The sequence below is a fragment of the Corvus hawaiiensis genome, chromosome 30, assembly GCF_020740725.1.
Source record: "Corvus hawaiiensis isolate bCorHaw1 chromosome 30, bCorHaw1.pri.cur, whole genome shotgun sequence".
Lineage (NCBI taxonomy): Eukaryota > Metazoa > Chordata > Aves > Passeriformes > Corvidae > Corvus > Corvus hawaiiensis.
In genome coordinates, this window is record NC_063242.1 from 9,234,044 (window position 1) to 9,477,836 (window position 243,793).

Sequence of the window (243,793 nt, forward strand, 5' to 3'; positions counted from 1 at the left end):
AATTTGGAATTGGACCACAAAAAATTCTGTCTCCAAGGTTCTCAGCCCATTGTTTTTGCGTTTCCAGTGCAAGCTGCACAGAAGTGAAACAACCAGCATCAAGTGAACACGAGGCCTTAATTTTCAATTTTCAATACAACAAATGCAGTACATAAATGGCACCTACTGAAACTACCTAGTCTGTAGGGCTAGGAAGGCTACTTCCTACCCCACAAATAAAGAATGCCCGGAGTAGTGCACCATAGTGTGCCACACAAAATTCTCTGGTCTCCTTTTGCATACACCATTCCATCCATAGATGCCAATATCCTTTGCTACAGTTATGGCAACATAAGTGCACAGTAGACTGATCAAGCTTTTAGCAGGACTAGTGGCATACATATATCACATATGACACACAACACATAATAAGTTGCTTTTATATCAGAACTTTGTTTTTACCTTCTAGTCCTCAGGCCTAAAGCATTGGAGGGCTGGTCTACAAGGAATTGAGAAAAACAAGCCTAAGCTTAAATTTGATAGACTTATATTCAAACTTCCACTGGGAAATGTTTCTATGTCCACAGATTAAATGAAAGCTTCATAATGACTGGTCTGCTCAGGTAAAAACGCAGCAAATAAAATCACTAGTGTGAAACAAAAACAGGGTTGCACAAAGGGATATAAAATGCTGTTCATATTACAAATGACAGATTCAAGGGTCTGATGTTTGATATTTACATGTACTTTCTGTATAGCACCAACTAGACTGCCTCATAATTAAAGACAACTCCCATGAGGTAGAAAGTAATTGCTCATTTGTAAATGAGGTACTTCTGGATCAAGAAGTGATTAAAATATTTATATTGCACAGCTTGTTCAATTCACTCATATAATCAGATTAATTTACTTTAATTCACCATGCATCAACATTTACATGCTTTTTCTCAAAAAAATGGTACTTGAAATAAAATAACTTTTTATTACCTATTTTGCAGCTTAATAATATGAGTGTGTGGGGTGGATAGATGGCTACAGCCTCATTAGCATTTGTTATTTACTCTGTAAGTGTTATGTTGTGTACTGGACATGAAAAATTTATAGGTACTTATGATGAAATAAATTTCAATCTTCATAGAATATGGTTTGAATTAAAGAAGATACACTAATAACAAGTATGTATTATTTTGTGAGTCCTGAGGAAAAAATGCTTTTTTTTTTTCTTTCATCAAATCAAAGTGTTCACATAAGAAGGTTTTTTAAAATCTGATATTCTTCTCTGACCTTTATTTATAAACTAAAATCTCTGCACTGCTGTGATTTCTGTTGCTTTCTCTCTCAAAGTATTTAAGACAATAAATTAGCTGGAATACAAATCTAAAAACCTGCTTTATGCCTGGAAGTCCTCTCAACTTACACCATTATATATACATATACATATATATATATATAAAAACTTTATATATACATACATATATACATATATATATGTGTATGTATATATATATATAAGTATAAACCCATGCAAATAGTGTGCACTGTATTTGTCAGTGTCAGGGCCTGTAAATACATTGTTTATGATACAAATTGCCAAGATTCCCAAGGTGGGACTTTCATGAGTGTCATTAAAGTGTCTGACAAAATCTGCAGTAGACACATTTCCTCTGCAGATTGAACAGATCTGCCTGAAGCGGAACTTGCTTGCGGTTCAGAGCAGCTTTTACAGCCTGCCCAAAGAAGATGGTTAAAGGCTCCGATTTTAACTAACTGGTTTAATATAAATCAGGATGTTTATCCAGCATTGCTGTAAGAGCAAGGTAGATATACCCCTGCTGCCACTGACAGTGACGGTACTAAGGAACCCTACCAGATCTGGGGGCTTTGCACCATTAGCTATCTTTCAACACTATGTTCCACATGGACATATATGGAAAGGCATTTTGGGCAAGCAGAAGGCAGTTTGTATTCTGATGTAGCCTATCCTTGTTACTGTGGAAGAAAGCACTGTCAGTACATGAATCATGGAAGAGCAGGGTCTCTTTAGTCTGTGGTTATAGGACAAACCAGCATATCGATGTTTAGACTTCCTGCAGACTCAATAAGCTGATTAAAAAAAAAAAATTATAACGGTTCTGGCCTTATGACTGACAAGATAATATCCAAAAACCTTTATTGAGCATCAGATTATATTAAGACTAAATGCCTCCAGTTAGAAGAACTTATTTTTGCTAATCTCCAAGCTACTACTGTGAAGCTATTATAAGAAATAAAAAATACACTCAATAAAGATTAAAAAACACCTATTTCTAGAGTCAATAATGTTGCTCTCAAACAGGAAACTCTAGGGTTTTATCTTATTTATCATGTTTACCTTCAGTGTGATCCATAGAGATGTAATGGCTGACTAAAGTCACAACTCTGGAACAGATCAAAACATATCTTTTTTGTTTTATTGCATCTATTTTGCATGCCAATTTCTCAGAGATTTTATGACACATTTTTAGTTAAATTGTATTAAAACCTCATTTATATTTCCTATTAGCCAGATGTTCATCAATATTTTCACTGAAGTCACATCAGATGATTCCAATGATTGTATTATTACTGGAACCTAACTTCGCACAATGCCAATAGAACATCTAAATAGAAACTCAAATGGGCTAAACTAACGAAAATGGTATGTCTCTTTTATATTTTTTTTTCAGCACAAAATCATTTTCAAGGTATGATTGTACTTGAAATTCAATACAGTTATGTCAACATACATTTTTGAGATAAATTTTTTGTGCTATACCCTTCTGAAAGATAAAGAAATCCTGAAGAAAGTGATCATACTAATAAATCATTATTAAATCAACTTTTGCTTTCAGAAAACTGCTTGCTCAGTTAGCAGTTTTGCAAGCATGTTGCCAAAATATCTGACTCACAAGTCAAAGATGGCAACCTGCACAAAACCCGTGGATATGTTTGTCCTTGATTTGCATATCAGGTGGTCCATAAACTAGCTAACCTGCAAACCAAGACTGAGAAAGAGAGCAAGTGTACTGTGGATTAATTAGAATGTGAGTGAATGAGAAGTATATCATTCTTTCCTTCAATCAATAGAAAATATGATACACAGGGATTTCAAGCTCTTGGTTTTACAGACCTTGCCTTCACTTTGGATACACAAACCTCAAAGCAACAATAGTTTTGTGAAGTGATTTTAAAGTAAATGTTAAATGAAATCTCTCAGTTGTAGTGTTTATTTGCCTTCTCTTTCAATGCAGATGGACAATGTTCAGTGGACAGCTTAGGGCAGGGGATCTGCAGTGAGTCTTGTTGCCTTCAGGAAAGGAACAGAACTGCGTTAAGTTCAGTTCTGTCAGACACAGGCTGCCTACAGTGTCTGCCTGCATAAAAGAAAATAAAACAGACACTTCACCAGTCTCAGACTAAATGATACTTCCTAGGAGATGTTTCTGGGGTTTGTTAGAGAAAAAATATTAGGTTACAGGAAGGTACTTGCCAAAACTTGCCTACAATGTCTCTTGGACCACCAAAGGGCCTTTATGGTCACTGTTAACATTTCCACCTCTAGGCATAGTTCTTAGACTTCTGGCATAAAAATTCTGAAAAAAGTCCACAAGCAAATGTTATGAGACCTCATTGAGGAGCAGTCCCTCTCAGGAAAGAATTGGAAGGGAAACTACAAAACAGAAAAGAAAGTAAGTAAAGACATGGTTTTAGTATAAAGAAAGAAATAAAGTCTTTATTGCTATGGTATGCAATAATTAAGGCTGAAGTTAGTTCTCATAATGTTTAGCCATACTGACATTCTTTCCTGGGGATTTTTGCTTGTTATAGTTAACTGTACCTTTGATCATTAGTTTTTTTACCTCCTACTACTAATCCTTAACAAAAATAACAGCAGAAACTTGTCCAAAGAAGAGCAGCCACAAGCTGCTCTTTTTCATGTTTGCTCTTTTTCTTGTTTCAGAAAGAAAAATAAACAAACTAAAAATCTCCTCATAAATGTGTCTGTGTAATATTCTATATAAGAGATAGATTTTTTCCTATAAAGCCACAACAGGGAGTTCTTCGAAGTCTGATTCTTAACCCTTTTGCAATTTCTTGGACAAAATCACACAAAAACATGGCTTTTACATTTATTTACAGCACGTGCATTGTTCTGGTCAGGAAACAGGACTTTCATAGAATCGTGGAACCAGAGGAAATTCAGGCTGGAAGGAAGTTCATGAGCTCCTACTCACAGCAGGGCCAGCTCTGAGTTCAGATCTGGCTGCTCAGGGCTTTGTCCCAGTGGGTGTTGAAAACCTCCAAAAGTGCAGCATTTCTGGGCCACCTGACCCACTGCTGACCTGTCGTTAAGGTGAAGAAATTTGACCTTGTAATCCAGCATGAACATCTCTTGGCCCAATTTGTGGCCAGTGTCCCTCTTCCTCCCACCACACAGTTGAGAAAGACCATCTCCTTGATAACATCCCTTGAAAGCATTTGGGAAGCTGCTCTTGAAGCCATCCTTGCTCCAGATCTTGTCGCTCTGCATGATCCTACAGGGCAAGTTCTCCCACTATCTCCACCCTGAGGACCCTCTCCTGAATACACTCTAATTTGTTGATGTCTTTCTTGTTATCAGGGGAGAAAAACTGAAGTAAGTACTGTGTATTTGTGTAGAGGATAAATTGCTGCCCATATCTCCTGGCCATGGTCCTGTTCATAGAGACCAGGAAGCTGTTGGCCCCCTTTGCTGCCTCAGCCTCATCTTGCTGCTCGCCATAGATTTCCCAGAGCTGTTCCCAGCCTGCCTCTTTGCAACCTGTTTCCAGTATAGGAGCTTTTCTGCCCCAGGACCAGCACTTCATGCTTGTCCTTGCTCAAATTCACAAGATTCCTATATGTCCCTTCCCCTAGCTTGTCCTGGCCTCTTTGGATGTTTGGCCTCTTTCCCTAACTGCAAGCACATCAACTTGTCTCCCCTGAGTTTGGTTTTATCTACACACTTGAAGACTGTGTGCTCCACTGCCTCCTCTAACTCACGGATAATATCAGGCACAGCATCACCAGCTGAGCAAGGGAGGGGATTGTCCCTCTCTGCTCTGCACTGGGGCAGCCTCGCCTTGAGTCCTTTGTGCAGTTTTGGGTGCCACAACATTAAAAAGATATAAAGCTATTAGACAGCATCTAATGTAGAGCTACAAACATGGTGAGGGGTCTGGAGGGGAAGCCACATGAGGAGGGGCTGAGGTCACTTGGTGTGCTCAGCCTGGGGAAGAGGAGACTGAGGGAAGATCTCATTGCAGTTACAACTTCCTCGTGAGGGGAAGTGGAGGGGCAGACACTGATCTCTTCTCTCTGATGACCAGTGACAGGACCCAAGGGAGCATCATGAAGCTGTGTCAGGAGAGGTTTAGGTCAGATATTAGGACAAGTTTCTTCACCCAGAGGGTGGTTGGGCACTGGAACAGGCTCCCCAGGGAAATGGTCACAGCACCAAGCCTGACAGAGCTCAAGAAGTGTTTTGAAAGTACTCTTAGGCACAGGGTGTGACTCTTGGGGCTGTCCTGTTCAGGGTTTAGACTTTGATGATCCTTGAGGGTCCCTTCCTGCTCAGGATATTCTATGATTCTATGAGTGATTTTCATTACTTTTGTCACAAAGGGAGAGACTCCTGTTGTTACAATTAGATGCAGATTCAAATTAAGCTGCTAGAGTCCACATAACCTTCATGTTACAGTTGGGGTTTTTCAAATTATAAGCACAGACTTTCTTGTCTCAGTTTGATGTGAAGTTTATGTTTTGCATATTATTCTTGCTTAATAAGTACTAAATAGACTACAGCTCCATTTTTTTTCCAGCAGCTTCTCTTTATGTAGAGATGGTTGTAAGTATATTAAGCATCTGTGCATTTATACATTTATTAGTTAATAACTTTTGATCAGATTTTTTTCTCAAATTTTCCACTGAGGCTATATGTTTAGTACATACCATATCAATGAAAATGGAATTCTTGTTGTAGAGACATTCCCATCCCTTTCTTTCTGGGGATGTGACAGAGCCAAGGAATTCTAAATTTTAGTACAGATTTCAGATGTCATTGATAAATACTTATTTCTAGCACCGCTTTAACAATATCTTTTTTCCTCAATGAAATTTCCTGTTTGGTGCCTTCTTTTTCTATCCATGGAATACTTAGCACAGGTCCAGATAAAACATATGGATGCACTTCTTTCCTTTATATTTCATTTTTCCCCCAAGACTGCATTCCCCACGTATATATGTGCATATCCCAACAGTAATAAAGACATAACTAGAGATAAGTCTTGCTCCTCAACTCTCCAAACTACTCCAGTTCATCGATGAGCTGGAAATAGTATAGTTCCTAATGTAGAGTAGCCCAGCTTTTATTAATTAATTCATTAATGAAAACTGAATACTTTGAGAGGAAACAGTCCCTATAGACATAGATTGTTGATCCCAGAAGGAAAAATTATATTTAAAACTGGATAAAGATAAGGATTTTTGGTTTCTATTTGAGGTACTGGTTTTGGTACATTCTTTATCACTGTGCTTAATGAAAAATATTCCAAACTTAATCTGGAGTTCAAAAAGAAAATCTCTGCACACACACACACAAACATGCAAAAGAAAAATAAAAATCTTACAGTAAATTAAAAATTAGAATTTTTTCCAGTAATAACAAGATGCTTCTGGAAAGAGATCTTCAGATTTCCCTAGGGGCTTCTAGTTGCCAAAGACCTTCAGATTTCCCTAGGGGCTTCTAGTTGCCAAAGACAGACACAATATTTCTTAGTATTAGCTCTTTAGTACAGAGGCAAGAAAGTATCATGTTCTTTGCAGTCACATAAAAAAGTGGTATTTTGAGCAAGTAATTTAGATCAGTAAAGTGGAGGAAAGAAGGATGCAAAGCTTACAGTGATGCCCAATTATCAGAGTGAAAGAGTTGGGCGGTGAACCCTTCTGTCAGGTTTCTTAAAAAAAAATGCCTGTGAAAACTGATTTAAGGAGGGAAGGAGGAATGAAGAGTAAGAAAAACAGAGTGCTTGAGCATATGTGTTCCTGCATTACACCTGGTCATGCTTAAGCTGCGTTGTTTTACATTCATCAAAACAAGACAAGCAGGTGCAAACTGTGGAGTATTATTTGGGCATCTTGTTGATTCAGTCAAATCATCAGTTTTCCAAGCAGTAAACAAAACATTTTCTATAAAACTCTACCATTTGCATAGCAGTATATTTTTCGTTTGAATTCCCAAATGTGAACAAGAGATGTCATCCCAGCTGTTCTTCCTCTACTTTATCTTTAAAAAATACAGACTTTTAATGCCATAAATGGAGGAGTAAATTTTTCAAAGCATTTTCTTAAAACACATTGCTGCCTTCTTCAATTATTATTACTAAGTGGGACTTTCAAAAGCCTCCAGAGAAGATAGAACAATAGCTCCACAGAGGTTTAATGAAAGCAGTCCTTTTAGTTTATATCTTCATATCTTTTAACCATTTCTACATTTAAGGGAGTTTATGATGAAATGTATGGTTATGGCAAGTCCCCTAAGTCACGTTGTTAAGAATGACTCACTCTTACTCATAGAAGAAAGCAATGTGACTGAATTCTGAGTTCTGTAAATCCTATTTTGCTGTTTTGCAGGTATTTATTGTCTTCTGTCCTTCGATTTCTCCATCTGTAAAAGGAAGATAATGATAGGTAGCTGCTGTGTGTATCTTGCTGATATGCAGAGGAGACTTTTAATTTCATTTAGATTACTTAATCATTGACACTGGTGATGAAACTACTATTGGCATTAGTGACTGGACTATGCATAGAAACTGTATTTCATGGGATTTGAGAAGCCATTATGAAGCATTCCAGACAGTCCTCTGTTTTAGCCTATAAAAAATCTATCTCATCTACTCTTTGAAACCTCATAAAGCAGTCTGTTTTATTAATTAGCTGTCCTTGAAAGCAGGTATTTTCCCACAATTTCTTAAATTAATCATTTCTACAACAAGTCAAATTAATTATATCTTGATGATAAGAAAAATACCTTGTATTTCCAAATACTTTGTAAACACGGTAACAGTTTACCTTGTGAAGATTAGTATTGTGTTTCCTCTAATCTTCCCTATTTCTATCTCTCCTGTTTTGTCAACCCAGGAAGAGTCCCTTGTAAACATCTCTATTAAAAATGTTGACATGGTAATTCTAAGGCAGACAACTAATTAAAAAAATCATTATTTCTCTTTTCCTAAATATGGCCCTGGTGATATTTGTCATATCTGTACCTAAGTCATTTTGGCTCAAATACCGTATTTGAACAGGTAAAACACCTAGATCAGTCCTTTCCCGTCTTCTAGCAGGATTTTCCTGCCTGTTTTAAATTTGGTATTTGCTGGGGACAGGAGACCAGGTTAACTTAAAAAGATATACTTACCCTTATTGAATTTCATCATGTTACTTGGAGACCATATCTGTTACAGTGGGGAAACTGCAACACGTGTATCAGACAAGGAGGCCCATGGAAAAGAAATCTATGTGGACTGATTCTTGATAGATGTTTCAGAGAGATGTTTATTTCTCCAGCCGCATGGCCGGGGCTCTGCCGAGGAACTGCTCAGTCACAGGACCCGAGGGTCCTTGCCTGCGCAGGGGAACACAAAACAACCAATGGGGAACGAGGCTGAGCAGGGGCAGGGAAACACCGTGTCTCCCCCCCAGGGCCCCTCTCCCAGGACCACATGGCAGGGTAGGACCCAACACATATCCTCACTTTTAAAACCCTGTTTTAATTCAAAACTTATCCTTCTCAAGCACTTGGATCTTCCCTACTACATAACAAAATTCTTTATTCGATTACCATAGCCTTTAATACAAATTGTGGTAGTAGTTTCTGTGTAGTTCCAGGTCCAAAATATATCTCCGAGGATTCACACAGTAAATCCTCTCAGTTTTAGAGGATGTTTTCACTGAATTACAGGGAAGTTTTGTTTGGAAAGCAGAGACTTGTTAAAGCCAAGGAAACACTGGATGGATACCCTTAATAGGCTCCGTATATGCAATATCCATGGATCTGCAGAAGATTTGTGAGAAAAGATTACTGCGATTTCAAATAAAAAAGCTGGAAAACAACTGAAGGCAAGGCTTTTGAGATACATCAGTACCCCTGTGCTGGTTTTGGCTCAGGTAATTTTCTTCACAGTATCTGGTATGGGGCTGTGTTTTCAATTTGTGCTAAGAACAGGGTTGATAACATAGGGGTGGTTTTAGTTACTCCTGAACAGCACTTACACAGAGTTAAGGCCTTTTCTGACTCTTGTACTGCCCTACCAGTGAGTGAGCTGGGGGTGCACAAGGAGCTGGGAGGGGACACAGTTGGGGTGGCTGACCCCAACTGACCAAAGGGACATTCCATAACATATGGCATCATGTTCAGCATATAGAGTTGGAGGAAGAAACAGGAAGAAAAAGGAAGGGGAGGACATTCAGGATGCTGTTTGTCTTCCCAAGTCACCATCACAGATGTTGGAGTCCTTCTTTCCTGGGAATGGTGAGCACTTGCCTGCGCATGGGAAGTGGTGAATGAATTCCTTGTTTGGCTTTGCTTGCATACACAGCTTTTTCTTTACCTATCAAATGGTCTTTATCAGAACACATGAATTTTCTCACTTTTTCTCTTCTGGTTCTCTCCCCCATCTCACCAGGGGGGTAGAGAGCAAGTGGCTGTGTGGGGCTTAGTTCCTGGCTGGGGTTAAAACACACTTATCACACCAGATGCATGCAATTCACTGATAAGATGAATCCTAAAATACAACAAGCATCCGAAGAGATCGAGTAAGGACAAGGAAAGGAAAGAAACCTCAGTGTCTCGCTGATGTGAGAAAGAAGAGGGAACTCCTACAGTTTCAAGTATGTGTCAGATGATGTTCCTTTGAAAGAGACTCTGCTCTTTGGCCTGATAAACATCAACGGAATAAAAACCAGACTGGGCTGATCAGGGAAGGGCAATATAACAAATGATGGTTGTAGTCATCTAGCAATGTTATATCAGAAAACACAAGCAAAACATAATACAGAATGCAGCATATGAGAGCCACTATGGTCTACTCCAAAAAAATGAAAAATAGCTATAGATATCTTGAGCTGTACTTCTAATGTGTAAGGGCAACAGAAAAGCTGTGATTAGGAACAAAAAACCAATATGTTGTAGACCAATTTGAAAGGGCAATAATATCAATTTTCAGTGGGAAAAAAAACCAACAAAAAAAGAACTTATACAATTTAATACATTTTTTTTTATATCTCTAAATTCTATTACATGAGCAATTTTACTTGATTTTATTTGTCTTCGAAAATAATGGAATCACACATGATAAGTAGAAAATATTTGCAGGTTTGAGCTTTTTGTGACATAAAACACAGTGAAACTGTTCTCTCTTTTGAAGCAATAAAAGCTAATTAATCATATGATTTTTCTTTTACAATAAGCTGCATCTTATAGAAAAAAAAAGGGGTGAAGAGGGAAGGAAAATGCGCTTAAGGATACCCAGAAAGATGACCTTTAAGAATGTATTATGGGGAACAACATGTATTTTAGTATGAGGCATTGTTTAATTTTCTTGCAACTCCTCTAGTTTCTTACCTGATCAATCAGAGATATGTTTGGCAGGCCACTGACAAATTTAATACTTCATGTGTTTATGTCTCATGCCAAGTATCCTCAGTGAAACTGTAATTAGAAAACAAATTTAGGAGGTCAAGATCCATGTCCACAAAGATGGCATGTAACATCTTATTTAAATGTCTAATTCCTCTTGAGAAACACTCAAACATGATTGCCATGAAAATGAGAATTGTGTCTTTTATTTTCAGTTGATATATGATACAGTCTCTGTAGTTCAATGACATGTAATATAAATATTTCTAGGAAAAGTCTAGCCATTTCAGCACAGCATAGCTACAGCAAATTAGTTCACATAAAACCTTTTCTCCAACATGGCATATCCCAAGATAGTTTGGTGTCTTCTAGGTAACATATTTCTGCGCCACACACCATTTATTAGAGAATCATGATAGCACAAGCTAAGAAAATAAAGACAAACCAGAAAAAGTATAAATTGCATATTTCAAATATTCTGAATAGCTCAATGAAACCAATTATCTGTCATTTAATAGAAATAAAATACTGCTGCATTTTGAAAGACTACCCTTTTTCTTCTTTTCAATTAATTCCAAAAGCAGAAATATTTGTTTGAGAAACACAGCTGTGTGAAAGTTGTGATTTGGAATAAAAGTGGAAGATTAGGTGTTGAATGAATGAAGGAACTGGTACCTTTTCCCAAAAAGAGTAGCACTACCCTTTTTTTCTCTTTTGCTAATGTTTCATGTCCCAATTTCTTGCACAAAGTATCCACATACACACTTATTTTCATAAGTATAGATTGTATTTTACCCATGTTCTTAATTTTTTAAGCACTGAAAAAGGGAATTTACTTTGTTTTTCAGGCTTTGTTTTTTTCTGAAAATTAAGAGCAATATTTACAGTGCTTTTGAAATACAATTCTGCCAGACATCAAAGTTTCATTGTTGTTTGGAAACTTGAAGTTGAAGGCTATTTTTCTGCCCAGTCTTTTAGATCTTTCATGACTTTCCTGTCCTTTGAGCCATCCATTGCACATATCTGTCTACATTACTTTCCTATTCAAATTACTTTGTAGATCTGTTTATAAAAATGGATTTTTGGAAAGTCCCTATGTGCAGCTGGACTTATTCTGATTTTCTTCTCTGCGTGGCCTATGCACAAAGATACTGAGAAAATGATATTTAGAACTTGATTAAGTTGACACAGGCTAGCCATATTAGTCTCATATTATTTTAGGGGATGTTAGGGATCCTAGTAGGAACATTTAAATGCAGAACAACTCAGAAAAGAAATAAAAGTAGAAATAGAAGAAATAAAGACACAACTGTAAAAAAGTCTTCTGAAAAACAGTTATTCTGCAGAAAGGAACTATTCCGCTTTTCAGCCCCCAACTGAAGTTACACTGACCTGGGAAGAGATAAAGAGTCTCCAAAATTGAGTTTTTAGGCAATTTCAGAAGAATTATCTCACTGTCTCTCACAATGGCACACCTTTCTCTCTCCTGTGAATTTACTTCACTGCAAGTGGTAAAGGATGATAATTTGAGTTAACACAGATCACTTCTAGCTTTGTTGGTTCCTTGAGTGTATGTCTTTTTCTCCTGTGGCATATCAGTTCCTCGCCATTGATTAGGCAATGTAGGCAGGGTGCTGAAAAGGAATGTGGGTATGTGATGTCTAACATCCCTTATATAACAGGGAAAAAAGCCAATGGAATCTTGAATGTATGCTTACATGCATCTCATAATGAAGAAACTGACTATTGCCCTCTAACAGCATAGTTAAATAGTTAAACTAGATATGTAGATAGACTTCACTTTAGAAAGATCTTGAGCAACTGGTTATTAGCATGCACCAAAAAGAAAGAGGAAGAGGTGAAAAACTTGATCTGAAATTCTTTTCTAACATTCTTAGCTCATAATATGAAATCCTAACACATCATGTGTCTAGTTGACAAGGTGGTGTTAGGTCAGAAGCTGGACTCAGTGATCTCAAAGGTCTTTTCTGACCTAGTTAGTTCTGTGATCCTGTGATCATGCACTCAAACATTTAATCCCAGTTATTAATATCTCTAGTGTGAAATGGCAAGTTGTCAACCTCTAACAAGTTTGGAAGAGACAGATATCCTGTTGATCCAGAATAATGAAATACAACAGAAACAGTAACATTTCCCACAGGAAGGAGAGTTTAGCTAAGTATTCATTCACTGCTGCCTTTTAGTCAATGTTTATTTGCAAATATTTGAATCACCCTTCTAATATGCAATAATATATTCAAAAGCAAGTATAAAATTATATACCCGTGTAAATTGTCTTGCTGCAACAAGATGGGACCATGTGTCATTATGCATAAAGCAGTTTTATGGTAGTTTAAACAGTAGGTATTTTTTCACTTGGGGAGACATTAGTTTTCAAAAACATAGATTAAATAATAATCATTAAAAATCTTAGCTGTTCTTTGATAAGAAGAATAGTATATTTCTTTGAAAAATAAATCCCTAAAAGAAGAAGGTATTGTAGGCTGAATATACACATTAGGACATTATGAAAGATTTTCTAAGAGAAAATTAAATAGGTAGATAAACAAAAGTACAAATCTATCATGTGAAGACATCTGGAGTGACTATATCATGAAGTCTTATTACAGAGAGAACTGAGGATTTAGAAGAACCAGGATGGGATGATCAGGAAGGCAGTAAAATAGAAGACCATAAAGGAAAAACTCTGTGTTACACTGGTACCAGAACACATAGTGCGAATTAGAAATTCAAAAATTAGAAAAATACCAGTAGTTGATTGTAAAATAATTATAAACATTTCTTTGTATTATGTGCTCCCTGAAACATGTTTCTGTTATAGTATTTGCATACTAGTATTAAAAGGCCGTGATGATTATCATCTGTCAATGATAATAATTTATTCAAACCATAGTAATACTGGCATAAACTAAATAGCTATATAATGGCCATTTAAAAAATAAGCTAATTAGAACAAGTTTTGGCCAGAAGACTAAGGGAAGGTGAGGGGAGACACATTACTGACTTTCCAATGCATCCAAAACAATTGCCTTTTTTCCTCAGAACCAGAAGTGATAAAAGCAGAGCTGTTTTCCTTGGCATGTTTTCTCCATCTTCCTTACTGTCCAAATAACATGATGGTCAAAGTGTGTCTTACCCCTATTGAAGGCTACCTGCTCCTGGGCAAGTTCTACTATTCCTTCACAGAATAAGAAAAGGAAGACCAGGGATTTTAGGGACACTGGGGGAAAAGGAAGCAGAAAACAACATATCTTTAAATTTTTAACAATTAAGTAGGTAAAAGCTATTACTTTCTGTAAATAAATAAAAAAATGTTGGAATGATCTAACATTACTTTTTGGAAAACAGGCCTCTACTTTCTGGAAAAAAGATTTTTGATTAAGGTAGATGTGTAAGGTCCATCAAATTCAGTACAGTATGGCTTATTAATGGCCTCTAAGCCAACCCTCAGATAGCCATAAGTCTACAGCATTATCCAAGATGTATTTAAGGAAAAAAAATGCTTGGCACCAGAGAAAAGGTTAGGGCTACACTGCAGGGGTTCTAATTCTTGGTTTCATTAAGGAATTAAATTAGACCAGAACTTTTACCCTTTCCTCCTGTCCTCATCACAAAAAGGAATGTTAACCTCAAACAGACCTGCTGCTCATCTTCAGTATTTCGCAACCTTTTCTTCACAGCAAGGGCAAAGGCCTCTGCATTGATATTCTGAAGGGAATCTGCAGGACATTGTTAGGAATGGGAAAATGATCTGAAAGTCCCTACACAGCCAATATAATTCTGATTAAAGCTTGGCATTTGTTTTCTTGCCCCTTGGAGCAGATAGCATGCTGCCTGGAATTAGAAATATGAAAGGCAGAGGAACTTCCTACTGTGCACAAAGAGTATTTTTTCCTCCTCACTTTCAAAATGCAGCTAAGTTTGAATACTTCTTGTTGTTGTTGTTTTTCAGGCAAATCATTAAAATAAGGTCATCCTTGTTTTCCATTTCAGAATGAGATTTGCTGTGTCTCACACATATTCCTCCAGAATTACTGAGAAAGATCTTGCTCTACTATCTTCTCACTGATACTTCACCTCTAGCATTTTAAAATGGAAAAATCATGATTTAGTTCTTCAAGCAAAGACATGTGTATAACTTTTGAGAGAGCCTTATGTGTGTGATAATACATTTATTTTAAATATATATAGTAAAATCCTAAAATTTTGAAGGAAAGCTCTTATTTGAGCACGTGCATATTCACTTACTAGCACCAAATATATTTGTAGCCACATTTAAAACATTGACTTAATGGATTTATTAATTCTCACTTAAATGCACCTGTCAAGAGCTGTGGGTGCAGACTAGTGTTGTCCAAAATGGTGCCTAAATTGTGCAGAGGAAATGTTCAAGTGCAATATTAATCCACTTGTAGTCAGTGATAGAACCATCATCAGTCTTCAGGAGTTCAGGATTTCAGTTTTTCTTTACATTATATGTGTATATTATTTAAAATCTACTGCAGTTGGCTTTTGCTTTGTAATGTACTTCAGTGAAAACATTTATGGTACAATTCCACAGTAAGCCATTGACAAAAATCATGCAATAAAACTTAAAGAACTGCCATAAATGTTTTTGTTGTGGTTTATGAAAGTTACAGACAGTTTTTCAGATAAGAAATGTTTGGTCAGCACAATTTTTGTTTATTTGTTTATTCAGAAATTATAGATTTTGGCTGCATCAGTTCCTATTCAACAATGAGGCAGAGTTATCAGTGGATAAAATGGCAGTGCTTTGTTGATAGCAATAAAGCTGAACTGCTGCAGGATAATGAGCACAGTAGTAGCCAGTCTCCAGAAAAACTCATTAAAGGAGATTGAGATGTTCCCAGATGATCTAATATTTTCTTGAACAGTCCCAGTCAAATGGTTCAGGACCTGGACCAATAGGTTCTCCTGTTTCTCCTCCATAAAGGGGCCTGGTATTCCTCTTATTTTGTCTCAAGTATTCAAGGGCATGCACAAAATTTTAAAAAAACTTAAACTGCCCAGAAATACAAGAAATAATTGTGGGAAATTATTGAGCCTTCCAACAAAAGAGTGTGAAAAATCTAGTTTCCATTAGAGCTGTGCACCAGGTTAACTATAAAAGGGAGGGGCCACATCTCTTTTTTCCTCTCTTTTTTCCACGGTCTCTCTTTCTTCTCTCTCTCTTTCTCTTGTCTTTCTCCTTTATTTTCTTTTTTTGCCCCAGCTCTGGACCATCCACGCGGCAGAACCAATGCGGGACTTCAAGACTGGTGATACTCAGTGTTTTCTTCCCTTGCTTTGTCTGGGCTAAGCACAGCTATCATATTCCATACTGAATTTGGCTGTGGGACTGGGAAGCTTTTGTAATGGTGTGTTATGTGCCAACACCTTTGAGGAGTTTGTTGTGAGAGTGGAGAAGTGTATCGTACAAAATTAAGGGCTTGTTAGCCAACACTTTTTGAGGAAATGTAAGAACTTAAGGACATGTTAGCCACTTTTGAGTCAAAACAGTGGGCTGGTTGCCAAAATTATAGAAACTGTACAATAAAAGCATAAGAGTTCCCTGACACGTGTCTATGTTCTGCATGGTGAAAATTTGTAAAGGACATCACACCCCCTACCAGTGGGTCATGACATTCAGGCTCGCTTTTGTTTGTAAACAAGTTTTATCATGTAGGAATTATGTCTCAGGAAACTTGTTTGACTATTTTCAACTGAACAAAGTTTAGATTTTAAGTTTTAGTATTATTATTATTGCATTTATGTCCTTATCATAGATAAAAATACTTACTTTTACCTTGAGTTAAAGTGCTAAGTACAGTACTTTTTCTGTTCAGATAAGACTCCTCATAAAGAAGGTTGTTTTAGCTTATCTGCCTATACTTAGGAGCAACAATACCAAACTGCAAAACAGCTAAGACTCCCGAAATAATAAGCGACATACTGTTTTCTGAGGTTTGTGCAATGCACAAAGTATCTCAGAGACTACTGTAATGATAGCTTTGATCAAGGTAATGTGAGCCAGAACATCTCAAGTAAGTGAGCAAGAGCTGCATTCTTATCTGTCATCTCCTTTATTTGCAGTTTTTAAGAGGAAGTGCATTATAGTGATCTAGGCCAAAATCTTACCTAATACAAACCTTAGCCATTTCTCTTTTATAGCTACATGCTAAGTGTACTGCCAATTTTTATGTTAAGAAAAGTTCCATCCCTAGGAACTAAATGGTCTTGTGCTTATCCACATTTTCATCTTTCTTGATAATTATATTTTTTTCAACAAGTTTAATCCCAGTCTGTTTAATTGTCTCTGACACCCATTAAAATTATCTTCATCTAAACTGGGATTTTTTTTTTTCCACAGCTTACTTGCATCTAGTGTCCATTGGACCACTGGAACAAAATTCTTGTGGAGATCAGTGACAAGTAGTGCTCCTTTGGGGTCGGTATTAGGACCAATGTTGTTTGACATTGTTGACACGGACGCTGGGTTTCAAAGCAACCTCAGCAAGTTGGTGAAGGACAGCACACAGTGTGGTGCAGTTGGCATGCTGGAGGCAACAGATGTCATCCAAAGGGACCTAGACAGGCTTGAGACGTGGGCCTGTGTGAACCACATGAAGTTCACAAGGCCAAGTTCAACATCCTGCCCCTGGGTCAGGGCGATCCCAGGCACAAATAAGCCTGAATGGAGAATGAATCAAGAGCAGCCCCACCAAGAAGTACTTGCTGGTGTTCATGGATGAGAGGCTGGACATGCCCCAGCAATGTGCACTCACCATCTGTGTCCTGGGCTGCATCCAAAGCAGTGTGGGCAGCAGGGCGAGGGAGGGGATTCTGGCCCTCTGCTCTGCTCTGGTGAGACCCCACCTGGAGTGCTCTGAGGTCCCAGCACAGGGATGACACTGAACTGTTGGAGCAAATCCAGAGGATTGCCAAAGAGATGATCAGAGGACTGGAGCTCCTCTCCTATAAATACAGACTGAGAGAGCTGGGATTTTTCAAATAGAAGGCTCCAGAGGGACTTTATAGCAGCCTTCCAGTAACTAAAGAGAGCTGGAGAAGGACTTTTTTTAAGGCCATATAATGACAGGACAAAGAGGACTAGCTATCAGCTGAAAGAGGGTAGGTTCAGACTAAATATTAAGGAGAAATTCTTTACTGTGAGGGTTCTGAGGCACTGGAACAAGTTGCCCAGAGAAGCTGTGGATGTCCCATCCCTGGAAGTGTTCAAGGCCAGGTTGGATGGGGGTTTGAATGACCTGGTCTAGGGGAAGGTGTCCCTGGCCACGGCAGAGGGATTGGAATTAGATTATCGTTAATGTCCCTTGCAACCCAAACTGCTCTATAGCTCTGATTCTACAAAAGTGCTCAATGATCGAGGCCTTTGGAGAGCACTCAGACGTGTCTGGTATATATCTGGACATATGCCAAACTTTTTAATGAATGTAATTCTTAGTCTGAATAAACATTAAACAAAAAAATGGATTTCTTTCCCAGTACACTATCTGCTTACTGTTTCATTTTTCCTGATAAGACACAGCTAAAAAGGCAAAGAGGTTTATTGAAATAGACACGGAAGCTGAGAAGGAGAAGGTTCTGCTTGTGTGGCTGTTAATAGCCTTTGGCATGACAGCTGCAAAGTTAATTAATTCACTAACCTATGTCTTGCTTTCCTTATATGGGATATCTAAGTCCTGTGTAAAATGTTCTTATCATTATGTTGGAAGAAAGGATGGTGATGAAATCTGCAGTTAAGTGTTTCCTGTATTTTCCTGTTCTATTTTGTTCTGAAAATTTTCTTTTCTAGTTATTATTTGAAAAATTTCTTTAAATTTCACAAAACAACCTAATTACTATCACTCAGCTGTTATTTTTTACTAAGTGCTGAGAAAGCTGATTTGCTATTATAATATAAACATGATTTTAAAAGCCTTTGTCTTTACCGGCAGAAGTAAATTTCCTTTTCTGTCATTTAAAACAGATTTTAAAAAGTTACTCATATCACTTGGGTTTATTTTACACCACTGAAGTTTAAGCAAAACTTCCCAACTATTTTTTTGACATTTTCTTAATACTTCAATGACACTTTTTCCTGACAACATTAGCAAGCATGTAGTAATGATGACATTGTGTTTGCCAACTGAAGGCTTCAGCATCCTTTGTTATCACCATGTACACAAGTGATTTATAAGATATTCTTGTGCAATAAACCAAGCCATTGCCATCTGCTTGGGAGACTGACAGCTTGGAAGATATCTTTTATAGCAATTTTGCTTAATAGGGACTGTCTCCTGAAAAATCATGATTGAGGGAGGGTGAGTAAATGCAGAAAGCAGTAGGCTTTTTTCCCTGAGTATCTTGATTTATAAAAATCTGCTCATTTCACCTGTAATAAATTGCAAATAATCTTTGGAGTAAACTAGGGGGAACTCTTCTACAAAGAGAAAGATTTCTGATATGTACTTTAATAATAAATTTAACCCTAAAAAATCAACTGGTAAAAACTATACCCCTTATAGGATTGTCAAGGGGTCATTTTCTTGGAAGAAAAATGCAGAAAACATGATAATAAGAGATTAGTATAATTAGTATCCACACACTGAAATATATCGATATGTCCCACGTATTTTATTCTTTCACTGTTGCTGAGTTGGTCTAAAATACACACAGGTTTCTCCTAAACACTCTGTCTGATTTCCCATTTTTTCTCTGTGTGTTATGGACTAGTTACATCACCACAATTTAATAGAATTTAAAACAGGGAATTTTCAACTCGACACAAAGAAGAGGAAAAAAATCCCTTGAATTTTCTTGGCTTGAACAGTAAAAATATATTCCCCAAAATAGATAGATAAGCCAGAAAACTGAGATTAATCAAACTCCAATAAACTATAGACAACTTTTAATGCATATAAGTAAAATGCCAACTAATAGCTAGCTTTTACCACAGCGTCCTTTGCAATTTGTAGATCTTATGTTCTCATACGATGCCTTCATGCAAACGCCATGAAAGAAACTTCATATCATTCACAATAAAAAACGAAGGTAAAAAACCTTTTTTTTCCTCAGTCATAGCCACCTAAGTTTTATTTGACTTTAGTCCCAATGGAAAGGAAAATATAAAGAAAAAAGGGAAAAAAATTGAAACACTGATATTTAAGGAAACATTAAGACTTTAAGATTTTAGTTAAAGATAAGTTTTGCTAAAATTAGTTAGAAGAGGTAGGTCCACCTGAGACTAATTAAGAGTTAATAAGAGTTAAGTTAGAAACGAGCTTTTAAGTTGCAGATAACTAATTAACTGTCATTTTATATTTGCTTAGCTGTGTTTATAATAAGAACCAGAAGGCATTGATAGATAGATCTAAAGAAATTTAAAACAATTGCTAATTTTTCCCATCTGGGTACTATTCAGAAGTCATAAGGAAGAAACTGGATGTTCCCCAAGAGGCTATTTGTATTGTCAAAACCCAGAGGGGTGGAAAGTTCAAGTGAGGAAGACTATTATTCCTTCATCTTCAAGACCACTCTTCAATTAATAATTTAAAATTTAACTACCCAATTTAAAAACTGTACTACGCATGCTTAATGACATTAAAGCTAATTTCCATATGAAGCGGAGAATAGGAGGGGTCACTGTTATAAATATGTATTTGTATTTTGGATATTCATAACTTTTGTGGATAAATAAACTCTGTAACTGTTCATACCTCGAGACTGCATATTAGGAAGCTATTCCACGCAGCTGTCCGGCGCCAATAAAACATACACTTTCTAACTTTAAACTGTTAGAGTGTTTTTGCCCATCTCAGTTGGATATCGATACTAGATCAATATCCTAATTTTATGAAATAACTTTCACAGTGGTCAAATGGTATTTCAATGCTTCAACTAAACCAACAGAATGACTGTGGCTGACACGCAGCATTGTCTGGCTTTCTTTCTGGAAGATGCACAATAGGTCTTGATGTGATTTTAGACAAGTATAAGTACATTGACTGAGACAATGTTCATTCATATTATTTGCACAAAGAAAACATGATCTAACAGCAAAAAAAAAGTCCTACATTATAGACATAGGGATCTATTCAATAACTGTGTAAATGCCATAGCAGCAGCAATAACCCACTGCTTTGAATGCTTTGTTCAAAATACATTTCTCATAAAAACTAAAATTTTGGATGGTTTTTTAGCATTCAAAATCATTCTGCCAAGATAACAGGATTTCAGCTGAGGATGGTTGGTTGTAGCTAGAAAAATAAAAGTAGCCCCTCCAGGAAAGAGGACCAATGTCTCCTCTAAAGTACAGCTGAATAGAAAATAAAATTTGACATGAAATTCCAGGTTTTACAGTTGATGTACATTATGTTAATAGAGCCGAGAGTTGATCTTAAAAACTGATGTCCCAACACGACACCAGTACATCTCTTAGAGCAAATACTGCTCCGATGATAAGGGAATTCAAACTGGATTTTGACCTCTGTAAAAGGACAAGCCCATGATGCAACAAGATCAAACAGTAGTTTCATACCATCATTATCCTGGATTGTTAGGGAAGAGAAGGTGGGATTTGTTCCTTTTGCATACCACCTCTAATTTTCTTCATGGTACTTGACATGAACCACATTAGTCTCACATTAATTCCATTACAGTTTACATTCTCTTCCTCTAACTCAATTTCTCAGGATTAACCCACCTCCAAAGAAAAGTCATTTTCCTATTTGCCTTCCTCTTATCTCACTGAAACCTTTATTAAATGAGCTTACTGAAATATAAGAGGCTATTTTTGTAATAGGTTTCATTATTTTTCCCTGAAGAACAACAAATTCAAGAGAAGTTTTTGACAAGGAAGGGCTTATATCTAAAACCTAAAACCAGTTTAGCATTGTCATTAAAACAGTACAAATATTCCTTTAGTAATTTTTTCATGCACTGAAAAAAATTATTATGTTTTGCCAAATAATTTTTAACAGTGAAACTTATAAGCCCCAGTATCACACTTTCTTTCACTCCTTTCAGGAAAATCTACATTCCTCTTGAATTAATTGAAAAGATTATTTCCACGCTGTTCAAGAAGTACACACCCTTATTCAAGTGGAGCAGAACATATGTGGAGCCACAATGCATGAGACTGAGATCTGTGGAGTCTTTTCCTGAGTAGAGAGTCTTCAAGCAGATGGCTAAATGCGTTCTTCTGTTGGTGCCTGAAGAACCAAATCTCTGGTTCTGAGCACTATAAGTCTCAGTTAGACTTTCATTTTCCTCTGAAACACTGGAAAGGTGTTTGGTATCTCGAAAACACTTTTTAAAGCAGGAGGAAGATAGGTAAACTTTATACAAACCACCAGAAGATTAAATTAAAATAAGAGTATCAGATATTAATCCCCTACATGCTGTTCTCAGAGAAAAATTAGAAGAAAAGAAAAAGTAAGTTTGTGCAAACCCAGTCAATTGGAAGGAGCATGCATTTTGATCCTTATGGCAGAACTCTACTCCCTATTAGCACTGAAGCGTCCTGTCAAATGTCAAAGGGCAGTTATGACAAATGATATTTCACATAGCAATGTCTAACAGCTTATAAAATAATACTATAGCATGACACAGGGAGTATATTATTAAAGATGCTCCAGTCATTGACAGCTTGAAAATAAATTTTAGTGAGGTTTGTGATACTTTAATTTTATTTAAAAGAGCAGTAGAAAAAATAAGCACCCTGCCAGATGTTCATTGTCAAAGCAACTGAGCTCTGTTTTGCCTGAGCTTTGCAGTTCTGCAAGACAACATCAAGATGCCATCTCTTGCAGGGTAGTCGATGAAATCAGATGTTGAGCACAGAGGGAGCACAATTTACTCTAAATATTTTTATCAGCCTCAGCAAAACTTTGTTACATAAAGGATAAAAAAAAAAGTCTTCCTTTGCAAACAAAGATGTTAATAACTTTACAGGATAAATGCTTGCCTTCCTCTAGACATTAAGCCATTTTTTGTGCAGGCATTGCAGAAACTGTAAACTGAGTTCTAGAACAATTTTCCATGTCTTTGATATAGCAACTATCAAGGAACACTCAAAGAGTGCACAGAGCTGCAAGGGAGGAGCTAACACAGCCACTGTATATTTGGAAAACTGTGTAGGTGATCTGGATGGAAAGGGGAAGGAGGATAAACCTTTATGTCTATTTATTCTCCCTTACCACAGTGATAGGGTAGATGATTTGGTTTGTTTTCCTCATTCTTTTCTCCTGAGGTAAGGAGATGTGTGTGAAAAAATCACTGGAAAAGCAGTCAGAAATCTATTCTGAACTGGGTATAAGAAGTCCAAAAATATTACTAAAAGTAGTAGAAAGTAAAAAAATGTTTTCAGTTCACCTCTAATCTATTCTTCTGGGAACACACTTGAACAGACTTAGAAAGTAAACTACCTAGAAAGAAAAAAAATAACCAGTAAGATAGCATACATTTTGATTCTTTCATTATTTTAAAACAATAAACAGCAGCTTTCATGTAATTTTATATTTATGGTAACTCCTGTTTAGATTCCAGAAATTATTATTTTATAAAAATGTTTTTAATTTGTGCATTTTACTATTTGTCATATGTAAAGTGTTGTGTTCAAGCCTGTAAGTGTTTGTTCATGTATTAGAGCAATTTTATCTGCATTAATAAACTTGTTGACTGAAAATAGTAGATGGGAATTTTAGTGAAACTCCTCACACCAGGAAAGTTATTCATTTGCCCACGTATTTAAGGATTCAACCTTCCAGCTATCTGAAAAATAAATTGAAAAAAGTAAATATCTACAGTGAGAGAAGAAATACATTTCCTGAATCAAAAACCAAAAACCAATAAACAAACAAACCCATAGTTTATGTGAGAGGAGATTATGAAAAAACAGAAAAAATCCCAATGCTTTCCTTCATACTGTTTTAAAACAGCATGTGCATTCTATCTTTTGAGATTTTACTTATGTAATCTTTTTTCTTGTAGAATTGGAAATAAATACCAATATTTATTATTTGTTATATCAAGTGATCATCAAACACAGTCAGGATCACACAGATCCTTGAAGTGTATTTTGATACTTAAATAGTCCAAAATTAAAATCCTTTTGAAGTAGCTGATATTATATACCATCCTAATCAAGATTTGTTCCAGATTCTCATAATTTAGTAAATTTTCAGTATATGCTGCAGCATTTCCTCTTAAACAGTGTTAAGAACAAATTTCCACCCACAGAGAGATCAATGATAAACCGCATGTGTATAGTATTTCTGAAGAAAATAGGTTGAATTGAAATTAAAAAATATTTAGACATCCAAATGCTGAAGAGAATATACTGTACAGGGTTTGGTCAAGAAAGAGAGCATAGAGACAGGTTTTTTCACCTCCTATGTGCTGGTAGTGCTGCAATGACTTCACAGCCCACTAAAAGTGACGGAATGGCTCCCTTTGGAAGTCTCAACCTTACGGTTGCGTGCAGCTTCCTGCTTCAAATATCAGGTCAAATATGTATATGTATGGAAAAATAACTTTATTGTCAGGAAAATGCCTGACAGAAGTAGAAATTGCACTAACTTGAATCTGACAATAAGATTTTATAATTTTTTCTCATCTAGTGCAAGGTGGAATGGAGAGAGCAAACATATTCAGGGTGTTCCTGTTAGGGGGAAAAAAACACTATCAGGAAGAAAAAATGGGTAAAGCATGGGAGGTGTAATGGACAAGAAAGAATGAAAGGAAGAGACAAAGAGAAAAGAACTTCATGTTCTTCCTTGAGACTGACAATGACAAAGATGCTACAAAAAGCACGAGGGCATTACAGAGTGCTGCAGAGGTATTTGTTGTTCTGTCAGATTAGAAATAGAAAAAACTCACTAGTCTGAGCCTGAGGGACACTTACACAAGACTTCAGTCTAAAAGTTGACTCCTGTAAGATTTAAGAGCAAAGGGAGAAAATGAGTAATGCAGAAATATGTTGAGCAGTGTCTGTTCTCTTCCATCCAAGTATTTTTATAAATTTTGTTAATATCCCTTTTAAAAATCCATTTTAAAAATACAGAACTTGAAATATGTTTTGTATGGCGAACTGTTCGCTGCACTTGGGGCATGAGGAGGGGATTATAATGGGCTGTGGCTGTGCAAAAAAATGAACTGTGCCAAAAATCTTCTCCATGTGGTGACAGTACCTTTAGCCAGCTGGCAGAGCTTAGATCAGCTCCTGGCCTTAATTTCCCTGTCACAGAAACAGGGCAGAAATCCTTTCAGAAGAGGGAGCTTCTGTTGTTAAGACTGCAATTAGCAGGCTGAACGTCTGTGTTTAAAGCCATCTACTGAAATAATTACTCAAAACCTTGCCATTTGCTTAGAAAGGAAACGATGGGGTAAGATAAAATCATCATGAGCTTCTTCCTCTCTCTTCCCCAGGTAATGTAAAAGCATTCCTCCCCACTAGTTATGTCTTTTGAACAGTTTTGACAGAATGACTGGAGAATTGGAAACATTTTCATGTTTCATTTCAGCGTATTTAAGGTGTTTCTGTGTTTGTGATGTGTTCACATGCATTGACAGTGGAGCAGGTGGATCACATCAGTCCCTGACAGTTTGGTGACTGTGAATATTCCACTCCTTGGATTTATGGCACTTATTAGATCTGATTCTGCATGAATGTTTTTAGGTCTAAAATAGTGCTGTGTTTTTAAATCTTGATTTTCTTGTTTGCCTACAAATGTGAAAATAACTCTACAATTTAGCCATTTTTCAGCTTTTACTGACATTTAGAATAGTCCAATTTTTCTCTTTAGAGAAGTCCTTCACTCATTCAATCATCACTGGGGGTATTTTATATAATCAAATGCCATAATTATACAATAATTTTCCAATACAGTAAGATTGTATTTTTGGATGAAACCAAGCTGCAGCAGTTTGGGGGAAGCAATCTCATTCTGTCTTCATATAAGAGCTGGGTTCAACACTTCTCTTTGAGTACTGCTCTGGGACCTCAGAAGGAAGTGCTGTTTTTCACAGTGGAACTGGAAATTTACTTATACCGTCATCCTTACAATCCTTTTCTACAAGATGCTAGATAATAAACTGCCTTTTTCTTAGCTGCTTTGGGCTCAAAATCGGGAAGAATTTTTAATTTATTTTGCAGCTAAGTGACCTGGCCTTTACCTCAGAAAGTCAGTAAAGACATAGCAAAAAAAAGACGGTCAGATATTTTCATCTCCTATATCAGTGGAAATTTTCTTTGTCCTTCAGGTAACTCTCTAACCTTGAAGCTGGAGCAGTTCTGAGATTTATTTAGAAGTTCAGAGCAGTCATGTAATCAAGGTGCCTTGTTACCACCTCTGAAATGGAGCACTTGAGATCTGGGCTCCTGAGGGCAGCTGTACAGATATTAGCTCATACTGCTCAAGGGGCATCTATTTTTCCCTGCCTTAACTTGTATGCTGCAATTTTCTGTTCTTGGTTTCCAAGCTAATTCTTGTTGGTGTGCACTTCAATTGAAAAGACACACATTGTGCCTCAAACAGTTCTGCAACTCTGTTTAAATTGCAATTAAGACATGTTTCTCCTAATTAAACCTTTTGACCACTTAAATCAAAGGGTTGCTCAGGGATTTTAGTTTTCCATATTCCATTAATTCATCACAATGCAGTTTATAAATATTCTTAGAAACATGTGCAAAAAGCTGTGCCTTTTCAGACTTTGGCACTGTGGCCAATTTCTTTATGATCTTTGAAACAGACAACAGTTCATGTTTAAAACTTCATTAAAAAAAAAAATGTTCTGTAGAATTAAGCCTTTTAAAGTTTATTGGTGTCTCTGTTTTATATTAATTGTGTTGCATGTCCCCAGGTAATTTCACAAAGGGCATTTTAGAAAAGCAAATTCAGCTGATGGATGAATTTCTCTGCAGAGGTTTATTAACATTTTTGTCAATTTATCCCATTAAATACAGCAACATCCCTAGGTGGTAATGAAGTGCAATAGCAGCAGAGGCTTCACACAATGATGGCAAACAGATTCCAATAATTTTCTCAGTAGTATCCTCATAGCACAAGTGAAATGCTGATCTTTACAAGTATGGCTGGGTAAGTAAAAAAAACCCATACAGATAAAACTCAAAATATATATTTATGAATTTAATTTAAAGTGAGCATACCTCATTATGTCCTCAAACTTCAGCAGCAGCCTAGGGCATGGAATTAAGAGGAATTAGTAGTATTGGAAGCAATATTTCCCCCAGTAAAACAAACATGCCAGAAATTTGTGTAAATATATGTAAAGGCTGACAAATGAGGCATATGTACCAGAAACTTGACCCTGAAATCTCACTTTCTCCAAAAAGAAGGGATAAAACACACAACCACCCCACACTCCTGTCCCCACAAATGCCAATGAATTGGTTCCTCTTGATTTCAGCAGGCAGTGCAACAGGATATCAAAAAAAGCTTGAAATTCAGATTTTGACTACTAAATATTTACAGCAATGAGCTTATGAATAAGTTACATTTCTTCACGGGGGTTTTTCAGCAAACAGCTCCAAATAATTAATTTGAGAAACTGCAATTTATCTTTTTTCAGAAATATGTCAAAAAAGGAAAAAAATCACTGAATGAATTATTAATTGCAAACTACTCCCTCCTGTTACAGTGACTCCCCATTTCTCACATCACAATGTATTTACTTTTACTGCATTACCATGGTTTTCTCCTATAACAAAAACATAAGTGTTCATAAGATTCTAAGAAATATTATGAATGTTACCTTAAAGAATATATATTAAAATTTTATAAAAACCTTTTTAAAGCTTAAGTAAAAGAAACTATAGTAAAATAAGGATAATGGAAAGAAAGTAAGTGCTAAAAGGGATTTGAAGAACTCTGCTAAAAAAGCTGATCATAATATAAAATATTACCATAAAAGAAATTACAGGTATTATTGAAGTTTAAATTATTAGGTTGTTCATAGTCAAAAAGTGGGAAATACATTTGAAGTCACATTGTAGGGGGGAAAAAAATTGCCTATGACATGAAACAAAGCAAATTAAAAAGATTGTCTCCGCATTATCACCTCTAATTTGTGAATTAGTTTACTTATCTACCCATATGCAGTAAAAATTGTTTGACTTTTGGTACTTATCATCCAAAGAAGGCTATAACTGCTCTCCTTCTCCTAACAGGCTTTGTGTATCATTATGATTTCCTGCAAACAGTGGGCAAAGTGACTCTTTCAGAAACTCTTTCATGTTTGCTTGTTTGTTTGCTTGCTTGCTTTAAACAATGACAGACGAAATAGAAATGAGGTGGCTGGTGATGAATAACATAAAATGCAGAAATGAGAAAATCTACCAAATACTGAAGCATCTTCAGTATTCACTTCTCCCTTTGAATATGTATATCTACCCCTTCTCAGAAATATTATTGCATCAAAGTGTGTCAATTGTCCTTGCTTGGGTGTTTTTCTAAGGCTGCCACAGAGAAACAGACAGCTGATTTTTCTAATTGCAATTTGTCTTTACCAGCAATGGAAAAAATCCACTCTTGGTTTCCAAACATAAAAAGTTCTGGTCCTTGGTTTTGCTTTTTTTTGTCTTGAGAATGAGTCATCAAATACGCGCCCTTTTCTTCTTTGTCAGAACGGAATGATTTCATCCCAGGCTGAATCGTAGCCAGAGATTTCTCAAATAAACCAGTGCTCATTTGTATATATCTTTGTTTTTTCTGGTTACAAAATAAATGTTAGTTACTGAAAAGCAATTGCTAGTGCTTTTCATTATCAGTTCAGAACTATCTCCAACAGATAATAAGCAAATCCATGTGGCTGTTATTTAAAAGAATATTCATCTTTTGATGACTTTTCAAGGATTAATAGTTTATAGTTTCATTAACCTTTAATAGAATACCTTCTTATCCTGGGTATTAACACCAATCCACCAATCATAGAATTCCACCACTTAAAATCTCACTGAACAAGCTACCAAGAGCCCAAAAATATGACCAATTTAGATAATTTTTAAATATTTGAAGTAAAAAAATATTTCCATTCTTGGGTTTAGATAAAGAATTAGTTTTGTGCCCACCCATTTAGAACACCTTTTTAGAGATTAGACCTGCAAAGAAGCCCTATTTCCCTTGGACACAATTGAAATAATGATGTTGCACTGTAGTGCATTAGGTTTTACCTTCTCTTTCCCTATAAGGCCCTGGATTTCCAACTCAGGTCAAATACTTGTGTCTATTCACTCATATAATACAGTAAACACTCCCACATTGGAAACCAGTTTTTTTAAAATCAGTTGAACATTGAATGAAACCTCACAAATAGAGAACATTAATATATTCTGACTTGTTTATTTGTTTATTTATTTTTAATTTAGGACTGGATCCAAAGACCAAGACAGTCAATGTAAACAGACTCTGGATAAATTTCTGTAAGTTTCTGCCCTGGAAAACTCTTAATTAGCTAGTTGGGCAATAAATATGTCTTGATGTATTTTTTAGCAGTGAGGATGCTAAGTATTCATGAGATAAATAATATTTTACATTCAATATTGTAATTAAGAGGTCACTTTTTAGCAAGCTGATTCTCTTTTTATTTTTTTATGCTGAGAATTATCAGTGTCAGAATACAATCAATACAATACTTCTGCATGAGGGAAATGCATGTTCCTATAGAAAGCTAAGAAATTTTGGATATGGTCATTTAAAATGACAAGTTTTAAACCATTTTCCACAATCCACAATCTATTTTAATGCACAAAGAAATTTTTTATTATAATTTACATTCTTTTCCACTTTTCTACATATTCATTTAAAAATTATATACATCAAATAATTTACTTGTACGAGTTTTATATAGATAAACTGCTCATAAAGTTCTCTGGTTAATCATGAAAGAGAACACAGTTCTTGCAGCTGGTGTTGGAGAAGAAATTATTCATAAGGCTGTCTATGGACATATTTCTGACTATTGATTGTTTTGTACAAATCCAGTCAAGCTCCTCTGATACACCTTTCTTCTGTTTATCTTGGAAGAAGGGTCTCTTCGCACACATGGATCAAACATTAAAAATAAAATGATTGATTTTGAAGTGTGAAATGTAAGGGCAGCAAGTCCTAAATCCAAAATAGATTAAATGTCCAGGAAAACATTTAAGCTCAGAGGAACACACTGTAAACCCTCTTTAGGCAACTAACTTCCTAATGCATTGACTCAAAGAAAAATCTATCTGTTCCAAGTGAGATAAACAGTCTGAACAAAAGTATTTAGAAAAGGGGAGCCAAGTTAACCTTGTGTCCATTAACATCATCATCAATCAAAAAATTTATTGGAGTTTGTCACAAAATAAAATTGCTTTGGCTTGCTTAAAAATAATTGTGCTCTTTATTTCTTTCCCTGTAAAAGCTTTCTTATTTCTTCCATCCTGACTATTTACATGTAACCATTAATTAAAATGTAAGTTTCAAGAAGAATTGTTTTATCTCCCTTGTATTCTACCTGGTGGCACAAGAATTCATTTCCAGATTGCACTTGTGCAGAGTTAATTTTCTTCACAGTGGCTGGTATGGGTCTGTGTTTTGGATTTGTGCTGGAAACAGTGTGATATCGCAGAGAACTTTGTTATTGATGAGCAGCACTTGCACATAGACAAGGCCTTTTCTGCTTCTCTACTGTCCCACCAGCAAGGGGGCTGGGGGTGCACAAGGACCTGGGAGGGGACACAGCCAGGACAGATGACTCTAATCAACCAAAGCAACAGTCCATACTGTGTAGTGTCATGCTTAGCATATAGTCCTGGGGAAAGGAGGAGAAGGGGGTTGTTCAGAGTGATGGCTTTGTCTTCCGAAGCCATCATTACGTGTGGTGGAGCCCTGCTTTCCTGAGAATGGCTGAACACACCCTACTTGCCCATGGGAAGTGATGAATGAATTCTTTGGGTTGTTTTGCTTGCACACACAGCTTTGGCTTTACCTATTAAACTGTTCTCATTTCAACCCAGCAGTCTTTTCTCTTTTACACTTTCAGTTCTGTTCCCATCCCATGAGGGATGAGTAACTGGCTGTGTGGGGCTGAGCTGACAGCTGGGGTTAAACCATGACAAATTCTCCGAAACATTGCACTTCAGAGACACCATGAACTACTTCACCCCATGTGAAGATGGATATTTAAATAGTTCATATGAATCAGCCAGAAATTACTATTCCTTATTCATCTCTGATAAACGGTCTTTGGTGGTATTAGGAGAATCCAGACATCCAAAGACATCCTTTGTGAAGTCCCTTCACTTTCTGCTCCACATAGGAGAGAGAGAATAAAAAGAATATTTATCATAAACAGCTGATAGCTAATAGAACTAAGAAAATACTTGACATGTAGAAAAATTTCAGTGTCTGGAATTTTTCACAGTTAGAAAATGGCAAATACTGAAGTTGTTCAAGGAAAATATAGTAGGAGCTGGTGGTGATAAGAGGTCTGATTTTCTTTGACAAATCACACTTTCTACATTTGTCCAATTTATTGATGTCAACAGAATCATGTATCTGCTTCAAGCACAACAATGCATTCAGAAAATACACTTGTCGTGATGACATAGAAGCTGGGACAAACATTCCCAGGTTTGTAGGTCAGTCAGATGAGAGTATTAACATCAAAAAAATGACACATTTTAGTCTCATTCATCCAGTAGAAAATTCCACCAAAATTAATATCTTCCTAGATAATAGTACCACTCTAACAGTCTACTGGTCCCAGAAAAAGGGAATCCTTTCCCATTTTTCTTTAGTCCTAGATAAATATTCTCTTATCTCATTAACTTATCTCTAGCGTGTCTGGACACCCATGGAAGCAAACACGAATTTTACAGAAACAAACTTCTTACCTCATGACTTTAAGGGCCCAACAAGCACCATTAGAAAGGTTTCTAGACCCCTAAACCAAGAGTAGTAGAGAAGAGGGACAAAAGTGAGGAAAAAGAGGCATAGAAAGGCTCAGAGGCAGAGGCAGGGAGCTGATAAAAAACATTGACTCTCCATTGCACAGACAGTTTTAAGACTAGCTAGTTCCATGTAGAAGCATGCTTTGGTTATCTAAGTTTTTTCTGCATCTCAACTCCTTGCTACTTCAGAGAAAATAAAATGACAAGCTAAATAAGCAAAGCACCCCAAAACCACAAAGTCTTTATTTTTAAAGTTTAGCAGGTATCTGGAAATAAGCAGTGGGGTAGCTACCCTTCATAAACAAAAGATAATGAATGTTAAAACTTTGCTGACAGCCAAGATCACAGTGATTCCATCACTATTTGCAGGTTTAATCTAGTACTTTTATTTGCCACCTGCTCCCAAAATACCCTGGCCACTTGCTTCTGCCCTCACATTGCCAATTGGCCCAAGCATCATGTAGCAGTACAAACAGATTATCAGATAAGAGAAATCAGTCCAGTCAAAAAGTTACCCAGAAAAGTACTTTCAGCTGGATCAGTTCCCTGATACTGTTTACTTCCTGGCTGCATAAGCACTTGCATTAGTCACATTTGCATGGGCTGAAAACAACCAGAATGGCTAAAGCCTTCAGACATAATTTCCTCAGAAAGGCAATTTCCCTTTCAGGCTGTCTGGGCTTACTTGCTTAGGGTGAATTTCTTCTCACTCTGCACAATGTGTAGTTCCTTCACGTGGTTCCTCAGGACTCTAAAAGCCCATAATCAGTACTCTTTGCACATGCTGTTGCAAACCCTGAGCAAGGATGTGGGGGACAAAATTTGCAAAGAGGGAAAGACGTAGGTTGTAAGGGAACTTGCCATCCTGTAGTTATGGAAAGTAGTTTCAATGTTTATGGTGCTGATCATGAAAATAACAGAAATAACCTAGACAAACAACTATAACTTGTTTTTTCAGATACTCCAGATGTCATATTAAAGCTCATTTTGAGTTTCTTCAGTAGCTGTTTGATACTTGAGTGGAGATTGTGTTAGAAATTGTGTATTGAATTAAGAATCAAATAAAGTTCTTAAGTTTTATATCAGTTGCACTCTGAATTATTTAAGAAAATAAAAATCCCTCCTTCATAATCTCTTTGATACTTGCAAACAAAACACATACTTGGAATAAAAACCAGCCATTTTTCAGTTATCTAGTGATAATATTACTGTTGGAATATTTTGACATATAATTTTTATTCCAGTCAGAATAAAAGCCTTGAAATATACAAATTTTAACAGCATTAGAGTTTATTTGGTACAGTTAGATTCTTCTTTTTTTTTTCTGAGCAAATTGATTTCAACAAATATTTCATAAAATTACAGATCATGGAAGTATCGTAAGTGCTTTCCTGAACAAGGTGAGAGCTCTTATGCATCAGATTCATGATGACTCAACTTGACCTTTCTTTGTAATATAGGATTGGACTTCTGCCACGTTATGGATGTTCTTCTTGTAAATATCCAGATGCCCCCATTAGTATCTAGAGGTTTTTCACCAGATAGAAAACAGTGGAAGCTGCTACAGCAGCATATGCTCTCGTACCACAAAACTAAATCAAGCCAATGATGTTATGAGTGTTCTGCAAGTTCTTGACAGAGGTTTTGATAAGTATTTGTGCAATATGTATCATACATATGCATGTGTGTGTGTGCATTTGTGTAGCAAAATTTTAGCTGAAAATTTTCATTTGGTTTTACATAAAGAAATCCAGACAAAAATTGTAATTTGATCAACATGTTACAGTGTGCCAGACAAGCAGAGTTTGAAAAAGTTTCCTTATGCTAGTACTGTAGATTCCTGTCTTAATTCCAGCGGGTTTAGAGCACTTGGTTATACATTTTATGAAGACAGAAAAAAGCATGTTTAAGGTGACTGGGTTAGATCATTAAACCATCAACCTTTGCTTCAAATTTTTCATGGTTGTCACGCCAGCTGACAACTAAGCCACACACAGATGCTTCTCATTCCCCTACCAGAACTCCCCAGTGTGGTGGAGCAGAGAATCAGGAATGTAAAAGCTAGAGAACTTATGGGTTAAGATAAAGTTAAATAGGGAAAGAAAAAGCCATGAGCACAAGGAAATCTAGGCAAGGAATTCATTTGCCACTTTCTATGGGCAGGCAGGTGTGTTCAGCAATTCCCAGGAAAGCAGGGTTCCATCCTGCATAATGGTGACTTGAAAAGACAAATACCATCACTCTAAATGTCCTTTCCTTCCTTCTTCACCCAGCTTTGTACACTGAGCATGACGACATATGATGCAGAATATCTTTTTAGTCAGTTGGGATCAGCTGTCCTGGCTGTGTCCACTCCCAACTCCTTGTGCACCCCCAGCCTCCTCACTGGGGGGGTGTGAGAAGCAGAGAAGGCCTTGGCTCTGTGTAAGCTCTGCTCAGCAGTAACTAAAACATCTCTGGGTTATCAAGACTGTTTCCATCAAAAATCCGAAACATCCAAAACCCATACCAGCTACTGTGGCAAACATTAACTCTGTCATGGCCAAAGTCAGCACAATATTGCATCCAGGAAATAATCTGGTTTAGAGTCTTCTAAAGTTCAGAAGAAAAAAAGCAAGCCACTAACATAAACCTACCAGAAAATTAGCACACCAAGATAGGGTGTTTAGTATGGACACATATATACAATAAGTACGTACTAAATGGAAAGATGACTTGTGGCTTATGGTGTGAAACCACAGTACTAGTCTGTGATATCCAGAACTGTGGATAAATCCAAGCAAGCTTATTGTTTGGAATACAATTACAGTGATCTTTATTGCTATAATTGGCAATTTTTAAATTTAAAAAGGAATATGATTATATTTACAAATATTTCTGACTCCTCTAAATGTTTATTCACTAATAAGGGAAAAATCAGTATCACAATTTTCTCTGCTACTGTTAAGGATCCACCTGCAAAACAGAAGAGTTGTGTCTGCTACCTAATTTTCAAATAATGAAGACTTAGAACAATTTAAAAAGTACATACAGGGCCTATGCTTTTGACCTTACTAAATCTGTAGAATGTTAGTTTGCCAAGTTCCTAGTACCTTCTGTAATGAAAAGAATTAATTATGATGTCAGCAGACCTCTTCCCCAAACTCTTTCCTTCCAACAGAAGCTCCAAACTCAGTTACAACTGGGAAGGAAATTAAAAAAAAAGAAAATATATTCATGCAGCAGCATGAAGATATGACCTTTGAAATTCCTTGTAGAATTCTGCCAGAGAGCTGCAAGAGAAACAAGAAAATGTCCTCAGCATGGTGCAGCTCACGTTTCACAAACACTTCAGAAAACAGGATATAGTTTTCTCATGGGCGTACCTTCAGCTCGTTACAGACAGCAAACTGAGGACTGCTCACAAAGCAAAATGAGTAAATTAATTATATGACAAGTGTTAATATCTTATTTGAAAAGAGGAATCCCTAAATATCAATTAAAAGTTTTCCTTAGTGTTGGAGATTGCTTATATCTTAAAGGACAAAAGAACCATCAAAAACTTAATGTGAGAGAAAACTCATCCTTGTTTTTTCCATTTACAACACTTTGTAGTATTAAAATGAGTAAACATTTTTTTCAAGCAGAGAGCTTCAGTGCTGAAAATCATGCCTTATATGATTAAGAAGTTTCCATGGGAGTTTTTGTTCCCATGGATAAACAGTTCTGTCATTGTGATGAAAAAAATAAAGCAATTTCTAGTGGGATATTTTAATATATTGCTTAATCTAGAAACTCAATTTTGAATTTAGGAATAATATGGAGTTGAAAAAATTTAAAGCCATATAATTTTCTTTAGCCTGTTCAAAAATCAGATCAGCCTTAGTTCAATCTCAGTGAATGCTGAAACTGTAAAATAGTACCAAACTGGAAACTCTCCTATATCTTAATATTTCATATAAATATTGGTGCCAATCAACAAAATCCAAGATCTCTCTTACTGGTTATTTCACCTTAGCAGACACCTGAATATCCAGAAAAGGCACTTGTTGCCATTTGCAACAAAATAAAAATGTCTCTAGCTTGCTCAGTATTGCTCTTTCATTTCCAGCATTCCCACGAGTGTAATCAAAACGAAATGTTGCTGCCATAGTAAGGGTGAGTGGGATTGAGCTCTTCCTGCTACAGGAGATGAAGTAGGAGGAGGAGGGAAAAGAGAGATGCTAGAGAGAGAAACCAACATTATCTGGTTTTTGCTTGTGTTGGTGCTCTTGCAGGTCACTTCCTTCCTCAACTTCCAATCACCAGTTCTACACTGCAATCTCTACCTCAAAAACATCAACAAAAGTTGGCTTTTTAGGAGGTGGATGGCAAGTCTCTTGTTGAAGGCTAAAGGCTGTTGAGATCTGGAAGAATCTAGCAAAATTTTGATAGCCATTCAATGTAGGAAGGAAATGGACATGTGCCAAAATATTAAATAAAAATAAAATCTGGATATTCTTTGCAAGAACTTTGCCCCAAAATAAAATTTGCACATTTTGAATATATTTTAATACTAATCAAAAAATCCTGTCATTAGATAGAAATCATAAATATTTTCATTCATAGGATAACTTCTTATGCTGAGCTTGGATGACAAATCGTTAATAAAATATTTGCTACTTTTTAGTTATAATACTCTGTTCTTATCTTTATATAAAAGCTATGCTTGCCATCTTTATGCCTTTGACCTTTTAAAATTAAATAATCCGAATAATATTAAAAGCTCTCTTCTTATAAAAACCTGATTTTTTTAATGCTCATTATTATATCAGACTTATTGCCTGTCCATAAACTTGTCTAATTTATCAATTTCTTTTTCAAAGCAAGGCAACTCATATTGCAACCAGGATTTCAAATTAGTCTGCATCACTGATTTATATAGAGACCTTTATAGAGTGCTTATTCACATCAGAAAGCACACCAAAAATTAGTTTAAAGAGAATGAAAATAAATCCATTTTCCAAATCAATCTCATAATTTTTTTGCAGCATTAGCACAGGTCTCTGGCTGAGAGCTTCCACTTCTATTGTCATTCTATAATTATCTGAAAAAAGGGCATTATTTCACAATACAAGTGGAGCAGCAATCTCTCTTATTGAACAACATTGCATGTCAAGTGGTGTGCAGTACTCAGCTGATGCACTGATATAAATCTGAATACACAGTTTGAAATAAACATTAGTAGGAAAGCATACATCTTGTTTCTACTGAAATCCTAAGTGCACAAATTTTGTTTAATTTAACATTTTGAGATTATAACCACTCAGTTAAGATATCTTTATATACATTTTACTGGGTGAAAAAACTGCTTGCTAAAATATTTATAGAAACAAAATGTCAAAAAAAAAGAAATAAATAAAGCTCTCATAGTGACTTCAGTGGTGACTTCTCATATAATATTAACCGGATATCAAATATCCACTTTTTCATTTATCAAGCAGGAGGTTTTGTCTCTAATTCACTTTTCCCTCTTTCTAGCTGTAGGAATTGATACATATATGTTTTCAACAAGAAATTCTTTCAGTCTATCTCTCCATTTGAAGACACAGTGTTACTAAATTCACAGCATCCCATTTCCCTGAGAATATTAACATACGCTACTAGTCTAATCTGATAAAAACCCTAAACCTGTGATATTTGTGAGTGTTAAATATTTCATTTTTTCACTGATGGTTCAGTTTCATTTTATGCCAACTAAATACAGCAGAGGAAAAGAACTCTTTTTCCATTGCCTAAGAATTGTTAGTGGTTATGGGCTCCATATGCATTTCTGTATCAACTTCAGAAGAAACTGTTGAAGAAACTGCCTGAGAGAGTTCCCATCAGTCTTGCAGCCCATCCAGGGAGTGCCAGAAAGTGATAGCACTGTCTTTTTTCCTGTCAAGTTGGTGGCATACAATGGCTAAAGGACTAAGCAAAACATCCCTGCTTTCATCAGACTATAGCCTGCTTTGTCTTTGTGTGTGTGTATGTTCATCTCTATGTACACAGGTCATATATATCACATATAAGCATATAAATTTTTGAATATATAATACATATATACACATACATATTACATCTAAGTATTTTCTGAGGAAAATGTTCTGGGAAAAGCATGATGCACCAGGTGGTTTTGCAGTGCTAACTCCATCATTTTCTTGGTTGGAGTCTGTAGAAAGTGTAATGATTGATATATTTATTGCATGTAATATATTGAGCACATAATTATATACATGTTATTACTACTATAGAGATTTATTCAGTTCATATTGGATGTACCCTTATATTATTCCTAGCCAATGAATCTGACACAGGTCACTTTCTTCATCTCAGACCAAATTGTTCAGTCCAACTCAGTTTCTGCATCACTACTCTCAGTTCCACTACAGAGAGTAGCAGAGGGAGCACCAGGCAGTCACTGCGCTCCTCCAGTACTTGGCTTGTTTTTAGGGGTCTGAAAAAAGGTAAAACTGGCAGAGTTTTGGTCGATTAAATCAATTTGTGAAGAAATTTAGGCTTATAACAGAAATATTTTTAGATTAAAAACTGCTAAAATTGGTATATCACACTATATACTATCAATCTATAAATTAGAACAAATCTGCAATGGAAGTCAATCAGTTCTTAGGACTTCTATAACAAAAAGAGACAGATAAGGCACTTCATTAGGAGAGAGACCTCTGAAAACAAACAATTATGTGAAGACTAAAGGAATTGTTCATTTTTTGTTCTGAATATACTCACAATTTTCTGGAAAGTGACATGATATGTTTGTCTTTAATTAGTGAGTCGGCAAGGTACAATGGGCAAGCTAGTCACAAGTTTCTCTGCAGGGAAACCTCAAATGTCTTCATAAGCAAACAGGAAAGAAAATAAGAAAAGAAAATAATAAGAAAATAAATAAGAAAATAGGAAAATAAGAAAATAATAAGAAAATAAATAAGAAAATATAAGAAAATAAGAAAATAAGAAAATAAGACCTAGTCCTGTGCAGAGAATCAGAAATCGAATATATTTTCAGTTTGTCAAGTAACACACCAAAGTTTTAGAAGCTATGTCATAATTGTTTCTTCAAACTTCCTATCAGTGGACTCAGAACTGAATTGTTTTCTCCTGTAAGATAAATTAGAGGATATAGGCCCAGAATATTTTTGTCTTAATCTAATGTACTGATAAATGCAATCATCTAAATTACCAAGTAATTTAATTTATTAATGTGCATGTTGAACAGTTATTAGACGGCAAAAACCCTTCAGTATCTGATTCACAATTATCCAACACAAGGACTGAAGAGAATGATTCATTTGCCTTCAGATAGATAGGAGTTTTTCCCTTTCTCTACTAAAGGGTATGTCTCCACCTCATTGATTTACGTGATTTAACCAAGATTAAGTGATCGGCCTACAACTATAAAAAACATTTCTGGAGGACAGCCCAGGCCTTGCAACTCCATGGTTCCTGTTTTTATCAGAAACAAGCCTTCTGTTCCTTATCTAGATTTAGTCCAATCTCCTGAGGAGTTCAGTCTGGTTTGATGAAGTGTGTGGATAGAAGCCTCATTTTGGTGGTGCTTTCATTCAGACCACACTCACTTTCAGCTGCACATTCAGCTGAAGATTTTTTCATGAAACAAAAATTCAACTTCAATGACAAACTCAGATCTGCCTTTTAATAGTTAATCTACCATCCAGCAGATAACACATGTTCCTTCTATAATTGCTCATTTCATACATTAATAGTGAGGCAAATTCCTCTTTGTCTCTTAGTCCATCTACTACTTTTTGTCAAGAATTCTGCTTGCAAGTAAAACAGATTATTTGCATGATTGTAGTAGACCAATATTACTGAACTGTGGTAAAATACTGATTCAGACAAAGTCTGGAAAAAGGCTAACAAACACAAAGTGAAAGCTTTCTGACAAATAGACAAAGCAATAATTACCTGTCTCTCTCCAAGCAGCGATAATTAACAGGAGTAGAGCTAATAATTTTAAGTCATGCTGGTGATCTTTTGTTTCAGCATTTAAAAACACACACAAAGGCTTTCTCATCAGACAATATGTTAAAAGAACCCCTTCTCTTGACCCTTATTACCACAAAATGTCATAGGTTATCATCTCTCAAAAGAATAGCTGCATGACAGCTACACCACACTTTTAAATAAATCAGCAAAACAGGCTTTGTCATTTACAACCATTATTGGGCTTCTGAGTGGATGGGTTGTACCTCTATTTTCTAATTACTTTAAGATTCCAATGGCCATTTAGGTAGCAAGGAAAGCAAGAGAAGGGAGCTGTGAAAGGAAAGTTGTTTCATGTAAAGAATTGTTAGGGTACAAAATACAGAGCATGACTAAAGTACTGCTGTGGAATCTGCAGATAGAAAGACTCTTATTACCTGCAGAAAGTGTTACTGATGTCTTACCTGTCTGCATAAAAAATGCAATGTTCAGGGAACGCAAATTCATCAGTTGTTTTCATTTTGTGATTTCATGGCGTGAGGAGTGTGTAATATAGCATCAAATAAGCAAAGAAAATAGAAGACCATCCACAGAAACTTTAGTCATGGCTTGTCAAAGGCAAATGTGTTTCCACAAATAATTCCAAGAATATATTAAGAAAAAGAAGTAGCCATTAATTTTGAGCAGATTTTCCAAATATGAAATACACTAACAAGATCATGGGATAATCCTTGCCTCCAATTCATTTTCAAGCTCATGTTGAAAGCTAATAAATAGTTAATATTTGTGGAAAAAAACCACAGTATTTTTATTCCATTGGAGACAAATACTCTTAAACAAGCTTTTATTACTGACACTGGGCATAGATCCTCCCAACAGATGGAATTCTCAAAGGTAGTAATCATCAGGAACACAATACTGTCTCATTTTCAAAAGCACCCCAGTGGCTCAGAAACTTATAAATATATCCTTCATCAGTAAGAGAAAAACATGAAAAAATATTTAAAGGTAAGTGTTTGAGTATTTTTAACTTTTTGCTTTAAATACTTTCTTAAGGAGGACGTTTTTATTTCCTGAAACCAATATATTTTTTCTTCCTTTCAGATGCACAATGGAGACTTAAGAAGTCAGGAATAGACACAGGCTGGATATAACGGGGCTCAAGAAGCGTTATTCTGGCCTTTCTTGAGAAGAGGATATGAGAAAGCAAGACACTCCTTAGGCCATTGCTTGGATACCTACTGCAGGCAGAGGGGATATGGATGAGGAAAACATCCAACAAGGAAGTCTCAAAGAAGCAGAAGATGAAACACATGGGAAATTCCAGGAAATGTCAGTTTTCAGATGAGCTGGTAAAGAAAATATGGTGAGACAATAATTATATGGCATTAGCAAAAGGGTCACAAAGCTTGGAAATATTCTGGAAGTTACTGATAGCTCCTTCTCTATGGGACACAGCAGCCTGTGATCACAGATTAATATATTCCACTGCCATTCATAACCATTGTTTCAAATGTCTCTGAAGACAAGTGGCTGAAAGATACCCACCCACGAGAACGAGAGAGAGAGATGGGGTGAGGTAGACAGAAGAGAGAGGAAAAGGAAGAAGGAGAGGGGGTTTGATTTTGGGGGTTTGTGCCACCATGACCCAATATAAACCTATACAGAAAAAAACATAATAGACACTTTGTGATTTTTCAGACGTGAAAGAGTCAAAAGAAGATTGTAGATCACTATGGGCATTTTATGATGCGTGCATTATTAGATGTAGCTCAGGTAGTAGTCCTGAGGCCACCTGTGTGCTGCAACTTGAGTAGTGTGAAACCAAATTTAGGGCAGTGTTCTGAAAGTGTGACTTCAATTTTAAAGTTCAACAGGGACAGCAGGGTGTTATTGGTTACCGTCCTGCCTACATGACATGAAGTCAACTGTTCAAAATTAAAATATTTCCAGGAACCATCAGAAGACCACTGAGCACACTAGAAATCTCTTGGACCTCACAGAGCTTCAAAATATAAAACCTGTAGAAAGAGTTTGTTGTTTAACAATGGCATATAAAGGAAAAGAGAAATCAAATAAGAAAAGAGAAAAAAGAGAAGTCACTCATATAGTTATGTATTTGAATTCTATTTTTAGAGCAGGTAGATATATTTGATGACATTACCACTTTGAAATTTGTAGAGTGCAAGGAGTGCAAAATCTTAATAATTTTTCACGGTACGTCTTCTTGAACTTACAATGTTTACACGAATAGTTATTTCCATCTTTATTGTACCTCCATCAATCTTACAGTCATTTGTATTTCTCTGTTTTATAAATTAAAATTTCAGAACACAGTTTCTGATGCATTCATATTTCTTGATTGCAAGGTGACATTTGTATAGGTGTTTGTAGAAAAACCTTTTAAAAAATGAGGTGCTGATTAAAAACTGCAAACCCACTTTAGTTTCAAATACTTTTTAGGTCTGTTAAACTTTCCATATAGTGTAGTGGGTTGACCCTGTCTGGATGCCAGGAACCAACCAAAGATATTCTGTCACTTCCCTCTGCAACTGGGCAGGGGAGAGAAAATATAAAAAGGGGTTCATGGGTTCATGGGTTGACATAAGGACCGGGAGAGAGCACTCACCAAATACTGTCACAGGAAAAACATTTGAATTAGCGACATTAATTGAATTTATTACTAACAAAAGTAGAGCAGGATAATAAGAAGTTAAGCAAGACCTTAAAAACACCTTTCCTCTACCCCTCCCTCCTTCCCAGCTCTACCTCCTCCCCCAGGCAGTGCAGGGACATGGGAATGGGAGTTATGGTCAGGGACCACACATTGTTCCAGCCACTGCTCAGAGATGAGTCCTTCCCCTGCTCTAACATGGGGTCTCTCCCACGGAAGACAGCTCTCCATTAACTCCTCCAGCATGAGTCCATCCTATTGGTGACATTCCTCCCCAAATTGCTGCAATGTGGGTCACCCTTCCACGATGTGCACTCCTTCAGGCACAGCCTGCTCCAGTGTGGGTCCCCCACAGGGTCCTGCCAGGAAATCTGATCCAGTGTGGGCTCCTCTCTCCACAGGTCCACAGGAAACTTTCCAGGAGCCTGATCCAGAGAGGAGCCCCCACAGAGTCACAGCCTCATCTCAGGCATCCACCTGCTCCGGCATGAGGCTCCACCAGTGGCTCCTCCAGTGGGTGGATATCTGAATCCCCATGGTCCTCCATGGACTGCAGGGGCACAGCTGCTTCACCATGGGATACACCACAGGCTGCAGGGAATCTCAGCTATCTGGAGCACCTCCTGCCCCTCCTTCCTCACTGATCTTGGTGTCTGCAGGGCTGCTCCTCTCACATTTTCTCATCCCACTTTTCCCTGGACACAATTACAACTACACAATAACTTTTTTAATATATATTATCACAGAGGCATTATCACAATTTCTAATTGGTCCAGCCTTGGCTAGTGGCACATCCATCTTCAAGCCACCAGGGATTGGCTCTGTTGAGATGGAGGAGGCTTTTGGAAGCTTGTCACAGAATCCACCCCTCTGAACCCCACATTATCAACACCTGCCCATACAAACCCAATACAGATTCAAAGTATTTTTGCTGCAACAACCATTTGCATTTGTGTGGGAAAAAAGAAAAGAGATGTTTCCTAGTAGAGTTCATTAAAAAATCAAAGATAAGAAAATAAATCTTGTAGATTTATTTAATAACTGCCTATGTAAACACTGGAATAAAATGTAATGTTTTGTTTGAGAGACTGAAGATTCTCTTTCACTGTGCTGCAAGTGAACCACTTTCCTGAAATACAATGATGTGGACTAGTGACATTCTTGATATGTGAATTTAGCCCCTTATTTTGTTGAAATACAAGGAATTTAGAAAAAGTGATATTGCAGATCACGATACTTCTGTATGAAAATCAGAGCAGTATAAGCACAGAAAGGCAGAACCTGGAAAAAAAAAAAAGAAAATTATTTTATATATATATCATTAAAGAGAAAAAAATTAACAGTAGACACAGCAATTGCTGAAGGATGAAGACAATACTGTTAAACAGAAAATCAATAGCAACATTTGTACACAAAGTGACATATTACATCCTGTCACTAAACCTTAATCCTAATTGACACTCAATAGGTCTGTCCTTTCCAGTTCTATTTTCCAGTTTATTTCTGTGTTAAAAAATGACAAGTCCTCGACAGCACATTATCTGATATTTTAAAAAGCTTTTATTGCATAGGTCAATTTTCTAGTTTTCCAAAGGGCTCTGTGCCCATTTGAAAGAAAGCATTGTACCTTGCTTAAGTTAATATGAAATAAAATTTCGGTGACGAAAACACAGACAGTGAATTGACAAGCTACAACCAATTCAGTGAAGGCTTAAATTCATTCATTCATCATCACTGAAAGCAGTTTTTAAATGAGCTGTTCTTGTAGCAGCTGAGTCTGGTACCTAAACTCCCCATATGTTACTCAGAGAGAAATGAGTGTCAGAAAATAAGGTTCATGACTGTTATAATACCCCAAGCAAGGAAGAACTAATAAGGAGAGGTTGTATCTTGACTCCCTCACACCCTGAGTCTTCAGGCTATGCATTTCCATAAGACCAGTGGCAGGTCACAATTGAATCTGGAATTCCTCTTAAATGAAGCAGTAGATCATTGTTCTAAAATTTAACAAGGAAAAGGGAGATGTAGAATCAGTTACATCTGCAGCTGGGAGAGACTCAAGGCTACAGAAACAGACCCACTGTTAGTTTAATTGTACTGGGGAAAACAGACACAGTTTACACATTCTGAATAAAATAATAACTAAGAATCTGTTATCTAGCAAATGTCCTGTATAGATAGATCCTCATGGGAGCAGAGGCGTGAGACAATTCTGAGTGTTTGCTTACTGGTGAATCTGTAAACAGACAGAAAATTTAAACAGATTTTTTTTTTTAAATATTTGTCCTTTCTCCCCAGAAGGAAAATTAAAATAGTTAAAACACAGTCAAGCTAGGCCTTGACTGGATGAATTTAAAATACCTGGTTTAAATATAACACAGCTCATCTAATTTAGTTTATCCTTCCACCTGTATTCTGTACCACCAGATAGAAAACTTTTACTCTTCCACCTGTATCTCTTATGACTCGCCCCAGAAGGTGAGGGTAATCCAGGTTCTTGTTAATAGATCCCTTGGGGCAGATTAGAGTGAAACAACACTGAATGATGAGTGTTTGTAAACATAAATATATGTAAGTCTTATTTTAGAGCAATTTGGTTGCAAAGGAAGGCAGGTAAGCAGCCATTTTGGTTATTGTATATTTAATACAGCAATATGAAAGCATAAAAATATCACTTAAAATGTATAAGGAAAAGAAAGAAATTGTAAGAGTATAAAGATACATAATCACCACCCATGATACAGCAATAAGAACTAATTGTTCCAATTTCAATATCTGTTGACATTGTCTGTTGTACTGTATCACAACATCCTAAGCACATTAGCCAAGAAAGATTGCTTAAAGGTGCAAACTTCTTAAACGTAACTTTCCATTTAAAAATAAGCAGAAGGGAAAGGTCTGGGGTTATCATACTGCTTGATGGGAAATATACTTTTCAACATGTGGGCTTCTGTCTTAATTTAACACTATCTCCAAGTTTACTGAATTAAGTACCTTAAATCTAAAATATTGCTTGGAAATGATTCAGAAAAGCTTCTGGGAAAGTTTACTTCTGCATCCATAATTATATTTCTATATATCTCACAGGATCATAGTAGCCATTTACCTCATCTAAGAAGTATCAGTATACATTTAATTCTAAATTACTCTAAAATTGAATAATGCAGGGAATATCTCACTCAGATAACCATATCAGTCTGTATTACTATTAGAGCACTACACTTGCATTTTGTATATATCAGGTACGTTCATTTAGGTCTATTATTAAAGCAGATATAATGAATGATTTACTGAATTCAAGGACAGAAATCTATACTCAGGTTAATTGATATTGATTTGTAACTAGCACCACATTCAACAACACTGAGATCACAAGAGGTGATAGCATAAATTAGTGAAATTATTCTGTCAGGTCTAATGGCAACAGAAAATGTAGCATTCAATTCTCCCAGAGAACTTTTTCTACAATACATGAATCTACTCCTAGCAGCATTTTACAGTCTAGTCCATCATGAATCACATGATTTTAGAGAAGAAAATATATCAGTATGGGCTGCTAGAGGAGTTTTCAATCTGTACAATGGATTAAAAATAAGAGCCAAAACATGGCTTCATAGGAGTGTATACATACACATTCAGAAGGATAAACTCTGGGTCCTAAACATCTATCAGAGTAGCATGATCAAGGAACTTGATACATTTAAGCCAGAAATAGTGTGCTTATCTTTCTGGGAAGTGGTCTTAATTAAAACAAAAGACTATTCCTGGCAGTCTGTGCTCAGTATGCCAACTTTATTTTAAGAGTTTGTGCTTACTGTTTGTTCTGGTGTATAACATTTTTACTTCAAAAGAATGAAAAAAACCATCCAGTTTGGAAATACTTTCTGGACAAAAAGGACCTGAAGTTTATGACAAATGGCATTCGAAAAACAGTTTGCCAATACATAAATATATGTGCATCCAAAATACAAGCTTTATTTTCAATGTATCACTTTCAGCTTAGCAGAAAATAAACACCTTTCCATAAATAATTTTTTAGAATTTTTTTTATATAAAACATAGAAACAAAAATGTAAATGAAATATATGAGCAGGGGCACCTTCAACTACATTAGATTGCTCAGAGCCTTGCCCAATCTGACCTTGAGTGTTTCCAGGGATGGGGCATCCACCACCTGTCTGGGAAACCTGTGCCAGTATTTTGTCACTCTCACTGCAAATATTTCTTCCTCACATCTTTTTTATAGGCCCCCTTTAGATACGGAAAGGCTGCTATAAGGTCTCCCCGGAGCCTTCTCAAAGCTGAACAGCACCAACCCTCAGCCTTTCCTCCAGCCCTCTGATCTTCTCCAAGGACCTCCTCTGGAATGGCTCAAGCAGGTCCATGCCCTTCTTGTAGCAGGGAGCCCAGAGCTGGATGCAGCACGCCAGGTGAGGTCTCACCAGAGCAGAGCAGAGGGGCAGAATCCCCTCCCTCATCCTACTGTCTACATTGCTTTGGATGCAGCCCAGGCACAGTCAGCTTTCTGGGCAGTGAGAGCACATTCCTGGGTCACATCCAGCTTTTCACCTGATGCTCCCCCCACGTCCTTCTCAGCAGGGCTGCTCTCAATCTTCATCCACTGAACAGCCCATCCATCAAATCCATATGTCTCCAATTTAGAGTGAAGGATGTTATGGGGGGACCATGTCAAAGGCCTTTCAGAATTCCACAGAGATGACTTTTTGGTGAGGTGAATGATACTTTATTCATTTCACTGCATTACAAGCTTTCAGGATGCCACAGGAATTCTTGGTGTTTAAAGGGGTATCTATTATGTACCAGTGTTTAAATACCTGCCAGAGGACACTGTGTTGTGGTGGGCACTCCCTCATTTAGATCCTAACACCCCCACCAAATACTGGATTTATCCATTAGGCAGTTGTCTTGATCAGATATCATCTGAATAAAGAAGACAGAAAACAGGAAAAGAAACTTCAGTGGAATAGAAACAAAAAGGGGAAAATATGGGAAATAACATTTGGAATGCATACAAATTTAGGTCCCTTTTAATAGTAATTTTTTCCTACAGAATTTAGCATTCCAATTAACACTAAAAATAAAAAAGATAAAACGAAACAGAAGTTCACTACTACTGCAGTTCATTCCAGTATGAGAGAAGAATGGACAGCTATCCTATAATAAATTGAAATATTTAAATTGTATCCTCTGGTATCTTTCACCTTGTAGTGAATATATATTCAACTGCCCTCTAGTAACCTGAATAACTTAACATTATTAGGATATTCTAATTCACCACTATTGGACTTTGAAATTGCTTTAGGTAATCAGTAAATAGTTACATGTACAAAAGAAATCTACAAGCATTCCCCATCTCTTATAAGGGAATCTAAGGAAAATATTTAATTTTTAATACTGTACAAATTTAGCTTGTTTTAGAAAAAGTGCTACTATGGTTTAAGCATTTGTTAGTTGCTCTTCAGACACACTCACTGCATTTCTTAAACAGAAGTTACACTGAAATACAAGGTAAACTCAAAAAACAAGTTAAGCTCAAGAGGAAACTGAATTTTATTTTTAAATCAAATATATTTTATAATTGTTGATTTCATTTTCCTCAAATATTTCTTCAAACACAGAACAATCATAATAAATTTCTCCAAATCGTAAAGAAAGAAAGAAGGACCAAGAGGCATATGGAAATACATACCAAGACAGATTAATATTTAATTTTGTATTCCTTTGCCATTCAGACACAATGATCATAACATTATTTTAATATAAATCAGATCACACCTTAGAGAAAAATCTCTGAGATTCATTATCTGTTTATAGTAAAGAAAACTATGCATTAATATTAAATAACTTGCAGCAGCTTACAATAGGACCTTGCCTAACTGAGATTGTTCTCCCTACAGCTCTCAAAGGGAATAATTAGTTTTAAGTCTATCAGGATATTTCAGATTTATTTTAGCATTAAAAAAGAAAAAATATTCATGACTGAAATTTCTTCTTTAGTAATAATGAAGAAAGACGGATTTCTTGCATACTTGAGTGCTTCTGAAATTCTGTATAGAATGTATTTCTTTCCTGCAGGAATGTACCAAACTTAAAGTCCCAGATGTGTCATCAGTGTGATCCACATTCCTGAAATGCCTGTAGAACTGATGGAAAATCTTATAATCTTTTAGCTACTGTAAATTCCTTCATATTATATTTTATATTCAAGCTATTTCTAGCATAGAATTAATTTATTTGGTCTTCCAGATAGATTGATTAATTAGCAGATGTTTGAGTTTCAAACTATTCACACTTCCTCAGCATGAAGAAAATTGCCTACAAGTTTACAATTAGACAGTCAGAAAGGGGAAGAGAAACCATGGGAAAAGAAGGCAGAACATAAGGCTGTCACCAACTACTCAAAAGATTGGGTCGCTCCAGAAAAATAAGATCATTTGAAATGATCAGCCTATGTTAAAATTACAATATGTCCAGTGAGATTTGGTTTAGGAAAAAGAAGAAATTATGTGTTTAATTCCTCTTCTTTTGAAAACATCTTAGATTGACTAGAAAGAAAACAGGGTACATCATACTGCTTTGTTAGTTAAAAACTAAAATGGACTCTTGGGAACCATAGCATCTAACTGGATCTCATGTTGCTGGAATGTCTTTAGGTCAAAACTTTTCCAGGTCCTGGCAAATGTAGAGAACATGGGTCTGCAAGAGTGTGAACAGACCATCCTTATTTTACTAAATGAAGCAGAGAGGATGGACTGCAAAATAATTCTCAAACGTACCCTGCAGCACTGAAATACCCATCTCACAATCTGTTTGAAGTTGCCTGTATTACTTGTATTTCTTATTGAAAGGACTGGGGAGCAAAAAAACTGGATGCCATGCTTTTATCTGTCACAGCCATGAAAGACAGCCTACTCTGTAAACACTGTCAGTGTGTCTGAGACAGGAGGAGATCAGTTGTCTCTCTTTGAGGCTTGGGTATGTCCAAAAAATGGAAAATGTTGGAAGCAGACAGGCATAGATAGCTTCAGATAAAAACAGAAATATGTTTCCACAAGTTATTTTACTGGTAGAGAGGAAGACTAAGACATGTAGAGGCAGATATGACTGGATATAACGAAGGTACCTAGAATAGAAACACTTGGGGTGTTACCAGCAGTAGAAGGGACTGTTTTACAAAGATTTTCTGTCTCAGGATATTTATCGGGGTTATGATGGAAAACTGGAAAAAATATTGTGAAGTAGGCATAGATAGCTGATAATCTGCTGGACAAATATCAATAGGATTTCCTCAGCATGCTGAGAAGTTTCAAATACATGAACTTTCCAGACTTTAGGAAAGCTTTAAATTTTTCTGAAGCTGTTTGCAAAGGACAACCTAAAAAGTCAGTTGAGGATTTTAAAGGATATGGAGGAGTTGTTGCACCACTTGATCTGTGAGTCATTAAAATTAGCTACAATGCTGCAAAATTCTGTAAAATTAAGCGTTGTAATGAACAACACAAGGTCTTCATGAGGAGAATGCTTATAAAATAAAACACTGATGGTTTCTTCCCATATGGGACAGACACAAAGAGTGTAGTAGACATGAATCAGTATACTAAGGACTGACACAATAAACTAGTTAAATAAAAGACATTTGAAACAACTTCATTAGTATTTAACGCTTTCATAATATCTGTTCATCACGGAGATGGTTTTTAAAGGAAAAATTATTTACACAGTAAACATTTTTCTAGATGTGTTTGTTTTAGTGACTGTTGCCTATCCAGCACTGCACAAAGCTTCCAAAACTGTCTTGAACCCACAGCTACTCCCCAGATCTCCTCCTTTCAGATACAACCTGCACGATAAATATCCATGTGGCAATATTTGTATATCTATTTATATCCAAATCTTAGGTGATATTGAATAAATTTTCCTGTGTAGATAAATCTAAATCTATATTCTCTGTAAATATTTTTAACAATGAAATTTTTATCTTACTTGTTGAATAGAATGAAGGAATAAAAAGAAAAAGTAGACTTGTAACTGGAAATGACAGTAATCCATAATACAGTGTTGATAATTATCAGACTAATGCAAAGATAAAGGGCTGAAGCGTTAGTCTTAGAAAAGAATAGAAAATTCTGTATGTGTCTGTAATCTTACCTTTGAGAAGCACTACATCTTAGTCTTCATTAATGCACAGTTTTAAAAATTAAATGTTGCACTTCATTCAGTTTGCATCCTAAAGTCATCCAACAAAAAGTACTAAAAATAGTGCTTAAAACTGTTCCTGATAAAGAGTTAACATCAGGAGTGGGGGCAAGTTTGTTTTTCTACTAGAAATTTAAGCTCTGACTAGGAAAATGGTTCTGAGCATTCAAAATTTGCAAATATTTTGATGACAAAAATTCCACTGAGAAAAAATATTTTTAGGCCAACAAGAATCAACTCTTTAAAATTTTGTACCATTTTTAATTTGATTAATATATGGTACATTGTTATAAGGAAACCAAAGGTATTATTTGTACCTATAAAAAACATAAATGGTACTGGTAATAATCAGATTGTTCAACTGCAAAGAATTCCACATGCAAATGAAGCCCCCTCTGCACTCAGATAAGATAAACTATGCCCTGCACTAATGGGACTTGTTTAGTGCACTTGCTTGCCAAACACCTGCTGGTCGAGCAAGATTGCTGACAGGTTAAATTGATTAAACTCCCATGTGGGGATATTGTGTTGTGTCTTTAACTCACTGAAATGCAACACCTCACTTGTTGAGTGACAAAATGTTTTTGAGTAGATTATGTGTTTAATAAACAGCTATGTGGTGCCCTAGGAAAAAAATTACACGTGGGAAAATTTCCTTTTTAAATGTTTCTTTCTTTTCACCTTTTACTTTCCCTACTAAAGGAAGGGAAACTACATTTATAGAATTTTCTATACTGATTATAGCAAAAATAGGATATCAAAATTTTCTACTGTGATATACAATAATATTTCACAGTTTTGTCATTTTAATTTCTGTGCAATTTAAGTTGCACATGTGCCATGAGGATGTTCGTATTCATGTGACAGAGAAAAGAATTTTTATAGTTACAACATCTTCTTAATCCATCAAAAAAGAAAGCTAATACTTCAGGAATAGAAGTGAGATGTAGATGCGAGAGAAGTAACACCAATTCATGGAAACCATCAGCTAGTTTAAAAATTTAGAAAAAAAGTGTTGACATATGTTCAACAAATTATGCAACAAAACAGTCATAGATCCATAAGGAAAAATGCAGAAAAACAACTAAAAGAATTTTTATTGATCTGAATTACTAATGAATAATAGATGAAAAAACATTCATGATGTGCAGGATACCGAAGTACCTTTTTAGTATTTGCATTACATACCTAAGTAGCATTTATCCATAGTAGGTTCAATGCTGACTGTTAGGAGTATGATATTCAAAGGACAGATAAACTTCTTGTACTAGAATTGAAGGGAAAGTGTTTTGCACCACACAGACCTCAGCCCTGGTTTATCAATTACGTAGATTGTGAACCTGGCATAGCACCCTATTTTTCCTTTCTCTCCATGAAACTAGGGTTCCTTTTTATTTAAACAGAAGTAGATTCAAGTACTTTTATGGCGCAAAGTAAAATGGCAGGAGGAAGGATGGTTCACATTTCAGTTTCATTCTGACAGGAAGTTAAAGAATGACAAAAGCTGAAAAGCTTTCAGAAATACCACAGTTAAGACACAAACACTTCATCTTTAAAAGTCTCAGTAATGTTTTTACACATCTGACTTTTTTTTTTTCCAAAAATCTATTAGTCTATTTTAGAGGAAATTTCTAAATTTTTACAAAAATTATAAAATAAAAGCCTTTAGTCTCGTTCTGATCTTGCTCATAACTAAGCTAATAGAACTAACAGAGGAAATATGCAGCCTGCTCTGTGGGTTCTTCGTACCAGTGGTTGCATGCTTCATTCCATAAATATAATTTGTATCATAATTGAAATAAAGAAAATATCAAGAAAAGTAAATTCCTTGTTGAAATATTTCTTCTTCTCTATTTGTATCTTCAGAGAGGCCTTGAAGTGTACTGCTAACAATAAAAGAGGAAAACCCTAGGTGTTATACTCCTTGAAAGCTGTCTCTTCCCTTCACAACAGAATGTTAAATCCAGGTTATTGTTCTTTAGCAGCCTTTTCGATTTTTGGTGTAGTCAAAGAGTTCAGAAAGTGTTTTAAGTGTGCTTCAGAAACATGAAGGTGTATGAGGTCTGAGGAGACCATATATTAAATAGGCAAAAGGACCCATGTGCGTCAGAGCTCTTCTGAAGAGCTCTTTGGAAGAATTTCTTGTGCTGATATTTATCTTATCAAAGCCACAATGTATCCTCAAACTAATAAGCCAGAAAAAACATGTATTACTTTTTTAAGTGGAAGGGGGTATAGTACGGAAAGCAGCCTTGCTGAGAAAGACATGGAGGTGCTGGTGGATGAAAGACTGCACATGACCCAGCAATGTGCACTTGCAGTCCAGAAAGCCAAATGTGTCCTGGGCTGCATCCAGGTTGGGGGTCCTCAGTACAAGGAAGACATGGACCTGCTGGAGTGAGCCAGACAAGGGCCACCAAGATGATTAGAGGGATGGAGCACCTCTTCCAAGAGGAAAGGAGAACAGAATTGGAATTGTTCAGCCTGGAAAAGAGAAAGCTTAAGGGTTACCTAATTGCGCCCCTCTAGTACCTGAAAGGGGCCTACAAGAGAGATGGGGACTATTTACCAGAGCATCTAGTAACAGGGCAAGGGGGAATGGCTTCAAACTGAAAGAGCATAAGTTGAGATTAGATATTGGGAAGAAATTCTCCTCTGTGAGGGTGGTGAGGCACTGGAGCAGGTTGCCCAGAGTAGGTGAGGATGCCCCATCTCTGGAAGTGTTTAAGGCCAGGATGGATGGAGCTCTGAGTAATCTGGTCTAATAGAAGGTGTCTCTGCCCATCCCATGGCAATGGGGTGGGAACTAGAGGATCTCTCGGGTTCCCTTACAATGCAAAGCATTCCATGCTTCTATGATACTCTGCCCTGGGTTACCATACACAGTCAAAGCTAATGTCCAGGCCACAGCTAATAAAGCTCAATGGCCCTATTCTCTAAGTATAGTAGACTATGTAATACAGAATTAATCCTCATCTTCTTAAATCATCTCTTGAATTTTTTTTCTCTTTAAAGCCTCTCCTTTGGTCATGAAGTTGTTGACTGGTCTGCATTTTAGAGAGCCTTATACACACCTCTGAAAGAGCTTTACAAGATTCTGTGAAAGGCTTACTTGACAAATCGCTATTTGGCAGAAGGTCATTGGCAGCAAACTGCAGACTGATAGATATATAGATATAGCAAGGCATTGAAATATTAAAGGAATCTGTGCGACCCATGATTTGAAGGCTGGCATTTAAAACAAAGTTCACGAATGTCTTTTCCTTTCCATGTGCAATTTCAACCTGTGACTGAGTTCAGTGTTTATTAAAGCTATCACTCAGTTAAATGGGAGATAACAAAGACAGCGAGAACAAAGAGGGGAAAAGGTAGAGCTGGGGATCTCCAGAGAATTAAAGCAATTTAGGAAAACTGCTGATTTCTAAATTCTTTAAAGTTAAGGCTAGGTTTTTGATAACATTATTTTAAATACCTGAGGAAAAAAAACTCCTCTGTATATAAGCTGTGTGGAAGCCAAGAAGGTAAGGCAAAAACAGGTGTAAGAAATTTAAAGGTGAAGAATTATTTGTCTGCATTCTCATTCTCTTTAAAATAGCATTTCTCTCCATAGACAACTTTCATCACGACTCTATAAGTTCACAGCCATGAAAAAGAAATATATGCATATCTACCCAGCTAGCTAGATGGCTATTTGTATATGCACACAATGTGTTCATGCAAGCATACACACTAATGAAGGTTTTCTAATTTCCAGTTTTGTCTGGATCACAATAAATGGCAGCATCACATTGAGCATTTTCAGGAGCTGGCAGTGACATGATCAGATTGTTTTTTAAATTGTGGTTAGTGCCAACTTTACTAATAAAGTTTTTTCATGTTTAATAAGCAGGAAAAAAATGCTCATACTGGAAATAGGAGGAAAAGAGGAAAAGGAAAGAGGAAAACTAGGAGAGGAACTCTAGTAGAGACTAACTCTACTGCTGCAGAGAAAATGCAGTAGAATTAAGGTTTTTATTGTTCACTTAACTGAAAGCCTGGTAGTGAGCATTGTAGATTTTTTTCAGCCCCCATCTTCTGGGAAAGGCACTGGTCTGTAACTTGGAAAATCATGACGATGATGATGATGATGACGATGATGATGATGTGGCTAGCCAGGACAAAACGCTTTCCCACAGTGCAGAATCTTTCCATGTAGAAAACTATAATCAAAGTGCTGGCAAAAGCTTGTTCGTCTTATGGGGTGATGTTAAAGAATCAGGCTTCTTAGAGTGAATTCACAGAGCAGCTTCTGGCCCTGCAGTTGCCCTGTCCCTGCAGCCTCTCATGGAAATGAGTAGAGGAAGGGAACCCCACCTACCTCCATCCACATTTCCTGTGAGTACGCTTTAGACACACCAAGCAAATTTGTAGCCAAGCAAGAACAGCTAAAGAGAAACATAGACCAGGTCACAGAGATGGAAATGATCTAAAAAACATTTGTCAGTATATCAGTGATTTTGGCCCTTTGGTGTTCACCTGATCTGATCTCTCTCATTCAAAGATACTTCAAATAGGTTATATAGCAATGTTTTGATATCAGGAGAGGACCTGTCTATGAAACAATAGCGACATATGACTTGTGGTGGAATGACTTCGCATACCTGCCTGAAGACATACTCATTTAAAGTGCTGCAGAAAGGCCATGGAATATGAATTTCCTCTGAATTATTGTATCTCATTGATTACTGAGTAATACTTGGGAATTTCTTTACTCCAGATCTATATCATACAAGGAATATATGATGTAGAGAGTAAATCAAAGGGCCGAAAGCACCTGGATCCCCTGAGAGCAGAATACAGATATCTGGTTCACCCTTAATAGTAATTTTTTTAGTATTATTTTTTATTCTAGACTGTCTAAAAAAGACTGCACGTTCTTTCTTTTTGGCAATGACAAAGAGCAGTCAAGTTGGAGAGATGCCTCCAAGACATGTTGTCTATTCTGCCTAGAAACTCAACTCAGAGATGTTAAAAGGAAACCAAAATGAACTAATCAACATTTTGTTTCCAAGACCCATGAAGTCTGAGCTTGGTGAATAACAAATTCATATTTCATAGCACAAAACATAGAAATTATAAGAGCAGGTCAGACCAAAGGTGTATGCTCATGTCTTGTCCCTTCTGTGCTTCCTCTTTTACTTTTCCTAAGCAAGACAATAAAATCCACAGCTGCAGTGTTTCACAGTAGAGATTATTCAGGCAGGGAGACAGGGCTGCTTATGATTAACAACATATTTTTCTCTTTGAACAAGGTATAGAGAGGTGCTGCATTTTGATAGAATTAACATAGATTAACTTTCCAACAGAATCCTTTTCCCTGCTCTCTGACTAAGGATAAGTAGAGTCTACTAGTCAAAACAGCTTTCTTTTTCCAGAATACAGACGTAAGACACACCGTTTATCATTTTCTAATTTTCCCAATTCTAAGTCTGTGCTGTGATCACCAACATGCATTCCTTTTACATATACATCACATAAAATAAAGTAGAGACAACTAAGTTGGAAAGTGCAATGGGAAATAACTTGCTTTGCCTGGACTCTAAGATGTGTGACCATATCACCCGCGTAGGAGCACTTCTGTGCAGTCTGTCCACATTTGAAAATGCCACCACTTTTAAAGAACAATGAATTTTTGGGGACTGGATGTTTTTGAACACTGAGAAGCTTCTCTTTTCTTGGTGTGGCAAAATATCTAGCAAAAAGTTTGTACATGGATCAATGTATTTAAAAATGGAATTGAATATATATATCATCAGGTGCATATTTATACTGAGAATGAAACTGCATTAAAACCAGCTATCATGTTACATACTGCCATGCAACATGATCACTTATGTATATTTTCATACCCACTCTTTCATCCATTTACTGGCCTCTAATTAAACAGAAAGTGAGAAAGAGGGCAGTATGGTGGAGAGGGTATTGATATTATAAAACAGTGAAGTCTGTCTTAATGTGTAAGTTTTAAATGTTCTTTTCGGACTGAGATATGTTATAACTTCCCAACAATATCTGACAAAGTTTGCACACTTGATAACACTGATTGCAAGCCATGTCATATCTGGAAATTTCTGTGTATTCAGGTGAATAAACAAGATCATAGTCTTTGGGATTACCACAATATCATATTTCCTCATAGTACCTGTATTTCATTTTATTTGTGTCATTCAAATAATTAAGATTTACTACCTAAATATTCATATCAGGCATATCTGTGATGACAAGACATTTTCAAAAGCAGATCATTTTCAAGTGGTAAAGAGAGAAATTCCAAGTAGAAATTGCCCCAGGTCACAAAACATACCCATCCTGGAATACAAAGTTAGAAGTTGATTAAATAAAGCAAGGCTAGTATGATTCCAAATTAAAAAATAATTCCTAGATATTTCAGGAGGAAGAGGAGGGAGAGGGGGTGTGTATAATAATTTCTTCACATATATATACACATATGTAAATGTACCTAGGCATACACACACTGAACAAACAAGGGCATAAAACTGAAAGGCTGGAAAAGATATAAGCAAGTGCAATGGAAGACTTTCATCATCTCCACAGTTATGGGAACTCATTTTCTAACTGCACAAACAAAAAAGTGTTGACTTCACTTGTTGATTTATTTGATAATTTTAATAATGTAACTAGTCTTCATGAATCAAGAACGTTAACATAGATATATAGTCATAGTCATAGTCATAAATTTCTTAATGCACTTTTTGAGAATAGCTGATAAATCTTCAATTCAATTCAAAATTAAAAATGAAGCCTTTTTCAGCCTGACAATTTCAAGATGTTTCTGAAATGTACAAATATTTCTCTTCATCTCTTCAGTTATAAACTTTAAAAATAGAATATTACCCAGTGGTGGGATCGGATTTTACTTCTGGAAATAGGAAAATATTGCAGGAAATAATAACATCCTTCATTATGGTGATTGCGAAGATTGCTGGATACTATTTTGACTCCGTTGCAATGAAGTTGAAACACAGGTTTATCTTTAATCTAGCCTTGCATAGCAGCTTCCTAAAATCTAGAATGGTCATGGCATTTTGCATGTGCTACACCGTATCACTTCTCTCCATTATCAAGAGTAACATAAAACTTGTCAGTGTTAAATAAATAGAAAAATTTCTTACCATATCAAAAGTCTTGTTGTTTTAATCTCTTGGTGAGCTACTAGCATGTTCCAGTACACCTATTACAAAGATTGCAGGCCATAAATACATTTATCTATTCTCTACAATATTTCAAAAGGAAATATGTAAAAAAGTGGGATTTCTGAGCTCCTGCAGAGCAAGTTATTCTGAAACATTCAAAGAATCATGGATTTCAGCTTTACTACCCTCAACCCTCAGAATTTATTCTATTTCAGAAAAGGTGAAATAAGGATGTAGTTACTAATGTTATTTCACTGAAACTATTTGTTACAATCAGTTTATTTCCAGCTTTTGTCAAACAGATATAATAGCAATGCAATATAATTATACAACAAAACAACTTCTGTATGACTATTTCTGATTTATACACTAAGTTACATAGGTTCTGTGAAAGAAGCAACATTTTTTCCCCTGAGTCTTATTCTCCTTTTGATGTGACTGTAATCAACATGCCACATCAAATCACTGGAGTCACTTGAATCTAGTGCAACTACAAAGTCAGATAAAGTTGGAAGTTCATTTCCCTTCCTGGCTGCTATTGCAAGATGTAAAGCAAAATGGGGGCAGGAGGAAATTTTGAGTGACATGAAGAAAGGTGCCTACAGACTGTTGTAAATTACACCTCTTTTACAGTGCAATCTTGGCCGTTTCTGAAGAACTGTGTAAATCAGCTCATTTTTTTGCAACTGACCTTGTTAACAATGGCATTCTTTTCCCTGTTTCTAAGACTGTCTTTAAAAATACTAAAACCTGAAAGTCTTTTGGGCATTGAAGAAATTTCATATTTACAAATCCTTATGGGTCTTTTTTTTAAAGCTCTAGTGTGACATATAAAATCAAGATTTCATCTCTGGAAATGTCACAGGTTTCACTTCTGACATTGAACAAGGCTTTCTTTCTACACAGATAGATACTTCAGCTACCTATAAATAAAAGGAGAAAACTAATTTTAAATTTACTCTCTTTTTTTTTCTTTACAGCTGTATTTACTGACTATCATCTGGGATCTCTACACTCATCAGTGATAAATCCTCCAAGCAATATAAATCATTTGGGTTTTTTCTCAAATACATCCTTTTTCAAGCTGGCTTCTACTCGCTTGATTGATATGACTAAAATATGCAGTTACCTGATTGGGAACGCTGACCTCCTGTCTATGAACTCTCTCTGTGCTGTACTTGCATAAAAAACACACAGATAATACTACATAGGAGGAAATACAATTATTTTGTTTGACAGTGACTATTTTAGGTTATTTTTTGAGCAGATATTCATAATGATATTTCTGTAGTTCATTTTCTTCTAAAGCTTGACTACCAGAACCAATATCCATTAAAAAGAAAAAAAAAATTAAATCTCTCTTCTTATGTTTTTCTTTTCATTCGACATCTTCATTTTGAGTTCTACAAGCTTCATCTGCCATCCAGCCTCCATGGCAATGTATCAGATACCTGTACAGTTTGTTAATGAACCCAGAGTCTTCTTTTCTTATTTTTAGAGCTACCACTGCTACCTCTCTGCTAGACCACAGTTGGTAAATTGTTTCTGTTGCAAGGAAGCAAGGTATGACAAAAGTTTTAATTTTTTCTAAGTACTTGTTGAAATTTTGCCAGTTCTTTGCCATCTCCCAAGGTGCTGAATTTTATACTCTAATTATTTTTCATATTATAACTCCAACCCCAATAGCAGCAACACATATTGGATTTTTTATTTTTCCCCCTCCTGGGAGTAGCAATTAATTCCCTTCTTTTTAAGAGGAAAGAACCTTGACTGTGACCCTAAAAACTGTGGTCTGACCTTCAGAAATAAGTCCAAAAGCACAGTAAGTTGAGACAGCAGGTTTCTCTTGAGCAACAGCAGCAGCTGTGGGAGCTCTGACAGTTCTGAAGAACTGATTCCTTTCTAGGTTGCCATGGTGAGGCTTCTAATTTATAAACCATTAATGTTATGCTTTTGTTCCTCAAAGTCAAAATTAATTGTTTAGCAAATGCTTTCCTCAGGTGAGTTAATGAAATAAATCAGTGTACAAATCCTACAAAGTAAATTAGTAATCTGTCCATTCAGAATCTCTTCCTTTGAAAATCTTACTTTTAAAATTCATCATTAAATTGTGCATGAGTTGTCAGTTATCCATACATTATTATTTTAGCTAAAATACATTTTTTTAAAGCCTCCTCAATGCCATCTCAGTTCTCATTGCAATGTATGCATCCTGCAGCCTGTCTTGGTAACAACTTTATAATTAATATATCCTGACCAAAGAAACTCTTCTGATTATAAACAGATCACTTATTGAAGTTACACATTTCAAAGCAACAACTTTATATCAAAAATATGCAAAATTGGTGATTACATCCCATGCCTCTCAGTTCTATTCTTTATGCATCCTCTTTGCTTTTCTTTAATTTTTACCTTAATTTCTTTAATTTTAATTACCTGCCCTAATTATTTTGTTATAGAGAAATCCTGCCTTCAGTAAACTGATTGTTGCACTAAATTTCAAACATACACCACCCTTGTTTCAAATAAATATCACAAAGGGAAAACCATCATACAAGCTGTATTAAAATGGACCAAAAAATGAACCACAGTGACAAGTGCACTAATTTGAGCCATTAGTACCAAAGGAATATATTCTTTTATATTTGGGGCTACTAAGAACTATAAATTATTCTAAAAGCAGAATTCAATCACTTTGTTCTCAGCTCCTGAATCTAAAGTGTCTGGCCACTTTGATTTATATCTGGTGGCTGAATCATATATGCACCACTACAGCTTCATTTCAAATGATGCAGAAAAGATTGGTCCCCAGGTATTAATCCTCCAGAAACCGAACATTTAGCTTTTCAGGAGCACCTATTTGTTAAAAACACAAGCATGGCATAGGAATTAGTTAGTGGCTTATGGTGCTAAAGGCTAACCAGTGCTATCTGTAATACGAGAGAGCATTAACTCAATGTTTTTCTTGATGTCAGCATCTGAAGGGTTCATCTGGGATGGTACAAGTGAAGACAGCAAAATAAATGGAATGAAGTGTCATGTGAAAAAGAGACATTTAAAAAGGAAAAAAAAGAAAACATGCAAAACCAGCTTACATGAAAGTGAAAGAAAAATATACTCATCAAATTGAAATCTTATGAAGTAGCAGTACATGGAGAAGTGATAGGCAGGGAATAGTCAAACAGCCCACTGAGGAATCATAGCCAGAACACAGATGCTGCAGATGGCCAAGCCTTCAGCCTTCAAGAGTATTATTCTGATAATAGAGCGTGCAACTTTTCTGTTGAAATGAACGATGAAGAAACACACTGGGACACAACTCAGCTGCTGGCCTAAGCTTATGGACCACTGCTGTCATTTAACTTTACCTAATGTACTAAAAAATTAAAGTTTCCAAAGAAAATTAATTCATGTGTAAAAATTATGCTTTTAAGACCTGAATTGCTGAGGAAAATGTAGAGTAGACAACAGTTCCTGTCTAAATCCCATTGAAACTAACTTCTAGTTTAAGCATCTTTCTCTGACAGAATTTACAGGTTCCCATGATAATGGTGTTATGCTTGCCATAACACAAAACCTCAAGGAAACACATCTAAATTATGTGGCAATATTTATGTCTCTGAGAATATCTTCCATCTCTCTCATATATGCATTATTGTGTCTTATGTTGAAAATGCACATTGCTGAACAGTTTTAGCACAATTACATCTTTCCATGAACTGTTTTATCTTGAGTTCAACAGTTACAGTAGTGACTCCAATCAGACAATTCAGAATCTCCTTACATCTCTTCATGAGTGTTTGAGAACTGGAGCACTGGAGTCCCATCACCTGTCCACTTTCTCATACCCTTTGCTGCTGCTCTCTTCAGATGCAGTCCTTATTTTCTTGAATTATCTGCCTGTGAGAAAAATCCTTCCTCTTTTTCTTCTCTCATGTTTGTTTCCATAAATACTGAAGACATCTCAAAGTAGTCCAAGAAAATCCCTCCTTGAAGAAAAACGGAGAGCAATGGACAGGTTCAGGTAAATTCTCTGAAAATGGAGTGATAGAGGCTTACACTCATGAACCTGAACGCCCTATGGCAACCTGATAGAAAGCACCCATGGAGTAGGAAGGCTCTCCAAAGGTACCAACTTACTCCTATAGATGTGATGGCAAAAGTGTGTTCTAATGACAGACTTTGAAGAGGATGAAGCTGTAGCATTGTGAACACCTACTGGGACCCCTTCAAAGGCATGAGTGACAAAGTTGAAGTACACATCCAAGTATTTGCTTGAAAATCTTGTCAGTGTACAATGCAAACTGGCAGTACAGATTTCACTCTATCTGAAGGAACTCTCCACTTCTCCTAAAGGGCATAAAGACGGAATCAGTGTCTCTTGCAGCTTTTTTTTTTTCATCCCTTGAAATACTGAGAAATATCTAATTCCCTGACAAATCCATCAATATCTATGAATGAAATAGTCTGAGGCAGTTTATGTCTCATGGGCTCCCTGCAAACAGCTGAGCTTCTAATACACATTTTTAATCTCTTACATCAATAAGGATTGGAAATGTTTTATTCCCCCTGGATGAGAGCTCTGTTTCTCCAGTGTAATGGGGTAATAAGTTTGTAATTTGTAAAGCAATTTGATGATTGCAAAATGCACATTATACTGTGATTATATTATTTTAAAAGCATCTATGTTTTTAAACAAAAACACTAATATTCCTGTATTCATTTAACATTTTCATTACTCACAGACTTTTTATACTTTCTGTCTAGTATCAGATCACTAACATTAATGTAAAATGGAGTTTACGCTTTGACAAAGATACCAAAGCTCATTGGGCTAGACCGAGTCATGTTAATCCATGTTCATTGTACTTTATTGTGTTTCATGGTTTCATAGAACCATAGAATGGTTTGTGTTGGAAGCAACCTTAAAGATCTTCTGGTTCCAACCTCATTGCCATGGGCAGGGACACCTTCCACTAGACCAGATTGCTCAGAGGTCCATCTATCCTGGCCTTGAACACTTCCAGAGATGGGGCATCCACAGCTTATCTGGGCAACCTGTTCCAGTTGACCTTCACAGTCAAGAATTTCCTCCTAATATTTAATCTATCTAAACTGATGTTCTTTCAGCTTGAAGCCATTCCGCCTTGTCCTGTCGTTACATGCTCTTGTAAAAAGTTCCTCTCCATCATTTTTGTAGGCTCCCTTCAAATACTGGAAGGCCGCAAGTAGGTCACCCTAAAGCCTTCTCCTTTCCAGGCTGAACAATTCCAATTCTGTTTGCCATTCCTCTTGGAAGAGGTGCTCCATCCCTCTAACCATCTTGGTGGCCTCCTCTGTACTCGCTCCAATAAATCCATGTCCTTCCTGTGCCGGGGACCCCAGAGCTGGATGCAACATTCCAGGTGGGGTCTCATGAGAGCAGAGTAGAGGAGCAGGTTTTATACATTACTGTTTACTTTGGTCTTTTTTGAAACAAACTCAAAAATAAAGGCAACTGAAAACAGTAGCAAATGAATATTTTAAAATATTACTGCTTTATTTTTTATGTAAAATGCTCCAGTTAGACAACCTCATGGAAACTAGGAGTAACATCTCCTCCCACATATCTCTTGAAAAATCAAGGGATTTTTTTCTTCCATTCTGACATGGATTTGGGTCCTGAAACATCCATTGCCATTGATTCAACAGATGTTTTAAATATTTCGATGTTTTGGGCAATCATATTGGAATAGTTTGCCATGTACTTTCTGTCTCCCTTAAATACCAATGAATATATCCAAGAGCATCCTGAATTTAAACAAGCACTTTCAGATGTTCATACTAATTCTTGAGTCATGGTAGTTGTTTCATTATTAATAATGTAATATTTATAATGTAATATTAATGTATATGTAATAATGTTGATTACAGGAAGCCCAAGCGGTCAGCTTTTACTTTATTTCCCATAAATCTTTCATAAAGCACAACTGTAGTTCATCATTTGCTTTGCATCCATACAAAAATAATACATAAACACTTCATAAAATAAAGCACAATAGTAGCTGTTATAGCAAGATCTTTCCGTAATTATCTTTTCCTTGGTATCAAAACCTGTGTTTTTTAAATCATAATCAGAACTAGATAAAGTTCTCCAGGAGCGAGTTTTCTTCTAGGGTTAGCTAGGAAAGCAGGGATCCTACCCTTATTGCATGGTTACAACATGAATAAAGACTATGCTGCAGGGAACAGGTAGCAGCTGTAATTCTGAAACATTATTCTGTAAGAGCAGCACAAGGCCGTGACTGCAGTTCTTTGAATGTCTGGGTAAGCACTCTTCTCCATGTATTATTAATGTTCATGGGAAGTTCCGGTTCATGCTTAGCACTCATTGTGCCTTTCTTTCCTGCTGCATGCAATACATAGTACAGTGGCATTCATATCAATACCAAAGAAGGCATTTAGGTTTACCCAATTTTTACTTTTATAATGTTATAATTTTTATTAAAGAGTTGCACTTTTTTTTGAGTGAATCAAAGTCAGGCACTGGATACCTTTTTCACAAAAATCCCTTGCTGAAAATATTTACATGAAGAATTTAAATTAAATTGTAGCTTATATGTTGAATATATTAAATACCAGTCTTTCTATTTTATCAAATTTTTTATTTCAAAATCTTGGGTTTGGCACCTTGGGTAATCTTAATATCATGTCAATCTGGAAACAAATCAAAAAACATAAGAATTTCTGCTCTCAAAAATTAAAATTAAAATTATCATATCTATATCTCTCTCTACCTTGCGTTACAAATCCTACCCACTGTAGATTATACAACTTTTATGTGTTAAAACCTACAAATAATGTGATGTTATATGATACAAACTGAACCAGGAAAAGTTGTTTCAGCATGATTTTGTGCGGTACTCACTTTTGCTATATCATTGTGATAAGACTTGCCTACTAATATATAAAACAGAATATTTTTTTCACGTCAAAATATTATAAGAGTGTAAGAGGTCTCAGCAGTAATAGAGCACAACGTTTTAAAATCAGTGAATATATTTGAAGTGTATCCAGCATTATAAAACTATGTTTAATACATAAAAGTATGAAATATATAAATAAACAAACAAAATTTTGAGCTATTTTGGGGGTTGCGCAACATATTTACATTTTTAAAAGCCAGGAATGTTATATGAGATAATCAAAACTCAGAAAACATAAAAATAAATACCACATTTCCTTGAAAGATTACTATCTACTTCTGTTTCACTCAAGGACCAGTTTCCCAAGGGATTTTTTTAATATATGGCATATAGGTATTACATAAAAATTATATTATATTCACTCTCCATAAAAGCTTCTTTTAAAGTTCAGAGTCATCTTAGTCGTAAAAATATTTCAATCAGACTTTATCAATCAATCAATCAAGATTTTACCAAAAGCTTTAGGCAAAGAGGAGTTATAAATTATCTGTATTCTTTGCATTTCATCTTAGCTTGTGTAATAAACCTCTTCTAAGTAAATGTACTTGAGTGGGGCATTAAAAACTTCTGGACAATTGAATGAAAAAAATTTGTAACAGCTAAATACTTTGTTCATGTAGTACAATCATAATCAAAATGTTTCTTCTCATGATTAGTTGGAACTTCTCTAGATCCTCTGGATTCTATTTGACTTCTTAGCTGAAAATGAACATTAAAAAGTGTACATACAAAAAGCCATAGGGCACATTGTTTGTGCAAAGATGTTTTTTGCATTTCAGCATAAAAATATGAATATAAAATAATAAATATATTCAAATAAATTCATTTTTTTTCAGAAGCAGTTGAGATTTTGCAAAACTTGTCCTTCTTATAGCTATGTCTGTTTCTCCTAAAATAGAGTGGGGATAATATTTTAGGCACCTGTTCCACAATACCGATGTTTAAGACCAATCAACATAGTGGCAATTGCCACAAAGAAGGCTTGAAAATATTTGATGTTTTAAGATCTTCTGCACAGTTTTTCTATATTGAAGTAAAAGGGCCTGTGCTAATTAATTTGCTAAACCACATTCCCTCCTGACTCTGAAGCAGCAAGAGTAGTATCAAAACCCCCAAAATACTGTATATTGTACAAATAAGATGTCAAAATTAAATTAAATTTCATATTTCAAAATATGAAAACCCTAATAAGCTACCTTAATTCTAGCCTATAAAAGTATTTAAGATATGCTTTATAAATATTGTATTTTATCTATAATTTTTGATAGAAAATATGTTTAAATACTAAGGTTTTCATAGATAGTTTCATTATAGACTAATTTCAACAAGAACAGTACTCAGAAATTCTCTTCTCTGCTTCTTCATCCATTGAACCCTATTCAAACACATTAACTGGAAGACAATATTAATTATCCACTGTATGCCAAAACAGATAAAACTAAACTTAATCTTTTTTAAAATCAAAAGGTAGCATCTCAGGATTGTATTTAGATTAATGGGAGTAGAGCAGCCACTGTCCATGCAATAATAGAGTACTTTTTGAAGGTGTCCTGCGTTGATTTTCTCTGAGTGTGAGACATCGAGCAAATTAACAAAGCTACTAAACAAGAGCCTTTCCACTTTAAAGGTCCACCACAGCAGAAAGTTGAGGGAAAACAAAGGAGAAAAGAATGTAGAGATTAGCTGTCAGGTGTATTAAAACAGTTATTTACTGGAACAAATCAGGAATTCTGCTTCCATGGTCATTAAATGTTAGTTTAATGTGAAAATACGCCTGCAGACAGTGTGTGAGTTATAAAAAGATATAAAATATATTGAATACACCATTTTTCTAAAGCACTTCAGCCCAGTTTTTATGATTCATCAAACACCAGTCTCAACATATCACCCAGAGTCTTCCCAGTATGATATGCCCAAAAGCAGCACAGTAAAAAAGAAGTATTTTTCTGCAATATACATCAGGGTTCAGACACTCCTTTTGAAACAGGTTTTTAACTAGATTAACTAGTCAGCCTGAGGGCACACCTAACATTCATCCTGGCTGCGTCTGTACAACCTGGTCTACAGCACATCCTAAATATGAGAAATTATACAATCAGAATGTTTAAGGATCTGGCATTCATTTTCAAAAGCTGAAAAAGAATAAAGCCATATTATTGCTCTAACTCTAAAAGAGCCAAGCACCTAGCATGAGAACCAGGCCCATATAAATAGACACCCCAAAAATAGGTATTAGGAAAGGCATTCTCACTGCAATATTAAGGTAATGAGTTTGTGAATTCACGTCAAAGGAAAAGCCTCTGCATGAGAAACACAGACTTAAAGTCTTATGGATCAATATTAACCTTTCTCCATACAGGCATAAAATATTTAAAATTGTATTTGCAGTATGTCCCTTTTTAAAGACAAGGAGATTAAGCTGATAGTAAGGTTCAACATTCAAACTAATCACTGTGAAATTCTTAGTGATATATTGAATAAGCTTCTCTTTTTAGACTTAGGTCCAGCTCAAAATTTGCGTTTGTTCAATAGTTGATTTATGTTTAAATATTCCATTTGCAGTGAGACAATATTAACACTGCAGGCCAGATTCTATTGTTGGTTTCATATGGAATAGATGGATTTATTGTATATTCATGTATAATTATAGTAAATTAAACAAGAATTTGGCTTTGTAATAAATATTCTTTAAAACTATACTCTGATGTCTCTGAAGCTATTTTGCATGAAGTTTACATCACATTTTCACAAAGATGACTTGTGTTTGGCTCTGGAAAAGGCTGTCAAGGGAAGTGGTGAAATCATCCTTTGACATGTTAAAAAAACATGTGAATATGATGCATGGGGACATGGTTTAGTGGTAAACTCGGTGGTGCTGAGTTAATAATTGGATTTGATGATCTCAGAGGTCTTTTCCAGCCTTAATGATACTATGATCCAAGTTCTGTCATGAGGTTTATTTAGAAATATCTTTTTTATGCCAGGATAACCTAAAATATTCTACCACTTACACTTGTGTTGCATCATTTCTAAAGAACAGACTTGATTAGAAGTTGAATTTTGAGGAATTTTTGTTGTGGTTGTCGTTGTTTGGTGAAATATTAATCCTTTTTGAAGAACATATCTATCTGGATGCATTTTCAATATGAACCAAAGGAAAAAAATGCAGCAAAACATAACATTTCAGAAGGAGCAAATAGCTTTTTATGTGCTTGGGGAACTGCTCCTTTCTTTACAATGAGCGAAGCCGACCTAGAAAAATAAAAATACTTGATTAGGTGAAAGAAACGTTCGTATGTGAAATAAAGGCTCTGTAATTCTTTAAAACTATGTATGTTAATTGAAATGTGTGTGTCTATGGGTGAGAGTGAAGTATGTGAATATTTATACATGCTCACATACAGTTGTGTAAGTACCCCCCACTGGAAATTAGGAGTTGTTATTATTGATACTATTATTTATATTATTAAAGCAGCAGTTCATGTCCTGATTCTCAATTATTCAGCATTTTTACGTGACTGAGTCACATACAGTGTATCGTTAACTTGACAAGGACAACTTCATCTATATTTGACATCTTCCTGCTTTTCATATGTTCCTCATTCCAGTATGTCCTCTTTCATATGCTGAAGATTTCTATTGTAAATTCTCATTTGGGAACAAAGAATGTCAAAACATAGTCAAATTATAAAATAAATACATTCTCCAGAATCTACATTTTGCATAGAAATGTGAGTAGATGCTGGATGCTGAAGTAAGTGAGTAAGGTCAACAGAGATAAGTATATCTTCATTTTAGAAGTATAATTGTCATCTTAAATAAAGATTATGTAATAAACCAAGAGGTGTGGGGTAACTGTGACAGCTTATCCTATCTTGTGTTTAGTATACATTTTTATACGTACTCACATGTGATTTCTGTTAGGTGTGTTTTCTTCTGATTATTACGTATTTTTTACTATATTGCTCTATCACATATGTCCCTTATATTACTTTAATTTTCTTTGTTTTGAAGGCAATTCAGTTTTATGGGCTCGGTTTTGTTCATTGTTTTTTTCACTTGTCCTTCTTTTCATGATTATTTTAGTAAGATTCTGCCATACTTTGGTTCTGATCATTCTAGACACCAAACCACATTTAATCTCCCCAAATTTTTGCCCTTGCCTCACCTAATATTTTCCAGGGATGACTAGGCAGTCTTTGCACAGTTTATCTGCTTTGCAGTCTGTCTGCTGCTCTTCTGTGCTGTTTGTCATGTGCTGTTTGCTCACACTTCTCTGGATAAGAAGTGAAAATATCCTTGATCAAGTGATCCTCCAAGACTGGTAAAGGGCAGCAGACCTTCAGCTGAAAAGAATCCAAGAAGCACAAAATGCAGTTGCACCAAGATACCCAGAACTTTGTGAGTCTGAAAAAAACTACAGAAGTAACTATCTCTATTTGTGTAGTCTGTGGACTTCCACACTAACATTAACTAGTGTGTTCACTAACACTGTCCAGGTTTTGCCTTCTATTATGACAGAGAAGGCCTTAGAACTATGACACAATAAAAGTAAAAATGGCAGCTCATTTTTATGTTTGAACCTTCAGGGTTTCCTTTTCTCTGCATGAACATCTTACCAAATTCCACCACAGATTTTCATATAATTAAAGTATTTGAACACTTTTAAGAAAAGCTAAAAACAAATCGGTTAAAAACTCCTTCTTCTTTTACCTATTCCTCCACTATTGAATCATCTTTCTACTCATCCATCCATCAGAAACATATTATTTCCACTGCAGTTCATATCCTTTCACCACTTGAATCTGCCTCGCCTTCCAAAATTTTTTTTAATTGATTCCTTTCTTTTACCAGAATAGGAATCCAAAAGACAGTTTGTCTTTTCCAGGACTTCAGGGAATAAGAAGAATTCTTTGGTGGGCTAATCTAACTGCATTGTTTCTAACATGTAGTTCAGTGGTACACAAATATCTGGGGGCCTTTTCAAGGGACTCTTCTAGATATTTTTAAATCTAAAAGAACCTGCCACTATCAGACACTGTAAGTGCAATAATTTGTTGGTTTATGATCCTCTGTCCCATGTAACAGGGCCCACAACCACAAAAGTCTGAATACTGCAGTTTAGGAAGGGAAAATATTTTCTACATGTGCAGAGACTCTCTCTCAAAAACAGAATTCAGAATCCTGAATCAGAGAGAAGAAGGGAACTGAGTGGTGATAATAACAACAAAAAACAAAGCAATGCAAAAAAAAAAAAAACCCTAACGTGGAAAAACAAATCAATTTATGTACTTAAAGCACATTACTGACACATTGGGTGTGAGATGGATGCACAAGCTCTAACATGACCCCTCACAGAAAGAGAAGTAAATGAATCAACCAGTAATCCCAGGCTAAGTGGCAAGAATATAATCAAACCCATGTAAATTATTTACTCAAGGGAGGAATACTGACAGTCCTTATATATGGTAACATTAATAATCACTTCTATCAGGGATGTGGAAGCCTGTGCAATACCATTCACCTTTACCTCGTCTTCTGCAAAATTCTTGTTCTTTTAAATTTTAGCTTTCATAACACAATGCAATATAGAAAATATAGAGAAAATTTACATCAAGTCATGTAATCTTAATCGATAATGCTTACTAAGAGAAAAAAAGCATTTAGAGAATAATACACATCTGGGAAGAAGTGGAAGACTACAGGTTACCTGTACTAAAATAAGACTAGGACAAAATGGCTTTTAAAGCTTCATTAAATGGTTTCCATCCCCTAAAAAAAAACACACAATCTTGTTCCAATTTGAGTAAGTTTGGGAGTCTACAAAAAAAAAAAAAGAGAAATAGAAATAGAAATAGAGACAAATAGAGACATCAGGCTAAATTACCAGGCTAAGATTGAAGTACATTAGGAAAACTGAAGGAAAGTCAGACAAGAACATTTAAATAGAGAAGGTTTTCACCACCAATGCTAAATCAGCAGAATTTGGCTGCTTCATCGCTGCCATCTCTCTTGACAAACAGGAGAATCTTGTCTGGGCTAATGTCAGTTTTTGTGCCATCTTATGTAGTGTCTGGCTTCACAAGGTCTGCTGGTCTGAGCTTGGCCCTGCATGTACACTGCCTTGGGGACGGGGACCTGGTGCTTTCGGAAACCACTGCTCTGGAAAGAGCTGCCAGGTGGACAGATTGGGGTCACAGCCATGAAAGCTTCCAGATTTCCAGAACAGCTGGTGCTCTGCACTAACTGACATCCACAGTTATGGAAAACATCTGAGCAGACAGGGGAGAACACAATTGCACGGTTTCCTTGCTACGATGTCATCTATTCTGTAAAATCCACATTAAAAAGTTACAATTTGAGTCAGACAGGTAAAAGAACTTTTGACCCTTTAAGAATGTGACAGCTAAAAAGTCCCAGTAGGAGACTGGGAAATGGCTTTCCAGTCCTATACTGTAGCCACACTCTGTTTTCCCTATAGGTAGTCCCTCCTTGTTGTCTATTCAAGGTATTGCTGCATTCTTTTCCGGATAGGAACCTCTACTACAGAGAGATATTTTCTTAAATTTCATGCACATAACACAAATATGGACATAAATGCCAGTACTGAATCAAATGAAATATGCCAAAGGTAAAATTTCCCAAGTGATAGTGCTCCCTTACATAGAAATTTATGAAGTGTTTTTAAATTTTGTTAGAGGTCAAAGGTCAAATCATTAAATCTGAATCCTTTTAACCATTAAGCAATGATACATGTATTAGCATTTTTAGAAAGCCATTCACAGAACAGTTTATAATTTTACTTTATAGCTCTCAAAAATTTTTGCACTCTCACTTATAACCTTTCACCTGCAAAACAGTGGAAATTGGAAAAAAGTTTCCAAATTCTTTAATTTGTATTGTAGTTCCATGTCAATAAAACTAATCAGGACCTCATTTATCAAAAGAATCTCTTTGCTCATGATACAGCCCTCAGACAAAACAACAAGAATATATAATACAATTGTAAAAATGGGGGTTTTTAGAATTTTCACTGATGTCAACTCCTGTGCACGTTTGGGAACAAGGGGGGAGCTAAAAACATGTAACAAGATAAAGAAGGCTACATTTGTGAAGATACCTATTTAATTTGATACAGAAAGACTTTAAAGTTCTCACACAACAGAAACCCTGTTCTCCATTTCTGGAATCATAGCAAGCGAACTTGCTTTATATCTATAACAAGCCATAATATCTGAAAGTCAAGGTCTGTAATGAAAAGGTTCCTGCCTGTGTGTAGAAACTCCTTGCCTTCCAAAAGTTCTGACAAATTGCGATCTACCATTTTAAAAATCTGTGTCCAAAACTGTAACCTTCTTTTATTTGACTGTCCATGACCATACACAGATCTCAGAGTCTTCAGATGTATTTTCAGTAATTCAGCATAGGAACCTGTAGGAACATGGTGAGTCTCCAATTTGGCCTGTGCACACATATCCCAGCATACAAGTATAAAGTTAACAAACTCAGTGGACTTTAGATCCCATTTCAAATGAAAAAGCTTAAAGATATCAGAAACTTTCTTAAAACTGAAGCATCCAATGCGTCAAAAATATCTTAAAGGAGAAGATGAACCCTTCTGTCATGTTCTGTAGGAGAAAAATACTGATAATAGGAATGTTTAGGTTTTCAGTTAAAACTCTCTGTACATCACAGCACTAGAAAAATTTGGAATTCTATTTGATGCTAGCAAGTACAACTTTCTGAGAAAAATAGTAGGAAAATGAGAAACACAATTTGACAGCACACAAAAAAAATCTTCAAAGAAAACACAACAATATGTACTGCAACACATTTCTCTTTTAAATCAACACATAATTCTACAAGCATCTTAACAAAAGGAAGTACTTAGTTATCAAAATACATATGATATTGCACAAGGTTGTACAAATGGAGTAACTTTGTTTTTTACATTCATATAGTCAAGGAAAAAAATTGAGTTCTTTTCCTTCTGTCCAAAACATAATACCTGTATTTTTTTATTTTAAAAATAATTAATCTAAAAAATATACTTAAATAAAACCCAAAATTGTGATTTCCCTGTACAAATTCAGCTATTTTTGATAGCTGCCTTTAGATGCAAAGCATCTGCACATGGTTCTTATGTTACCTTATTTTATTTTATATCTTATGCTATGTTGTTATACTATGCTATGTTTGTTATGTTACGCAATGCTATGCTATGCTATGCTATCTTACATCTTAGAAGCTGGTCTTTTACAAAATTCTGAATACAGTATTTTTAAAAAATCAGTCTAAAAAACTTGAGATTTTGATTATGCTGCCCTATCTCTTACCACCTTACTTCTGCAATATTCCACCAGAAGGAAGACTTCTGAAGACTTTTTTTGAAAAGGTTAATTTATTAAAAGTAAAGTTGTTTTAAAGATAATTCTAAAGAACTTTTAGAAAGAAGAGAGGGAAATTTCTGGGTAGAAGGAAAAAATATTCTTGCGAATGCAGCTCTTTGGTTAGCAGTGTGTGTATTTGGAAACATTGAAAAAGAAGGGTGAGGGTGTTGGGTTTTTTGTTTGTTTTGTTGTTTGGATTATTTTTTGAGGGGGATGGTTTCTGGCTATTATGAGGGATATACTCATATTCATGCTCAGATCCTTATGTTTTCTCTGCCAGTGTCAAAGTACTTTCTATCAACTTCCTTTTCCACCACCTAGGTTTCAGTACATATGTGTTTTCAGACTAGTGTTTCCCACTGAATAGCTACTCAGTATATTTAATAAGTGATACAGGGTCCCTTGTTTCATTCATCCTTTTTTAGTCTGCATGTAATCCTAAATCCTAGTTATTAATCAGATCATGCCTTATTTCCCTATAAGACTTTTACATTATGGTCATCAATACTTACTCTTTGAAATCCTTCCTGACAGGAAAAATTACGTTCCACGGGGTTAATGTAGATTAAAATGTCCATGGCAGAACATCTGTGTGAGACTGAGAGATAAACTTTTCTTGCTCAGTAAACAACGCTTGGGAGCACATTCTGTAACAATGCAAATAATTAGAGAATTGCATGAAGAGCTTTTATGCTCCTCCAGAAGAGAAATTAAAAGAAACTACTAGCTCTGGGAAAGGAGTTCAATTCTTTGTAACATGACAAGACACAAAGCTACTCAAGAAAACATAATGATCCCATTTTTAAAACAGCAGAGTGACTTCTAAATATAAAAGTAGTTCATCCCTAAGCATTAAACTATCTAAAAGTGTGAACCAGATTCTGAACATGCTAAATGTTAATGGCAAAGTAGGAGTTTAAGGGAAACTAAAAACCATGGAATACAAAATATCAATAATTGGAGTTGCCTCAGTATTATCCCAAACATCTTTAGCTCTGACAGCAATGAATTCTCTGGTATCAAATAGATTCTTTGTACTTGTCAGTATTAGAGAAAATAATTTTTATGGCAAAATCCTTTAAGAATGTAAAATGTAAAGAATTTAATCTTTCAAATATAAATTGGAACTTGGTATAGAAACAGAAAGAAGAGCTTTATTTGGTACAATAAAATATCAGCTTAATTCTTTGAACTAGAAAAAATAAAAGAAAAAAGAAAAGGAAACCTATACATGCAATAACCTAAAGGAAACAACAAAGGGCAGTGAGCCACATGACTGTATTGTGATCCATGACACCCATAACATTAGTCTAGACAGCAGACAATAAATGACTAAATATTTTATTCTATGCATCTAACAACAGCAGGCCTGAAAACCTCCAGAGACTTGAATTTGCAGTAAAGGGGAAATATTTCCCATGAATTTTTTTTTATTTTCTTGGGTAGCTTCAATATGATCCACCCAGGAAGTCTTTCCTGGAAAATATCTACATTCTGTTTGCTTCCACCAGCTTGGTGAGATGTATTATGTTCTTAGTGTCAATCTTATGACATGGTTCCTTGAGAAATCTAGTCCGTGACAGCGTGACGCGGATTATGAGGATATCAGGAAGTAAATGTAAAGGTATTATAGAGAATTACCAATGCTAAAGGGTGCTATAAAGGTGATTACTTTGAAGCTCAGGATAAGCTACATTTCTAGCTATCTTTCTTACTGTCCTAGACTTCTAATTTGAAAGAAATGTTTCAGTCACTCTTTGCAAAAGCAGATTTTGAAGCAGCCTCGGGAGAGAGAAGAAGTGCTGGAGCATTTATTACAGTCTGTCCAAGAAATAACAGGGTTAATAATGTTTGATAAGCCTACGCAATGTAAAGAGTGAAAAGAACTGATGCATTTTTAAAGGGATTGTCAGTCCCACTTGAGGCAGGCGCAATAGTCACCCAGAGAACTCTGTCAGTAAGCAATGTCATTAATAATGATTCATGGATATGGATAATCACAACAGCTGTGTCCTCACCTTTAAGTACCTCATACAATATTTAGAAAGTGCTGGGAGATATTGCAGCAGGGAAGCAACTAAATTGCTAGGAGGCAATACTGGTTTAAATTGTTTAATGTTCCTCCTTGAAACTGGTATACCGATTTTTCAGAGTGAATCTCTCTTCTTCCATCTCTCTCCAATAAGCCTGTGGCAAGCAAAATGAGCAACATGCTAATCGTCTAGTCAGTGAAATCTTACAATGGTGTGATATGTTGGCATCAACACAAATATATATCATCAGCTTATGAATAAGTTGCCACCAATCGTCCTTCCTCCATTAACATAGAATAGAAACATACGGAGCAGTTTCCCAGGAACATCTTGAATTTTAAAATTCATAAGTATTTAATGTTCCTTTTTTTTTCACTCTGAACTGTTTTAGTTCAAAAACATGAATTCATTGTTTTCATGAAATAAGATGTATTTCATCATCAGACTCAGCAAAAATAACCTATCTGCATTCTCATTATTCTTGAAAACAGGACAAATGTCTAGTAAAATATTCCTCTTGTCCTCTTTAAGGACTATAAAAAATGAGCTCTAAAATTACAAAGTAAAACTGCTTAAATGTTAACAGTATTGCCAATATTGCAATGATCAAAAGAACATAGTGAATATTTTGTAGGAGAGAATCACCATAAGGTGGGTCCATGCACAGCTCCTGGACCCTTCCCATCCTAATTTACTGAACGACTGAACTTTGGCCCCAGAGCTCACTCGTGGATGGCATGCAAGCAAATACAAACACAAAAATGTTACAATTTCCTAGTTTTTGTAGCAATTCAGGACCATCTTCACGCCAAGGTCTGATTCAATTTACCAGTATATATCTCAGAAAGTATCCTAAGCGCACTACTGGTGCTTCAAGTCATGGGCCACAGGCTCTACACCTTCTCAAATTGTGTTCTTCTTCTGCTGGTCCTCAGTGCAGTAAAACTGACAAACTTTTGCATTGTCACTGTCGGCTTTGCATTAACAATGCATGGCTGTCACAGGCAGAGTGGGAGCTTCAGACAAAGCTGATTAGAGAAATCCTTCCATTGAGTCACAAGGTACAGGAAGGACCCCCTTGCTTTCTAAACTCTTTCACAGAGAGTCGCCTGGGTGTGGATCCAATCCTAGACCCAGACTTAGTCAACAGTTTATGTCTAAAGAATTATACAGGCATAACTGAACCTTTATACAATATACAGGATTAAGCATGGCAAACAAATATATTTATGTAAATATAATAAATAATTTATTTAAATTGATTTAAATAATTAAAATTATCAGCCAAAAATACCTTAATCAGAATTATTCACTATGCAGTACAAATATTTGTAACTACTAGGAGAGCATAATGTGTTTTGAAGCAATTTTGAAGCAATTAGATAAAAGCAATTATAGTGACACTGTTATATTTAAGCTAGCAAAAGAATTATTAAGTAGAGACTGATGGTATTTACCTGACTGATGATACCAATGCCTGTGGGCAAATCTCTTTCTCTCAGCCTCAAGGAGTAACACTGAGGGGCATCCCCACTCAAGGGCAGGACCTTCACACACCTTAGGGAGGCATGCTAGAAGTCCTCACAGTGTAAAAGTGGGACTGGCCTTTTATAGTATAAAGTGATTGTCAGTCATATGTATTTTTTAGATTATGTGTTGTCAGCTTTACACAGCAATATATGCTTTGTGCTGAAAAAGGTGTCAGCAGCTCTTTGCTTCATTCTGACTCTCCCCTCTCTATCAGGGCCTGCACACTCTTGCTGCTTCCTGAGTCAGTCAGGAAGCACCTGTCTTGCATGTCCTCATGGTGGGTCTGATAGTTGGTCAAGCTTGTCTCAGCATTCTTCGACACTAAAAGCAGCAGAAACACCTTCCTTGCTTGACCTTATCCCTGATCGGATCCTGCTTGCTCCACCAAGCAGCAGACCCTCCTTGCTCAAGCCATCACTGAAAACTTGCAAAAAGTGTGCCGACCCACTCTTAAGGTTAAGGAACATGATCAATTTCAAGCTGTTGCCAAGCTGTTGCATCCCTGCTTAGGCAGAGTATCCTGCTACAATAGCATGGCATTAATGGTGTGCAGCAACAGCAGGGTGACTGCTATGAAGAAGGATTCTTTCACCCTGGCACAGGCCTCCCGCACCAGAGCCAATCCAGCAGCAAAAGCTGAGTGACTCTCAAAGTGATGATTGGAAACGCTGCTTTGTGGATCAGAAAAATCACAGAAGTAACTCTGCCAACTATCCTACCTCTAACTACTTCATGCCTTTAAGTAATATTCTGCACCAGTAGCTGGAACACCGATTCTGTCAGTGCTGATTAACACCAGGGGCATTATTGCCAAGTGATTCCACTTTCCCTAGCATCTAGTTGTGTAAGAGCTTGGAATGACACACCTAATCAGAGCATGCTGTTTAACAGTTGGAGCTCATAGATGTACATATCTGGTGATGCCACTTAGTCTCTCCGTAACTATTATTCATGTCTACTGAGCACTCACTGTCTTCCCACCTCATTCTTTTGCCATTTTCATACAGGCATAAACAATTCTTTCAGTCAGTATGAAAACTTTGATACAGAGAAAACACAAATAGAAGTGGCTATTATTAAGAAACAAAACAATCTTCTGGGGAACCCAATTAGACTGCTTTTCATGGGCCAGTCTTCTACACTATGCTTTGTTTATGGAATCCATGGAAACCTCTATACTAAGTGGTATAAAGAATAATAGTTGTTAAAGCATCTATTTCATTTTGATCCATAAAATATTATAAAACATTGCAACCTGTATTTTATTTTCCTAGCAAATTCAATTTTCTACAAAACATCTATTGGGAGTCTAAAAGGTAGTACTCGTAAAGATACAAACCCTAGTAAAAACACAAACCTGTGCAGCTCAGATTTCAGCTACCAGCATTTTCTGAGAGAGGAAACCCAAAAATTACCGAAAAAATAGTACAATCACCAAATAAAATTAATAACTCTGCCATTCTCTTTCTTGAAATCTTGTTCAGTATCACAGAACCACAGAACCACAGAATAATTAAGTTTTGAAAAGACCTCTGGAGATTGTTCAGTTCAAGAGCTCTTCTCAAGCAAGGTCAAATACATCTGGTTGCTCAGTGTTTTGTCCAGGCAGGTTTTGAGTATTTGCAAAGATGGAGACCCCACAACCTCTCTAGAAACCTATTCCAGTATTTTAACACCCTCACTCACAAAGAGAAAAGTGTTTTATTTTCTTATGTTTATGTGCAATTTCCTATATTTCAGTCTTATTATTAAATAAATAGTTGGGGGTTCAAATTATGGTACTCATTTTCATCTGTGACTTACATGGACATTCAAACTTCCACTTGCAGAAATGAAAGTCAAATTCATTGCCACCAAAACTTTGAATATTTTTCATTATTGAGTTTTTAATTGGATTGATGACCTACAGGGTAACCAAGGGCAGAAATTTATCCATTGGCATAGGATTTTTGTCTGCTTTTGAGGCAAAGATCAGTGAAATAAAGTAGCTCTTTAATCACACTTCTTATTAGTTTTGCCTCAAAAGAGGACAACAGACAGTTGGCTAATTCAATGTCATGAGACAAAATGCACACATGCCCTATGCTGAAGATGAGCCAGCTGTCACAATCAGCTGCACCAGGCAGGTTTCCAATTTATGAAGTGGAACATTTAACATATTGGTTCACAACACCTACCCTCTTGCCAATCATGTGAAAACGAAATTAGCTATGGTCAATTTAGCTATGAGCAGAACATAGAAGGATAATCAGCCACCTTATTTAGCATTATTTCTTTGTCCCCAAGAGTGTACACATCCCATGCCTGTTGAATTATCAAAGGGAAAACACATTTCATTACTAATTTTTGGAAGGCGGAAAATAATCTACACAATTTTAAATTGGACCACCTCAAAGTCAGGATAGAAAAACTGTAAGGTCTTGAAATGTAAATATAGCATTTAAAATTCAGAAGGAAATGTTAAAGCTCATTGCCATCAGGATTTAAATTTTCTTTGCTGGTCTGCTTTTAATATTTTTTCTCTTGAAGATACCTTGTTTAATAGTGCAGAAATTAGCTTCACAGAAATAAATGGTCAAAAGCATTAAGACTAGTTAGTCATCTAAATTCTGTTCTATTCTATTCTATTCTATTCATCTACTTCATTTATGAGAATTTACTTGAGTAAAATGGTTTCACAGAATCACTGAATGGTTGTGGTTGGAAGAAACCTCTGGAGACCACAGAGACACCCTGCTAAATCACATTCTCCTGGAGTTGGTTGCACAGGACTACATCCAGGCAGGTTTTATATCCAGAGAAAAAGACTCCACAACCTCTCTGAGCAGCCTCTTCCAGTGCTCTGGCATGCTCAAAGTAAATAATTTTCTCATAGTCATTGGAACATCCTGTGTTTCATTTTTTGCTTATTGTCCTGTCACTGGACACCACTAAAAAGAGTCTTCACTGGACACCACCAAAAAGAGTCCCATCTTTAAGACGTTTCACAGAATCATAGAATATTCTGAGTTGGAAGAGACCTCCAAGGATCATCAAGTCCAACTCTTAAGTGAATGTTCCCTACAGAGATAAAACCCACAAACTGTTGAAATTATTAGCACCATGATCCAACCACCTGATCTTATCTCAGAGTCAGTTGTATGCATACAGATAAGATCACCTCTCAGTCATCCCTTCTTCAGGATCAACAGTCCCAGCTACCTCAGTATTTCCTCACAGTAGAAGTGCTCCAGGTCCCTCATCATCTCTGCAGCCTTCCTCTGAACCCTCTCCAGAAGCTCCACAGCTCTCTTGTACAGAGGAGCCCAGACCTGCACACAGAACCCCACATGTGGCCTCATCAGAGCAGAGTAGAGGGGCAGGATGACCTTCCTTGACCTGCTGGCCACAGTCTTCCTGATGCAGCCCAGGATGCTATTGGCCTTGGCCAACCCACCTTCCTGTCCACTCATGTAACCCACACTTCCTGAGCTTACCTGTTGGAACCCTGGGTTCAGAGAATTTAGATTTCTGGGATATAGTAATATACATGTAACAAGATGGAGGTTTTTGGGTGTAGGTTAATTCTTCTTTCTTCTTCCTTCTTCTTCTCAAGTCTAGGTGATCTGGTATTGGTTCAAAAAACCCTCAGTGTAGAACATGAATGATTAGTTATTGGATTGTAAGCAAAAATAAATTAGTTGGCATTCCATAATTGGGTATTTTGGGCTTTAAAAGGCCTTGGAAGATCGGACTCGGGGGCCATTTCCACCTTGTTAACTTAGAGGCACATTCCGTGCAGCTGTGCCATAGATAAGAAATAATAAACATCGAGTCTGAAGAAAAGCTCAGCGTCTCCTGCATTTCAATCCAAACTCTGAGTAAAAGAACCAAGAAACAGAGGCAGAGAAAGAAAGGAACAAAACTGAGAGTTTTAATACTTACCTATGAGGATGTTATGGGAGACAGTGTCAGCAACCTTGACATCCACACATCCACTGCTCTCCCCTCATCAGTCATGTCATTCCATCACAGAAGTCTATCAGAATGGTCAGGCATGATTCCCCCTTAGTGAATCCATTTGACTACTCCTGATAACCTTACTTTCTTTCGCGTGTTTAGAGAAGACATTCAGGAGATATTTTCAACATCTTTTGGGGATGAAGGGGACAATGGAGAGACAAGTTTTGTTTGTTCATTTGTGGGGGAGTTTGCCCCTGTGGTTCTTTTCCTCTTCATCAGCACAAGGTGACACTATAATTCTATTTCATAATAATTGAAATTCAGGCAACTAGATGAATTGACATAATTTTACAAAATAATGTAATTTTGTAAAATTAAGATTAAGTACTAAGACTCTAAAATGCCAGATAAAAAGGCAGTCCAAGGTCCACTGATTTAAGTATCAGGAGAAAATTAACAGAGCTACACCAAAAAGCAGGAAATTGTATAGCAATAATAAAGTTACTAACAATAGGGAAATAACTGCAGGCCACAACCTGCTCTTCATTAAGTGCTCCATTTAGGCAGAGTTGAAGGGAAAAAGAAATGCACAGGAGAATATGAAGTTCATTCATTTCAGGTTAATTCTCTTTTTTTCATCTTATGATTCACTTTTAATTCCATTGGGGTAATAAAGTTGTGATATTTAACTCCAGGGAAGAACTATGAATTACTGGGGTGTTGTAGTGGGTTCGGTTTGTAACCAGGCGGAAACACCAATTTAGTGTAGTGGTTTGGTCCAAAATACTCATTAATGTTTACCTTCTGTGAGATAAGAATTAGGAGAAAAACAAAGCAGGCATTAGACTTGAAAGAATATAAAGAAGTTTATTAACAGACCTAAAAGAGGGAAAAAGAAAAAAATAAAATCATACCACGACTTCAGAACCCTTCTCCTCCCCCCACCTTTCTCCCTTCTCCCACTGACAATGTAAAAAGACAACCCTTGAGATGTTCAGTCTGTTTACCAATTCTGTAATAGCCTTGTTCAGTTCATTTAGGAAGAGGAGTCTCTCTTGCTCATGCTATGAACACATTATCACAACGAGACAGCTGCCCGGGTTGGTTCTCTGCTCTCATCGTGTGAGAGTCCCTTCCCACGACTTGCAGCTTTTCCCACAACTGCTTTCGAGGGTCCAATCTTGAGCTACGGGGGTGCAATTTTAAGGTTGAGCCGTTCAGAAACAAAAGTTCTCTTCACCCATCTCTGGGAGCATTTCATCTCTAAGAATAGAGGCCCTTCTCCTTCCCTGGGAGCAAAGGGTCCTCCTCATCTTCGTCTCTAGGACTATCTCTGGGAGCATCTCTAGGAACTGAGGTTTTCTCCTTTCCCATTTGGAGCAAAAGTCCTCATTGCTTCCATCGCTCCGTGTTCAAACTTCTCATGAAATTACAGCTGCGTCAGCATCTGCCTATCTCAGCACAGGTGCTTTTGCTCACAAGTACAAGTTGAACACTCCACCCCCCCATGCCTTCATGAAATTACCATGGGATACTCTGATACATCATAGTTTTACAACAGAATTTCAGCTTTAAGCATCTCCTCTTTCTCTTCCCTCAGGTTTTCAGCTCTTCACAGCACTAAAAGGATTAATCTCACCCAGGCCTTGCAGCTGGAATTTCGCTTATCGCTGTTGGTCACATGATCTGTTCTGGACAGCGGGCCAGCTTTTGGCTGAATCTTGGCCGCACTGGAGAGGGGGAGCCGGGCTGATCTGTCTGCACAGAGCAGGGCTGTGGGGTGGGTTCTGCAGGTGGAACAGGGCCCATCGACTCCAGGATGGCCGTGTCCCGGCCCGGCCTGGCCCGAGCAGAGCCTGGCCCGGGCCCACTGGGCCCCCGCACGGGGCCCCGCAACCACCTGCCCCAGCGCCGGAAACGAGACAGAGCTCTGCCCGGGGTTTGTCTATTCTTAAGTGTGGATCACAGAGGCGGTCAGAATTTAAGTGGCTTAAAAAATCGTCCATATTCAAACTGGCCATCTGATATGTTCTGTCAGGTCATAGAGGAGCTGTAAGCACCCCTTTGCAAGAACATCAGTTCCAGAACTATGCTTTGCTAACCCATGACAGGTGTTTTGTATGACCTTAGTAGATACACAGAATGACAGAATCATTTATTTAGGAAAACACCTCTGAGAACATCAAGCCCAACATTTGACCAAACTTGTCAACCAGACCACTGCACTATGTGCCACGTCCAGTTGCTTCTTGAACAACTCCAGAAAGGTGAATCTATCACCTACCTGGACATTCAAAGGTTTAACAGCCCTTGCTGTGAAAAAATTCCTTCTGATGTCCAGCCTGAACCTCCCCTGGCACATCCTGAAGGAATTTCCTCTTGTCCTGTAATTTATTACCTGGGAAAAGAGAGTGATTGCCACCTGGCCCAGTCTCCTTTCAGGTGGTTGTAGAGAGTGGTAAGGTCCCCCCTGACCCTCCTTTTCTCCAGGCTAAACAAACAGCTCCCTCAGCTGCTCCTCATAGGATTTACCCTCTAGACCCTTCACCAGCTTCCTTGCTCTTGTCTGGACTCACTTCAGCACCTCAATGTCTTTCTTGAAGCTAGAACTAACTACCTTTTTTTTACATTTATTTAATTCCATTTTGTTCATCTTTTTGTTATGTTAGATGAATAATAAAGAAAGTCTATACTAATTGAGCAAAATAGTTCTTTACAAAGACATTACTTGCAATGAACCTTTGTCATCACATGTATCAATCACTATTATAAATGGTACAGTGAACTTACAGACCTGTCTTAAACAAAATAAATTATTCTCAAAAAGAATTGCAAAATTTGGGGAAACACTCTCTCTTACATGCAGTTTGACTCTGTATATTTTCTACATCAACACACAGAAATCTTCTCAGGTCATCCCTGAACAAGTACAGTGCAAAGTACTATTCAGAAAGAGCTTATCATTCCGCAACAAAACTTTCATTTGCTTGTTAGCAGAAACAGAGTGAACACAAAGAATAGAAATTTCATTATTTATTTATTCATTATTTCTGGATAAAAGCTAGAACCTAGTTTTTCCTCTAAGCCATTGAAACTTCATTGATGTTAAAAGGTTATGTGAGTTAGGCAGAAGAAAATGAAGTTGTTACTTTTAAATACTGGGGTGATGGAGCCAAACTTTCTCTCAGAAACAGTAAAGAAATGTGTTTCTAAGACCTTGACACTTAAATCTTTTGTATGATCTGTGGTTTTCCTTTTCTCTACCACTATCTATTAGTGTGCCAGGGTTTATTTAGGATTTCTTTTTCTAACTGAATGGATACACATATATAATTAGACCTGATGTAAGCCTATTGGTCTACTTAGACAAAACCACTTTTTCTTCTCTCAGTCATTATCTCTCAGGTGTAACAGCTTCAGATTTTTTGGGGTGCTTTTGTTGCTACACCAAGTGCTTTACAAATCAAAAGTAACAGACTTACAAATTTTCTATACCATGACTATTTCAGACCAATAATACAATAGACCAGATCCACGTTTGATTTTAAGCATAGATCAAAATTATATTAATATTAATGGCATGCATTACGTAATGTAAATAATAAACCATTGGTTTACTGAAATGGGATTTGATTTACTATTCAAACTTCTATTAATGTGTATAGAGGCATCTCTCTTCTATAGAGACATGGACCATACTCAGCTACCAGTACTGTTCACAGCATGGTGTATTAAATCTTCAAGAGAAGTACTTGTCACCATAGGAATTTGGCAGAAACAGTCTGAATATGGAGAAAGGAAAAGAAAAACAAGGAATATCAACAATGTTGTACTAAAGTGGTGGACAGGGCAGGTGGTCAGAGGAACACCTAAGGGTGTGGGAATACTGAGTAGATCACTGGAGTTTTTCTCATCTTTACAGCTGAGAACAGACGGGGTGTCTGTTATGCCCTTTGTTGTAACCAAGCAGCTACTCTTTGTAGTTCAATGGGTTATGGTCCTTTTTGACTGGTAGTGCTCAGGATAAAGGAAGGGCCACAGCAGCAGAACAGAGCTTAACAATGCAGGCACAAGACAGGGTTGCAGAAGTCTTCCTGTGACTGCTTAGCTGATGAGGAGATGAAGGAGTGAGGGGAAAAATAAATTTCCTTCTGACATTTCTGGATAAAATAAGGCTGAAACTGTGGAGTGTTGGGGTGGCTCAGCCTACTCTCGGGCTGAAACCACCAAATGTCAGTCAAACCAGGGCCATCCACTGGGTGGATTTCCCCACCCAGGACAGTGGATCAGAAGGCGGACCAGAAGAGATCACTGAGGGCTGGGTTTCCTCCCCCTGGGTGGCTCCCAATCTTAAATTATCTCCCCCTGTTCCAGAAAGTTCTCCCTTTCTTAGTTATTAATTGGCTCCCTGTTATGACTCCTGCCTCTCTGTTTTCCCCATTTGTTCTGAAAAATTATATCCTCCCCTCTGCTTGTACCCCATTGGTTGTTTTCTCTTTCCCTGCCTTGTTCCACCTCCCCATAAAGGGGGCTAGCCCGCTTCTTCTCGAGGCTTTTTTTCCGGTTCCTGGACCCTCCTGCAAATAAACCTGTTGGAACCCATACCAGAGGCCCCTCCCGCCTTCTCTGCTTTCCGGACTAACGCGGGTCTAATCCATTGGCCGCCCGACGTGCTTCCTCTGAGGAGGAGCCAGCGCACACACCCATCCCACGCTGATTCCACTGAGCCGTCCAGCAAGGACGCTGTGGAGGCCAACGCTGCGTCCCCTCTGCCCGAGGGCACGTCGGAGCTTGTGATTACAAGCCCCCGGTTGCATTAGTGGAGTTCCTGTAGGGAACCAGCAGCAGGGAAGTTTTCAGCTTGGGGGGGACCTCACACAAAGATGTGTGATTGATCTGTTCCATGCAATACAAATGTTTTGCATCAGGAAAGGTACCAAAGGGAGAAAGGGGAAGAGCCTCAATACTGCAGATAATACAGACCTCAAGTGGCCCTTCAGCTGCGTCATGGAGTAATGCATCATGGAGTAAATTTCTTTACCAGTTTCAAGAGTTTTCAGAATTCCAGTACAAGCTGTTACAAATCACACTAAAATCAATAAAAGAGTTTGAAATTATAACCTTTCTTTGAGTTTGGAGTGAAGTATCTCCTGGTAGAACAGTCAGACTTTCAATGAATGAGTAAGCCACAACTAGAAAATATTCCCACCATTTTGATGCTGAAGAAACTCAAGCCTATTCTGAGGATGTTTTGGTAAATGTTGATATTAAGCCATCAGTTGCGTCTTTGTGTGTGGCATTTGCCATTTGTGTGTGGTAGCCATGAGTAGATGTGGATCTAGTCTTGGTTCAAAAACTGCAATATTTTCTTTATTGATGATTGTTTATTACTTTTTGCAGTTTATACATACTACTCATTGAAATCTGCTAGATTTCAAGACAAACACCAGTGGAATGAGTTCCAGCTTTTCTGAGATTGCTACCTCATATAAGTGAGGCCCATATTTAATAAATTCAATTTCTACTTTCAGAATTCATGAATTCTGAGAAAACAGGCAAGTCAGAAAAAAAAAAAAGTGTTTTTCTGTTCTGGCTGGAGCAGAAGGCACACTTGCTGGAAGTGGTAGCATGTCTATTGCCTTGTGGTGGAAGAAGGTTGGAAGGACTTTCTGTGAAGCTCCATATGGATGCCTGCAGGCCCACTTAATCAGAACGCTCATCTTCCAAGATGCTTTCCACTGCCAGATCTTTCAGGCTGTCCGGCCCTGCCAGCACCATTCTGCCCAGCATGGGGACACCACTGAAATTCAGGCTGGCCACAGCTGCCTCCCATGCTTCACCTGTGGCTGTGAGTACATGCTGTCTCCATGGCAAACATTCCCTGTCTGTGCCTAAAACTGCTCAGCCACACAGCATGTGTCCCTTTCTTCTGTCTCCAAGCATATGGATTTTTGACACTTTCAAGAGGTTACTTCCCTAGCTAGCTCGAGTGTTCTATGATGTCAGAGTCAGATAATAGAAACTAATAATAATTTTTAAATAAAAGATCTCACAAAGAAGTTTGTTCCAGTACCCATAAAGCTTCAATTTTTTTATTGCTTAAAGATATGGTTTCAAAAATATGTCTAGCAGAAGAAATATGTTTTGCCACCTTAATTATAAACATGTTGGAAAAAAAGTGTCCGGGAACTTCTCACTCTCCTTATAAATGAACTTAGTCTGGACTAGACTGTCACAAAACACCTAGGTTTGAGCTCAGTTGCAATGCCACCAGCTAATTACACATCTTTCAGTTATGCTTTTTATAAAATTATCTGACATTATTTCACTGTCAGTTACATGTCATGACATAATATAGCTATGACTTGTCAGCAGAGAAGACAGCTAGAATCACTCACTTTAATGAAAGGCAGAATAGCTCGCATTTTTTCCCAGAAATGTTAAATTTATGAAAATTGACCTTGAATTAATTGGACATGAAATCCATCTCAATGGAAAGATTATTATTACATTGTATTACTTGTTAAATCACTATTTTTTCTTTTTCCTTGTACAGTGTTCTTTTTTCCTTCTGCTACCTTTTTTTTTCCCGCAAAGACGAATGAAGTGACAATCACTTTTGAATTGCTGAGAGCTATTTTCATGTTACCTGGAGATTTCAGCAGTGACACCTTGCTTATACAGGCAGTGCTCATCATCTATTGGCAGAGTGTCAACTGAGAAGCCACACTCATCATTACACGAAGTATTCAGCCTTTTTAAGGGAAATCTTTTTTTGGCTCTCTTTTTGGAATAGGTAGTGCTAGAGCAGAAGACCAGGAAGGGGAAATATCTGCATGTCAGCTCTGAGGACAGCTACTAGAGTTGGCCCTCTTGAAGGCTACGAGCCTGGGAAGAGCACCCTGTTGCCCTATTCTTCTTTTTCGAAAATAATAACAACATTATTAGGGAACAGCACAAATTCAGGACACTAGTGCACAAAAGAAAAAGAAGCTATCAAACCAAAACCAGGCTTCTTTTATGCTTATTGATTTCTCTTGTCGAAACAAAATGGAGCACGAAAACTACTGCTTTCAATACCTTTATGTCATTTTTTTGACAGTACAAGCAGAATCTCTCTCTAATTGTGTTACAATCAATTAATTTTCTGCTTCTGTTATGACAGAAAAATTCTTTTGTTTGCATTCATAGCAAACGTGCTGATATTTCAAATATGCCTAGAATTCAGATATTTGAAAGATCTCTATTTAGATTACTTTTTTAAAGCCTCGTGAAAACTAAAAAAAAATATTCCTCACAACAAATGCCTAAACAAATCACATAAAGAGTAATGTTCATAAAATAACTAATCATATTTTCATCTGTTCTTTTTGTGGCATAAAGCAAAGGCCATAGAAATCTAAGGAACATATTTTGCAATTAGTTCAATTGATTTTAAAACAAGGTTTGCTTACATGAAAAGGGTAAATCTGATACTAATCTGAATTCTACTACTATATAAGTATTCACAGTATTTAGTCCAGAGATAATTGTGTGACTTAGACAATGTGGGAACTTTGTGGTACATTAACTGTCATGTATCCAAGGACTGCAAAGTGCTAGAACTCTACATCCACAGAATAGCCCCACTTTTATATCCCCACTAAAGCTGAATGGATTAATATCTGTTTGTGAGGAAATAACACATCTGTTTGTGCAAAATGAGCCATTTGGAATTGGACTCTCATAACAATTTGAGGCAACAAGCACTGTAATGCCTACTCACTTCCTGAAGACAGGAGTGAGAGGCCTTGGAGCAAATAAGCTACTGAGATTGTGGGCAATTTAGAAAGGTTTTACTGCAGCCAAACATGAGATTTAGAGACAAGATGGATTCCAGGAGTCATGTTGGGTCAGCTCTCTTACTGAAGTGACCCCCATTTTAAACTTAACTTGATAAGGAATTTCATAAGCTGCTGTACTGGTTTTGGCTGGAGTTGAGTTACTTTTCTTCACAGTAGCTGGTATGGGACTGTGTTTTGGATTTGTGCTGTGTTGATAACGCATGGATGTTTTTGATATCACTGAGCAGCACTTGCACAGAGCCAAGGCCTTTTCTGCTCCTCACTCCACCCCACCAGTGAGGAGGCTGGGGAGGCACAAAGAGCTGGGAGGGGACACAGCCAGATCAGCTGACCCAGCTGACCAAAGGGACATTCCATACCATATGGCATCCTGCTCAGTAATAAAACTGGCCATGAGGAAGGTCATCTGTGGCTGCCAATGTTTGGGGAATGCTTGGGCATGAAGCCATGAGCAATTGGGGTTTTTTGCATCACTTATCTTTCTTGCTTTAATATATTTTCTCCTTAAAAATTTTTCTGTGGTTTCTGATATTTTGGTTTGTTGGGGGTTTTTTCAATTAATTAATTGTCTTTATCTCAACCTACAAGTTCTCTCATTTTTGCAGTTGAATCAGCAAGTGGCTGTGTGGGGATGAGCTGCTGGCTGGGGCTAAAACACAACAGCTGCATTGCACTAATCAATAGATTACTACTTTCCTAGGAAAGATTATCTTTAATGCTATATTTCCCTTGAATTGTAAAGGAAATTTCAGACAGTACAGTCAAGGCTGTTTCTTACAGAAATTCCTTGTAGGAGTTCAGACAGACAGAGAAGCATACTTCAGTCCAGAGGTTCAGATATTCAGAAGTAGCTCTCCCATTAAAAAAGCCACTAAGATATAGCACTGAAATCTAATATTAAAGACATTACATTGTTGGTTTAGATTTCACAGGAATTATATTTAATCAGAAAAAGATTGCAGCCCAAAACAGACTTTCTTAGCTCTCTCCTTAGCTGAGCTATCCTTAAGTCATCTACCTTCAACTAAAGTTGCAGTACTTTAGCTTTTCTGGAATAATAGCTTCTAAAAAGTGTTCTTCATTTGGTGATATTTGTGTATAATGCAATTGTCTAAAAAGAAATTTTAGTATAAAATTATTGAAATACAAAGCTTGGAAACAATATGATGTTTTTGCATCCCCAGCTATATTCTCACTGCAAGAAAACACTGATCTAATCTATATTTTTAGTGTGTGACTTTCTTTTCTTACTTTCAACATTTAAAACCATTTGCTTTTCAAATTATTCTTAGCAAGGCTTAAAATATTGTTTTGTAATTTCTCGCCTAAGGATTTTTTTTTACCAAGTCATAAATGTAAGTGGAAAACATACAGCAATAATAAATTTAGGATGAAAGTCATAAAGGAAAAACAATATTCAAATTCAGATTTGCCCTACAGTTATAATTGTGGTGTAATTTGGTATCAGAGCAAGGCCAATGTACACACCCAATGCACTAAGTTATTATTTGCCTGGTCCAGGAATTCCCCAGATGGTCTCTGCATAGAGACTGAATAGATATAATGGACTGGCTCAAGATAAAAAAAGGTGATTAAGATACTTCCCAGCCTCCTTCACAACAAAGTTTTTGACTAATTGCTGCAGGATCTCTAGAGTTGGGAATTTTGGAAAGGTCTAGAGATTTCCCGAGGCAGTTTCTGCTGTGCATAAACCAATTGTTATGTTTAAATATGTAGATCTCCTGGGTGGAGACTGGGACTATCACAGAGAATCTCAGGTGATTCCAAATTGTAGAACCAGCCATATTGTACATAACAGTAAGTACAAACTGTTACCACAGATGCAGCATCATAAAATAAGTCCTTTGTACGTCGATAAGATAGGATATATTAAGATCAATACAATCAATAATGAAGGATTACAGGTGTTGCTGAAGAAGTTATGTAGGACCTTGGGCAGCTGGAGTACAAAAACCAAGTAGAAAACTGATTCAGGACATCTATCCTGATTAAGCTAAAGATGTTACAAGGACTATTGCAACAGAGATTTCTATTACTATCCAGACAGCAAACAGTCATTATTTTTTAGAGATTTGGTCTTCTGTGTGAGCACTGTCTTATGCAAAGAGGAGTTCTTAGCAATTTCTCTGTGTCTTCACCGCAGTATAGAGTTTAGCAAGATGAAAACCTAAATTTCACTTCTGTTCACTTGAAAAAAAAGATTGAATAAATGAAATAACTGAATAAATGAAAAAGAAGACTAAAAACCAAAAAACTCTACCTTGGACTGCCTGCCATTTCATATTTTTTCTAGAAAGCTATCTTTATGATTAAATGCATTTTCTGATTATAAGAAGCCTTCAAAATTCACTACCTTTATTTTATTTGAACACTCCTTGTTAATACAAATATAATAAAAAATATAACAAAGTTAAATTCTTTTATAATAGCTCACATTATGATAAATGTATGTTATAGGAAATTTTATAACAACTTGCTTCAGAGTTCAGGTGACTTCAGTTAATCCTTCAAACATTGCTACTTATGGTATTCTAGCTGTAAGGCACATGAAAAGAGAGAGGGGTCTGTCATTTCGTTGACCTTTGCAACAACTGGATAAGCTTTCATCAACTTTCTCATTAGCTACATCTGACTGACTAGGTTAACCCAGACAGAGGAGCAAACGCCAATCAGGTCATTTGCATACTATATCAATGGCATTCATAAAACACCATTTGGCATTCCTATGGGAAGTATAATAGCACAATCTGAGAGCTTTTGCTTTCACTTGTTGTTGCAAAGTAAATGGCATTGTTTACCTTTAGGGATACCATATGTTTATAATCTTCTAGGAATGCAAATCATAACTGCAAAAGAAAGAAATATGCCTCTGGATGATCTATGAAGGAAAATAAATTAACTGAAGAAAGAAGGTCCAAAATTTATTCTAACTCACCTAAAAATTTTGGTTAAAATATCCACGTTGAACAAATCTCCAAAGATCAAGCAATGTGTCCTACCTTGGTCAGAGGCAATAAAAGCAGGCAATTGTTTTTGAGATCAAAAGCTCATAAAAACACAGGGTGAGAGGTAGCTCATTGTATATTATATGCAGTCATTATATAACCAAATGTTAAAATGCAGCCTGTAAGGGGTTTTTTTTATATTATTATTATTATTATTACAGCACTGGGTATAATTTCACAATCTCAGGAGCAAAAGTTTGACAGACTCAGTTCTATCCCTGTTCCTTTTCCCCTAAAATAGTGTACAAGCTGTAGCAAACTCTGCTTTATCATACTTCATTTCCACTCATTTATGAGTTCAGAGATGCTGCCCGGTGTGAGAAAATTGAAGGAAAAAAAAAAGTCTTTTATTTCCTTTCTTTCCTTCCTTCTTTCTTTCTTTCTTATACACCTAAATTAGGAAGTACTAGAATATAAATAAATATTTATTTTCAGATGGAATTACTCAACTCTGTGCAATCTAAAATTGTCTTACATTTCTTTGTGATATTCAAGCAGACCAGAGAGCACCACCAGCACTCACTGTTCCTGTTCAGACTTTCCTGAGGCCTCCGCAAGCCCTCCGTGTATGAATATATATCTATATATATATATGTCTATGCATGTGTATATTTGGCATATTCCTTGTATAACCATGACATGTAACTGCATCTGGGAGATTAGTAGTGAATGGAATGAGTCATTTTTTCTCATTATGGACCTTGCAAAACATGTTATGGATCTTTCCCTTCAAGGAAAGCTATTTGTAAACACTGTCATCACTACATTCCACAGGTGCATTGCGTTTACCACGAAACCACACTGTGCCTTGGAATGTCATCTGCGTATACATAAATAGAAATTCTGTGCCTTTTAGACTGTGCTGAATTCAACTGCAGGCGTAACACAGTGTGCTTGAGATTCAGTTCTAACATATTATTGTCCTCCACATTTATGCTTTCTACAGGAAAATGATGGGAAGTAAGGATCAGTTAAATAACTCTCCGTTTCCTGCTGTCATGACTTTAAGCCCAGTTGGAGATTAGGCACCACACAGTCACTTGCTCAACCTTGCCTCCTCCTCCCCCCTAACCCCAGTGGAATGAGGAGGAGAATCAAAGTAAAACCTGTATGTTGAAACAAGAAGAATTTAATAATTGAAAATAAGTACAGTAATAAGGGTAAATAATAATAAACAAGTGATGCACAGTGCAATTTCTTACCACCTGCCGACCAATGCCATACCTTCCCTTCATCCTTCTTCCCCCACTTTATATACTGACACAATGCCATATGGTCTGGAATATCCATTCGGTCAGTTTGGGTCACCTGTCCTGGTTGTGTCTCCTTCCAACCTCCCAATCATCCCCAACTTCCTTGCCAGTGTGGCTGTATGAAAAACAGAAAAGGCCTTGGATCCGTACAAGTCCTGCTCAGCAACAACAAAAACATCTCTATGTTATCAACCCTATGTTAAGCACAAATCCCAAGCATAGCTCTGCTCTAGCCACTGTGAAGAAGATTAATTCTGCCCCAGCTAAACCCAGCATATCTGCCTATGATAGCACCTCCTCTGATGTTTTCTTCTTTTTCTTTTTTATGAATCTTGAAGCTCTGCTGAAATTATTTACTGCAAGTGTATGAATAAACAAAGTATATACAGAATGAGAAAGTGAAGTTGAAATTAAAATAAATACACACACATATATGCTAAAAAAAATGTAAAGTAGATTAAGGAGCAGATTAATGTGTTGAATGGAACATAAAGATACTAATAATTAATTGTTGCACATTTATCTGTACATATACTGTGCTGCCTTTTTCCAAATACTGATGCACTTAAGCATGAGTAGGCAAACTCCTGCTTTCTATATTCTCTTTAATACATAGTACTCGAGCTTTGTAGAAACTGTCATGGAAAACAAAAGTATAAAAGTGCAAAGAAATTTGAGGAAATCTCTGGGAACATGATCTTTTACTGCTTACATAACTTTGAACTGATTACATAGCTACTGAACTTGTCATTTGTAAGCACTATACTAGTGTTTGATAGCTACACTTCTACCAGTCTATGGGTTTCTAATTAGCAGAGGAGTTGTCTTCCTAAATTTAAATTAAATATTTACTGGAGATATTTATACTCAAGTTCTTTCAAATATAGGACCTTGTACTTAATGTAAAGTATGCATATTGATATTTTACTGATTATAGCTATATTTTCTTATGTTAATTTGAAACCTAGACTCTAGAGATTAAATTAGAAGAATAGATTAATAAAAAGGCATTTACATATTTCACTTACTATTCAGTCCAACTTGTTTTCCGATTAAGTTCCGTTTTTCCTGTATGTCCTTAAGCCTTAGAGGGATCTCTGATAATGGTGTCTGAATGCTGAACACTGCCTTATTCAAATGCGGATTATCTTTGTGACTGCCAGCCACCCCTGTCTCAGTAATTATTAAGATTTTTATAGTTTAACCTGTGCTTCCAAACAGGTGTTCCCTGCAAAGCACAGACTAAAATAACGTGTAATACTATGCTTTTGATTAGTGTAATTAGTATCTGTAGTATAGAATTTAGAATTTCCTACCATGATGCTGTCAAAAGAAGAAGACTTGGAAACCTCTGTGAAAACATTAGGAAAACACTGTGAAAGATTTCATTATGGATTCAAATTTTAGGGCCTACATTGTATTCATAAAATGCATCTGCTTATATAATTGCTATTTGTTGGGTTTTACACCACTGTCAGACGCAAGGGACATCTGCAGTACATAATAGTATATTTATGCATCAAGTGAAGTTTTGAAAACATGGTCACATAAATAAATTATCCCTCTGAAGGATGAATTAGCATAATTTATATCAACATGCACTGAAATCCATATAATTTTTTTTCTTGTTTAAGTAGAGCAGGTGAATGTTTTCTTGTACTTGTCATGCCAGCATTCTGTTTTACAGAATCAAATCTGTTTTACAGAATAATCACAGCCAAACCAATAAAGATTTTTTCTATTTTCAATATAAATAAGATTTGGTCTTCTTAATGCTTATCAAAGTGTTTCTCCAGTACTTTTACTTGACAAAATATTTTTTAAAAATTGTTATATAGTTTCCTTAGAAGAGCAAAATATAGGGAATTGTGAGACATGAAAAATTACAAAGAAGTTGTTTTCCAGGTTTTTTATTGTAAGCCATATTTTAGGCTGGGGGAATAATTGCTCTATACTTAACTTTTCCAGTTTCTGGAAGTCATACTAAAATAGTCCTGTTAACAGACTGATCTAATGATAATTTCTAACTAGCCAAGCTGAGAGCTGTTTGGCATTTTGAAGGACCTGAGGAAGATTCTTTCAATGGACAAGGCAGTTCTTGTGACTTCTACACAGTTTCACATATTCAGTGTGTCACCTTGCCAATTCAAGACCTCTTGCACAGCTACTCCTTGTGGACTGCTTCTCCCAGCAAGACCTGGATGGCCAGAAACCCTGTGGGAAAGGCCAGCTCTTTCAAACTTCCTTGAACGTACAGGAAGTGACTTTGACAAATTAAAATGTACATTTGTAGGCATGTTCTGTGGGTGATGCTTCTATACAAGGAAAGCATGCTTTTTTAGGAAGCAGTTTCACTTGTGGGCACTAAACCACACCAACAAGAAGGCAGTGGGGGGTCACCTTAACCCAGTGGTGCTTTGTGCAGTCACCAGGTACTAAACCCTCAGTTTTGCCATCAGTTCTGTTTTGTATTGCACGACAGACAGGGTTTACACTCAGAATATCTCTATTTTGTACAAAAGATTGTCTTCTTTCAGGAAAGACTTTGATACTGAGACACAGCTGTCCAATAAGGTTTTGCGCAGAGACGGTGTCCGACAGATTGATTGGCAGAGCTGCGCTACAGCTTTGGATAAAAGGATTCAGTAACCGTTTAAAACATATCAGAATTGCCCTACAGCCACCTCTCCATTGACTGCTGCTCTCTCAGCTAGGCTAACAGCCACTGGGATAATGGACTGTCACAGGCAATGCACAGCACAAACAGCTTTCAGCCGGTACTATCCAGAGAGCTTGGCACTCTGATTACAATGAAATCCTACTAAATGTGAGGCTGACTCCATGTAATACTCCTTTGTAGCGATTTCTTCATGTTCTCTATGGTTCAGGGAGGCCTAATGGTCTCCCTGCACTCCTAAACGCCCTGCACAACACAGAACTTTACCCTGGCACCGGGAGTACTTCCTCTCCCTCCTTCTTCCCCTGTTTAACTACCTTATCCCAAAGGTGCTACCTCCACCGCTGATGGACTCAGCCAGCAGTGGGTCTGTCCTGGAGCCAGCTGGCAGTGGCTCTGTCAGACCTGAGGGAAGCTTCTGTCATTTCCTCACAGAAGCCACCTCTGGAACTCTCCTCTACCAAAGTCTTGCCACACAGCCCTGACACACTTCTCTCTTGCAGTTCTCAGCATTTATAGTACCATACTTCTGCACTGAAAGTTAAAATTTGGTTGAAAGCTAGGCAAGGGAAGACAAGGCTGATACTGCAATGAGTAAGGGGAGAATAAAAATTCCCCTTATGTAGCTTCTGGTACTTAATAATGAAAAAGGCTGCATCTACAAATGACCATCTCATGCTATAGAAGTGTTTCAACATGTTTTATTGAAAAAGAAATTCTTTTGCTCTGAGTATATAGCTACACCATGTGTTAGTAACTTTATCTCTTTGTGGGAATTTTTTTTTCTAAACAGAAATGATACATAAAGTTCCATTATAGCATAAAAGAGAAACCTTTAATTGGGAAGGCACAGACACAAACCTTTCACTGCCGCAGTTCCCTCATTAACACCCCTGAAAACAGTGTCTATAAATGTACCCCACAATCTAAATTATCTCAGATGCTAAGATGTGCCAGTATATTTTCAAAGTCCACTTCTACCTTAAGAAAAATGCAGCCCTTCAGTACCTTTCAATATCTGTAATTCCACTCCATCTAAATCAGACATAATCTTTCCATATTTGCTAGTTCCATTGAAAAATCCCTTTTATCCACACACAGTTAATGTTGCTCACGAAGCTTAGATAACAGAATGGCAATTTGCTTTTACATTGACAAGATCATATAAACACCCCTCTTTAGTCACAAACATCAGTTCAGATAATACAGTATTATGCTATTACACAATATTTAAAAGGAGAACATAATTGAAAAATTATTGTTAGTCTTGAATGGAAACTATTTGTGCATTTTCAGTTACCAAAAATAGAGTGTTCTTCATGGGGATAAAGAGTCAATGTATATGCAACATATATATACATATATGTATTTAATTATGACATATTTTCAGTTTTACAAAGCATTCTTAAGATAATTCCAGTGTTCATCTCTCAGACTTGCATACATACCCAGTTACTCTGGGAGCAGAATAGCTCAGAGCCCAGAATGACCACTTGTAATGGAAGTGTACATACCTTCACCTCTGACTTCTCAGGAGTGGGAAGGGTAGACTTAAGTATTAACCAAATGCCCTCCTGTTTAATTCTATTAGATGTTTTTGTAAATAATCTGCTCTATCATGACTATCTTATGCAACCCTATAGCACCAAAAAAAATGTCTTATTACTAGCACCCAAATTCTGGCCATCCCATCTTAGTGACAAAACACCCAGCATGCTGTATTTCACATTATGCTATCACTCTTCTTTAGTAAAACTATTTCCAATTCTTTCTGTAGGTCTCTGAGGCAGCTCACTATAGAGCAGATCCTCTTGTTTAACAAGCTGATTAATGAATGAAGCCTTTTTCCTTTTTTTCTCTCTCCTCCTTTTTTTTTACCCTTCTCATGGTAGACACTGAAATGAATGCTGTCATTCCCATCAGGAGCCCACTGGACAGGTAATATTCAGACAAGCCTCTGGAAGTCCACCTACGCAATCACTTTCTTGTCAGAAGAACATTGCTAAATCTCACATTTTCTCTCCTTCACTCTTTGTCTTCCCACATCCACCTTCATAATGACTGTCTAATTTCCAGACCACAGCCAAAATATTTTTTTTAAATTCTGATTTTTATTAGTAGATTCACTTACAACTGCATGGCATTTGGAGCTGTTAACAGTCAGAAAAGTAGAGGACTAAGATCGCTGAATAAATAAAATATAGTGGTGTCACTTTTTGATGAGTTGATAGAAAAATAATTTTTGAAAGTGGCAGGAATATATTGGCAGATATGTGCATTTAGGAAAAAACCTTTGGTCTTACTAATAAACTATTGTATAATATGTATGTTTTACATCCATTAGCACATACTAAAACACAAACAAAAATTAGGACTTTGTGCCAAAACTAGCATAGTAATGGTGAATATCTGGAGTTTCAGGAAGCTGTATTCATGTCTTCCTTCCTGTTTCAAACTAAACGATCCCAATTTACTTGATCTCCTTTTGTATAGGGAGTGGGTTAACCCTGGCTGGACACCATGAACCCACCAAAGCCATTCTATCGCTTCCTTCTGCAACTGGGCAGGGGAGAGAAAATTTAATGCAGGGTTCCTGGGTTGAGATAAGGACCAGGAGAGGTCATGCACTAATTACCATCACAGGCAAAACAGACTTGAATTGGGGATATTATTTGAATTTATTATTAACAAAATCAGAGCAGGATAATGAGAAGTAAAATAAATCTTCAAAACACCTTTACCCCACCCCTTCCTCCTTCCCAGCTCTACCTCCTACCCCAGAAGTGCAGGGAGACAGGAAATGGGGGTTTCGGTCAGGTCATCACAGGTTGTTTCTCCTGCTGCTTAGGGAGAAGAACCTTTCCACTGCTCCAGAAGTGTCCACGGGAGACAGTTCTCCATGAACTTTTCCAATGTGAGTCCATCCCATGGGAGATAGTTCTTCACGAACTGTTGCAACATGGGTCACTCTTCCATGGGATACAGTCCTTCAGGAACACCCTGCTCCAACATGGGTCCTCCACAGGGTCACAAGTCCTGCCAGGAAACCTGCTCCAGCATGGGGTCCTCTCTCCATGGGTCTGCAAGTCACTGCCAGGAGCCTGCTCTGACACCGGTTTTCCACAGGTTCACAGCCTTCTCTTGGGCATCCACCTGTTCCAGCATGGGTTTTCTCAGTGGTGGATCTCTGCATCCCTGTGATCCTCCATGGACTGCAGGGGCACCATTGGCTGCAAGGGGATCTCAGTTCCAGTGCCTGGACCACCTCCTTCCCCTCCGTCTCCACTGACCTTAGTTTCAGCACAGTTGTTCCTCTCACATATTCTCACCCTGCTCTTCTCTGGTCACAATTACGACTGCTCAACAACTTGTTTTTTCTTCTTAAATTTGATTTCACAGAGGTGTTACCACCATTTCTGATTGGCCAGTCAGTGGCAGGTCCATCTTGGAGCCAGCTGCCATTGGCTCTGTTGGACATGGAGGGAGCTTCTGGCAGATTCTCACAGAAGCCACCTCTGTAGCCACACTACCAAAACCTGGCCACGCAAATCCAATACATCACATTTCTTAGAGCTCTGCCTATTCTCACTTGCTGCACAGGACAAAGCGCTCCAGCTCAGGTGTTGCCAAGGCTCCCTAGAACAGAAGACTGTTCATTCCAGGGAGGGGTTTTCCCTTCTCTGCAACGGTATCATACTGACTCAGGCTCCAGATTGCCATCCAGGGTAGTGTCCCTGGCCTCTTCTGTAAAACAGGTTCCTATCATGCTGCTGCCTTTCCTTTCAGTGTTTGGAGGGGACATAACTCTTCAGTAGCTGTCTAGGGAATCTGGGGCAGGAGTTGCTGATGCTACAGTGGTACCTTGCCTTCTCAGCATAAAAATTCAGGTTATTAATCTTACCTTTAGTGCATTAATCTTAGGTGCATTCATGTCAGGGAGAGTCCTCATTTTCCACTACCAGAGCATGACAGATTTCCATTATGGTTCAAGCATAGACATTATTCATATTTTTTTTATTTTCTGTTCAGTATATAAAACTATCTTACTCAAAGCAAGAGTCTTACCTAGGATAGCAGTAACACCTGTAATAACACTGTGATGGCAATAAGAACTTTAGATCATATTCACTGTCCTACTCACATGGTAAAAGAGAGCTGAAATTAAAAATAAGTGGATATATTAAAAGTTGCTTTGGAAAAACATAAAGAAGCCAAGAAAACTGAATAGCTTTGATGATTAACAACTGGATTGTAAACTTAGGGAATGAAGTTCTTTATATATTTTTAGTATGGTCTGATTAAATACTGAATATCTTTAACCAAAATACATTGCTCTTAGTCCCTCCTGTGTAAATTCCAATATGATATAATACAATTTACATTAATTAAAAACATAAAAACACAGCTTCATTGAACAGGACCAGAATCACTTTGGCAATATACACAGTGACACTGTAAAAAGCAGTATTTCAGTAGACATAAAGACATAAATCAGAAGACCAGAATTCAATAAATATTTTTTTAGACAATTTGGTATAGCCACATCACTCATCATTAGCAAACTGTCAGTTGCAGGTCTTTGGATTTCAGAATTAATTTTTCAATCATTGCAGCAAGTGAACGCAAAGTGAGTACATCTGGCCATATGTTGCAGGTTCATAATCACTGGCAAAAGCAAGTGCCTGTCAAGCTCTGTTACCAGTAAACCTACCTTTTCAGTGAGAAAGTAATTGTCTGCAAACATTGTATTTTAATCACTCCAAGGCAAATTTCTCAGGAATTCTTTCCTTTAGCCTCAGGATATCCTGGGTCCAGCTCACATGTTTGATTGCCATGATCCGTAAGTGGTCCTCAGTCATAGCCATTTCTCTCAATCAGCTCTGCAAATGGAAAATGCATGGTACACAAGGTCATTCCAATCCTGTGTCTGGACTCTAATTATTCTGGCCCATGAACTCTGAAATGGCTATGAGACACCATAAAAATAAACAAATGTTCATGATGCTTATTCAGGGAAACAAAACAAAAATAAACAAGCAAACAAAAAACCCCAAACAACAGCAACAACAAGCATTTAGCACTTGGGTATTACAGAAAAAGAAAAAATATGCTAAAAGATTATTGACTCATATCATCCGGACTCTCAGCATCTGCCTAGCCTTTGAAGGAGGAAACTAACCTTTATATCAGAACCATGAAAGACTTTTAAGTTGCTAGTGGGGAGATTTCCTGCTAAGTGAGGCTTAGACGCAACAGAGCAACTGTTCTACCCAGAACAAAACAAACCACAGCTAAAATCACTCTTCATTTACTGTCCACTCACAGAAAAGAGGAAGGATTCACTTTTCAATCAATATATACCCTGTTTATTTTCTAACTCTAAAAACATTGTTTTAGCTCAAAGCAATGACATTGCACAGGAACACACACAATGGATTAGCTAATGAATAAACCAGCACTAAGAATAAAACACATGAAATGACAGACAAAATGCCATTTATAACTACATTCTGCACCCAGGAATTAAGAATTCAAATTACTATAAATTTTTAAAATACAGACTTGTCAAGAGGAAAAACAGTAAACATAAAAATGGGGAAGGAGATATTCTGAACAAAAAAGAAGTATATGTATAAATATTCCTATTGAACAAATTTTTTAACTTAATAAATCTCTGGAATTTCAATAAGAATTTTTGATGCTTACTTGTGAATATTTAGCTATTTAGTATGCATATCATTATGACAGATAGACAGACTGGACATCATCAGCAATATCCACAGCTGTCAAGACACAAAAGCAAGAGCATATTCCCTTTGTAGCCATGCCAGGTAGCTGGAATAGGTAATTTCAGTAGAGGAATTAGAACTGCTCTGTGTGAAACTGCTGTTCATCGTTGTCAAGTATAAAAATGGGAAGAAATTAATGTCTTATTTTCATGTTAGAAACAATGTGATGTAAAATTGAAGTATTTTCATAACAGAGAAAAACAATCCCATAAATATGAATTAAGATTAAATTGAATATAAATACAAAAATGCAGTAGTACACAATCACGGTTACATTTTCAAGTAGTAATGTGATCATGTTTTCATTTTTGTCTTTTATATTATATTAAAATTTATATTAAAGTATCAGTATTTTAGAATCTTTTTTACTCTTATCTCATCTGAACCTCTCTTTCCTTGGATTGTAGATGTTGCAAAAACTTTGCCTAAAACCAACTGATGTTGTACTTTGACGTCAAGTCAGTGCATTTTAGTTTGATAGTTATTTCTGGTATAGCTATTATATTTGAGAACAAAAATTATTTGACATTATTTATTCTTCCTTATATGTAATTATAGCAACAAAAGTACATTACAGAATAACATGATTGGTTATTTTATTTTCATTGAAATGCTGTGGGGTAAATGATGTCTCTAGATATGCAGCCAGAGGTTTTCACATCACCAAAACTCACATATTCATACCCAAGACAGAATCTTTCTATTCCTTTTACAATAATGTCAAGTTTTTCCACCGAGTTTTCAAAAAAAAAAAAATTACATGAATATGTAAATGTTTTAAACAGCTAAGTAAACTAAAATTCCTATAAAGATATTTGGTTTTCATATGTAAAAATTAAAAGGTGCAATGTCTCTAACCTGTAGAACTTTGAACAAAAGATTTTGTTCTCATGCAGTTTCCCAAGTAGAGATCATATATTTGTCTGATACTCTTTAAAAAGCTGGAATTCAGATGTGGTAGTATGGGACAGAATGGTTAACACATTTTCAATACAACTGCACAAGGAAAGGCAGAAATACCAGAACTGCATTTCTCACTTCTGTCTTTGAGTTTGTTTGTTGGTTTGGAGGTTTTTTTATGATGGTACCAGCAAAGCTGAAAACAGGGCTGTATTCTCTAAGGAGATATTTCTGTAAGTGTAAAAGTAACAGTTGACTGCTATTTTAGCCTCTTTTTTTTTGCTTTGGTGGCAGAGAGGTTTTCAGCTTAAATTTCAAGAATCCTTAGTGTTTGTCCTTTCTGAAGTACAAATAGACATCATAGCTTACACCAGTCAAAATTTGCTAGGTTATTTTTTAAATTGATTTTGCATTCCTCACTCTCTTCTTGAAATCTCTAGTATTTGAGTTAATAGTGTTTAACATTTTTCTAGTAATTTTTACTTCAAGAACATCAGGAATGTCATATTAGCTTTTAGCTAGTTTATACAAAGGACTTTAGATAAGTCCCAGAAAAATGAATCATCTAGTCTCCTACTTTCTTTAAAAGAGAAAGAAGTAAGAACATCAAGTACTTTTTCTAAGATTTCTCTAAGATTAAGTCAGGAAGTGCTACTGGAAAAAGAAAGCAAAACTTTTCCCAGAAATTTAAATTTCAGATGTTCTTTTCCAAAGGATGAATTGGAAGAAAGAATTATCTCATTTCACCATGGATTGTAAGAGTACAGGGTGAACTTTAGTGCTTTTTTTGGTGTCTTTTTAAGATCTAGTATATGTCTTTTAACAAAAAGGGAACAAATAGCACACAATTTTCAAGATGGGGCCCTGCTGAGTATACTCAGACAGGTTTTCTGCTTTGTTACCTATTGCTTTCTTAATCACTCTAACTTGTTTTACTTTTATAACCATTCTTGAGTCAGTGCTTATGCGAAACTATATGTCAAAACACCACGATTTCTCTGCAGAGGAAAAAAATGCATGACCACCACTGCATGCATAAAGGTAGATGTGGATGCAGAGGGAGGTTTCTCTTGCCTGTCTTATTTTACCTTTGTATATGTTGACCTTTATATTCCCTACTACCACCCAGGCACTTAGTTGCATAACATTTCTGTAATCCTTCATTGTCAGCTTTCTTGAATATGAATATGAATGCTATACTGAAGAGCTTACCATCAACAATAAGTTGTGTCACAAAGTTCTTTGGGTTTCCTTTCCAGATCTTTCAGGAACATGTGTCATTCTGTAGTAAGTATAGGTTTGATAAATATAGGCTAATGACTCAGGAAACGTTTACAAAATTTGCTAAACTATGCCACACAGATCCAGGAAAAAATGGGATTTAATAAAATCTCACACATCCAGTGTGAGATTTGATTCTTAACTTTATACTGTATGTTTTTATACTATGTGTGAACATAGATATTTTCAAATTATCCTCAGTCAATGAAGAAAGAATATATACCATTTTGAGTACTTAAAATATTTTTGGCCTGGATAGTGTCTCATGTTTTTCAGACCAATTATGAAATAAATATCTTGATTTGTAAATAAATTATAAAAATATAAAAACTTATGTTTTAAACAATGCTCTATAGCATAAAAATCATCAGAAAATGAACAAAAAAAGGTCTATACTCACTGGATTTCTGGGTTGTTTTGTGAAATGGGACAGAAGGAAATTTCGCTTTTTCTGGCTCTCCCTGCTTTATGTATGTCTACAGAAACCTGATTAAAAAATGTGATTCCTGGCTGCTGGATTTTTTTTTTTTTATTTCATCAGCTTCCTTTTTCTTTTTTCTTTAATAATGAGCATCACAGAGCAGTTGAACATAGAGAAGTGAATTAAACAACCAAGTCTTCTCTTTTTTTGCAGGCTGAACAGCTCAAGTAAAGGAGGCACCAATATTTCAAGTCTTCAACAGCCAACATGAGTCGGTTACTGTTTGTTTCCCCCGTTTTCCTGCTTATAAAGAAAAGTATATTGTAGCCTGTAGAATAGAGAAATGATCTATAAGCAGGACCTTTTTTTGCTTGCCAGGAGGACTTATCAAAAAATGAGTGACAGTAATATCTACTAAGACATTTAAATCTCTGCATGAGTGAGCAATGGGTCATTTTAGTGCAGGTGTGACTGATGGAGTTAGCAAGTCCTATAACTTTACATCGCTTTATTGTTTTACTGAGAACTGCATTCAGCTCCTGGCACAAATGTATGCCTCTCTCAGGGAAAGTGATTGAAGCTATTCTGTAGTATTCAATTTGGTTTGAGAGTCTGAAAATTCAACTGTTTACTGAATAGCTCATTAGCCACTTAGTCAAAATAAGCCAGTTGGACAGAGATGTATTTTTTTTAGTTGATCAGCCAGCAAATTATGGCTGACATGGACTACAGAACAGCTTAGCTGGTAGACTACACTGCAAGGATATCTCCAGTGAGAAGATATTTAAGATAAGTGTGTGGTGCCCCTCCACCCATGCAGAGGACCTGTGGACATGTACTTACAGACCGTGTAGACTCTAGGTCAGCATATAGAAATATTCCACCACAAAATCTATGCATATTGTTTCACTGTAGCATTTGTAAGGAAATTTCCACTACTTTTTTTTTTTTTTGACTATTGCTCACCAGAATCTCAATTGAAATAGGTTAATGCATTTTTTGTATGTACTGGTTTGGCCAAATTTAGAAATATATCCTCTGAGAGAAGGCAGGCTACAGCCAGCCCTCCCCCACCAGGTTTGGGAAAAATTGAATTTTCCTCGAAGGAAAGTGAAAGAGATAAAAACTATTTATTTAATAAACACACAGGAAAAGAATAATAATGCTGCATAATAAAACCTCTTGCTGTGGAGAGAAAAACCTGGGGAAATTTCAGAGTCCTTCCATAGTCTCTCTCTCTCCCTCCTTGGAGCTGGGACAGGGTGGTGGGCCCACCTCCAGGGCCAAGGCCTCGGTGGAAATTCCTCCAGATATATTCTGACGTTGAAACAGCCCAGCAGAGAAAAAGGCGGAAAAAAACCGAAGTCCCAGGAAAACAAAAGTTCAACTCTCTGGAGGAAAAGGAGCTTAAAACTGGCCAAAAGCTGGCTGGAAAGCGAACAAGCTGCTTCTCCGCGCCACCCCCCCCCCCCCCCCCCCCCCCGGCTCTGCAGAAGCAGACAGGGTTTATCTCTGTGTCTTCAGAACATGAAAATAAACTAAATAAACTGCTTTGAAAAAGTACACTTTTCTCTCTCCCCTCTCAGGCTCAGTTTAAAGGCATAGAAAAGCATATATACTAATTTCTGGGCACAGTGCAGCAATAGGGAATGCAACATCAAGTCACCCCAAGACACTGTAGAAAAATCAGCAAGCCTTACTGGAATTTCCATTCTAGTTTAACTTTGACCAAAGAGAACAAACAGCTGGCCTAGTGATGTCCTTCATTGTCAGAAACAGCAAAAATTATTTCCTGTAAAAGTTTTTCCTTCCAAAAAAGTACTTTTAGCATCATTTTCATGTTGAAAATAGATTTTCAACCATGATTTTTCAAAGTGGTGTTTGGAAACAGATGTGTGAGTGAACAGATCATTTTCCTACTTGTGAAAACATTGCTCATGTCAGCACAGGAAGGATTGTTGATATGTGTGCCACAGCATACTAAGTGTCATTATTGGCACAGGTCAACATCTAGAAATTTTAAATTCTTGAATTTAAAAATATTGGAAAAGAAATAAAAAAGGATCCTACTTTTTAAAATAAAACCAACAATAGATAGAACCCTAGTTAACCTGTTTATGGTTTATGCAGGCTCCCTACTTTATTGAATTAGTCAACAGACATTTTGTAATTCTCATTTTTGTTCATAGGATTGCTCCCTCCATAAGATCTGTCATCTTTTAAACCACCTAGAGGTATGCAGCATCACTTTCTAAGTTCCTATCCTACAGAATCACCTTGGCTGTGGCAAAAGGGAACAACAGGACGTTGTGGATGGGGAGCAATGAAAACAATGTGTCACCACTACAAGTGAGCTCCCCAACTACCTCCTAGAGCTGCATCCTTTATTCCCTCACTGTGACAGTAGACTACTGTGGGGCCTGACGTCTGCTCAACCGTAAAAGCTAATTTTGCGTAGTCCAAATGATTCCTGGAAGATGATACAAGATCCAGTGACTAAAATATTTCAGATGGCCTGAAGCACTCACGCAGGCCAAATTCAACTTGCAGCTTCTGAGAGCAACAGCTTGCAGAACAGACTTCTTTGCCAATGGATTTACCAAATAAAAATTACTTTGAAGTGAAAGGGCTGGCCATTTTTTCTCACATCATTTCAGTTTTTAAGCTTGAGAAAATGCCAAGACAATTGTGGATTTTGCGAGATTTTTTATTTGAATGGATCATAGGTGCAAAGGAAGTTGTGTTGGTAAAGCTCTGCGACTAGACCAGGAATATCAGCCTGAGATCAACTATGATTTTCTTATACTTTTATTATTTGCAACCCATGCCAGTTATTCATTTTCTTCAACTGTACATTCTTACTGAAACAGAATTTTTATTTCCCAAGTGCTGAAAAGATGACCTAAAGCAGAAGAAAAGTCCTTGTCTTAAGATACTCCTTTAGAGCCCAGCATTTTATTTGAAAGCTCCCATGCTAAAAGTAAACATAAACTGTCTCAGACTTCTCAACCCTCATGAACAAAAAAGTTCAGCAGTTCTGATGGGCTTTTAGACATTATTAGTGATGTGCACAGACTGAAGAGAAGATTCTCCTTTCAACAAAGCCATTAACACCCTACTTTATGTACATGAATCTTCTGTGATGTTTTAGTTTCTCCCTCCCCTTGTGAGAAACTGCAGGAAACAAACTTCTAGGACTCATCACACAATCAATATTCAGTACATTAAAACTCCAACATATCTCAATGTAGATGCTGAACATTTAATCTCTGTCACTAGCCCTGTGTACTTTCTTGAGTACACAGAAGGAATTTCAATAAATATTTTATAGATCTCTTCAAAGGCATATTTTTTCATTTTTTTCATCTTGTGTTTTATGACTCCCTCTTATCAAAAGGTACAATAATCATATGGACAATGACTATCATATTTTTGCAGTTCCATAGCTTGATGCTAACCCCTTAATGAGGTTCTTTTTATTTTAATTTTATCTTCCCTGAAAAAAGCATTAGATGCTTTCAACTGAAAGCTCTCTGGTTTTAGGGTTTAGTTTTTCTCATCTATAATTACCATTAACACCTCTCTGAACTATCCTTCTGATAGTTTTATTTTTCAATACTTGCTCTTTCACACCTTTTTTAAAGCTTCAGTATTTATTGTGGTGGGAATTAACTTACCACTTTAAGAATTTCATTAAATTTCTCATTTAATTCTTGGGGTTTTTGAACAACTTCAGGAGAAATCCAATAAACTGAATTTGTCTAGAGGTTCTACTAAGGTTTTTCTTCTGTCTTTCAGAACAATTATATTCCTGCATTTTGCTCTGAGATGGATGAAACAAATGAATAAAGGAATTATATTTCCCCTGTATACACCACCACCACCACTTTCATGAACTTAGAAATCATTCTAGCACTTCCAAGCATTAGAAGTACAAAAGTCAAAAATTCCCAAAGTAGTAATGAGCATATGATTAAGAGTTTGTTGCTGCATTTCACAGATTTTGCCTTTTTATTTTAAACAACTTATAGCATCTGAAGAAAACCTGGGCAAGTCTATTGGAGTTCTAGTGATGTTTTGAAAATGTATCATTCATTATTGTTACAATCATTCATTTCTCAGTTATAAAGAAAAGGTGTCTGTTTCACTAAATTGCAAGTGTTTTATTGTTTTTAAAGCAGAAGAGAAAAATACATGCAAACACAACCTCTCAAGCACTAAACATCCAGAGATAAACCTGAATAGGATATTACTGCAATAATTGAGGGGAATTTTACTTAGCTTTATTTACAGTTTCCTAGTATACTGTCCCTTTCAGTCAAGCTGTCTCCATTCAACAGTTTGTCTAATTAGGTCCAGGGTTCTGATTAATTTTCTGTATATTTCCTCTGTTATTTGTACTTCATTGTTTTTTTTTTTTTTCCCTGAGGGTAGTTTGTTTGCACCTACAGGGATCTAATATCCCAAAGTAAAATATAAAATAAAAGTCACAACAAACAGCTCCATCCAGTGGTTCTCTTTGTGACTGTATTTCCCCTGTTCATTTTGAGCATGTAATTTAGATGAATGCTTTGGAAAATGTGTGTGAAGGATATGAATATCAATATGAAGTAAGCAGACATCCCCCAAAAGTTTTTCTCCCATAACTTCACTTTCTTACAACACCAATCTCCTGTTCATGATTAGGAGAGACAACAGCAAAACACTTGTAACCCAAAGAGAAGAAGGAGTTCACATCCACAGAAGAGACACTTCCCTATATAACATTTTTGCTTTTAACTTGGAAATTTAGAAGAAAAGGTATTTTAGCTTTACTTTGATTTTGAGTCAAAAGATTTTTTTTTAATCAAAGGAGACAACATCTAGTTTGTTAGTAAATAAAAGGCAATATTTTCATTGCCATAGTCAGTTATGTGTGCCTTTCTGCAGTAACATTACAAATAAAATTATGAAAAAGCTTCAAAGCATCTTGGAAGTGTTAGAAAGGTGTTGTAGTAGGGATTCCTACAACACGTATATACAGCGAGGCCTGTGGAAAAGAAATATAAGGACCGATTCTTGGTAGATGTTTTCAGAGAGATGTTTATTCTCCAGCAGCATGGCTGGTGACTTGCCGAAGAACTGTAGCAATCATGGGACAAGAGGGTCCTTGCCGAGCAGGGGAACACAAAACAATCGATGGAGAACAAGGTTGACCAGGAAGTAGGGAAATCCTGTGCCTCCACCCTGGGGCCCCTCTCCCAGGGCCCCACATCAGAGGGGAGGAACCCCAACAGAAAGGGAGACAGCTAGCATTGCTTAGAGACTAATCTGAAATGACCAGATTTCTAATTTATAAAACCAGGACAGCACATGTCAGGGAACCATCAACAGTGGCTTTGCAAAGATACACCTCTAGCCCCATCCTTTGTCCCATGGACCCTTGTTTACTGAGAAATTCAAAAGACTGTGCTTGAGGAGAGGACTTGTAGAGCAATTCATTCATAATGAAGGCATAATACAGGTTTTTGAAAACTTTTGCATACCAACCCATTTGAAAACCTTTACATATCAAATCTATCATGCTAGTTATTTCCTTTTGTGAATGAATTGTAACTGTGAGGAGTTAAATATATGCAAGCAGACATGCACATTGCTCTGAGGCTGAGGCTCCTTCATTTTGCTAGGCCATTTTCTTTTCAGGTTAAATATTCTTTTCTGTAAATTTGACATGCAAATTACAAATAAAATTACTGTGGTTTTAGTTTGCAACGATAATTTGCTGAAATTATCTGCCAAGTAATGTTTTAATTATTGAAGAATTGCATTTTGACCACTAAAATACTGCTCAAGGCTGTGAATTTATGCATCTTCACAAACTCTTATATTGCTCTTAAGTGTCTCTTTATACTTTTTCTCTTTGCCATCAAGTTTTGTACCCACTGCTATAGATTCATATGTATTTGTTTCTTTTCCTTAATAGAAATATCAAACTCTTCTGAAAGTCATTCTTGGATTGCCACAGAATAAATGTAATTTTTTTACCGATAAGCAAGGCATAGCTATTCATTATGCCTAGAGTTAAATACGGTATTAATAAAAATAATCCTGATTACTCTAAAACTATTTTGGCCAAATTATTCTCTGCAGTAGAGCAAGTAAAATTAGACAAGCAAGTACAAATCTGTATCTTTAAAGATATCTTCCTCTGGGTAAACAAATAAATTATCCTATTTTTAAAAAATACTATGCTATTTTCTCTTAATTCTATATCTTTAATGCTCTACTAATATTGAAAATAGTGTTTGTTCACTCAATATAAGATATCAAAGTCAGTGGCATAGAAATACAATTTAAAGCATTAGGGTACTGTACTGTCAGAAATTATAGAAACACAATACATTGTTATTCCAACACAAGTTTGGGCTGAAATGCAAGAAGAGTAGAAAGACTTGTAGGTAGTCCAGCTACAGGTGATAAGTTCTCCAAAGATCAGCACACTTCTCCATTGAAGATAGATGTAGTAGTCTGGGATCTGATATTCAATTTGTTGCTATTTTTCTTGTAATAATTTGCCAGTTTGAAAATTTCTCTAACCAAAATTTATTTCCATTTCTGCACCATATTATACACAGTGCCAAACCTGCTGTTGTGGAACTGGTCATGAAGTGAATGTGGAAAAATACAATTCAACTTAAAATGAGAAGGCAGTAGTACTTTCCAACAGAAGAGCTATGCAAATCCGTGACAAAGCAATAAGTCTAGAGACAGCAGCTGGTAGTTCCAATTACATCTTACACAAGGGATCTTCTCTTGTTCTAGGTCAGAATTATCATAATTTAGGAGCAACAATATGTCATAAAAACATATAAACCTGTACAACACAAGTCAACGAGAAGCACTAGGCATTTCATCATCAAAAGAGCAAAATCTACAAAGTATTCATAATACATGTAATTTAACGCATGTTAATAGACAGTATTTCACAGCTTTATTTAAAGATGAAAAAATCCCAAAGACTTCTGATTTTCCACTTATATATGCAGTACCTAATAAATTTTTATTTTTGGACTTGTTCATGTCTAAAAAGAATTCAGATTTATGTTTTAGAAAGTTGACAACATTGCTGCAGTAGTTATGTGAGCCTATGTATTTTTTTCACCTTCCTGGGCTAGAATCAGTAGGCCAAATAAATACTCAGTCTGAGTTTTACATGACTGCAAAGCAGGTTAAATAACACTATCAAGACTGCTTGGAAGAGATATGTCTAGACATGGCTACATGCTGTCAATGTCATACCCATCACAGCCGCCAGTTTGATACGCCTTCTAGGAGGATGTGAGATGCCAAACTTTCACCACAGTGCTATTTAGAAAAGGTGTGCAATTGTGACACTAAAACACGCAAAGAAAAAAATATTCTGGCCAAAGAGTCTTTTGACCAGGGTTTTGGCTTTTGCTTCAGAATGTGCATCACCTGAGGTACTCTGTACCTGAAGTACCAATTATAGCTACTTAAAATCAAGGTCTGTATTGAATTATGTATTCATAGGTAAATTACATAATTTCCTCACATTTTCTTTGAGTGGAATTCCTATTTAAAAATAATAATTGATTTTAGCTTTAATCTTTGAAAGAGTAAAAGGAACAGAAAATAAACACTCCCACTGCATTTTCATTGATTTTTAGCAAGAAATTTTACATCTGCTGACCAAAAAATAAGACAACTATCATTATACGAAGTATGCATTACTTCCCATGCTCACTGCCAACCTTAGAATTATCATCTAAATCATAACACATAATCTCCCAGAGCTGGCACTTCAGGAAAATAGCCACTCTTCCGACTAGATGCTTATTATAGAAAAATGCCAACAGAAAAATAGCAGGAAATTAATATATTACATACACAATTTTCACTTGCATTGGGAAGGGTGCAGGAAGAGAGAACTATGAAAGGGCTCCTCTAGATTTCAGTACATGTTAAAGTACATTGAAATGGGAGGAAATGTTCTTACTGCTCCATCAAGAAGGCAAGCTGTACCTGATAAGAAGTCATAAAGAGTGAACAAGGCTTCCTTTGACTTCTTCAGCTCCTACATCTTTCAGTCACAGGCTCATTGTTAGAGATGCAATTGAGATGTTTATCCAAAAATGAAAACATTTCTTTCTTTGCCAACTGCAGTCTGGTGTCCTACAGAGACTACTCTTTCTGATTCACTTCCAGAGAGTATTAATGTAGACTGACCACACTAAGATGTAACCTAGACCTGCTAATGAATTAACAGGGCTTCTCTTTTGCTTTCATAGCCACAGACTATTGATTTCTGCAGCAGTGCAATATATGAAGTTAGTCTGTGGTATAAATAGATTTGTCTTGCTGGATCAAATCTTGTAAAATTGAAGGATGGAAATTCTGTATAAGCCCATTATTCCTATATTTGCTTTACGTATTGTTTCAATAAATCGAAGATGGAAACTACAAGAGGACTTTACATAATTTCAAAAAAAATTAAATGATCACGTACAAGAATTTCTTAAACTAATCTTTAAAATCCTGGTTTCAAATATCCCAGAGATCAAGTCAAGAGTAAAGAGTTCTTTTTCTCATAGTAAAGAGAGTTAGCAAAGGGTTTTGTTACTCAGAGAAACTGAGATCAGAGAAATTTCAGTCTTGTTAACACTTGAGTGGAAAATATTTTATAGTATCTCTGCTTACCCTAGAATATAAACAACTTTCCCTAAAAGTCTCAATTGTATATAGTAAAATTTAATATAGTCACAATTTTGAAGTTGTCTCCTTAACCTCTCTTTGCCTGGCACGTAGTTGACCAGCTCATTCTCTCTTTGGGAACTGGTCTCAAAGACTGCAAATAGAACAATTAGTAAATAAAATAATCAAAATTTCATGTGTTGAGGTGAAGGGAATTGGACGCAACATTAGAAAACCGTTGTGCTTCAGCTTAAGACTGTAATTCCTTTCCCTATGAAGCCCACCTTTACAGTTACCAGGCAGCCTGCTAGGCACTCACAGAGATTGCATATTGGGTCATTTCAGGTATTTTTGCTGTTTTTCAGCTACCAGTGGTTAGAGTGAAGAAGTTACGATCATGGAGAAAATATTTCAATTATGCAAATGGATAGGGAGGATCATGCCATCACACTCCACCACTAGACGTGTGATGCAGATGATGACTTTCTCCTTGTCCTTGCCTAAATTTTTTATCTAGTACCTCTCAAATGCTTTCATGCTTTTAGTCAAATGAGTCACTTCTCCATTTCACAGATATTTGTTTAGATATAAAGCCTGTATTCTATAGTACAGAAACGGAAGAGGACCAGGATGCCTCAAATGCACACTGTGTTGTCATTTAAAGGACTTTTCCACAAAGAAAAGCAGGAATGATGCACAAAGCGGAGAAAATTCATATCAAGTATTACGTACTGGAAATAATATGACCAGTTCTGTCTCACGGTTTCCTCATGTATTCCATAAGCTGAATAGGTGTTGAAATGAATAAACTATTCAAAGCTAAGTCTTCACAGCCTGAGGTGTTATAAACACAGTTAAGAGGAAGCTGCAGAGACTTGGACAACCATTACCCATATAACACTGGACTCCATTCACCTGCATTATCAATACAGCATCTCTTCCTCAGAGCTACATTAAAAAAAGAACTGCTTTTCTCCCTCCAGTTCATGATTTATTATAATAATAATAATGTTTTTAACATAAAAATATAATTCTTCTCTTAGTCTTTGCTTATTCCTCATTACCTGATGGTTTTATAGTATGGAGATTTATAAAGCATAGCAGTTTGTTTTCAAAAAATAAAAGTAACTTATGCCCTTCTAGCTATTTTGATGGCTGCATTGGGAAGCTTATTCAAAATTAAGTCACCCAGTTTTATACATAAAATAAAGAAGCTGATCAAACACATGGCTATTAACTTCACAAACAGCACTTCCTCTTTGAAATTATAACCATGAATGAAATAAACCCATAATCTCTAGGAAAAAAGTCCTTTTGAAAATAATTGAAACAAATATCTCAGATATATAATGACTAAGAAATGCAAATAAACTAGAGAGGTATGTATCAAAAGAAAAAGCATACATTTTGTAATGAGACAGGACATGAATATTGTTCCTCACATACAACTCATAAAGTTATGCACCTTAGGCAGAGGCAGCAGTCAGTAGAGTGTAGTCTGAAGTCAGCAATTACCTCATTGAGGTATCTAACAGTAATATTAACGTGGAAAGAAGAGGAGAATTAATATATTTCACCAAACCATGTGATGCCATGCCCTAGCATCAAATCATAACAAATTTAAGTCATATAAATCTAAAATAAAAAGAAAGAGGTTAATCCATCTTGAGAGGATAGAAATTCCCAAGCATATGTACTGTGTGATTCTGGACAGCTGGAGTTGAAAAGATGTACTTTTCTCTAAGGTTTGCACTCAGTGACGCAGGGTGTGGAGATTCGATACTGTACCTTACATGTCAAGCTGGTGTGTGCAAGGAAAATCCTCACACTTGAGTATAACTGTAATAACTTACAGTAGTTTTTCAATCTATTTTTGTACCTTTTTTCCATTATTGCAAAGCATATGCTTTGATATAAATGTATTTTTTAGCCTAAGTTGTAAAACAAACTCTGTAAACATAAACGAAAGTATTTTGTTCACAGTGTGCAACAAGCCTTAAAACCAGGATGCTGATGAGCAGCACCAATCATGTTATTTACCAAAATGTCCAGAGCCTCTCTGACGTGCCATGTGAATTGATTTGGAAACTGAAAATGTGAGAGTCCATGCAGAATGGTTGAGTGACCAGCATTCACATAGGAAATAGTCCAACTTTCAGCAAATAATGGAATGAACATTCAACCCAAAATATCTTAACAAAAAGTTTTTGCAATACTATGATAAAAAATATTTGTATCTCCTTTTCTTTAAAACTAGGAATCTCAACTGGCTGCTGCAACAGATAATCTAATGTGGTCTGGACAAAAACAATATGCTTAAAAAAAAGCAAAAACCTAATTTCTTAGATTTAGGATTAAAATCATAAATACCTTTCAACTGAAGTAGTCAAGTAGGAGGCAAACCCATGCCATGCTAATCTGGTATCTGAAACTGCATCTGGCTAGAGTTAGATCTTGACTATCAACTCCCCAATTCATCCTCCCGACCACAATTCTTTTGAAAGTCTTTTCCATCATACCTTTCAGTCCCCAGGGAAGAGAGAAGAAGTATTTCTGTGTTCATGTCAACCTGGCAATGAACTCCATGCTCTCTCTCTCTCTGGTTTAAGCATTAAAAATTTCAAATGGTCTCTAGGCAAGCAAGGAGGCATATTGTGCTGCTCTTTTTATTACATGAAAAATATGGACAGAACATTCCATTGTTAAAAGAACCTGCAGCCTCCAGATTCTGAAATAGCACTTCATTCCTCAGACACTAAAACTGTTCCTCTCTGAAGAGCCTTTTGTGACACAAACACACAGAAAGCCTTCTGGCTGTTTTATTATCTTACAGAGCCGTGTGTTCTTTTGCAGAGGCCCCACGCCTGCTGCAGCACCAGCACCATAAATAAACAACACACTGCCACGCTGGAAAGGATGAGCCCTTTCAACAGGCCTCCACAGAGACAGGCGTCTCAGGGCTGCCTGCTGCTTGCAACAGTGAAGTATGATGAGCAGCAGGAGGGGGGCAGGCACCGACAGCCCCTCAGGAGAATGCTGGCTGGGAAAGGTTTTTAATTTATCTGCTTGCCTTAGTGATCGTCCTGAGGATATTAGACTTCTGCAAACTGATGGCCTTCCCCTTGGGTGCTTTCCCTCTTTGCTTGCTCCCTCCCCTCAGATGTACATGCACAATGCTGACAATGGATATACCGCTAGGACGGGTTTGAAATCAGCTAAAGCCAAACCTGGGTAACAGGCAGTCTGGAGGAAATCATGAGAAAAATCTACCATCAAAGGTGGTGGGGTGCCCTTTTGGGAGTCTCACAAAGGTATAAAGTACACTGTCTATGTTAGTATTTTTGCTATCTTTTCATGGCTAAACACTGAGCACTTTCTGCTTGCTTGAACAATTGATGGATTTTTGTCTGGTCAGATGGCAAGGCTTGTACAAGTTTAGATCAGAAAAGCTCTGATGTGCTGTCATGCATAGCATCCATATCTCCATGCTGTCAACAAGAGGAGGACTTATGAATCCTGCACCTACAAAGGTGATATTTGCATTCTTCGGCATGTCTCAGGAACAGCTGATAGAGGTCATCTGGCTCCTCCGCTGCTTAGTCAATAGCAAATGGGATTTGGAGATGCTGTCACTTTACCCAAGGCAAGCCAAGACAGGCTATGAAAGCTGCTATGTCAGCTGAAACAGGGAATCCTGAGCTTCTGTAATACTGAATAAATTCTGGACATCTTCAACAATTATGGAATTATAGAATGGCTTGGATTGGAAGGGACCTTAAAGATCATCTAGTTCCAACCCCACTGCCATGGACAAGGACACCTTTTATTAGACCAGCTTGCTCAGGGCCCCATCCAACCTGGCCTTGAGCACTTCCAGGGATGGGACATCCACATCTTCTCTGAGCAAGCTGTTCCAGTGCCTTGCAATCCTCACAATCAAGAATAATCCTAATATCTACTCTAAACCTACCCCCTTTCAGTTTAAAGATATTCCCTCTTGTCCTGTCACTATATAGCCTTCTAAAATGTTCTTTTCCATCTCTCTTGTAGGGCGTTTCCCTTTAGATACTGGGATACCACAATTAGGTCACCCCAAAGTCTTCTCTTCTCCAGAATGAGCAATCCAAATTCTCTAATCTTGTCCTCATAGGAAAGGTGCTCCAGCACTCTAATCTTCTTGGTTGCCCTCTTCTGGACTTGATCCAACAGGTCCATGTCTTTTCTGAGCTGGGGACCCCAAAGCTGGATGCAGCATTCCAGGTGGGGTCTCACCAGAGCAAGGGGGCAGAATCCCCTCCCTCGCCCTGCTGGCCATACCGCTTGGGATGCAGCCCAGGATAGGATTGGCTCTCTGAGCTGTGAGTGCACATTTCTGGGGCGTGTCCAGTCTGTAGAAGATTATCACTATGCCCATAAATAAAGCCATTTGTGAGCACATAGCAGCACCGCTGAGTAGCCTGGTGACATGAGTTCTATGTAGGGCACAGCTGGTGTCCCTCGAGCTATACATAGCAACTCCTGCAGCCTCTGCATGATATGAAAGTGCCTCTCAGGTCTGATGTGGTGAATCCCGAAGTCACATCAAATTCCTTTTATACCATTTAGGAATTTCCTGTACACAAATTAAATATTTGGTTCGTAATCTCTAAGATTACATCTAAGAACCTTCCCTTGCTAGAGGCTTAATATTCTTTGCAGACCTCAAGGACTGAAGAAACTAATATTTGACACAATCTTTCTGAGAAGGCTGGCTGACCTACCTCCAGGGTACCAATCCTACCTACCTTCAACCCCATTTCCTGAGACAAAGAGTATTATTGCAATCTACTGTATACAGTGGCAGCTGTACAAGAGATCGATTTAAAAAATCAAAATGGATCCATCCCAGCAAGTCAGCTACCACTGAGTAGAACTAAAAAAGAGATATGTCTCCCAGGCAAGTAATCAATGAGTGGAATTTGAGCCATCACTGGCCATCTTTTCAGAACTCGCTAGCAATTATTATTCAGCCACAAACTACCATAGAATGATATTTTATATTTGTCTTCATGCCTGATATTTTTTTCTTTATTCCAGATTTTTCATCCCTATCCAGTGGTGACTTTTCAAAATCATCTGGCACACCAGATCTCCATTTCAAGTCAGTTGTATGTCTTTCTACCTGGTGGCCTTTCTTTCAGCTGTCAGCTTGTAAAAATGGTTGTCAAATCCTTCACAGTGGACTGCCTCTGCTACTGTCATTCTGGTAGTGCCATTCAGGTCTGATAATTCCTGATGAGAACCTTGTAGGAATAAATTCAAACAATTATTCCCACACATCAAGTAAGAACTGCTATTTCCCACAGTATAAAAGTTAGTTCCTTAAAATTCCATTGATAAAGGAAGTTATGAGAAAAAAAAGGTGGTGCCCTCTTTTTTCTTTCAAAACAGTAAAAACATTCATACGTTCAACGTTACCAATTTATCTGAAGCAAGTCCATATTCATACATATTACTAAACAAGAAGACAGTAGAAACACTATCCTGTCTGACAAGTAATAGAGAAATTACAGGGCTTGAAGGGAAATTTGAAGATCAAAGAGCCAAAACACGATTTCATTGAGCAACTGAAAATTGGAAGAGAAATGAGGGAACCATTAAGACATGAGCATAGTTTACACATAAGCTAAATAGTATCTTACCAACAATTTCGATTTAATCACCTAAGTCAATAGTTTAGCAGTAAGTATATATCAAAAAGGTGGTACTGAAGAGTAAACTAAAAGGCAGCAAATAGGCTGCTTAACAATTTTAAAGCATATTTATGCTTGCTAGGTCTACTTATCTTGTAACTAATGAGGGAAAGTACTCAGAGGGAAAGGATAAAAAGATAACCAAAATCAAAATACTGTACAATAAAGGAGAAAAAAGCATGCCTTTCTTTCTTCTGAAAATTTGGTCAAATTCTAGGACTCACAGATCTGTAGAAAAGAGACATAGAGCTAGCTGGGTGAATCTTCCAATAGAACAGACTCTTAAATGCTAGATCACTTTGAAAGCCTCTGTTTGATGGCACTTTCAAAATTGGTCTTTTTTCTGTTGTTGTTCCCTCACAGATGCAAAATATGACAAGTTCCTGTTAAAATCTTATTCTTTTTATTAAGATATGTGTAAAGTTCTAGTGAATTTCCTTGCCTGTTAAACATCTTTCCATTACACTGTGATTTGTTCTTAAAGATCTGACTAAAGAAAAATGCTTCTTTGACCTCCTCCAGGTTTTGCTGAGAACAAAATTGAGCTGGGTTTCTAAGGTCCTCTTTGAACTTGATTTTACTGCTGAAGAAAGGCTACAGTTAAATTAGGAACTTCAACAAGTTTCTAAAACTTGTATAAAACCCTGTCTTATGGACTTCTTCCTCTGTCAAGTTTTAGTTTTCAAATGACACAGTGCATGCTATTTAAAGCTTTTCTTCCTATCTCTTGCAAAGTGTGTTATGGAGTAATAGAGCTATGGCAGCAAATTTGTGAGTTTTTCATACCCATTATTCCAGAAAAATCTCCAAGTAATAAAGTGATTTTGTGGTCTTGATAGCAAATGAATTATTTTCAATGCTTCATTTATTGTTCCATATAAAATGGGTACCATTAGTTAAGAGCAGCACAAAAAAAGATATTTTGTTCATTTGAAATCAAAATTTATGGAACATCTAACTTCTCCAGGGAAGAAATTCTTCTTTTTCCCATGTGCCTAAGAATAATCAATAATTAGTGATGTCTGTGAAATTAATGATTCTATGAACATCCCAAATTCTCTATTTTCAGGCACAGCTGATATTTGTGGAATACCACCAAGTCAAAGAACCCAAAGAAAGAAGAGAAGGTACAATTTTAGCTAGGTGGGATCTCTCTTACTCTGGAAACGTGACTGATATCTGTTTGTCAGAGCTTCAGTTCATCCTTTTACAATCTGGGTATCAGAAGTTATTTTGATTTATTATCTCATCATTTTTACCAGCTCTCAAATTGTTGTTCTCAAGGGAATCATTTCCAAAACACATTTCAGCAGTGGTTCATATGAAAGTACTTCCTATTCATCAGGAAGCAGTCTGCAAGTGAAAAATCTAACATGTCTCTTGTCTGTATCCTCTTTAACAAGATCCAAGACTTCAATATTGGGAAGTGCCTATGTTCTGAAAAGTTGATTCCTAGAGAGGAAAACTATTTTATATTTGACATGTGATACCTGGGACTTGATGCAAAGCTTCTGGCGACTCCACCAGGTGCTGCAGTGTGCAGATGGGTAACTTGCACCCGGGCAACTATTTAAATATTGAGGTTTTTGCTTCTAATTTTCAGAAGCTACTGAAACTTCTGAAAAACTTCTGGAAACACTGAATTTTTTTCCCATCTTTTTCTCACTTTCAATTCTGGACCAGACAGTGATAAATATATGGGCTTAGAGTTGTGCTTTACACAATTCTATTCTGTTTCAGTTTAAATCACTCAATGATATCATCCTATTGAATAAAGTGTCAAGCCAACTCACTACACAAGTTGGTAAAGAATGCTTTGGAGTAGATTACAGGTGAGTTGTGATATATAGCTATGTCTGGTGCAAATTTTGTGTGGGTTTTATTTAACCCCTTTGGGTTTTTGCTTCTTGAGGGTTTTATTTAACCCCTCTGTTCTTTTGCTTCTGGATGAAGGTAAGCAAGATGAAAGCAGCACAATCCCAGGAGGAAAGAATAAAAACTGAGATTGGAGAATATATCAGGGAATGACACCTGGTGGAAGGAGTTGAGGAAAAGATATGGCAGAATCAAGCTTCATTCCAGAAAGATTCAGAAACACTGGCCCAGAAAGACACCATAAGGCCTGAGATAGTAGTTTTTTGGACAAAGACCAAAGGATCTGTTCAGAGGTTCATACAGGGAACTGTTACAAAACAAATACTGATAAAACAATGCATACTTTGCAGAAAAAAAATAGAATTACTTGTTTATGGTCTGGAAACTGAGTTTGGATGATTTCCACATGAGTTTTTATATTTTATATTACTCCTCTTCTACAGCTCTGTCTATGGTAAATCCAATTGCAGTGTAAGAGATTTGTTTACCTTCAGCATCTGTTCTACACATTCTGCTGGGAATCCTGAAGTGCAAAATTAATTAATATTTTCTCCTTTTCCATTGGCTCTGTCCTCTATGAATAAATAATGCTGGTCATTTATTAAATATTTGTTGTCTCACATTTCTTGTATCTCACATAATTAAAAAATGAATAACTGCACTACTAATCTCCTGTGAAACCTTAGCAACAGTCTTCACCTTTGCTTCCCTGTTACATTGCCTAGTCTCAACAGTCCTCTTCTTATCTGATGTTTAAAACTTTTCTAAGCTTCACTTTGACCACAGATGATTTACGTTTTTTCCCGTGGTTCACTGATATTTGTTTTTTAATTCTTCTCTCTTTGAGTATCATTTTCGATCTCTCAAGCATGTGCTTGCTTAGCAGTATAATTACTTTTGTGTGTGTATTGCTCTTCCTCTTACCACTACTTCTGGCTCCTCTTGTATAGATTAAAAGTTCTTCTTTTGATATTTTCTATCTTTGTTTTCCCTCCTACATGACTATATGACTTTAGTGTCATATTTAGGCAGACTTTGGTCTCTCATACCTGTGTCCCAGGATCATTTCCTAACTCAGTATTACTGAGGCAGATTTTTGTGTTAATCAATGTAAAACTAAGAACTGCTCATTTCTATAGTTTGCAGTATCTCTGGTAAAATGTATTTGTATTTTATTATATTTGTGACGTCCACAGGATAATTTTGAATCACTTTTTATATGTAAGAGATCACAGTTTATACCTAACAGGTATATCTCATCACAACAATAGAAAACAATGTAGGAAATTTTATGGCATCACGATCTCAAGTTAACTTCTCCACGTGTGTCACAAACTCATCTGTCCTCAAATCCAAGCCAAAAACTAGTAAGGTAGCGAAAAGTAGAGGTGACTGGTTTTTTTCTGCACCTAAAGGATCAGGACAGCACCAAGGACTGACCTGTTTCTTTCAGCTGCACTGTGTCATACCCCAAGACTAAAGTAACAGCCATACTGAGCGCCTCCCCACATGGAAAACTCCTTTCCTTTTGGTGCAGGATGACTCTCACAAATGCCACAGCATTACCCTCCAGCTCCATTAGTAGTCCTGAGAGTGCCTGGGAATCAAGTACAGTTTGATTAGTCCTAAAATGCCTCACACATAATGGCTGCACACAGCACCCAAATGCAGATCTGTCCTTTTACACAACCTGTGTTGGCACCATCCCTCACGAATAAAAGTCTAGTCATCCCTTCTCACTCCATATGAGCATAAATTCCAGGTTAAATTATAACTACATTTTTGTAAGATGTCCTCTGTGTAATCTTTTTGATTGGGAAGCTGTTGCAGTGATGAGAAATCTGATAGACTATCAACAAATCTGCGTGCACTAATTGAGCTGATATCCATGTAAGGCAAAACTAGCTTACTCCTTCGCAAAGTCAAGGCAGAGAGAAAGCTTGTGAGGTTTTGTGGGTCTTATCAGAAGGTCTTTCTATATTTATTCCCTGAAGTGGCTTTGGGAAGAGGAGAGAGGAGGGTTTTTGCTTCACAGGAAAAAAAAAATCTTCTGTCATAAAAAGGGAGAATGAGGTATTCAGGGAATATATGTCTTTCCAAATATTTTTAAATTTTTTGGAAATTTTATTTTTAAATTTTGATTTTCTGGGTTTCATGCTTATTTTATGAAGGGGCAACAAATTGATCCCATGGATTCTATTCTCTCTTGCACTTTTCTGTTCCAGAGGTTACCTGCCCTTATGTTTACAGTTTACATTTTCAAATTATAATGCTTCTTTTACATTCCAATTAGTTCTTCCAAAGTTTCATGCCACTGTTTACAATTTCTTATTTAACGTATTTGAGGTTTAAGCCACAGTGGTCTCCAGGCAAGGGCAGTGCTAAGCAGGCAGCATAAAAATGAGTTTTAACTGCTCTTGAATAAAAATAAGTCATCACAATTAGAGGGATGGTCTATGATGCAAAGCATCATGCAGTTCAGTAGCAGGGGTCTGCCATGTACTGTGCCTCTTTTGCTGCAAAATTCCTAACTATTTTGTTTTCTCCTATAGAATATTTGAGTTGTATCCATTCTTACCAGAAGACAAAACTTTTCTTTTCAACACACTTCTCAGGGGAGATTTAAGGTCATCTTACTATGTATCTTCTGAGTTATCATGGAGAGGGGGTTAGATTTTAGCTTTTTGAATTTTTTAGAAAATCCTTGATGGGATTCTGGCCACTGCTTGATGAAATGGTACTTGTAAATCTCTGCTACAAGCCCAGCTGAAGCATTCAAGGTTATGCTAATTTCAGCCCATGACTCTCCTGGTGGGATGAGAGAGGTTGTAAAATTCAAGTATTGGCTAAGGTCTAAAATGTGAATATTTATGTCAAGCTTTTCAATTGCCAAGCAATAGGTACTGTACAGTTACAAGTCTTCTAAAGGTGCCTCACTGCTCTTACAGAGGGAACTGGAACAGGTTTCCCAGAAAGGATGTGAACTTCCCATCCCTGGAAGTGTTCCAGGCAAGGCTGGATGGGGCTCTGAGCAACATTCTCTTGTGGGAGGGATTCATGTGTAAAGCAGGGGGGATTGGAATTCAGTGATCTCTAAGGTCTCTTCCAAGGCCGTTTTTTGATTCTATGAAAGACAGTCATATTATCAAGAAAATAACTCTCAGAAAGTATAAGCTCTACATAAATATTCAATCTTTTAATTAACATATGTGAGAATGGAGTGATCTGAGTAACACCTTTATGAATTGTCAAGTATAAAGAGCCACAAATCCTCATGGCTATGATGTTGTTTTCAGTGAGCAAGTCTTGCTGCTGCTAGGTTTAGAGTAAATCCTACACACCAAAAAAAGCAAGGAGAATAATAAAATATATTCTCTTGGGGATCAATAAAGACAGATTTTTAAATTTTTTATAATATTTCTATATACATAAACACATACAGATATATAAGCAATGAAGACATCGAGGGGGCACTATTTCTCCCCAACTGGCTTTGCCCCCTACTCAGCTATGAACCTATTTGAAATGCCACTAAAGTAGACAGAAGGGCCTCTACTGTCTTCAGCAAATACTAAGTCAAGCCCAGAATTACCTCCATAAACATCATTAGCTTAAACATCTCACAAAATGGCAGCACTGATATCCCAAACCCCAGGCTAATCCAACTCATTTGCTCAATCAATATCTCCTCTTTGACTTTATCCCTTGAACATCTAACAGATATTTCTTTGGGAACTGTGTGCTAAATGTGAAACATTGACATCCTGGAGGCTCACAAAAACTCAGTCTAACAACTTGGGATTTTTATTATTTCACTTTTTTTATTTTTCTGCCCCAAGGAGGAGCAGTGCAAACCTTTCCAGAAAAACAGAGTGACCCAACACTTGACAGAGAAATCTTAAAGTTTCATTGCAGTCTTTGTATTGGTACAGAGACTTTATTAAATAAGAAGAGGTTAAGAAAAAAACAACAAAAGCTGACTACTATTTCACACTCTGGTGCAATTGTAAATGATGATTACGTGCAGTACAGAAGCATATGCAGTCTCTGACCTTTGTTTTTAGGGCCATAAAACTCTTCTAGTTATAATGACAAATGCCTCAAAGACTGTTCTATTTGGAACAAACACTAGCTGCAAGGTGATTTGAGCCATCTCTCATTTCTGCCTCTTATAGATTTTCTTTAGATTGGAATATTGTGATTAGAAAGCTCTCCTACCAGCAATATGCAAGCAAACAGGTTGACAAAAACAAGAGTGGCTTTAGAATAGACGCTTGCATCTATGATCTGATTAAGGGCAGAAAAGACCCTTGTCATTCAAACATTTGAAGCAAAAAGAGGGAGGGAGGGAAGGAGGGAGGGAGAGAGAGTGTTTCAATTCATCCAATCTGTTTAAAACAACATTACACCATCAGCTGTGCAGAAAGCAATTTTTTCTCTGTTACAGTCTGCATTAAAATCTGTTGGACCAATTCTCAGTAAAGCAAGTATCAAGTGAAGTCAATGGAGTGTCACCTTACAGGAGTAGATACAGATCCATATTTCAAAGTTTGTCTTTGTAATCCTTGTAGCAACAACATCACTTTCCCTCTGAAATTTACCCATTCCCTTTCTAAGCACAAAGGGATGCTTGCTATCTGTGCCTGTGAAAAGAAAACTGCTTTAGCCCAGATAACTCACCTAGCTCTAAACCTGCATGTTCTTTTCCCCACAGTAACCTGTGACCAACAGTGCAAATTCAAAAAATAATAATAAAAAAAGCCAAGTCATCTACTCACATTTATTGCACTGTTGTAGCTGAGGTTATGTTAAACTTACGTTTAGTTACTCAAAAGATGCGTGTTGTCTGCCTAAAAGTGCTAACAAATTTAGACTTATGTTATACTTTGTAATGATTCACCTTATTCCATCATAAAATGTACAATAATTCATCAGCAGAGGAAAACAGAATCTCTTTTAAGTTTTAAGTTCTTCCAAGTACTTAAGTTTTGATGATTAATAAATCATAAAGAAGTCCAAAATGTAGCTTTCTCTGTAAGTTATATATGAATTCCCATACTATATCAGTACAGCATGCAATATATGATAATTGCGTTACTACAGGTAGCATAGGAAGATTTTATTCTTGTAAAGCTGTTTTGAAATAAGTTGAGGCCTTTGTAAAATAATGATTCATTAAGATGGCTATTAATTTCAAGAACACACTTTCTATTCCCAGAACCTATCCTGGCCAAAAGCCTGTATTCTCTATTTTCTGTATTACTCAAACCCCAGTTGGTCTCACTGTAAGGTCCCTCCTGGGAGGTCTGGACAGGAAACCCCTGGTAACAAATTACAGATTTCTACCTCCAGAGCTAAATTAGTAACCTTGTTAGATGTAACAGCTGAAGTCTGTTATCCCTTCTGGAAACATGAGCTCCTCCATGGTTCCCAGAGAGGGATGTGACAGCTGAGAGTTGTATTGCTTTAATGGATTTTCACTTGTGTCTTGATCATTCAGAAATATTCCTCCTCTTAATCATCCAGGCTGTTACAATTTTTTCATTTTCTTTTTCTGTTGCACACATTTATTAGAGCTAGTTTTTTCCACAAAAATTTATGAGGAAGGGAATTCCTGCATCAGTCTTTTTTAAGGTGACCCTATGCCCTAACATCTTCACAAAATATAGCATTAACAAACTAAGCCAGGCTGTGACTTAGCAAAGTTCAGAGATAATTCAGGCAGTGAAATCACAGTGATAGAGTGTCAAATGTTTTCTTCTGCACTATAAAGGAAAGCATTCTCTTTGAACTCAGCAAGGACTTTGTAGGACAGGAGGATTATTTGAACCAATTTTCAGCACACTCTTCTCAAACTGTTCTGTGTGTTGGAGGAAAACTGCAGATCCCTTGAATGTAAATTGCAAATTGTTTCCCCCAGTCAGATAAAGGACACACACAAGGTTCTCCTTGTATTTATGTGTCTGGTGGTACTTGAGTCTGTGGCAAACACTTAGTCAATAAGAGCAAACATCAATAGCAATAAAAAAGGCTTGTCTTTCCTTTTCCTCAAAGTCAATGGAATCTGTCTCATGTGATTTACTTGCCCCCTTTTGCAGGTAAAATAGTCCCAGGGCTGGAACAATTCTGTTTGATAGGCACATTTTACAACTATTTAAATGGCTGTCAATATCATCATCCATCTTCTGCCGTCAGAAGTTTGCCTTGCTTTTTTATCACATCTGAACTGACCATATGCACGTAGGGACTGTGTTGATACCACCTTAATTTCTCTAATTCAGAAATTGCATGGCAATTTAGATGCCACTAAAACCTATCCAGCATTGCTACATCTTCCTAAGACCAGCTAGTGAGGATAAACAATCTTCAAGATCCACATTATCTGAAATGCCCTTTTATGTTTGCCATTTATTAATTACAGAACTGGTTTCTGTTACGTAGCTTTGTTTGCTTTAAGAAAGGATGATTGTCTGGTAACACCGTGTGGTTAACTGTTGGGGTCCCTCCCCTGCCATGGAGCCCTGGGAGAGGGGCCCTGAGGGCACAGGCACGGGGTTTCCTGCCCCTGCTCAGCCTCGTTCCCATTGGTTGGTTTGTGTTCCCTGCGCGGGCAGAAGGACCCTTGGTCCCGTGACTGGAACAGTTCCTGGGCAGAGCTCCGGCCATGCGGCTGGAGAAATAAACATCTCTGAAACATCTAGCAAGAATCTGTCTGTCCATATATATTTCCTTTCCACGGGACTCCTGGTTTGATATATGCGTGTTGCAGTATCCCCACTGCAACAAATGGTGGAGATTTGTGAGCAGAACGATCCCCGATCCCTAAGCGACTGATTTGTGTGAGTAAACCCTGGAAACTTTGGATTCCTCTTCTTGGTTTTGCTTTGCTATTCCATATCTAAACTATGGAGGAAATGTGGGAAGACTCTTGGCTCTCAGAGCCGCATATGGACATTTATCTTAAACTTAAAATGATTCTTGAACAACGATTTGTAAATTTTAGCTTGATTCAAGCTCAAAAAGAACTGAAACACTTCCTGGCATGGTTGTTTAAGAACTTTTTCTATGTTTCTTGGGATTTAATTCTTACCAAGGGCTTTTGGAAAACCGTTTGGACACAGTTAATACTGGAGTCAAAATATATGCCGATGGAAGAATATTTTCGTGAATATTATTTAGTTACCGAGACTGTTGAGCAGTGTCAGCTGTGTCCTGGCGAAGGGAAGCCTGGCGCAGGGACCGTGCGGCCCAGGCCACGTGCACCGAGCGCTCTGCGAGCAGCAGCGAGGCAATTCCCGCGTGCAGGCGGAGCCACGCGAGCCGCAGTGTCGGTGGCGGAGCGGGGAGCGGCGGGACCCGGCAGGACCCGCACGGCCGCGTGCAGTGCGTGGTGGAGCGAGCCCCGTGAACGCCCGACCGAGAGGGGCGGTGTGTGGGCAGCGGCTGGCGGCGATGGCGGTGGAACGGAGCTGCGCCCAGCCGAGACGCGCGCTGGAGCGGAGCGCGGGGGGGTCATCGCTCGGGGGCCCGGCCGAGACGTGGGTGCAGCGCCCGGCATCGGCAGCGAAGCTGCGACCAGAGGAGGCGACGCACGGAGAACTGAGCGGCGTGGCCCGGCCCGGCCCGCGCAGCCCCGAACGCGACCCCGGGAAGAGCGCGCAGGCACGAGCAGCCCCGACAATTCCAACACGGGAGCGACTGAAAGAGAGAGCAAAGACGCAGCGAGACAGAAAACAGCAGCCACTCGGAAAAAGGAAAAGATCATAGCAACTAAGACCTTAGGGATAGTAAAATGGTATAATGTTAAGCAAAATTATGGTTTTATAACAAGGTGTGACAACCAGCAAGACATATTCGTGCATAGAACTGCTATTAAAAAGAATAACCCTGAAAAATGCATCCCAAGCTTGGGAGATGGAGAGGTGGTGGAATTTAATATTGTACTAGGGAGAAAAGGGTTACAAGCATCGCAGGTCACTGGGCCTGATGGTGTTCCTGTAAAAGGCAGTATATATGCAAAAAATCGTAGTCATGTTAGACAATATCTCCATTGTAAGCCCCCCCTACAGTTTCCCTTTCCTAATCCCACCTTTCCCTTTTACCCTATGTCCTGTTACCCCCAGTGTATTCCCAATCCGTTTTTTCATCCATGGTTTCCCTCACAAAACCATGCTTTTGCCAATTGTTTCCCCAAAAATCCCTTTCCAATGCCGAGTGGGGGATGAAAAGGGGGAGGGAAGAAGTTAAACCCTCTCCTGCCTCAGTTTCCCCACAAAGCATGCTCAGAGAGTTCTGTCTCCCTTCTGTCAGCCCTAAGATGTTCCAGAGAATCTGTTTGGACATTTAAAGACTCAGGAGGGTGGCTTGTTTTGTTTTGAAACTGTTCTTGTTATGTTTATCCAGTTGTTTTCATTCTCCTTTTATTAAAATAAAACGGGTGAGGTGTTGGGGTCCCTCCCCTGCCATGGAGCCCTGGGAGAGGGGCCCTGAGGGCACAGACACGGGGTTTCCTGCCCCTGCTCAGCCTCGTTCCCATTGGTTGGTTTGTGTTCCCTGCGCGGGCAGAAGGACCCTTGGTCCCGTGACTGGAACAGTTCCTGGGCAGAGCTCCGGCCATGCGGCTGGAGAAATAAACATCTCTCTGAAACAGCTATCAAGAATCTGTCTGTCCGTATATATTTCCTTTCCACGGGACTCCTGGTGTGATATATGCGTGTTGCAGTATCCCCACTGCAACAGTTAACCAAATAGCAGATGCCATTTCCCAGCTTCTAATTTAAGTTTGGCTTGTGAAGGAGAGAAACAGAAGAGAATGAAGGACAGTCAGAGCTATCCAATTTGGTTTTGATTTGTCAAAAATATGAATGGTGTTATTCTGTGTCACCTTAGCCTGGCCCTTGTCCCTAATGACCACTGTACCTTCACACATTTGAATGTCTCGAAAAGAATTCACAAAAGGGAATTTGTTAAGTACAGTCTTGCAGAACTAAATGGACTTTGGTAGTATTTGTGTGCCATACCATAAGCGTCAGCAAACATTTCATCAGGCTTCTGAGTAGTTCCCTGTGCTAAATTAAAAGCACTCTGTGATATATTTTGAAAAGAAAGTATTAAAAGAGCCTAAAAATACACCAAAAATAGGAAAGGAAAGCAAGGGGGCCAATGAAAACAATAAAGCATTTCAAGAGAAGGTGATATTAGAAGGACAGAAGGGGGAAAAGGAGATAAGTAGAACAATAGCTGTGTAAAAGAAAATACTCAATCCAAGTATGAATATGATGAGTCATAAACTAACAATGTAAGTGATGTCTGTTATATTAATTGCATTGACTTTTGGGGATGTGTCTGGAAACACAGACACAAATTTTGTAGATGCACATAACAGTTACACCACAGCAAAGTTTTGCTCCAAAATATTTCTACCAAATCTGTTACATTACATTGACTATGTCTTTTCAAGTAAGGACCTGACAGTAAAGTTCTCAGTGTCTGTGTTAATCTGGCTTTCCTGTTTCATAACAAACAGATCACACTTGTCACATACAGTCTGACCTCCCCGAAATTTTTCACTTTCTTCATCTTTGCCTATACTATTGTTCAAGACTATTCATAGGGCTGTGTCCCCCTTCTGGAATAAGTGCCAGTATGATTTTTTAAAAATGTCCCTCATCTGTTATCATACACAGGAATGTGATCAAATCGGGAATTTTCCTTGATATGAGCCACTGTAATGCTGAATTTCCTGCAATGAATCTCAAATAGTTGTATCTGTCTTGTCCATAGAACTGGAAATAAATTTTTATCTATTTTGAAGGTCAGTAGATCAAAGACAAAGGTATGGTTCATGATTTCTTAGCCTGTCCCAGCTACAAAGTAAAATTACTTCACTTGAGCTACTGTGACAGTGATTGTTTAGCATCCTGTCCAGGATACAAGATGGAATTTTACACTCAGTTTGCAGTGGAAGAAATAAAGACATAAAAATTGCTAGTATAAGATATAGAGACAATATCAAGTCATGAATAGATTGCAGTAAAGCTTAAAATCAAACAAAAATTAATCTGATAGTAAACAAAAAGACTTCTGTGGCTTTATTGCCAGATGCTGTAAACTCCCTTTAACTGTGAATTTAATTGATGTTCCTTTCCAACATCAGTAGATGCTGTGGCAGTTTGACAGTGTCCCAAAAAGGGCTCTGCAGAGTCCCAGGGAGCACAACTAAGCCTTGAACTTCAGAGAATGACACATTAGAGCAAGAGGCTCAACCTTAGCAACCAGGCTTACAGCATTATACTGGTTAAAGATTATTTCTCACAAAGAAAAGGATTAGAGATTCTTGTTTAAAACAAAAGCTGACATTGTGCTTTATAGTTATATATCCCCAAGGAGAGGAACAACTGTACCAGCCAACTGCACAGACCAAACGAGCTGAGGTGTTAATGTGGACTGCACCTGCACTCATATATTGTGAAAAGAAGTCTCTAGACCCTGTCTAAAGAAAAAAAAAGGTGTCTTCACAAAGGTCCTGGCTTATTAATGCGTTAAGTCTATGGTTATTCACTTAAACCTGTATAAATACACCAAAATCAGTAGCAATAATGGACCTGCATTTCAATGCCCTATGAAATTTGTGCCTCTATATCCTCTAACCAGATTTTTAACAGGTTTTAATTACAAAAAAAATATTTTTTTATATTGTATATAAACTCTTGTCCGGAAAAAAAATTATTGGAAACAATACAAAATTTAGTATCACTGAAAATCTTGAAAAGCAATTCAGTTTGGAGAAACTGCATGTTTTTGTACAATCATCCCAGCCTTGTCTTATATGTCCTGCAAAAAGGTATGTCCAGAAAATTCAATACAAACAATGTAACAATGAAGCTCAAAAATAGCACATTACCTTTAAATTGCATTGGACATTACACGTGTCTGGATAGACAGTAGGATGCAGTAACATATTGTGCAATTACAATTACATTTGTAATTCCGGTTTTTGTGACAGTCATGTGTGCAGCAGGATGCTCTGCCTGGAATGTGCAAAACAACTCAAACAGTGCTGTTTTGCAAAGTTACTAGTGGTGAACTGAGAGGGGGTGTCATGCTGCTTTTGGTATTGAATTATGTTAAAACCTGCCTGACTCATTAACCCCAAAGTTAAACACCCTGATCTCAAGGTGAAGATGTGGCAGACATGGTAAACTATCCTTATCTAAAAATGCTGAGCTGGCACAGCTGGCCTGAGACATATGACTGACAGTCAATCACTTTAAACTCTCAAAGTCCAGTCCCACTTTCAAAAGGCAGGCTTTTCTAAAATACCCCTTGAAGTGCATGTGGAGATTCCTCCCTTGGGTGGGGATGCCCCTCAAGGTCACTCCTCCAGACTGAGCAAAAGAGATGTGCCCAGGGTCATTGGTATGGGTGAGTAACATCAATCTCTACTTAATAATTGCTTCTTTTTTGCTAGCTGTAATACAGCTGCTTTAATAGAGCACACTATACTGTACTATACTAGTAGTTTTAGCTTCTATACTGCGTAGTAAATAATGCTGATTAAGATCTTTTTGTCTCTTCATTTAGCATAGTATGTCATTCATTCTTATATAAACATATTTGGCTTGCCATCTTTAATCCTGCCAGACAAAGTTGTACAAAGGTTCAACCATACCACTATAATTCCTTAGATTTAAACCACTGACAAAGTCTGAGTGTAGGATTGGATCCAGCTGCACCCAGGCTCTTTAGAAAGAAGGGGCTACTTCCTGCACCTCGTGACTCAATGGGAGGGCTTCTCTTATTAACTTTATCTGAAGCTCCCTCTCCACCCACGACAGTGTGATACTATTTGCTGATTTATCTGTGACAGATTTAATGTCTTGGCAGATACAACTTTCAATGTCATGACAGCTGTGCATGTCAAATCTCAAAAGTAGTTAGTATAAGTTCTCAGTTTATTGTTGCACATGAGCTGTTGTTTTGGACTTTCCTCACTGTATACTAAAAATTCACAGTCTAGCAAGTATTTTTAAAATATGTATACAAAGGATTCAATTGCAGGCTCTATCCTGACACAGTTCAGTGTAGGCTTTTTCTACCTTTTCTCTGAAGTGGCTCATAGTCTAATATAAATTGAAATGTCAATACCTTGTATGACATTTACCTTGGCCTAGCAGGAGATCAAGAATAAAATAATAAATGGATTTTCTTCCTGTTCAGCCGGACTCTACAGAATGAAGCTCATATTTTTAGCCAAGTTTTTTTTTAAATATAAATTTTGCTTATTTTTTGAAAACTCTTTTTCTAATTTTTGCCACAATCCCCTGGATCAAGAAGCAGTAGCTGCAGAGACATTGGCATAGCCGTATTCCTGGAAGCATCTGCGCTAAATCACCGCTCCTATGACGAAATGCTGAAGGAGCTGGAGCTGTTTCAGACTGAAGAAGAGAAGGCTCAGGGGGATCTGATCAATGTGTACAAATACCTGAAAGGAGGGTGTAAAGAGGATGGAGACAAGCTCTTCTCAGAGGTGCCCAGTGGCGGGACTGAAATACACGAGGCTCCCTTTGAACACCAGAGAACCCTTTTTCACTGTGAGGATGGCTGAGCACTGGCAAACATTGTCCAGAGAGGTGGTGGAGACTCCCACCTTGGAGATATTCAAAAGCCATCTGGACATGGTCTTGCACAACCAGCTCTAAGCAACACAGCTTGAGCTGGGGGGCTGGACCAGAACACCCTCTTCCCACCTCAGACACTTCTGTAATTCTGTGTTTCTGTGAAATCTGCTGAGATGGACTGTGTTTCATAAGACAGTCAAACCAGCATAAAAAAACCCAAGGTCTTTTATGGAACCTTTACCTATAGACTTAAATATCCTCGATTGTGTACATGAGAAGAAAGATGAGAAGAAAATTAACAAAGGAGGATAACATAAACTAACTGGGTTTTGAATCACAGTGGAAAAATGCCATAAAAAGACAAACAGCAACTCCCTAAATTAGAATAATATAATTCATAAATAGTTTAAAAGCATTTTTCACCATTCAGGATTTCTTTTTTCTGGCTATTGGTATAAACAGACATCCTTGGATACTAGGAATGCCACTTAATGGCTTTCAAGGGCAAAATAAAGTTGCACTTACTAAAGAACAAATACATGAAGGTTGCCTACTGCTCAGTGATTTAACTTCTAGAAATGTTCTGCATTTAAAATTTCATGCATTTGAAAGATTTTTTGCTTTGTTTTGTTTAATTACCAGGATGCCAATTCATTATTATAGCATCCTACTAATGATGGAGGGTACATCCTTTATTTATCCCTATCCCTTTGTTAACCATACTTATGAAGTGCTATGTTTCAAGAACTGTAATGACCAGTGAGAAAAAGTGCTTATTTTAATTATTTAAATTACTTACCAAATTTGAAGCCACATAAGTCTCCAGGAAGGCAGCCTGCCTAACTGAAAGCTTGCAGCTGCAAGATGACAGTGGGCACACCCTTCAGTTACACTGAACTGCATCTCTTCCTCCTCAGTACACGTTCGGAGAACTTATTCTACAAAACATGTAAGGATGGTTTCAGAGGGTGTCCCGAGGGCTGAAGTTGATAAATTGTGAATTACTTTACCTGGTAATATTTCATTCCTGATCTGTATTGTCTGTGAACCTCTCCTAGTAAATGTGGAGCTTTTACACTCCCTAGACAATCTGTCTGCTGCTGAGCCCTCTGAACTCACATTTTTCTAGGCAACAGGAAAGCAAATCTGTGTGAGTAAAAAAGAACACAACCCACCTCTACTAGGTAAGACTAAAAACACTTTACAGGTCTACAGGAACTTCCAAGAGATTTCATTTTTAAAGCCAATTAGGAAGTTTGGATTTTGGAGGCATTGGGGGAAGCAGTGGAACATGTAAACAGAAAATCACAGCTTTCAGATGCTCATCAGCACTACAGAAGCATACGGCTGCAAGTTTATGCAGTGTATTAGACTGTCCAATGAGTAAAAATGGCATGCCCTTAAGACATATTTGCAACAGAGCATGCTGCTTTAATAACTTTCAATTTTGTTAATATCTGTAGTTGCTAGATAGAATGTATTTTTCTTATTACTCCGTGGATGGGCTTTTTCACTCTTTCCCCTATCCTAATCCAATATATCTTGCCATATATAATCTAGACAGGGCGAGTAGTGCCCAGTCTGGAATCACTTGGAATGGTTCCCGAGCGAGCCGCGCGCTCACGGCGCTTTGGGACCGGGGCCGCCAGGAGTTACCGTCAGTGCGCAGCGCCCTCCTGTGGCCGCTCCCTGGAACTGCAGGAGAGCTGCGCTGCTCTCCCGCCCCCGCGAGCGGGAAGGGGAAATGGTGCTGGCACTGATGATCCGCCAGAGTCGGCAATTTGCAAACCTCTCTTTTCCCCAGCCTTAAAGAAGCATTAATAAAAGAGTAAAGCACCAAAACCATTAAACCTAATTGTTAATTTGATGGCATATGAGTACAAAACACAAACGGGCAGACTGTCCAAAACCTGCCGAGATACTGCTTTGTTATGTCCTAATAATCACTCTTGGTAAATCTGATTAACAATCACAGTAGATGACAGAAACATTTTCGGGTCTTTCGTTTCTTATAATAAAAGAAGGATTTTTATCAAGAAATAATACATGGGACATGATATTATAGGGGAAAGTTATCAGGAAAAACTTCATGCTCTGATCTAAAACAGCAGAGCAAGACTACTTTCAGGGAGGTATAGGCAAGGCAAGGGTAAATTGTCTGGAGGCTGCAGCCACGCAGCTACTCACGGAATTGCTTGGGTTCTGTGGCTCCTCAGAAGCTCTTCTTTGGCCTTAATTTGCAGTGCATCAGAGAAAGCAGATTCAGTCACAGCTCTGGATAATTACTTGAATTAATGAGACAGTCCCGCAGCTTAAAAATGCACAAATACACAAAAGAGATGTTTATATCAAACTAATATATCCATTTAAATAAAATCCTGGTAAGAATCTACTTACAGGGCACCTGCAGACCCCCTGGCTGGGAAGGACAGGGTGTACTCAGGACACATCCTCATGTGTGGAGGCACCTCTTGAAATCAGCCTTGGTTAGGGACATCTTTAAAAAGATCAAGCAAAAATGAAAAAACCACTCCAGTTTTCAAGATTCTCACACTACCCATCCTCTTCCTTTTACTCTGGTGAGAGTAGCTTATTTCTGTTCCAACTGTATTTACATCTAACTAAATGTTCAGTGGCATCAATGATGAACTCTGAAGGGATTCAGCTCCACACTGTCTGCCTTGATGCAGACATGAGCAAAACAGCAAACAAATGGAAAATATGCTCGGGTTTTCAAAGAGAGTCAGGTCTCTCTGCCAAAAGAGACAAACAAACAAACAAAAAATGCCACCTTAATTCATCCTTCACTGTTGCACAGAACTTAAAAAAAATACCAACCAACCAACCATCCAAACCCAGAAAAAAACCCCAAAAAAAAAAAACAACGGAGCAGACTGCCTGAGAAAGCTCCACTGAGTCCCTTTTCTGCATGTTTTGCCAGTTCACACTCTCTTTCTCCTGCTATCTCTGCTTTTACTACACACACTTTGCCCTTAATTACTAGCACAAAGCAGTACAGAAATGTAAATGTGCCGTCATTTGGAGAGAGGGAAAGGAAACAGAGCTATATAGGACATCTCAGTTATGCGTGGTCTCTTGAAAAGCCCTGCTTTCACTTGCCACAGACCGAATTTGTCACCTTAGGGCTATGGTGAAACCCACTAGTGCCAGCAGAATTCAGGCACTCCAATCAGGCTCCTCTCCATTAAAACAAGCAGTTTCTGTATGTAAGTCAGGAGAAACCTGTGAGATTTGTCCATTGCTACACCCACAGAGATGACCAGAACTTACCAAACTGCACTGATCTGAGGGTTGCTGCTACATGCAGAGCACCATGCAATCTTCCTAGAGGCTGTGTGGAGTGGAATGCAAGTAGCAACAAAATCAGACACAATTCATAGTTGTTTTAAATACTAAAGTTTTATAGACAGATAAAATACCTGTTTGAAAAAGTAAATTTCTCCATCATTCCTCACTTTGCTGTAAGATTTATTACACATATAAACCAGTGCAGTGTCCTCTAAAACCTACAAATTTTACATAGTGTCATGTTGTATCAATCTTTGAATAATTTAGAGCAATAGTATATCTGAATGCTTACAATAAGGACAAGTTTATGGAACTTAGTATTTACTCTGGTGTTATGGGACAAAGAGGAAATATACCAGTTATAATTGCTAAACCATAAGAGAAAATATTTCCAAACAATCAACTGGATAATACATTTATCTTGTTATAATATATATACCAGATTCTACAAATATTTTGCAACCTTTTTTTTTAGTGTGACATATTTTTAAAGGTAAAAATAATATATTATATGAATTAACAAACTTGTGAAGTCCAGTATATCACAATTCCCAAAACTGAAGAAGCAACTTGAAATCACTTTATATACTTCACTTTCTAGAATATACTTTTAGGTTTATTTTAATGTAAAAATGAGAAGTCTAGCTCTCTAAATGTGACTCATAATTTTGGTACATGTTTTACCACTCCTGCTCATTTATACATCTTCTCCTGACATCTTTAAAAAATTATTATAATTAAGCTGAGTGCAAACACAAGTCCAGTCCTGTTACATTTACTATGAGGAGGCATTTGTAATCTTTATTGTGCGATTTTCCCTTATACTACTGCTTTCTCTAGGAAAGTGCTTGAGGAGGATATTCCTGTTGCAGTTTTCTCTGGAGACTTCTGCAGCTGGGTGTGGTGAGTTTATTCACCAAACAACCAAAAAATGTTAAGCATAACACAGCACGACAGAGATACCAATCTCTTAGACTATTTAGTTTATAACTAAAATTACAAAGCTTTCATTTTTTAGCATCAATGTTGATTGCCACAGCTGGTAATGAGGCATGAGTGCTCACTTTTCTTGTAAAGTCTTGAAAATGCCAGAGGAAATAGCAAATACTTGTTTCTCTCTCTAGACAGATGCTATCAGTTACACAGACTGGCTAACTGTGAATGTTGGTTTGCTTAGGAACTGAGTATTCTCAAAAAGAAATTGAAAGCAACCTAGGAATTCATCAAGAGATCAGATACAAAACCTATAAGTCACTAGAATCTGGTTGAGAGCAGGAAAAACTATCAAAAGCATCTCTGTATTCCTCTAACCACTAGAAATACTATCTCTACAATCTGTATTCTACATATATGTCCATAGCACATAAAAAAAGCCCTTCCTTTTCATTCATTTTTCAGAACTGGTATTCAGAATAGTGATAGATCCTCTATCAAAGAAAGAAGACCACTCTAGAAGGATATTTCAACCTGCTCCTCATTGCTAGTCAATAGACTGCCAGATAATAAGATGTCCATTTTAACTGCAACTTTCTTACTGAAAATATATGTAAGTGACTGAGCTCTGAGACAGTGTGAAAGATCTCAAAAGATTCTTGATAAGACAATTTATGGAGTTGCAGTCCCTGCTTGTTGCCTTCAATCCCCTATGAAAACACATCCTGTGCTGCAAGTCAGTGAAACCAAATGAGTTCTTGTACACTCTGGTTTGGGCCCAATTTGTATTGAAGCTTATCACAGTGATAAGGTAATTATTTTTGTTTATTTCTGCTTTATATTACAGCAAAACAGAGTTAAAGAACTGGAACTGTTTTTCGATCTGATGCCAAACAAGTTCAAAATCTGACAGGCAATTACCTTTTGGCACAAAAGTAAACAAAGAAACGGGAATGTTTCATGCTTTGTTATACATCTTTAAGTGCATTTATTTGCAATATAATATGTACTTAAAAATCTTGCTCTGACTAAATAATGTTTTATTCCCACTACTGGCTTAAGTCTTGCAAAACAGGCTACTTTGCACAGGCTAGCTCTCATGTCTGAACAGAAACTCAACCTCAGATCTGAAAAGTCATCTGGAAGAGTGGAATAACCTAGCAATACTTCAAGGGAGGTAGGAAATCCAAAAAATTCAAGAATACTTGAAGAGAAATTATCATCAGATCTGACTATATCTGATTATATTCTGTATCAGCACAGTAGCACAGGCATCTATTGCATTTCCAGAGGTCTAGTGCACGAGGTGGAATCCTGTTCCTTTTCTAAATATTGTCTTTTCTAAGGACATAGGCTATATTTCACCCATCACATAAAAGAGTTAAGATGCATAAAAATAGAGAGGTTTGTTGGTGGGTTTTTTCGTGTCTGTTTATTAGAAGTCTGTACAATAAATACATTGTTTAATGTAAGTGTCATTTCTGTGGGCTGAAGTATACAATTTTATGCTCTGTGTTAGATTGTTGGTAAAACCAAATATTTCTGGCACTAGTAAAATAAAGACTCTCTAAACACAGAAATGTAAAGAGAATGGCCCAGGATACCCTAGAAATAAGAGAAAATTATTTTTTAATACTGTAGAGCATTGAGAGCATGGTTGGAGTAGTCAGATTTTCAGAGAAAACCCTTCCATTACACTGAGGCAGTCAGAACTAAAATATGTCATCTGCCACTTCTGTCTTATCTCATTGTTCCCAAAGTCAAACAGAAATCTAGCCAAAATTATGAATTTTCTAAACTTGAAAGAGTTTAAAAGTAACAAAACAAACGTGGCCTGAGAATGCCCAGTGTGTGGAGGGGAAGGGGCAGGTGGCACATTTCAGGCTTGGGTGACTTCCCATCAGGAAGCCAAATTTGTTAGCAACTTTGTCATGGGCATGTCAAGAGTACGATGTCTTTAGACATCTTCAGCATATGCAAACAGAAGAGATAATGTAAAATAAACATAACACATAATGTTTTCTAGTTAGTTATACCTGAATTCCAGTGGTGATCCCAGCAGGATTTCACTCCTGCGTGGAGTTTGGTGCATCTCTTACCATGCAGTCAAAGATCAAGGTCTTTCTTCTCCATCCCTTTATAGCTGGAATGATGCTTCAGAAAGCTTTGTTCAAAGGGGTTGTTTGTCTGCTAGAAAAATAATAATAATAATAATAAAAAGACAACAGATAAAAAAAAATTATGGTATGAGAGAGAAAAAGTATTATGGTCAATTTAAAATCACTTATCTCAAGGCAGCTTGTTATTTTCTTTTAAAATGTTCTTTTTCCTACTGTTTCTTACCAGGCTAATTGTGTAAAAGAGTTATATTTCTGGCCTATTGCAGTTGGTACTTGTTGTCAGTATAGATGCACTGGATAAATTCCCAGAGATCATCTGTGACTTTCCAAAGAGAAATACAGCAAATAATAGCATTTGCTTTCTGCTTCCTTTTTCCGCAGCTGTGAAAATTACATTTTCCTGGAATATTATTGCACAAATTCTGAACTCAACATTACTTCCAAGGTCCTCATAAGTATAATTTAGTCCAGTGGGATTCCACATAGGAGATCCAGATGGGTGCTGTACTATATACTTAGAAATTACTAAAAATGTGTAAGGGAAAATTAAAAAATTTAATAGACTAGGTCATTTGACACACAATTGTTTCTACATAACTTACAGGACTATTTGCTGCTAGATTTTAGTGATGTGTCAATCAGAAGTTGCAGAAATTCTATTGCTGATAGTAAAGCCCTTGTATTTTTGGCATATTGCAGCATACTTCTCTACTGGATCAGAGCCTGAGTACACATTCGTAAGACAGACCTCTTAGTTCTGACAACTGTGTTGAAAAGCTTTTTCTCATGATAATGGGTAAAAAATGCTTTCATCACTTCAGTTAAAGGAAGTATCTTGGTTTAGATGTTGGATCAGGTAGCAGTTTGGTTCATTCAAATGTCATTTTATCTTCAAATCAATTTCAAGTCAACGCAGTGATTAAATGCTTTCACTATCTATTTTTTCCAGAAAATAAATATTCTTCCTTCCTGTTAGAAGAGCAGCTTGTTTCAGCATCTTCAGAAGCAACCTGGTGAGAAAATATTTTAACACCCTTTTTCCTTCACAGCTTGCTTAGGTACTTTAGGTGAGATGCTCAAGTTGCTTACGACTGTGACTTCTTTCGATGCGTAGTGTTCCATACCACCACTATTTAAATTACATCTCATTTGCTGCCGATTCGAACATTCACACTGATGATTCAGACATTCATCTGAACATCCTTCAGGTAGTAGCAAATCACAAGTGATCCCAGTTGTACAGAACAGGGTTACAAAGAATCAATCACAGATGCATGCAAAGGTGGGTCACTGCCTCTCAGATTCGTAGCAGCATATAATAGCAGAGAGGAAATGGTGCTTAAAGTCATTTAAAGCACTACAGTTAGTGGCATTTGCCATAATACATTTCATCTGAAATTTCAGAGCATGGTGCTGCTGTACTGACTGTATTTTAACCACTAAAGTCAAATGTCAGCTCTTCGTCTGCAATCAAAGCAATGACTCCAACACCCCCCAGCTGAGCTAGCTTCAACCAGCTGATGATGGGAAGCAAATTTTAGTGTTCATTGAGCATAATCCCACTATTTATTTCTTGCCATTCCTTCAAGACCCACTATTCTACTAATTCTGAAGCGTGTATCTGTTGTTTTCAACAGACTGATGAGGTATGTAAGTCAAACATTCACTGTGCTACTTTGTGCTTATTTGGCTTCAATATATGAAACAGTAGTCATACTAATAAGCTAATTCTTCCAAATGTTAATTCATTAATTTTTTTTAATCACAAGTTTTCTCCATGATTCATCCATTTCCTAATTTTGATCATTCATTTTATATTATGTTATTTTTACTTCACTGAAAGAACACCAGATACTTTTTATGGATTCCTTGTTTTCTCAGACATTGTAGCAACTTGCCTCTGTGAGGCAAAACTGTGATGAGACAAATAAAAATACTCACACTTAGCACTGAGTCTGAAGTTTTAAACCTCTCACAGAGGACTGAAATCATTGTTGGAGAACAGTGAGAAGCATTCACAATGAAGTGAGAAAAGAAAATGCAGTCTAAAGGGCTGGAAAATAGGTCACCTTCACTAGACAACATAAAGGACCTACAATGCAAAAAAATTTTCTGAGAGCTCAGCCTCCCGTTGTACAAAAAGAGATGACACCATGAAGAAAGAGAGTACACCTGAAACCCAGCAACACACTGTCTGTCCTGCAGAACAGATGGAAGGGACATTGCTTTTCACTTTCATCTGCTCCAATTTATACGTGGTCTGAGGCTCGCAGCACTACTTAGGCACTACTAAAACATAACTCCAAAGTGCACAGTACTTTTATTACAAGGTTGTATCTTTACTAAAGGAAATATGAATATTTTTGTTTTATCTTATCTCCAGATGGAGGGAAAACAGATATTTCTCAGTCTTACGTACATTTTTTTCCTTCTTAAAAACAATAACCCTTTTCCGAATAATTTTGAAAATGTTTGGTTCATTTTCAGGTTGCATTAACTGAGTGCCTTTTCCTAATAAGCAAAGCATTGAAGCACAAATGCCAGCTTCAACCTTGCTTCCATCTCATGCATTAATACAGGCAAAATTCAACTCTGTAGCCCAGAGTATGGGAAAACTGAAGAATATGTGAAATATCTGCATCAACAAACTGTTAAATTTAACAATCAAATTACCAAGGATTTTTCCACTAACTTTTACCTGTAATGACTAAATACCATTTTTTGAGAAATCTATCCAACAAAGTTATCAATGCCTATTCTAAACTGAAATTGTTGTGTGCCTGATATCTGAGCTATATGTAATCTCTTTTCCTGCAGAATGCATATTTACCTCTATTTTGTTCAATTAAAGTGTCTCCTTTAATCTACTTGCTCTGGCACTAAGATATGTTAACTGTCTGTTCTTTAACTGCTTTGCCATAAATAATTAAATTAATTTAACAAAACCATGATTTTCACATTACTCTCTAAATTTCATATAGGAAATACTGTATCTTGGCACCATAAAAAGTATGCACTCCTAAGATTAAAGAAGTGTCACAAGATAGCTGGATTAGCTGAAATGCTCACCACCCCATCTGAGGAGTAGTAAATGGACTGTTACACCTAAGCTCACTTCTAAGATAGACAGATTCGCATTTGAGAAATCTTTTTTCCTTTCATCCCCAGGTTTGAAAATATGTGCACTGGTTAGATAATTTACATAAGATCTGACATTTCTTTCTAGCGATTGGGACCATGCTTACATCATTCATCATACTGTATCACAGGTGATGATATGCTGTTACATACAGACTTTGTAGGTACCTTAAAATACAGTTCAAAAGGTCTTACAAGGATACTGGCTGTCTACTTTTCAAGAACATAACCTTAATATATCAGTGTATTGCCATTTTATTGTTCTTATTAATATGAATGTTTTCTCTCATATAAATTATATTCATTATTATATGCTTATGTCCAAACTCCTGCTCCTTAGTTTTTCTGTTTAAATTATTCTTGTACATAGAAGTTAAGAGAATTTTATCTAAACATTTCCAAAATACATTTGGGTTCTGTACCTTCCAAACAATCATTGCTATAGGCCTCAATATAAATGATAAATAGTTTAGCACAACAAATATAAAGCTGGATCATAGCCAGTCTTCCAAACTATACCATATACTTATGAATATTGTGGACAGTTCTGCTTAAGCCCACGTACCAATAAGTAACTGGTTTGTTTTCTAACAATAGTTTTAAACTTCTACTGACATACTCTACTTCAGCTAAGTCTACAGAAGTTGGAAATCCCCCTGGGTACAGAGCAGTCAGTCCGAAGCAGATTGTGGGAACACTAGTGTGAATGTCAAGGCTCACAGCAGCATCCAAAACTCAGTTGCTCCCCTACAGCATTTCTGCAGGTTTTCTGTGTTGTGGTTAACAAAATAGGACTGCAAGATTTGCAAGCATTAAATTTTGCAATAATAGTTGCACAACAAATTTAGGTAAGGAGGAAGAAAAAGGCCAATAAACCTATCTAGAGTTTTGAAAATTCATTTATTGTCAGTATTTGCTCACTGCCATTTTATGCCATTTTGAATTCTTGCTGACCCTGGAAAGGCCTACTATTTGAGAAAAAGATTAATACAGATTACAGCAAAGCTGACTGTTTCTGACATACATAGAATTATTTCCATCCCATACAAAAAAAGCAGGACTGACAAGTACCACTGGTCAAATTACTGATGAACTTCTTAGCAGAGTTCAATAAAGACTTTTTAATAAAGACTTTATGAAATGTTTAATATTTCATGGAAGCTTTTCTACAGGATCCTTTCACTAAACTGATAGTAAGCTTTAACCATCTCAGGTCAGCTCTGTAAAAAGTTTTTGTAATTAGAATGGAAGAAAGGAGGAAACTTAACATTTTGCATATCATCGTGTATATTTCACACTTAGAAATTTCTGTAGAGACATTGATGTAAAGACAATCAGAACTTATGAATACAGGAAGTACCAATAGTATGATTAAGAAGAGAGAAACTGGTAAGGTAGAAAAGTTAATTTAGCTGAAGCAATACAGGATAGATATTGAACAGTAACTTCAGCTTTTAATTAGACAGTGAGACAGATGAGGTCAGGTTGGACAGAACTGTAATTATCCTGACCTAGTTGCAGATGTCCCTGCTTATTGCAGGGGGCTTGGACTAGATGAGCTTTAAAGGTCCCTTCCAACCTAACCACGCTATGATTCTATATACAATAGTATGATGGACAGATAACAATGTGGACCAATCCCATTACAAATCTGATAAAGAAGGGTATCATCTTACCCAGATATGAAATGAAAGTCAATATTTTCTGGGGTTTGATGCTTTCTACTGCATTGTATTTGGGGCTTTTTCTTTTATAATTGATCATTTTAACAGATTAGAAATCAGTCTATCAAAATTGTTAAAATAGATCTTGTGGGTAAGGTTCCCTGTAAATGTTTAATTAAGGTCTCTCTCCTTACACCTCTTATTTCCTGTGATGCTGAAGGCCATTCCTGGACCCATCATTAGTATACTTCCTGAGTGATAATCATTAAGTATCTTTTTCCATTTCAAGGTTTTACTGATATCTTGAAATAAGAATAGACTTGTTGCACAAGTTAGTTAACAGGTCTTGTGTTTGTGTCAGGAGAAAAGAGGTGGTGGAAAAATGCTGAGGTTCACTGCAAGATTTTTTTTACAAAAACTTAACAACAGCAGGGGTGTGAAGGGAGGGCAGGGTTGCCATCTATACCACTGAGACAACAGATTGATGTTACACGTATATTTGTACTTCAGGCCTGATGGGCTTCTCAGCTTACAGCTGCTGTGTTCAAACAGGAACATAAATGGGTCTCAGGTGGGATATGTGACAATGACTAAATGAGCTCAGCTTTCAAAGTGTCCCAAACAAAACTGGTGTAATCTCACTGCTGCTTATAACCAGCCTCTTTTTGGCAATAAAGCCTACTAGTTTACTATAATTCATACATAACTCAACCAACCTGGACAGGTGATTGGCTGGTGCAATTAATTTTATAATGTAATTCAAGTCCATACCAACGCAAATTTAAGATACCAGAGAGATTCACCCATCCCTTTCTCTTTGAACCAATAGGAAATCTTCAGCAGTACCAAGAAACCAGTCCTATATTTCAGATAAAGAAAATCTGATATTTGTGGAAGCATAGCCTCCTGCTGTTAGCAGTATAGGAAAATCAAGGATTTGTTGGAAGAGAGGAAGCTTGCTTTGAAAACACACAGCTGAGACCATGATGATTTAACCGTTCCGGAGACTGAAGCTCCTTTTTTTTTTTTTTTCCTTGTGAAACTACAGAAGAACTAAAGTTGTAAGAGATCAGGCTCAAAAAAATCACTCTAAAAAGCAGAAGAAGCCATCTCCTGGAAATGTCATTTCTTTTCTCATGTATACACAGCTCAAGAAGTATGTGGGGATATTAAACTCTGTGATAAACATGATACTCTAGTATTGTCCTAGCACAGCTCCTTGAAAAAAGCTGGTTTTCCTCCTTAGACCCAAATACTTCTGCAAAAGTTACTAAAATTAAGTCTGCACAGCATTAGTTATTCGTTAACCCTCATTGCTGCTGCTGGCGCTATTAATGCCACGTTTCCATTAGTAACTGGTGTGTTTCCTTCCATATGCTTATACTCACAATTAAATTGGAAATAGCCTTTAATTTTTCAAAAGAAACTAAAGGGGATAATTGGATTTTATTTTAAAAAATCACTCACAGCTTTTAATGCAAATGCATGGGTAACATCAAAGACACTGAAAAGCGTCTGAAAGAAATAATAATAAAACAGTGGATCAGTCTCACAAGTTTAACTGGCAACTTTTCCCCAGCCAGAGGGCCTGTTCTATTAAAATATGGCGAGTACATAGCAGCTGAAAAAGAATAAAGAGAATTTTCAAGAGGTGACTGCCGGATCAACAACCACAAGAAGTTACTGAGTTTCATAAAGAAATGATACATCAAGGGTGGAGGGACTACAGAGTTGCCTTCCTTGTATAATTATCAGAGAGGGCAAAATGTGCTACAGGGGGATAAAAACCAGGGCAGCTTGCAGGCAGAGTAGTGCTGTAGTTGCAGTTTAAGACCCAGAGTTAAGATATCATAGCATCCCAAAATGATGAACAAAAAGTCCACCAAAAAAAGAAAAATTAAAGGAAGGATAAAGGAGGTAAAACTTTAGAAAACTGCAGGTCAAGACCAAGCCACCAGAGAGGTGTTAAACTTTTGTGATGATGAGCTCATCATTTGAGATTCACAAATGTAAGTCAATGCCAGTTGACATTTACTGGTATTTACATGCTTTACTGAGCTTTCAGATCTCAAACTCCAAAATCTGTTTCTTTCACACACTTCATGTCTTTCATCTTTTCTTGGTTTTTTCTTCATTTCTCTTCTCTAATGATTCCCATTCTACCAGTAACCATTCCATTTTATAAACCGGCATTTCAAAAATAACTATAGATCAATACTTGAGAAAAAAAAAGAAAAAAAAAAGCGACATCTACAGGGCAACTATTAATGATCAAAAGAACTTTACAAAAAATGTAACAAGATATAGGAAGGCATTAATTAAATTTACTAAAATACTTGAAATATCAACACCATTAAGTAAACATTAATGGCTATTTTCTTTAGTCTTGCCTATCCTTAAACTGTGCAAAGTGTTTGTGTTGATACAGAGCTTCATAAATATGCTGACCATTTAGTATTTTAACTCTCTTAAACTAAAAGAATGGAGTGAATTATTTTGTCACTGGTATACTAATGCATTAAATTCACACTATTCTGCAGAATTAGGTACCGTAAAATTTTCCAAGACTTCAGAGGATAAACTTTGGTTTTATTTCACTTGAAGGTCACAGAATCCTGACATGGAAAAGTTGTCATTGCAAGACCACTTGGTGATCTTGGAACAATCATTGTGACTGAGAAGGGTGCCTGAGGACAGGAAGAAAGAAAATCATACTTCTATCTTCAAGAAGGATAGTAAAATAGACCCAGAGAACCCTGAGCCTTGGAAGGTGATGAAGCAAGTCATACTGTAAGCCACATCAACTAGAAGCTCATCAAGAGTAGTTTTCATGGTACCATCATTGGAAAGTGATGCTTGACCAATCTACTGATCACCTTCCATAGTGAAAGACTAGCTTAGGAAATGAGGACAGAGCAGAGGATACTGAGTACTTTGACTTCAGAAAGGCTTTTGACCCTGTCTGCCATAAGATTTTCAGAGAGAAACTGATGAGATATTCACTGGACAGACAAAGAGTGCGACAGATGGAAAACCAATAGAATGGAAAGGCCCAGAGAAATGGTGGTTGGTGACCCGTAACACAAACTAGTTGGAGGGCAGTAATTAGCAGTGTATCCCAGGGGTCAATACTGGTTCAAATCCTGTTCAATTAATGATCTAAACAACGGGGCAGAGTGTAGCCTAAGTAATAACCATGAAGAACTGCATTAGGACTAGCAAGTCTGACAGGAAACAGAGATTAGATAGCGAGCAATGAAAGAGACTGAAAACTGTCTGAGCTTTTGAGCTCTATGGGTTGGGATCAGAGACACAAAATCCCTAGTTGCAGGCTCCAAGGATTGCTGCTGGGCCAATCCTGTGTAACTGCTTCATTAATGATTTGGATGATGGAACAGTGCAAATGATATAAAATCAAGAGGAGTGGCTGATACACCAGAGCCATCTTGCCATTCAGAGGGACCTCAGCAAGGTTGCAAAATGGGATGACTGGAAATTCATGAAGTTCAACAAACACCAAATCCTGCACTTGGGTAGGAATAGCCTCACACACAAGACAGCGGGCAGTTGACCAGCTGCCAAGAAGCCTTGCAGAGAACTAGTACTGGGTCCTTCCTGACCACGAGCTGACCATGAACAAGCAGTGTCTCCTCTCAGCAAAGAAGGCTAGAAATGACATTAGGTCTGTTAGGAAAATGCCTCCCCGCAGATCAGGGAAGGCTCTGATGAGCCCACATCAGGAATATTGGATCCAATATCAGGCTCCTCAGTACAGAAGAGGCATGAACATACTGGAGAGTGTTCAGTAAAGGGCCACAAAGATGACTAAGAGAAGTCTCCATCATTCTTACCCACGTGTATATATACATATATGTACTCATGATGGAAGAGGAGGAAAAGAGGAAGTCAGACTTCTTGGTGATGCTCAGTGACAGGAAAAATGTCAGCAAACACCAACTCAGAGAGAAATTCCACTTAAACGTAAGAAAAATCTTTTTCACCATGACTTTTTTGGAACACAGGTTTGTCAGAGAAGTTGTGGAGTCTCCATGCTTGGAGATATTCAAAATACAACCAGACACAGCCCTTGGCAATTAGCTAATTAAGAGTTAACCCTGCCTTTAGCAGGAACATTTGGTTAGAGCATGCTGAAGACTCCCTTCCAACCTCACTGGTGCTGTGATTCAAAGTATAAATACCACACATCAGTATTTCAGATTTTTAGAAGTAGAAAATGTGACTTAAAAGAAAGCCCCAGAAGATGAACTTGATTTCTACATTGCTGCTACTGTATAATATTCACAAAATATTTGCCTTGATAAATGATTTTAAATCTTGGGATTATCTATTTATTTGCTGTGTTAAAACCACCTTCATTTTAGCCCACCAATACTGATTTTCAATTTTTAGTTTCTTTTGAACTTCAGAAGCAGAGAACTTTCTGCTTATTTCAAACCTGCTCAGGTGGGTATACACCAATATTACCAGAGAACTTGATGAAAATAAAGAAATAGTCCTGTGGCTAAAAAAAGATTGTGTTTTTTCTAAAAAAAACCCTATAAGCTTGCCCTGCAGTTAAACTGCTATAGCAAACAGTAATAGTCCATTCACATCTATTATAAGAGCAGTATCACCTGCAGTTTTATTGACTGTCAGAAAACAGGTCCCATTTTGCGAAACAATAAAAATCAAATTTACTGTAAAATATCCCAAGGTTGTAGCCTGTAACCTTATAACATCAGAAATGACAGCAGTAAGCCTTTTTTTTCCCCTCCTTTTTTCACTGCAGATTCCAAAAGAAACCAGAGATTATATTCCAGAGCAGGGAGTACTGCAGACACAGGCATACTACCATGCGGAGGCACAACAAAGATACCAAAAAATGTTCTCAATTTCTTTCTTTTCCCAGTGCTCTACACCCCTAGCCAATACAGAATGGCACAGCCTGTTAGTCCAAAACTGACAGGTAAATTTTAAGGACGAAACAAAATATAAAGCATTAATGACACAATATAATTTTGCTTTTCCTAGTCTTTATTAGTTCACCATTTGCATTCACATGAATAATTATGCAAACACAGGGAAAGAACATATGGGAAGTACAACTGAACTCCTCAAGTACAAGGTTGCTCTGTTAGGTTTGCATGGCAAAGTTTTGGTCTAGGAGGGGCTATGAGAGGTGGCTTCTGTGAGAATTGCCAGAAGCTTCCCCTGTGCCCAACAGAGCCACTGCCATCCAGATGCCTCAGAGGCTGAATATTTCACCCCAAAGTACTCAGTAGCTCCATTCATTTCAATTCTCAATTTCACATGCATGCTGAAGTTAGATAAAAGTTCCCCAAAATTAGAAACAGATAAAACATGCAGTAATACAGATTATTAGATTAAAGGAACTTCACAAAATAGAAAATTGCATGCTTCATGGAAGAAGGAGAGTTACATTTAAAAACAATGGACCATATTTATATTGGTGATCTATTGCTTTGTCTTTTCAAAGAGACAGAGTCTTATCTGTAATGGAAAGGTTATTTAAAAAAAGGAATGCCAACTCAGAATCAAACATTTAATAGTGAAATGTCAGTGTGAGGTGCACATATAAATTTGGCGTAGTCTTTACAGACGTCACACTGCTGATTGCAAGATTGGAATTTGTACCTGAAGATATACACACAAAATATTATAAACTTCTGTGAGCAATCTTTTATTTTCCATCAGTCCTGACACAAACAAATGGTGAAGAACTGCATGGGAACAAAAATTCAGACTACCCACCTACTCCCTCCCTGCCTTTCTTCAGCATCTATTTTGGAAAGGAGTAAACCTACTTTTCCTGCACTTAATACAGTGTTCGACTCCTACTCAGAAAACTTTAGGATGGAGTAAAAGTTTGTATCTGAGTTAACAATTTAAATATGGATCAAACACCTAAATGTACAACTGGAATCACTCAGATAGTCCAAAGGTGTCCATCAAGAGCCATTTCTTGTACCTTTCAGAGCAGGTACATTCCACTGCATGTCTCTTGCTAGATCCCAGTTAAGTGTTGAAAGGGACCTTGACCAGGCAACCAAATAAAAATAACTCGATATAGAAGATGGACTCACTTGATTCAAGCAGAGGTTAAAGCAGGTTATCCAATTTCAGGTTTGCCCAATTATCAGTTTGGGCTTTCTTTTTTAGCCCAGCATGAGTTCGGATTTGAGCCTTAGTCAAGTAAATAGCTGCCTCAAACAGGAGCTGAACAAGCTATCTTCATTAAAACTTCTCTACAGAGAGTTTGAGTGTTTGGGCAAGAAAAGAAAGGGAAGAGGGGAAAGTAAATGAGGCTCTCAAACTAAGAGTTCCCTTTCATCTAGGCAATGTAATGCAAATCTTTTCTATAATGCATTTTAAGATGTAAATTGGATTCAAGTTGATGTCCACCTGTCTTGAACCAGCAGGGATGTCTTCCCATTTTTATCAAAGCATTTCTCTGCCAATTACTGGCTGTTGTGACAGTTGGAGATTTTGTGTGTGTGTGCAGACTTTTACAAATACAAACTCATTAAAATTAGATCTTTCACCTTCTGATTCCAAGAAAAACTGTCACTGAAAAATATCAGGGGTCAAGTGATCTGTATAGTCTAATTACATCCTATAAGACCTAGAACCTTATGTTTATGAGGAAAAAAAAGAGTCCTATTTTCTTGGTATTTTCCATTTTCAAAATTTTATTCTTTTTAAGAGCAGAAAATTTTATGTAATACAGAAAAATACTTATATTGTTTACTCACTGCAGACAACTAAGCCTCTATTCATTAAAGTAAATTTTATTTAATAGCAGCAAACAAAAATTTCCCAATTAATTTAATTCTCTGCCATTCCATAGAAAAATAGATGTTCATTAGAACAGCTCTACAGAGCTCATATGCTGGAATTCACCACATCATTAACAAGAGATAACAAGTTCAGAGCAAGTTGCTACGATACCTAACTTGTTTAAAACCACAAACTTTCATTTCACTGGAAAAGAAAACAGATATGACTATAATTTGTTTAGCAGTGAAAAGGTAAAAAAGGGAACAATTTTTTTTCATCTTATGAAATTTTTCAGCAGATTGGCGTTAAAAGTTGTATTTTATTTTTCTTTTTTTTTCACAGGTTAAATTATTCTGTTGTAATATCATGGTATGAAAAACATTCATGACCAATCTCTTGCTAATGCTCTGTATTTGAAATGAGCATTTGTTGGGGTTTCAGAAGTTTTCCTAGTTTTTTTCTGTTAAAGGAATTTTCCCCCCATACTGTTGCTAGGAGGAGGACAAATTGCTGGATAGTTAAAGAAAACAAAGAGCTACCCATTGGGGGTGAGGTGCACCTGGCTACTCTTTTGTTTCACCTGGGTGTGTGGGCAGTTCCGTCCCCGAACGCCGGAGAGGGAAGCTGTTTTTTTGTCGGCTGTTTTTTTTTTTTCCTTCTGCGGAGAAAGACCCCAGGATCCCCGGCCCGCCTTCCCTGCCCTGCTGGGAGCCGGGCCGTGGCCGCCCTGCCCCGCTGCTGCTTCCAGCCTTCGCTATGTTGTAGCCCTGCTCGCCCTGCCTGGACCTCCGGGGGTTCCCCATTTGGATACATCACATCTGCCATCTGGGATTTGTGCTCGTCCCTGCCATTCCAGCCTGCCGTTCCCAAGGGTCCGGCCAGACACTGGGATCAGCTGCCCAGGGGTTTGTGAAGCTTTTTTGTTCCATCCCTTCCCGGGATCCCAGGGCACCAGAGCCGCGTGCTCCCCGAGCTCGCTCCGGAGCGCCCCCTGCAGCCGCGGGGGAACCATCGCACCTGCCCTGCTCACCGGGAGCCGCCAGCGCCCCTGCCGGCTGCGAGCGGAACTGCACCCGAGGGGAAAGGGCCCGACAGCCGAGAAGGCTGGGACTGGGTTTGTGATTGTTTGCTGTTACTGCCAGAGTTATTGCTGTTTGTTTGACTGGTTATATATATATATATATAATAGTAAAGAACTGTTATTCCTATTTTCCACATCTTTGCCTGAAAGCCCCTTGATTTCAAAATTATAATAACTCGGAGGGAAGGGGGTTGCATCTGCCATTCCAAGGGAGGCTTCTGCCTTCCTTAGCAGACACCTGTCTTTCAAACCAAGCATTGTAAATATATTCAATTACCAAGGATAGGCACATAAGTCACAGCTTCGGCTACCATGGTCTCAGTACCAGTTTTCCAACGTATTGAGGCAGATGTATTATCTGCATGCAGCAGTATTTGATATACAGATTTGTCATTGTAGCTATATTTATGACAGATTTCAGCTGTTTCTTTAGATTTTTTTCTCACTACCCTTTTCTACTCTTCCAGCAGAAAACATGCCTGAAAACTGTTGACAGACAGGTAAAGGTGCAAATGTTAAGGGAAAACTGAAGGAATTTTTGGTACCTGGAAGTACCAGAGGTGGAGAGGGAGACCTTTCAAGGTCTGGAATATCTTGCTCTGGATCTTAACCATGATGTGTGGTACATAAAAAGCTTATTTTAGGACAAAGTTGATATAGAAAACCTCCTGAGAGGACTTCTATACTTCATTTGGCCTTGCAATTCAAACATGCAATAAAATACCAGGAAAAGCTTTGGAAACAGCAAACACAAAAAATTTACTTGTCAGAAAAGTATGCCACAGAAGATGGAGTGCTCTTCTTTCCCTCTTTGCACATATGTTGGTCAAATCTGTAGGGGGTTTTTTTGTGGGTTTTTTTTTTTTTTTGAAGAGGAGGAGGGAGGCATGTTTTGGCTTCAGGACATGGGGTTTTTTGGTGGGAGGAGGAGCCCACATTCTCTCTCAAACATACAAATTGTCTAACAGATTACTAGAAATCATTTATCAATAATGCAGATAATTTTTTGTTAAGATGAAAAGAAAAATCTACCAAGATGGCACTGCCAAGAATATCTGGCACATTTCAAGTTCCAGCCCCAGGGTGGCCTCCACCACATCCTCCCTTGTCCAAGCATCTGTACGTCACTCCTCAGAGCATTTCCCTACTTTCTCTCTCACTATGCACTTCCACTGGAACATTAAATAAAAGCTTCTCTGCAAAACCTCAAGCCCGATGGAAGGAAGCCTCTGTGGCTCAGGAGGAGCTGCTGGCAGACATGCCTCTGCATGGAGCAGTACCACCCGCAGGGCTGGCATAGCTGGAGCTGGGAACCAGGCTCAGGAGAGTCAAAGGCAGTGACAAAGCACAGTGGGGGAGCATGTAAACAGGAAAGGAAACAGGTATGATCCAGGAACCACCATTTGTCCCTTTCTAAGGAGACGGGCAGCTCAGTTTCTTGGACTGTAATCCCAGCAACTGCTGTGTCAACAGCAGCATGCTCCTGAGGACGCCCCAGCCAGGACAGGACTTTACCGGGAATGAACTCACCCACTGCCTCACAGGGACCTCCTGGAAGCCATCATAACATGGGCAGATACCTGGTGTCTCATACAGTAGAAGTTAGATAATTTCAAAGTTGTTAAGATGAGAAACAGGCATTTCCCTCATGTATCACATTTCCCTCATGTTCTCAGATTTGTGACCTCTCCTTGAAAAATGTAAGTTAAGGAAATTAAACTCATCTGAACTAAGCCTTTCCTTCTAGAGCTAAAAAATAGTCGCACTAGCTCATCTGCAGTTATATACTGCACTATCTGCATTAGATGTTCCCCAGTGCCCACAGGATATTATTTTCGGTTATATAAACTGTAGTTGTGTCTCTTCCACTGTGCCACTCTGACAAAATGGAAAGGCAAACACTAAACCTCTATAAAAGGGAGATCAAATTAAAGGGGTTAATTTGAAGACAGGGCAGAGATATTCAAAAATAAAAAATAATCACAGCACCTTCAAAATAAGGAAGTGATTTGAAAAAAGCTTCCAGAAAGGCTGAGTAAGAAACTCTATGGCAGAAGATTGGAGGTCAAAAAATATATCCTGAGTACCTTCACACAGTGCTCCAGATCCAGCGAAGGACTGACGTATATCTTAGATACAGCAGAGGAACTGTAAATTTTAACCATTAACCAAGCTTATATAAAGCAAAAAGAAACCATTAAAACCCTCTGGTTTGAAAGACAGACATCAGCACAGGAAAATCAAATTATTTTTCTCAGCTGAAACATCCTTATGTTCTCAGAGCAGATTAAGATTCCATCCACCTCTCCTGACTTTGTATTTCAGAGTCCATTTTCTGTAAGCTCTGAAATGTAGTCACATACTGTTATTTTCAAAGCAGAGTAATGTTATGGAAGAATTTTCAAAACAAGATAGATCTCTACAATAGGATAAAAACAGACAAAAAATATTAACCTCTAAAGCCTTTATCTGTTTATGTGTGTCTGCATTGTAAATGTACAAATATATACAAATGTACCTACGTACCTATATATATATATACACATATACACAGATGCTGGTATATCAATATAGATATGGATATAGCTATAAATTCAGAAGTGTGTGTGCATACACATATTTTAAAGCAAAGAGAAGAATTAAATATTTAACCACTAAGTTGTGCACCTTGAAGGAACTGAAACTTCAAAACTTCTTCATGTAGGAATGCCACACATTGAAAGAGAGGGTCCACCTTAGCTAAAGCCCTGCACACATAAATGTTCCTCACAGCAATTGATTGCATTTGTCCAGCTGCTACCAGGGCAAGCTGATCAGCTGTACGTAACAGACACTAGGAAGAATTTTTTTTTTTTACATTACATTATAAAAAACAATAAAAAATGTCAGCCACAAAATCTTTTACAGTAACTCAGCTGAGATGCTCTGCCTCTTCCTGTGTCTTTCCTGCTGGTATGCAGAAACACAGGGTAACATTGTCTCACTTAGTGAGATCTTTTCACTGTTTTGAGAATTAGAAATTTCCAAGCCATTTTAAAACACCAGTCTGTTTGTTCTGTTTTCTCTTGTTTTTCATTTCTTCTTTCACAGCAGCGAGTCCTGAGGGATTCGATGGAATACGCACATCCTTTTAAAGGATAATTATGCTGCCATGAGGTGACTTTGTCACCGTTCTATATCCTGCACTACATGCAGTCTTATTTTATCTGCATAAAACTATCCTTCGTTTTCACAAGGAGCATGTTAGATTTGCTATTTACTGGTGCAAACTACAGACATTTTTTGATCCAGCTCTTGCTGAGAACAAAAGGAGGATCACAAGGGGAGCAAGAATGACAGTCCATAAATGCTGTAAATGTTCTGAGCAAAGTTTACTGATGGTTAGACAAGACTTCCCCCTTGTAAGTAGCACTATGGCTACCAAGCAACCTAATTGCCACTAGGAACGAAGTCATATTCCTCATCACTACCCACTGCTTTTGCAAACACAAAGTAAACTTAGAATGAAGGTCAAATCATTAATAGTCATGCCAAGTCAAATTTGTGCAGCAGCTGCAAAGCAGCTTGAGCCAAGGCATTGTAGGAATATCTGAAGATCACTATTGGAGCAAGAAGAATATTCTTTTTTCACTCTTCTTTTATAAACCAAAGGATCACAGCAAAAGTCCTCAGAAAGCCCTTCATTAGCTGTACTCCTGACGGGCAGAATAAGCTTGGACTTTAAGAGTCTAAAAAATCCTATGCAGAAGAATCAAAGTTCTTTATTTTAATCTTTTCTGATGTTTTATCTGATAAATGATTGTTAAAAAATTGATTCTTTTAAGGTCAGTCACTGTTGCTTCTTACCTTTCTTCTAAAGTTTCCAATAATATACTAGCTTTTTTTACATATCCCACCTGCTAAAACATGCTATCAAATTTATCCTTTCAAGAGAGGGGGTTTTTTTCCTACATGTTTTGAGAAGCACATATTGCTTGACCAGTGCTGAAACTAAACTATGACTTAACTTTCTGTATATCAAAAGCCATGCAGTAGAACACAGTGAAAAGAAAAAAAGGTTGTAGTGTCCCAACAGTTAAGGCATTGGAGTTTTAATGTGACAGCTGCAAAATTCATACATAAAAACTGCAGTTTATTTTGCTAAAAAGAGTGAAGGGCTGAGTCAGCCGTGAAAGAATTTGAGTATCTGGCATTAGGGAGCCTTATATCCTTGAAACCAGAAGATCAAACCACTGTGACACTCCCTTGAGCAGAAAAGAGACAAAACAGGGAAGAAACCCATCCAACCACCAGCACAGCATCTCTGCCCAGAAAACAAAAATATAGCAAAGCACTAACTAAAGTTTATTGAAATAAAAATGAAAAACTATTTTAAAAGCAAAAAGACAAATGTAGACCATTACATAATTTGGAGTGGAAAGGTCCTCTTGAGATTTCCTGGTCCCTCCTTCAGCTGAGACAGGGCTAAACTCAGCATTAAACTGAGCTGCTCAGGGTTTTGGTAGTAAACTGCCTTGTTTAATTGAAACAAATTGTAGTAGATGCAGACAAGATAACTGTGGAAGATCATATGCAATATAACTGAACGAGTCTCTCATCCTGAAAGCATTTCTGATGGGATCAATTTGTCAGGATATTAGCTACATAGCAGAACTACAGAAAATGGCAACAGGATTTCTAAAACTCATATTAACATAGTACCTATTGATCTTCAAGAAACATCCTAAGCAAAAACATAGTATAAAAACCTAATTTCTGTTCCACAGAGACTGACATCTACATGTAAGATACAGCAGATCAATATGGACAGGTTAGGGAACAACAGTGAGACAGTCATGGCCAACATGACACGCACAAATCACAGAAGATGGGAGTTTGACCTGCTGGCAGTTTTCTTTAGTCATCAATACATCTTAAAGTTGTTACAAGAGATTTGAGCAAGGACAATGTTTTGCTGTTTTGCACAGGTTTATAAAGTGCCCTTCTTACAGGCATTGGAGGAAGGTTATTCTTTCAAGGACTCCAGAAATCTTTGAAGAAGATAATCTCATTCTCCTGGAACATAATTTCCAATTAACCAAAAAAAAAAAAAAAAAAAAAACAAAAAAAAACAAATCCCCAACTTACAAACAAAAAAACAACCAAGGAACAGAAGAAGACCGGTAATGACGTAGTGCTTATTCTAGAATCCAAATTCTTTACCTAAGGGTATACTTGGAGATTCCCAGAAACCTAAATTATCTAAACCCAGGGTTCCAACATTTAAATTTTCTCTGTTGTCCAAAATTTACCTCTTTGATAGATCTTTCTTGTTGATAGACGCTCCATCTACCAGCTGATCTATAGTCAGGAGTCATTTGGGAGGGGAACAGATAAGTAACAGATGGGATGGTCACAAATTCAGAAGTTTTGAGACAGCTTGTCAATTTATAAGTCATTAAGTCACTCCTGAATACCTCAGTTTCATAAGGAAAATATAGTCAGTAACTGGAAAAGAGAAAAATAAAAACTTATTTTTGCTCTAGCAATGACTAGCAGTCATAGGTTTGAGGTTTTAGAGGGCCTTTCAATAGAAGTTATGCTCAGCAACTCTGCAACTTCTGAAAGACCATTCTAGACAGCTGTGGCTAACAATTCATGTTTCACTCACCTTGTGTCTTGATTTTCAGAGTGCTCATGAAACAGAAGGGGCTGTGGATTGTGGGCGTGTCTGAAAAACCTGATTGAGAGTCCTGTAAGAACAACGAATTAATTACAAAATCTGTGTTACTCCAGCTGAGGGACTCTCTCAGCATTCCCAGTTTCTGTAGGTTGCCTGACTCAAGTGTAGCACAACAGCTTCATATACAAACCAGATGAGAGCTGTACAAGTTACAGCAGAGGCCATATCTAGGAAAACAAGAACCCAGAGTAATGGGTGATTTTAACATGCAGTATATCTAAATATAAGGAATACCAATCTCTTAACAACAACAACAACAAAAAAATACACAGGTAGTAAAGTTTCTGTTGTATTCATGAATAAACCAACCTCTCCTGAGCTACTGGGTTCAAAGTATGCAACTGCTATAAAAATATAAATGCATTGAAAGAAGTCTAACAGCATGGTCTGGAAAGCACTTCTTGTAAGAAAACAAAGATAATAAATTGAAATTGTTCAGATTTGTTGAGGGAAAGAGGAGAAAGCTGATTCTTGAATTCTTAATCAAGTAACTGCAAAGAAATGGGAAGAATTATTCTCCATATCTGGAAAGGACAGAACAAGTACATTTCAGTTTCAAATAAGGAAAGGAAGGAATGTCATAGCTTTCTAAAGTTAAGAATAATAATATTTGGAAGGTAGTTAGTTATGGCAAACTTCGTTTTCTGACACTGAAGGTTTAGGTTAGACATATCAAAAGTGGGTTAGCTATAGTTAATCCTGCCTAAGAGTAGTCAAATGGATTGTAAGACTTTCTAAGGTCACCTTAGGCCTTTGAATCCTGTGATTTTGATCATTATTTTGAGTCAGTTTCAGGCATAAATTTTTGGTTACTAAAAGTTACTTTCCTACATCTGACCTAAATTCCAATTAAAATTGATCTTTGAGTAGTCCAAATATATTTTCCACTGTCAATCACACATCTCAGCATGACCACAATTTTACCTTTAAGAAACATCGTATCATGCTGAATTCTACATTTAGTTCCTGTCCTACTTTCAAAGTTGGTACAGTGCTTGTTCCTTACAGTTTTCTGTTTCTGCAGGTTAAGGTTACATTGATTTAAATTCAAAATTTGAGGTTGGAGCACATTCATGACAGAGCTAAAACCCATCGGTTTACCAGCTCAATTTCCTGTGTTTCCAAGTAAAGTTCTCAATTTGAATTTGCCTGCAGTAACAGCATTATTTTAAAATATTCAATAAGGATTTTAACAAACTACAATCACCCCTTGCTAAAAGACACTTTGTATATTCCTCTGTCCATCATATTACCAGTGGCACTCTTCTGATGAAATACTGCTACTGATACAAACATTGCTCTATATTGCTTTTTCACTTTATGATAAGAACAAGTTTGAAAAGTTTTATGAAAGTTTGACTTGAGAACTTAAAGAAACTGAGAGTTTGCTTAGACTAAAAGTGACTGAGGGTTCCCTTGCAATGTCAGGGAACCATGTGGCTCCTCCACAGCCCCCATTTACCATGAGCCCCAGGCTTCCTTGTGACAGACTAAGGGCCTTTGAACCTACTTTGTGTTACAGGAGAAGAGGAGAGTGTTGAGTCTTCAGAGTTCAATGTAGTTGAAAGTTGCATCTATAAGTTGCAAGTCCTACAGTTTTCATGAGTAAGTGCAACTAACATGGTACCTCTGGAGTAAGGCAAATAATCCTGGTACAGAGAAAAAGTTTGTGCTGGCATCACCCAGAGGAGGGGTTTTTTAAAGTTCTTCATGCCTGAAGCCATGACTTCAACATGTGGTTTAACTGGGTTCAAGGGAAGGAACAACACTTGTTGAAGAATGAAGCTGTGGTTATTTCAGAGTTATTTGGAAATTCGAAGAATGGTTTTAGTTGAGCACATTTTTTGAGGGTTTCATTTAAGGTTGGTGGAAATCATCTTCTGGCTGAAAGATGTAGCATCTGAATTATTCCTTACACAGGGGAACCCCAGCTGAATCTCATCTCCACTGGAGAGTCTTAAACCACATTGTAGGGAAATGCAGAAATGTCCATGGTATGAAGTACTGTGAAATAAAATGTTTTCACTTCCTGCTGCTGACCTTCTTTCACTGTATTCACACAAATGCGGTTTTTAATTTTGCAGGAAATTAGACCCTTGAGAGGTCCACTTAATTAGAAGGCATAAAATTTACTGCATTCTGCTATCATTTCTTTGTTAGGAGAAAGATTTCGTTAATTGAGAAATGGGGAAGAAATGTAATAACGTGTTTGACATCAATGTATAGACCTAGAACTGGCTTAAAATCAGATATTTTTAGAAAGCCACCAGGTGCAGCCACAAAAAAGGGTAACCTATTACTGTTAATGTAGAACTGGCACAATTTTAAATAATTTACAAAGCAAACAAATTTGATGGGCTAATATAGCAAACATTTTGGAATTAATTTGAGAAATACCATGGATAAGAACATGTAAGTAAAATAAGAGAAAAGGGTAGGTACTAGTGCTTCTTAGGAGCTTTTTCCACAAAGAAGCTTTAAAATCTTCTCTGCCATTTGCCAACTATGGAAGCAAGGGTTCTAATGCTCTGTATTTTTACCTCTCTGCATTGTATCTGAGATCATGCTGAAGTAAGTCAATTCCTTGGACATGAAGGCAGCAAAATAAAATTCTTAGATTAGCATGGAATATTTTGCATGAAATAAATACAAGGGTTTATTCAGCAAGATAAAGCAATTTTAAATCCAGTTCAAAGCAAACTAATCTAAACCAGTGTTTGGGGTTTGTTTTGCTTTATTTCCTGTTTGGCAACCAGATGGAGAGATGTGGTTTTTCACAGGACAGTCTGGTGGAAGTAGCTCTTCACAGCTGCATCAAAACAAAACCCAAATTAAAAATCCAATTCTGTTCTAGGATGCCCACAATTATTCTTTGCATGGCAGCACATGAAGCAGTACAGCATGGGAAAATGAAGGTAACGGTGATGGGAAGTAATGCAAATCTTGTTTCCTTTTTCACAGTTGCCTGAGAATAAGCTGAGAAGTCTAGCTGTCACCTGGCTATGGCAAAGAGTCAAACACTAGACAACACCTAGATGTGAGATATATTCCTTCACCATACCACTACCTGAATTTACAGCAATTTTCATTTTCCTGATTTCAGATGTTTTGGAAAAGGAATACAGGAACAACTTCTTTCTTTTTTAAAAAATTTTAACTTTAGGCTTGCATTTTCTCTCTTCTGCCCTGTTTTGATAGCTTTTTTATTCTTCTTCTGCCTGAGTAGCAGGTGCTTAATTCTGATATAACCAGCATTCAGTGAGAAACAACTATTCTCAATGTAGTTCTCACCTCTTTAGGTGAGACAGCTAGACAAAATTTAAAATCTTGTAGGTAATTTCAATTCAAAAGAGAAATTGGTGTTAGATACAGAAAGCAACAACATTTGGATTTCCTCCTTCCACACCTCAGAAAATTACAATAGTCTGCCTTCTGAAATATGGCAGACATCACTCTACTGTTTTCTTGCTCAGAGCTATGAGCTTCTTTTAGTCACTGTCAATCAAAAGTAATAAAGAATGATAACTGACGTATTTTGAGATGTCCTTCTGTCTTACTGTTTTCATGTGCTGCTTTTCCCAGATTGGCTCATTCTTCTCTAGCAGCACCTGTCAAAGTCACACTGTCAAGAGTTCTTTATTCCTGAGCAAATTAATATTTCCCCTTCATTTTTTGGAAGATATGAAGGAAGTACTCTGTGCACCATTACAGCTATATTAAGTGAAGATCAGTATGTAAGCCCTCAAGCTCTGCACTGGTAAACAGTAAACGAGGTATGGCAAATTGTCTCTCTGGAATAACAGCTCCCATATTGATCACACAGTTTGGGTGCACTGCCCCAGCACATCTGATCTCATTTCCCAAGAGAAATTGATACTTACTTCCTATGGAGGCGTTCAGGCCGAACCTGAAGTACCAGGGACAGTTCAAGTGCTTGTGTTGGTTCCCTGAAGCCAATACCACAGCTGGTATCCAGAGAAGGGTGAAACCAGTCACTGCACCACTACCCCTATACATTGCAACTGGGCTGCACTGATGGCCCAGTGAATTCTTCTGGAAAGAAAAGTACACCACAGTACATCACCACATGACAGACTCACATAATAACCAAAAGGGCACCCGCTGCACTGACACTTCCTGCAGACTCCAAAGAGGAGAGAGGCTGTGGAAAGCAGCATTGCAGAGGCCCCTCACTCACTGCATAGCCAAATTGAGTGGAAGAGAAGTGGCTTTGCAGAAGCCAGAGCTATGCAGGTAGAGTGGGATGAATGGGAAAAGTGGCCTAGAAGCCATATCTGTAACTACTCCTGAATGGCAACCACAAAACTGTGTGAGAATGAATAAAACATTTGAAAACAGCAAAGGTGGAAGCATCAGGCCAGCTGAGGTGTGTCAACGGGTAGCTCATCAGAGACATTGAAGACCACCTGTATGAGTTCACCATGTCAGTGCACCCATCCCAAACAACAAAACTGGCAGAGAAAAGCAGAACAGAGGTGTATTGGGTCTGACTGAGGTAAAGTTAATTTTTCCCTTAGCAGCCCTCACAGTGCTGTGCTTCGAATTGGTAGCTGGAAGGGTATTGATAACACACCAGCGTTTTGGCTACAGCTGAGCAGTGCTGTCCCTCTAATATTCCTTCCTCCCATCAAGGGACTGGGAGTGGGCAAGATCCTGGGAGGGCACACAGCCAGGCCAGCTGACCCAAATTAACCAACAGGATATTCCATGCCATGTAATGTCAGCTCAGATATAAAAGCTAAGGGAGGGAGGAGGAATGGGGGAGCATTTGTTATTCTTCAGTGTTTGTCTTCTGCGCAACCACTATGTGTGCTGAGGCCCTACTTCCTGGGAAGTGTCCAAACATCGCTCACTGATGGGAAGTAGAGATCAACTTTTCCCTTTGCCTATGCATGCACAAACTTTTGCTTGTGTGGGAGACAGAGGAGTAGAAACTCCTGCAATTGAAGGAGGCTTTGATTTACAACCCTGGAAGAGACTAGGTCTGGCTTAATTGACAGAGATTTGTGCACTTTAAGCAAAAGGATTACAAACTTGTGTTCCTATCATTATAAGTAAAATTGTACACTGGGTGTTTTGGTGAAGAGTTTTAGAATAAAATAGTGTGATTTTATATAGTTTAAGTTAAGAATGTAGATGGTATAAGAGAGACAACTGTGTGTACGTGACATGAGAAGTTATTGGTAAAGACACAGCTGCATTGCAGTGAGAAGTGCCACAGGTGATAGGTCATTAATCTAAAACAAAGTGTCGTTTTAAGCATCTATTGGATTAGAAAGTTATAAATTACAATGTAACTCTAAATCTTGTGACTAAGTCACCATTACTCGGAGATGTTGTAAAATCTCACGCCTTGACTGATGGGTTTGTTATTTTAAACAATAAATTCGTGTAGTTGCATAGTCCCATCCCTTAAAGTTATTTTCCTCCGACACGTGAAAGCGCGAGAAACGGACATGCTTGTTTCTTTCTTTTGCTTTAATAAACTGCCTTATCTCAATCCACTGGTTGTTCTCCATCTTATTCTCTCCCCTGTCCCACTGGGAAGAGGAGTGACAGAGCAGCTTAGAGGGCTCCTGGCACCCAGCCAAGGTCAAATCACTGTAACGGGGGCAGTCGGTGTTCCAAGCGGAACAGTGCAGCCAACATGGACTTATTGCCAGGAAACACTGGCTTCTTGGCCTTCTGGAGTTCTCAGAGTGTATCAAATAGATATGTGGATAAAAGAAATCAAGCAGACTCCTTCTAAGAGATTTTTAAACAGAATTCTACCATTAAATAAAACAGTTAACACAGGACTGGAGGGGGAAAAATATTTCACAGCTTAATATGAATCAAAACACAAGGCTTAATGAACACTTCTCAGGATAAAGAGGAGTCAGCTCCTCTCAAGTTTCCCAGGGAATTATGCTGGTTACAGCTTCATTCAGCTTTCTTTATCAATGATCTGAAGAAACTGCTGTACTGTGAAACCTGCAAGCCTGAAGCAAGTTCCACTCTTGGAGATGGCCCAAAGCCAAGTCACTGGCCCAGAATGCCAAAAAGTCTTGACAAACTTTCTAAGTGGGTAAAAAGGTGGCAGATGAGTTCACAGAAAATGTGCAATAAGGAAAAACTATCCTAAATCTTGCATACACAATGCTGCATTCATAAAAACTCAGTTGTAATTTAGGATGATTTTGAACTCATCACTTGAAGTTATCTGAAATCATTGTACAGCAATAGCCTAAAAAAGCCAATAAAATATTGGACATCAAGAGAAAAGTGTTCAGAGCAGGACATCACTGTGCCATTTTAAGAATTTTTTCCATGTCCACATTGGGACTGCTATGCCTAGTTCTGGTTTCTGCATCTGAGGAAGGAGATGGAACTAGAGAAGGTGCAGAGAAGGGCAACTAGACAATCAAAGGAGATAAAGACCTGCTTTGTGAGAAGAGATGTGAAAGGCTGTGAGTCTTCACTATGAGGCTAAAGAGGTCTTAAGGAATCATGAAGGCAGGGGAAAATCTGAAGACAAAACTGCTATTCACAAAATCTTGCAATTAGAGAACTAGGTAGTTCTTGTTGAAACATTAGTAGGAAACTTACTGAAAACAAGTAAAACACTTCTTTACCCAGTGAGCATTAAACTTATGGAAGACAGGAAGACATGGAAAGGAAATTATATCATCACACACACAAAAAAAAGGGATAGACTGATTCATGGACCGCAATACAAGACTAAAATGAGAGAGGTTGGGATGTAGCATCTAACATTCCTGATACAACGATTGGTAGTGCTAGGTGACTAAAAGGGGAGTGAAGGCTAAACATGACAAACTGAGTCTGCTTTGTGCTGTGCAACGTAAAAGAAATATGAGATATAGCCAATCTTTTAGTAGGTTGTGCAGTATTAATCAACCAACAGATGAGATACTTGTGAAAAGTTGTAATACAAATTCCTCCTCCCCATTTCATGCCTTTTCTTCATTAACTCTTTAGTGACATCTGCCCCCATTTTTGATAGTGGTTATATATGCTCTGTAATGCCTTCTTGACTACTTTAGGGCTGGTAGGTTTGATCTACTACTAATAAAAAGGGAAATAAAAACATCTTTAGAAGATATTCAAATAATGGTAACAGCACTAAATAAGGTTGTCAATCCATCTTAACCCAGAAATAGATGTTAGTAGTAGGGGTTGGCATCTGCTCAACTCCAAATTGTCAGAAGGTGTTTAAGTGTGCCACACTGTACTGAAGCTGACAAAATTTGAATATTTTGTTCCCAGAAGAGATGTCAGCAAAGAGGAAAGAAGCAGGAGCTGCTCAGAATCCCAAACACAGAACCAGAAACACTGAATTTGTAAATTCAGTCTATTCTACACTACACTACTACTACAGTACTACTTCTACACTTCTACACTAGTCTGGAACCTCTTATACAGACCATTTCAACCCTGCCCATCACTTTGATAATGTTTAAAACAGTTTTCTTATAGTAAGTAGAGAAGGAAAACACATGGAGTGAGGTGAGAAATGCAGAACTTTGAGACTATGAGACTGCAGGGTACACCCTTGCTGATGTTTGACTGCTCTTTTGAGATTTACCATATGTCAGATATGAGACTTCACAGGACACTGAAACTAGTAGCTTTTACCCTAATTCTCTGTGGGAAGTCTACAAAACCATCACATACATGAAAATCGATGTGTCAGGGAACACAGGTACTCTGGTGGCCATCAAAGCTGATACACATAACCACAGGTCTTTTAGTGGAGAGAAAAAGAGAAATGGTTGGTTGTTTACACCCTTCAAAACCATAATATGACATATGCAGCACCAATAGAAACTTAAGTGTTGTAGCTTCATTTCCCTTAATTAATAGAATCATCTTACTTTTAATATCTTCACTTGGTCAGATTAACAAACGAGAGTTTCTTACTAACTGGTTATGATTTTGGTCTGCCTAAATTACATTGAAGCTTTAAGCATGTACTGTCTACTTTCAATATAGAAATCTATTCTGATTAAAAGTAACTAGTTTCAGCAGAGAAGCCTGAATATCAGTGAAAAACAGTGGAATTTAGCCACTTGAATCAAAGAAGTCTGCTTCTTAAGTGCTTTTATGTGTTTTCTAACAAGATTTAATTATCAATTGCTTTAGACATAATGTTTAATTATTTTAAAATTTAAATGAAGTAAAATATAAATGTACAGCAGCAACATGCTTTTGAAAAAGATCACGTTCAACACAGATTTTAGGTATAACCCCTTCTTTTGTATGTAAAGTTCAGCTTCAATGCCAGGAAAAAAATAGTAATAATAAAGGCTTCATGTCTGAGAATGAAAAACTTCCCATCTTTATATTTAAATTTTGCTACAAGCATTCTAGATTCAAGAAATGGGGGGGTTATTCCTCCCCTCATCTTTTTCATGCCAAAATTAATTTCTAAAATTTAGCATGCAGGACCTGCAAATATTGCTTTTTCACAGATTGTGTATGTTATAAGGCATTACCAGAACTTTGATCTTCTACTCCGTGCGAGCAAATCCATCAAATGACTTCTGATAAGAAAATAATATATTTCACCGCGAGGGGGTGCTGATGGCAAACCAACAGAACTGTTTTGTCTGATACCTGTGTCCTCATCTGATTTTTCTGTGTGAAAACTTCAGGTTCAGATTAGAACATCATCGCAAAACACAACAGACCAGACATGTTTGGTCAAATTTGGCCAGCGAAATCCTGAAAAAAAAAAAAATTGAAATATTCTATACATTTGCATTTAGGAGAACAAGGATGCTATGTAAATAGTGGCTCAGAAATTTCTTAAGCGCTGATATACTATAATGCCTTTAGCACTGTTTCTCATAAATTCCCATTTACATTTATGCAGTCAACTGAAAAAATAAGGTCTTTTATTAGTTTTGGGCTCTTGGTGAGTAGGATGTACAGAGGAGGAAGAAAAATGCAGAAACAGTTTGGGGGGGGGGGGGGAAATGAAAAATAAAGCTTTATTTCTCCCAGCAATTTTAGTTTTGGAAGCTGTTCAATACTAAAATTAGGTCAAAACCTAAACTGATGTAACTGAAAGAGACAAAGTTAAGATATTGTTTTACTGCTAACATGAAAGATCATCCACAAAAATCAAATGGTAAAATGACTATGAAATATCTAAATAATGCCTATCTAATCACCAGTGTGATTTTGAAGCTTGTACATTAGTGTGCAGTTCAGGAAAAGATAAATATTTCAAAACAAAATTTATTGGTGAAAGAGGACAAGATGGTTTTTTTCTGGTTCTACCATTAAGATCTTTTCCTTGGCATTCAAAAAAGTTATCTATGTCCTATTTTTCTTAAAGTATTAGAGTCACTTATCTTTGCTGCTGCAATGCTGTTTTCAGTTGGTATTTGTAGTCTTTGGAGCCACTGACTTGACACTGGAACTAGCAAGTCCTCATGATTTGGCCAATTTACATAGCTTCTTGAAAAGAGGAGAGAAAAATAACTTTAAACTTCTAACTGCAAACTAAAGCTCTCACCTAGCAAACATGGAAACTGTCCATTGAAATTGAATGAGCACCACATGTTACTGTGAAAGCAGGGCTCACAACTGAGCTGTGGATTAGCTCTCCAGCCTGGTGCTAGAGTAGAGAAAGAACTAAAAATGGGATTATTTACAAGAAAAAGCTGCTTCAAAGCTATGCAAGGACCTGCAGCTGGCCAAAATTCGAATTGTATACAAGCCCCTTCAGAGAGAGGTGAAGAGAGTACTACAGTGGTTTAGGGTATACTGCTTTGTCATCTACCCTGTTCCACTTGGTACACCACCTGCTGAAAAGGGAGCAGTACTTTCCTGGGGAAAGGAGAGAGAGATAGGTAGGATTTACTAATAATTGGCATGAGGTTTATATGAATATATATGATCTGAATTATCTGGGTGTGTGGAAGCAGACTAGCATTCTGGTCATTTTTATCATGATTTGCTAGCAGCAGATGGGGTTCACTAAGAAGCCTTTTTAAAATATTGAAGTCATTTCTCTTCCCTGCTGCAATAAAGTTTGGATCTGACATTTATAGTCTATAGGTCAGATCCTGAAGGTTACAATCACGCACTTGCAAGAATATCTGGCCACTTCACTGTATGAAGAAAGAGTCCAGTTCCGTAAGTCTTGTGGAACTAAAGTCCCTATCGGGACTTCCTTGACAGCTGCTTTTAAGAATGAAAGGCATTCAAGTCAGATTGGACTGGTTTTCTGCAGGTTTGTAGCTTCCTATGGAAAGAGAACTTAGGGCTCTAAAGCTGTATCTAAAATATCCTGCTTTTCTAATGCTACCATTACATACTGGTGCCTGTATCATATTATTGTATGCATGTCATATTCATATAGATTTGTATCAGACTGTTTTTCTTGTCTAAAGTCAATTGAACTGATTGAACTGAGCCCAGAGAGACCATCAGTAACTGGGAACTTGCTATTGACAGCTCAGTCATCATATCAGTCTGCTTGAAAAACAGTCACAAAATTTTGGTGGCAGTGAGCTGGATGGGAACGAGTAATGAAATCTGTTACTTCTTATATGCAGAAGGATAAAGAATGTATGTACACTGTATGCACCAAAACTGAGCATAGTCTGTGACTAAGATGTATTGATGGGCAAAATCACACTTATTTCCCGTAATACTGATAACAGAAAAGTATAATGATACCTTACACATCTTTTCACAGCTGATATTTGTGAAAACATAGGTCTTTCACCTTTCTTCCTCTCCTCTTCCAACCTGCCCTTCCCCATTAGTCAGGAATTAAATGAGCTACAAATTGTCTCCTTTACTGCTTAAGGGTTTTGGGACCTCTTACCCTGTCACAGTCCTTTTCCTTGCCCAGTCCCACAGTGAGATTTGCAGGCTCCAAATAGCCCCACATATGCTGTAGTTCTGCTCCACCGTGCTCCAGGATTTTCTTAAGAAGGCATAGGAGTGGGATGACCAAGAAGAGGACAAACACAATTCCTTCCTCTATGCTGCTGCTCCAGCAGCAATTGGTGGTGAAGAAAAGGGAAGAAAGGGATGCTTCACGGAAGCAAAAGCATTCAGGGTTTGCAATGCTGTGTGGAGTAGTACTGATAATGTCAACATTAATAATGCTGGCACCTCCTCAGTGTAATCTGGATTGGGAACAGTGAAAATATATACTGAGCATCAACAGAATAATGTAGTTCTATGCATCCACACATGAGGAAATCCAGAAATTCAAATCCGCCCTTTTTTCTCATTCCAATACATTGCCATGTATAAAACGTATGCTCTGTGCACTTCTGTAGCACTCTTGCGCAGGTAAAGGGGACAACTGCAAAACAAAAAGAGAGAACAAACTCTCCATATGTAGTAGGCCTGACTGTAACCATCATTTCTCTTGCTCCATCTCATAGAGAAAAGGAATTTGAACCAGATCCCTTTATCACATTTCTGTTTGTCAATATGTACACATACTTCCTGCTAAGGAAGGATGCAATTCACCATCTCTTTAGGCTGCTTGTCTTAGCCTACCAGTTTTTCCCACTTATATCTCTGTTCCATCTCAAACAGGTAAGTTTCTATTTATTCAATATTCTGTTCATTTGATTTTCTTTTTAAGTTTGTAAGATGAAATAAAAGCATAAGTGATATTATTTCTGTAATTCAACTAAAAGTAAAATAAACTAGAACTCTTTTATTCTAGATGCAAACAATTCATTGTGCAGTTGTATTAAATTAAATAGTAAGTTACATCATTTTGTTTCCAGGGTGCATATCTATATGTATTTATCTGATTATTTCTTCTAGAGCTGGATATATGCATAACAGTGTGTAGTGGTTTGGTTCAAAATATCCATTACTTACTTCAGATTTGCACACAGGCCAAAGCTAGACACACACTACGTTCTTTTCACCGACGGTTCCTGTCGAATCGTAGGGATGAAACGAAAGTGGAATCCGTGAGCTGGAGAGCCAAGGGCTGATCAGCAAGACCCACTCACCCTTCAATAGTCCCATTTGGGCATAGTGCAGTGATAGGGAATACAACATCAAGTCACCCCAAGACACAGTGATATGCAAGTGACACGGCAACAAGGATAATTGTCCTTACCTGGTTAGTACCACATACATTTCTGGCCATCTTAAGCAAAAAATTGTATGGACTTCATCCAGTTTGTTAGAACCTTTTTATCTCTAAAGCAGGGTGAAAGCAGCAAGACTCATTAATTTCATTCTGCTTTCTAAACTAAAAATCTAGACAGCAATTATCTGCTGGATCTACACTAATAAACTCTGACACAGGTGCAGCCAGATCACTGAACATACTTACAAATCACAAGATCATCCTGATCCAGCCCACATGAGTTAGTCATAGCTGCCTTAGAGAAAAATAAGAGAAGGATACCTTGAGAAAACTAAGTCAGTAAACCTGAAAGAGAAACTTTTGTTAAAAAAAAGCCCAAAACCATCAAAACCAAAAAAACAGCCAAACAAACAGAAACGCACCCACCACCACCCCCAAAAAAGCCCAAACAAACCAGTCCAAGACAATCTTGACCGGGACCTCCGTTGTGAGCAGTGTGGTATAGGAGGCCACATTTAGGTTCATACACACTTCCCCAGTCATGCCTGTGCACTACAGACCCCTCCAGATTCTGACATTTAATTCATTCTCATGAAAACAAGGAGTCAGTATGTCTGTGTAGCCCCAGTCTCAGAAGTACTTTTAGATCCTTCTGATTAGAACCAGGTTTGGTAGTTAGTCTTAATGACTGAGGAGCACAATCCTTGACTGTCTGCCAGAACAAAAAAAAATTAAGACATATTGTGAGAAGTTTGCAATTGAAATTATTAATGTGAGCCTAATTAAATAATTAGGGAACATTTTAGATTTCCAAAATAAAGAATGAAAAAGAATTAAAGAGGGAAAGATCATATTTGTGAAACCTGAAGACCCTTACAGAAATGAAGAGAAAATGAAACAGTGGGAAAACTTGTACCAGTATTAACTGCCAGACCTTGCAAACAACACAGAATTCCACAGCAGGATCAGCACATCTTACCTAGAAGGTAGCCTCTTTAGCTTGAACTGCTGTTCACACATGATGGTCTTGTAAGGAGTGCTCTTTGATTTTTGAATCAAAGAACTTTCCCTTGACTCTCTGACAGCTTCAGGACACTACACCTAAGTTATACCTATTCTAATGCAAATTTCCTCCTCCTCCAACTTGCTAAATCTAACCCGAATTCTGGTATCTTATTCGCCCATCACATCTGGATATTTAAGAGGATAAAAACCACTTGCAATATATGAAGAGTTTTATTCCTCATGGCTCTACCTTGCCAGAGGCAGCAAGGAACAGTTATATAAAGAGTGTTCTCAAGTGTGAAACAATGTCCTCAACCACCAGTTCAGGCTGCCTCTAAGCAGCAGGGGCTCCCACAGCTTTAGTGCCATGGCTAAACTGGTGAAAATCGACAAGATGTTCACCCAGAAGAGACATGCTGAAACTGAAAATTAAGAAAAATTGCAACTGAGGACAAAAATGGCATAAATTGCTCTCTGATTAAATGCTCTTGAAGTTAATGGAGAATTTTTCCCAGCAGTCAAGGACTGGAAGTATCATCCTAAATCTTTTTTTGGTCCTTATTGTTGCTAGTTTTTCACCAAGAATAAAAAGAAAATATAGAAGTATTTCCAATAATGAATTTAACTTGCTTTTTTCAATATAGTTTCTGTAAGTAGTTAATATCCTTGAACATATTCATTTAATTAAATGTATTTATTACTTTAATTTGCTCAACAGAAGCTGGCAAGAATTATTTCATTTAATCTCTAGGCTGCACACCCACACACACTTTCCTGCAAGAATTTTAGATTTAATGTCAGAAACCTGAGATCTTTTTAATTGCAGAGGGTCATGAATATTGTTTCTCCCCTTTAACTGGCTCCAGTCATCAAAAAAGTGTTGAGGGAAGCAGCTGGGACTGGGAATCTCTCAGGAATAGAAAAGCAGGACTAGGGAATGGTAGTAAATTTACATCTCTGAGTGATTTGAGGGTAGTAAAGACCTTCCTAGGAAGCTGAATCCATTTTAAGATGGCATGCATACATAGCTGCATCCAGAATTTAATTTCTGAAATCGATTTTTTTCCTGTAACAGTCATGAAAACTTTTGACCTCTGCTGTTTAAAGGCTCTGGCGCAGGGACCATTTTGCTGTTCTGATCATTCCTTGCACAGATACTGTAATCTCTGTCATTCATTGAAATATGAATTTTCTTTGTGTTCCTGAATGTTGTCTTTAATCACTTAAAAAGTGAATCAATCAATCCTGTTACATTTCACAGTTACATTTTTGAGAGTGTTTTTAACATTAGTAGCTCTTTCTACAATGCAAGGGTTTTTGTTCATTTATTAATTAATTTGTCTCTGCTCATACCATGGCATTTTAACAGCCTGTTCTGCAAAGCTGTGATATTACATTATTGGATGGTATTTCTAGCAGTTGTAGAAAACTCGCATGAATCTTCAGTTAATTTTTGAATACATTTGCTAAAAGCCTTGATTCACTTGTAATTTAGAAGACTGATTTGCAGCTGACAATAAGACAGATCAGGTACCCACAAATGCCTAATAAACATCCTTATGGCTCCCAGAGGAAGACCCATTATCAACGAACCTTAAAAAGGAACATTCAAAAGGCTCTGATGGTGACCTAGGGTGGATCTCACCAGGCTGCAGTGTGGGAACAGACCTGCTCCTGGGAGGCTGTGGAGAAACCTTGACAGAAGTAAAAATATAAGCAGCAATTTCTCTCCTGCTATGGTAGGTAACTATGGCCTATCAGATCAAAGTGAGTCCATAGGACAGCTGGCTCTTATGTGATGGACACAGGCAGTGAAGGGGTTACCACGTTGTATTTTTTCCCCATTGCTGTAAATGTGGCTGGCTAAGGATTCAGGAAATATTTGCTATAGTTCTATGCCAGCACCTGATTGTGAAAGTCTGATTAGATTGAATTACCGAATGTATTGTCTGGTTTGCATAATAGAACAAAGAAAGGACACACCCTTCTCCTAATCCTATACACAGTCCTGGTGCTGTATTGCCACACTGAACAGATTTGCAGGTTTTCTACTTTCATTTACTACCCTTATTGGATGAAAATATAGGTTGTACTTAAAAAGTGTGTCACCACACTAAGTATGACTCTAGCTTCAGCGCTATTTTCTTCTAGCCAATCCTAAGGTTATCTACCCCCAAGCTATCATGTTGTTACCCATCAATGCACCATTTACCAACCGCAGTGTAAATCATTGCTCTCCCAGCCTAGACAAACCCACAGCAGTAGTCCAAGGACACCTACCTAAACCTCAGCCTGGCTTTATTGTACTGTGACAATATTAAATATAACTCAAGAAGAAATTTTAATTTTGCCAACTACGGGGAAGTCAGAAATAAACTGCAAAACATTCAAAAGACTTTACTTTCCCACTGGTTGCTTTCAGCCTCATTCTCTGTGGCATGAGCACGGTTGGAACGTGTTTTCACAGACGACTCTTCTGTTTGGACTTGGATACATGTGAATGGATTGTGCCAGTTCATACAGACACACCTCTCATGCGCTGGGGAGTTGGGCATTAACCTATCAGGTACTTGATGAATATAGTGAGCCTGTTAGTCCATCCTGCAGTTTCTGCTGCTAAGTGCCCTGCTGCCTCAGTGGAGCTGCTACTTTTGTCTCTCTCATTTGTTTAATATTTCTTGCTTCCTGTCTCATAAGGGCAGAGCTGTGTCTGCTGTGATAACACAGATCAAACATTTTTGAAACAATGAAGAAACCCAAATGTGCAATGATTTATTTTCAATATATGTGATTCACAGTCAGAGGACTAGGAAGTGGCAGGTACAAGTGTTAAACTGCAAGATTTGAAGTGTAGCCTGCTTTATATATCTTGAACGCAAATGACAAATGAAGCTGGGAAGCTGCAGCATCCTGCAGTGAGTACCACAAAGCCAGTCATTTATAGAAGACAGCCACAAAACCATGAATGGGTGGAGACAGGAAGAAAATCCACTGATGTGAACAGAAGAATGATGTGCTTTGGGGCACTGAGGTCATTTCATCTGTTCAAGAGGACAGAATCAAACAAGCATGAGAAACCTTGCAGGAAAGTCGTCATAACTGTAAAAATAGGAACTCCTGTAATGAAAGCTGATATAGTCCAAATGACATCAGGAAGGGAGGAAAGCAAACAGGATTGGTGTCATCTGCCATCAGCCAGCTCTACAGTATAATCAATAATTTGTTTTTTCAATTTTTTTCTTCAATGTACTGTAATTTAAAATACCCACCAAAGGTCTGACAGCCTTGCAGAAAATAGAGCTGTACTCTTTGGTCATAAATGCTCAGTTACCATGTAATTCTCATTTTAAAGGTTCAAACCAATAACTTACAGGATAAGCAGCTTCTAACATGCTGTGGCAAAACTTGTAATGGTACAGTGGTGTTCATGACATCAAACTACACAAACCTAGAAAGAGTCACAGAATCAGTCAGGCTGGAAGGGACCTCTCAAGGTCATCTAGTTCAACTTCCTGCTCTAAAGAGGTCCACTTCAAGTAGGTCGCTCCTGTTCTTGTCTAACTGAATCAATCTCTTAAATAATGGAATTTCCAAAGATGCTTTGGGCAGCTTGTTCTGGTGCCTGACCATCCTCAAGATTACAAATAAATATCTATATTTCTTACATAAAAGAATATCTGACAATCATCACATCTAGAAGAAAATTCTCACCTACCAACTCATGCCTCTCGTCTCAAAACCGTGTGTCTCCAAGAGGAGTCTCACTCCATCCTCTATACAGTCTCCCACCAGGCAGCTCTGGACAGCAATAACAGTATTGTATCTCAGTCTTTTCTTCTCCAAGCTTTCAGCTCAAAGCTGGATTTGTTCAAGCCTAATCCTCTCAGCTTTTCCTTATACACCTTGTGCTCCAGACCCTTGAGCATCTCTCTGGTGAGTCCAAAATGGGATGCAGTACTTCAGAATCGATTTCACAAGCACCAAACATGGAAAAGGAGACACTTCACTTGGTTTGCTGGCTGCAGTCATGCTAATATAGCCCAGGGTGCAACCAGCCTTCTTCAGTATAAAGACACAGTGCTGGCTGATGGTCAGTTTGTTGTTCACCATGATTCCCAGGGCCTTTCCTCCAGCTAGTCATCTGCACACTGTACCAGTGCATGGGATTATTCAATCCCACATGCAGGACTGTACCTGGTAGTGTTTGACTTCTCGCAGTACCTGCATTGTTCCAGCCCACAAAGATCCTTTTGAAGAGCAGCCCTGCCCACTGTCATCTGATGAGAGCACAGCAAATATCTTCTCTGCCTCATCATTCAGTTCATTAAGACCATATTACACAGAATCGGCCTCAGAACTGACCCCCAAAGGACATGACCAGTAAGCAGCTGTCAGATGGACTTTGTGCCATCGATCCCTCTAGGACCAGAAAGACATGCCTAAAAGAAAAAATGAGCAATTATGGCTCTTTCCCTGCCTGTGACTGGTGAGAGTGTATGACCGCATTGGCACAGGCTGTCCCAGGGCAGGAGCTGCTGGACAGTCCAATTCCCCAGCTGTGTGAGGGAATGAATCATCCAAGAATGACGAGACCCACACTAATCATTCATGTGATGCCACACCATTCATTCTACAAAACTAGACACAGCTGAAGCAGTGAACCTTTCTGCAAGCTGTTATCGTCTCCCTAGTAGTCAAAAGCATGGTGACTTCTGATCTGGGTTCTGTTCCCAGTTTTGCAGTAGATTTCCTACATAATATTAACCAAGGCTCTCTTGAGCCATTTACCTGGTTAAAATCTATGCAAAAATGCTATCACAACTTCAGAGAGAAATCCAGAAAATGACTTAATAATAGAAAATAGGATTACTTCTTTCACTGCATGTTCCACTTTTATTAAATGCTATTTATTCTTATTAGTGAACACTTGAGTCTAATGGTATTTGCAAGAGGTTTGAGATACTTGGTGGAAAATATAAAGTGTTACCATTGTTTCTTAGTCAAGTACTGTGTCAGTTATTTCATAGGGTATTTAGATCGAGGCATTGACAAATCTCCAAACCAACTTCCTCCACACCCCAGCTCTTCCCCTGATGGTGCAGGGCTTGCAGTGCTCCCATCAGCTAGGTGGGGCCTGTCACCAATAGTACGAGTGAAGCCATCCAACATTTCACTTTGAAAAGGGAAATGCATTTTCCTGAATATGTGCCAGGTTCTACTCCACCCCTAACTCTCTGCGCTGCTTAGTTACACACAGTTTAATGGCATGAAAGCCACAGAATTAGTGATCCATTACTACTCTATCTCTGCCTTTTCAGTGACAATTACTGACTTTATTGCAATATAAATAAAAGTATGAGAATAGGTGTAGCAGTGAACCGTGTAGATAAATGAGCCCATGAATCCTAGAAGATTCTAAAACTTTCTTTTGCCCCTGGAAAATAGAGAACCGATAGCTGAAATGAGACAGGTCGTATTCTAAATATCAAATACTCAAAATGTGTGAAGAACATAGAAAACATACTCTGTCTATATGAATATTGAAAGAGAGAGGTTATCAATGATAACAGTTTTGCAAGCTCTACAACACGTAATTAGTAGATACAGCAACTAATATGAAGACCATTATATCCAAGGTAGATCCTGTAAAGACACAGAGCAATGAAGTACTTGTAAAGAGCCATGACAATATATAGCAAATAAGAGAGATATGGCTACATCAATTATTATTCCTCTGTGTTAGTAACCTTCAAAACAAAACTCAGTAATTCTGAAGGGGTCATCCAAAGAAATTGAAAGAAGGGGTAGCAAAGGAAGTTACCACTGTCTGAATTCTGCTCTTGATTACCAAATAACTTGGTCAGAAGCTTTCTGAAAATACCAATTACTTGTACAGCGAGAGTAATCATTATTCATCAATAATGAATACTATTGATGACTCCATTTCATTTCACATCAGTCCAAAGTGTGTGTTCATCCTCATTCATTCAGCATGATGGGAAAAAGAATACCTCCCTAAACATTTCATTGAATGTGCTATACACCCTCTTTTCAAAATAGTACCAAACTATTTCAAAAGAAGATGGTGAAAAATTTCATTTGGAGAAGAATGACATAAAATATTTTTATGTTCTGAATTTCTTCTCCTCTTCCACGCTGTTTTTCAGATAAAACTACATGCCAGATTCAAAATTCCTGAAAATATAGCCAGAACTTTTACACCATCTGCTTTCTGCCCCTCTGCTGAGGTAGCATCCTTTATGCAAATTTATGTCAGCAGAGTTTATGTTAAGACATATGCTGAAAAATGTAACAGCTAATTTTTCAGAGAGGCTAATCTTTTAAAGATTTAGTTATAGGAGTAAAATTTAACTTAAAAGGAGTGGGCTGAATTTGAGGTCTCCATTTAAATATAAAATATAAAAGGATTAGTATGGCACTATCCATCTGGGGCACCATTGTGAAATTCCACTGACTGGGTGTCAGGCATATAATATTCTGAGCTGTATATTTCCTTCTATAAGTAAGGTTTCCAAAGAATAATTGTAGGAGAGGAAAAAAACAGAGGATAAAAATATTTTTTTAGTAAAATAACCTTTAGCTAAGTACACACAAAAAAGTTAGCTGTGTTATTACCTTAGATATATTTTAAATTAAAAAAATAAATTCCAGGTTTTTCTATCAATTGCTCATGAAATCAAAAAAATGGCTATTATCTCTAGGCCTTCTCACCAGATGCATAAATATCTCTTGTCTTAAGGCTCCATGATTAAACAGGAACTGTGTGCAACATGTTTCACAGAAGTAATTAATAGGTGACTTATTTTGTAATTCAAAATTTAGGCTCAGTAACCCATAACACAATAGGCCTGAAAAGAAAGCACTTGAAAATGAATTCTTTGTTGGAGGACACCTAAAGATAGCACCCTGATCAGCATCATTTTTTGTATGAAAGATTAGGAGGTTTCTTTTGAATTTTTCTGAGCACTTAGTTGTTAATTTTCGTGCATGGACATTTTGTTTGTAAGTTTAAGACTCAAAAAGTGTCCTAAAGCATGGGACTAGAGCTTTCAAATGGTTTAACTTCCTTAAACCTTCCAGACAAGATCCTGCTTTCAATTATGAGGCCATGCTTACAATGAAATGTCATTATTTTCTCCTTAATTCAGAAGACAAAAGGCTACTTCTACCTGTTTGGTTTCCTCAGATATGTCCCCTTCTTCTTCCATATGGGATTTGAGGACTCTGGACACTTTCAGGATTTTTACTGGCTTCCAGTAATGCCATCATGTCACATGCTTGAAAAATCATAGAACGTCTCTCAGATCCACCTTGCTGCAGTGGAAACCTGCCCATGTTTAAATCTCCAGAAACAGACATTCTCAGTGATTCAGGCTAATTTTACCACAAATCATCTCAGGACTGAAAGCAGTAACATTTTCTGTACATGACAGTAGGCTGTGTGGCCTTTGCACAGATCCCTTATTTCTAGACTTCATTTACATAGGTTTGTATTATCTGTGCTTTTCTCTTGGGCAGCAAAATCCTCCATTACCCAGAAAACAGTGTTAATTACAACTGGTTCTCAAAGGAGATTTGGTTTTCAAGCTCACAGGCACAAGAGTGGCAGAGAACTGCCTTCACCTCCCAGAGCCTTCATCTCCTCTGACCTTTGCATCCCAGGGATCCAAACTGAGCAACAACATTTTCATCCAAAAGCAAATTATAAATTTGATCTCAATGCTGCAAATCCTTACACATTTAGATCATTTCACAGCTCGTATTACTCGTAAGGAAATTCACAGCTGTGGTACATCATGTAGCACAGACAAGGACTCAGTGACCCCAAGGTCTGGATACCACAGGTTTGAGGCAACTCTGAAAGTAACTGAAAGAAATAAGTCATTTTGCAGAGTACTGAATATCACTGCAGTTACTAATACAAAGATAAAGCATTAAAAAAATATGCTTTTTATAAAAAAGATAGTGGTTTGCTATAACCACAAGACTCCTGTCACATAAAGACATATGCTGTTCTTCTCATGTCACCAATAACAGGAGACAGGTTTATGACAGCACTTACTACTGGTTGAAGGGACAGGTAAGAGGAGGTAAAGGGAAGAAAGAGCAAAAAATGCAGCTATGGAAGCAATACTCGAAAGAGGTGGAACTGAAGCACTCGTCTTTCTTGTAGTTTATCTTCTTTGCTTAGAAAAAAATGTAGTAGCAGCAAACAAAGCTAAAATAATTCATAGTAACTACTTTTCTTCTGGTTTTGCAGTTTTCTTACCTTTCCATATTCCCTGTGAATAAAGCCTGAGGCCCTTAAGAAACACTAACCACAGTCTCTGATGAATGCAGTTAAGAATTGTAATGAATAATTATGAACCAGTCTGGATTTGAAGATTTTATGTACACAATCACTGCAGGCTACCAATAAGGTCATTATTAAGGTTCTATTTAATTTGATGTTTTCATTAAGAACTTTAGAGAAAGAGAGCAAACCACATAAATTTAGTGATTATGAAAACATCTGGGAAAAGTGATCCAAAAAGTAAAAATGGCATTTCTTAAATGAGAATCAATTCTGCTGAGTTACCTTCTGTGCCCCCTTCCAGATTTGAACCCCATCAAGTCAAACAGCTACTGTCCTAACTTCATACCCCTCCTTAAAAGACTGTGCCACAGTTCTTACTTCCTTTGTTTCTCCCACATTTTGATATTTGCATATAGTCACATTTTCCCCTAAAATTTATAGGGACAATTTAAGAATACACAGAAGTTTGTTCTGTGACGACAAACCTTTTCCATATTGTGATGATAGTCAGAATAGTCCCATACTTCACCCCACCAACATTCAGAGAAGTAAATAATTAAGGGAAGAAGGATTAAGAAGACAAGGCTAATCTTCTCTTTGATATAAAGGAAGTTTTAGTCTGATTTTTCCTTGTACGTAGCAAGAGAGGCGTTGGCTTGTTCAGCTGCTTAATTCAGGGGCTGGTCCCAATTACTCTTCACAATGATTTAGGTGTGTCCTCTAAGCCTGTTATTCTGCTTCTGTGCACAGAGTACGAAGAACTGACATATTTCATTTAAATAATCAAAAAATCCCTCTTTCATTTCAACCAACTTCCTGCCTGATGATACTTCTCTTCCTTCCACAGCCCATGCCAGTGCAGTAGCAAAACTATGTTTTTTCAGTTATGTTTGTGTACTTTCAAAAAAAAAAATTTTTTTCCCCAGAGAGCACTACTTGTGTTATTGCTGCATCAGCAGGTTCTTGGTTGCTTCCTGTGATCACTAGGCAAGGAGCAGTAGCCACAGGCAGAGTAGCTCCCAAAATCAACAAACAGCCAGGCTGATGGTTAGGATCTGGTTTTAAACTGAGAGCAAAGAACTGAGCTGTGATTTAAATCAGAACTAGCAATAAAAATTGTGGAAGATGAAAGAGGAATGGGAATAGACTCAAATATCTGGGGACCACTATAATAGCTTTCATTCTGCTGTGTATTGAAAAGTATCGGATCAGCTGATAACAAGAAAATATATTCTAATCTCATTATTGCTGCTGAATATTGAAGTGGGAATAAGCTAGGTAAGCCTGTCTCAACCTTCCCATTTTGTGTCATCTTAACATGTCAAAGACAGAAGAATTAAGGGCTTGTCCTTGAATAAATTACCTCTCATACACATACAGAAATGCTGTATAAGTTAGTGTCTCTCTCATTTTCTCTTTCAACCATTCTTTATCACAATCACAAATCTATGGCTAATTGTCAAATGGCACCCTCCATGACTAATTAACTATCAGGGAAGCTAACATTCCCAGGAATAAAATGTTTGATGGGGTGTTTCCCTCTATTTCACATTCAAATAGCCTGTTATAAATTGATGATACCACAGCTGACTTTTCTTTCAAATGCCAAAGCCTTTCCTATATAATAGAATGTGAATTCTAAGTAGAAAGGCATTATCCTTTATGAACCATATCACTGCAACCCCATAAATCACTTTTCCAAATGATTTCTCCATGTTACATGAGTAAAATGCTGAAGCTATCAATCCCTCTTGCTTTATGAGTCTCGGGACAGCACAAAGGCGTGAAAGCTGAAGGAGTATATATTAATCCTTCTGAAAACTCACAACTCAGCTAATGTAAAGAAATGAGCATGCCTGACTCTGCTCATTTGAAAGCTGCAAAATGAGTAAGTCAAATGGGGGAGGTACTGCTATCACATTCTCACAAGGAAACAACAAATGGCAATATACTGAGTATATATCAACGAAATCCAATCATGCTAGTAAAAACATCTATCGTGGAGCTGTCAGCACAACAAAGACATGAAACTGTTGCAGCGTGTTTAGAGGAGTCCACAAAATTTATCAGAGGACTGGAGCACCTGTCTTATGAAGACAGGCTGAGAGAGCTGGGGTTGTTCAGCCCAGAGAAGAGAAGGCTTTGAGAACACCTTACAGCACTTTCCAGTACCTTAAGGAGGAGTATTAGAAAGACAAACTTTTTAGCAGGGCCTCTTGTGATAGCACATGGGGTAATGGTTTTAAATTGAAGGAATGTCAGTTTAGATTAGATATAATGAAGATTGTTTTTTACAGTGAGGGTGGTGAAACACTGGAGCAGGTTTCCAAGAGTGAATTCCTCATCCTTGGCAACATTCAAGGTCAGGTTGGATGGGGTTCTGAGGAACCTGATCTAGTTGAAGATGTTCCTGCTCATTGCAGGGCAGTTGGACTAGATCGTGCTTCCAACCCAAACTATTCTATGAACCTGTGGTCTTCCTTAATATATTTAACTGGATACTCTTGTTCTTCCCTTTCTACTAACTGGTAATTATACACTGCTGTCAGGCTCTACAATACTTGAAAAAGATAATTATATCAAGATTTTTAAATTGCTAGCATTCTAACAGTATTACTAAAATTGAAGTGATTATCTAATTAATTCTTTATTATAGTGAAATGATGGTTATACAAATATTCCTTCCCCTAACAACTACCTTCCATAGTGACCAGCCCCAAGGCTTTGGGTCACCTCTTTCACCCGGAGGTGAATGAAGGAGATGCACACCCCACAGCACCTTTGCCTCTCCGGAGAAACCTGTTCAACCTTCTTTTTGGGAATTCAGAGATACCCCTTGGATATTGGCTACACCAAATCCAAGTGTCAGTAGCAAAACCCAGACAAAGTATGCTTAGAATACTTTGAAAATTTATTTTAAGTATGTCCCTAATTTCCTCCAAAGAGCACCCAAGATTAAGTGAAAGGTTTTGCTTTTAAAACATTTTATCTTTAACATCTTAGCCTGTGGAATCGGCACTTGGCCAACTGCCAGGCGGCTCCACAAAGCAGGCCCACTGGTGTGTAACTTCTCCTAGGATTGAAAGAATCCTTGCATCATTTTTCTCAAAGAACCAGGAGACAGAGCTGTAATTTTTGATTGTGTTTCTTTAATAAAATAAACATCTAGATATATAAATAAAGTCATGACATGCTGTTGAACAGAGATTTCTCTTGGTACACTGCAAAAGCTGTATAGAGCACTCCATAGACACATAGATTATTGACATCCATTGGAGGACATTATGCATGAATACTTTAGTTTCAAATGGAAAGAGTGATTCCATGTATCTACTGATCAATAGTGATCTGACAATCCTTCCAAGTACCTGCACATAGATACTGCCTCTTTGCAGACATATTCCAGCTGCTAAATTACATAAAAAAAATAAAGTAGGCTGTACTGTGAAATCTGAAAAAATACTCAGTGATATTCTAACACCTCTGAAGGCAACACACTTTTGATTTCAATGAGAACAGAACATGAATTCTTTCCATATTGCTTTCCAAGAACACACAAAATTTACAACATGGTGAAGTAATGAAATCAGCTACAAATTTCTAAACCATTTTTCCTTTAATGACTGTATCATCAGAAACTTTGAAACATCTAATTAGGAACAAGATTGTCTCATAATTTTTTGGGGTTTGACCACTTTTAATTTTTTCTATTCAGCAATCTGGAAAAGCTAAAATGATAGACATAAATTTCATACTTCAAAATACGCAACTGAGTACATTGTTTATTACTTTTCTTTTCACCTCCACAACATCACTAAAATTATTATCAATGTACTTAGAGAAATCACAGTTGACAGAACCTAAGAGACAAGTAAGCCTAGCAATACAAAGATAAGAGTAGTTTGATATTTAAAGTTCTTAGCAAATTCAGGTCCCCTTAAACAAGTCAATATCTATTGGCATTGGAATATTATTAAAAAAAACCAAAACCCTCACAAGACAGACACAAGTCGTTTCTCATACCGTCTGACAAATTAGCACTTTCGTTAAGTTGGCACAAAAATTTGGTTTGAATAATTTCTTAGAAGTATTTCCATTATGGTTTGATGACTGTGGCTGAACAAATTTCTCCCTTGAATAGAACACACAGATGAAGTACTATTGACACTCACAGAAATGTAATTGTCCCCAAAATTCTGACTAACAACAGCCTCTGAACTCTGCAGTGCCCCATCAATGTTTCTCAGCTTACACTGTCTTGCTAAATCAACTTGTAGTTTGTCATAAGAACATTTGTCATTATATTAATTGCTCCTGATTTTCTAGCCAGAAAGATCAAGTGGAACTACTTGACTATATTTTTGGTTCAAATTTCTTTTAATTGTGTTTATAGACTGCAAAAAAATAAGAGCATGCCTCAGTCACCAGTCATTAATTCATTAATAATTTTTTTTCCTTAAGTCGTAGTAAGAAACACAGGCCCAGAAGATACTTATTCAGTAATTTAGTTTACAAGGAAAACCAGAAAAACTTTACTAGTTTACAGAGTTCCAGGAGTCATCTTTTAAGCAAGATCCATTTCATATCATTTAGCCAAATCTTTAACTTCAGTAGTAAGCTACTCGGCTTCCTTCTCCAGATGCAGTTTCTTGCCCTGAGTCTTGTTATTTAAATTCAAGTAACACTTCATTAATACATGCAATGCAGAAATCTACTATATTTTACTTTTAAGCTATTTTTTTGCTTTCAAGCTATTCATACACACAGGTGATTACAGAAATGTCCATGCAAAGTAAACATTTGTCTGCATGTTATCATGTTGCTTATGATGGCATGAGAGTAATTCACAATTGTAATCACAAGGTCTTAAATGCTCCTTTGACCTGTCTGAACTTCTCCAGCATCCTCTCCCACACAGACATGAATGTGCACAACCATACATGCACAAAAATGGATGGACAGATTGCATTTCAGGTCAAAAACTCAGTGGGATTATTCCTTTGAGTAGATTGACTTACTTGGATAGTTTAGGTGATCTCTTTGGAGTCTCACCCAGCCCATTGCTTGCTTCACATCCTCCCCTCAAATAACTCATCTCAAAACATAGTGCTTCGTGTAAAATTTATTTCCCTTTCCCATCTGTTTTATCCAGGGGTCTTATGTTCTTGTCTGGTTGTTCTGCCAAGCTTACAGACACTCAGGGAAATTAAACAACTGGTGCAAGGTTACATATGTGTCAGCTCAGCCAAAATTAGCATTGAGATTTAAAAACAGACATATAGCTACACACAAAGGGAGAAAAATGTGGAACCTTGTCACTTGTTGGGTTGTTGGGTTTGGTTTGGGTTTTTTTCTACAGATAAGCTTAGGCAAATTATGGTCTGATGAAGAAGAGATATCTTCTCCCCTTTTTCCTGGTAGATCCTTGATTGTGTCATACAACCATTTTTGCACAGAAAGAGAAAAGTTCAGAAGAGTTTTCCTCTTCTTGCACCACCTCAGAGGGACAAGTTGTAGAAATGAACAACGCTGTATCCAATTTTTAAAAAATGAAAGACATAAGTAGCCGTTGGTACCTACATTAAACTCTCCACTAGAAAACAGAGACCCACTGTTTGTTGTAATATTTCTTGAAAGCTGAGAGAAAAACAGTACAGTAGTTCACTAAAGAGAAGAAAATTAACCTCTTTTTCTGTCCTGATTTTTAAACTTTCCTTCTTTAAGCTTGTAAATAACTGGATTTAAGAGAACTGCAAGGTGGATTTTATGAGGTAATAAAATATTTTCTGTATTAATATTACTGTGTGCCTAAGAAAATAAATAGTAGGTTTGAAAAAAAAAAATTCAAGTAGGATCGGTGTGAGGCATGCATAAGCTTCAGTCTGGCTCAAAAGGTGTTCAGATATAGTTCCACAATAAAGCATGCATTACTATTAAGAATATATGAGGATATAATACTACACTATCTTACTACTAAGGATAGATGAGATTTTAATAATATATCACCTCTCTATATATACAAAAGGTTTTACTTCTTGACATCTTCCCAAGATGCATGCCAACAGCATCATGATTATTTAATATGTGTTTGTAAGTCCAAGATTTGAAACTTGTAAAAGGTCTTCTAAGGAGAAAAAATTTGTGCTCATCCTTAATTTCTTTTGTAATTCCACAGCTCTGCAAAATAATTTGTGTTTAAAATGAAACACTATCACCTTCTAGCAAAAGCATGAGCATCTGGTCCCAACAGATTCCTAGAGAAAGGCAAGAATTTCAGTCAATTGCCACATTTTCACAATATCCGCCCTCTCAAATTAGAACTTGAGATTAGAAAAAAAAAGGAATAAAAATTACTTCTTTTATTATATGAAAGATTCCTGATTTTTTTTCTTGCAGTACTATTGACTAGCTCAGTTCCAAATACGGAACATTTTCAGTTTCCTTGACCTTGAAATGGAACAGGTGATGCATAGGCATTTTTGGCTCTGCATGCATGAGACTCCAGACTTATTCTTATACCTCCCAGTGCTTCAGATTTTTCTAATACCCTTTTTGAATTTGGAAATCACTCATTATGCACTGACTACTTTTAATTACTTCCCATCACTTTAAAAAAAAATCTTTGGTGAAAATCCTTGGTGGTTTTCAGTTTCTCTCCTCGAGAAAAAAAGCCCTGCAGTATTTGACATGCCCTTCAGCATTAGTACTTTCAGAATAAAATATGTCTTCCCTTTGTTCGTTATCAAAATCTATTTATATATTTCCATTGGGAAATATCTGAGAATCATAAAGCAATGAGAAAAAGCACTAATCCATTCATTAGCTGAGCATTTGATCTTTTCCAAGACTATTCAGGACAAAAATCTTGGACTTCACTATTTTTCTTCTACAGCAATATAATCTTTAAGAGAAGAGTAAGAACCAAAACCACAGAACTGTTTTCTGATGGGTCTTTGAAAATATAATCTCTGAAATTCTCTGAAAGCAAGCTGCAAAATGCCTTTGAGAAGAAATATATACAGGTGCCAAATTATGACGTTTAGACACCATGTACAGGGGCAGCATGATCAAACTCAGCCACGCACACACTGAAAAAAAAAGACTAAATCCCTGTAGTGTTAATCTCTACCCAAAACATCTCCAACCCCTCTAGGAGTATTTCTTCTCTTTTTTACTTGCATATAAAAATAGAAGGATGAAAGATGTTTTCTTCATTCCCCCCCCCTTATTTTCATTTCCCCCTAGCTATTTCATCACCTCAGCAAATTAAAACAAACAAACCAACTTCCAATGCAAGAATTAAAATACATGAAATAAATATGTCGTTATGTTTCAAATCAACTTTAAGGATAAGCAGGTCAGATTTTCTTCTGATACTGATAGAGATTTCTATCATTTTCTGTGCAGTTAAATATGCTTATGAAGCATTGCTTTGGCAAACACAGGAGAAAGAACATAATTTCAGATTTGCTCTTGTTCTTCTTGTGTGCTGAAATATTTATACTACACAAATTCTATGTTGGTTCAAATAAAGTGTCTCTCTCGGATGTGATATTTTTCAAAGCTTTCAGTGCTAGAATGAATCTGAAGCAGATCTTGAATTAATTTTAACACTGGCTTTGCAGTAAAAAAGTAAAGAAGAGCTTCACGAAAAATCTGTTAGATGCCACAATTGGGGACAATCCTTTGCCTTCCAAAGGCCAAATTATTTACTGTTCTGTTTAATGTTACCTTAAATTTTAAAAAGTGACCCTTTCCACAGTGATCAAGAAGGTACTCATCCTTAAAATACCTACTAACCTCAAAATATAGAAACAAGAATTATTAGACAGTATTTCAAGATTTACAATTTCTCACCCAAGGTAAAAACATAAGCACAGGTGTAGAATCAGACTACAGACCCTCACAGCTCAACATTATGTTTGTCCAATTAGAACCCAATTCTGGAAAAGATGACCCGCATAGGAAGTAAAAGTAAAAAAAAAACAGTAAAAAAGAGAAGAAACACTACTAGAGGAGTTGGAGACATCTTGGGTAAAGCTTAACACTACATTACAGGGATTTAGTCTTGCCTCGCATAAACAATCTGCCCTTCAGATGCCCTCCTAGCCATCCTGTGCCATCACTGCATTTAGCAGAACTACACAAGTATTTCTACCATATGAACTTACTGTGTTCTTGCCCACACACATTCTTAGCATCTAAAAAGACCCATGAAAACAAGCTTCACACCTCAAGACTGGCTGTATGAAGCACATATTCCTCTTCTTTCTTTTGAACCTCTTCCTCCTACTTTCCCTTTTCCCCCTTAGATCTTGTTTTGGGAAAGACAATGAATCATTGACCCCAGTTCACACACACAGTTCGTCAGCCACCTGAAATAATTCCTTTGTCCTTGGCCAGCAACCTGCACATTACATCCACAGTGGGCTGGTTGAGGCAACCCCGAGTAGATGCAGGTCATAACTCAGGGCAGGTAAAGTGTGATTAGCATCATCAGTGCCAAATGGAAGCTCATTTCTCTTATATATTATTCTTATTCTTGTTATGACAACTCTGGAAAATGCTTGTCTTAGACTGCTAAAAGCCTTAAGCATTAATATATGTGGAAGTTTTCTACAGAGACTTCTAGAAGCTAATAGTTCATCTGTTCTAACTTTAGGATAACTTCCTTCAGGTTGTCAAGCAACAACCATTACCACGTTCTGAAACTAGACAAGGATTTAAGCCAGCGGCCTTGCCTAGAGCCTCTTCCCAGGGCTGCACAAACCCTGGAGCAGCTGACAGCATGGACAATGCCAGTCAAATGTATGATGTTTGTGTTGCTCTTCCTCCTCTCCACCATATGAAGGGATAGAGGTTACCTTTAAATCACATTGCAGGTTTGAATAGGAATATCCCACACAGCGAGCACGTCAGAGATGCTGCAAGGGCAGCTGGGGGAAATGGCACCAAAACAAGTGATTAAAGCTACAGGAGAGATTGAGCTGTAAATGATCAGGCTGCATGAAGTGTGGGGAGGAGAAGTGACAGAACTGAGTCACAATGCTGAAGAAAACTGCTGTCTCTACACAATGGTTATGCCCTAAGGTAGGTAGGTAGATAGGTATGAGTATGAAGAAGTGTCAGCATTGTAAGGCATAATTCTCCTTCCTTATTTTAAAGAAAATTATAATTTTAAAACACTGTTAATCTTCAAGTAGATCTTCTTAAAACCTGTATTATATGACAGAAAACAAAAATATATAACACTACAATCTCTGTTTTAAAAGCAAATTATAAAAACTTTTCTTCAAAGTTTTATTTTAGGAGCTCAAAGCTATTATTTTTGTAACTATTTTGTTCCCTTGCATTGCATTGTACATCACATATTCTATACTATAAAATATTTAGTTTTACAAGGACAATGACCTTCCAATGACTGAACAGATTATTTAAATTTTAAGAAAAGCTAATCTCTATGAAACTAAGCAGTTCCCTGTCTCAGCCTGTGCAAAATGTATCTTTAACATTTCTGAAGCAGCAGAGCTGACAACAATGGAAAAAATTCTACATCTCCACTAAAAACCCTCTTAAGTCCCACCACAAGTTTAATTTTGATACAAGTAAATTTATATAAAGTCACCAAGTAATTTGGGTATTACCTAGGAGGCGTGACATCTTAAAGTCTGTCTCGACCGAAATTGAAACTGGATCTTGGAAGCATAACTAATTAACTGAAACATTACTTGAAAAAAATTTTATGTATGTTGTATGCTTTTCTCAGGGTCATTAAAATTGCTTCTATTTTCAGAATATATCTCTTTTAAATGACACCATCATTTGTGTATTAAACAACTACACCCAAGGACTTCTATTGAGCACTGATCTATTTGTAAGTGATAAATGCCACTGAACTAATTAGCTATATTTGAACAAATATGAAGAGTTTATTAATTTTGTTGTAGTTCCTTCACAATCCTTTTACATTCACAGCTGTGCATGGCAGTCACGTATAAAATAAAGGATTTGGGATTTCGGGGTGGCTGGAGGCAGGGATTGCTTCATTCTCTTGAGACAGACGTGTTTTTGCCATTAAACAATGATGTTAGCAGATCTTAGGAAGCTACCAGATCATCTCAGCAGTACAGTAGGATAACCTCAGTGAAAGTAATATTTAGTTCTTTCTTGTATGTATTACAGTTGGAAAACCTTTTATTATATTAGAATAATGTAATAAATTCATACATTACTGGATTTTGAGACAATTAATCTTTAAAGATTACAACAGCAATTACTGTTTCTGAAACAAGCCTTTCAGGCTAACATTCTGCTTCTTGGCTATGCATAGGAAACTGTCCTAGGATTCCATTTAAAATTAATTAAACCTGAAAATTTATTGAGGCTGATGTTCATTTAAAGATTTGACTGCGCCAATTTTTTTTTTTTTTACATGTAAGGAAATTTCTTTTTCCCAAATACCACTCTTGGAAAAAAGGTAATGATCTAATTATGAGAGGCTATGGCTTTTATACTAAGCAATAAATTATCTTCATAAGAAACTTGGATATACAGTAAATTAAGTACCAAAAGATGACAGTGAGGTTATCTTCACTTTCAGTACTATATTAACCCACACATGATTCTTTGATGAACAGTTAACTGGTATGAAGATGTTAATGATGTCAATATTGAATTTTATGTAACAGCCTGTAATCAGACAAAAAAAATTCTCCCTGAAAATACAGCAATAGTAACAATTTCCATCATTCGATAATTTTTAAATTTGGATTTATCCACTGAAACTGAAAAGGTATATGAAGAGAAAGAAAACATAAGGTGAAGTTAGAAAACTTTAAATTTATCAATTCTCACAGATGAGTGACAAAAAGGAAACAGTCTGCCATGGGCCTGTGCTTTGTTATTTCCTACCTTCACTATAGCCAAGCAAGACAGGAGTTTCTCAGAACACTGCATTTCCAAACTTCATGCTCATGAGAACTACAGAGTATCTTGAATTTGTTGCACAATGAAGCCTTGAAACTGAGACTTTTAGAGATTTCAGCATCATAAGACTGACAGAAAACACTGCTTGACTAAAACAGTTCAGGTAACTTTTCCATTAGTTCAAAATAGGACCGTTTAAACCTGAAGGAGTTTTTCTTCAGAAAAGATCAGGTTTGAGGAAAGCTAAAACATTCACAGATTTATTTTCTTCTTGGAGTGGTACAGGGCAGACAACCAAGGAAGAAAAGTGCTCTGCAAGAAAGTAAAGTATGCTTTTCAGAGGAAACTTGAGCTTGTAGTAGTGGACACAGAAAACCTTTTGACAAACAAAAACTCCAACCAGAAACTGTACAATATAGCTGCTCTCTCCTAATCGAAGCAGAGAGCTGGGACAGAAGAAAAGGGGAGGTATTTTGTTGGAAAGCAACACTGCCAAAAATCTCTTCAGCCCAGATAGCCCCTTGGTTGATGTGGCGTGGTCAAAGACAGAAGTATCCAGTGGCAATTTAAGACATTCAAGTAGTGTTTTCCTTTCTTTCTTAGCTGAAAGGTGTAAAACTGAAAAGCCATGTGAATTAAGACATAGATACAATGATGATCACAAGATAATAGACGCCCTACCTATTTTGTGAAGGGCTGGAGCATCTCTCCTATGAGGAAAGAATAAGAAAATTGGGATTGGTCAGCCTGAGAAGGCTGACCTAATTTTGCCCTTCCAGTACCTGAAGGGAACCTAAGAGAAAGGTGGGAGACTTTTTACTAGGGCGTGTAGTGACAGGATGAAGAGGAATGGCTTTAAACTCAAGAAAAGTAGGTTTAGATTAGCTATTAGGAAATTTTTTTTCCTTTGAGAGTGGTGAGGCACTGGAACAAGTTGCCCAGAGAAGTTGTGGATGTCCCATCCCTGGCAGTGTTCAAGGCCATGTTGGATGGGGCTCTGAGCAAACTGGTCTAGTGGAAGGTGTCCCTGCCCATGGCAAGGGGGTTGAACTAGATAATCTTTTAAGTCCCTTCCAACTCCAAGCCATTCTATGAAGTTGAACTAAGAATCTGCTCTGAGGCAGAACAACTCCTATTTCTAAGTCATTCCTCAAAGCCTAACGAATAGCCATTGGTCTCCACTCCCTACAATATCCTATTCCTACTTCACATGGCATTGACAGAAAGCAGTAGTTACTACCTTACCAGAAAAAAATCAAAGTGCATACTAATGGTGCAAAAGACGCCAAAATTGGCTGAATCTTAGCCTTTAAAAAGGAGAAACAAACAAACAAACAAACAAAAAAGAATTGACTGCAAGCAAATTGCATATGCTGGGGGAAAGTAACAAAATACGGTTTCCTAAGTAGCAAGGACTTCCACTAGATCTTGCAGCTTTTTAAGTTTTGAGGTCTTAATTGCAGAAGGTGATTTAATTCAGTCCCTGGCTGCCAAGCCCTGCTTTGGTCCCAGGGTTGTATTATTAGACATTCAGCAAGATTTTTGCATCAGGCAGTGTCTCATTCTTTCTCTTCTACCACAACTATGAAGATTGAATGTGGGGTAGAAATAGTACTGTAGGCGTCTTGACTGCATAAAAAATACAGCTCTGTCTGGATCATGCAATTTCACAGGTGGCTGAAAAATTACTTCTCACCTTTCACCACTTACCATGGAAACATTTGAGGGTACGTTTATTTTTCACCAAATTTCTGGCGTGAATAGAACATAGAGAAGAACATCATGCAGACCTAGTAGCAAAACCCGTGCAAGATCCCCCACGTACCAGGGGAACAACCACACAATGTACTGAGCATACAGCAATACCAGCCCCAGCAGCAGGAAGTAGGAGAATGGGCTTTTCTCTTAAACAGCAAAAGCTATGAATTCGTCCTGGTTATTGTTTGAGGACCTAAGTTACAGAATAAACAGAAAAGTACATACCACTGTGGACAACATGAACACTAATTACTTGCTACCAAGGCTGGGCTTTTAGTTTGTTTGTTTAAAAAGCCAACCCAAACCAAACAAACACCACCACTACCACACCTGGTTATAACCAAGACCTAAGCAGCTGCTGGTATTCACTTGAATTTGAGTAGTGATCCAAGTCTGAACTACATGAAAACATGTGAACAATTGCGCATATCTTTTGTAAGATAGACACTCCTTATCTTTGATCTTCTGTTGTATTTGTGTGACTTCCCAGGCTTTAAAATTTCACTCTCTTTTTATCTAGAACAGCATCAAGTGAATATATGACAATCAATACAATACCTAAATTTTTATTTTGGAGCTACGTAAGAACTATTTGGCTGCATGTAAGGCAAGAGACAATATATTACCTTTGAGGTACATCTGGATTAAATGGAGACTTTTGTTACAAATTCTGTAAATTTTTAATGGAAAAAGCCCAACTAAAATTATCAAAAACTTATCCTAATACAGTATTTATGCAGACCCTTCAAAAATCATATTCTAGTTCTATCCTGGCAAATTTATTTGTTTTGTTTTGAAAGCTAGAAATTAAAATAACTGGTATACAGAAATATTCTGAAGGTCAACTAGCAAGGGTTAAAAAATACAGTATAGTTTAAATGGTAACCATTAAAATTTAAATGTTTAAGTCAGATACCCAAATTTTACAAGGTCTCTCAGGATTTTCTTCAGTTTTAGAACATCATTAATGTATAGAAGACTCCACAAATTTTTTTGTGAATGAAATTTTTATTTACACACTGTATCCAGAAGCAGATACATAAATCCTTATACAATTATTTTTCAAAAATGTGCAAGAAATTACTATAATTTTGTTTACAAACCAAAACACATTAAAATCAATGGACTTTGGATAATTCACTCTGTGGCGTGCTTAGTACAAATAGGGCACACCAGGTCTGAAACAGAGAAAAGTGTAAACTACAGCAATCTGGATTGCAAGTATTAACTTCATGGCACTCCATCATCACTATAAAAATTCTTTAACCCAACAGGTATTCATAAAAAATTCCTTTAGAATTTTTCATTATCTGTGTAGAATTTAGAACACTTTCCAGATACAACAATGCCATATTTTTCACATTATGAACTACCATCTAGGCCATTTTTTATTTATAAAGAATGCCTGTAATTTTTATTCTTTGCAGTCATAGAAAGATTTAAAGTAATTAAATTGGCAATCATTAATTCATCTATATCTTAGCTCAGAATTTGAAAGTTCAGTAACAGAGAAATACTTCTCATCATAGCCCATATATTGCTGGTATGCTGTTTTAAATTTATAATTCCAGTATTCACACAGATGAAATGCATCAAAACAAAAACTGCACAGATTTTACTTAGCCCAGCAGTCAATATTCACAGAAATTGGCTTTAACAAAATGCAAAGTCAGCTCATCTGAGAACAAAGAGTTTAATTAATAATTGCATTTCTGATCCTTCTGAAAGAATTACATTTTGATAAAAAGATGGCATTCACTACGTCAACAGCAGGGTAAGTGCTATATCCTTCAAAGAGATGAAAGAATACACATCACTTTCAGTTGTTTATAACACTGGCTTACAAAACAAAACAAAAAACCACAGAGGAAATTGTGCAAATATATTATTTCCAAATATAAGGTGTTGTTCTACTCTTCTAATTGGTAAAGCAGTGTTATCAATAATGTCAATCATTTCAGATGCTCAAAAAAGGAGTTTTATTTTAAAGTTTCATTTTCAAAAACATTTTTCCTCAATTCAATTGCATAAAAAGCATACCTTTTGAACCCTTAAACTGTTGTGCTGAATAAATAGCCATATTTCTACTCTATAATGATCATAGTCTGTTAGCTTTTATTCCTAGTGTATCTACTTCCAAAGGTCCCCAAAATATCCTCCATCATCTTTCTTTTATTTATCAAGGACACTTTGTTCCTCTAATTTTCACGAAGCAGAATTCAACACAATTTTTGTGGTTATTCTGAGTACTTCTAAACTGACCCATAACTAAATGTTACTGTGTTTCTTTTATGTTAATCTTTATAATAAGAAATTGTACGTATCTTTAATGTTTTCAAAGTACTTTTTCTGGGTTCCTTCTGGCTGGCCAGTTACCTCATTATGAAAAAGTACTGTGAGGTTCTGATTAAAGAAACCTGTAAAAATAAGTATTTGTGTCTACTTACTACTGATTTAAAGTATTTTGAGCTTAGTAGAAATATCACCACTATTTTTCATTTGGAAGCAAAGTGCTCTATGGTTCCTACATCCTAGACCTCAACCACTTTTAACTGTTCCTTTCATGGTAGCTTTATGGGGGGGTGGGGAAATGACAAAGGTAACTTGACCTGATTAAGTTCACAGATGAAGGACACGGCAAGGAAGGCAATTCAAAAATGACAGCTGAAACAGAGAGGTTTTTTTTAAAAAAGCATCATTTATGAGTGAACAACTGAAATTTATAAAGGCATGGGCAAGAATTTTAGCATGTGTGTTCTTGCACGTTTTTCAATTCAGCAATAAGACCAGGATATTATAGCTTCAAATATTTAGGTTTCAATGCAATGACTGCTAAATTAATGCATGTGGCATAGTATAAACATATGTTTAATGTATTCAATAGTGGTATTAAATGGCAAAGAAAATATTTAATACACTATAATCTTTCAAAGATTCTGTAGAATGCATAGGCCCTCTAGTATGGGGAAAGAATTTTTAAAGTGAAGAAAATGCCAGAGGTTTTCTTCCAAAAGTATGCATCTGAAATCCATAAAAATTATTTTCTTTTTCCTCCCCACAGACAGAATCAGAACACTGTACCATACAATAGGTTATTGTGCCTTTTTGAATTAAGTTAGTGATCCTGATTCAGGGGAGGGGGGATGGGACATGACTGGGTAGGGGGAGAAGTCAGTAGAGGAAAAAAAAGAAAACAGAATTCATCCTTTCATACATATATCTCCATGGCAGAGCCAACAAATTACATGTATAGACTGCTCTAGATTATTTTATTTTTTAAGTTTAAAACTTCATCAGACTAAAGAGGAAATCCTTATTCTCCCTCCCTTAAAAGCAAAGGCAGTCTTTATCTACCTTTAATTTTCTTTATTTTTTAGTTAAACATTATGGTCAAAAAAATAAATTAAAAAAATATAAATTTTGTCTATCAATTCAGGCAACCCAAGATGTAGTGCTACTGCACCACCTTGCAGCAATACTGTATTCACTTCTAAAGACTCATTTTAGGGGACAGAAATGCTAGATTAAATAAGGAGAAAATGACCCAAACAAGAAAGATGTATCAAAGACGGACCTTTTTTTCTAAGGTGATCTTTACTCATTAGCCACTTCTACCAGAGATGGGGAATATGACATTCTAAAATACAAACCAGGGAGTAGAGGCAGGCAAAGAAGGGCCTCTCACCAAGGCAGAGGCAGGCCTCCCTCCCAAGCCAGCTATGACCCCTTTAACAAGTAATTCATAAAAGTGATAGAACCATGAGAGAAAAGAAAACCAAACCAAAACAAAACAGGAAAATGCCATGGATTAACCTTGCATGATGAAAATATTACAGTGTAGAACCTGTACTCCCCACTGAAAGTCTATTTTTCCCTACAGAAGTTTAGAATAACTGTAAGCTTTTCAAATGCCAGAATCTTTGACAGATATCATAAACACTTACTTAATTGATTCAACATTTCATATGTCAAAACATATTTCATGACAGTAAACTGAAACATCTTCTGTGGTCACTGTATATCCAAACGCCTCTTCCCAATAATTTGAAAGGCTAGGAGAATAGCGCTTTAGAGACGCATTTTAAACATCTTCCATATAAAATGGAAGTTATCAGTCCTGTTTTTTCCTCCCCAAAGGTTATACAAAAAAGGGGAAAATTATCTAAGGGACATTAGTGTATTACTGTACTTTCTGAAGTGGAAAAAAAAGTAGAAAAATGGAAATGATAAAATTTCAAGTAGCTTGAATATAAATATGGTAGAAATCATCCTATTAGAAGTTTTACTCCATCCCCAAAATGGCTTATAAATTTACGTTCCCATAATAACAATTCCTAGAGTCCAACAAATTCAGGAAACTTCCCTCCCTCTTACTCTGCAAGAGCAAGTGGGAAGGAAAAGGAGAGAAAGAGGGGACCTGGTAGGTGTTCATTTATTTAACTGATGGCATGATTATAAAAGGTAATATTTTACAAGACCCCAACACCACAATTTCCTTCTAGGTACTATACATTGACTTTCATAGACTTTTTTTTAAAGGCCATTTTTAGAGGACAAAACACTGAGACAAGAAGAAGGCTGAACCAGCCTTCTCAAAAACAAGAGTGTACAGACAGTACAAGGCTTAGGAGGAAGGCTTTTTTTTTTTTCCCAAAGATATGCTGCATAACCATGTTCTTATCACACAGCTCTGTCTATATATTGGGGCTTATGTCTATAGAAATGTCTAATTATGACACTAGGAAACAGTTTTTAACTTAGATGTAAAATCAGTAATTTAGAATACCAATATGTTCTTCATCCATGGTCATTTTTTTCCAGAGTTTGTTTTAAAAGAAAAAAAAAAAAAATCCGTTCAACAAGTTTCATTTGACTTTTACTTATCGTTGAATACACATGAAATGTGCTTTCAATGCATAAAAATCACAGTGGATAGCAGCAAAGGACTTGGGGGAAATTAAGGAGAATTTGATCATTCACATTGTGATTAATCTGCACATTGATGAAAGATAGCTATTTCACACTTCTAAAAATAAACTTGAGATCATTCTTTCCAACAAAACAAAACAAGAAAAAAAAGCCTCCCAAAATACACAAAACCCCCCAAAACAAACATAAATCCAAATGCATTACTTTTCTTTTACACATAAAAATGAAATATTTTTATGGCAGCAAAAGATTTTGATAATAATGAAAGTCTGTAAACTGTAGTTCAATCTCTTTTTGTTGTTGTTGTTCCCAAAGTGCAAGATGCAAGATTCCCGTAAGCTTTCAGTAGTGCTTTTCCTGTAAATAATCCTTCATTTTGTTTGGCAAAGGCAGTTTTTGAATCAGGTCTATTCTGGTGTACTGACGTATTACAAAACGACACAGGTACTGTAAAGAGCGCACCTGCATAAACCGGGATACTGGATTTGTCAGTCTCACTGGGTAAGTTGCAGATCCAGGCAGCCGGGATCTCGAATAGCAGAAAGCTCCATTTTCAGAGTCCCTGATTGAATGTTCAATTAAGTCAACTATAGATGTATGTCCCTCCACATCTGGCTGTTCATAAAAACTAAACCTACCATTTGAGTGTTCAATTCTAGTGTGAAGAGTTTTTCCATGGGAACGAAAACTCAAACTTAAAAGATAACGATCATCAGAACTATCTCGAACGAGAAACGAGCCATCAGGCACATTAGCTAATTTTCCCTCTGCCTCCCAGCGTGTAATGGGGCCCCAGTACCATCCTTGTTTTGCAAGTTTTTTCAGTTCTTCTGTGAGACTTGTCACAACCATAGGACCGCTGTTCTGTACAGAGTCATAAACTCTTCCAACTCCTGGGGCAGTGTTAGGATCAAAATTCAAATGGCAGCGCATACTTTCAGCCACATGGGCATCTGTGCCATTTAATCCATTGAAGTTCCTTTGGATTTGATTATTCTGCATTGGAGGTAGCAAAGGTGAGAGTGGAGGGACATCGCTATGATTAACTCTTGGGCTTTGCAACATGACTCCTGTGGTACCAATCAACAAACCATTCACTGTCTGGTCCACAAAGATATCCGGTGCAACGACTACATCCTGATCCACTTGGCTCTCATCTTCATGGAAAGCATTTCCCCCCACTTGAGAAGAAACAGTCGAAACTTCCATGGGTGAGGAACTATCCAGACAGTAACTACGTGATCCTTCCAAAGGATACATTCCCTCATCTAAAGGCACAGTATACTGAATGTAGTCCTGAGGCATTAATCCAATAACTACAGGCACATGTTCATCAATATGAAGATGCAAGTCCCCGTTCTGAGATTCCGTATTTTTTAATGCATTGTTTTGTTCCTGGAACACATTTTCTGACTGCAAGTCATGGAAGTCCTTTCGAACACCATTCAGTGCTGGGCTTGGATTAGAGGAATGGACCAAGGCCTTGACTTTCACTTCCATTTTGATGCAAGTCTCTTCTGAATTTGTAGGTCGAAGGGGCCACGGAGTTGGGCTGTAATGGTGATTACGGAGGGAAGTGGATCTCAGAGGTCTTTGAGCTCGCACATCTTTGAAGGTTATTGGAGCAGATGAGGAAGAAAATGTGTCATCATCTGCAGAGCTTACAGATGGTGTGCTGCCTTTGCCTTTCTGTTTTTGTTTTGCTGAAAGCCTTCTTTTTAATGTACCCATTAAACTTTCACTTTTTGATCTATTTTTGCCTCCTTTTTCATCTTCACTATTGACTTCACAGCTCGCCAAATCTTTACCATAGCAGCTGCCAAACAAGGAGTCATCTTTTCCAAATTCACTTAGTGATGGCTGCTGAACCACTACAAAGTCACTTTCATCTTTACTTTTATTTAAGTTAAAGGACTTGCGAATTGTTTTGAGACTAATTTTCTTCATTATGACAAGTCACCAAATCCAGCTGATCAGCAGTGCTTGCAGTGATATAGCCCTAACACATGAAGAGCAGCTTCTGCTTCATTTATGTGTTTTATCCAGCCTCATTTAACTTCAAGAGCCATTTCCTGGAAACAAATACAAAACAATTAAATTCACAAAAGAAATATTTCAAAAATTATCTATAAAGGTTTCCCCCTCTCCAATAAAAACAGAAATTGCAGTACTTTAACAATGGGCATCAAATAAAAGTAAAAATAGGGAGCTGACTTTGAAACAATCAGGCTCAAAAAATGAAACTCCTATATCTGCCTTGGAGATTTCCACAACTTTATTCTGTTTTCAGCATGGTGTTTTCTGAAATGTACACATCCCTTATATCACACACACAGGCACATATATTTAATGCATTTATATATAATTTTCAAACACATAAACAGTCCTCTCTTTCAGAAGGCTCTTAAAAAAACCCCACATAAGTAACTACAGAAGATAAAACTACAGAAAACATTCTATTCAACAGAATTCCTACATGCAGGTTAAACTGTGATTGGTCCTAAAAACATGGTCGTATAAGGCTATACTTTCTCTACTCTTTCTCCATAAAGTTGAGTAATATTTAAAAGGTTACATATTTATAGGAAAACTAACTGTAGTGAAAAAATAGAGGGACATTAACAGCAAAGTAACATACATTTACAGCAAGTCCCCTCCTGAACTTCTGTGAAAGAAAATATTTCCAAACTGTTTTAGGCACAGAAAACCAAGTCAGAGGTTCTTATTGCCTAAAACTATTAGAACTTTTCTTCCTCTGGTACTTCTGCCAAGACCTAGTGGACACAGCTGCTTAAGTTCCAGCCAACTGCTCCCACCTGGCATCTTGCAGAATCAGGTACCCACAAATTTGATCTTTTAGATTTTTTTTTTCTTGATTGAGGTTTGACTGTGTTTTGGGAGGGCTTGGGAGGGGCTTGGTTTATTTTGTTTTAATTTTAGCTAGACTGTCCAAAGTAAACAGCTCTGCAGAGAAAAGGATAACACATGGGAAAGAGAAGAGGGGGAAGTTGCTACTCACACAGAAGTAGGTACTACAATTAGTAGTAGCCGTTTTTCCACGTACCTCCAAATACGTGCGATGTTAGCAGCTCAACCTGCAGCAGCAAGCCTGGCTCCAGGCTAAGCATGGCAAGCTGAAGGAGTCTAAGAATCTTTCAAGAAATCTTCCAACCTTGGTGGACTGAGGGGAAAGTAAAACAGCCCTTATATATGCACTTCCCACTTTTCTCCCATGGTATCACAATACAAGCAAACCAAGAAAAACAGTGCAATGGACTGAAGTAAGTTTTATCAACTAAACAATATGGTTTTCTTAAATAAGTATTCAAAAACAGCATAAAAGCATGGAAGAACAATGATTGCTACAATCAAAGAGCAGTCCATTGGCTATTATTGTTGCCTAGCCCAACTTTTGTGGTCCCCAAAGTACACAAAGGCTAAAGGATCATATCCAAAGCCAACTAAAAGGCAATGTGAAGCATCTATGTATTCTGAATTTCAAAACACCTTGAAAAATTTTAAGTAAAGCCCTGATGCTGAAGGGATGGACACTGCTCCATAAAAAGCAGAAGCAGCAAAGACTGATTTACTTGGATTGCACCCTAGTCATATCTTCAGCAACCTATTTCGAACACTGGTTCTGTGTCCTTGTCATAACTGCCAATATATCCCAAGTCCATCTTTAGAGTACATTCAGATCTTTCCATTTCATTTTTTTAATTACCAAAATAAATAACACTGTCTTTCAATGGGGAGAAACTAAAAGGTTTCTCTTGTCTGTAAACTGATTTACTTTCTATCAGCAAAGAACAAACATGACCAAAACACTTGCTTCCTAGACAAAAGACTAAGAATCAATTACTTGCTATAAATGAATATTAAGACCTTAAAAAAACAGAACCAGTATTTTATGATACATTCACTAGTTATTTTCCACTTTTAACATGATACCTGTTGTATCAGGAGTCATGAAACCCTAAAACGCCATACGCCAGTTACACAATTTGAAGACAATCCTGAGTTATGTGTATGAATTTTCAAAGGTTAAAACACTATTTTACTTTCCTACAAGTGCAGATAAAGGGAGACTTACATGTCAATTAAAAGGAGACTCAAAATGTCAACGACCTTCTATTCCTAAATCATTTGGATTTTGCCACCTTTCCAATTTGCAGAACTCTTTGTCATCTGTAACTAAATGAACCTACAAAATGAGTGAAAATTACAACTTCAGGATTCCGTGCTTCTCCTAAACTAACAAAGTCAGAGGATTGATTCATTTGACAAATTTAACTGTGCTTTTGTGTATGTAGTACCAGAAGCCTGGGAACTGTCACATTAGCTCCACCTGTGAAATCCAGTGTTCTCCAACTGCTTCTGACATCCACAAGCTGACACTATTTCCACTTTTCCAGAAATATCCCCGCCTCCTTGTGGAAGGTACTGTCTGCAGATACCGATATCTTCACTCTTATGACCAGCGACAGGACTTGAGGAAACAGCATGAAGCTGAGTCAGGGGAGATTTAGGTTAGATACCAGGAAAATGTTTTTCACCCTGAGGATGGTTGGGCACTGGAACAGGCTCTCCAGGGAAGTGGTCAGAGAACAAAGCCTGACAGAGTTCAAGAACTGTTTGGACAATGCTTTCAAGGCACACAGTGTGATTCTTGGGGTGTCCTGCAGAGAGCCAGGAGCTGGATTCAATTATCCTGATGGGTCCCTTCCAACTCAGTATATTCTAGATTCTATAAAATGCATGGCTCATTAGTTGTATCCTCGTAAAAATTAATGTCAAGATATAAGAATGGTTTGATAATCAACTGCAAAGCACATTAACAACATGCATCTATCCAGAAGCCCAGTCCATTCATGCATGAGAAGGTGACAAAAATCTAGTGACAGCCCAGGTCGAAGCTCTCCAAACTAAACTGAGCAGACTCACACCATGAGAGCAAGTCTCTAAACAAGTCTTCCACGAGACCCACTCTATGATACCTCCTACACATATTTTATCCAAGACAGGAGAAAATAAATACACCCTGAAGTCAAATACCCTAACTGATCCTGATACTCCTGATACTCCTCTCTGCAGATACTTAAAAAGTACCAGCTAATTCTGCATTGCACATCAGTGCGTTTAAAAACGCTGTATAAACAGCCCTCAATATATGATACACTCATATGCTTGCAAGTCTAGAATTCTTTGCAGCCTGCATCTAATAGAGCTGGAGCAGAAGAGCCCCAGCATACACCCCTTCCTGGAATAAATTAAAATGAATTATGCAACTTCTTCACAACCCTCAGCACAGCAACAGCTTCACTAGTATTTTGCATGAATTGCAGCGTGACTGAAGTCTCCAACCAATGTGCTCTTCCAGTGCCATCTGCTGTACAGTGAATTAGACAGCCTAACAAGAGACACCTTTAAAAATTCTTCTGGCAGATATTTGCACCTATAAACAGACTTGAACTCTACCAATGTATTCCCAAAGCCTGATGGCTATGTGTGCAGAAACACCTGGAACACACAGACTGAAAATGAGAGATTCATCAAATCCAGAAAGAGAATGAGATCGTAATGCACATAATAATGCAGTAGAATGAAATTCAAACTTATGAACTTTCATCACAAATTCTGCATCTCAGAACCTTTAATACTATGCAGTTTGACAAAATACAGGCCAGGCCTCTGGACAAAAATGACCAGGTTACTACCCAGCAAACACCATGCCCCCTTTGTGCACACAAAAATAATGAAAACTAAACTTGGAGGAAGAGCAACATTTATCAATCACATACAAATGTGAAATTATTAGTGAAGATAATTTGGGCTAAAAGTTCGCTTTACAGGCTGCTTCTTGGAAACCTGAAGAGCAGGCCATGCAATCGTACATGAATTATTATGGTGGCCAGCACTGATGTATGAAAAATTATGAAAGTTTTAAATATATATCAGTTTCTGCAAATCTAGTTTGAATATTCCAGCATTTCAGAGTAGTTTCAGTTTGATGCTACAAAATGCTTTCAGTAGATTGGAATTGCATATCTTTCTCGAAGAAGTGTTTGCAAAAGTATACCAACAAAAAAGTTTGATTATATTTATGCTGTCTTTATTAATTTCTTATCTTTCCACACTTTTATGTTAGGCACATTTATTTCCTGAGAAAAATACTATAAACAATGCTGCCAAAATGCAGTACAATAGAAATAAACTAGGATTAACTTTTAGGAGTGAGGACAGAGAACATCATACTGGCAACATAAAGCAAAATACAACTCATGTCTGAACAAAGAATTGTCCTTAAAAAGTTTAATAAAAATATCATCACAAAAATTACTTCAAATTATTAAGTCAACGCTACTTCAGATAACTTTTCTAAAATAAATGTTAATCTGCTTATTTATTTCCATAAAGTGAAACAGTTGAGCACTGAACTTGATTTTTTTAATCCACATCATCCTACATCATTCTTGAAAAGTCTGTCTTTCACTTAGAAATATATATGTATTCTTATACTGGATCATCATAAGACTTACATAATTTACAATTTCAATTTATTGTATTTTAACATAAAGCTTTATATTAAGAAAATAACTGAGAATACCTTGAAAGTTATAAGTTTCTGCATTCCTGGCACAACAAGCACTAGGTTCTCATCACAGGCAGATAATGAAGCCTATTCTAATCTGCAGAAGTGTAAGGTGTCATTCCCCTGCTGTCCCCAAATTCTCACTGAAATATACTCATGCATTCTTTGGAAGAATGTGTCAAAAACAGCATCTTAAGGTAATGCCAATTTCAAGTGCTATATTTTAGAAATTCATAAGTGTCTAAATTTTCTCCAAAGATACTAAATCTATTCATGTGTATTATTAAGGAGTTGCTCTCCATACCCATTCCCATCAATTTTACTTCAGTACTGAAGCCTGTATCACTGGAAGTTTTTCTTCAAACCAGTATACAAAATACTGACTCGAGGTATTTCCTGGTATGTACTTAGAGTTTCAGGCTATATGAGTACAGAAACTATACAAAATACTCATTAAATAAAGAGAGATTCAATATCTACTTCAAACACCATCAGTTTCTAAAAGAACATACACACTTCATGGCAACTTTTGGCTTTTTCGCTATACATGCCATAAGCACACTGAAGATGATGAGGTTTTTCCCTTCCCTGAGCTTCAGGTAAATTCCTACATTGTACTGCTTTTTAGTAAGAGTGTTTAAATGAAATAATCTAAATTCCATTGCATACTCTTCTACCTTGAAAACAACAAAAAAAGTAGATGGTTTCAGCAGTGGCTTGCTTGCTAATGGATGAACACTGTCCTAATATGACTGCAAATTTTATAAAAGCCCTTCTGACCTGCATGCCTGCTTTTCTAGTGAGCGCAAGGCTCAGATGTACAACTTCACATAAATTTGGAACAAGGGAAAAACAGATGAGAAGCTCATCTGAAAGTTCATTACACTTATAACAATTCAAGAGTACTTAAAGCCTCCTATTTTTAAGCTAACTAATCAAAGACCTGAACACTGAGTTTTTCACCACAAATTTAAATTTCTATCCTCTAAGATTTGAGCAGCTGAGAAAAGTATGGTCAACCTCTCTAGAGGCCAATATAATTGAACAGGTTTTATACAGATCACAATTTAAAACAAACCAACCAACCAACAGTAAGTCATGTCATTTAGTCGTATCATCTGTCCAATTTTACTTCCTCTTTTTACAAAGCTTAAAGAGAAAACAGTCCACGGGCACTACTGTTCTAACACCGTATAGAGTAACCCTAATCACTAGCAACCTTTAGCAGTGAATAACCGAGGTACACCTTTAGTAATATGTAGAAAAGTGGGGTAAATTAATAATGAAAACTTGACACAAAGGAATTTTTCTTTGTCACTTCTGGTTATGGGAATTAAATGTATGCAAAACCAGGAACACAGCCACTGGAAAAGTCCAAATACCTTGATTGTTTGTCCCTGGCCTGCTGTTGAAAAAAAATGCTCTTTTAACATTTAGATTTCTCTGATTTTTTTTTCCTTTTTTTTTTTTTGAACACTACTTAATCCATGAGTGCTTGCAATAAGTCCTGTTCTTTCCCATATTTGGTTGCAGAACAGAATATTTCTATCTGATTGGTGGTTTTCCTCTGGGGAGTAACTTAAGGGTGTTAAATGGCATCTCTATTACGGTTCATATGTGTATATACAGTCTTGTAACTACAATAATTTCATCACTAGAATAGCCAAACCCAGTTACTAATATTAACAGCCCTCAGCCAAGGTTACATCTCTGTTACTCAAGGATGGCTGGCTGGGATCCATGTCTGCTCCCCAGCTACCATAGGCACACTAATGTGGGGGTGTTAAAGTGAAGTCAGCACCAGTTGGTGTCGGCTCAAGAACACACACAATGTCACGATACCAGAGCTGCTGTTGGAGGAGGAAGCTCCAGGGAAGCTGGGTGGATGACAGCCAATAACCACTTCAGCCATTCCTGCTAGATCTCTCACAAACTGAGAATCAACACCCAAACAGGGAAAACAAGCTGACTGTACTTTTCATACATTTACTAAAAGACAGACACAAGTACCACCTTTCATCACTTTCTTTTAAGCAAATATAAGATAATAAAGCATACTGCTAACAGATTGTTTGAAGTATGGGGAAAAAACATCAGGAAAATGAAGCCACAATTTGGCTCTAAGATCCTGATTAACAGTGAGGGGGAAAAGGAGCAACCAAAAATAACCCAGTAGTTCTATTTATGCCAAGGCACTAAAAAAGAAAAAAGTGGAAAATTTTTGATGAATCTAATGGGAGAAGTCACTAAAGAAACCTGCTATGTTCATGCGTTTCAATGCAGGAAATCACATCCATTGAGTGCAAATAAACCTTTGCTTTTAGTTTTCACACAGCTGTGCAGAAGCAGACGAAGAATGAGAATAATGCTCAGTCAGGCTCTGTTTTCATTTCTTACTATTTTAGAAGAATGTAGCAGCCAGCCTTGCAGCAGACTGTCTGTCAGCAAAAATTAAGTTTAGTTTCATAAGCAAAGGTTAGACTTCCTGGGAGATAATGCATGAGAATTCCTTTCCTTTCCAACTAAGGGTCCATCCCCCACTCCATTCTGACAGAAGATAAATACACGAAAATGTTTCCCCTCTGTTGTAATGTAATGGGGTAGCCTCACCATGATAACAAGGAGGATTTATGCTTATCCAAGATATTTATTCAATCCTCTTAAACCATAACACAGTTAGGAGTCCGAAAAGTTGTAAAACGATAATGCTCTACAAACGAGCATTTCATTTAACAATATGGACTGACATCATATTTTGTAAAAGGAATAAATTTTGAAACATTTTTGCTCTAAGATGGCAAGGAACAGATTCTGCGCCTACGTATTTGAGAACAACATAAGTGTTTGAAATTAATATTGTGAAAATGAAAGGAAGAATGGGAAAAACACAGTAAAAACAAAAAAAAAATGCATTTCTATGCTTCTTTTCATTGAGAAGTATGCATAAATATCTAAATTCTGGAACGTGTGTTGAAAAGAACATAACCTATGTCATTGTATGGATGCAGGTACTAAAACCCAAATCTGAATGCAGTTAGGTTTCAGGATCCTGAAGCATTTCCAAATGTAATTTTAGAAATGCTGTCCCATCCATTCAAAGCATATACCAGAAAGACAGAAATAATAAAGCAGACCATTCTCTCAAATTGATTTTTTTGTGGTCAGCAATAATCTGACCACTCTTATGTTAGTGACCAAATAATGTAATTGTGAGAAAGACTTTTCCAGCCCTTCCCAAAAAAGGAAAGAAAGCCCTCAGCAGACATGCAACAGCTAAATATTACCACTTCACATTGACTTATATTGATTTTGGTTTCGCTTTCAAAGTTCGGGCTGGTGTTTCTACAGCAAGCAGAGAAACACTGTTACTGTGTACCACTTCCAAAACACAAATCAAGACAGCTGAAAAGGGCCTGCTGCAAACAAATATTTTGATGAGGAAACATAAAACACGAATTATCTTTTCCTACTGTGCTATCAGAACAGACATTCAACTTACCAGGCCAAACCTCTGTTACCAGTGAACCCCCCAGCATGAGGGGCATATACCAAATGGGCAATACAGAAAGACACCACTCCATTAACACATAAAGCTGCATTATGTGTTTGTTTCCTGCCTCCATGGAAAAAAAAACCACTAGAAAATAAAAGGGACAATACGGTGAGGAGAAAGAGGAAAATACAGGAAAAGTAATAGAAAAAGAAGCCTCTAATACCATATGGTACCATTACAGAGACAATTATTCTAGGAGGTATTGAAAAACACCTGGAGGACAACTCAGTCATTGGTCACAGCCAGCACAGAGTCATGAGAGGAAAAGTTCTGCTTGTCAAACCTGATTTCCCTTTATGACAAGGTAACCCACCTAGGTAATCAAAGAAAGCAAAGTGATGTTATCTTTTTGGACTTCAGCAAAGCTTTTGATACTGTCACAGGATCCTTCAGGACAAAATGTCCAGCACACAGCTGGATAAACTCAGCATGCGATGGGTGAGCAACTGGCTCATGGGTCTGGCACAAAGAGTTATAGTGAATGGGCTGACATCACATTGATGACCTCTCACCAGTGGGTCTCTGCAGGGGTCCATCCTCGGCCCTGTGCTTCTTTCAACATCTTTATAAATGACTTGGACACAGGACTGGAAAGGACACTGAGCAAGTTTGCAGATGACACAAAATTGGGAAGAGCAGAGAGGTCCTGCAGAGAGACCTTGACAAATTAGAGGTCTGGGCAATCACCAACCATACAAGTTTAACAAGGGCAAGTGCCTGATTCTGCACCTAGGATGGGGTAACCCTGGATGTACGGACAAACTGGGGAATGAGAGGCTGGAAAGCAGTGCCACAGAAAGGGGCTTGGGGGTCCTGGTCGATGGCAAGTTGAATCTGAGTCAGCAGTGTCCTGGCAGCCAGGAGAGCCAAGTGTGTCCTGGGGGCATCAGGCACAGCATCGCCAGCTGGGCAAGGGAGGGGATTGTCCTGCTCTGCTCTGCACTGGGGCAGCCTCACCTCGAGTGCTGGGGACAGGTTTGGGTGGGTATATAGGAAAGATATTAAGCTGTTATAGAGCATCCAAAGGAGGGCCACGAGGATGGTGAAGGGCCTTGAGAGGGAGCCGCATGAGGAGTGGCTGAGGTCACTTGGTCTGTTCAGCCTGGAGGAGACTGAGGGGAAACTTCACTGCAGTTACAACTTCCTCATAAGAGGAAAAGGAGGAGCAGGCACTGATCTCCTCTCTGTGGTGACCAGGGACAGGACCCAAGGGAATGGAAAGAAGATTGTTGGTGGGGGAGGGGTTAGGTGGGATATTAGAAAAAGGTTTTTCACCCAGACGGTTGAGCCCTGGAACAGACTCCCCAGGGCAGTGGTCACAGCACCAAGCCCGACAGTTCAAGATGTGTCATATTGTGTAACTCTGGGTCTGTCCTGCACAGGGCCAGAAGCTGGACTTTGATGATCCTTGTGAGTCCCTTCCAACTCAGAATATTCTGTGATTCGTATTTCTGCTGAAAATTAAAAGGGTTTACACAGCATAACTACATATGTCACTATACTACAAATTTTTAAATATTGCCATTCTCCCTAAATTATGAGTTGTTAATTTGTTACAGTCATCTTTTTTGCTTCTGCCTGTCCCAGTCACCTGATGTGAAAATGAAGGTAGAGGAAGTAATTTCAACATACTATAGCACCAAGCAAGCATGACTGACAATTTTGCTTTCTTTAAGATGCAATATGGGATACTGTCTTCTTGAGGAGCAAAAATGAGAAAACAACATATCAGGAGAGCTGTGAAGTCACATCCACAAGGAAAAAACCAAAACCAAACCAAACCAACCCTACAACACAACAAACCCAAAACATAGCTAAACCTAACTTTTATTTTAAACACCTCACTAGCCACACTATCTAGCCAACAGGTGGCTTCAGAGCCCATGTTTGTAAAACAATATCTTCACCAGCAAGTGGTAAACTGCTCACTTTCCCACTTACATTCATGTCATTTATGCTTATCTGACAGACAACCAGAAACATATATAATTGGCCTTTATTCCTACAAATAACATCCACCTGGCATCAAAGATATTAAAAAAAACAGAAAAAAACCCCCATATCTGCACAAATTAGCTCCAGGTAATACGATTACTTTCGAAATATTATTACTGGGGAAAAAAAAAAACCTTTTTAAAAATACCCCAAAAACTTAGTAACTAAATTTGAATTATTGCTTTAAGAATTTAATTATCTAACATATTCCAGTAGTAACAAAAGAAACACTGTTAAAGTCTAAAAGACAAATACATTAGATAGAGATTTGTCTACCAAATACACAAGCTGAAACAAAAGCACCTGAAATAATTTTTCAAGCTAGATAGCGACTGGTTTGAAAATTAGCTATACAGAAAAAGAGGATTCAATTTTTCTATCATATGCAGCACAGTCATGTTCTGCAGCTGGAGAAACTGGAAGATTAATTTTCCTATTTTTCAGCTCTTCTAGGAGGTCAGAACATACAGCAACACACTGCAGCCTTACGCCATCTTGTACCATTCCGTCTTGGATCTCATGACTGAGGCTGACTCCAAATTAATCTCCCTGCTATAGTTTTTCACTGAGGATGAATGACCCTTTGAACTTGTATGACCAGGTAGAATCTCCAATGTTTTTACAACTATTACGCCCACCTGCTTCCACCAGGCCATTTTCAACAAGAATAAAAGCTTTCTTTCCTTAGAAGATAACACTCTATGCTCTCAATTCAAGCTAAGATGCAGCAATTCTTTATGAGACAGTTAACCCTCTACATAAATTGAAGGATTAAATGAACTCATTTATGGTCTGAGGGAAAGAATACAGTGTCCTGATTAAAGAGAAATAAAAGTGGAAAGATCTCCCACAACATCTGTACAGAGTTCACACATGCAGAGATATCTCCAAGCATGCTGAGGAGGAAGAAGCAGCTAATAAAGACAATCCCCAGAATCACAGACAAGATTATTCACCAAATTATCAGAGAGAAATACAATGTATTTGCTACACGGATGTCACAAAGGTCCACCATTACCCTCCAGACAAAAATGTTTACTGTCAATATTACATAATACTTGCCTCACATCAAGGCATTTGGTTGCCATACGACTCAAAGATTTAATAAGTTTTCAACCTGCAGACTGCTACCTCTACGGCTTTCCTGTTTTGTGCACACCAAATCAGTTTGTATCTTTAAGTTCTAACAGTGGAAAATTCCAGCAGAATACAAACACCAACAACTGATACTATTCACATGTGCATTGTGAAAGAAAGCTAATTTTGTGAAATTATCACAGATTTCTTCCATTCTTTTTTTTTTTTTATTAAAGACAGCAACATTTTTCCAAAGCAATAACCAACTGTGTTACTACAATGCATACATAACATACATATAATTTGAAAGTGTATGAATCCTTTCAGTAAAATTCCTTGAAAAGAGAAGTAGATATTCATTGAACTATGAACGACTTGGGATGACAAGGCATTGGCTACATTTAAACAATAATTACATTTAGGCAATCAAGGTCATTCTAATCCCTGAAATAACAACGAATACGTAAAATACTGTAACAGAGTGTCTCATATAAAGTAAAAGGCTACTATTCAAGAAACTAAGTTCCCTAGTCACTTCTCAAAAGTTCAGAATTAAACTCACATTCAGAGACTATTGTTTGTTTTAGCATTACTTCCTATAGAAAGAAAACCCAACCATGCAAGGCTTCTGTGTATGCCCTGCAGCCCCTCGAGGGCTGCCTGATGAAGTTTTATCCAATAAGCAGATAGGCAGTGTCCCAGCTGAGAGAGCAGCCATGGAAAAAATTCATATATTCTTACATATACAAAAATTCAAGGGCGTTTCTAAATACAGGAAAAGCTTTCTCTGGAACTCAAAAACTATGTTGAAAACCAAGGAGAAAAGTGGCATGAAACAACTCCATTTCTCAGAGAAATGCTGTTCACAAAAAACTGTTTCATTGTAACATAAAAATGTTTACCTCTGACCTTAAAGATACCACCCATATTCACAAGAAGCAAAAGTGATTTGTTACTGTGACCTGTTTTTCAATTCTGGTTAACAGTTAAAAAGAGAAAGGCTTAGGAGATACTTTTTATATCACTGTGGTAAGAAACCAGTAGCACAAATTATTAAACTTTAAAAACATTTTCTATGTATCATATTAATTCAAAATTTGGGAGTCTTTACTACTAAAATAATCTCTAAGTTCCACTAATTTTACTTTCTTGAAAATTTAAGATATTATCACTAAAATAATCACAGACAACTTCTCTCAGCAAGTAAAATGCTTTGTGTTTCCCCTCTTAAACAGCATAGTGAGAAAAGTCATTTTATATCCTTTATCTGAACCATTTATATAGGAAACATAGTAGACAATTTCATTCATGAGGTTCAAAGTCCAAGAACTCAGAAGCTAAGAAAAGCCAGAAGAGTTTCCTGACCAGTTCTCTGTCTTCTCTCACATGTGGGACAAAAATGTTTATATTAATGCTGCTCTCCAACATCCTTTAAAATGTATAGTCCTACCATTTACTTACAGTACACCAATTAAGCTCGAAATTCCAGACAAAATTATTGGCTTCATTAAGGAAATTTTTGCTGCTTCTATATCTAACACTTAAATGTTAGAGCACATGCACTTGATGCTCTATTCAAAACTTCATGAGTCACAACATAGAGAGCTTATATTCCACTTTTTTTAGAAGGATTCATAAGCTGAATAATATAGACCATCAGGCAAAATAAAGGTAATTTAATTCTGACACCTAAATTTTTAATTCACATAATGTGGAGTTATGGGGGAAAGTGGTGAAACTCTTAGGGTTTTTAGAAAACACCTACCTACCTAAATCTGAAATCTCCCCCACCTCTCTAAAATGGCAGCGGAACAAAATGTGTGCAGCTCCAGGAGTTGAGTGCAACAGCAAATTATCTTGTGCTGCAAGAGGTCAGTCAAAGCTTGTGGTCCCTTTCAGGGCTTTGTTGACAATGGAGGAGTCAGTCAAACACACGAGGTTGGGTTTCATCATTCTTTTGAGATATACCAAACCTTTCAGTAACTTCCTATCACTGTCCTCAAGTCATGATTCAACTTCCTGTCTTCTTTAAAACTTCACAATTCAGCAGATATTTTACAAAGTCCTTGCAGCCCAGTTGTTTTGTTTATCAAAGCAGTAAGCAAACTAATAACCCATATTACAGTACCGAGATGTATCAGGTAGCAGGATGAGGAGCAGAAGATCCATCAGTAGTATGTAGCTAAAGATGTTAAAAAGATGCAGAAAAAAATAAAAGCAAACCACCAAAGTTATGGAGGAGGGTAACAAAAAAAACAAAACTAATCCCCCTCTCCCCACAAAAAAAGCAGCAAAAACCAAACACCTTTCAAGGTTAGTTCCAAACCATTAATTAAAGTGATTAAAGTGCAAACCACAATAAAAGCAAATTCAGACAAACAAATAGGCCAAGGCCCAGAGTTTAAGCTTTATGACACGAGCTCTGAGTTAGCTAAACTGGTGTCACTAGCATGGCACAAAGCATTCTCACAACCCCTACCATGTTCTGCTTGTAACACAACAGATCTGACCGAGGTTGATGGCCTGCTTTCCAAAAATACAATTGAAAGCAAAGTACATTTTGACAAACCGCAAAGGTCAGAACTGCAACTACTCTTACCTGAAATAGAGATAAGAAATCTGACTTTTGTCCAAATTAGGATTATTTTTCCAGTATCTAAGCATAAGCAACCCCTCTAAGAATCTACAGGAGCTGCAAGTACTTTGGGCATACTACAACAGTCAGGTTCTGTAAAACTTTCACAAACATGAGGACCTTTGTTGTTCATGAAAATCCTTCTCCCTACACATACAGGGAGCAGCTTAACCTAGGAAGTACCAGAATTTCAGAGAGATTTTTTCTCTTTTAATTAAAAGCTCCTCAATAGCCTTTAGCCTTATCTTTTGTATATAAAAAGCAGAAGTACTTAGTGTTAACAGAACAGTATCAGTGGCTGCCTCGTGGTCAACACCTTTACCCACACATCTAAAACTGTCCATCATCACACAGAATCATGCCACCTAAAATTCAGTGGCAACCACAACTTTTTATGGACATCATGAGATGTGGAAGCATGATCATACTATCCCTCTGGATCACATAAGGAGCTTGCACCAATGGAAATCAAACTACAAAGTCTAATAACTTGAACAGTGGTCCTAGACACCATGAAAGGAGATTCCCACTTATTCTTAAGATACCCTAGTGTGCAGCAACAGTTTCAGATGCAGGATGAATTGGGACAGAAAGTCAGACTCAGGTTTTCCCTCTTCAAAGCAGTTGCATACTCCACTGGGATGAGAAAAGCACACTATCTTTATCTAGACCATTCATTTTCAGCTCTGTTAATCTTCTGCAGAACAGCTTTAGAAGAAGGAATAGAAATCTTTTCACACTACAGAGCAGCCAAAAGGCTGGTGTTCAGGGTAGTCCTCATACAGAAAGGACAGAAGTGGAAAATTTCTGTGGCTATCTCACATTCTGAATGAGGGCTCTACCTAACAAGTTGTTATATCCTATATTTTTACATCACTGGGAAATGCAGCCTGTATTGCTAGCAGTCTGTGAAACCTGTACATGCAAATGACAAAGGAATTTTTAGCTACATACTTTTGTATTTAATACCATATTTCACTGAAGATACATTTTTTCCATCACATGGATGCTGGTCCAGATGTCCACCTATTATCTATGGCCCTAAATAAATAACAGTGACAACAATCTACTTCACTCACACACACTTGGGAATCCATTTTAAGGGCAAAAGAGCATTTAATACATCGAGTGTAAGGAACCCACTCTTTCATAGTTGCATCTCACTTCTATTTGGTAGCACCCATACTATTTAATGAGGTACATTCAACTGAGATTGTCAAACAGTATCAGCTACAGAAAGATAGTCTTTCATAGCCAGGAAAAGAGATCCAATCAGTGAAACAGAAAGCAAGGTTTATTCTACAGACAAGCCAGCACAACACAACAAACAAGAAGGCAAGGCGTGGAGGAACAGAACTTCCTTCTCCTTGTTTAAAGATTGGGGGATCTTGAGTCAGGTAGTGTCCAAGGGGAAATCTTTCTGAGTACCTCTAATTAAGCAGTCTCTCCTGGAACACACTCCAGTAGCAGAACCTAGATCAGTGAAGCTCTAAGCACTATGTACCCACTGATCCCCCATGTGGCCTGGCTGCCCCTCCAAGGTCTTAGGACCCACTGCAGAGAGTAATCCAAGCTCTGCATTTCAGAAAGTGAGAATGCAAAACACAGCTTATTTAAAATATTTCCTTCCCCATTTTCCCTGGCAGGAGGCCCAATAAGAACAGAGTAAATTAATTATCTTCTTTACGGCTTAGAGTCTATCCACACATGGGAAACAGGAGACATGGTTGTGCTCAAAGTACTGTCAAATACACAGGGTAAACACACCTGTAGAGAGAGTATTATCTCCAGCTAATCTTATAAAATTACTGTAACATTTTGTTTCCACTAAACCAGAAGGCGAAACATTAAATAAATTTCTAAATTCACAGTCCTTTTAAGTCCAAGGGCGCTTTTAAGAAGGCACATACCAAAATGCTGCACAACTTGCACACTGACCAGAATAGGAACAGAATTTTGACTGCACAGGCAAAGCTGCTTAGCCATCCTTTTCACAAAGTCCTGACTCGTCACAGCAAAACCTTTCTACAGGACTACACCAGTTCTGACAAAGCTTACTCTACAAGCAAATTTTCTCATTTTGGGTCAAAATGAGAGAGACTCTTAATTATTCATGATTAAAATTGCGAAGTTCTTTTTTTCCTCCTACACCTACACTCTAATCATCTGCAGACAGAAACAGCCCACTATCCCAACCAGCAAATATGATGGAGAATATTTTAATTGCAGTTTTTAGGCAGACACGGCTTTGTCCTGATGCACACTCGAAGATGTTTGGTTGGAGTTGTGGTGGTTTTTTAAAAATAATGTTGCCAGCAACAGAAAATCATCTTGCACTTAGCCCTAAACTATCTGATTCTGCTAATATTCTGTCCTAACCCAACAAAGATTAATTAACTGGGAGCAGATATTTAACTCAATGGGACTCCTCACTGTACATTGTATTCAGCTTGCACATAAAAAAACTGGGCCTTACATTGAGCATCAGTGTATAAATTCTCACACGCAGGATCTAAGATAAAATTTTCACTGTCTGTATGAAGTAATGTGCTCTATCAGATTTACACTCAAAGCCCTTAAGATAGCTATCTCCAGAGCAAGGTCAAATTTCTGCAGAGCCAGGAGTATAGAAGCCTGGCTGCAAAAGCTAGTTATGCTTCAAAGTTCAACCATGAATAAAAGTCATGTACATGCACACCGACTTTTTTTCTCCTGTTCTGACATAAGTTTAAAGACACACTATAAATAAAATGGAAAAAAAAAAAAAGTATTAGTCCAATTAAAAAAAAAAAAGACGAGAGGATACATACTTTTCAATGCTGATACATAGAACTTCAGTTCCTTTTTTTCCCCGTCAAACAACATTTAAAACATTGCAGATTCCAAAAGCACTTATTTTTGTAATACACAGGACACCTGAGTCAGTACTGATATAACAACTTCCATTCACTGTCTTCTTCTGATCATCACTGGATTAGACAGCAACTCAGACCAGTACTGGTGGAGAATATAGACTCTCTTATCCCTGCAGTAAGGGAGCACAGAATATTTACATTTACATCAAGTATTTTCCCAAGTAACTAGATTTTTTGCACAAAATAATGCCAAAGGCCTATGGCTAATAATTTATTACTTCTCAGCATTACTTACTACTAACCAGTAGCTCTTTTCATTTCAAAAGCCAAAAAGAGGAGGAAAGTCAGTGTTTCAGAGTGCATTGATCAGCACTGGTTTTGCCTCTGTTTTCCACTAAAGAGAGAACAGGGAGGGGAAGGAATAAAAAAAGCCACAAGGTACCTACCTTACACAGACCCAGACTTAAGCTCTTACACATAACTTAGTGACTCGTACCTCTGAATGCACAAACCAACTATTCTAGAGCCAGTCTCCTCAGGCTGACCAAAATTCCAGCTTGGAAGACTTCCCCAGAACAGGTTTCACCCAAACCGGTATCCCTGCACAAACAGCTTCTGTTCAGTGAATCCAGCGAGAATTCCTTACTTGCCCAGTTCCCACCAGCTCCTGAAAGAACATCCGTCTGAAAAGCTGCCTACCCTGTTTTTGGAGTTCCACATAGCTCATCCTGGAAGGCACACCTTCTGTAATCAAAAACCTTTGCCCTGCTGACACTTGTCTCTGTTTCTCTATTTTATTAAAACTCCTAATCTAATAGCTGATTACCAACCCAAAGGGATTCCGAGGGCATTAAAACCCATTACTGATGCCAAAACCAGTCAACATTACAGCTTGTAACTGCCCTGTCCTCCAGCACTTACTGAGGCAAAGCCAGGAGAGACAGAATTCCTTTAATCAGAAGGAACAAAAAAAGAAGGCAAGCTTGACCACTGTTTTGGAGACAACTTGGGACCAAACATGCTTCAGAAACATTTGGAGTAGCCTACTATGTTCTCAACCTATTTAAGGAATGCAGACTGCTTTGGAGAAGGAAAAACAATCACCTACTCAAGACTCCTACAAACTACTGTTTTAGCACACTTACCAGAAAACGTCAAGATTAATTAAGAATAAAACTACTCAAGAAAAAACAAGAGCTCAGACACTGTAAAGCGTCTGACTGGAATCTCATTTCCAACAATGTTTTCAAGAGTACCATTCTATGTACTGTTTCCAGCAATACAGAACATCCTTGAGGAAAAATGCAGATTTAATACCTTTGGTAATCTCAAATGCTAAAACTAATCACTTTATCCACTATCTGCATTCACCACATGAACTCAAGACCATCAGAACCTTACACAACTCCTCTTACAGGTCAGTATCATACACATCCAAGTTAAATAACACAAATACAGCCACTGATTATATATCGCACTAAGAAGAAAAGAAAAATACCATATATCTGTGTGATTTACTTAACAATATGCACAGATTCTTTTTCATGGTTTAAATTTTTAACTACAGACCATTTAAACTCTGAAAAAAATTACTAACATCTACTATTTATACCTTCACTGCCAGAGAAAATGGCTCTCATCCAAAACTATTCTACAGCAGCTTACAGCAAGATTATTGGGTGTTTATAACAAAAACCCACACACTTTACAAACCTAAGATTTTTTAAAACTGCCAACCTATTGCACTTGGCAGATTACGAAAAGAATGTTTCACAGAAGACAGAGCATGAGAGACTATGTGCCCTATATATACACAAAAGGAAGCAATATTAGGGGAGCAGCACCTGGACAGAAATGTCTATATACAGCATTCTTTGCTTGGCTTTACCTGCAAGCAAGATTTTTTTCATATTCCTTCAATGGAATTTAAAGTCAGAAGCAGAACAAGTTAGCCAATGTATCCACATCCGTGCTAAACAAATACTTGTATTTAACTTGCATAGTTTTCTTGGTGATGCAGCAACCAAGAAAGAATTTTTTAGGTAACATGTGGCTTACATCCCTGTCATAAACAAGGCAAACTGAGTTCCTCAGAGTCCAAAGTGTTACATGAATGGTTAAAGAGACAGAAAAGGCCAATAGTTTCCAGAGTATTTTATCTTAATATTTTCCAGAAGAAAATTTCATGAGAGATAATAAAAATTATTATCTTTCCAAATCTTTTAAAAATTAGAAATATGTCAAGATAGGTTCTTAAATCCACGTTACAGACTAATGAATAGCAGTTAGCTTTGCAAAGCCATACACCTCAAAGCCTTCTGAAATTGTCTGGAGTTCCAGATGCTTATTGTTTGCATGCCTGTACATGACAAAAGCAAAAGGCCATGAAAACCGGCAAAAGAAAGTATCCAGAGCAACTTTTATTTAAGTGAGCTTAAGGATTTGAAGAGCTAAATTTCTGATGCTTTGATCTGAAAATTTTAATTCTCACAATAAGTAGACTGAGCCAGATTTTGCTGCACGTTGCCTTTTCAAATTCAGTCTGTGTAGACTCTAGCAAAGTTTGTGAACCCTTTTCCAGAACCTCGATGTATCAGTCAACACTTTACATACAGTCAGCTTTCCATTTTCATCCAGGGCAATAATTAAAGGCCAGTTTCTTTTGGGGTTGATTTTATTCACCAGGAGAGGCTGAAGTAGGCGACAGGTTTTTGTTTCAATAGCTTAAGATCATTCAGCTACAGTGGGAAAAAACTGTCTGCAACAAAAAACCCCAAAGCTATGAGTTTCTAAATGTTTCTTTCAAAAGTAATGTAACTATTTTTAACACAGGAATTTATTCAACTTGCCTAGTACAGTGTTTTAATTCAGAAATTAATTATTTCAAGAGGAAAAAGCAAAAACAATAATAAAAGAAGGAATGTACTGTGTACCATGAGTCTTTATATTCTGCCGTATCAAAAATATATTTGAGTGGTATGAAGCTGCTTTTTAAACCTGGACAATAAATATCCCATTACAAGCACATCCATCTTCTTTCCTACAAAAACATACTGCTGTACATAACTTGCCATCTGAAATTGTCAAAAACAAGTTTTAAGAATGGGGTTTTTTTAAAGAATATTTCCTTCTCTATTACTATAAATTTATTGGAAGGCACCAGGAAAGAGTTGGTAAGAACTTGGGACCTTTGCATCAAGTATAGCTACTGTCTTCTGAAGACTGGTATTTATGTCCAGAAAATTAAGCATGCAACAAAACAGAATGAAAACAAATTTTGGAATAAACATAAGGACGAAGAACATTACAGATATAATTATTTCTCTTCTGAAAAACAAAAAACATAAAAAAGAGTAAACTCGAAGTTCTGTATTTTCTCTCAGTTTAATACTTTACAGTACAAAATATACAGTTATGTGGCATAAGATAGATACCTCTATTCTGTTTTTCAATCCAAATCCTATCCAATTTATACTCAAGGTATTTTAGCATTTGCATTACATTCCCTTTTATACTGCTTGTATTTTATTTTCTTCGTTGGAGCATCAGAACTGCTTGAGTAACCCTCTCTAATTTGTTGCTAACACACATTAAAGCCCTATCAACTAAACACTGAGGCACACACCAGCAGAGAACAGCCTTCTTCCTATCTATTCTCTGTTATTGCATTGTACTACCCAAACAGTACCAAAGTGGTGCTGTGTAGGCCCAAGAGGGCAGTAAAGCAAGAGAAAATAAGGCACTTGAGTGAGGGATTACCCTGGACTATGGCCCCAGTTTTGCCAACAATAGCATAGCAAATATGGAGTGAACTCAGGGCAACACTACTAAACGAAGTCTTGCAAATACTTATGTTCAAATTACTGTAAGACTATAAAAAAATTCATAAGAAAGAGCAGAAATAATTAACTTGCTTTGTGAGAACACCTTTTAGTTAAGAGTTCACTCTCTCACTTCACCAATTCACTGTGCTAAGGAGAGTCAGAAATTGTAATCTACTCACAGAACAATAAGGACCAGTTACCATTTCTTCAAACCATCCCTCTCCAAGAGTAACCCAAGGTTACTGACTGACTTCACAATCTAGGATCAAAGAAGTTAACAGCATAATATAAGTTAATACATATCTTTTTTTTAGATTTCAGTATGTCAAGTTTTTATGAAGCTTAGAATCATCCATCACATCTCCTGAATCCAAGCAAACACTTTGATACCGCATACATGCGGTGCAACAAAGTGATGCTCATGAAACCCCTGGAAACAACACAGTGCTTCTCCCTAACTACTCCATACCCTTGCAGCTTTCCAGGGAGCTAGCTAATGCAGATATGTCTGTATAACACTACACTGTTATCACTTATATTTTTAAGTATTAAGGCTTAATTTCCTAAAGTTTAACTTTAAAAAAAAAATACTTAAATCTCAAAACTTGGGATATAGGGAATACATGCCTGATTAAGCATACAACAGGTGAAACTATTTTGAGTAAAAGCTCAGTTCCAAACACAGTGCAATGCCACAAACCCAAGGAATATCAAATAGGAAGTGAAGACTCCATTCAAGTACTGTTTAACACTTCAAAAAAACAAGCATTTTGAAAAAGCTGAAATTGTCTTTCCCAAGTTACACATAAAACTGTGAGTTACGACTACTGTCTTATTGCAGAAGACTCAAAAAATACCTGCACATTCTCCAGTGATTTAAAGTCTTCCAGCCAAGCTAAGTAATTTATTTCATAATTGCACCAAAGATTCTATATTTTCTACAGTCCAAAGATGTATCTATTAGCACAAACAAAAACTAGAAACAGAACTATTTCTATTTTTTCCACCCAGAGCAGAAATGCAGATGCATTATTCCTCGAGTACTTGTGCAGACAGCAACTCTCCAAGACAGGAGGCCTGCAATAGGCATTTTTTAACTACAGGTGTATTAACAGGATGGACATGGCATAAACATTCCTGGCCTGCAGGAAAGAGGGGTTGGGACTTCACAGTGAAAGGGCACAAGAATTTTTTAAGGGGAAGTCAGTTTCCCTGACTAAAGCATATTCTGCGACCAACTTCTTTAACGCAGTAACCTACTCCACAGAAAAAAAAAAAATTGTGTTCCAAACTAAGATGATTTTGAAAACATGGGAAGACAAAAATAAAGAGAGGTCAGAAAGACACAGCTGAAGTACCTCACATCACAGAAGCATCATCCTCTTGCACCTCTCAAAACCCCGTTGCTTTGCAAAGGCTTTTTTCTTAAGCAAACGGGTTGGCATGGGCTAGTTGTTTTCTAAGAGAAGTGGCATCATTAGGGAAAGAGAGTATAAAAAGCAGCTCGAAGAACAATGAAAGCGAGTGAAGTTTGCGGATTTGGTAATTCTTTTTGTTAAAGTCAAGTTCCTAAGTGCTGCCTGTCACAGAAAGGAGCCTCTCTCGGTCGCCCCTTCAGGAGCTCTTGGCGCACCCTCACTTCACCCGGGTTGTTACCCGGGGCTTCTCCACGGCACAAATCCCAGCACCGGCTGCCCAAATCGGCACCTCCGGACACCCGCCCCGCCGGAGACGGGGATACCCAAGACTCAACTGAAGGCGGGTTTCACGGCGGGGTAAAGGGAAATCAGCCCAGTTCCGCCGTCCCCCATAATAGCACCAGTAGGCGCGGGGCGCATTCGGGCAGCGGCCCAGGGCAGGAGCGGGGGAGCCCGGCGGGCCCCGCTGCCGCGACTGGCGGAGACGAGAGGCCGGCCTGGGCCCCCTCTTGTCACGGCGGGGGCTGGGCAGCGCCTCGCCGGCCCCGGCCCGGCGCTCTTCCCGCCCGCCCGCCCGCCTCGCAGGCCGCGCCGCGGCCCCGGTGCCTCCGCAGGGCCTGGCACCGCCGCGGGCTCGGGGAGCCCAGCAAACAAAGGGAGCGGAGGCCGGGGCCGCGGCTCGGGAAGAGGGCGGCGGGCAAGCGGCGAACCGCACCGGCTCCATCCGCCGGCTTCCCCTCCACCGCACCAGCTCTCCGCGGCCAGCGGTGAAGGGAGGGGGGAGCCGGGCCGCGGTGCGCCCGTTGCCCCGGGGACGCTCACCCAGCGGAGGCCGCGGCGTCCCGCTCCCGGCGCGGGCCTCTTCCCGGGCACCTCGGCGGCGCGGCCCGGCCTGCGCCGGCACTTGGGCTCGGCGGGGAGCAGCCTCCGGGGGTGGCGGAGCGGCACTCACCGAGGAGGAGGAGAAGGAGGAGCTGGCTCTGCTGTTGCTTTCGCGGGGCCCGGCTCGGCTTCGGCTCTGGCTCCCTCCCTCGCCGTGCCGCCGCCTCCCTGTTCCTGGCGCCGCCGCCGCCGCTTCCTCCGCCTCCTCTGCCCCCACCCCTCCGTCCTCGGAGGGGCGCACGGGGGCGGCGAGCCTGCGATGGCCGCCGCCTGCCGCAGGCACGGCTACGGCTGCGGCACCCGCGCACAGCCCGGCGGCGGCAGGAGGGCCGCGGGCATCCCCGCTCCGTCCCTCCGCCTGCCCGGCCGCCCCCGCCGCCCGGCGGACTCCACCAGCCCTCCGCGGCCCGCCTGCCCCGTAGAAGCCGAGCCCCTTCCCTTACTCGGGTCTGGGCGCCTTGCCCCGTGCTCGTTCCCGCTTGGCGGCCGTGGGAAACCCGCGGGGGGCGGCCGGGAGCCGCGTTGGAATGGAGGCAGGGAGACGGTCGGGCTTCGCTAGCCCCGGCCCTTTCCTCGCTCCTCCACCCGCTCCGGTGTGTGACCGCTCCGCTGGGCTACAGGAGCTCATCAGTGAAGTTCACAGGGAGCTAATTCCGGCGCCCGGCCGGAGGGGTCCCTTCAGCCGCCCCCCTCTGCCCCGCCGCGAGCTGCTGGCCGTGGGCGCTCCCCCGGAGACCAGCGCTGCGCTGGAGAGAGAGCGAGAGAGGGAAGGAGGTGGTTTCTCCTCCGCTTCACCTTCCCTCACACCTCCCTTGGCGTGATAAGCGACGCGCCAGAACAGGCATTACTTTTGTGCTTAACTCTGCTTCACAGATCTCCACGAGAAAAGTGACACTAAACTTCCTACCAGCTGTGCTGCGGCAACTTCAGCCAAGCAGACTGCTTTGATTGCTTGTTCTCCGGTCTCTTTTTAAAAATAAAATGCTAACTCGAGAGCAAGAAAACAATTCTTAATTTAGGATGTGCGAGACTGATGGAAGTGACTAGCAGGGGGCGAAGAATTAAAATCTATGGACAATATGGCTCTTAAAAGTTGTCACAAGTCGTGTTTGCCGACTGATGTAGAGCTAGTAAAATACTACTTTTGTTTTCTGCTCGTGATGTATATAACTGATGCAAATCAACAACCCGATAAGCAAAATTTGCTTACCTATGTAGTCGCATGACAGTCAGTAAGATTATTCGTATGACTCATTATGAAACTACCGATTTCAAGGTTAAAAAGAATCTGTTGAAACTCAAGACTGTGAGAATATTTATGCACATTCTGCTTGAATCCTTCTATGAGATCAGAGGTATTTGTGAGTCGAGGTCAGTGATTTGTTTAATCGCCAAGGTTACTTGAGATCAGAGTGTGCCCTGATTGCATTTATATTTTTAAATCTCAGGCATTTATAGAGAGTTAAAGACTTTCCTTGAGTCTTATCCAAGGTTCGTCTGCTTCTTTATGTGCCTGATCAACCTCAGTTTCTGGCAGGCCAGGACCATTTCAGGAAATGATGACTAAACAGAGTTGGAGAAGGAATTTTTTTTTCAAATATAAAGTTTGTCTTTTTCATTTATATATAGAATGATTTATGTTTTTGTTAAGTGTTTTAGATTAAAACTGTTTGTTTTACAATTATGATTGCATGTTATCAGTGGTATAACAAAGCTAAGAATCATTTCAAGTGGATCACATGAAACCTTACAGATTTTAACTTTTGTTTGTAAAACCAATATTGTTGACATGAAAAATACAAATGACTTTCTAGGTTGGCAGTGGTGTTCAAAGAAAGAAAGAAAATTAAATAAGAAACAAAATACTAACTTTTTTTTACAACATAGAGGGTTCCTTTTTTTTCCCTAGATGAACTGTTGTTAAGTTTAGCAACCTAGTTAAAAAGGGGAATAAGAGAGAGCAAGAAAGGCTATGACTGGGAAAGTTTCAGTTTAATTTTTATGCAGTTCTGTCATTTCCTCAAACAAGGAGTTTTTCTTTGTGTGGGTGTGTGTTCTTACCTTCTTCTTGGGCCTCCATTTCCTTTGGATACAAGCATTTGAACAAGTAATTATTTTCAGGATCTTGCTGGCATTCGTGCTTGACACATATATGTAGTATTAACTTAAGCCGTGTTTTCAGCAGCAGGTGTGGGACAATAGCAGCCATATGTGAAGAAGCCAACTGGGCTAAAAATGTTTGTCCTTCATTTTGCTTTCAGGGAGCTTTTAACATAGGCAACTTTTGCAGTAGTCTATACTGCATGCGAGACAATTTTTTTAAATGGTCTTAGAAGTCTTATTCTACAGTCTCCCACACTATTAAAAAACAGTTGAGTCTGGATGATGAGGTTTTCCAGCCCATGTGTTGACCAAAGGTTTCCATGTGTCTGAAACTGCCCCCTTGTCAGTCTTACGAATCCTAGGACTTAGCTTTTTGCAGAAATGGGGCTGATAGACAACAGGAAGGTTGAAGAAAAGTAATGCAAAACATTTGGTAGCTTTTTCCCCCCATGTCTTCCACGCCTTAACTTTCTTCTCACTAGGGATGATGTTAAATATGGCTTAAATTAGCATCACTACTCCAAGTACTCACCTTCCTCATTTTCTCTCCATCTCCTTCCGTCCTCCTACCCGTGCACACCCTTCCCTTTTTTCATGGTGACTCCAGGCCTCATTCGTCTTCTCTAAGCCGGCTCAGGTGGCAAAATCTCTTGAGGTTCATTTTCCTAACAATAAATCATGGCATAAAGAAGAATCCATACCTTATTTCTCACATTGCATTCTTCTCCATAGGCTACCGGTGTGCTCTTGGCTTGTCTCAGCCTTAACATAGTGCTTCAAGTTTGGGGTAGACTTTTTCCCATTGAAATGTGGCAGCAAACAGCCACATCCCAGCAAGAGCAACAGTTTATCACCAAGCCTGAATTCTCATAGTTGTGCTACTGATGTTGCATCTTGGATGGCAGACAAGGAGAATGTAAGCAGGATCACTTGGATTAATTTTTCTTGGCCTAAAACCACATATTGAAATAAATTGGGCTGTTCATATATTCAGGCATCTTGTTGTAATGTTCTCTGTATGTACCACTTATCAGACTTGCCTAACAGTTGCTAGCTTTTGTTTAAAATGATGAGAACTAGAAATTTGGTTTTAGTAAACAGAAAATTCAGATCTTTCATATCTGATTTCCTTATATTTGTGAGCTTCTAAAATCAGGAGCTCTACACCCAGTTTTAATTACTTTGGGGTTTGCATGTTGATGGGTTCTCTATTTTGATATGCTTATGCCTTTTTTCTCGTTACACTCAAAAGTGTGATTACAAATTATTTCATTATTTTTGAGATCAGAATGTGTATATACAAATCTGTAGTTCAGAGGGACAGAAACCTAAATTATGAGCATTCATTGACAATAAAGCCAATGTTATATCCACTATATCTATTTTTTTTTCTTATTGCTACCGACCTGCCTAGCAGAGGTTATCATCATCTTGTAACAACTCCCCTGGCCCTGGTTCTTTGGCCTGAATTGTGGTGGGAGGTTAGTACCTTTGTCTTATTGTTCTTGCAGGCATATAACTGCGATTGTATTTTAAGGACCCAAATGCCTTCCTTTCCCATTCTGATAAGTATATTTCAAAAAGGGAGTTTGTTGTCATTTTCCTAAAATGTTCAAATTATTGTAGTGCTTTACAGGAACTTGATCTTTTAGATGGTAAGTATTCAGATGGCCTTGAAAAAAACGTATGCTTTTAAGGAAAGCCGTATATACAAAATCACTAAATTGCTGGTCATTTTTTGTAACTGTGGCCTAATTTTCTGATTTTTTAATTCCTGTGGTCCTTTTTAATTATGTGCATTTTATGTATTCCTTTATTTGTATTTTTAAATAATGCTGTATATTTATATTCCTATGTTATAATATGCATTAGAAATCCTTATATGTCACATACCGTTTTCAGACACTGTAGGTTGCTTTTTCCACTTCATTTCCTTTATAGATTCTTGCACATTTCTGTTGATAAATTCCATTTCCATTCTAAAAGTTAATTTATGTAAATATTTTCAAAGGGGTTTTTTTCTTCCTTTTTTTTGAAGGGACTTCCCCCTCCACCCAGTTTCATAGTATTTTTACAGAAAACCCCACCAAAATGAGGTGAATTATACAGAAAGTTCTTTCACACAGACAAACCTTTTGTCTCAGATTGGAGTTAAATTGGCATTATTTACGGACACTGCTGAAATTAGTTTAATGTATAGATGGCATTAACACCTCTTACAGCTACTAAAGAACTGTCATGCATGAAAATCATGTGCTGTTTTAGTCAGAGTACTGCTATTGCTTCTGCTTCATGCTGTGGTTATGTTCTGACTTGTTATATCTCATTATGGATAAAAAACCAGTCCTTATTTACTTGGTTGTTTTTCTAAAATACACCTATTTTTAAGTGCCACTCTCACCTCTTTCATTTAATGTCATTTCAAGAGGAAATATAATTAAAAATTATTGATGAGCATTTCTGAAATTAAGATTCTTACATTCACTACAAAGTTTTCTGCTGATGATAGGGGTTGTTCATTTTTTAGCAAGAACACACCTCAATATTTACTTATATCAAAGTTTTTTAACAATTATCTACAGTAGAAAATAGCATAAATCAAAATGACAAATGTGCTAATAACAGCACAAGGGGACTAACTTCTAATCTGGTCGGTAATTGAGAAAGGGAATCATTTTAATTGTTTATGTACCAAAAACTGAATATTCAGGGTAAATTGGGCCTCACAAATTGATTCCTGCTAAAGTTAGAGAAATAAAATACCACTTTTCTTGTCAACAAAGATGCAGATAAATCATGACTATAGTTGTCTGCAAATAGCTTTATACAGTGAGGTTAGCCTCTGTATCTTATTCATTGATTATCCACATTGCCTGTACACTTGCTTGTACTCTGGTTCGGGTAGATTTGGAGATTCAGGAAGATAGGCAAGGTGGAGAACTTCTCCCAGCTCAGACCTCACATGTATGAATCACTGTTGACACAAACAGTCTGAACTTCTTGGCACAGAGGACTTTGACCTGAAGCAGGACATAGCTAACAAAGACAATATATATATGAAGCCTGTACTCTCAGAGCCAATGCACTGGTGCATATATAGCTTGTTTCATCTGTTTCCCCATAGTAGTTCATCCAAATAATATATATAGAAAGCTACGGTCATGTATTTTTCATATGACAGTAAAGCAGAAACTTCACAGAGACTTCCTTCTTCAACCTGTAGTGTTTCTTCTGTTAAAATATAAAGTACGTATCCAGTAAATATTTTTATGGCTACTGGTGTCACACCCTTTTTGTTTTAAAGAAAAAAGAATTATGTTTGGAACATTATATTCTCCCCTGTAGCCCGATTTATTATATTCAATATCTTAATTGTTCTTTACTATGCAGCTCATGAGCTTGGCTTTTTAGCCCTTACTTCAGTATTCACAACTGGCGCAAGGAGTTCACCAAGAGACAATAATTTTGGAAAGCAAGTGCCAAAGACAAACTGAAATAAATTCAAAGGTTACTTTATTATACTTAAACATTCTGTGCTTTGGTTCATGGTTTTGCCATAGATCTGAAGGATCAAATGAGATTTGTGTGATTTGACTGAGATTGTGACAAGGGTGTGTGTTGCTCTGTTTTCTAACTTCTCTGTCTGAGGGAGTGAAACTGGTCCAAAAAATGTTGTGCATGAACTGCTTTTTCAGAGTAGAGTTCATTACAAAAGTGTGCTCCAAAATTTTCAAATCTAAAAATGGTAATTTAAAAATAAACCATTTTATTTTTCAGTTTATTGTTCTTAAGCAAGACTACTTAAAAGGAGAAGAAGCTGTGGTTTATTTTGTCATCATTAAGGGGAAATAGAGGAAGGAATAAAAAAGGGAAAAGGATTTAGAAGATGCCTTACTCTTTCCTTTTACAGGCATAAATACATTTTGAAACTTATGAGCTAGTATTATTTTTGCATTTTTCTTCACCCAGCTCCTGTTAGAGTTATATGAGGACTAAGCATACAGCTGTAGCTAGAATTTATGAAAAACCTAAATATAAAAGTTTGTTGACATCAAGAGTCATACTTACTTCATTAGACCACATAAAAGGAAACTAAGTGTAGGTGCCAAGTCATAATGTTCATTGCAAAGAATTATATTACATTTAAAAATGTTTAAAAACAGTAGTAGCAGGTGTGCCTTGAAATTAATGTTCTACTTGCTGTGTAACAACTAATTGTTCCTTCTGGCTTTAAGTGTTGCAGCCATATCCTTAGTTATGAAAAAGAAGGTCAAATGGGTTCTTTTCAGTCCTCTTCTTCAGAATATCCTTTTAAAAACATGCAAGAAAGCACAATAAATACTCAGTTCATGGGCAGAAGCATATTAAAAACCAACAAACAAACAAGCCTGCCCCTAAAATGGAGATATGGTTGCAGGAAGTCATTTCACAATACCAGCTGAGCAGTTCTTGTCAAACCTTGATTGTCCTTTCCTTCCAGTTCACAGAAAAGATCCACATTTACTTCAACACTGTCATGCTCTGCCTGTGATGCCGTGAGCAATTTCTATTGATTTCTGAACTCCCTCTGACTTCACCTAGAGATCCATGGTGCTCCAGTATTCTCATTTCTCAGGTGCTTAGCCTTACACTCTTAGCTAGATCAAGAGCTGCCCTGATATTCTTGTTTCTCAAGATCTTATCATTAGAGGATGTACCTACAGCTGCTAGTTTTAATTGAACATGGTTTGTAAATAATTTTAACCCATTTTTTTTTATATTTATAAAGCACAAGTAAAATAAAGAAGATGACTTCGGGCTCTATCAGTCAAACAATAAAATTCACAGCCTACTGGAATAAAATTTACTATTGTTGAAGAAACAATGTTTAAATCTAGATGGCTTGCAGAGGTACATATGGAACTTCTCACATTTAGGTCATAAGTTCAAACATGGTCTTCATTAGCTGCAAATTAAAACTATCAATAACTGACATCTGTTACATAGCCAATATGGAATGAGTTGCTTTCTGAAGTGGAAGGCTCAGAAGACATAATTGGTGAACTTGTTCTTAATTGCACTCTAAACATGCACGCTTAAAAATGTTTGTTCTCAAAAATGAATAATCTTATCTCTCAGAAAGAAGTCAACAGTACCAACCTCCACAATTTGGCACAACACTCTTATTACTTTTGTAATTGCAACAAGTAATAAACTACTGACATTAAGAGCTCTTTTGTACATGAAAACTACTTTCTCAATGAAGTCAGAGCTTTCAACTACAGTTCCTCACACATGTGCTGATCTCGCAGTGAAGGTGAAGCTGCCAGGCAAGCCAGGGTGGGAAAGCCCCTTGCCCACACTAGGCATTTTCGATAGACCTTGGTCACAAGTCAGATCACTGTGAGATCCTGAAATGGCATAGTGTGCATTAGGAACCAGCCCACTCTGCATCTACATACCATTTTCAAAAACATCCCGAGAACATTTATGAAGATATCTATGCAACTGTAGATCACACTGAGTCAGTTCATTAAATTTGGGTTTTTCTCCAGAATAAGTTTGTCAAATTCATCACATAAAGCGACTTGAACATTTGAAAAATATGAGAACAAGGTTCAGAAAAGGTGAAAAACCCTTGTATGATGATTGAGTGTGTAGGTTGTTCTCAGTATGCAAAAGAGTCAGGAAATACTCTGGCAGCTGACCTGTCTGCTAGTCAGTGATCAAAGACAGAGTTGCAGTAGTAAGTGAATCATCTTTTGTATAACCCTTCTTCTTCCACAAAAGCTTTTTGAATCCCTTGAGAACTTCACTGCTTTTTATTTATGAAGCAGTAAATTTTGTCACTGTTGATTATAGTGTAGCAAAACTCTTTTTAGCCATACTATTCTGTTCTAGGTTTATGTAACTGAAGGCATCTTTTGGAAAATTATTGAAAGAAATACTCAGTGACTACAACCTGGACATGCTGAAGATTGTATCACAGCTCTCATTCCTTTCATGCAGGAACTTTATAAAAGAAAAGAGCAGCGCTGAATATGCAGCATGTTCTTCCAAAGCTGGAAATTATTACTGATGTAAATAACACTGCAGCATCTTCTTTCCATTGCATATGTAGTGCACTTGAATGTGTGTCTTAATACACCACTAAAATCAGCGTTGGTAAAGGCAACACTAAGAATGATGTAGTCCTAAACTCCAGGATTGAAGGATTTCAGCTGAAACTGATAAATAAATAACACTATTCTTTTAGAAAAAAAAGGAGGTTAATATGCTTGCTAAATGTGCTCATATAGCGAATACACAAACAGTCCCCGTTTGTCAGTAAAAATCATATTTTAGCTGGATATCAAATTTGCTGCAGAAAAGAAAATGCTTTGATGGAAGCAATGGCATTCTACTAAGTAGCATGTATTCAGGGCAGATTTTCAAAGACATGAAGGGCACTTAGATACATCAGTTAGGTGCCTCATGGATCTTCATGCCTTGGAAAAAACATCCTCTCTTGCTCTGTTAGGATTTTCTTAACACAGAATTTCTCTTCTTTTATGACTCATCTCTATCATGTCTTTGCTGTAAATAAAACATATTCTTGGTTTTATAAATATGTTGATAGGCAGCATGGAAAACATTAATCATTGTAAAGCTGAAAGATACTTAGCAAAAGTGAAGTGCATGAATTGAGAAATGTTGATTTAAATAGTATTCAGTGGTTACAAAAAGCTCTATGCAATCTCACTCTTTTCACACCAGAAATGCCATTTTATCATACAGAAAAAATAATATTTCTATTTTTCTCATCTGGAAAAAAAAAAGACAGTGAAACAAAGATATTTAAAAAAATTTTATTCAGCACTAATATTAAGAAGTTATAGAACATATTGACAAATATATAATACTACTTTTTTCATAATGATACCCATTTTTCATAAAAATAAGAAATGCTTAAATACTGGTAATATGTAAGTACATACCTAGTGGGAGCAATTTTCATATGTAGATAACTAAAGATAGATGCTTACATATCAATCAGCATTTAATTTTTTACAGGTGAAAACTTGAAACCAAGTCCTTATTCTGTGTGAATCCTTAGCAAAATTGCTGTTCACTTCAGGATGACTGTGGCTCCCTCATTCCTGTTTAAATGCTAACTAGAATGGCAGTATTATGTATACTACTGAATGCTAAATCATTCCTGTAACAACGTAAAGACAAAATTAATGGGATTTTATTTTAAAACTTTCCTGCTTCAGATTCAGAGAAAGTCAAACTACTTCTTTTTTTTATATTATTAAAAACATGAAAATTAGCTAAATGGAACATCAAAAGCAAATTAATATAAACAGAAGTGACAATTTTTGTTGCATTAGAAGAGGAAATTGCTCAAAATTGCTCTATTTAATGCTCTATTAAAAATGCTCTATTTAATATTTTAAATTTTTGAGAACTGTTTTACTATTATTGGTCATTACATCAAATTATTGCTGGCTGTTGCTCATTCTTGGTTGAACTGGTATCAATAAACATGAATTGTTGTACAACTCTGCTTTTTTGTCCACAGCATTTATGTTCAGCACTGTAAGTGAAAAACCGCCCTTAAATATAATTTCAGTGAGACTTAATACACTCATTATTGCCACATTTTCTTTTAAGTGTATTAATTAAGGACTTTTTAAGATCAGTTCTACGACATACTATTTCACCTAGCAGGCAAACTTGATACTCAAAAAAAGTCCCATTAGTTTGATTAGACCCATGTGTCATTAAGATGTTTGGCAACTGATTAAATTTCTCTCTTTTTAGTCTTCATTATCAAAACCCAGGCTAGTAATTTTCTACAATTTTTTCCAGTCTAACTGAATACTGAGAGAAGCTCTGTGACTGATAATATTCAACATGTGTGGCAGGCTGGGAAAGGAAATCTTTCAGACTTCAGTTAGTGGTGAAGGCAGAATTTTAGGATTATCTGTTTAAATGGAATGAAATCTGGTTTTTTTATTTTTTACAAAAATACTACTGTAACTGTGCCTGTATGGTGTCTGTGATGTGGAACCTGCAGGTCCTTCTTGAGCTTGCACTTGTCAGGCTGGGAGGAGGGCACTCTTCAGGAGATGTGGTTAATTTAACTTCCTGCCCAATCCATGCTTCAGGTAATGCAAATCCAATTCCTATAAGCAGGGCTGTGATTTTGAAACTAGTTACAGTGCTGGGTGTGATTTGATGTGTCAAATATATTTCAGCTGGTCAAATCCACAAACATCTCTTCATCCTCCACTCCAGGTAGCGTGTCCCTGATGCTTCCCTTGAGCTAAGCCTGGAGATTATGCTGCTGCAGGGGACAATCAGCTCAATCCCTTATTCATACTCAGGGTCTTCCAGGGAAGGAGCTGGAATAGTTTTCCAACAGTTCAACAAGCTGATCCAGCTCATAATGATGTGTTTGCTAGATCCAATACAAGGTTGGGAGGGAAAAGGAAAGCGCAGGATTACCATGCGCCTGCAGCCCACAGACACACCAGGTGAATGTGAGCTGAAACCACATCCTTAGTGCATGAAATCACTGTGAATAGGTAAGACAATCAGAGGATGAGTGGAAGGCATTGTGCTTTGACTAGAGTTCAGTAGGATTGAAGCAGCAGCAGATTTTCAGAGTACTTTTTCAGCTAACCATTGTTAGGGTTCTTGAATTTATCTTCAGTTAAGAGCTCTAAAACATTTACAAGAAAAAGCCTAGAAAGGTTCTAGAAGGAACCTCATTCATATCTGTCAAAATAATTACTCTAGACTGCTCACTTTACACCAGAGGAAGACTCTTCTGGAAATGCTCAGTGACATCAGATTTTCCAGTCTGCTTGTGGAGGTATGACAAGTGGCTGATCTTTGATGAAAATGGACACATTTCAGGGAAATTACAGTAATTGATACTACCAGAAACTCTATTTCTAGCCAATCATTTACTAATTGGTCACCGGTGCAATAGAAAGTGAAAATATACTTTGCCATGAAAACTTTCATGTTACTGGTGCATAAGATAATCACTATGGTGACTTTATTTCTCTGCAGCAAGTCATACTGCTTTACATATCACTACCCTGTAAGTAACTAGATTCTTCCATACCATATTGTGACTATTTATATGCAGAGAGTTCTCACTAGCTCTCTAAGGACCCTCTTCATATCAAAGTTTAATTTGTATATGATAATTCACTGCTAGGTCTCTTACCAAGATTGCCCTAAGCAAATAGGCAATGCATCTGAAAGGGGTCATTTTCCTCTAAGAAATTTAATAGAGCATTACTAACACTTTAACATTCATGTGATAATCAAAACATATTTCATTCTTGTTATTTTTAGATATCATTAATTCAAAGGGGAAACTTGGATGTTTTCTCCAGTCTGTAACTCTCTTATGCAGATTCAAAAGACAAAAGTTGTATTGTCTGCTTCTAAGGAAAAACTGCTGGAGGCACTTCTTTTGTTTTTCTAATGAACACCATATGAAAACAGACATAGAATAAGCATTTACTTACACGTGGTCTGCTAGGGTCTCTTACGTGGTCTACTTTCCTCATCATGACACTGGTCAGTCTATTTACAAGACTATTCTCTTTTTCCCTATTATTTTTTACAACACAGCAATTTGTTTATTATTTTGGCCTGAATTTTTAATGATGGTGCTCTGCGTAAGGGTGAATGATACTATTATGTATAGTTTACCAGACTTGAAAAGAGCAACAATATTTAATAGTTTTAAATGTTATAGAGTCAGTCTTGTTCATTTCCTTATTTCAAAGTTCAGATTTACTGTTCAATAACACCACAACTTTTATTGTTCCTGGTGCTAGAAGTTTCTCATTTGTCTGGTTAAGGATGATTTGGAGAGCATGTTGAAAGAGGAATGGATGTTTTTATAGGCTTTCCTGTATTAAACATTGATGGCTGGATGTGGTTTTGGTGATCGGATATAATGATTTACAGACTTGCTTTCCAGCCCAGCATTTTCTGCTCCATCGGTTCCATACCAGGCAGTTTGTATATTTTTGAGTCCACTGACATAGCAGCACCAGCCACATTGTGAAATGTGTCAGACCTTGGCGTCCACAGTTTTGCTGCCCAACAGAGGGAAACAGTAGCTGTATGCTAGGATACTGTCACATGGGGGTTTTATCCTTTCCCCTGTGTATGCAGATGCACACAATGAGTTGAATACAGCACTCTAAAGAACAGCATTTCTTTGCAAACACAATACAGGTACAGACATATATATTGCCCACATATATTAATTTCTCTGTACAAGTTATTTTCTTCTTACTGCATCACTGATTTTCTTATAGAAGAAAACCTGATCTACTTGTTTCAGTAAGTGTAACTTTGTTTTATAATGAAGAGTAACTTTTAGAAAACTTTTAGCAGATGAAACAGTTCCCAATATTAAACCTCACTTAAGAATACACGTTTCAGGAGAGACAGGCTGAACAAAAATAACTATAGAAAATGACTTGCAATTTTCCAGTTTCTCTGAAAGTTCCAGAACAACTAACCACTACTAAAGATATATAGCATTTATTTAATGAAGAATGGCCTGTAAAATACATGCATCAAAAGCCAGTGAAGTGAGGCAATGATTTATGTGCATCCCAGTATCAAAAGTGACTTTCAAAGGTAAGAGAGGTGTTCTGAAAAAATTATTGCCCCTGCTTGAAAAAAAAGTACTTTCTATTTCCAATATATTAAAGTGAAATGGGTAACAAATATATCTGAAAGTGATTGCACAAATATTCAGTTCAAAGAAATCATAGGTCACTGGTAGGATCTGATGTGGTCAAAGTCTTTTTTCTTGTGAAAAGCTTGATAATTAAAAACACAGTTTGGGATAAATGGGATAAATCAGCTACAGTTTTTCTCAACTATAAATTGAGTTAAATACTTAATTTCTGTTAAATAAAGATATTGAGACACACCTAACACTATGAAATAAGAAATAGCACTTACATTGTTAGAAGAGCATTGGCAGAAAAAACATTACATGAAGAGTTATTTTAAGTCTTGCTTCTCCCTATTTATACCTATTCTGTCTAAGATAGTAACTAATACTGTGACATCTGGCAACCATATTTCCTCAGGCTGTGACCTTGTCAGTTCTTACAAAACTGTGGGAAAAGCTTCACAGCATAGGCATCAGGTTTGGATTTTTTGTAACTGTCTAGAAGCAGAGAGTCAAATATAGATACAAGCTACTCAGCTCTTTCATTTCTAAATAGCTATACTTGCTTTCCTCCCAACAGGTTTGTTCAAGAGTTGCAGTTAGGTCTTGTAGCAAAGAAACTGAGTGGTTGACAGCTTTTGGAGAACAGCAGAGCAGTTCTTAAAACTTTACAGGAAGTCTACTTTATATTCCAAATTAATTTATATCATCCATCTTAAAGAAATACATAGCAAAAGAGAGCTGATTCTGCAAAATTGTAAAGTATTATCGCAAAATTGTGCAGCCAGGAAACTTTGCAAAATTGTGCATTTTTCCTATCTGTTTGAAAAGGATGCTGGTTTTGTTACTAAAGTGGTAATAATAACAATTTAAGTGCATTGTTATCTGACCATGTTCAAAATCATATTTGTGGCTATAAATATTCTCTTTTCCACCTGTTGTCAAGATAGTAATGAAAAGAAAATAAACCAACACTGTCAGTCTGCTTTCTGGCAGAGGTTATTTTCTGTTAGATGATGCTGTTACAGAGTGAGTTTCTTTGTTCGGTCTCTGGGGAGTTTGTCACAGTATTTTCTCACTGCATGGCAATAATCACTGCAGAGCAGTTTTTCATTTCAGAGATGATTATGTTGCATTAAGCACTGTGAGAAGTGGCATCTGGAGAAAGCCCATCAGTGTAAAAAGGAAAGTTAGGAGGAACATTAGCACTAGACATGAGTATGAAATCAGTGGTATCACAAAACAGGAAAGAAGTCTTGTGTGAGTTGGTAATCTCCACCTACCCAGATGCCATTTGCTTTCTTTGTTCATCAGCTGGCCATTTCATTGGGTTTTTTTTTTAACAGAACTTCTCATGGTTTCTTCAAATTGCCAGAGAAAAATGTTCTTTTGCTGAAGAAGCTTTCTTAATTTCTTGTTTGCCCCACTGATGAAGTGCCTAAGACACAAAGTGAGGATAGAGCTTTGGAAGAATTTCAAGAGAGGAACCAACAGTCAGACAGGAGAAATCCTGTACCTCTGTACTTCCTTCAGTTTTGGGAATACAACAACATGCTTTTTTCTTCTGAAAATTGGTATAAGTAATGACCCTATGTATCTATGTTTGTCCTTTATCAAAGATACTATATAAATGTTTAATCCTTCTACTCACATCATCACCCATTTTATTGAAAATTGCTGCCACAAGCTGACACTGTCAGTGCCCTTAAGTTGTGCTTTTTTTTTGTATAAATTGGGTGAGAATAAACACTGAAACAAATAAAGCAATTGTCTTTGATTCTTAGGATCACATATACAGGGAAGCTAGGTTTTTAACAGAATTTGCAATTCTCTGTATTCAGAAAACCCACAGTTTCATCCAAGCATCCTTTTGGTAATGACATTAATGTTTGGAAGCTACCAAAAAGCTTTCTGCATTTTTGGATATCTAAAAGCCCATTTGAACTCTGCATGCTGCTTTAGTTGTAATCATAGGACTGGGTTAAGAAGCTCTACACTTTATGAAAGATGCAAGTTACTGAAATAATGTTCATCTTTTGAAAACATACACCGCTTTCAGGTAATGTGAAAAAAAATCAGAAATATGTGTACCTGGAAACTGGATATTTCCTCAGAAGACATGTATCTTAGCACAGAAGTTACTTTACATCTAGAAACCCTAAGCCATTCCTGGATCTATAGCGCAGTTGTGTGAGATACTCAGGAAAACTCTAGCACTTTGGTACTCAAAAGGAAAACTACAATGGCAAAGTAATATCCAGCACTTCTGCAAGAAATAGTTCTTGAATGGAAGTTAATCAGATGAGTTACTCTGGATACAGACTTCTCTGACTGCCTCTGGAGGCTTGACCTTGGCAGGCTGCTAGGTTCCCACCCAGCTCCTTTCTCACTCCCTCTCCTGGAGAGGACAGGAAGAGAAAATTAGATGGAAAAGTTCATGGGCTGAGGTAAACACAGGGAGATTGTTCACCAATTATTGCCATGAGCAAAACAGACACAACTTGGTCATTATTAATTTTATTGCCTTATAAGAATAGGTAAGAATTGTGAAAAACAAAGGCAAAATGAAAAACATCATTCCCTACCCCTTCCCCTTTCTTCCCAGGCTCAACTCCTTGAGTCCTCATTCCTCTATGTCCTCCCCTGTTGCCAGAGGGGAGGTCAGTCCATAACAGCTCCTCTACTGCTCCTACTCCCTCCCACCCTTTCTCTGTTCCAGCATGGGCTCTCTCCCATGTGACATAGTCCTTCAGGAACTGCTGAAGCATGTGTCCTTTCCATGGAGTACAATCTTCAGGAAGATACTGCTCCACCATGGGTCCCCCACCCCAGGCTGCAGTTCCTGCCAGGAGCCTGCTCCTCTGTGGGCCCTCTCAGCATCCTTCAGGGCATGGCTCTCTTCTGAAGGGGGAGGTCATCCAGGGACTGCAGGAGGACAATCTGCATCACCATGGTCTTCTTGAGACTGCAGGGAATCTCTGACCTGGCAACTGGGGCACCACTTCCCCCTCATTTTCTGGCCTGGGTGTCTGAAAGGCTGTTTCACATTTTTTCTTCTCTCTCTCACAGCTGCTGTACAGCATCTTTAACCTTCCCTAAATACGCTTTCCTGGAGGAGTCACTATCCTGGCTGTGGGGCTGAGTCGTGCCCTGCAGTGGGTGGGCTGCAGCCAGCTGGAACTGTGTGTGATGTGGGGCAGCTCCTGTTCTGTTCTCACAGAGGCCACCCCTGCAGCCCCCCAGCTGCCAAAACCCGGGCACCTACACCCAACATGCTGCCTCAGTGCTCCCTTAGCTGGAACCAAGCACAAACTGGGCCCTGATGCACAAGAGGGTCAGCAGCACACAAGTGAACAGATCAGTGATATGACTATGACCTGAAGGGAACAGCCATTGCTGATGTCAGCTCTACAGATCTCACACGAGTAATGAATGCACAGTACTCAATAAGGGACTCCTCAGTTTGGGCATGACTGTCTTTGAATTTGGGTAGTACTCGTGACAAGATTTTGAGGCATCCCCGAGCATCTCCAACCTCAGGTGAAGACAAGGTTGTGTAGATAGATGTTCAATACCTGAAATTCAGACACAGGGAAAGTCAGAATAATCACTCAGACTCACTCTCATTTGAAGGTACTTATAAAAAAGCTGCCTTGGAAGAAGTGCGAAACAGCATCAGGAAAAAGGCTCAAGTCCTAACACCTCCACGGTTCCTGTAGGCCTGTTTGGGGTGGCAGAGAAGCAGCCAGAGGCCCATTCAAGTCCAAGCTAGAGCATGAGCCAGCCTTTTGCCTTTAACCAGCTTGTTTTTCGTTCTGTATGTATGAAGTAACTCATGTCCCTTGCCTGCCTCTCAGCACTGTGGTGCAACTTCGACAGAAATGGCAGTAAATTCATGATGCATGTCACGCCCCTCACCATGACACAAGTGCTTGAGTATCTGCTGGGGTATCACCCAGGGAATTGGTGCTTGTGGTCCAGGTACCATTTCCATTATTAAACACTGATTTATTTAATGTCAGTACCAAATAGGCTGCTAATAGTCAAAATTTTCCCAGTCATACATAGCATATTAAACTGAGGTAAGCTTTCCTGTTGTTGTCCTTAAATCCAAAGGTTTTATCCATAAATTCAAAGTAAACGTAAAAGCTTCTCAGAGAAAGCAGCTTTCATAGTGAGGGATCTAAATGCTGAACAGACTTGACAAATCTTGTCTCTCTCTTTTTGTCCAATCTATATTCTCTGTAAGAAAACAGGAAAGGAAAGGAATGTCCATACACCCTACACACACATAACAAAAAAAGCTAAATCAAAAAAATCTTTGTACTAGTAATGTACAAAATAAAGTCCAGCACTATCCATTTGAAACAGAGACATCTGAATTTATTATAATAAATCAAAGATCTAATCTATATAATAATACAGATGATAAGCAAAATAGCATTCTATTTTACTTATACAGAAGAAATAAGGACTAAATCAACCAATTTAAAATATGCAATTATACAAGCCTTGATATTCAAACTTCATTTTTTTTATAACTGGTGATTCTTACATAAAAATTAGAATAATGGCCTGTAAAATCTTTAGGTGTCTGCAACTGAAATAATTAAAAGTTGTTGAAAAAAAGGCACCTATTTCAAGATACCTTAAAGGCAACACATGAAAATGAACCTTTTTCTTCTATCAGCAAAGCAAGAACTACAAACTCAGTATACTTCGCCAACAAATTCACAAATATTTGAAAATCCAAATAATTTTTAGACTGGTTCTGAGTTTTAAGTGACTCTCAGTCAACTTTGGTGTTAAGTAGCTTAAAGTTAGCTTTGCAAAACTTGAAAAATTTTTCTTTTCCTCAGTATTGATACACTTGGATAACTATAGTTATGTCACTGACTATGTTCTCTGGTGTTCAAATTCTATAAACAATTCTACAAACTGCAACTAGTTGGCTATGCTTTGAGTATTAATCTTTCAGTTAATAAAAATTCAAACTAAAAATTATTTTCCCAAAACTGGTCTGTAGAAATTCCTCTAACAATTTTGTCCTTTTTTTTTTTTTTTAACTCTTGGCCAAGACAGAGGTTCCAAGTTAGAGCAGATCTTGGTTGCAATTTGCACCAGTGTAACCAAGTTTTAAGAAAATGGCTTACAGAACAAACAAAGAAATAAAGAATCAAGTGTTCTCCATGTAACAGCGGTCTAACAATAGTTTCACTTTATGTGTAGAGCTTTTGTTTCTGGATCTGGGAACAGCATATGGGCAATTCCTCTTACCCTCGGAGGTCAGATTCCATTATATCTGACCTCCACATTACAAATTAGCAAACAAAGCCATTTGTGAGCCTTCACTGCTTGTTATTGTTATTCATGCAAATCTGCTGCACTGTGCCATTTAGGACAGTCCTTGTTGTAGCCCAACTACACCACAATCTATGCCAATGACCAATAGACTGAGATACAAAGAAAGAAACAAGAAGTTAGAATCGATTTTCCCAGCTCTCCACACCTGCTGGCATTAATAGCAGAAATATCTAAAAATAAACGAGCCAGTCCTTGGTGGAGGAATGAGGGTCTTGCCCCAAGAAACAACAGAGAAAAGCCTGCAGAGAGAAAGGAGGAAAAGGTGTGAATTCAGTTTATCAGGGGTTGCAGAGCTGTTAAAGCCCCAGGTGGGGGGGGGGGGGGGGGGGGGGAAGAAAAGAAAAAAAGAAATTTTACATTGAAAAGCAGGTGTATTTCAATTCACAAGTCTTCTTAGATGCTTTTTCATGTTTTATTTTTTTCATAAGACAATCTTAAAAACCATAAAATATGACTAAGGTAACAGCTTTGATTGATGTTGGTGTAGCACTTTATTTAGAGTATTTCTGGTGTAGCATTTTATTTAGTATTTTTGGTGCAAATGCTGTCAGATCCCAGGATCTTCAGAAAGGGTATGTGCTATGCCATGAAGATGCTCATTTAAACTATATTAAACTGGCAGAAGCTGGTAGGAGGACACTAGTTGTTTTGGAGTTAACCTCAAATAGCAAAATTTTAAGCGTGATTGTTATGCCCACTTAAATAGAAAATCTATAGTAGGGGGAGTCAGACCACATTAACTCCTCTTTTTGATGATAACAAACTGGACTGTATTAGAAAGTGTAAAGAACAGTCATGTAGCAGCCAAGAGATGGGCTGTTTGATCTTATATAAATTCATTCTGTATATAATTTACATAATTTTCTGTGACTCAGCAGTTGTTTATAAAATAGCTTTCATGATATAAAACTTTATGCTTTCTGAGCCAAGCCTCTTTGTATCATTTATCCCTTCAAGTTTGACTTTAAATTATGGACATTTCCATGCAAAAGAAAAATTAATCTATTTTATGTTGCTAATCATAAAGGAAAAAATTCCAAAATTTGATGGCACACTGATGTATGTGTGTGGGACATGCAGCACTTTTGCATAACAAATGAGTTATATAATCTGTAAGGTGACAGATGAAGATAACTGCATTCCTGTTCTGTGGCTTTTCCTGTCCCCAAGTTTTAATGTCTTTCCACTACATGTGTATGGGAATTATTACACATAATATGGAGTAGAGTATAGGTAATAAGTCTCCACTGAAACGCTTATAACCAGTTTCCTTACTACCAGTGTTCTTATGTCCCCTTCTCCTTTGCTGGAAAAGTTTAAGGTCAAAATCAACGGTAACTTTTTCCTGTTTCAGTTATATAAATGTAGTTCAGTATAGTCATTAGGATTTACTACTTAGGACCTTCCATATGTTTAGGATTTCCAACAGAGATTTTACAAATCATAAAATCACAGGAATTTTAGAGTATTCATTTCTTTTTAAAAAATAGGAAAAGGAAGAACAAATACAGGGATGTTAGATTTTTAAAATATATACTATACAACTAATAATATAAGGAAGTGTATTATTATGAATATGATTGACCATATATTTATTTCCTTTTCCTCTTTCTTATGTTTAATGGCCAACCCTTCCAGTGTTTCAAGTCACAGTCCCAGCAATTTCAGTGATGCATGGGGATAAACTCATCCGCACAATTATAAATCTACCTCAGTGCTTTGGCACAGTATAAATCTATAAAAGTACTGTATTTTTCACCTTCATTGAGAGCCTCCGTCCCAGCCAAGGGTCAGATTATCTTTAAAAATTTGACCTTCTTTGAAAATTTGATCTGCTCCTCCATATGCAAATAAAATAGCAATTTAGGCATAGACATTTTCTATCTGTTTTAGTTGCAATTAGATAGCTCATAATTCCTAAGAGGATATTTTATTGTTTCTTTAATTGTCATAATGTTATAGCCAAACTACAAGTTATAGTCGTGCAACATATTACTATATAATATAGCATATCTGAAAATCCACAGTACCTTGTTGTATCTTTCTACATTTTACAGGAATTTTTTCCATGCCATTTGCCAGGACTAAGCACTAAAATGCATCCTGAAATGCTGCACTGCTCATTGTAGCTGTTCTGATACACTGCTGAATTAAACTATCTCTAATATCAATACCTTTTGTTTCCAAAACTAGTCATATCTAGGCACTTAAGAGTGTTTACGCCATCTGGGCGAGTATCTGTTTTTGAAGTTCTGAACGATTTTCTCAAACAAGGAAGTTCTATTAATAAAAGTTTACAGGCAAGAAGCCCATGTCTACGTTCTTCTCTGACTCATCTGTTATCAAAAGAATGAGCGTCAGCTTTAGAAAACTACTTTACAACTGCAGCCTGAAACTTCAAAACTGTTTAGAATATTTCAAAGTCAAACATTTGCAATGTTAACATCTCAGATTAAACAAAGAGTAACAGAGAGAGAAAAAAACACTAGCTGTATTTGTGTCATGAAAAGGTACAAAGACAGGATTTATCATACCTGATCAACGTCTGCTTTAACACCCTATCTAAACCTGGGAATCTATTTAAAGCTTTGCCCGGTGTGGGATGCTTCATCTAAAGAGGAAGTCTTGCTACTCTCTCAAATTCCAAGATAATTGTGTAATGCTATTGAAAGCTTAGGAGATGCAAGTATTTCCTAAATTGACCAAATACTAAGCTGAGCCCTGAGGCTTCCTTAAAGCTCAAGACTCTGCCTGAGACCATAGCCAGGATGTGGCTCCCTGGCGTCCCCTCCTGTACTTGCTTCCCGTCAAATACATGTCACAGCCAACAGATATATTCAACTCTTCTCAACCAACTTAAAGCAATTGGAACTACCAAAAAATTCCTTTAAAAAGTGAAAACTAGAGACAGGAGGCTTTTAATGAAAAGCCAGAGTTAAAGCTGGAGGATAAGCAGAGTGTTGCTACTTAAAAAACACCTGTGACTATGTGTGTCTGCACCCTCACTCCTGCAAATTTTACTTAAATATCTTAGTTTACTTAAATACTTGAGGACAGGGCTTCTTCTAGAAAGGGACATTTTAGTGCTGCTGGATGAGATAGCTTGCTGTGCTAACTATGAAAATTGTCACATTCATAACAAATAACTTGTGATGAAATATTTAAGTAACAGGATCTTTTTGGATTTCTAGTGGCATGCTTTCAGAGAGCACACAAGCCTGCACAGATAATAGTCAGTGGAATTTCTTCAGTAGCGAATTACTGCTCATTTTCTCAGAAAGAATTGTAAATGTAGCTGTATATTTTATTGTAATATATCATTTTATCTTAGAAGTAGCAGAACAGCTGGGGTTATCTCAGTGTCACCCTACTTAGCTCCACTTTTTGAAGCTGGTAATCGTCAAACAATTTCAGCATGAATGTTTATCACATAAGGCCTCAGATCTGGAAAACATTTTTTAAATTAGTTGTAAAATATTGCTTACATTATTTCTGACTTGATCTGAATAAAATATAAACTAAAAATATTTTGGGACTGAGACGTACTGAGGGATATTTTTCTCCCTCTGTTCTGAGTCCTAACATTTTGATATCAGGATTTGACAGTTCTATTTTTCTGAAAGGCCAGCAAAATGTTAAAGAGGAAAACTAATATCTTAAGAATAAAGAACAATGTTCTTTTTGAAAAATAACCAATATACACCTTAGACTGGTGTGCAATTTGCATGATGTCAGTGGGCTTGCATTTTTACATACTACATCTTGGAAATCACATCGATTAATCCAGGATTTCTTTAGAGACAGAAAAGCTTGTAGAAACTGATGTTTTAAGAAAATGAAGAAAAATGAATACATATAGAAATTGCACAGAGAAAGAAGGTTTGAGACAAACAACATGCTACCCAATGATAAATATATAGAGGGTGTTAGAATCAGAGTCTGTTGTCTGTCAGGAATGAAAATGTAAGCATGTAAAATGGAATGTGGAAAGATTTATCTTTAGTAAAAAATATATGAATCAACAAAAAAAAGAGTTCAGAATATTTACAGAAGTCAAACTCTTGAAATAGGCTAAATAAAACCTTCATAAATACTAGACAGTACATTTTTCTCTTTAATGCAAAAATGAGCTGGAAGACTTTCTAGACTTTCATTAATTTGTAATTTCTAGATGTGGATGTTGCAAAACTGCCTAGCAACACTGAATGTCCAGTTCCTTATTGTTAACAGGACTGGAATATCTAGCTCTGTTAGCTTCTTAAGAAAACTCTGAGCCCTAATCCATCATTTTAAAAAGATGCTTTGTAAAAAATCTACTGCCTTTGAGGAGCTAAAGGATGTTTCTATTCTCTCTTATGTTAGTGT

General features: G+C 37.4%; 1 protein-coding gene and 2 long non-coding RNA genes across 12 annotated transcripts; 1 reads left to right on the forward strand and 2 right to left on the reverse strand.

Moving 5' to 3' along the window:
• The first annotated feature begins 26,675 nt into the window (after window positions 1-26,675).
• On the forward strand, window positions 26,676-41,570 carry LOC125318438. The gene is made up of 3 exons (XR_007200353.1): window positions 26,676-26,772; window positions 29,061-29,114; window positions 40,686-41,570. It is a non-coding gene; the product is annotated as an uncharacterized LOC125318438 (long non-coding RNA).
• Window positions 41,571-41,732: 162 nt separating this feature from the next.
• LOC125318583 lies at window positions 41,733-68,968 on the reverse strand. The gene is made up of 4 exons (XR_007200432.1): window positions 68,799-68,968; window positions 54,830-54,896; window positions 47,077-47,196; window positions 41,733-43,536 (listed from the first exon to the last, which is right to left on the reverse strand). It is a non-coding gene; the product is annotated as an uncharacterized LOC125318583 (long non-coding RNA).
• Window positions 68,969-98,468: 29,500 nt separating this feature from the next.
• Window positions 98,469-221,788, reverse strand: SOCS6 (suppressor of cytokine signaling 6). Of its 10 annotated transcripts, none has more exons than XR_007200387.1 (13): window positions 221,345-221,423; window positions 169,755-169,803; window positions 169,289-169,347; window positions 168,267-168,755; window positions 166,040-166,888; window positions 157,328-157,409; window positions 138,913-139,063; window positions 135,926-135,986; window positions 135,032-135,131; window positions 134,822-134,945; window positions 133,434-133,572; window positions 100,037-100,205; window positions 98,469-99,480 (listed from the first exon to the last, which is right to left on the reverse strand). XR_007200387.1 is itself a non-coding variant. In XM_048289276.1 (3 exons), the coding sequence occupies exon 3, from the start codon at window positions 198,388-198,390 to the stop codon at window positions 196,786-196,788; it is 1,605 nt and encodes a 534-aa protein (XP_048145233.1). In that variant the 5' UTR covers window positions 198,391-198,515; window positions 199,508-199,624; window positions 221,718-221,788; the 3' UTR covers window positions 196,605-196,785. The 10 variants fall into 10 exon arrangements, 3 of the variants coding, with proteins under 3 accessions (XP_048145233.1, XP_048145231.1, XP_048145232.1); XR_007200384.1 differs by adding an exon at window positions 117,569-117,689 and having other exon boundaries at window positions 98,469-100,205; XR_007200382.1 differs by adding an exon at window positions 161,281-161,452 and having other exon boundaries at window positions 98,469-100,205.
• Window positions 221,789-243,793: the final 22,005 nt, after the last annotated feature.

Bases quoted from the DNA above. Each gene is read 5' to 3' on its own strand.
- SOCS6 (XM_048289276.1), bottom strand. From the start codon at position 198,390: ATGAAGAAAATTAGTCTCAAAACAATTCGCAAGTCCTTTAACTTAAAT.